General features: G+C 38.7%; 12 protein-coding genes and 2 non-coding genes across 30 annotated transcripts; 5 read left to right on the forward strand and 9 right to left on the reverse strand.

Moving 5' to 3' along the window:
• Positions 1-1,872: 1,872 nt before the first annotated feature.
• cpne7 (copine VII) lies at positions 1,873-34,649 on the reverse strand. Its single transcript, XM_042419567.1, has 16 exons — positions 34,575-34,649; positions 32,977-33,214; positions 28,998-29,180; positions 28,574-28,648; positions 25,992-26,066; positions 21,333-21,416; positions 21,157-21,246; positions 20,786-20,884; positions 20,483-20,569; positions 20,072-20,131; positions 19,181-19,314; positions 12,670-12,724; positions 9,402-9,453; positions 8,550-8,683; positions 7,337-7,573; positions 1,873-6,783 (listed from the first exon to the last, which is right to left on the reverse strand). Exons 2-16 carry the CDS (start codon positions 33,148-33,150, stop codon positions 6,631-6,633), a joined length of 1,692 nt encoding a protein of 563 aa, XP_042275501.1. The 5' UTR covers positions 33,151-33,214; positions 34,575-34,649; the 3' UTR covers positions 1,873-6,630.
• Positions 34,650-40,161: 5,512 nt separating this feature from the next.
• On the reverse strand, positions 40,162-46,205 carry rpl13 (ribosomal protein L13). Its single transcript, XM_042418559.1, has 6 exons — positions 46,101-46,205; positions 45,534-45,651; positions 43,515-43,656; positions 41,912-42,085; positions 40,848-40,904; positions 40,162-40,370 (listed from the first exon to the last, which is right to left on the reverse strand). Exons 2-6 carry the CDS (start codon positions 45,635-45,637, stop codon positions 40,212-40,214), a joined length of 636 nt encoding a protein of 211 aa, XP_042274493.1. The 5' UTR covers positions 45,638-45,651; positions 46,101-46,205; the 3' UTR covers positions 40,162-40,211.
• Positions 40,536-40,613, reverse strand: LOC121904451. The gene has a single exon (XR_006098232.1). It is a non-coding gene; the product is annotated as a small nucleolar RNA MBII-202 (small nucleolar RNA).
• On the reverse strand, positions 42,204-42,284 carry LOC121904456. Its single transcript, XR_006098233.1, has one exon. It is a non-coding gene; the product is annotated as a small nucleolar RNA MBII-202 (small nucleolar RNA).
• A 4,097-nt stretch (positions 46,206-50,302) lies between the features above and the next one.
• gcshb (glycine cleavage system protein H (aminomethyl carrier), b) lies at positions 50,303-55,504 on the reverse strand. The gene is made up of 5 exons (XM_042412601.1): positions 55,303-55,504; positions 54,005-54,084; positions 51,096-51,159; positions 50,861-50,992; positions 50,303-50,752 (listed from the first exon to the last, which is right to left on the reverse strand). Exons 1-5 carry the CDS (start codon positions 55,451-55,453, stop codon positions 50,655-50,657), a joined length of 525 nt encoding a protein of 174 aa, XP_042268535.1. The 5' UTR covers positions 55,454-55,504; the 3' UTR covers positions 50,303-50,654.
• Positions 55,505-57,320: 1,816 nt separating this feature from the next.
• Positions 57,321-68,180, reverse strand: kars1 (lysyl-tRNA synthetase 1). Of its 3 annotated transcripts, XM_042417634.1 has the most exons (15): positions 67,861-68,180; positions 67,237-67,404; positions 65,756-65,900; positions 65,491-65,656; positions 65,315-65,408; positions 64,658-64,844; positions 63,629-63,754; positions 63,307-63,426; positions 62,970-63,132; positions 59,568-59,741; positions 59,217-59,302; positions 59,043-59,128; positions 58,821-58,947; positions 58,308-58,451; positions 57,321-57,997 (listed from the first exon to the last, which is right to left on the reverse strand). In XM_042417634.1, the coding sequence occupies exons 2-15, from the start codon at positions 67,374-67,376 to the stop codon at positions 57,923-57,925; spliced, it is 1,833 nt and encodes a 610-aa protein (XP_042273568.1). In that variant the 5' UTR covers positions 67,377-67,404; positions 67,861-68,180; the 3' UTR covers positions 57,321-57,922. The 3 variants fall into 3 exon arrangements, with proteins under 3 accessions (XP_042273568.1, XP_042273577.1, XP_042273558.1); XM_042417643.1 differs by lacking the exon at positions 67,237-67,404 and having other exon boundaries at positions 67,861-68,178; XM_042417624.1 differs by lacking the exons at positions 67,237-67,404; positions 67,861-68,180 and adding an exon at positions 66,233-66,400.
• Positions 68,181-70,069: 1,889 nt separating this feature from the next.
• On the reverse strand, positions 70,070-111,891 carry nfat5b (nuclear factor of activated T cells 5b). Of its 7 annotated transcripts, XM_042406536.1 has the most exons (17): positions 111,586-111,665; positions 98,799-98,891; positions 98,558-98,630; positions 92,242-92,425; positions 92,010-92,103; positions 89,483-89,608; positions 86,177-86,807; positions 84,738-84,927; positions 81,746-81,936; positions 81,226-81,398; positions 79,720-79,854; positions 79,562-79,614; positions 78,609-78,741; positions 77,895-77,969; positions 77,501-77,604; positions 75,409-77,245; positions 70,070-74,935 (listed from the first exon to the last, which is right to left on the reverse strand). In XM_042406536.1, the coding sequence occupies exons 6-17, from the start codon at positions 89,538-89,540 to the stop codon at positions 74,697-74,699; spliced, it is 3,819 nt and encodes a 1,272-aa protein (XP_042262470.1). In that variant the 5' UTR covers positions 89,541-89,608; positions 92,010-92,103; positions 92,242-92,425; positions 98,558-98,630; positions 98,799-98,891; positions 111,586-111,665; the 3' UTR covers positions 70,070-74,696. The 7 variants fall into 7 exon arrangements, with proteins under 7 accessions (XP_042262470.1, XP_042262484.1, XP_042262475.1 ...); XM_042406550.1 differs by lacking the exons at positions 98,558-98,630; positions 98,799-98,891 and adding an exon at positions 111,769-111,891 and having other exon boundaries at positions 92,242-92,423; positions 111,586-111,629; XM_042406541.1 differs by lacking the exons at positions 98,558-98,630; positions 98,799-98,891 and having other exon boundaries at positions 111,586-111,672.
• A 1,675-nt stretch (positions 111,892-113,566) lies between these two features.
• Positions 113,567-134,711, reverse strand: LOC121896753 (polycystic kidney disease protein 1-like 2). The gene is made up of 42 exons (XM_042410727.1): positions 134,701-134,711; positions 134,355-134,614; positions 133,517-133,675; positions 133,231-133,419; positions 132,422-132,532; positions 131,734-131,881; positions 131,399-131,628; positions 130,888-131,298; positions 130,658-130,785; positions 130,357-130,504; positions 129,381-129,579; positions 128,846-128,957; positions 128,594-128,735; positions 128,279-128,491; positions 127,757-127,899; positions 127,428-127,607; positions 127,170-127,307; positions 126,502-126,648; positions 126,289-126,413; positions 126,078-126,198; positions 124,117-124,245; positions 123,788-124,013; positions 122,624-122,814; positions 122,300-122,530; positions 121,526-121,627; positions 121,189-121,367; positions 120,943-121,089; positions 120,625-120,824; positions 120,027-120,253; positions 119,721-119,937; positions 118,448-118,920; positions 117,983-118,079; positions 117,752-117,892; positions 117,478-117,663; positions 116,633-116,963; positions 115,851-115,984; positions 115,648-115,775; positions 115,380-115,540; positions 114,712-114,922; positions 114,463-114,564; positions 114,247-114,378; positions 113,567-114,046 (listed from the first exon to the last, which is right to left on the reverse strand). The coding sequence occupies exons 1-42, from the start codon at positions 134,709-134,711 to the stop codon at positions 113,879-113,881; spliced, it is 7,428 nt and encodes a 2,475-aa protein (XP_042266661.1). The 3' UTR covers positions 113,567-113,878.
• Positions 134,712-136,566: 1,855 nt separating this feature from the next.
• On the forward strand, positions 136,567-140,044 carry bola3 (bolA family member 3). Its single transcript, XM_042416037.1, has 4 exons — positions 136,567-136,748; positions 136,843-136,966; positions 138,988-139,076; positions 139,330-140,044. Exons 1-4 carry the CDS (start codon positions 136,680-136,682, stop codon positions 139,393-139,395), a joined length of 348 nt encoding a protein of 115 aa, XP_042271971.1. The 5' UTR covers positions 136,567-136,679; the 3' UTR covers positions 139,396-140,044.
• A 1,635-nt stretch (positions 140,045-141,679) lies between these two features.
• vat1l (vesicle amine transport 1-like) lies at positions 141,680-155,551 on the forward strand. 2 transcript variants are annotated; one of them, XM_042417508.1, is made up of 10 exons: positions 142,082-142,171; positions 142,540-142,645; positions 142,732-142,861; positions 143,075-143,290; positions 143,756-143,898; positions 145,371-145,474; positions 146,742-146,797; positions 146,954-147,148; positions 152,314-152,397; positions 153,353-155,551. In XM_042417508.1, exons 3-10 carry the CDS (start codon positions 142,754-142,756, stop codon positions 153,449-153,451), a joined length of 1,005 nt encoding a protein of 334 aa, XP_042273442.1. In that variant the 5' UTR covers positions 142,082-142,171; positions 142,540-142,645; positions 142,732-142,753; the 3' UTR covers positions 153,452-155,551. The 2 variants fall into 2 exon arrangements, with proteins under 2 accessions (XP_042273435.1, XP_042273442.1); XM_042417501.1 differs by lacking the exon at positions 142,540-142,645 and having other exon boundaries at positions 141,680-142,171.
• A 2,247-nt stretch (positions 155,552-157,798) lies between these two features.
• clec3a (C-type lectin domain family 3, member A) lies at positions 157,799-159,180 on the forward strand. Of its 3 annotated transcripts, none has more exons than XM_042418379.1 (3): positions 157,799-158,066; positions 158,168-158,254; positions 158,712-159,180. In XM_042418379.1, the coding sequence occupies exons 1-3, from the start codon at positions 157,967-157,969 to the stop codon at positions 159,107-159,109; spliced, it is 585 nt and encodes a 194-aa protein (XP_042274313.1). In that variant the 5' UTR covers positions 157,799-157,966; the 3' UTR covers positions 159,110-159,180. The 3 variants fall into 3 exon arrangements, with proteins under 3 accessions (XP_042274313.1, XP_042274297.1, XP_042274304.1); XM_042418363.1 differs by having other exon boundaries at positions 157,800-158,075; positions 158,162-158,254; XM_042418370.1 differs by having other exon boundaries at positions 157,800-158,075.
• Positions 159,181-161,481: 2,301 nt separating this feature from the next.
• Positions 161,482-182,820, forward strand: usp47 (ubiquitin specific peptidase 47). The gene is made up of 28 exons (XM_042418279.1): positions 161,482-161,750; positions 169,060-169,254; positions 170,565-170,681; positions 171,185-171,338; positions 171,431-171,527; positions 171,620-171,765; positions 171,877-171,956; positions 173,070-173,219; positions 173,382-173,477; positions 173,575-173,727; positions 174,464-174,622; positions 175,344-175,475; positions 175,701-175,777; positions 176,030-176,085; positions 176,696-176,808; positions 176,934-177,035; positions 177,248-177,455; positions 177,794-177,909; positions 178,120-178,239; positions 178,427-179,228; positions 179,422-179,597; positions 179,700-179,780; positions 179,870-179,985; positions 180,091-180,209; positions 180,581-180,711; positions 180,970-181,017; positions 181,112-181,242; positions 181,768-182,820. Exons 1-28 carry the CDS (start codon positions 161,706-161,708, stop codon positions 181,940-181,942), a joined length of 4,095 nt encoding a protein of 1,364 aa, XP_042274213.1. The 5' UTR covers positions 161,482-161,705; the 3' UTR covers positions 181,943-182,820.
• dkk3a (dickkopf WNT signaling pathway inhibitor 3a) lies at positions 182,405-189,610 on the reverse strand. 2 transcript variants are annotated; one of them, XM_042418350.1, is made up of 8 exons: positions 188,703-189,610; positions 188,245-188,492; positions 187,959-188,030; positions 187,814-187,876; positions 186,441-186,533; positions 185,367-185,511; positions 185,065-185,221; positions 182,405-184,855 (listed from the first exon to the last, which is right to left on the reverse strand). In XM_042418350.1, exons 2-8 carry the CDS (start codon positions 188,431-188,433, stop codon positions 184,768-184,770), a joined length of 807 nt encoding a protein of 268 aa, XP_042274284.1. In that variant the 5' UTR covers positions 188,434-188,492; positions 188,703-189,610; the 3' UTR covers positions 182,405-184,767. The 2 variants fall into 2 exon arrangements, with proteins under 2 accessions (XP_042274284.1, XP_042274275.1); XM_042418341.1 differs by having other exon boundaries at positions 188,245-189,610.
• A 22-nt stretch (positions 189,611-189,632) lies between these two features.
• Positions 189,633-230,014, forward strand: mical2a (microtubule associated monooxygenase, calponin and LIM domain containing 2a). 5 transcript variants are annotated; one of them, XM_042418308.1, is made up of 25 exons: positions 189,633-190,046; positions 190,163-190,449; positions 198,597-198,965; positions 203,332-203,539; positions 204,162-204,278; positions 205,553-205,654; positions 207,491-207,646; positions 207,954-208,054; positions 208,774-209,031; positions 209,706-209,821; positions 210,051-210,177; positions 210,316-210,406; positions 211,172-211,319; positions 213,328-213,527; positions 215,994-216,097; positions 216,324-216,392; positions 216,486-216,617; positions 217,011-217,115; positions 218,400-218,654; positions 221,072-221,179; positions 223,384-223,564; positions 223,666-223,742; positions 223,833-223,929; positions 225,846-225,906; positions 229,828-230,014. In XM_042418308.1, the coding sequence occupies exons 3-24, from the start codon at positions 198,705-198,707 to the stop codon at positions 225,902-225,904; spliced, it is 3,072 nt and encodes a 1,023-aa protein (XP_042274242.1). In that variant the 5' UTR covers positions 189,633-190,046; positions 190,163-190,449; positions 198,597-198,704; the 3' UTR covers positions 225,905-225,906; positions 229,828-230,014. The 5 variants fall into 5 exon arrangements, with proteins under 5 accessions (XP_042274242.1, XP_042274226.1, XP_042274234.1 ...); XM_042418292.1 differs by lacking the exons at positions 225,846-225,906; positions 229,828-230,014 and having other exon boundaries at positions 223,833-225,764; XM_042418300.1 differs by lacking the exons at positions 221,072-221,179; positions 225,846-225,906; positions 229,828-230,014 and having other exon boundaries at positions 223,833-225,764.
• The last annotated feature ends 9,222 nt before the right edge of the window (positions 230,015-239,236 follow it).

Consider the following 239,236-nt stretch of genomic DNA (forward strand, 5'->3'; position numbering starts at 1 on the left):
TTCCTCCAATATTATGATGAGGAAATATACTGAAATGCCCACGTTATGGGAAACCTCATATTGAATGCTGATAGTGAGGGTTATTTCGTTTCCTCACAAGCAGTGACAATGACAAAGTTGAATCACAGAATGAATGTGAAAATGAATGTGCATGTGTGTGTGTGTGTGTGTGTGTGTGTGTGTGAGAGAGAGAGAGAGAGAGAGAGAGAGAGAGAGAGAGAGAGAGAGAGAGAGAGAGAGAGAGAGAGAGAGAGGAGAGAAAATGAACCTGAAAGTGAGTCCGCAAGGGAGCAGGAGAGTGAGATAGTGAGACACAATGCAAGAGAGTGATATGACATTGCTAAATTCTCCTGGGGGTCAATTTAACTCAAATAAAAATCACAACCACCGTCAGCCTCTCAGAGCTGTGTGAATCTATAGTTGACTCATCTATTGGTATGTTTCAAAGCTTTCTACATGCACAATCAACCAAGGATGCTGAGAAAGCTGCTGGTAACTTGGAACATGGCATCATTTCAAAATGAACATTGTAATGGTAGCAATGTATAGTTGTCAAGTACATTTTCCTTTTTGTAATGTGCTGCATATGTAACACAGTGCAACCTGAGGGTGCTTGTCACAAAAGCGCCTTTATTTATTTGGAATGGATTCTCAGCTCGACTTCATTCTTCAAAGTGTGTTTGTGTATCTATACATGCATGTGCTGTACTGTATATATGCACAGAGTGAGTGGGGGATAGAAAGCATGCGAGAGACAACATCAGAGGAGCTGGCTGGAAGCATTTCAAAGGTGTGTTCTGTTCCCTCAGGGGAAGGAGGAGACAGCTAATTACCACTGAGATTTCCCATTCTCCATCTCTTATTAGTCATTTCCTCATTACAGGCAGGCGTCAGGCAACCAGCCAGAGAATAAAACCAACGAGTCCTCTGTCCTTCTTGTTTTTATGGCACCTCCAGCAAGACCTTGCAGTTGTACCAGTGTTAGGGAAGCCCAGCTGAGTTTAAAGGTAATCTGATAATGTAAAGGCAATGAGCTGATTCCACTAAACAACAGCACCTCGTCCCAGGGTGCAAGCCTGCTGCTGATTTTATTGCCAGTGAATGTTAAGTGGTGGTGAGCGTTCTTTAATTGTGGCCATAAATCAGTCGACCAGGCACAAAAAAGGGTTATAAGAGAGAGAGAAAGCGAGGGAGAGACTGTCTCTATTGAACACAGAGCTCACCTGAGGCACACAGGCCCGCTGGACATTCATTGGCCTTGTGAAGGACAGCAGACATCACAATCGAAACCTCCTGTTTTTCATAATAATGTGCGGACGGCCTCCTCCCAGAATCCTCACCACATCCTGCATCTTTGTCCCTGAATCTGACAAAAATGAAGGTCTACATCTCCCCACAAGTAGGTGTCACCATGGAAACAACGGTTATTCAGTGCGCTCAACAATAGCCGTTAAATGAAAGGAGCTGTCTGATGGAATTAAAGAGTAGGCTCGGTCCCTCTTTTTCGTGCACTAAGTACTTACAGCATCACCAGCCAAACCACACAGGGCAAATATGTACACAATACCCTACATTTCATCAAGCACCTCAGTATCGTTCTTTCATTTCTATTTATCCTTCCTGAAAAACATTGTGCAGTGAGAAAATGTTTTGTGAGCTGATCACTGAAATGTTTGCTCAGAGGAGGCGGAATGATTTAAAAACATCTATATACACACATACACATACACACACACATATATTCACATTCAATTACAGAATATGTCATTTTTGACAAAATAATTACAACAATAACAGAGCACAGAGATTGCTTCATTTAAATCGTGAGATTTATTTACCTAACTGCAAGACAGAGAGCGTAAACTACAAGAACAGAGGTTTGTGCAAATGCAGGCTTGCATATTAGCATATCATAAAATCCAAAGGAATGACTGCACAGCACAGCTTAACAATAAAAGTAAGCATGCAATAAATCCCTTTTTTTCCTTTTGAAATAATCAAATATTTACTAATGATGCATGGGTTGCTTCTTACCCACACGGCCTGCAGTTATACAAGTTGCATATTAGGGTTATGGGCTGTAAACCTTGTTCTGATTAACAGTGGGTGGGTGAAATAGAGGGAGAGAGTATGGGAAATTTCAAATACATCAGCATGGTGCGAAACCTATGACTTGTTAATTTTGTCTGACAATGGCGCAAGTACAGATAAGGGGAAATTAGCAGCTCAGTGGATTCTCCCCAGATTCTTTTAATCCACTGTGCAAGATGGCCGCATGAACTGTGGTCTTATTGTCTTCAGTGTTTCAGTTCACTGTTGTTTGCACCACTATGGCACAAATGATGGGTTCCCATTAAGACATGAGGGTAGATTTTTCAAGCTGTTCGGAGCTTAGACAACACCACATGGCACCACATACTTGGGTTCAGCTCTTGAACACAAACAATGATATTCTTTGAATACTGTCTATACATGATTGGTTGTAATGATCTGTCAATCAACTTAAATTAATTAAAGATAGCCGAGAGCAAATATAATTCACCCTTTTTAACTTTTAACTTAATGAACACTATACAAGATAAATAATTTAAAATAATTTTATGAGGCCATGAGAGCTTGTTTGGGGTAACTCTGGTGAGGCATTAAAGACCTCTGCATCACTGTTTAACTCACATTACCATAAGACATCTAATACATTTTGTAATTCAGACGATGCCCAGAAGGGCATAAAACGTTTGCATGCCTCTATTGGCGTTTGAACCGAGAAAACACTTATTTTGGCATTTCTGTATCACTTAAATGATAATAAAAACAAATTAAAAAACAAACAAAATAATGACTTATTAGATAAAGGAGTCACATTTTGTATCTTCTGAGGTCAGTCATCTATCATTTGTAAAATCATACCTCATAAAAATGTTAAGAGAATGGGGTATTGAACCATTTGAGCCCGTGCAGCTCATTACCTGAGGCAAAGTAGCAATAAGGTGATACAGGTAATAGGGTACAAGGTGTGAATTGCCATGTAAGGCACGAATCATGGGAGTAGTGCTGATGCCTTTCAGACATATGCAAGCTGGTTTATCCTCAAGGAACAGAAATATTGGTTGATATCTGCCGTTCCTGCCTTATTTAGTCAGAACCCACTAAAGATTTATGGGAAAGCACAAAGCTGGTTTCATGGATAAAGGCTTTCAAAGATTATTTACTTTTTTTCAGCATCATAGCATCTGAAAATGGCACACAACTTTTTGATGTAAATCTTGTGAGAACCAGTAATCTGTAAAATGACAACTACAGTTGTTACATGTAAAGAATCTGGAATGTATGAAAATAAAGGAATGTATTGACATGCTAAGATAATTATTCATCATACAGAAAAGACAAGGTCTTTCAATAAATTACGAACAATGTCGAATGCTGTTTATTCCAGCAGGGTATTTCCTAATTTATGCATCCCATTCCCACCCTGTTGTAAACCAGTCACATGGAGCTGAGTTTCAGTTGTGAGACCATAGTCCCTCCATGATCATCTACATTCGAGAAACTGGCTCCAAATCTGAACCTGCTGAATCAATAGACCTCATCCTATGAGCCACAGTGACAGAAGAATCCTCAATAGTTGGGATCTTCAAAGGAGTTCAGAGAGCAGCCAGCAGCAGTGCTAGCTGTGTTTAGGTGCATTCATGAGTCAATAGGCTGTATGTGGGGAGGGCTGGTGAAGCTCTAGAGGACAAATCAAAGTCATATTAATATTTGTAGCTTGGAGGTGTATGTGTGTTTGTTAGATAAGCTGTAAACACTATGCATTTAATGACAGTGGCAGCTTGGTTTCTGGCCAAGAGAATTAATCACCAGTCCGAGCACATATACACCATTTAAGATAAATGCTAAAGCACTAAGCAAGTATACAATGTACTGAGCTATTACTAGAACAGACGCCAAATAATGAACTATCCAGCCAAACCACACAATATTAGGGCTTATAATGTACAGTGTGCAGTCAGGTCCTAAAACAGTGGAGCATTTTTGTTGTTTATGCTTTTCTGTCAGACTTACTGCTGGGATCAGCAACAGTTTGGGCGCTTTATTCATAAAATGTTCAAGTCTTACAGAATATTATGCTTTCTTTGGATCTAATGTTGAATGTCAGTTTGCAAATGTAATCAAAAACCTCAAACTCAATGAATGAGATAGAATTTGTGTGGGATTAAATTACCATCAATCACCTACTCCTGAGGTGAAATCATCTGTGTTAAGAAAATGTTTGCTTGATAAAGCTAAGACTTTCTTTTCTTTTCTTTTTGATGAAGGGGGTGCTTGAGGTTCCTTGCACAAGAGACACAAATGTTTAAATGCCAGGAAAATGCTTTTTTAAAACTGTTAAAAGATGTAAACTATTTATTATACTATATTACTATTTAACTTCATAACTTTCTTGTTTGTGTGACTTTTTCCACACCCTTTGAAAATGTACTTGCATGTGACTTGATCACATAATCTCTCCTCTCTTGTTTTGTTACATGCCAATGTTCACATGTGCCTCAATCTCTGTAGCATTAACGTTTAGAAATACTGAGGCCAAAATACGAGACAGTGTTTTCTGACTTTTTAAAGGCTACATTTTGAACACATTGAAGACAAAATGACAGTTCTGGCAAGGAGAATTAAACTGAAGGTTAAATCTTTTGAATAAGATGTACATTGTAAAGCTCAAACAAAAAGCTATAAAAGCAAATGCAGCCATCTGATCCAATAAATAAAGTGATGCTTCAGGCAAGGTTCATTTAGATATGACTAGAATATTTTCACAGAACTATTTGTTTCGGAGATGCACATTTAATATTTTAAGCAAACCTTTTTATTTTAACACTAATTTTGTGGTAAGACACAACTTTTCAAAGATTACTGAGTAAATGATATAAAAATCATACATTTTTTATATTTATTATATTTTGATGTTAATTTAACAAATTCCATATCTGGCTTTAGAAACATTTCTGTTTGTGTTGCAGCACTTACTGTGATCGGCTTTGTGCTTTCATTTGATCTGATCTGTGAAACATCTTGTGGAATTATCGTATATGGGGCATAGAAAGAAGCAGAAAGGAACAAATGATGAAATATACTGCAGAAATATGAAGAATGCTACCACCTCCATGACGGTTGGCTTAGGGATGAAAACAATAACGGACAATGCAGAAAGGAAAGGATCCACCTGGCATGAAGCATGATTTTCACAGCTTATATCACAGCCACTTGACAAAAGATAAAAAATAGGATGTGATCATTCTTCTTCTCTTGGAGAAATATGTAATTTGAGCCTTGATCACAGCTAACCTTGGAAAAAGGCAGTCCTTTGCAACCTTTTGTTATGGCACAACAATCCAGTAACATTTCCCAAGTCACCCTGCAAGCCAATGACCTCACTGTATATTCTGCTTTGCTGTGACTTGTTAGCGCCCAGTTGTAACTGAAAAAACATCATACAAAGAGCTCTAGCTGTACCCTGGATCGCATTTTGATGAAGTTAATAGGTCACTGGCAGTTTTACAGGTATACATGGTGCAGAGGTCTGAAGTAGTCAAACATCAGAACTAAACAAAGATTTTTCCATTGTTCTTGTTTTTAAGAGGGCCCAATTACTGTGGAATTAGCTAATTATTGTTATATAGCTAATTATTTTACAAGTACAGTACACTAACTTGGCAACCTGTACTGGCTAACTGCCAAACACAGACATTCACAGATACTCAGCTTTGCTTGTTCATGGTTTTTGCAGTTGCAAACAGGACATTTTTTTGTTTGTTGAGAATGGCTGGTACACTTACGCTTTTAGTTGCAAGCAATAAATTATAATAATTCATTTATATTTTACTAGAAAAGTGTAGCATTTATGAATTACCACTAGTCTGTCACTATAGCTACTTGTGGTAAGTTAATTTGAAATTATGATGTGTGTCTCTGAAAATATTGTCTGTAATCTAAAATAAGGCCAATCCTGAAGCCAGACAGACTCAGGTATATGATGGCAGGTCAATGTAATAATATATCTACATTTATAAATGAAGCATCTGTGATTAATGTATAATATTTCGATTAAATATTGTTAGCATATTTGAGGGTTAGGGTTAGGGTTTGGGTTAGGTTTGAGCAATCTAATTTCGATTGTGATATACTGTACAGTAAATCTTCATCTGACGATGGTATAAAACAGAAACAGTAATACAGGGGCTGAATTTCAGGGGCAGAGGAATAATAAGCCTCCATTCAATCATTGGATTTGTACTGAGGGATTGGTGTGCATGCATAAAAATTGGGGAAAAAAACCTTTAGCATTTATAATCCTCCAGGACTCATGATGCTGAAACAGCTGGATGGTCAATTTGTACAGCCAGGCAGAAGTGCTGAATCCACACTGAGCAGAGAAATATAACGCAGTTTCTGTTGTACTGTCCTTGTGTAAACACTTTGATAGGACTGAAAAATGAAATAAATGAGTAACAACACATTTAGAACTTTTTCTCTTCAGTTCTTGTCCAAAATGTCGAGGCATGCGTCCTCTCTCCCTCTCAGTTTACTGGACTGGTGCTGTGGTCAAAGCTTGGTCCCCATGACTGGTTGGTGTGGTTATTCTGTTGGGGTGGTGGCAACTGGGCTGAGGATGGGAGTGTTTAAGTCCCTCACTGGACACATGGGGGAGATGGCCTTATGGCTGTAGTACTCCACTACTTGCTTGGGCACCTCTGCCAGGACACATTTGGCCAGGGCTGCTGGTGAAGCCTGCAACACAGACAGAACAGCTGGGGTTCTCAGAACTGTAAAATATAATTTTAATCTAAGATACAGAACATTTTAAAATGAAGCTTTCAGGGTTTTTCCAGATCTGAGTACAATGGAAAATGATAGGAATACTTGTAAGGAAGAATCTATATTTGTTATGTTTCTCCAGATTTGTCACCCATCCGTTTATGGTAAATATATGAATATACATGACTTTTGGTTGATGTTTCTGTTTAGAACATGAGACACGAATTCCAAAATAGACAGTATAATTGTACAGCTGAAATATTACTGACTGCATATAGCAACATTAAGAATACATTCTTGTTTGAAGAAATTCCTGAATCTGCTCCAGTCCATGATACCCATCTGCAGCACAGGCATAGCCAGCAAAAGCTGTCTGTTTACTATTTAAAATGAAAATGGAGGGGGATGTTATATAAAAGGGTTTAATGTACAATTGGCACTGGCACAACAGTCAGAAGAAGTACAGAGTTGAAGAGAAAACTGAAGGCCAACAAGTGAAGACTGACAGTCGGAGAGAAAAACTGACCGTTTTGAAGTCTCTGAAGGGCACGAACTGCACAATGTCCCTGAGGACAGGCTCGCCCTTTGGTGAGCGTAGGACTCCATCATCTCCATCTAAAATCTGCATGTCTGTGAAGTCCGCATTGCCCACGCCAACAATGATAATGGACAGAGGCTGGTAGGAGGCTCGCACAATGGCTTCACGCGTGTCCGCCATGTCTGTTACCACACCATCCGTCAGGATGAGCAGGATGTGGTATCGCTGGAAGATGATAAAGTGGTTCCAGTGCATATTAATCAGTGTTAACATTAACCCCATTTAGCAGCAGTGTGTGGTTACAAGCAAGGAGAGTCAGTGTGTGCAGCGGTCTGAAGCTGTTAACAATACTGATAATTTTACAGCCTGCACTGAGTAGACACATTTATTTGTAAAGCACTTTAAACAAAGTGATACACAAAACAAGAGAATCAAAAACAGATTAAAATTTAGCAAAATAAAAACAAACACAGAGAAACCACATTACAAACTACAACATAGACAATATACGTGTGTTTGCATGCGTGTATGTGTGAAATTAATTTCATGTGTCCACTGAACAATATAATGTGAGTAGTACAGTACAAGAATATTAACATGCTGAAAAACACTGTAATCATTTCTGATTGGTCCCATGAGTTGTACTGAGATTGTTGGTACCCTGAGGGTGTTTATGTGTTACTGAATACCCTGTCCTGTGTGTATTTCTAAAATGTGCCCTTGTTTACTGAGGCTCATTTACTGATCAAAAGAAGAACTGACATTGAGGAGTAAATAATTAGATGAAGGTCAGTGCGATTTCAGGGGTGTAATAGTTCAGAACACGATGTCCGTGCAGCCAGGAGGTAATTTAAGATGAACAATAGATAAAAGACTTGTTTTTTTACTCCCAAAAGGATATTAAGTAAAGATAAGGAGCACAGTTACTCCATTAGACACTTTTGTTAAATCACATTTTAACTGCAGTTCATGAGTTTATTTCTGACACACACAAAAAAAAAAACATCATTGTATTACTTCATTACATAATCTGAAGAACAAGAATTTCCTCTTTAATGGACTCCTTCTTTTGAGCTGTAGGGCATCATTACTATAAACAGTGAGGTGAACCAGAGGCTGTTCACTCGGGGAACTCAGTGGGAGGCACGACAACAAAGCCGGTATTACATGCATTTCTCATAGAGTATAAAAAGACACTCACAGAGGCATCTTTAATGTTGCCGTCACCTGCTGCCAGCTTGGCTATCCTGTTAATGATGGGAGAAACATTGGTTGGGCCATACAGCTGGATCTTAGGAAGGCAGTTCTGGTATGCCTCAACCACTCCTTGGATCCCTGATCAGAGAGAGCACAGATAATATGGTCAAAATAAAGGAAACATCAATAAAATTAGCTATGCTTGTCGGCAAGCAAGCAACTGTAAACTAGAACATAAAGTCATATGAATCAGCCACTGCAAAATCATCTATAATTTAATAGCAAATAATTAAAAGTGGCTTGAGTATGTTTTCTACTGTCACAAGTTAAAGAAGATGAATCCGGTAAAAGAAGCTACATTTTGAATTTCAGCTTATCTGTGTGTAATTAAACAAGTAATAAATGATGAAATCTATAAACCTAGACACTAAAACATGAACATTACTGTGACTGACTCTTGATTAGGTACAAACCTAAAGAAATATGCGCACAGAACAGAAATGCTAACAGAAGTTGGTACAGAGGAGCTGGTTCTCTTCTTTACTGTTATGAATAGGATCTTATATTCATTTTGCTTGAAATTTGTAAGTACATTTTTTACAGTACTTGGATCATTATTAGTACACACTGAACACTATTCTGGTTTGAAACTCAATAACTCAAATAAAACAAATCTTAAACATAACTGACATTTTTAAGCAGTGGTGTTGTCAGATTACAGATGTTAATTCTAGTATCATCAGCATAGAGATGAACTTCTCAGGGAAACTGGTGTACATTAGTCTTTCTTTCTTTGTCCCCAGAATACAATACTCAAGACACATAGTACTGGACCAAAATTTTCACACAGCCTTACCTTCACATTCATCATCCTCTGGGTTGAAATTAATGGCATAGTCATGAGACACCTGTGGATGGAAAAAGAGAGAATTGTGACAGACACTGCTAATTCACAAAGCTAATCTTTCTCTGACAAGGGGGCACAGTACTCTTCTTTTTTTATATTATTTTGATGTTGTATCAGAAATGGCTCCCACGTTTGAAAGACATGGAGTTAAAATGTTTTTCTGTTGAAATTGTTGGCAACGATTCTGTTGAGAAGAGGGAACTTTTAATTATGTCTAATAGAAACAGCTAAGAACTCAGCAGAACAAAGGGAGACAAAAGTAGCCCAAACTGAAACTTGGAAACTAAGTTTGGGTGCATTAGTTTTCCTGCAAATTAATTTCAGTGTAAGTTTGAAGGAATAATTTCTGATGACATCTACAAAAGTACTATTGACTAGTGACCACATCAAATGATACTGGGAGTCAGTTCACCACTAGACAGGCAATATTACAATACAAATAAAATAAACGCATATGTGGAAGACTAACTTTTGCATGAAATTATGCCTGGCGTGCCCCAGTAGCTTGCTGGTTAAGATGCATGCCACATAACTGCAAATTCAAATTCAGCTGTGGACCTTTGTTGCATGTTGTCCCCCATGTCTGTCTCCCTTAATTTCTTCTTCACTGTCACTGTAATAAAGAGGTGCAATGGCCTGAACATCTTTTTTTGCCAGTGTGCAGATTTGGTTTTGGTTGTATTTACAGTGACCACCTCTAGCAAAACAACAACTTTTGCTGCACACAACGTGACATCTGGCATCCTGGTGGATTGTTTTGTAACATTGGCAGAGTATTTCTACTGTTTACCATGCAAAACATAGGATAACTGCTGATAACTTTGGAGAGTTGTAGAAGCCTATTGGTGAGTATTAGAAAATGTTGTGCAGTGTTTTAGAGTCTGATAAGCCTTTAAATGGATAAATCTATTACTCCAACTGGACTTCCTGGATTGTATGTCATTGTCTCACCAGTATCTTAAACAACACACTTACCAACGTAGCCCCCTGCTGTTTTAATGCAGGACTGTTTTCGGTCTGAATCCCTACTAACATCCCGAATCATCACTTGAGTAAACCCCCTTCTTCTATCTGGTTTGTTCTCACTATTCAAATGTCAGATTGACTTTGTTTATCTCAAAGCTGTTTAATTGGCAAAAATGAAATCCCCTTTTCGATGCGTCCTCTCACAAGAAACAGTTTTTTTCTACAAGCACCAACTGTCAGCCAGATCAGTGACAACTGATTCCTCTCCAGCTGGCTACTTTTTTAAAAGTACTTTTTGTCTTTAATATGATTAACCCCCTGAATTCAGTCAGCGTATGGATAAATATGAAGAGCCCAAGAGTAATGAATCATACAGATCACCATTTAATTTTTTGCACTGGGACACAGCAAGAGAACAGATCATGTTTTGTATCTCAGATTACAGGCCTGTTTCACAGCAGACCTTTTAGACATGACCTAGCAGGAAATGCACAGGTGTGACTAATAACATTAATAATGGTTGTCTTCCATTTAGGTGTTCCAGTTCCAGTTCCCTGCTATTGTGCTTGCTGGCTCACTGGCAGGGGTTACAGGGACACTTAAGGGGAATGAAGCATTATTAAGCATCGTTAAGCAACGTTATTAGTTACACCAGTACTTTTCCTGCTATGACAAGTCAATCATTTAATTCTACAATCTCATATCCATCGTGTTTTTTAGCTTTGCCTGTTTGCCCAAGGAAATAAGTAAGAAAATAAATTATGTTTCTGAGTGCAAGTGCAAAAACAGAACTCCTTAACTGTAAGGTTTTAAAATCTATTGTCTCATTCATCTTCTTACTATGAGCAAATGGGATATACATTACCACAAAAAGTTTTTGTAAGATTTCTGTATTTGTGTTTTTGTTTGCACTTTTCTCTCTGGTTTAAAGTGGGTGGGGCTCATTTGGAAATTTGGAAAAAAAGGTGATGTCACGTGCTTCTGAGCACCAATTAGGATTTAAATCAGATGACAGTTGTGTGCAACATTTGCTTATATTGGCAGGTTACTGTCAGTCAACTATGATCAAACCACGGCCACACAGTCCTCATGGAACAGATAAGCTGAGTTTTTGGCTTTTAAACTCTTAATAAATAATACCTGAGGAGGATCTTTTCCAAAATTTAGCTTGTAGCATATTTGGTCATGAATATTTAAGGTTATAGACAAATACTATTTTTCAGGGGCTTTCATTAACTTAAACAATGGGCCATATTGTTTGCAGTAAAATGTGGAACTTCCCATTAAATCAGCATCTGATGCATGCTTGGCGGGCAAATGATTTTCTAGGGGGGTTTTTTGTAATCACACTCAGTATGCATAATGTACAATTAAGGATACAAGAGTGCAAAACAACACATACTGAGAAAGAGCCCAGGTCCATCAAACTTGCAAACAGGATTAACCTGTGTGTTTGTAGATACAGTCCATGATTAGTCTAATGACTTAATTAGCATTCACCTGCACCATCACTAACAATGTGGTAACAGCATGCAACAAATAAATTTTGACTTCTGCAAAGCAGTCACTGTCATGGTAATTTCAGAAATTAATAGTTTGTATTTACTGAGCCACAAATCCTTGCATAATTGAAATGATAATTATCACTGTTTCATACAAGCACATATAGTACATATTACATTCATACATTAAACACAGGCCGTTCTGGATTGATAGAGTATCATAAAGTATAGTGATTCAACTGTGTGTGTGCGTATATGTGTGTGTGTGCGCACTCACTCCTCACATTTCAGACTTCTCCCCAGGGTTCCTTTAAGAATCACTGAAGGCTTTTCGTTCTTGAAGTTCAATTTGCTTAAACAAATGCTCTCACACTCATGAATTCTTGTGTAAACTGAGCATCAACACCATGGGGCTTTCATTTCATTGGAACATGTTATTTTCTCGAGACAAGTTGATGTTTTTTAAGACAAGGAGCTTTTGAATAAAAATAAACTCAATAATTAGTTTTAAATGTGAAATTTTGACAGAATGATAAATTGTGTCATAAAATAGGTCATGTAAATCAGCTGGCTCGACGTAAAGTCCCAGGGTATTGGAAAATACCAGGATCCAATAAGAGCACATGAATATACAGTATGCATAATGTTGGTCGTGTGAAGAAAAGGTCAGTGAAATAGAGTAGAGTAGAAGCAAGGTTGAAGGTAGAAAAAAATAGGAAAGCAGAGATAAGAACTGAGATAGGGCTCACCTCATAATTCGGAGGGATTCTGGCACCAAACCCCAAAGCTGAAAATCTTTTGTCACTGAAATGACAAGCAAATGAATTAGTCATATATAACAGTTACTATAGTTTAATCTGTTTTAGCTTTTGACAGTTATCTAAAAAATATTGATGGTTTATCCATCTGTTCACATTTCCAAGAGCAAATCCCCTGCTTGTTTGAATTTCATAAATGTTAAAGCCTGAATTACAATTTGAAATATGTCCCACGGTCCCTGCAGTCAGCATTTGCACCTGTTCAAACACTGTCTGATAGTCTCTGTCTTCTTCATTTTTCATTGTACCATTTAGATGGGCTGATATTACTGTAAGAGGCTCTGCTCTTCTGGATTATGTGTTCCTATAGTCAGAGGGAAGGGTGGCAAGATGAAGAGCGGTCAACACTTGGCAATGTAATCAAGTGATGAAGTGTCTACCAACAGCAACTAAAAGTAAGATGGTATGATGTTAATGTTATGCTTATCAGAAGACAATAATGCATCAGTTCTCCTCTTAAGGTGAAGAGGAGCACAGTATGTTTGTTTGCAAAACAACAAGATGCAAAAAATGTTCAGAAATATTAACCGCTGTCAGCCATTTGTGTAGAGAGAGCATTAAATTGAGAGCTGACATTGTATTACACACTTTGCTGTCGACAAATAATGTAATGTTGGAGGTCTATGAAGACAGCGAGGCTGAACTGTTGCCCACTTGATGTTTCAATGATTATAATGTCTGTGTGAAATGTTTTTCTATAGTATTCAATCAATCTTATTCTGCAATTCAAAAATGAAATGCGCCACAACCCTTCATGCTATGACCTAATAAAATTAAAATCTATTTAGAATATTTCTGTCAGCTAATTCTATGTTTTACTTATTTCACTCATTTTATCTGTTCTTTTGTGCATTTATAAAGCTCAACATTGCACCATTGCTTATAGAGTGATTTATAAAAAATTTGCCTGATTATGCAAGTGCACATTGATCAGGTTAAATTGTAAGGGTCATTCTAAGCCATACTGAGATTACACATTTGAGTTGCATTATGGGAAATGTAGGATCAAGTGTTTTTGGAGCTTGTCTCATATAAGGGATAAAAAAATCTGGATATTTCAGCATCTGCTGCACAGATTTTGATTTGTCTTTTTTTAAATCTGTTTCTTGTGAGGCCTCTAATTTTGCTGATATTGTGTATAGTGTAGACTTGTGTATTGAGTTGTATTTTTATGAATGTGTAAGCTGAGACGATGTATGTATTGTCGTTTTGTGTGGGTTTTTTTTAATGAATGTGTATGCTGAGACAATGTATTGTTGTATGTATGTTTTTATGTTTTAATGACACGTCTTATGGTCAAACCAAAGGCAAATTTCCACATTGTGCACAATAAAGTCTTTGTATTTGTATTCATATTTGTAACCATAATTGTAATTTTGTGGAAGTGTAATGCAAAATTCAAGGAGTACCTCTTTCATGTAATATACCTATAGTTATAGTGGGATATTGTACACTAAATTACATTAAACAAATAACACTTTGTTTACTGTCACTAACACTTGTGGCATTTAGGATGAGCAGCACAGCTGTCAAAGCTTGTTTTCAGTCACATCAGTGATTGTTTGCCTACAGACAGCTTTCTCCAGTGGCTGCCTCCCTTATCAGAGCATTTACTGTATTACATGCCTTCATGCCTGACGAAAAATCCACTAATTCTCCAGCCCAGTGCAATCTCAAATTACATCTCCACCTCGACAGGATCTTAGATTATGACACAAACATCTGAAATGATGCACTGGACAGGGTGTGGGTGCATCAATGAGTACACAGCAAAATTTCTCAGTGTTAGTAAGTGTTGATTTATATGGCATGTTGACAAGTGTTGATTGGAGAGTTCTTTGTCCACTTATAGAGCTAATATGGCTTTGAGGCAGCTTTTAAGAGCCATCAGATGTGTTTAATTAACTCTGATGGGTGTGTACTTACATAAACTCTGGCAGAGTGTTGATTTTTACACTCAGAGCGAGCAATAAACTCTTAATTGTGAACTGTTGACAGAAACAGCTATACGACTACAACTACAGCAAGTTTTAGCTGTTTTATTCTTATCATTAGTAGTAGTAGTATTAACTAACACAAAGAGGCTCAGTTATTTTTCGTTCTCCCTCGAGGGGCTCGGAGGAGAAAATGATTTTATGTTTGTCTTTTCCCATTACTTTTCAGAACAATATTTACAGTGGCGGCAAACAACAACATGCAGGCTTTGGGGGATTGTAGCTTGGTTAGAAAATGTGATACACAGGCCATTTTGAGCACATATTTGGTTACTATAATTACCCTCTGTTCGAAGGGGGGAAAAAAAGATAAAAACGTGAGTGAGTCCAACATTCTGCGTAATGTAACCTCTCCACAGGCACTGGCTAATGTACTGTACTGTATCCAGATATGAGTGCACTCCAGTAACAATGTTCCAAACAAATTAATAGATATCATTGTCCAACAGGCTCTGCAGGTGACACAACAGCATAAAGAGTTATGTCTTTGCTCAAAACTCACCATTTACGTGTTTTTAACAAATTCTTTTTATCCATTTTCATCAAAATAACTCTCATCCACTGAATACAGGCCTCATTCTCACTGCGAGCATTCATACAGAGGCATACTGTATGGATACAACATAATAGGAAAATTCAACAAAATTCATTTGGTTTTTTTGGTGTTATATTTGTGCACTTTTACCAGCTTCGCCAATTTAAAGAACATTTTAATGGGGAAAACAATTCATGCAGATCCAATTATTTTCTGCAATGAATTGTATTTTTGTTATTGTCAACAAGGCAAACATACAGCACTCATTATCTCGACCTCTAGACTCATCCCACACTTTGCTACACACATAAATTTGCACTTGGAGCTTTAAAGAATGAATGTAGCGATATGACATGGCACTTTAAGCCCAGACAAGAAGAGAGAGAGTTGAAGATATCTGACAGGTCATGTCCATCATATGAATTTTGCTGTGAGGTACATGGTGGTCCTTGTTTTATCACTTTGTCAGCACATGGAGGAGCCACAGGGAGATGTGCCCAGTATAATAGCCCTCTCAGCAAGGTAAACGAGCCTCTGCCCACACAGACCAAAGCTAGTCACTCCAGCTCCATAATGCACTCCTCTGCAAGGACTCTAAAACCCACATCACCTATATTCACTAAAGGCTAAAAGGTTTGCTTGCCCACGTTTTACACCTTACTAACAATTCCAACTTGAGAGGGAAGGGCTGCCTACACTTGCAGTCACCGTTCACCCAGAGGCATGTTTCCATGTATGATGCTCTCGTGTTTCTGTGTAAACACGAAAACGATAAAGCTACACAGATAGGCTGCTAATTTTCAGGCAAGTTTTCAGTGTCTCCAGTGCTATCTCTTGGATGCTATAATTAGCCAGACAGTGCTCCCCTGATATTCAATAGAAGGATCTGCATAAATCAGGAGTGTTAAGCCTCATCTGGCTTAGTTTCGACAGATGAGAGGGTCTTTCTCTGAAACAGATCATATTATAAGTAATTTCCCATTAATTAACAAGTACCTGCAAACCTGCCAACAATAACTAACAGTTTTTTACACATTTGTACCTTGTTGAATATTTGCCTCCAATTATTTAATCGGAAATTAAAAAAAACAAAAAACGTGTGTGATAGAAGCTAAAACCTGATAACTATATCAGCCAGTATTTACAGTACCAGTACAGTGTTTGGACACATTTTCCCATTTAAGTGAATGGGAAGGAGTGTCCAAAATTTTGTCTGGTTGTGTACATTAATCATCACATGAATATTCAGAAAAAAAATATGACTTTGTTCAAATAGCTTCAGTGTCTTTAATGGTTCTTCAGACTGACTTCATGCTGTATTTTCTCGGTCTTTACATCTGATTCTACACCACGCTATTATTTCTCCAGGCGTAATGCCTCCCACTTCTTTTTGAAGTGCCTGCTATCCTGGTGTTAGCCCCTTTCTCTGCATGAGTTCGTCTGTAGTTCAGGGTAATGAGCCCATGCAAGCTAAGAAGGAGGACCAGTAGTTGCAACAGATGCTGAGAGGAAACTGTATCATTGAGTTATCCACAGGACAAAGCATATGCAGCAGCCACTGAGCGTAAAGAGACTGTGAAGTACATGCAAAACAGTTAGCGCTGTCCTTACAAACAGCACCGGATACTGTTAATGCTGTTTGGTAAGCTTATGCAAAAAATGTGTGTGCCTGTGTGTTTGTGTGTGTAACAACTTCCAACAAGAAGGTTATCACAAATCATTTATAATCTGTACAGCATACGGCACCCTCTATCTTTAGACCATCGACTGTAGAGGACGATTAAGTTTTATCTTTCTGTCTGCTGTGTAACATAAAATGTTCAAAAATGCTCAATTTCACAATGTTAAGATATAATTTGAAAACTGAGCCTCCATCCAAATCCAAACCAAAACAGTTCACTTTAACATTGACCCAAGACCTAATATTCCACCAAATTTCCCTGAAATCTGTTACAAGTTTTTGTAATATCCTGTGTACTAAAAGACAAGAAAACAGACAGATGAGACCAAAACATCTATTTGGCAGATATAACGGTGCTTGGAGTTTAAATGTGATTTGAGGGCAGGTGCGGAGGAGGGATTTGTTCATCTGCATTAATCGATTGTTAGGGCAACTTTGGGACAGTGCAACAAGCACACCAACAAGCACACCACTGACATTTTATCACCTTGAAAGTTGTTCTAGTTAATTTGGAGTTGTGTTTCTGTCCACCTTGCAAATGTTAGTCAAATATTTACTCTCCTTTTGGCTTTTGGTCCTTTTGGTCTCCACCAACAAGTAAGGGAAATATCTGATTCTTTAGCAATGAAACGCTTCAGTAACTTCACCAGATGTCTGTCTTTAAGCAGGTATCGTACGCTGGTATGACAGGCCTTCTTACTCTACCTGATTGTGTGCCTTACTTTACTCCCATTTTTTGCAGATACTGGGAGTCAGCTAGCAGGTGGAGTTGGGAGGTTTGCCTTGTACCTGCCCATCTGGGTTGGGCTTCCCAGAAGGCATAAAAGGACTGCCCTTCTGGGAGTCTCGCTGTCTCTCTCTACTGCCTACTGCAGGGGCCTCAGCCTTTTTCTTTTGTTTGGTTCGCTGCACCATCCAACACTCTTTACACCACATTTTCATTCATCCATACATTACAAACACTACTGATGTTTCTCTGACTTTTTAGAACTTTTTTGCTGAAAACAGCTGCCTGCTGAGACTGGAAACTAAAACAGTCAAGTGGTGGGCTGTAAAACCAGAAACAATAAGCTAAAAGAGGCTAAAATCCTCCAGAGAGCTGAGGAGAACAATATATTTGGGTGAAAAGTCTCTATGGAATTGTCACTATAAGCAACCCCCTTCACATTACACATAGTAATGTGATCCACTTTTAAAATAAAAATCTTGATTAGAGCAACTTTAATGATGTTGTAAGACTAAACTGAAGTTACATGAAACTGAAGTATTGTTGATTTAAGTTATTTGATGAGAACAAAGTCCTCATCCATGCAGTGTAGAAAGCAAAGGAAAGAAGAGGAGGAAATGACAGAAATATGGATATATATGCATTGATGACTTCAGTTTTGATGAGTAATATGTCTAATAGATACTCACTGTACTATTTGCCGTATACTTTATATATTGACTTAAATATACATCCATTTTGATTTGTTTTATTATGTTATTTGCCAAATAATGCCAAAAAATATAACACAATACAAAAATAACAGTTGTTTTTAGCTGACATAGGATTGATATGGCTAAAACATGTTCTAAAGCATGGAAATTAATAGATACTTTGGCTAGTCCATAAGGAACCATATGACTTGTTACTAAAAGGAGAGCGTGCAGAATATTATGTCAATGTCCTTGACTGCTGCTACCAAGCACCATCTTCAGCCCCAGATTGGCCTCATGCATAAGTAATGCCAACAGAGGCCAGATTTGCTTGCTCTAATTTTCCCAAGTACAAACAGTTTCTCATGCATTACTAGCGATGGGATTAAAATTGATGTGAACATCATGTGGACAATATCCAAGACTATATTTGTGTTGCAAATAACACTGTGCTTTTTTGTGAGGCCTGTATCTCAACTTTTAGAGAGAATTCAAAAATTCAATCAATTTTTGTGAAGAAACGAATGGGAGGCGGAGATGCGGGCGGTCAGCGGTTCAGTCTGATCAGCTCTATAACTGACTGCTGAGCAGAAATATAATAACATGCAGGATTGTCTCTGCTAGTCTGCACTCCACAATTTTTTCACTACAGTCCTTTTGCTTTGGTTCAAATCGAGTGGCTCTTTTTGGTATGAGGTATCCAACCAAAATGGCATGCAAGGCGCACTCTGCAGCTCACTTTCACACCACAAGACACTGACAAGTCCTGTGGGAAGCAAAGAACCTTGACTGAAAAACAAAAGATTGACAAACCTATCATAGTCTTGACAGATCTCCCCTACTGCTATCAGAGCCTTCAGGTACTCGTTGGGCTGGTAAGGGTTGATGTAGTGCAATGAGCAGCTGTTCCTGGGGTCTCCATTAGAGGCTGTGAAGTCAATGGCAACCTGGTAAAAAAAGAATTAGTGTGGAACATTAACAACGGTTAATAAAAACAATATGACAGAATTTAAAAAAGTCTTTCTTTTCCTACTTAACTTTTTGCAAAGACTTTTACTTGTCTACTTATGATATTACAAGTCATTCTGAGCGAGCAAGTCTGAACTATGCCTAATAGCAGTATAAATTATCTTATCAGAGGTAGGAACTTGCACTTTTCACACCCACATAGACTGAAGCAGCTACAGCTCCCATACACTGTAGATACAAGCGCCTAGCTCTTTCAAAATCGAGGAACTGTATATACCACAGCACTCCTCGTGATTAATATTCATTGCTTTAGTAATCCAGCCAGAGAGTGAGAAGTAGCACCACAGAGGGCAGACCAAAGGGCAAGAGTTGAAGAAGGTCTGAATTTATTCCACGAAGCTGCCTACAACAAGAAAACTCGAAGTGCACATAAAAGGAAAAACGCCACCAGCGGATAGCGTTTCAAGGTTAAAAAGTTATTTAAATACTATGTAATGTTTCACAATTAGATGATGGAAGATTCACTGCATATAGCACGCCAATAAACCAGCAAAGAAAAACACCAATATCTTACCAAAGCCATCTATTAGCAAAAGGATCTTAAACAAAACACATTATCTGTAATAGGCAAATAATTCGTCTGTCTTGGTGAATTCATGCAACAACAACTGGGGCCATTGCGCTGAGAGGCTCAATGACAATGAAGCGTCACTAAACACAAACAGCTCAATTTACCGTAAAGTGAATCTGGCATCCTCCCATGATGTAATCTAAGAAGGAGTACACTCTGTGGAGCTGCAAGAAAAAATAAAAGAATATTTCTTGAAGGCAAAACCTGAGAGGGGATGCTCGGGTTGGAGAGTGAACGCTCAGCTATGGACGCATCTGGTCATTAAAGAGAAATTAACTCAACAAATCTGTTGACTGTAAAGGGAAACCTAGAAAGAACATGTTGTGATATATTAGGTCAAAGCAGAACAAGCAGAAATTAAAAATGTCTTGCAAGTAAAGGATGTTTACATTTTCTCAGTTACATGTACAGTGAGAAAAGAGTGTTTATATGTACACATGCAGTAATAGTCAGTAATAATTATGATAATGTTGAAAACTGCATTGGAAAAACAGATTTCTGCAGCAGATTCCTACCTTAAGATCATTTAGGATGACAACTCCTGAATTTTTATAGTTTCTCTTCTTCTGTTTGTACTTGGGATTCACACAATCCCACGTCACCTTAAACAAAGCAAGACGAAGAGAAAGGACAGGAACAACTCATGGCATTTGAACTTTGGCAATATGTTTTTCTTATATGCTTTTAAGCACCATGACATTTGTTCCATCTGTGATTGATTTCAGCTGAGTAAAATGAGAGGCATATTGGAAATGGATGAAACAGGTTACATGACTGTCTCTCCTCCGCTCTGCTCCGCCTCTCGCTCGTTCACTGACCTTATTTCCACTGGAAATTTTCTGCATTTCCCTGAAAGTAGCGTAGAACTCGCCGATGAAGTCGTGCTTCCCCCTGGAGTCATAATCCCACACTAGGCACTGTGGCACACACAGACGATACTGTTTGTTACCTTCTCTCAGTCAGGATTGCCTTTCATATAATAATCCTACAGTATTAATGATTTATCCTTCAAATTTTCAGCAAACTTTTTTTATTATATTCTCTTTTACCTCCATATATACACCTTCATTTTCATTGTTTGGCTCTTTTGTTTAGCCCTGTTTTCTGATTCCAGCTGTGTCAAACTGATTATACAGATTCTGGGTCACTGATCAATGTGGTTTTGACTGACATCCTAAAGGTCCCTTACCTTGAGCTTCCGGTCCTCATCACAGCTGCACAGTGATATGAGAGACACTTTAAAAGGCTCCCACACAGGGTTCAGGTTGTTTTTTATCACCTGTTTGAGTACAAATACATTACAAATGAAGTAAAGTGTGAAAATAGCTGTTGGTTGAAACAGAGAAGGGGATTTGATGCACGTACTTCAGTTCTGTGCACAAGCTGTTCGGTTTCATCGTCATTAATTCGGTATATTTCCAAAAACGGGTCTGACTTGCTGAAGAGATCCTGCAGAAACAGAGAAAACAAAATATCCAAAATTACTGGCCCACGGGCTTTTAATGTTAGATAAGTACATGAAGCCAAAACAACTGGTTCCCTGGAAAGAGTAGAAAATATAATTTAACACTCTTCTAGTAGCTCAGGGGAGAATTTTCCCATAATATTTGCTGCCTTTGTTCATCATTGCACTGTAAATTAAATAAGGAAAAGGTGTAAAATACTCATTTTAACACTCATATCATGGGGCTGAGACAAACTTCACACAGGCAAAATTACAGAAAAGTAAAACCATTAAAAATTCTCCTTGGGTTATTTCAATATATATCTCCATGTTGTCCAGATGGTTCATGTGAGAAGAAACTGAAGTTCATACAGATGACTGTTGAAACAGATTTATCAATGCTGATTGCTGTGGCAGAGGTAATTGTCTCTGTGATTAAAGGTCAGGGAGAAGCACGAATCAAATTTACAGCACAGCATGGTACTCAGAGGTTTTTGTAAATTTTTGGCCAGAGAAGAATTTGAGAATATTCTACAAGCTTGCAACTCATGCTATTACCCAGATATTACAATTTCTATACTCAATCATAGAAACATTTACTTGATGTAACAGCCTTATTTGACTGCCATTTTCTTCCCTTCCCTGCAATTTTGAGATGTCTTTATTGGTTTTTTCAACCAGCATTTCAAGCTCTCTACAGGGAATTTAAACTTTCTTTTGTGCTCCGTTATTTTCCAGATGCAAAATACATCTATTATTGCCCAGAAATAGGTTGTTATTAACATCATGCACTCAACGGCTGCTGTGTCCATTTACATAATCAGTGTTAGTAAATACCTGGCTAATTTGAAAACATGCAGTTTTGCAGTCCTTATGGTTATTTGCGGTAGCCTTAAATCATCCCCTGAGACTTAAAGAGAAATTCACCACTGTGAATATGAAGATTGCTTAAAACTAGCTCACCTATATAGTAGAAATATGCAATTATTTTTTAAATTGGTGCCCTATGACTAGAGAAAACTGAGAAACTGCTCTTAAAGGGGAATCCTACAACAACCAAAATGCATTGCGTGCGTCCCGTCCAATTATCTACTGGTGTGTTTACAGAATGCAGGCGGCGAGTCAAGACAAAGTTTGTGAGCAGCATTATCTCTCTTTACTGAGGCTTCTTTTCATTTACAAAACATTTTTTCTCAGTCTGGATATATCATACTGGCGTGCAAGGATAATAAAACAAACAGTGTGCTGGAGTCATTTAATGTTTTGTGGATCATTGCAAACTTTACTGAGTTTTTGGAGAATTTGCTGATGGACAGTCAAAAAAACCTCTGAGTCTGTCATTCTCATTTCACCTTGTTTTGGGAAATAATGGATGAAGGGGTGAAAAACTGCAAGCAAACACTGTTTCTTTTACCTATTTTGGATGATGATGAAGAGTTAGAGTTAACTGCTCAAGCTGGATGTAGCTGCATAAGTTACAGGTAACTTAACACAGTCACTGTAGTTCTGTTCTGTATTCGGAGATGGCAAAGTCCAATATAATATTCTGTCAGAAAACAAAGTCAGGTTTACCAAAGCACCACATAGTCTGTTGACTCTAGTCTGTTGACTAGAGTTTTCTGTTCTGTCTCCATTCTTTCTGCACCAGTCACCAGTCGATGCTGCAGCCGCCTGTCTGACTGCGGCTCCTCTCTCTTGGCTGCTGCTATATCGTAGCTCCCGTGGTTGCTCTCTTTTCCACACTCTAGCTGATTCCACAGTGTGATAATCGGCCTTGCATGATGAAACTAGCTTTCTTTCAAATATGCTGATACTATTATTACTAGTATTAAGTATTATATTTTAGTGTCTGCTTTTCCCTACTGCTAGTGTAACAAGGTACACAGAGTGTTTTGGGAGACCCACATTTTACCGTCCTTGAAGGCACCACTACAGAAAATGAGAAAACATAGTTTGTAGTCTAAGGCAGATCTCCAAAGTCTGCCGGATCCATGTATTGTATCACCCAGCGGACTTTTGCCAGCAAATGAGCAAGGAGCTCTGGGTGCAGGCAACATGGAGGGAAGTTAAACATTGTTCATTTGCATATAGTACCCACATTGTAATGATACAATGCTAGTTGGAAAATCTGCAAAGTTTCCCTTTAAGCACTGGCATCTGAGAGCAGAGAAACACTGATTATTTAGGTCAATTGATTCTTCAGGGAGGAAAGCAAATGATTAGTGTGTGTGTATGTGTGTGTGTGGTGTGTGTGTGTGTGTATGTCTGTTTATGTGTGACTGTGGCGGTCAGGGGAGGCAGGTGGGTGAGGGGGTTTTGTATGTTCCGAATGAGAGTTAATGCTGCATTTCCCGCCACATTAGCCAGATACATCTCCTGAGGGACAAGAGCTAAAAGAGCTGTAGCATCCTCTCTTTGTTGTCATGGCAACGGCCAGCCAGCGGCATCAGCAGCATGAACTGATTAGACGCACATGTCAAAATTCAATATCCGGCTAACAATAACAGTAATGTGAATCATTAGCAGTTAACACAGTCATTGTCTAACTATGATACCTCATCATGCTCCTGTCTCTACTCTGATTCGTTCATTTTCAACAGATTGAGGTGATAAAGCTGACGCGCACCTAATTAGGAACAGTTTGCTGTTTCAGTCATCATCTGGTGCCAGTGTCAGATAAATTGCTGCACCCAAGTGGTCTGTCGCAGTCGATTTGTGTTGTTAAGTAAATGCGTATGTGTGAAAAACAGCTGATGGCTTTTTATAGAAATCCTAAAATCAAATACCACCACAATACCACTAAGATGACAGGAGCTAAAAGTTAATTTGTGCCATTCATCATTTACTTTTTAAACAATGTCCTTATTTCCATGAATTAACCAGTTAAAGCTGCATTAATCAATACTTTTTATTAGCATGGATCACATGACCCAACTCTGCAGTTTCCCTCACCTATGTGGAGAGTTTTGGTGTCTGTTAGCATCACTGTTTTGATTTTAAAGCCTGCAACTTTACTGTTTCTGTTCAGCAGACAAATAATTAGCAATTAGCAGGTGAACATACATTTAGCAGCAAAAAGCAAAATATTGGAGTTGGTGAAGACCAAAGCTGAGCTAAAAGAAAAGTGAGTATTGGACTTACATTAGACAGGTGGCCAGAATCTCAAATCCAAATGAATGCTAATGTTGCTTTGTGTCTGCTGGAATGTGTAAATAGAAAACCTTTTGCTAGCACCTTCACAATAATAATTAATTAAAGTAATAGCATGTCAGTGTTGTGCTTACAGCTTGTTCTGCTGCTCCAAAAACAATCAATTAATGCTATAATGCTATATAAGAGCTATAATTGCACTTGGATCCACATCTGTCAGTCTGAAGGTACATTAAGTTACTTCTAATACAAGAAATGTAAACTCTAACCCACCAGTAGGCAAAGATCTGCAAAAAATAAACCAGACTTCACTGACAATACTGAACTAGACTTCTCTTAACCAGACTTTGAACTTACCTATTCTTTTCTAACCAAGTTTGCCATTATACACACATAAACAAAGCCAGGGTGAAGTTTTCATTCCAAAAAGATGCTATACCAAATAAGCTGCTGTATTGATTGTTCAGAGTGAAAACCACAAACACTTTTGTGTCTTTCAGTGGCACATGATTACACAGCATTGCTACACAGTGATGTGCTCGCAGCTGTAACATCCAAATGTTTTTTTTTTTCTTTTTTGGATGTGCTGAAATCTCAATGGTAATCAGTTCAGTTCAAATAAAACAAGCAGGTGGATTCTTCTGCACTTCAGCAGAAATTCAACACAGCAGTTCTAGTAGCACACTCGATATAGGAAGCAAATGTCACATGTGGGAGAGGATGCACTCTATAAGGATTTTTTTTTTTAAATCATTGCCGTCATGTAAGAGTCAGGTTCAATTTCACTCTCAGGGTGGCTCTAAATTGCAAATTGTAATGTTAAAAATAAATGTTACTGCTGTAGAAAATTAGAATTTTTCCTGCAATACTGTTGCAAAACCTGGGAGCCTGGCATACTGAGGCTTGCTCCTGACAACATGAAGCAACTTCAGATCATCAGAGTTGGTAATTGGATGTAAGCTCCTGCTGTCTTTTTGATTGAAATATGCCTTGAGCAAAGCGTGACAGTGTGAGAGCACGAGCAGCTAAGGTCAGTGATGCTCAGCCTTGAAGAACATTTAATAACACCCATTTCACAAGTGGTATTATGTGCTGTCATGTTATTTACATGTGAGAGTAAAATGTTCACAAATGATTATTATATTATGATTATATAACTTTACTGCACATGTGATAACATTGTCACTACCCTGTTGCAATATCAAGTGAGATCACATTTTTTCTCCTGCTGTAACATGGAATTTGATCTTTATCATTCTTTGTTGGTGAAATTGAGAGAAAATCTTTAACATATGCATAAATACAAGGCCAGCGCTGCATTGTGGGTGCTTTCATATTACTACCACTGTTGCTGTCTGGTGCTACTAAACCATATCTAATAAAACATGAACCATGTTGGTATTTCCATCAAAGAGGTATGCTCCTCTCACCTTATCATCAAGCTTCTTGGCACAGAAGGAGAGCTCCACATATCCGTTGTTGCCAGAAATTTCCTCAGCATGCACCTGAAAGGAAATAAGATTTGTCAGTAATATTTTGTACTTACAGCCTTCATTATTCATGGCAAGAAGAAATATTGACTTGACCACATGATCTAAATTTCATTTCTTCATTGCACGGATGATTTTAGGGCTGCAGATGAAACCTCCAGTAGACATTATCTTCCAGCATTTAAAACAACGCTTGCATGCATTATAATCACTCACACTCCAAAAAATAACACAGTGAGCCTGAATCTATTACATTCCTAACACAGACATGTTAACACTTCTAATTTAAGGCTGAAATCTAATACAGGCCTTATTTTGTCTTAAAACCAAAACGTACTCTCACAGTCCATTTTTATGTCAGTACTTATACACCATTTTACCTTTCTGTTGTAAAAAGTAACCTCTGTTTAATAGCGGTTGCACTGTGGTACGCAGTTAACATACTGAATCTTTTTAGTGACTTTTATTTAACACAGGATTGCTGGAAATGTATAACTAAAGAGTTTAGAGCACCATTAGCTCCAACCTAGAGGGCCCCACTGTCAGGAATCGACTCATGAATTGACTTTTAATGTAGAAGTTACCACACACACACACACACACACAGTACATCACCAAATTGTGGTAATAGCTGCCCCTCAGAAAGGTTGCAATGCCGGTTTTTTGGGGTTTTTTTTGCTTGTTTTTCTTTTTAACTACCACACAAGTGTATACAACACTTGTGTGGTAGTTAAAAAGAAAAACTTCAGGATTGCCATTTTCACTGAGCACCCTCTGCTGTTCCCTTTAGACTGTTCGGCCCACTCACAGAACAGTTTGCTTGCTGTCTGTCCGCTCCTCTTCTTGAAACTTGGTATAGAAACTGAGACAAACTTAACATCAAACTGCCGGCAGTGTAGCTGTAGTGCAGACAAGGCCAGAGCTTGACAGTGACGATTGACAAAGAAACTTGTGGTTTTTATCAGACAGCTTGTCCTGACAGGTACCAAGAACAGCGAAAAATCTATATAGAAGGTGTGGACACAAGATGTGTGTGTGTGTGTGTGTGTGTGTATGCTCTTGTATTTCTATTCTTGTTGGGATCCATTTCTAGAGCTTGAGAGAAGGGACATTTTGGCTGATTCTTACTTTTACAAAGAGTTTTTTACAGGTATAAAGGTTTGGCTTTGGGGTCAAGGTTAGAATTAGACTTTTGGCAGTGTTTGGGATACAGGATGGGATGAGGCATCTAGTGTAATACAAAGCTGTGTGTACTATATGATTTCTATAAGATTATTAACAAGGAGAACAGAGTTCAGGAAGTACAAATGAGAATAATATATATTTCAGTACATTTATGTAGATGAAATGGTCCGATAATCTCCTTGTTTGAATCCTCAAAATGATCCTATCCAAGACATTTAAAAGGTCTTTGCTGTTGGCTTTTCCTTAAGAAAGTCCAACTGCTGGCAAGAGATGTAATGACAACGATTTTAAATGGATGAGTTTGTCTGTAACTTTTGCCTCCCTCACTGAGATCTTAGGTTCAAATCTCAGCACACGTCCTTTCTGAATGCAGTGAGCGCAGAGAACAGCAAGAGAAGGGTTCGATGTTCATGTGACAGGAATGTGAGTTCAAAAAGTAGTTTATACTTTCCCTGATATCAAATATACAGAGAATAGTCACAATAACATGAGTGTCGGTATAGTATGAGGCAATCCACTATAATAGTGATGCTACTACTGCTACCAGTTTTTGTTTTGCAGAGTTATACTGTATGTCTATGGTTAAACAGACAAAAAAGGCCTCCATCTAGTCTGCTGTACATTCAAGTAGTATTCAAGTACATTCAAGTATTCCCAAATAAAGTGGAGCAGTTACTCTTTAGACCAGAGTGGAGCATTGTACCATCCAGTTTGTCTTGTTTCTCATATGTTACCACTACTGGCTTGATAGCTGTAAGCTGGTGGATAATGAATCATCAGCTCTTCTCTTCTACATCTGACACCAGTGATTTCTTGTGCATGTGTCATTTCTTGTGGATTGTCTTGAGTTCTTGTATTTGAGCCAGAGCAGGAATGGCACCAACAATGAACACAAGAATACACAAAGTGCTCGCACTTCATGTATCACCACAAAAAAACAAAAAAAACAACGTAAATCAGGAACAAGAATCTACTTATAAGTTGTGTTTCTAATTTATCTTAACAAATAAAAATAATGTTGCACACATTAGAGCTTAAGTCAGTCAAATCATCCTGGTTAGTAAGCATTTACAAACACAAAGAAATATACAGCTACCTAAAAGTGAAAGAAAATGCATTATAGGGCCAGTATATTAAACTGTCGAGTGCACAGTTGTGAGATTGCGGGAAAAGAGATGGAGAATACATAGATTTTACTGCTGCTACCCATCAATTTTAAATGCATTAAGGTTATTTTGCTCAGCTCACACTGGCCATTACAGCATCTACTGTTCCGCAATCCACACAATTTCATTCACCAGAGCAGTAAGGTCATACGCACAATGTAAAGAACTAACCGTGATGGTGGATTTGCCGGCATATTTTCCGTACTTCAGCAACAAAGGCTTCACCATCTTCTTTTGGGCCACAATCTGCAAAGAGCAAGATAAACACAGTACAGTCCCTGAGCCCCTCAGCAGTCAAGAGCAGTGTAGGGATGTGAGTCATAAACAGCTGTGATAGGTATCCATCTCTTAGTCTGCCAATCTATGTAGCAAACATACAGCATCAAGTATATTTACTGTCACTATCACAAAGGTTGCTGTTCCGATATACATCTGTGTGTTTTAGGTCTTTTATGGCAGACAAATCACTGAGTTTAGGAACCAAATTGACAGCAATAGTCAAATGAATTTCACTTAAGCTAACAATATATCACTGTAATATGGAAAACACAGCTATTAATGTATCACCAAAAAGGTTAGATAAACAGTAGCCTACCTGACCAAGAGTGCACTCCACACCACCCAGGAAGTCATCGTCACGAGTCCCGATGCTGTGAGTGCCATGGATGTCATAGACTTCAAATCGCAGCTTCTGAACCTCCTCAAAGTAGTAGTCCAAAGAGAAAACCTTGGCAAAGACCGGGTGCAAGTTGCTCTTGATCACCTCTGTCCTGTCCAGCTGAGAAGAAACACACTGAGTTCAGTTTTGAACCTTCAAATGCTTTCATCTAATATATTTCTAAAAATTCTAATATTTCTTATTTTAATTCACTATGTGTGCAGTTGAAGAGGTAGTAGACAATAGGGAAATAAAGCCTATTGGGGATTACACTTTCACAGATTGTATGCTATATCATTTTAAAGTAAGATGTCAGAAAATAGGATTGGACTCTTATAACATATTTTATCTTTACTGATTTTGAAGAACACCAGTGTACACACAGTAGAGCAAATATTATTACATTCCATCAAGTAGAGAAGATTGGAGGGCTCTGACATTTAATCTCAGCATACAGAAAACATCCATGCCTGTCTTTGACTGCCTGACAAGGAAAAGCTGAGCTCTGCGAGGCCCCATCTGCTCGTGATGTAGGATTTAGCTCTCACACATGCAGCTCCATGAATGTTTCTCTGCTGTCCAATTTGTCACAAGGACAGATCATCATTGAGCTGATATTTAAGTCTACAGAGGTTTATATCATTAAAGAATTACCAAAAAAATCCTGACTCTCAAAATGTTCATGATATAATATATATATGTTGATGTGTATGATGTTTAATGTTTAATAATGCATATTTGGGATTTAAACCCCAATCTAACAAAAGAACACACCACAGAACAGACTCATAATCTGGATCTGATCTTGAGCCAGTAAATTAGAGACTGAGAGAGCTTCAGGTGGTCATCCTAAACACAGCCATATAGCTGGATACCCTTCTATACATTATTTCTTAATTGTCACAGTGGAGCAGGTCCAGACTTTGTGTAATGATGACTTTAAAAACCAGTGTTATCTCTCCCTCGTCCTTCACTTCTCGTCTTGGTAGAGATGAGTCATGTTCAGGAGACAAGACTGAACTGGACTCTAGACAACTTTAGCTGTATTTTAAATAGATTATGATGAAGAAAAAGTTGTCGCAAAAGTGTCACACGAGCCAACACCATCAAGCCAGAACAGCTTCATTACTCCTTGACACAGATTCACAAAGTCTCTGGATATCTACTGGAGTGATGAATACCATTCCTCCAAGAGATTTTCCCTCGTTTGCTTTTTTTTGTGATGGTGGTAACATGATGGTCAAAAGTCTCCCATAGGTGTTAAATTGGGTTGAGATCTGCCGACAGTGAAAGCCATAAAATATGATTGATATCATTTTCACACTCTTCAACCATTCAGTGACTCGGATGGAGACACTATCATCCTGGAAGAGACCGCTCCTATCAGGATTGAATTTTTTCATCATAGGATAAAAGCGATGACTCAGAAAAAACTTTCTACTGATTTGCAGTGAAACTTCCCTTTAAGTATGACACACATGTAAGCATCGGCATTTGCTTTGTTCTTCAGATTTTTCTTTTGTGAGCAATCCATATTTGAACTGTAAACACCTTAATTACTATATTTCTATGGTTGCTTTTCTTGTTGTTCATCAGCTATCATCAATGCAGTTTGTTGGTTAATAAATGATAAAACATATTGCATTTGTTGCTGGAAATATATGTTTTTTATTTGTCACATCTTTATTTCCGTGATATCTGGGTTGAGATATCTGCTCTGGGGGAGTAACCTGGCTGGTTTATACAAATAACATTGCCCTTAATTTAACAAGATAACAGACAAATAATAATAAAGTAACAAATGCAATGATAAGCAAAGATTTCTCTATTGTTTCCATTTCTGGCAAGATTCACAAACAAAGCAAAGATCTAGCAGCCAGGACTTGGCTTTCTGTGCCTTCATTCATCCCTGTTTCTCCTCTATTGTCTTTTCTTGCCTTCTCCTCCTCTTTTTGTGCCATCTGGATGGACAGATTTGGGATGAGTTTGATGAGACTGTTTGTTGATGAAAGCTAATCGGAGCTACGGAGGATAGGTTGTGCCGAAATCTGTGAAGCCTGTTGGTGTGGGGCCAGAGCTATAGAGAGATCTCCGACATGGAAAATGAAGGCTTTCTCTAATCAGTTCTGCATTATCTGTGTAGGTTGATCATGACAAACCCCTGCAGCCTATGTTATATATATATATCAACATAGAGATCAGGTTTTGAATGAATTCATTATCGAGCAGGAACATGTAGAGGCCAGTTTACAGAAAAAAAGAGAAGTCTGCTAAATTGTCTCCACCGGGCTTCAATGTCTGTCCTTGAAAGTGAGCAGGTGGTGAAATAAGGTAAAAAATAAAAAAAATGTAGTTAAACAAACAGCTCTTGCAAGTCAGTGGGGCCAGCAGTATGAGCTCAGAAGAGAGAAAGAGGGCGGCGGTGATATGAGTGGGCTCAGCTACTTACTCAGTTGTTGACGTAAGTAAACAATTTGAACAGCGACGGTGCCTCCCAGTACTGAGGGATTTGACAGCGGAGGATTGGACAAGTTGTGTACACTGTCATGGCTGTCAAGATTCATAGATAGATAGATAGAAAGATAGATAGATAGATAGATAGATAGATAGATAGATAGATAGATAGATAGATAGATAGATAGATAGATAGATAGATAGATAGAGTACCATTTTTCATATGCAATGAATTTGCTTCAGTTAGTGAAGCTAAAAATAGCCACTCATGTATTCATGCTACATTGAACCCAGGTCAGGCATCTCATCTAACAACCTCCTATCAAATTACAACCAAGAAAAATCCATAATGTGTGTTCAACAGCCATTTTTTTTTAATCATCAGCGCCTCAAAATAGTATCTCGAGGTTCCACATTCACACAGCCCAAACATTACAGTGAGCATCTTCAACAAATTGCTCCCGAGTGGCGAGGATCTGGCAAACTTACAGTTAATTATTATCTCCTGTTTCCCTGAAAAAAGAGCATTTTGTTGGATGAAGGGTTGCGGGGAAAAAAATCTATATAATTAGATTTCCTCTGCCACATTTTAACACATCCTCCTCTACTTAATGGAGACCTGTGTTTTGGCTTTCCCTCATGAACCAAATGACTTAATTAACAGAGAAATGAGAGACCTGCTGCCTACGCTCCAAATAAGCCTGGGACCAATCCAAGAAAGTAAACATTTTCAGCTGGAACACAACTAATCACGCTGCATATTACCAACAGAGTGTTTGTCCACAAGTGGAACATACAGTACAACACAATGTGAGTCTTACAGGGCAGACAACACAATCTGTTGTTAATGACTGAATTAGGGAGACAGACGATGTTTACTCTTCCTCTGCAAAGATACACTGTGTTTGATATTTTTAATTCTGAATCTGGCAGCTGTTCTGTAAGCCACGATCTCTTCCGAAAGAGTGAAAAACAGCTGCCAAGTTCACCAAACCATTAACAGATTTGTCTCCCTGGTTGATCTTGTATGAAAACACAGGTTTTTGGGATAACTGGAGTGGGGTTAAAATTTCATGCTCATGAATAATATTTCACACATCACCTCTCTTCACTTAAATCTCAGTCTCAGAGGTGGTTTCATTCGTGATACTGGACAAGGGAGGGAGAGCTAACTTACTGTTCTTTCGCCAATGTCATTAACAAAACCTGTTGCTCAGATAACCTCAACATGCTGTAATTTAAATTATTAAAACTCTTACGCATGTGTATTCTGTCATTAAACAATATTTTAAAATGTGGTTAATGACTCGGATAGGGAGATTAATAAAAGATGGTAGATACATTTTTAAAAGCTACATACTGCTTCTTATAGAATCAGTAATTGAGGAGATATGAGCCTCATACTTTTGCCCAAAGGGTCAAACTGTGCACTTGTCAGCCAGAAGAAAAGAGAGGGGCTCACCTCTGTCCACTGTCCGTTGGTCTGTATCATGAGGATGACACAGGGGTCTGACTTATTCAGCGTGTCTCGGTCCAGCAGAGCTTTGCAGGACACACGCAGCTCTACTTTGGAGACACAGGTAGCTGGACCGCTGAGGCTGGTCGCAGGGGAGGTGGCCTCCTGAACGTCATTCATCCTGGCTCAGGGCAAGAGGAACTGCCAACCAGAGAAGTGATGGGATGTGAGGCCGTTGGTAACTCTGAAGGATGGGAAAACGCAGTGGTCGGTCAAAGGATCTCAGTAAAGATGAGGCACGCTCACAGGAGACAGGCGCTTTTGACTTGGTACAGATTCCTGTTGAGTCCCAGGGGGACCAAACCCAAGCTGTTATTACTGCCTCTCAGAGCTATCCCCCCTTGTGAGGAATATCATCTCACCTCAGTAATGACGACAGGAGGGACGTGAAGGTGACAGGGTCGGGCTTTTATGAGTCTAGATCCTTGGAAAGATTAATCTAAGATGGTCAAATGTGATAAATGTTTTAAATCACAGTATGAAAAGGAGAGAGGGTATCACTCAGGATTACAATGCTATCCACAAAAATGTGCACAAGAATATAAACTTGATATTGTAATTTACTACATGCTGCCTTACAATTCTTTTTTCCCTGTTTCCAGTTGTAAATGTGAGACAGCAAACAGGTATAGCACAGCCTTTTTTTCTGGTCTGAATTCAAAATGTAAACCAATGGAGGTAGCAGATAAAATCAGGAATCCAACAGCCACATGGCTGAGTGCCTTTATTTCCCAGAAGATAACACAAAACCAAGAAAAGGACTTTGGTTTGTTTGAGCTCCAACGTGGCAAGCATCCGCCCTGCTCAAGTGTCCCTGAGCAAGGGCTTCTGACCCTGATTAACCGCTTTAAAAGGGAAGAAAGCATGAGGACGGAGAGGGGGGGTGAGGGCGGGAGGGGGGGGGGGGGGGGGGGGGTCGAATTTCTCTACCAGCATCATTTACTGTAAACGTCACATTATTAGGAGGCAAGTGCGCGTTTTTGCTTTCAGCACCAGGGACAGCGCCCGCGGTTTGCTGCCAGCTGCGCGTCTAGAAACCAGATGTTACTCTCAAAAGCGTAAATCAAAAACTTAACTCAAGAAAAAGCTCGAAATATTATCAAATTCATGAGCTATAAAAATGCGACTCACCGTGTCTTTTAAAGCAAAACTTCTCACGTAAAAAAAAAACCTCTTTGTAAAGCAACACGTCCGCTCAAGAGCGCAATCCAACAACTTAACGAAGGCGACACGAGAAACGCTCTTAAATGGTTAGTTCATAATTCATCACAGTAAATGAACTCCTGCCACAAATCTGTCATCGTTGAAACCTCCAACATCGGGGGGGGTAAAATAGCGATCTAGCTATTAGTAGTTTTTAATTACAGCAGGCAAGGCGTCGCAAGAAAAACCAACAGTCTACTTTGATAACATCGTTTGTCACTGACTGCTGTTACTCACTTCCAAAAGACAAATCTGCAGCTGATCAAAAACACACACAAACGCACTTCATCCCCTCATTAAACATTCAACTCTGCTGTTAAAACGACAAACTCACTTCCTACCTGTCGTTGTTCTTTACTCTTAAACACATTTGTTTAATCCTCTCCCATAACACACTGCTTGATTCTTTTTTTTTCTTCTTCTCCGCCGAAACTCATTGGTTAGACTAGTGAGGAGGGAGTGGGCTTGGCTTGTGGAGGCGGGGAGTGGGGGGACAGTCCAGCTGCTGATGTAAGGCTGGGCTTTTCTCTGGGAAAAAAATGTATATATTGGAAACAAGCCTATGGAAATGCAATAAAGAAGCAAACACAGAGAAGCCATGTGGATAGCTTTTATGTCATTTGCTGAAATTCACACTAAAAGAATCATTGATCTTGTGATGTACCATCAAAAACACTAAAAGCCCCGAGTAAGCTCTGTCGTACTCTCCCACACTCCCTCTGAGTTGAAGTTAATCTCTTTGTGCTAATAATCCTCTTTTTTAAATCTAGATTTCAACTGATATATCAGTGAGGTTTTTCTCCAGCATCAGCATACTGTAGTTAACATCATACTGCTTCACTATACTGTGCTATAGCAGTCAGTCCTGCTGATCACAGAGCTGTCTACCAAAAAAGATCAACCTCAGTGAAAGAGCAGGATGTCGTGCATCTGTGGAAATGCTTCAGAAATCAGTTGCTGTGTTTACATTGTTAAAGGATTGGTTCATAATTTTTCAAGTCTGTCTTGGAACAATAGTGAGGTTTCTAAATGAACACTGAAAAAGGTTGTTTTTTTTTTTTTTTTTTTTTTTTTGTAATCATCCCTCCTGTTTGTACTGATCATTAGAAGATCTCCTCCTAATGAGCTTTCAATGCAAGTAACAAAATCCACAGTCCTCGTTTGTGCAAAAAGGTATTCAAATGAAGGTAATATGAAGCTTCAGCCATCCAAATTAGTCAAATCAAGTGGATGTCTTCCAAAGCTACAGTCTTTTTAAAACAAAAATCTCTCTTTTTCTTACTATCCCCCCCACTGCAGCTGAACAGGGAAACACAGAATTTTACACTACAAAGACTATTACTGTGGAAGATATTCACTTTATTTGACTAACTCAGGCTGCTGAAGCCTCCTATTAACTTCAGATAAACTTTTGAAATCATTTTTGCACAAAACGAGGACTGTAGATTTTGGAGTCCATCATTTACATTGTAAGCACATCTCTTAAAGTTCAGTATGAAAAGGAGGAATGATTACAGCGAGCAAAACCTCTTTCAGTGTTCACACAGGCACTTGACTGTTGTTTTAAGACAGACTTGGAAAAATAGTGAACCTATCCTTTAATTAGCATAATGATAATATCCACCTATTCTACCTTCATTCAACAGTACAATCTAAAATGATTTCTATGGGCTTCATCATACAGCTTAAGATAAAAGGTGACATTGGGTGTTTAGTTGATGACTCTGTGTTTAGGACACATATGTTGTCAATTTGTACTTAGATAAGAAGTCAGTTCCTGCTGGCTGTGTCTCAGCCCCTGTAGTAAAACACAAAGTGAGCATGCAAGATGTTTCACAGCGAAGCAACTGGAGCTCAAAAAGACAGATCCTCCAGCAGCAGCACATCACAGCCGAATCTTCATGAGGCAGCCCCTCGGTGGAGTAGAGCAGACAACAGCTGAGGACCTTTATCAGATGCACACACGCACACACAAACACCCTTTTCACATACCTATACACAAACACTTACAAGTCTAATATCATCCACGTTAAAGTGATCTTGAACTGATTCATGGTGTAGATTTTCAGTCATTCAGCAATATATGTTACATAACATAATGTTTCTACACAGCATTTATGCCTGAACCTTTTCACAGTCCACCCACAAATGTATTATTTTCATGAATGTATTTCCAGACATTGCATAACATTTATAGATTGCACTAACAAAACAGCAGCTCTCAAGTTGCTGCAAAAACAGTACGAAAGGCCTTGAAAGACAAACTAAGAGACAAAACAGGTGAGAGAATAATTTGGAAATGTTGTGTTTATCGAAATAAAACGTGAAATTTAAAAGGGTTAGGGTCAGGTAACCCTTAAATCAAAGTACCTTCTGTAGTTAGCGGTTGCTTACAGTGCAGCTTATGATAAAGGAAAGCTGTTGTAACGTTTTATTCTCGAAGGCTTTGAAATCAAATAATTCTGTGTCCTTCAGACAGAGAGAACATTTTTTCATTAGAGTTTTGCAGCATTACATTTGATTTCAAGAGCACCTGGCTGATTCTTTGAGAGTTTAGCCACTCAGAAGCTTTCAGCTGCTAAAATGATGTGTGCAGCAGACAGACAGGTCAATAAATTTATTCCCGTAGCAGGAAAAATAAAACATTTGTCTACGTGCTTTTCTGCTGAACAACAAATGATAGAAATACCACATTAATTCCTCTTAAAAGTTGGTCTTATTGGTGAAATTCTTTTTGCTGATGCTTTTATTCAGATACACTTGTGTTAAATATGTGAACTTGCTGCTCTCTGACAGGGCCATCACCTAAAGTCAGCTCTCTCTCCTGCAGATTTCACCCCCGCTGCCCCTTCTTCCATGAGTATTCTGAGTCGGTAGGAAGCGTCTGCTTTGGGGCACACACCTGAGCCCTGTTACGCCACAGCTCCAAACATCGGCCATCTGCTGCTGCGTCGCTTCAGCACCTCACAGGACGTTCTCTGCGTTTACACATGGATTATCTATTCAGATTGTCCCCACTGCGTCTCTCCAGTCACAGTCAGTGCACGCCTTGGTGCTGCTGACCACGCTGCCTGTACAACAACCCAAATATCTCCTAACATAGCCTGAATCGCTCAATTTTAAAGTCAAACAATCCTGTCTGTGTAATATAGCTTCGGTGTGTTTGTGTAACATCATCCATCCACCAGCAGTTCCCTTGAGCAGAGGTGTTTTTTAACATGTAGGTTTTTGGAAAAAATTTCTAAGTCTCTATTGATTTTAAAGTCTTTCTCATCGGGAATAGATGATGGAGCTTCCCTGTTAATGGTGATCAATCACTGAGCTTGTGTTTCAGCACCGCTCTAGTAACGGCTCATTGAATAGAAACGTTATCTGCAGGAGTCTTCTCTGTCATCATTATATTTGATTTACTGACCTACAAATATTGTAGCCGAACAGATCTCACTTCCTTTTCACGGAGGAAACGTGATACATCATAGGTCTGAAGCTGACACTGAAGGATTATATGCAACTTAATTGATTTCAGTTTGATTGTAGATTAGAAGAGAAAAAAATATGTGGGGAAATGTGTTAACTGCAGCAAAGGATACAAGTGAGAACAGAAAAAAATGATACATGCACTTACTAATTAAATAGTAAATGAATATTCACTTGATTATTCACAACTACAGTAGGAACTGTAACCAGAACAGGTTTTGGTTGACATTTGGCATAGACTTCTCTTGTAAAGGAGAATTTGTTTGTTGTAGTCAGTTTACAGCTGCAACTGATCAACCTCTCCATCTTTTAAAAATCAATCAATTAATCATTTAGTCTTTAAAACAAAGAAACCATCAAAAAATACCTGTCAGAACTCCCCAAAGCCAAAGATGACGTCTTCAGAATGATAGTTTGGACCGACTAACAGTGCAAAACCCAAACATAGTGCATTCACGCTGATATGACAAAGAGAAAAGCAGCAAACTGTCACATTCGAGGAGCTATAATCGGAGAACGTTTAGTACTTTAGCTTGAAAAAAGACTTAAATGATTAATTAATTGACTAATCGTTTCAGCTCCGGGTCAGTCTTGTATGATGTAAACTGTGCTCATCAAAAGTAAGAAATCAAGAAATTTACATCACAATTTATATTAATTTGCATACATTTTGGTATTGCTTTTTATGTAGATTGTTAGAAAAAAATGACATCATTTGTTAAAGGACAGGTTCACATATTTTCAAGTCTGTCTTAAAACAATAGTCAGTAAACAGGAGGAATGATTATACAGCCAGAAAAAGCTGTTTCATTGTACATATGAGCACCTGAACACCTGCTTTAAGGCTGGAGTTATTTGGTAACACAATGAGGACACAGGTGGTTAAACTTAATGGTTCATAAGTGTGATTTAGTGAATCATTTTGCAGCATCATATCTTAAGGATAAACAAGATAATATATTAGATTTCAGCTGTATCAGTCACTTGTGGCGCAAAACAACTTGACTCACCACTTATCTTCAAAAGCTGAATTATTTATTTTTCATTCAGACTGTTGGAAAACAGAAACATTAAACGAGCAAGGACGTTGTGATGGGTCCAATCTCATCCATCCTCATTTTTCAGTCTGTATGTCAGCATGCTCCAGTCTGTTATTGCATTCGAAGTTTTCGAATGTTAATAAACAGAGTAATGCATCTAAAATAGATCTCCGCCAATAGGAGAGTGTCTGCAGCTGTGTTTCATTTGAGTTACTTTTTATTCATTCCCTTCACCTTATCAGAACAACACAGCACACACCAGCTGTGCACGTTGTTTGTAAATGTCCAGAAACTCTGTTGTCATAGCAATGTTTTACATTAACAGTCAGTTTTGGTTCATGTCTGCCAGCAGGAAACCGTCAGCATGGAAATTAAAATTCCACTTTACTCTCCTGCAGACGCCAGGTGAAAAACTGCCTCACTGGGATGTGATTCTTCCTCGCTTTTCATTTCTCCTAAACCTCCTCTGCCTCATGTTGTTGGCCTCCACTACCTGCAGCTGTAGATAGTCTAGCGTTATAATGATCAGCTGCTATTGAGTCTCCTCCAGGTTTAAACTTTATTCCCATTGATCAGACTGTAAAAATATGAGTCCACTGGACAACCTTGAATGAACATGCACCAGTTTGTCAGCAGTTTCCTTCTAATAACTGCTGCTTCTCTGATTATTGAATACCAATGGACTAATAACTAGTTTTCAATTATTTTTTTTACATGGAGCAACAGTTGCTGTTAAAATTCAGTAAACCTGTTCTGTTAAATGCTTATCGCCTCCATTACCGAGCTTCATTTGTGCTTGTACTGCCACCTACTGCTGTAAATAAGTCATGCATAGACACCAAACCCCAGTTTTAGGTTTGAGTTCTGGTACGATCCAGCCCGATTCAATTTAATAATGAGATAAATCAAGTACTATTGTGTGGTGTGAAAATAATTTCTTTCAGCTCACACCTCAATTCCCTCAACAGCTATCCAGTGGATAGAAATCATAAAAAAGGAACTCTGACCTCAAAAGATTTTAACATGCAGTATATTTATATTGGTAGACATAGATCAGATATATTTGTTTTTGTGCCCTGGTTCATAAAAAAGGTTTTATCTCAGCTGTATTTCTTATAGTCAAAATTACAATAAAACTTGCTGTGGCAACTTTTTATGATCTTACAAGTAGTTACAATCTGAGGCCACAATTTTAGCACATTGGAAATCATTTATATATCAGACCTCACCTGCGTTGATACTGTAAGAGACCCAGATGTTGAACTACAGTTCTTTGTATTTACAAGATATCATGTTATGTCCCATCTGTTGTGCGGCTTCATTCTACCAAGTCCCATGATCTGTGACAAGACCATGAAAACCACCAGTCTTCATCAAAACTAAATCTCAAATTACGACATTCTCACAATAATCTTTTTTTTTTTCCATACTTTATTTTGCAAAGTTCCAGACAGGCTACATTTACTTCTTCTTCTCAACATCCTGCTCGGCAGCCTCTTTGGCTCTCTTGGCACGGATGCCGAAAAGACGAGCGTTGGCCCGGGCCATACGCAGGCTGGCAAAGGCCTTGAAGTTCTTCTCGTCGTCAGAGATAACGCGGGCCTTCTCCTTCTTGTGTACCTGGAAGAGAAGGAACAAAAATGTATAGTAATCTGATACACTTTCCAAAAAAAGGCATTAAATCCTATTGCCAAATGACAAAATCTGCCAGTTTAACGTGAACTAATATGCAATTTCAAGCCCAATTTTGGGACATCATATTTCAACAAATTAGATTTTCAAGCTTGATTTTCAAAACAGTCATCAGAAAAGGGGTTCAAGTGTTTCATCACAGAAATACAGAGATTCCGGAGAATTTCTCATCATCTGACTGCTGCAATGCGAAACAAATCAACAGTTCTTTCTCATCACGGATATGCTGGTTTAGATATCACTAGCAAATGACAAAGTCCTGTCAGTTTAATGTTAACTCATAGGTAAAATTCAAGCTTATTTTCATCAAACTAATTCACATTTATTTTCCTGTGATTTCATTGTAATTTCTATTCTAGTACAGTTTTGAATGTGTATGTGTTGGGTGAAGGAATTACAACTTACAGTTTTGATGGGCATGACTGGACCAGAGAGCTGAGTGGCCATCTTCAGTTCCTCCACCTGAAAAGATCACAAACAATTATTGAAGGGAAAAGAAATGCATATTACTCAGTTGCATCTTGCTACAAGGCAGACAAACATCAGGTTATCACTAATGTCTAAGTGAGGTGATACAACCTCAAATCAGGCCTGGTCATAATAAATTGTTGATTAAGGCATTCTGGTCTAAATATTCATTTTCAACCATAATAAACCACATGCAGACTAACTGGAGTGAGACAGTATTTGGCTGTAACCCTGCATCATTGTTCTGACTGGTCAGATTGTGTAAGCATCTGTAACATTACAGGTTCTCAGTCATGTTTTATTAATCAGGTGAATAATCTTACCAAAAAAAACTAACTCATTACAGGGGAATTTGTTCTAAAAATTGACTGAATTTTAAAAGTTCACTGATGCGTCCCCAGTTTCATTAGGTAACCCCAAATGCCATGCAGTGCTGTAAAAACTCCAACACAGCCAGTTTCATAAACCAAAAAATGGCATTCAGAATGTAAATTCTGATCTTTCACTGAAGGTGTTTGTGATAAAAAATGCTTTTAACTCAAACTGACATGCAGAGATAACAGAGGACCTTATCACTGCACTGCATTTAGAAAATACAAAAGAAAAGCATGGCAAAGGCATGAAATAAATTTTTGCTCCCTCAAAGACACTTTGTCACACAGGACTCTTTCCGTTTTTATACAATTGTACAATAAACTCATGATAATCAATACAATAGCCTTTACAGAAGATGAAACAAACACACTGGAGAGGACTCTGTACCAATTCAAGAAATGGCTCTCCTACTACTGACCGCATGCCTTTGTTAAATGTTTTAACCCTCAGTTTTCTTCAGAAAAAACTAAACTACTATGAACATCTGTTCACTTTTTAAAAGATATTCCAGTCTGACACACTTCAAAAATTTGTTTTCAAAGTTTTTTTTTTTTCTTTTTTCCCTCCTCTCTCCTTTCTGCACCGGTTCTTGACCCTCTATGCAACAGCATGAAAGAGGAACTTACAGTGCTGTCTCCCTTCTTGGGGGCAGAAGCCTTCCTGGGGAACAGGATGAGCTTGGAGCGGTACTCCTTCAGGCGCTGCACGTTGGCCTGAAGAGATTCTGTGGACCTGTTACGACGGCGAGAGTCGACAGAGATGCCGATGGTGCGGGCTGTCTTTTTGTGGATGCCGGCCGCCTGCAGGGAGGAGCAGAAGCACAAAGAGTTAAACACATATTTCTGATTTGGAGGTAATGTTGTAATATCCCCTGCACAAGATATTGGTGTCCATTTTGTGAATTTGGTTTTCAACTCAATTTAAAAACAGCAGTCATCAGATAAGGGGTTCAAAATTATTCATCAAGTGAATACAGAGATTCCGGAGATTTTGTCATCATTTGACTGCTGGGGGGGAAAAAAAAAACGGTCCTATATTTCTAAACATAGTTGCCAACATGTTTGTCATTACTGTCCCAGGTACTCTTTGTGTCAGTCTCTTTTCATAGGGGACAAAGCTTCACTGGAAACTGCAAGCTGACAGTTCAGTGTTTCCTTGCACACTGACAAACACTGAACCTAGCACTGACTGGTTAAAGGTCTTATTCGCGACATAGTGCTTCTTTGTCCATATTCATCGGGTGTTTAACATCTGATTAACATAATAGTGTTTACAAGAGCAAACTAATGGAATATTTATATTATATATGCACTACATCATGCCCAATTAAAATGATTCAACACTTCAACTTATAAACTGGGGCTCTTCATTTTCTTCCCCAGTAATGTTGAGGTGACCAGCATTATCTGGTGGCCATTTTACTGGAATCAGGGCTGCTTGGTGCATCATGATCAGATTGATTTAATTTTTGCCACCGCACAAATTTAGCTGATGAGGATCAAATTGAGATGTGACTTGTGTTTATAGTTGACAAAGGGATTCCTTGTTATCCTCCGCAACTTGGACAGCAATTTTAAATTCGGTAGGAGAACTTCGAGGTTCTTGTTCATGGTGATAGACTCTGAAACATTAGGAACAGAGGTGCTCTATATGCCACAAGCTCTGCAAAATTACCTCACTGATCAATAACAGTAATTCGTGTTTGAGCCTACTCTTGTACGAGGAAACAACTCCACATGATCAGAGGTGATGCACATCAACAATCATTTTAGCCTTCCTCCCACAGCAGGTAAGTGCATGGGAGGAAAGGCAAGGTACATGTTGGCAAGAACATGAAGTCTTTGGGCTGCACTTCATGTTCCTCTATAACTATTGACGTTTTTTGGTCTGGTGGGATGCATGATTCATCACAGAAAAAGGTTGAGCCCATTCTGTTTTACATCCACAGTAGTTGTCAATAGCACCTCTGAGGTGGAGGTCACCCTGAATAACACTAGCTTTTACTGTGTCTTGCTGACAATATTTTCTACCAAACCAACAATTGATGAAAATTCACCAGTTGGTTTGCTGCACTTATCCCTTTCTGAGTCGATGTGCATTCTGAACTATTGAGGATTTTACTCTGAGGAACACATTTTCCAAACACTCCTCTTGCTACATGGTAACGCAAGAGTGTGACATTGCTGATGAATTATTCATGCTCATTGATCTATTTACAGACAGTATTACCTTGAGTTCCTCCAGGGTGAAGCCACGTCCGGCACGAACCTTGGTGTGGTACCTGATAGTGGGACACCTGACCTGTGGCCTCAGTGGTCCGGCAACAGGACGGGGGGCGATGAGACGGGCCTTGGCCTGGCGAGCCTTTCGCCTAAAGAAGGAGGCATCTTAGTCAAACTAGAGTAACCAAAGGAACTACAGAAACTTAATTATACAAGTCTGTTTTGCATTTCATCTCAACAACCATAACAGTAATGCAAACAGATTAAAAAAAATGCTAAATGCTTTGAGACACAAATACACAATCATTGTGTTTCTTTGTAAACTACTTCTGTATATATTTGAACAGATGTGATGAATGAACGCAAATGAGACAAGCAGCGGTGATAAAAAAGTGAAAATAACAGCATCTGTCTCCAAAATTGCACCATCTGCAACTTTTTGAAGTCACTCACACTTCAAGTCAGTCACCAAATTGAAATAATTAGCAAACTGTTACCTTACATTTTGTTCATCTACATCTACTCAGGGAACTGCCTACGTAATTTTGAGTTTAATTTAAACCTGCGTTCTTTAAGATGTTCCTGCGGTGGGAAAAAGGCTTCAACAACACCACTGTATGTTAATGCTAGACTTGAGAGATCAAAAATCAGTCTACTGTGTTTACAGACACCCCTACATCAATGCAGAAGAGCCCTGAAACTTATGTGGAGCAGATTTTTTATGCTCCGTTAATGCACACACAGGCACATTAAAGCTAGAAAACTTCCTTTTTTATAGCCTAGTATACATTTTGTATCGTACATTTTGCAGCTGAGTCTCCAAACAATACATTCATCATCTTGCCTTCCAGAAATTTTTAAGTCCAGGCCACTTTGCTAATTTCGCTAATGAATGCTTATAGGTCACTAAATAAAATAGTTTGCATTGCTAAACATCAGTGCACACATATCCCAGATTACATCAAAGCCATTTATATGAAGTCTTGCCTAACTTATGTTGTCTTAACTGTACCCAGAATAAGATCCAGGTCTTCAGAGGGAGCTTTTAGTTACTTTGGTCCTGCTCTCTGGAACAAACCATTCAAAACTACATGAAGTGTACTTTAATTATTGTATGAAAATCAAACAGCAACCTCTTTCATTCTCCAATTTTTCTGTTATTTTCATATTCACTTCAAATACTCCAAACAACAGACACTGTCATTACAGTTCCCTTTATTACGGAAATAGCTTTACAGGCACTCAAGATAAAAGTCTGGCACTGCTTTCAAGCTTCAGGGAAAACTGAACTGACTTGCTAATACACAATTAAAGTTGTGTTATCAAATTGAAAAAGGGCTTTAACAAAAAATACCACTTGCCCTACAAGATGTGACATAATTGATCAAGCATGCTATAGTGTATTTTAATTCTTTACTGCACTAGCATGGCTTTTCTAGTTATTATGAACTGTACAACAAGGCAGTGCACCCTACATGCAGACATTTACAAAAGAGAAGATGTTGAGATCCACGTTGTATTCTTAAACAATTATAGACAGGCCCTTCACATGACAGCCATAAGAAAACGAAGCAGTATGACACTACATTCAAGCCAACAACTAACATTCAACTATCATTGAATTTAAGTTTGAACTCAACACCCAGGTCTACTCTATATTTTAAGAACAAGTCTCTGTAATGTCCTCGTCTAAATCTGACAGGCTTACTCTCTTCATTTTTTGTTGCAACAGCCTAATTAGTTTTATTTCAGTCAACAAAGTTAAATGCCATTACTTTTCCAAAACTTTCTAAGCTTTTACTTAATTTCATTACTTTTACAAGCCTGAAAAGAGATTTTAAAATCCCTAACTTATCCTGGTTTTCCATGACCCTGGGAACCATCACCTGTTTTGGCCAGTTATGTTACTTTAAAGGGTATCTGGATCAGAAACGTGTCTCCGGTCATGGAAGGGGTTTGATACACAGCTGTATTAATTCAGGTTAACGTTGTAGCATCTCTCCCCTGAGCAAAGGGCAGCACTCACCTGCGGATCTTCCTGGCTGGCTGGTTAAACCAGGTACGCACTCTTTTCTGCCAGTCTTTGTGGAAATGGGGGTTCAGGATCATTCCATTCCGGCTTGGGGCCATGGCTGCCTGCTTCCCTGCAACACAGCGTGGTACACAGGCATAAGCAGAGTGTCATGCCGGCACACCACCGGTCCTCTGAGAGGCTAAGCTAACATGCTAACGACCATACACATTAACGACTGCTACGTGCCACTACTGGTCATTTTCAGACCTAATTTGCCATTTCGGCAATAGTTACGTGAGATCCCTTTATTTTAATAAGACATTATTTAAATATGACGCTAATAAAGTTGGCCTGTAACGGCAACGCTAGCAGACACACACAAACACCAGGAGACCGACCATCACCGCGAAAATAGACACTTTTTAGCAATTATACGAGGAAATCTGTGACAATAATCATATTGTTTCAAAGGTGTTAAAACACACTATTTCATGTGTTCAGTGGAATTTTAAAACACTGATAAAATACCAAGGATTAACACAGATTAGTTTGAATTCTGTGGAGGATAATTTCACATACCTACGAGGGAGGAAAATGGCCGAAAGGAAAAAGGAAGTAGAAAGGCGGTGGATTGTGGGATATGGGGTCCTATCAAAGAGTACACTCAAGAGCATTCCCCTCCACTACAGGAACACAACCGATAAAACGTGAAATTCATGAAAATATTTCAGATTATTTAATGTAAGGGTAGGTAAAATAGTCATTAAATGAATTAAATGTGATGAAATAATAGTTACACATATATATAGCCACGCTGTTTAAAAAACACCCCCTTCATTCATAGTTTTCTTTGTAAGTTGTATCATTTTGCGTTGTACCAGAGCAGCTTCACAGGCTGTACACTATATTCTTATACAAGTGCGACACATGCAGAACCGCAAAACAAAAGCTTTTGTCAGTATCTAAGATAAATATGCACAAAATTGTGGACTCACATAAACCGACCACAGAAGGAGGTCATTTTTAGCAAAACCGGAAGTAAAGTTTGTTTCTCGTTTTTATCATCTTTGTTTTGCTATAGAAAAGCGCACTCAAAATGTTCAAAACCCACTTTGAACATTTAGAAATACCTTTTTTAATAATAATTAAAAAAAAAAAAAAAAAAAACTTGTACAACAATATTTTCTCTACAGCTGTGATGATGTGATTTTTAATCACAACATGGCTGAGTTGAGGTTTAGAAATAGGGTCAGATTATTGAATTAGAGAGTTTGGGGTTGCTACAGATATTTAGTGTAGGCTATTAATTGTCTAATGAGTTTTACTTTTTGTCACCAGTTGGACCAGGACAGTAGTTCAATAATAAAAGTTAATAATAATAAAACTTAAAAGACTTAACTTACCTGACTGTGAATTGTTTAAACTTGTGATTGTAAATTGATGTGGCTTACATTGGCTGCTGTAGATATCTGGTTAATAAACTGCAAGCTTTTCTGATATTGATGGGAATTTTTTCATTAATGGGAATCATTTCATGATGTCATGTTGTGTTGATAATGTTGATATTATACGTTAGCTTACAATTAGAGGTGAAGTGTTTATCACTGGCCACTAGATGTAGGCCTACTACCTTTCATCAGCAGAAGGCAATAACTACAAGGCTTGGCTCTGGTTAGATACAGTAGCTATAGTCCACAACAGTCAACTAAATAATCTTCTTAAAGTTAACCAGCATACATAGCTAATAACTATGTAGCAGTAGGATATAGCTCTAAGTACGTGGCAATGGAAATTACCTTAAACAAAGTGACTTCAAAGCTGGTTATCTTTTATATGTTGAGTACTAGTTTTGAAAGACTGTCAGGGACCATGTGGACTGATCTCTTTTGTAGTGTGTCTTATCAACTACTCCCTGCCATTTCTGACGTACAAACTCAATAAAACCATAATGTCACAGAACTGCAGCACATCATGGATGTTTGAAGTGACTCCTATTAACATTTCTTGTTAGAGAGTCAAAGGTTCAGTCAACAATAGGGATGACCTGATTATTGTTATTTTGCTCTTGCCACTGATCTGGGTCATTTCATATGAATATCAGCAGATAACAAGTCCAATCTGATTTGATTTATTTATTTATGTTTTTATTATTTACCATTAAAACACCTCCAGCAGACTGTGAAGCTTGACACTTTGATTACAGTGGAGCTATTAAAACATCTCATAACTAAATAAACTTAAACGTATAAAATTAATTCATGTTTGAGCTATTATTAAAAAGCCCAAAGGTTAAATATAAACATGTTAACTACACATTCTGTAGGTATCAGCAGATACCTCAGTAAACAGTTTGGTGTTGTGTAGGATATTACTGTATGTGCTACAGTTGCTATTAAACAGAATGGGCCTTTAATGATAATGAAAGACGGTAACGCATGCACAGGGGCAGACCTCAAGTAAAAGGGCCCAAACAGTTATAGATTTATAATGATGTTTAGATATTAAAAATATTGAATCATGTTACTAATCTAACTTACTGTACCCCAAAATAATAGTATAAAGTATAATAGTACAAAAGGCTCCCAAAGCACTTAAAATATGCAATGGTATACTTCTACTTCAGAGGAGAACACATTTCACTACATATCACATTTACTTGACAGATGAATGTCACTGGTTACGTTGCAGATTCAGATTTTACTCACAAAATATAACAAATAAAATATGATGCACTATTACTAATTAAATTATCCAGCATTATGTAAGATTTAAAAATTTGTATGCAGGATTTTTACAGTATTTTTACTGTGGTATTAATAGTTTTACTTCTTAACTCTTATAATTATTATTATTTTCTTTATGTTCTGTGCTGTATGTTTCATACATTTATGTTTCACTATGAATGAAAAGTGCAGTACAAATTAAATGTATTATTACTATTATTATTATTAAGAAAACAGTTTTGAGTACTTCTACCACTGCCAATACCAAAATTCCCAGTTAGAGAAAGGGTGAAATTAAAGCAAGACAGAGTTTGCCTGTGGCCCCCATATCACTAAATCTGCCCCTGCATCTGATATTTAATCAAGACGTTTCAAGAACTTCGCTACCCTGGGCGGGTTGGATGTTTAACCACACCTGCCATCATGGAGTTTATCAGCCTATGAATGTAGGCATGATGTAAAAATATGGGCGTGTTTCTCCATTTTTACAAACATTCTGACCTGACGAAAATTCAAGGAGGATTGATCAATTTTGTGGTTTGGAGTAAGTGTGCAGGCGTTACCTTCTTCCATTGATACTACATTTTTAATAACAGCCTTGCACCTACATAATGTGTGTAAATCTGCTCTCCTTCAACTCTTTTAATGATAATGCAGCAAACAACACTACATGTTTAAAAATATATCAGAGTTGGCTGTGTGTGTGACTGTGACTTGGAAGAGGAGTGGTTCATGTGGTTATGATGAAATGGTTGAGCAGGACTGTCAATAAGAGCTGCTGAGCCCCAACAAACTCTCAAGCATCAGCCTCGTTAGTCTCTCCAAAAGACAATAATTACTAATTTCTTATTAAGTTTATGTCTAATCAGATTCAAATACATTTAGGTAACTTTCCTCTGTGTAGTTTTGCTGTGCCCAGTCCTGTCTGAACTTGTCTCTCTGCACTCTGAGTCACTGTGCTCTTTGCAAACACAATGCAGAAACATTAACTCTATAAAATCAAATGGTTTAATACAATGGTTATTGCTGTGATTGTTAACTGCTACAGACATCAAAATAAAGCTAAAAAAAGAATGTCAACAGCTTCTATTTGGCTCTTACTAATGCTAAATGGATTAGTTTAGTCAAAATGTCAAATAATTGTAAAATTTTTCTTTTTTATGGAATTGCTTCTCTTTTATGAAATATGAGTAAAATCTTATTAAAGTACAATTTTAAACCTAATGTGGAACAAACAATCAGTCTATCAGAGAAATACGACATAACTAGTTTTTCTTTTTTATTATCCTGCTTCACTTGTTAATGCAGGATGATAGAGCAGGACATCATGTGTAGAAAAGGTATCAGTAGAAAGAAAAATGCAGTTTTTAAATGGGAGGTTTGGTACATATTAGGTCAGCAGCAAAGACTTTTGCTTTATGAGGAAGTAAACATGAGGATATTTAGATTTGTCTTTTATTATACAATTTTTCAAATAGGTATATTGTATGATAAAGTGAGAGAGAGGTTAAAGTCACTCATGACAATGTCTGTAGTCAGAAATACCAATTACAGCTTTTATTTAACATTATCAGCCTGAGAGTTCAGTTTTTTACCTCAGTCACTGATTTTAAAACCACTGCCTCATTAATCATTTATCAACTAGCCTCTGCAATCTCTGCCTATCTTCACCTGAGGGCAAAGGTCAAGGTGTGTGCAACTGTAATAAGCACCATGAAGCACCCTGTTCTGTCAGCAACATGTGCAACACACTACGAACATGTGAAGTCTATTATCTACAGCATGTCTTAAATTGTGCATGAACCTTTTTACTAGATGTACAGCAGTATTGTGCTTATTGCTGTGTGAACTGCTGCTGTCGTGGCATCATCACAAAATATTCCTGCATGTTTAGTGCAGTTGTGAAATTCAGTGATTAAAAAGATCAAAACTACAGCAGAATAAATGTTTACTCTTCATCCCTTTATTGGCCCACAATGAATGCAGAAGAATGATGTCTTCTGAGTTAAAGATATTAGTGACTAAAAAGTATGTAAATAAAAAACAAAGACTTGTCAATTCAAACATAAGGACCAAATTTATTAAATGAACGTGACACAGCACTTACAATCACTTTCCAGTCTTTAACTGCATCTGCGCACTTTTAAAATGGAGCAAAGCACCAGAAACAAGACCCAATAATACTGACTGATCTTGATATTAAGAGCCCTTAATGTTTTAGTGGCTAAATGAATCTTAACCTTCTAAGTGGGAGTTGTTACTGAGGATTTAAAATTATTTTGATAGCACAGTTCCAGTATCAAAATAAATACCACAGATGAAGAAGAGTGTCACTCAAGATGTTAGTAACCCTGCCCTACTTATCTTTGATTGAAGTTACATTACAAAATAGCGCAGTGAGTTTATCGATTTATTCATCAAGTGACTTAATAAATTTATCATAGGCAGCTTGATCCATGAGGCCGTCAAGTTCTTCAGGCTTTTCAATCGTCATCTTGATAAGCCACCCTGAAAGGTAAGAAGTTTGTATTTTAAAAAAAGGCCAAAAATGTAGGAGAACAAGGAGAAAATCCTAGAAATGACTATTAATGTACAGGAGAGCAGTGAGGTGCTTACCATCTGCATAGCAGGCTTTATTCACAAGTCCAGGATTCTCTGCCAGCTCTGTGTTGATTTCACTCACTTCTCCTGTCAGTGGTGAGTACAACTCACTGGCAGCTTTTACACTTTCCAAGGCACCAAACTCTTCTGCAACACGCACATGAAGGCAACAACGTGACAACTGATACATCTTATCTCACCGCTGGACTCTATTACTTACAGAAATGTACACTGTATTTCAGATTCTTACCCATTTGTTCAAGTCTTTGGCCAACTTCAGGGAGTCCACAGTACACCACATCACCTAATGCTTCCTGAAAGGATGAAATAAATTGTATCAATTACAGTATAGCCTATACATCTAATAACAACAATTAAAAGCAATAATCTAATCTAATCTCCAAGTTTTGCATTTTAAAAAGGCTGATTATAATCTAGGTTTTTTATAGTGAACAAATCCTATGAAAACACCAAAATCAACTATGTATTTATTAGTCCGTCTCTTTCCCGTCTCTCTCAGCCCCTTCATTCCTACTGAGGACGTAAATCTTTAATTAACAATTATGTAGTATTTTTAAATGCTAAAAAATTATTGAATGAGCTGGGCAGTGTAGTTATTAGTAAACCTTACTCACACAGGAGTAATTGGTGAATTTGGTGAGGATTACAAAACCAACTACAGTGTGTGTTCATGGTAATGAGGGAACATCCGGAGCAACAGTGTGGCTCACTGATGAGTTTTTAAAAGTTTTTGGACAACAATGTTGGTTTGGTCTTTTCATGGGATATGTTTAAAATAAGAAGAATGAATATCACTATACCTATGTCTACCTCATAAGTGAGGGGGGTATTTTTTAAAATCATAAAAAGGCACCATAGAGAGAGAACCAGCAGTGAAGACAAAATTACACATAAAAATCTGAGATGTATCAGAGCAGCTGCTGGGTAATACTTCTGCTTCACACAGTTGCAATGCTGACACAATTTATTGAGACTACTACCAACAGTAAAATATATGCAACTCATTCATACAGGGGACTTATTATGACAAGCAGCCTAGTCAATAGTTTTGAAGCAGACACAGGACCTGAGCTGATGATATCACCAAGATGTATAACTTTCTCTTGCTCATTCATACACAAACTTGGAAAAGACGCACATAAGGATGAGGACACAATATTAAAACAAAAGCGTTTATGACTGATTACATTGTCCTAGGTTATGTTCCTGCTACTCCTCCTAGATATCACCTATATAGTTTATTACCTACTATATATATATATATATATATATATATATATTTATATATATTTTTAGGCTACTTTACACAGGCAGGTAGAACTGACCAGTTACATGTGAAATCATATACAGTGCTAATATGAATCTACAAACTCCTCTACTCAGTGACGCAAAGTGGGAAAGCAAGCTAATCTTCATACCTACTTCTTCAATAATGTAGAGAAGTAGTAGTATTGTGTGGACCTCAAAGACCAGGGCCCTAACTTTTAGTATCAACACTGTGTAGACAACATTGAACATTTGAACATTGAAGAAAATTTCTGTGAAAAAGAAAGTGTAGAAAATGACTGAAAGTACTAAAAAAGTTGGTATTCAACACGTCCGTGTACGCTTTCCTCATGAGGCACTTGTACTTGTACTGTGTACTTCCACACATTTTACCCTAAACTACAATACTCATCCACAACAAGGAACAATTCTCCAAAATAACAATTTATGGTAAAAAGACCTTTAAAGGCTGTAGGAAACATCACTCATTTTGAGATCCTGGAATAGTATCACTACAGTACAGTTGAATATACTTTTTGCAACTCTCAAACTTTAGGTAGAAGTTTTAAATTATGTATATATATATATATATATATATATATATATATATATATATATATATATATTGCTGAGGAAGTAGTGCTGCAATTCTGCTAACAATCGCTGTCATAAAAACTGCTAATATCATGCTTCCACTGAACCCTCCAGTCACAGAGTGAAAAAAAAACCAACCTCTGATAGGGTAAAATATGGATCATGGCTTCCTAAGTTGTACCGCCACCTACTTAATGAACCCTAAACTATTTAACATACAAATTAAGCTGTTAAGCAATTAAGCTTTTGACACTTCACACACTGAATTTCACTAGATTGACATTTTTAAAGGGACCACATTAACAATGACTTTGCCATTCTTGAATGCGCCCAAGGTCAACTAACAGTTGTCTATGAAAATATCAGTAAGTAAACAGAAAACCTATCAGTGTACACTACAGTCATCCTTGTATTTACTACAGTTAATGTTAAGCCATTCTGTGTTTGGTGGATGACATTTCACGCTGCTATACAATATTTCCACAAGGTCAAAGCATGTACAAGTACACAATCTCAAATTAAAAGTGTGAATTGAAACCCTCCAGACTTTGCTGATTGCCTCCACGTATATGAGCATTTCTTTTGGATTGTAGTGGTGACAAATGAGGGTTCATGAATATAAATAGAAGTAGTGAAAACACTGTGTGCAAAGAAGACAATGCTGTCGATTGATATCCTGATAATCAGGTAAACTATTTGAATCACTGAATAAAAATGAAACATGTGGAGTGATTCTGAGGTTTGGAAACAGGCTAAACATGTTTTCATTGCGCAATCCATTTATTCCCAAGATATTATATTCCAGTGTCATTTGAGAAAAAAGATGGTTCGGGGTACTCAAAAATAAAAAAAGATTAAGGTCAGCAGCAGAGATAAAATTATTTGAACTTGGGCTCAGTGGCAAAACTGAGTGGTGCCCATTGTCAGGTTGAATGCTCTAGCAATAGCAGCTCTAGCAATAGCGGTAATGACAGTTCCTCTAAAAGCCACTATTAAGGTAAAGATAAAAAAAAACACCTGCCTTTAAAGTTTAGACTGCCCTTGAGATTTTCTGCACACCACTGCAGTGTGGTGCTAATCAGTTTTCTCAAACAATAGTCATAAAACAGTAAATTAGCTTGTTGTTGTAGTACAGTTTCTGCAGGCTAGGACAAAGGGCAGCACTGAACGGCACAATTCAGACATTAGTATATCACTATTTTTAGATTGCCATCAGTAAACCTCTGACCCAAGTGTGTCATAAATCAACGCTTAGTGAAAGGGAAGACAACAACCTACCTGAGCGTAACTGCTGATGCCAACTGTGCCGACTCCACCCTCAACCCGCACCCACTCATGCTTATCTGTGAACTTTAGGGCTGTGGAGAGAACAAAGGATCAAGTTAGTTTGTAACAGATCAATTAATTAGTTTGTGTAACTGAGAAGAGTCTATAAATCAATATACACTATGATTAAAGAAATAAACGTTTGTGCTATGATGAACCTTAAGAGATACATGGAGCACAGTCTTGATAACAGTCAAACTGATAAAACAGACTAGAGGAAGCCCAACAGTCTCAAATCATGTCATTTGTATGTCCAAAGACAATCTTTATTGTACTATGAACCGGAGCTGATTACTTATGCAACAACATGTAAAACCTGTAGATTACTGATTGCAGCGAGAATCCCTAAAACATTTACAAGTCAAAATCACAAGCATTCTGCAAGTGCAGTTCCTGGGTAATGACCATCCAACATTTGACAGAAAAAGTTGCAAGCAGGTGCAAATAAAAACTGCTGGCCGCTGCGTAAGTGGACAAGTCAGATCTAAACTAAAAAAAAACAAAGAATTAGAGCCTTTTGATTCCAAGCTCATGCTGTCATCCTTACTATAACCCCGTGGGAAGAACAGCAATGCCTCAACAATTTCCAGTGTTGGCATCAGACCATGCAGAAAAATACAGGTTTGAACCAGATTGTGAACTGTGTAAGATGCTGATGCATGGCCGGAGAGAGCGCTGTCAGTCCTGAGAGCGGACTGTCCCTGCTGAAAAAGGGCAGGATACATGCTTTTATACTGTTTTTAACCAAATGAGAGCCTTAAAAAGAGCTTTAACATTTGACAAGGTGATTGGCAGAGGAATAAATAATGCACAATTAAAATTTTAGACCACATTGTGCACGTGGGATACATCCCTCCACAGCTGCTCGTTGCACTTATCCAGGATCATGTGTGCATTTTTCTTTAATAAGTTACTACATGTTGCATGAGACATGGGTAATTAGTTGTTTATGGTCGTTAATTAACAGCCCAATCCGGAGCTCGTGGTTGGAGACTGTAACCTTGGTAAAAACACACGTCTTCCAATAACATCACACAGGGTAAAATAAAGCTTTGTTGTAGACTGCCTGCTAATTTTCTGCCACCTAACTTTCAGCTGCCCTCCTCTGCTCCGCTGCGGGAAAGTGACACAAACTGCGTGAGTTTTTTCGCCCCTAGCAGACAGACAGGAATGCGTGACCAGCCCGCATGTAGTTACAATGTAACATTACGGCTCCTTTTGGGCAATCTTTTTGGGTTTTTTTCTGTTACCTGTGGACAGGACCGAGGTCGTGCTCAGTGTCCGCGGAGAGTCGCTCCTCCACAGCAGCCGAGTCGCTGAGAATTGCGCTGCTGTCGAGAGCTGAGGCAGCCTGGGAGAAAAGTTTGCGGAGAGGCACCGCAGCGCTGCTCTCATCGCCATCTTCACTCAGTGTGTGTGGCGACTCTTTAATCCAGTGCACATACACTTGACCGCGGGAGCGCGCACCATCCCACTGGGTGCGGGCTCCCGCGGGGGGAAAGGGAGGAGGGGGGGTGGGGGTCCGGTCTAAAGTTTGACATTGAATGAACACAAACTTAACGAATTAATATTTATAAACAAAATATATACATTATTTACAAATTAACTAAAAAAAACACTGAAAATTTAAAAAATGACCTCCTTACATGTTGTGTCATCTAAAAATATGTAAAAATGTAAAAATAAATAAAATGTGTGCAAAAATACTTCTAAGAATAATCATTTGTATCTGATATGGGTTTTCCACAAAAAAGTCAATTGGTTAAAAATTCTTCTACTCTTCCTCATTAAAAAAATCCAGAATCTATGAAAATGCAAATTTATTTAGTTTTTAAAGTTTCACTGCTGGACACCAGATGTCTGCTACTTTACTAAAAAGCAAATTCTCAGTGTTTGTGCTTCAAGTTTTCACATTACACTTGTTTAAGTTTCATATAGGACCACAACTGGCTCCAAATTATATGTGATGTCACTAATCTTTCTAATCTTTTGTGAGCACAAATAAACTTTCCCCCCTTTGTCTGATTAATTTGAAAAAAAGCCTTTAAGTGTCAAACTCTGCACACACGTCATTCTCCACAGTGAAGGTCAAACATTACAGTCAGGTGACAATAAGAAAAACACATTTTTGAGTGGAGGGAGACTTTCACTTTTGTTTGGATCCTTCTTCAATTGTATGTATAACGTTGTGGTGTTCATTTTGTTTGTGTTATTTTGTTTCTGCATGTCCATGTTTTGTAATTGAATCTGTGTGCTTTTGTTTGTTGGTTTTTCATGTGTAGGTTGCTGTATGAAAGAATAAAACCAAACTGAAGCAATGCAATAAAATGTCAATGTCAGCGCAGTCAATTATATTTACTCCTCTGAGCCCTTATTTAACTTTTAGTGGCACACAGCTAAACAGATCATGTGGGAGTTGTGACACAAATTTCTAGATATAATGGTGCTTTCAAGTTTGAAAAAAAGGGACATTTAGTTACTCAGAAAAAATCATCATGGTAAAAGCTTTTTAAAACCCTTCTTAGTAGTTTAAGTAAAAACTTGAAAAGACAAAACAATTACAGTGAATTAGTTGGCAAACATAATAATCATTTATTTATTTAAGTTGCTAATTGAGACCTTGCAGCTAAAACATTCTTAGCTGTACGGCCAGAGTAACTATATCTACTACTCTGACCTCCCAGTCAAAATGTCCAAAAAAGCCTTTTCATCAGCCAGCAAAAGATTATCATATCGACTTGAAATTATGTGAACAATTATTCAAATATTTTGTCTCCTTTATGTGAAAAGGGGATTGTTATTATTGTTACCATAAGCATTATTTAAGTCAGTGACCCTCAAAACAACCAAAATCTTTTCCTGTAGTGACAAAATGCTGAATGTTAACATTTCTCTCAGTTGTGGTTGACTTCAAACTCTTAACAGGTGACATCTTCATAATAGAATCAATTTCTATTACATTTTTAGCTTTAACCAACCATTCAAATAGCATGTGAAAGAAACACAGTGATGGCTCGACGCGCACAATATGTGCTGGACAAGAGGATCCATTCACCTTTTGAAATTCCTCTAAAATACCAAAACCTACCACCTGCACTGCATGCCTCTTAGATATATCTAATATGGCTATAGTGAAAACTCAAAATTTAAGTTAAAAAAAAGAGTGTTTGAAGTCTCAAAAGATGTTTTTTTTGTTTGTTTTTTTAATTGTGTAAAAAATTTTCATGAAACTCTTGGACAAAACGCACGGACAAAAGATCAAACGATGTAGATTCATGTGCACTTTATTTAGACATACCCATGTTTTATACTTCTTGGCAGAGGAAAATTTAAATTGTGGAGTCTATCATGAAAAATGTCATACAAGGAATACAAGCAGACCTGGTAAAAATAGATGAATATATTGAGAGGATTTAAAATGTTGTTAATTTGTTGTTTCTACTATGTATCTGAATCAAGCAGCCCTTCACCGATTTAAGCATCTCAAAGCATATTCAAAAACATCTGCAGACAACAACAGATCACATATGACCCCATGATCTAATACCATCCATTCACTGTCTGGATGACAATGAGGATTAAAACAGTTATAAAACAGTTACAACCAAATAAGGAGGATGCAGCAAATATGACTGCAAAAGTATAAGAAATACAGATGAAAAAAAAAAAGCTTTTATCATTGTTTACCATTCACCCATGTGACAGAGAATAATGATTTCCCTTCATGACTGCAAGAATCAAACCTTTGACAGACCGACACCAATAAAACAGAAAACCCGACTCCATTGATGACCACAGTGAGGTAAAGGCTCCTTCCCCATACAGACTCCTGCACAGATCTGCTAGCAGGGGAGGTCAGAGGTCATGGTGTTACACAGAGGTGCCCTCTGCTGGCACTGGTGTCTTATTGTCATCAGGCTTCATGGCTGGGAAGAGCAACACCTCCTGTGGAAGAAAGAAATACAGAAACTGTGGGTTGAGGGTTTTCACCTACAACATGAACATGGAGACCACGACTTTGTGGTGATATGCTGCCCCCAACTGGTTTGGAGTGTGAAGTATGAATTTGACAGGTGGCCAATTCTTACATAAAGCACCTTTAAGTGTTTTAGCTGCAAAACCTCAAACAAATCAGATCAGAAAATGCTCAGATTGGTCTTTCTGGAAGATAGTGACAACCTTTTCTGTCATGCAAGTGTAAAGACTAATTGATAAAATGCACCTGCCTGCATCATGATTGGTATGACTGCTTTACCTTGATGTTATTGGAGTCGGTGAGGAACATGGTGAGACGATCAATGCCCATTCCCCAGCCGGCAGTTGGTGGCAGTCCATATTCCAGAGCTGTGCAGAAGGTCTCATCGATGAACATGGCCTCGTCATCACCCTCAGCTTTGGCCTGAAAAAGATCCGACTCAAATTATTAACATGCACTGTCAGGCACTGATGACGAATTCTAGATAACGAAGGAAGCTTATACCCATGTCCACAATGCAGTAGTAAGAAGCCTGAACCCTTATGGTGTGTTCAGACTGAGTGCGAGGCAAATTTTCACCTTGTGTTACTCCACAGAGTTTGACTGCCGGATCATTTGTGTCAAACAGCCAAAATATATTACTGTACATTAGCCTACTCGCATCTTTGCACTGACTTTGATTATAATTGCACCACACGAAAAATGTGCTTTGCGTTCTGTCTGAACACAGATAATGAGAGCATGTACCAGGGTAGAAGGGGAAAAAAAGATAGTTTAAGCTTTTGCACACACCTGGGCTTGCTGCTCGAAAAGCTCCCTCTGTCTAATCGGATCATTCAACTCAGTGTACGCATTGCAGACCTCCTTCTTCATCACAAAGAGCTCAAAACGCTCCGTTAGGCCTTTCTGTGATCTGTGCCTATAAACAGAGGAATTAAAATGTGTCAGTTTGGACCTGAGCATCACATTTCCAATGGTTAATGAACAGACAAACAGAGACAAAGAGTTTCTCACCATTTAGCTAAGGGGCTCATGATTTGAGGGTGATCACAGATGAATGTGGGGTTGATACAGGTGACCTCAAGGAAATCTCCGACCAACTACGGGAAAACATCATTAATGAAGACCTCAAAGTGTGAAAGTGGAGGAACAGCAACACACAGTGCAAAATATTTGTCAATGGAGCACCTTGTCAAGGAGGCGGGCAGTGGTTCTGGGTGGAGGACATTCAACTCCTTTCTGGGCACACAGGTCATCGAAGAATTTACGAGTCTCTGTGGACAAAATTGTGAAAGACAGAACAATCCAGTTGATTGCAGGAGCTAAATATCTGCATGCACATTACCTCATGAACACTGAAATGTCTGGTGCTTAACTTTAGAAGATATTAAAAAAAGGTAAAAACATACGCATGAAATTTTATCCTAATTTTGTGAAAGAGAAAGGGGTTATTCAGTTAATTACCTCAAAGCAAAAAAGAGAGAAAAAGACAAACTCTTCTCATGGTGTGTCTATCTCTTCAGTTGTACAGATTCTTACCATCACTGTCGTAGCTGTCAGTGGGAGGGAATTTGACTCCCATAATCTTCTCCAGGTCATGTGTCATGCTCACTCTTCTAAATGGTGGAGTGAAGTCAATCTCATAGGCCTGTCCCTCTGGACCATCAGGGTGATAAGTCACCTTGTATCCCCCGGTGATGTTCTTCACCATTCCTGAAGCAGAGAGGAAACCACTGAGTTAAGAAAAGCAGTTTTCTTATTCGTTTACTATTGTATACTTTTTCTGTACATCCCAAGTGTCTGAGAAATGACAAAACTGATGTGATGGGTATGCAATGAAATCCTGTTGCAACAGTACTCTATTCTATAGAGTGCTATATTCTCTATTCTATGTATTCTCCTGACTCCACTTGACACATTATTGTTAGGTCTGCTGTTGCATCTTACACAGATTGAACAGTTTTAATCTTGTTGCATGCTGTGAAAACTAATGTGAAACTCCACATCAGGCTCCACAGAGACTCTTTTTTTTATGTTGACTGAGCCTCCCAGGGAGCCAACACAGCCTCTCAGACTGTCCACTGCCTAAACATGCTTTCCAGTCAAAACATTTATTAGGGCCTGAGCCCCAAAGGGGCGAAGACCCTCTTGTATCTGTTCTGTTTCTTTCTTTCTTTCTTATCTCGCCACTTCAGACCTAAATTTGACCCCCTAAACATGTTCAAAAACTCACTAAATTTGGCACGCACATCAGGTCTGGCGAAAAATTTGATAAAATGTAAAAATTATCCCCCAAAGTGCCAAAATGTGCTCTATAGCACCACCTATGTATCTAAAATGGCGGCCACGGCCCATAGGAATGTCGTAGAGAGATCGAACCAAAACTCAATTATTCGTCTCAACAAGACCTACAAATCATACACTGACACCCCTGACCTAAATCTAACAGGAAATCCACAATACACCCATGAAAGTATGACTTTGTACCAATTTTTGACCCCGATCAAACGCTATCTCCTCCGAGGGCGTTAATGGTATCGGCTTCAAACTTGAATACATGACTTATGACACTGTGCTGAACAAAAAATGTTAAAAACTTTGTAATTACTCGAACGGTTTAGATATTGTAAGTCCTGAAAGTTAGAGTGCCACATCACACCTTACAATGTAAACCAATGGGGAGGCAATCTCTAGGCATGGACTTTGTGTGAAACTAATGGTTCTGATGTCTAAACTATAAGTCTGACCACTTTCAAACCTGTATCAATGGATTCATGATGAAATTTCCTACAAAAGGAGGGGGGGTGAAATTTCAGTGAAGTAGCCCCAGCAGCAGACAAAACAGTGGACAAAGGAAGTGATGTTTATCTCCTTCTTGCATTGTCTGAAAACAGCACAGGTCTGAAGACATCTACATGCCCGTGACAGAAGATCTTCGATATGTGGTTCAGGTCAGGATGCCAATCCTCTTGACTAAGCTGAAAGTTTTTTGCACTCTGAGGACAAAGCTGAGTGGAAGGCTACCAGAGAGGGAGGCTCAACCCATGGCATGCTCCACTCTGACTGGATGTGGTTATAAAAAGGTGCAGCACAAGTTTTTTAGTTTCTTTTAAATTAACCTTTTAATGCAATCTGGGTTATTAGGTGTGGCAGTACACAAGGTGGGGCTGTTAGTTTAATATATTATAAAGACCATATCATATTTACTTACTTACTTTCGCTTTTAGCTGGCACTTTGATTTATGAACACAAGGTGGCAATCCCGTGTTTGTCATTTGAATAACTTATCACTTCTGTAACCACGCCACTCTTGTACAATGAATTTGTCACCTGTCACCACCTACTTCATTTATTGTTATGATGCACAGAGTTCACAGGGCACAACTCTTAATGATATGTAATCAGTTTAGTTTAATCACCTTTAACTGTACAACTAAATTTCCTACAAAAGGAGGGGGGGGGGGGGGGGGTGGTGAATGGAGCTCATTGAGTGAGAGTGACAGTTTAGTGATAAAGTGCTGCAGAAAAATAAAGTCAAAACTAAAATATGTAGCTCTGTACTGCAGTTTTTCCTTTATTAGGGCCCAAGCCTGAGTATTTTTCTGTGTCAAGCTGCAGTTACTTATTGTCTCTACACACCTGACATTACACATTTCAATCAAACTTTGACCAGGTCATGTGGGTTAAAAGTCTTTACTTTTCTAAAAATAAACTTGATGAAAATTAGGAAATTAATTTGTTTTACACACAAACTCATCAAGAGTTTTGTTTACTAATTGAAATTCAAGTGAAAGGGCCCAAAACTTGCATAATTTTGATGCCACAGGTGTGAGCAAGGCAGCCATGTCTCATCCTGCAGAAAATTCTCATCCTCACACCGTTGAGATTTGATGTTTTGCCATGACAGAGGACGTTGCTATAACTTTATTGTACATGCTCCAGTCTGCACCAAACTTTACATGTCTGATGTTTGAGTCCCAGCCCGAACATGTCTACATGACAATATTCCATCAGTGATGCAAACTGGCTGAATAGCGCCCCCCATGAAATTTCAGTGAAGTAGCCCCAGCAGCAGACAAAACAGTGGACAAAGGAAGTGATGTTTATCTCCTTCTTGCATTGTCTGAAAACAGCCCAGGTCTGAAGACATCTACATGCCCGTGACAGAAGATCTTCGGTATGTGGTTCAGGTCAGGATGCCAATCCTCTTGACTAAGCTGAAAGTTTTTTGCACTCTGAGGACAAAGCTGAGTGGAAGGCTACCAGAGAGGGAGGCTCAACCCATGGCATGCTCCACTCTGACTGGATGTGGTTATAAAAAGGTGCAGCACAAGTTTTTTAGTTTCTTTTAAATTAACCTTTTAATGCAATCTGGGTTATTAGGTGTGGCAGTACACAAGGTGGGGCTGTTAGTTTAATATATCATAAAGACCATATCATATTTACTTACTTACTTTCGCTTTTAGCTGGCACTTTGATTTATGAACACAAGGTGGCAATCCCGTGTTTGTCATTTGAATAACTTATCACTTCTGTAACCACGCCACTCTTGTACAATGAATTTGTCACCTGTCACCACCTACTTCATTTATTGTTACGATGCACAGAGTTCACAGGGCACAACTCTTAATGATATGTAATCAGTTTAGTTTAATCACCTTTAACTGTACAACTAAACTGCAGGTAATGTTCTGTATTCTAAGGAAATCTCATGATATATTGGAACCAATACTCTTACATATTTTAATATTTCAAAGGTTTCTTTCAATGTTTTTAATTTTACCCTCACCTGGCCAATCAGTGTCTTCCTAAAAATACCAGAAAGCAAAAATGCATCCCTCAACATTTAAAAAGGTATTTTAATGAGGTATCACATCCGGGATATTTGTTAAGATCAGCCCTTCAGAATCAGAAACATGTCACGTTGCATTTTTCACATACCTGAGAGTAGTTTCTCTGTGATATCCATCAAGTCATGGTAATCTGCATATGCCATGTAGAATTCACAGGTGGTGAACTCTGGATTATGAGTAAGATCGATGCCTTCATTCCTGAACTGACGCCCGATCTCATACACTCTATCCATGCCACCAACCACAAGCATCTGTGGAAAAAATATGATGTCCAAAACCCCTTAGATTTAAACTATGCAGGCAGATCTAAGAGCAGAGCTACAACATCAATGTGTTGACTGCAAATTGATGCAAAAAATTCTGTTAAATATTCCTTTCCGGCCATTACTTATTACTGAGAGGAATGACTCTTGAAAACAACTTACCTTGTGGTACAACTCAGGAGCAATCCTCATGTACAGGTTCATATCCAGCTCATTGTGGTAAGTAACAAATGGACGGGCCACTGCTCCACCAGGAATAATGTTCATCATTGGTGTCTCAATCTAAAGAAACATGACTCAACATGATGCAAGCTTATGTGCACTGACATACAATACTGTCACCTGCCTGAAGTGTGCAACAAATGAACAAACTATTTTATATAAATTTGTGTAAACAAACATTTTACCATTATAGCTTAAGACTTAACATTGGTCACAAGTTGTACGATCTGGTCAATTTGTGTCAATCAGACACATTTCTTACCTCCAAGAAGCCCATCTCGTCCAGGAAGCGGCGCAGGTATGTGATGATTTTGGCGCGCGTTATAAACTTCTGCCTCACATAATCATTGATGATCAGATCCAGGTAGCGCTGACGGAATCGTGTTTCCTTTGACAGAAAGATGACACAGTGTTAAGAAAAACAGCTTTAACATTTATTACTGGTATGAGGACAAATGCTTGTGTCTCCTTCCCATCATCACAGGCTAAAGACACAACATTCACAGTCAAAATCAAAGATGCAGCAATGTTGTGGGATATTTCTAAAATAAGAAGAGATCAGAAAAGGACAGAAAAAAGAACCTTGTTTTCTTCTGTGAGAGAGTTTCTGGAGACAGACCACAAATCATTGAGGGGACATGATACCAAATAACCTGGAATCTTCCCTTCAGGTGGATACTTTATGTGACCGTTCTCACAGTGAAATTTTGACTTGGTAGAAAAAATGAAGGGATATCTAATTACATTAATGACGGCTCCATTTCATTCAGGCGTGCCAGGTATGGTAGTGAGCCAATAATGCACAGTAGAAGTACAAGCATACTGACACAGAAACAACCATTCAGAAGCAACAACAGTCGGCATCTGCCATCATGCGCTAATAGAGAAAAATACATCAAATACACTGCAAAAATGGTGAAGAGTTGTTGTGCAACTGACTGCACAAACAGATTCAAAAATAATTCAAGCCTTACCAATGCAGGATTTTTGAGGCTGATACCAATATTTAATAGTTAATAAAATCTAATAATGATGTATCGGCCAATATTAATGTACTTTAAAGATCACCCAAAACATAAATAAACATTTCTGATAAAAATCTCTCAAATTTTCTTTTTTCTTTTTTAACAACTGCGACCGAGAAATGTACTGGGCAGGATATTTTACAGTTGAAAAATAAACTGTTTCAAAACATATTTGGTATTTCTGTACATAAACATAGATTAATGTCTTTTAAAAACATGGGACAAAGAGCTGAATGTGTCTCACTAACTCATAGTCTGGTCATTACCTTGTCTTTGAGGCCAAAATGGAGGTGGGGCAACATGTGCAAACAAGGTGACAGTAGGGTCATCTCCATGGGGATGATGCTCAACTCCCCTTTTTTGGTCTTCCCTGGGTTACCACGGACACCGATAATGTCACCGCGCCGCAGCTTGTTGTTGATGGCCACAAAGGCTTCCTCAGACTTGTAGTTCCTGACGGAAAAAAAAAAAAAAAAAAAACAGAAAAAAAAAAAAATACAGAAATCAACTCAATGGGCTCCAAAACATCTACATGGAAAAAAAAACAAATTGTTGGAGGTGTAATAATAAATACTGTACTGCTGAACATATAACATTGTGATATGATTATAAAACTTCCAAAGAATTCTAGTTTCACTTTTCTTTCAGCGCCAACTATCATATTGTAACTTGGAAACATGATTTTTTTTTTTCCCCAGGCAAAACATTTGACTTTAGTGGGAAGCCCTTCACCTCAACTTGTGCCCCGATGTACGAATCTGCATTTGTTTGCCTTTTTTCATAGATTTTCTTTGCAGTCATGTTGCTTCTAAATATCACTTGATGGTATATAATGCACATAAATGACAGCATCCACTTTAATTAATTTATAGAGTAAAGCAAGGATACACAAATTGTGTTTTTTCCTCACAATCATTCTGTACCTTGAGTTTGCCATAACTTGCAACTTGACGCCTTCGCCTCGCATGTCATAGAACAGCAGCTTGGCACCAGAGGCCCTCTTGGCATGGACACGGCCTGCCAATCATAAACCAATGTCAGATTATACTGTTCATACACAGAAGCTAATAAATTTTAAGTGATAAAATAATCTTGGTACCTGAGACATTGACAACAACATCTGTTAGCTGGTCTCCTGGCTGTAGATTGTTGTATTTCTCAATGAACTCTGTGAGTGACAAGTCTACTTTAAACTTGTGCGGGTACGGGTCTTCGGCTGTACCCTTCAGCTCCTGGATGGCCTGGGTGCGGATCTTGAAGTATTGCTACATTTGAGGGAAACAGATGATTGCATTTTTTTTTTTCTAAAAAGGGTTATGGGTTTAATCAGTGAAGTGTAAGGTATGACCATACAAGAAGCTCACATTTGGGTCAAGCGTCTCCTCATCCAGCAGAGAGATACTTTGCGCTGCTTCATCATTGGTTTCCTTCTTTTGTGCCAACTGCTCTTGGATTTTGGTTTCTTTTTCAGCAGCCTTTTTTTCAGCTTTCATTCGCCTCTTCAGCTCACTGATAAGATAAGAGAGGAGGAAGCGATTAAGGGTGTGTCATAAACAATGGCTGGAATTTCAGGAAGTGATATGTTCAGTTAAAAAAAAAAAAAAAACATATGCTGTACACAATTATATGTTTTCCACATAACCACACTGTAAATTTTATTCTATTCTGGTGTCTAAACTTAAAAAACAACAACAATAAAAAAACAAAAACAAGGCCACAGCACAATCTATTAATAACAGAGGAGGACAACAAACAATCATGCAGAAAGGGGAAGGGAACCACATTCGCTCTGATGACAAAAGGTTGGTTGTTTTTCTCATTGGAATGGAAAAGCCACCAACCTTTTGTCACCTCTCCATCGAATCCCGTAAATTTGAGCTGGGGCTGCAGCTGTACATGGGGGTGCATATTTTAACCACTGTCCCCTGACCCCAAAGGCTTGGCAAAGCTGCTGCCTGGCTGCCCTGACCAGACACAGCATGCTGAGCTACCACAGTCAGCAGACCGACCTGAGAAAATAGACATATACAAAGACAGTGTACAGCACATACAGCAAAGGCTGTCTTTAGTTCACACTGTTGGGGTAACAATACTCCACTAGTACCAAAACACTCCGCACTCAGACTACAAATTCAGTCAATGAGGTAAAAACAAAAATAAATAGCTCTGAAAACACAGGTATAGTCGTAAAGAATTAGACGTTAACATTAGACAAAGGTTTATATTTCTTTTAGTGAACTAGGCTGCCGGGTGTGTCGGCGTTAATGCTGCTAGCAAGTAAAGAAAGTCAGGACGAACGAGAGGAAAACGGAGAGAAGATAATTTAAACTTTTTTTCACACTTAGATATAACACCAAATGACTCTGTTGAAGTAAAATAACACTCATAAATATAAGGTAAGCCAAGCTAAGAAACAGAAACCAAAAGATAACACGACCAGTGTGTGGAGGACATTTTCTTCGAGTGCATTTTGGAGCTTGTAGTTTTACGAATTTCCAACACAAACCACTGACATTAGCGCTGGATCCTTTTAAAAACTTCATCATTTGTTTCCTTCTTTTGTGCTAACTGCTCTTGGATTTTGGTTTCTTTTTCAGCAGCCTTTTTTTCAGCTTACTGATAAGAGAGGAGGAAGCGATTAAGGGTGTGTCATAAACAATGGCTGGAATGTCAGGAACAGGGACATGTTCAGTTAAACAATGGAAAAAAAAAAAAAAAAAGGCCACAGCACAATCTATTAATAACAGAGGAGGACAACAAACAATCATGCAGGGGAAGGGAACCACATTCGCTCTGATGACAAAAGGTTGGTTGTTTTTCTCATTGGAATGGAAAAGCCACCAACCTTTTGTCACCTCTCCATCGGTTCCCGTAAATTTGAGCTGGGGCTGCAGCTGTACATGGGGGTGCATATTTTAACCACTGTCCCCTGACCCCAAAGGCTTGGCACAGCTGCTGCCTGGCTGCCCTGACCAGACACAGCATGCTGAGCTACCACAGTCAGCAGACCGACCTGAGAAAATAGACATATACAAAGACAGTGTACAGCACATACAGCAAAGGCTGTCTTTAGTTCACACTGTTTGGGGTAACAATACTCTAAGATAAGAAACAGAAACCAAAAGATAACACGACCAGCGTGTGGAGGACATTTTCTTCGAGTGCATTTTGGAGCTTGTAGTTTTACGAATTTCCAATACAAACCACTGACACTAGCGCCGGATCCTTTTAAAAACTACAACTACCACCGACACATCCGAACTGATTTGTGGGATATGTAGTCTTGTCTCGTACCCCCATATGGAACCCTTGCTTCGGTATCATCCTCTGACCTGATGTAACATTTAGCGATATTGCATAGCCAGATTAAATGGTCCTAACTGCTGAAAGAATAAGATTTTGTGGAAAAGATCACCGCGTGAGAGGTAAAGAAATGTTCAAATGCAACAAAAGGAGTGAAAAAGCTTACTTTTTGCTGAGTTTCTCTCCGTCCACCTCTGTCACGTCGGCCATGTTCTTGATGCTGCGCTCAGAAAGATCAACTGAAGCGCACGCGCCGCAAATCGCAAGAACTTGACGGTGCGTTTGAGTAACTGTCGGAAATCAGCACACCGAATAGTTTATCCGCTGACCAATTGCTATAATAATAAAAAGCCTACTATAGTTTTAAAACAAAATAAGAATAACAAATTAAAAATAAATAAACTGCCCGACGGGAGGATCCAGCACCCAATTTGCAACACCGCAATTGTCAGCTCAGAACAGCCTAACAGGTTTAGGTTGTCACCTTCACGGGCGGACTCATCCGCCCATGGATGTCCGCTCATTTATATATCCATGGGCGGACCCCAGAGGCTGCAGTATTTATTACAGCCATTGCAACCTGCAACAGCATGCTCATTATTACACTTTTCAAACAGTAGTGGCAGCACTAACCGTGTGTTATTCCTTCCTCCTGATGGTGGCACCAAAGGAAGGTCGAAGTGTCACAGCGGACATTTAAGAACCTTTCACTTTTGCCCAAGAGATCCATCACATTTTTACACAAAGCAGAAATCAATTTAAACCAATAAATACTTACCCTTCCTACTAGAGCTGCAACGATTATTTTTATGATCAATTAATCTGTCGTTATTTGTTGTATGTTATTTTCTCGATTTATTGATTAGTTGTTTCTTCCATAAAATGTACGAAAATGGTGAAAAATGTTGGTCACTGTCTCCCAGAGCCAAACACAAAGACAAAGTTCTCAAATGTTGTTTTGTCCGACCAACAGTCCACAACCCAAAGATATTCAGATTACTGTCATAAAAGACAAAAGAAACCAGAAAATATTCACATTTGAGCAGCTGAAATCAGAGAATTTTTACATGAAAAAAAGACTCAAAACAATTAATTGGTTATCAAAATAATCAATTAATTCAATAGTTGTCAACTAATCAATTAATCGACTAATTGTTGCAGCTCTAATTCCTACATACCACCACATTTCTGAAGTACAGCTTGATTTTAGACTGAGCGTGCATTGTTTCTTTGATCTTCATCTTTACTTAATGACACTCTTTTGGTCTGTAATTTATCAGGTGAGCAGAGTTTCATAATAGTTTCAATCAGTTTCAGTTTCTTTTAGCAAACTTCAAATCCAACACAAACAGAAAGGTGTCTGAACTGTACCATGATGTGACCTTCAGCACTTGAAAGTGAAAGTAGAATATTTAAATAAAAATATAAGTTCTCTATATTTCTTGAAGATACACCGTAAAACCAACATAAACCCCAACCCCAATTATAATTTATTTAATAATATCTTTAATATGTAATTTTGTTTGCAGTTTATCTAATGTATAAGACCTGAAATCTGAATAAAATCTTAAATGGGTTTTCCCTGATTATGGATAAAATCACAAATGTTACTCATTTAGTTTAATACAAGAAATAAAATTAATATCTGTCTAGTTAGGGAGGCTCTTGCCATTGCTTTCGTTATAGTAAATCCGTGTAAGTCTGTGTTACTCATCTGTAGGCAGAAGCAGTGTTTACATTGTTAAAAAGATTTTTTTTAGCTACAAAGTGTCACTAATTAAAATGTGCTGTAGTTAGGGGACCTTTGTGCATCTTTATAGAAGCACTTCATGTTCTCATCTAACTGGAAGAAATTCATAAACACTATCCTTCATCCTTGCTACTCTTAGATTACTCAGTAGTGTGTGTTTTTAAGGTTTCTGTTCCTCCAGACGACGTTAACAACCAATAAAACAGATAAAGCTGGATATCGAGTGTTTTTCCAGTGTTACACAATGCAAAGTTACATCATATCCTGTGTTGGTAAAAGTGAAATCTTTTTTTTTCTCATACATTTATGGAACACACCCAAAAATCCCATTACTTAACAGACACCAGTAATTTAGAGCAGTGGACAAACTATGATAAAGTGGCATCACTTGTCTTACTGGTAGCAGACACAACATATGAATTCTTCAAATGTGTGCACTGCAGTTAAATCTAAATCAGTGCAGAAAACTACCATCAGCTGTCAGTTAAACACTATCAACTTCAACTGTGTCAGACAGGTTACTTTACCAACTGAGGCTAAGAACATACATTTTTGAGTCTGTGGTTTTGTGGTTCTTCAGTATCTTACACCAAAAATGATTAAATGAAAGCTCAAAAACTTGACATTAAAAGTATATATGTTTAATATAGATAGCAGCAAGTTTACAGAAATTAGATTGCAAGAGAATAAAAATGTCCCGACAAAAGCCAAATACATAGAGGGTTTTTTTCTTCCAAAGGGTGATTATTTGACAGTTGTTCACATGGTTAGAAACATAAAGGCAAATTTCCCCTTCCTATTTCCAGCACCAGAAACACTGTTTACTAGAGGAGTGGTTCACTTGTGTTGGGAGTGAAGACACTTTGAAGACATCACAGAAGTGTGGAGTGAACAAATTAGTTTGGTATGAAATAATATCAGACGCAGAACAAATTACAATGAATATTGATTTTTTTGTTGTTGTTGTTGTTGTTGCAAAATATGGGATTCTATCGTTCTTAAATTAGAGGGGAAAAAACATGAATCTGGTGTGTATTGACTTTTACTGGTCTGACAAACAACACATGAAAGAACCAAGTGGCATCCTGGTAACTAAGAGGCCCTGAGAGAAATCTGAAAGATCAAGAACCACTGATCCAGTAAACAGTGAGTCTGGATGTAACGCAAACTTCCACAAAAACCATACAAGCAAGAAGGGAATAAAGAAGACTGATGTTATTGACCCTTGTCTCCCAAAAGAAAAAAAAAATCCATGTCTGAGATGATTACTGAAAAGGGAAATTTGCATTAAAAGACAGATTTAAAATCAGTGTAGGCAGCACTCAAAGCATCAGAAAATATTTCAACAAGCAACATAAATAATAGAAAGAAAATCTATTTTGGTTTCTCCTTTATGTTGAAAACGGGAGAGGCTATATAGAAAAATATATATTCAAAAACTAACAGATCTACATTTACAGTATATTAGCTGCATAGCAGTTTCAGAGAAAATTTGTCTGCATCTACGTTGTATAACATAAATGCAATGGATACTTCAGTACAAACAAAGTTAGATGACAGAAATTGCACAACACATTTATCAACCACAACCACGTTTATCTGGTCATTGTTGTAGAACATCAGAAGCACACGTGAAGTCTTATGGCTTGCAACATTCTAGTTATCGAGGACTAACATCAAAACGTAAAACATAAATCTGGCCTCTACTACAACATTTTCTCCAGGCACATGTACAATATCTACTAGTGTCTAAAGTGACATTTTAGGGAAAAAAAATTAACTGTGATCGACTCAGTTTGTTGATATTAAATTAACTGATAATGGCAAAAAAAAACCATATTGTTCTATTGTAGAAACAGAGAAAACAGAGAAGTTTAGAATCTTGAGAAAAATATGAGAACTTTTATCAACAATCTACCTCTTTCCCATAACTGTATGAGTCGCACGTTTATACGTCTATGATCTCCAGTTACATTGTAAATACACAAATGAGGAAACTGTAATTTTAAAAAGTAATTACCTCCCCAGAGTGTATTAAAACATTCTGAATATAAGCAAGACGTTTGCAGCCATGCTGTACAATCACATTCAGTACTATATTCATAGTTAAAATACTGAAAGTTGTTGGTCCTATTTGAAAGGATTTTTTGTTTTTGTAGTTGAAATTTGGTGCCATTTTGCCCTGGTGTTAACGGTTTGGTCAAAAAAAGGACTTACAGGGCCAGCAGTCCAATTATAAGCCTTGAACAAAAACATGATATGTACATTAAAGTGTATATTCATTCACCTTCCAAAATCACAAAGGAGTAACTGTGCACAGGAATGTACATGTCATTCATAGTGTACATAGCACTTTACTATCTCATTTAAAAGGCATCATCACCATCATCACAAGGTGCCAGATACAGTATCAGCAGGTGTGGGCGCCAAACCACGCTGCCGTCATCAAATACAGGTAGAAAGATCTGAACACAACTATGATCACGTGATACAGTTTAGATAATAACCAACGACACACAAATAAATTAGACATGCTTTTTCGAAAAGAAGCACAGGTACTACACCGATAAAAAAAAAAAAAAAAAGATAAAGTCTTTCTAAAACAAACAAACAAACAAATAAACTCATAAATACTCAACACTGGAAATCTTAGTTCTTCTGTTTCACAAGTTGAAGAAAGCCAATCACAGATAGCTCTTTTCTCCATAGTCAGGTTTCCTTCAGGAGTAGGGTCCCTTTAAAAACCACTCTGCTCACACTGACACACCGTAGCTCCACAAATCACATTAGTCAAGTTTACATAATCTCCATCACAACACAATAGCTGTTCCTGTTTTTTCTTTTAAGTGTATAAAATGTAAAGGTATCAAGAATTATGTATTTCAAATAAACTGTACAGATAAAACAAGACAACAATGGAGGCATTAAACTGAGCACTTTTGTCAGAGACCAGCCCCTTGTTCACGCATACATTTACAGTGAAACTAAACATGACCAAAACAATACAACAAATTACAGAAAGGAAAAAAAAAAAAACATGGCAGCAGGGTGTCATGCCAACAATAAGAGAGGGAAAAAAAATAGTCTTGCTATTTACTGTGAGCTATGTTTTCTTTAATGTAAAATGGCAAGACAGAAAAAAAGACAATAAAAGCTAACGAGCCATAAAACTGGCCTGTCATCAGGATGCATGCAAAGCAAGAACCGAGTCAGACTTTGGTCCTGAGGTGACCGCCACTGGCCAACTGCAGACAAAGATATTTGCATGTACAAGAAAGCATGTAAAATGGGCTCTATTCCTGCATGTTAATACCGACCTGGATGAGATGCACGAAGTAGAGTTATAGCCAACAAGCTATTGCTCCTCCTTAACATTCACTAAATCCATCACATTAATAAAACTGGTGACAAGGCTCTTTCTAGCTGGTCTAAGAATACTATTCCAGTTCATGCGTGCCTGACGCAGTATGGTGCCATCAAAATGACACTTACACACAAAATGATCTTATGACAAACATAATAATATACTATATTACATTCTACAATTTCTACTATAGGTGCATGTACTTAAATAAGAGTTTCACGTCAACTGAAGTTACAAAATTTGAGGCCTGACTTTAAAAAAAAAAAAAAAAAAGTATTCAGCCACATTTTTTTCTCATTTGTCCAAATTTCTAAGCTGCTTTTCAGGAATAAATAATGTGATTATTTGGTTTTAGGAATTAATGATGATAGTAGTAACATGGCTGGCAATGAGATGCGTAATTATATTACAAAATCCAGACCATAAAACTACGTTTTCAACCAACAGGAAATAGTGTACTTAATGAGTGTATTTAATGACACTGACTTCACACAGGAGTCCAGTGGACATTTTCTTTTGTGTGAATTTGCTACACAAATGTTGCCATGCAAGTAGATAAAAACAGCTAAAATGATTTCTGATCTGTGTGCTATGCTCCTCCCAGCTCGGTGTGTTTCATGATGTGTTTAAAAAAATGTATCTTCTTCACTGTAAACAATGAGGAAGAGGCTGCTGAAAACAACAGCACCTCTTGTGGGACTGTACTGTACCCTCGCTGAGTAAAGTGGTCACAAAGAACAGCATTGTAAAGTGCTGAATATACATGTAAAAAAAAGAAATATTATACTTCTACCATCACACTTTCCTAAATATTCAACTCTTTGTAATGTATAACATGAGAATCTACTATAAAAAGTAGCAAACTGACACAGTTTGGTTTGGATGAATACAGACTAAATGTTAGTCTGAACACGTTCGCTTACAAAAAGCTTTTTGTACACTGTGGTGGAGATGGCAAAGTATCTAATATTGAGTGATATGTTTCATGCACAGCTGGTGGTGACACTGCTGAGCTACAAATCTTCTTTTATAGGTATTATTGTACCAAACAAGCTGGGACCAGCTTAATTTAACTGGGCTGTAGATGGCAAACAAAAACCATAATATGAGGTTAAACACCCACTGAGCCAAGTTTCTTCTTGCATCACATTATTGTATTGATCAATGAAAACTAAAGTCACTGTGGGCCATAAGAGACAGCTAGAGTGATTTTATTTATATTATCAGAGGCAAGCTAGTTGCTACACTATTGAAATAATAAGCACCCACATACCCACATACCTCCCTTTCTACTTTCTACTTCTAACCTTCTCTCATCTCAATATACTTTCTGCGCTGTTAAATCTTGTGAAAAAAGATTCAACCCAATGCTACCTTCAACTATACATACCGCAGTCTGTCCAAACCTTTCTGCCATAACACACACTCCACCCTCTGTGCAACCAGGAAACATGATAAAAAAATACAACAGACATATTAAAGGGAACACTATTCATGGAAACCACTAGACACTTTGGAGAACACTTAAGAAAACACCACGGGAACCGAAAGATGTTGTAGATAACGTCACTGACATCTATGTACATAGATATGAACAAAACTTCACAAGTTACATGAATAACAAGGCCACTAAGTTACTGTCTTTCCAGAGGAAAAGCTGAAGAAAAAGGGCCAAATGCCATTTCTCACCTTCAATGTTCTTTCCTAATAAATACTCAGTCCTGAAGGAGACCAAATTACGTGTTAGTAGGGCAGAGAAACATTTGGTGAGCAGGTATAAGCACGTAATGTGCGGTATAATTATCAACGCTTTTTTGTCAAAATTTTACAAAGATTCCAGATATTACCAGTAAAAAATAAAAGACAAATCCGTGAACCTGTATGAAGGTTAGTATGAACGAGTTAAGTTGCTGCCCGTCTCTTGCAAGCTGACCAGCAGGTCATCAATCTTCTCCATGTTCTGAGAGGCAGCTATGCTGTTCTGCACAGTCGCAGACTGTGACAGCGACTGACTGAGCAGTGACTGGATGTGTGCGTCACTCTCTCTTTGGTTCTGACCAGACTGGCTGATGGCTATAATCTGATCCGACAGCGTGTTTCCAGGAGTGTTCATCAGCTGGCCACATTCTGCAGAGAGGGAACAGAATAGGCCGGTCAAAATTACACACATTAACACACATTACTATCAGTGCCATGAGAGAGGTGATAGCTTTATTTTGTGAAATGTATCAAATGTTTAAAAAAAAATACAAATAGATTCATAAATGCATTGAGTGGAATTTTTAAATCAATGTGATCACATCATTTTTTTTGCTTTTAGATTTCTCAGTTGGTTCCCCATTTTACTTTCCCATTTCCCAATTTCCCTATGATTCAATATGTGGTGTGTGAAACTGAAAGGAATAGTTTGATATTTTCTCACGCTGAAGCGTCATATGTACTATACAGACATAAGAGTAGTATCAATCTTTGCATCTACCTCTTGGAAAGAAAGCAAATAAGTGAATTTCCCCAAAAAGTCAAACTATGGTCGATGGTTTGCATCATTTCTGCCATCTCAACTGTTCTAAAGGCGTGCACCTAGTTAGTGAATTTCTTACCATTCTGAATACCAAACAGAAAGAGACCAGGTTGTTGAGGCTGGCTGGGCTGATTGATGGTCCCACTGACAGCGGACTGAAACAGAGTCCCTGGCTGCTGAACAGGTGAAGAGGTGGTCGTCTGGAGGTTCGCCACACCGTTCTGTGAGGCAAACATGGCTGACTGTGTGAGCTCTGGAGGAGCCAATCCCCCCTGCAGAGAGGCCATGTTAGACTGAGGCATGAAGAGGCCCACAGGCTGCTCCTGCCGGTTGTTTGAGCTGTTGCCAAGTTGCATCGGCTGTTGGTCCTGGAACAGCACTTGCTGGCGTGGATCTGTGGGGTTCCCTAAGGCCATAGGCTCAGAGCGATCCTGCTGGTTCACTGTCACCATGCTGGCTTGGGAAAAAAGCAGAGAGGGGTTTTGGGGCTCTTGGGAAACTAGACTGCTGCTGGTCAACGGAGGCATCTGGCCCTGGCTGCTGAACAGGAGACTGGGGGTCTGGTCCGCAGTAGACAGGGGGTTGTTACAGAACAGTAGGCCAGCCTGCTGTTGCTGCTGTTGGCCTGGAGAAAGTGTGTTTGCAGATGGATGTTGGGAGATGTTCTGAAACAGAGATGCCTGCTGAGCTGGTTGTGTGTGGGGCTGAGGCTGGGCAGGCTGTTGCTGATCCATGGGACTTCTCTGCTGAATAGGAGAGAGCTGGGTCTGAGCCTGAAAAACTGACTGAGGTTCAGGGGCAGGGGTCTGTAGAGCACTTAGAAAGGCCAGCTGCTGTTGCTGCTGCTGCTGCTGCTGCTGTTGTTGAGTACTACTGGTCGTAAGCTGAGACGGCAGGGATGTCTGAGGGAGGAAAAGACTTGGGGTTGAGGGCTGTTGGTCTGGGGACTGTAGTACTGTCATGGTGTTTTGGAAGAGAGCGGCCTGGACCTGCTCCTGAGCGCGAGAGGCTTTCTGAGTATGAAACAGAGCCCCCTGTGGATCTTGTGTTTCAGCCAAAGAACTGGGATTGTGGAACATTGGTGGTGACGGGTGTGAGGGAGTCTGCTGGAGGAAGTTGGTCTGAATAGAGAGCAGGTCATTAGCCTGCTGAAACAGAGCTGCTTGTTGCTGCTGTTGCTGCTGTTGCTGCTGCTGCTGCTGTTGCTGTTGCTGAGCCTGCTGGAAAAGGGTTCCCTGGTTTGGCACCACCCCTTGTGACGAGCTCTGCTGCTCTGCGTTCTTGCCCTGAGAGGCATCCTGAAACATGCCGCACTGCATTTGAATCTGTGACTGAAACAGCTGCTGCTGTAGATTCTCCAAAACCTGCTGCTGTTGCTGCTGTTGAAGCTGTTGTTGCTGAATTTGTTGCTGTTGCTGCTGCTGAATTTGCTGTTTTTGGATTTGTTGTTGGTGCTGAATGTGTTGCTGCTGTTTAGCCATCGGGTTTTCAGCCTGAAGTGGTAAGCGACAGTACCCTTTGGCTTTAAGTTGTCTCACTGCCTCCTCCAACTGGGCCACTTCGTCTGGGGGGAACATGGGTAGCTGCTGCTGTTGAGGTGCAGGTTCACCACACAACCTTCCCACAGATCCAGAGCCACTGCCTGGCCTCTCCTGGCCAAGGCCCTCTCTTGGCTCCAGGAGGAACTGCTGTGAGCCTTGCTGGAGCAGGGAGTCTGCTGGCACAGAGTAGGAGCTGGTGGCAGCAATGTCCTGCTTCTGGATAGTGCTTAAGGGCTCTGTATTGGTAAAAACAGGAGTCTGGCCTTTGTCAGGGTCACCTGCAGGCTGAGACAGGTTGTTGGAGAATGGTCTGTTCTTATTTAGATGGCCTGCAGCCATGTCTGGGTTCTGTTGGGCTGGGCACAGGTCACCAGTCTGCTGGCAACACAAAACAGAAGATAAAAGATGTGGCTTTATTTAGCTCTTACGTTATGCAGTTTCATTGTGTTATTCTTACTGATAATTGTGTCTACAATAAATCCTCTCCTCTAGACAGTAACGTATGAGCTGAACTGAATTTTACTGAACTTTTACTGTATGTAATTTGCTATATTAAACAACTTCTATCCAATTTAAAATGTTTTGACAGTGTAAAAAGTATTGCTAATGTTTTAAGTTACAATACATCACCTTAAATACTCCAGAGGACTGGAGGTTGCTGGTTACCTCCATCGGAGTGACTTCTTCTCGTTTTACTAGAGGCAACATCGAAGGCATCAAGGCACTATCTAGAACTGTGGCAAGAACAAGGAGTATATTACATTATATGCTTTAAATGTTTTTTTTTTAAAACCCCACAAACAACAGTCAAGTCCAATGAGAGGTAAAAAGTGTAATAATGTAGGCACTAGACTACAGTGTATGCAATGCTTTTAAATGGGAGGTAAACAGAGGCCTGTGCAGTGTTATGGGCGACTCCTGAACTCAGTCCATTTCTCTAAATATTTTGCCTTCTTAAATACACACAACTAGGGTAAAAGCTGCAATCAAGGGTATGTACTGTAGTTAACAAAGAGAAAATAACCTTTAATTTGTTCATCAAAAGAACAAGTCTTCACTGGAGAGGGCGCCTCTTTCTTCACGGAAACATCATTCTTTGCTGCAAGAGCAAACATCAGCACATTTTTAAAATCTACAAGCCAACAACACAGGACAGTCAATGTAAATCTGCAGCATAACATTCATGCTTTTAGAAAAGAAGTTCCTTTGTTGATCACATCTTTCAAAGTTTTGTACTCAGGACCTTGCAAATAACAAAAACGCTGATGAAAGACAGTTCTTTCTGTGGATTACTATGGATTCCTGTGTTGAGAAATGAGCTGCATATTATGCTCTGGAGAGGTTTTGCTAATAATTGCTGTAATCCTACTGAACTGTGGGTGGTGGTGTTGAGTACGACATATTAAAAAAAGACCTTGTAAGCATAAACCCAACAAAACTGTGATGCTGCTTTTGTTTCTGTGTTTTTTAATTACAAAAAATGTGTGTAAAATAAATATTTCTTACTATTTGGGGTGTTTAACTACAATACAGCTTGTTTCTGTTTTCCAGCTGATAAACAGTCAGTCAACTATGGTGCCAGCAAGTAATCTAAAAAATTGTGTAAATAATGAGATAATCTAAACAGAGCACTGATTACCACTTAAACTTGTCTTTTTATCACATGATTGTAAAAGGAAACAGATAAAGAGAAACTTTGTGCAGTTTAGTAGATAAATTGAAATTGACTGGAACAAACCTGAATCTGGAGTGTAGGTAAAAGGCTGAACGTCATGAGATCTCCCTGCATTGGTCACCACGTAGACTCCCACACACACTGCAGAGGTGATGGTTTGGTTCTGGTACGGAGGAACCTTCACTATCAAGTGATTCTTGGGGTTGATCATAAGAAAAATAAAATCAGAAAAGAAGAGCAAATACAAGAATAAGTTGGATACATATGCAATACATTTCTGCACTGATTGTAGGTGGAAACTCAACATTCTGTCGAGTGGATTTGTTATTTCAATTTATCAGATGATGTCAAAGGTTTGAACATGAAAATAGCTAACTTTGTGTTCATTTTTACTTTTTTCATTTTTTGACCTTCAAATACTTATCAGTTTCAGGTTAATTAATAAGGGTAATTACATTTAACATCCCTAGGCCTATCTCAAAGTTTAATATCTACTAAAGCCATATGTATTAAATGAAAAGGATGACAACCACTGTATGTCTCAGTTTTACACAGTTTTACAGAACACCTGGTGGCTGTAAAACTGTAACTGCAATGATTTTTGAGGTAGCAAATGCATTCAGTATGTTTGCTGAGACACTGTAGATTTCAGTCAGAAAAACTTAATGTAAACAAAACTGTTTGTATCAAAAATCAAAAGGACTTTGAGTGAGTTAAACACAAGAGCTGTTTCTATTAGCTGCATCTATCAATTCATTTACTCCTGATCACTTTGTTTACAAGGGCAAAGGTTTAAACTGGACTGTTGAGACACACTCAGCATAGCCTCTGAGACTGTGTGTAATTAGGTCAGAACACAATAAGAGTACTCAAACCTTTGAACCAGCAGCCGTTTAAGATGATTACATCTAAAGCCCCATACAAATCTTAAATGGCTACTTCTATCTACTCAGTTCATTAGTAACTGGCATTAGTCATTTGGTTCAAAAATAACACAAGAAACAATCGCGTTTTACCTGGTGAAACAGCTCCATGTCAATGTCAGCCTCTGCCTTCCACGATTTCTCATCTGAAACAGAAAGAAGATGTAGCATGTTGAGAGGGGAACAATAAAGAATGCATGAATCCTAAGTCCCCACAGACAAACATATTTGTTAAGTGACTAATTTCTTACCAGAGACATTCTCGTGAAATATGACTTTGGTGTCTTTGAGGAAGTTCTTGCCAATGATAAAGACTTCTTCTCCACCCCTCACTGAGCAACTGTGTAGTGATTTCTTCAGGATTTCAGGCACCCCTGCAGGCTGGGCTGGAGACAGAGCAGATATGCACAATATTGTATAGATTAAACAGACCATTTTCCACCAGATTTAATGTCACTACACATCCAAAAGTTATGTTTCCTGCACCAAGGAGACACTATACACTGCATTTTACAGTAAATTAGGTACTCTGGTACTGAGGCAGCCCAGGAAATGCAAATGGGCAGCTGATTAACTCTCAAAGTAATTCAATTAACAATCATCTGGATTGGTGTACTATTGATTTTTTTAAATCATTTTTTTCATCTATATTTTAATATTCCAAATTAATTCCATTTGATTCATTGATTTATTTTTATTATGTTATAAATGAAAAATAATGACCCCTAAGCAGTGAGGAAAGTTGTAGAAATTGCATTTTATATTTAGATGAAACTTTTACCAAACACTTCAACATGATACAATGATTTTGTTGGACACTTTCAGATAAACAATCAATGCATAAATACCTAAATAAATTAGTATGTTACATGAAGTAACCAATCTTTGTCATGAAGAGCTATAAGGTTTTGTGTGGCTAGAGGGTTTCTGGACCCTGAAATCTACAGAGATAATTTAATAATTTTTGTCTGAATTATTAAAATCATAGATTTTCACACTCATGAAACAAATGACCAACATGTATAAGTGAAAACTGACTTGAGTACAAATGGCACCATGCCAGCTGACATTTACTTAAACAGGCTCATACGTAGAGTTTGACACTGCTTGTTTATGTAAGAATAACAAAGATCTGATGTTTTAATACATTTCAAATACTGGATATTTGTTATAGACCTTTAAATGACTCAAAACCCCCTCCCTTTCCCTTCAACATTTCATAACATACCTCTTTCACTACTCTGCACCACATACACACACACACACACACGCACGCCAAGGGGCATTACATTTTTTTTCGTTTTGTGGAAAGATATTTCCCTGGATTGCACGCTGGCTCTGTGTAAACAATACAAGTCCACACACTTCTATTGTTTCGTCCTTTCCTTTTCTTTCTCCCCTGTCTCTCTCCCAACTCACACAGAAACTTTCTTATGGCCCTAAGCGTCTTTCCTGTTTATGAAACCAACCACACCCTCATACTGTTCGCATTATTAAATAACAATCTGAAGGGATCTTTACACATTGTCTCCAAACGCTGACATCAAAAGACAACATTCTCCTGACTTCAGGTTACATTTAACTTTAGAAACAGAGCCTCTCTGATTAAGAGGAGAAAATACTTTTGATAATTATTAAAACAATTATTAAGCAATCTACACCTTTACTTTTCTACAGTTCACTCAATATCCCAGTTTATATAACAGCATATCCACAGAGACTCAACAATGAGTTAAAACATAAGGAGATTCACTTACTACACAGGATTGGAGATGATGGAGTTTGAAGTGTCAGCACTGAACCATCTGGACGGGGGATGTTGACCCGAAACACCAGCCGAGCACGTGTGCTCTTCTTCTTCGACCCAGCCACACCAATGCGAGCCTCGACATCAGCGTTACGGAGCTTCAAGATCCCAACACAGTCCACCCTGCACAGACAGATAATGTCGGCTTGGAAAACTTGCAACTTACACAAAAAAAATCTTACTTAACTAGAGTACCTATGAATCTCATAACGCCAGGAGAGACAAAGGACAACAGGTTGACATACAAGTTAACATAATACATTCATTTTTTAACATAAACATAAACAAACCAACCAGATAAAGATGATTATAATTGTGGTCATAATATGTGTATTTGACTACTGAAATCATTTACTGTTTTCTGTTGTTGCTGCTTGAATCGGGCTCTGTCTGATTATATTAAAACATAATCTTTAATAAGAGTCATTTTAGCACACACACAAAGTTTAACACTCAAAGAAAGTACGTACGCTAGTGTCATGTTGGTGCTTGGATCTAGAGACACTTCAATGACAGTTGTGCCATCAATGTCCACCTCCTTGCAAGTCGTGGTGTTGCGGCCGGTCACCCTGCAAGCTTGGTAAAATCCATGAGGCTTCACACGTCCAGTATCATTGCCCACAAACACTTGCAAAACCACAGGATCATTCACCCCTTCCAGCTGTGAAAAAAAGAGAAGGAATACGTTAAAATGAGTCAATGAATTAAGATCGGAATTTGATACATAATGTAGGAGGGTGGTGCAGTTGGAGACAATCATTTTTTTTTGCAGGACATTTGGTACAAGACTGAAGTACTTTTATATTAAAACTTAATAAAGCAGAACTAAATGTCATACGACATGGTAAGGATTAGATAATTTACTATCCTATCCTGTCTTGTCCTATCCTGTCCTATCATGTCCTGTAGCTGAACCTGTTCCTTTGTCTCCTCATGTTTTCTACATGTTTTGCCCTACCTGTCCAGCAGATGCCCTCAGTATGTTTTGGCATCTTTTCACCAAGCAATCAAGCCTCATGTCCTGCCTAGTAACAGCGCCTTCCCCCAATATGACAATCCCCCTTCTTGTGCAATCAGGTCAACCTTTTAAAAGCTTTCTTGTGTTTGTTATCTTCTGCTCTTGCCTTCTATTTCTGACTCTTATGTCCATTTTTTGCCTCTGTGTCCACCTGTTGCTCATGAGCCCTGGCAGTACTAACAACCTGGTAAGTGATCCAACAGAACTTCCCCTGCTGCACTGACCAGTTTCATCACCTCTCCCACTAGCGTGAGCAACTGGAAAATAATGATTAAACACAAGACAATGTCCCTGTTCTGGCACAGTTCCTTTTCCAGCTTCCTTGGTCTTTACTCATATCTATGATCCTTATCTAGGCTCCAGAGAGGTACAATAATGATCTGGAAACATGATAAGGTTTCATTTCTCTATTACAAGGATAATTTTAAAATTGGTTATGATAACACCCTCAACAGTTTCTTCTGTGGTCCAAGTTTTTGTCAGGTGAGGTAACAGTGACAATTTCCATAAATCTACAACAGCAATGCTGTTGAACCCATTGAACCCTGAAAGAAGCTTGATCGAAGAGTCTCTGCTTTCCACCTACTTCTTAAACGACTCAAGGAAAAATGTAATTCCTGTCAGTTAATGAAGGGTCTACAGTGGTTGATTTCTTTTACTATGAGAACTAATTATCACATTCATGAATGATGACGAGAGGAACAGGACTCAAGACTGCAGTTTCACAAAATATAACTGATTCTGTTACCTTTCCTCCAAATGTCCAGCTGAACACAGGGATTATCAAAATCCAATCTGATTATCTAATAGTCAGATTGTCTTAAAAACTATCAAGAGCATTTTCATTCCTCTGAAAATGAACCCTCTCCAATTTGGAAACTCCATATGCTTTAATTTAGTGCCATCCTGAAGTCAAACTGTCAGCTTTAAACACAAGACACTGAGGATGAATCAAGAAATACCATCATACCACAAAAGTGCTGAATCAAGTCCAAACAACAGTGCCACAATGACGCTCCTCTCTCCAGATATAAAATACAAACTAGAAATACCGCCTTGCAGTTTTATGCCTCCGCCAACCAGTCAAGTTGCAGTTTGCATCCATGTCTGTCCAGACTCATATAATATTTGTAGTGAAGACTTCAAAGGAATTTAATAAAACGTATTAAGTGTATTTTTTGGCGAAATGGAAGTCAACACTATATTGACAAGTATGATTCCAGTGAATTTTTTCCAGTGAGAAACATGCTGTCTTCACTTACAGGCTATTTTTACAGAGGAGGACAGAGGACTGATAGAGAGCTTTGTCACATGGTGCAACGATAATCACCTGAAGCTCAATATCAGCAAAACCAATGAGCTTGTGTTGGGCTACCAGAGGGACAGGAGGCCCGCTGTCCTGGTTGTCATCCAGGGAGAGGAAGTGAAGAGAGTGGACTCATACAAGTACCTTGGGAAAGCAAAATGCAAAGAAGCTACAAATTCTAAAACATGGATGCTTCACACATCTTCAAACCGGCAGCAAAGAAGATCTAAAAAAATCAACACAGTTTCAAGGTGGGCAACCAAGACTTGTTTCACCATTTCAGTATCTGACCAAATGTGAAATATGGTCACAATCTCCCCTTCTGCTCCTGACTTATGGTGTTGAATAATGGCCAGAAAAGAATGCAGAACATTATGATGGCACAGTGAAGTTGACCTTTGACCTTTTGGATATAAAATGTCATCACTTCAACATCCTGTCAGACATTTGTGTCTTTGTCATAATTAGCATATAAATTCTTGAGTTATGGCCAAAAACATGTTTTGTGAGGTCACAGTGACCTTAACCTTTGACCTCTGACCACTAAAATCTAATCAGTTCATCTTTGAGTACAAGTGGACGTTTGTGCCAAATCTGAATAAATTCCCTCATGGCGTTCCTGAGATATTGCGTTCACAAGAATGGGACGGACGGACAACCCAAAAACATAATGCCATAAAAAAATTAGAACATACAGAATATTAAAAGGAACCACAATGCAGCGTAGATATAGAACACATAAAGATTAGACTTCACAATCAGTATCAACGGACTCCATTTGGGGGGAAACAAAACTTGACTGAGATATCCCTACCAAGCACATTAAACCTCTACAGATAATGATTCAATGAGCTTTACTCCTTCACCTCCAACAAAACATACTTGTTGCCCCACTACTCATAAGCTCTATAAACAGCAAAACCTGCACACATATATATATATAACAAATCCTCTGGCAATGACTCAATTATTAACTTAACCTTCATTCACTGAAATGTTTTTGACCAACAGCTTGAAGCCAGTTAATGGGGACGTTTGCTAAAGAGGAAACAAATGGCTAAGTGACCATAACAGAAAGGTCAACACATTAGTGACTACAGAACTCACATCCAAGGCTGTTTGAAGGGTTAACAGTTACCTTTACAGTAGGGAAGCCCTGCTGAGTGCGGTCCTTCACTGACCCTCTGCTGCCTTCAGTCAGATAGCGAGCTCGGTGCTGAGTCTCAGGCTGGACCAGGATCTTCAGTTCCTTCCCCTCACTCTTCTGCGGGTATTGCATCGACAGAGTTCCTCCTTTCTGATTAGTTGTCTGAGGATCGTCTTGAGAACTGCAGCAAAGATTGATTTGACATCAACAGATCACCTTTGATTCAAACATTTTCTAGCAATTTCATTGTAATGCATACAACCTAGCTGGCATCTTCTGACAAAGAAAAGCATGCCCTCAACTTACTTTGACAGACCACGAACCTGTTGTTAGTCTTTTATATGAAAGGATGATCTGTGCTACTGTTGACACCAACTTTAGGTTCAGAACTCCCCATTTATTATCAAAGTTTAAGGCACAGCACAGCATTGCCCCAATATCAAATATCAGTGTATGTATTTGCCTGAAAATTGTTGAATTTTTGGAACAATTCAACCTATTGCTCTAAAATTGCTTTAGTAGCTGCAACAGTGAAAATGCTCTGAAGTTGCCATGGTGCTCTGTGCAATGCAGAGTTAAGAGGCCCTCCATCAACCAAGCATATTCTATCCCCAGCTCTTAAAGCGTTCAGAGTTATCTGTTTATTTAATCTGCTCTGCTTATCCTAGGTCTTTGAGAGAGGCTCTGTGATTCACTCTGGCTGACCATTGTTTGTACTTCAGTATCCTGCCCCTCCCTCCCCTCTGATCTAACCGCTCTTCTTCAGTCAAAGTGTGGTGGGAAATTTAGAGCCAGTAGAGAGTTTAGAGTAGTTTGCTGAAGATTTCCATCTGTTGTGCAATGTGTCTCAATGTGTCATTTCCTAATAATACCTATTCTGACAATCAGGATGAGTGCTGTGTGAGATTATCCAGGAGGCACTTTAGGACAATGGTAACATAAATGAAGACTAATGATGAGTACCTACTTACCAACTTAATTGTGCCACTACCAACAAGAGAAACTGAATAAACAAATTCCTAAAGTAAGTGAACTTGTTGTTTTGTATGGTCAATAATGGGTGACAAATTACAGGAAAACGATATATATGAGAGGAAAAATAACAAGGGGTCACAGAATCTTATCCTATGGCCTTCACAGTCACCAGATCTCAAACCAATTGAACACCTATAGAGGATTTTGGAGCAACATGTCTGATGTCAAAACACCAAATACGGGAATATGTTTTGTAAGAATGGTGCTCTTGGAGACTTAGAGAATCTATGACAAGCGGCTTTTAAGTTTTTCTGGTAGCTCGTGGTGGCTAAACACCTTACTAAGGAACTTTGTTGGTTAAGTTTCTTTTGACAACTTTGTGAGATGTGGAGCAGCTGATGATCTGCCCATTGCAACCCAACATGCCAAAGGTAGATCAAATATTTCAAACTAACCTTCCTTTTTGGCCGGTCTTGTTGTCAGGGCCTAGTTGTGACAGGACAAAGTGCGGGCCTTTGGCACTGTCTGCATCAAACACATCCATGCTGGCCTCCTCTGCAGGTACAGACTTAGGCCCAGGTCTTTGGCGAGGGGTACGTTTTCGGGACTTTCGTGGCACCTCTGTGTTGTCATTATAAGAGACACTGCTCACGATGCTGAAGTTGGAGAGAGAGTCATCCATCCAGATGTTGTTGCTCTGCTCTGAGTCCAGGGATGTTTCTTCTTGACAGGACATACGGCTATCATCAAACAAGTCTTGTGGAGGTGGAGAGATGTTCAGTACAGTGCGGCGCTTTGACGGGGTCATCTGGTGATGTGCCTGGGCCTCCTGGGACGTTACACCTCTCCCTCCTCCAAGCTCACTGGTACCCCTGCAGTTGCCGCCACTGTTGCTGTTACCATTCCCACCCTCTGCTCCGACAACTTCTGGTACCGTTCTGCAATTCCTGGCATCCTCTGGGTCGACATTGCCACTGTGAACTGGGTTCTGGTCACTTGCTGAAGAACTGGAATGCTTTGTGGAGCTGGAAGAGGTGGAAAAAGCACTGCGGGGGCCTTCCATGGTCATAGAAGAGGACATGGCATCTACAGTGCAAATAATTAGACAGTAAATAAAGGCTTCTCAACCAGTGTTGGCTAGCAGTCCCGTTTAAGCAGCTAAATTTGTTCATGATTGTTTATTTTTTTTGTTTTTGTTTGGTATTTATTTGTTCATCCAATTAAAATTCCCCCCTTTTCACTGGATCTTATGTGTGTGTGTGTGCGTGTGTGAGGATGTGTAAGTGTACAGTACATGAAGCACAGTGTAGGTGTGACTAAAAAGGGGCCAAAAAAAATCAACAGGTGAGCAGTCCCCTTTATTTTAAAGATTTTGAGAAAAACTTTAAACGCTTGTGAATAAATTAACTACTAAAATGGAAAAATATATCAAATATATGAATGAATTTATCATTAATACTAGCATTTTGTTGATGTTCAACTGACTGAAAAATTGATGAAATGGAGAGGGAAGTTCAAAACAGTAATCTGTACAAGATGATGCATGCCAATTATTGGAGCTTTTATTTTATTTCTTTTTCTTTCTTTTTTTTTTTTTGCTATAAAAGTTCAGATAATTTTGTTGGGACTGAACGTAGCCACAGAGACAAAATAAACAAGCTTCTGACCTATGAAGCAGAGAACTGCAGACCATTTTATATGCAGACACTCCCTGCTTCAGAGGGAACTTCCTGGAATAAAAATGAGACAGCGAATGAGCAATAAGAGCTGAACAGTAAAAATTTATTCAGATAAAAAAAAAAAAAAAAAGATAACAGGATATTTTGTTTGTCAAAAAAACTGTTGCTCCAGCATGCTGACATACACTGTAATTTTAAAAAGCATTGAAATAGTCACATTGAACTAGATGAAGAGTGGGGAAGAGTGTGGTTAAGTTGCAGATCGTAAAAGGCGTTAGACCGCTGCTGACATTCGGGATTGTTTGGTGACTCATTAGTTTGCAAAACAGACAGTTGGAAAGAAAGAGAGGCACAGAAAATGTATGGAGGTAGTGTCATTTTGAGCAAGTATCAAAACACAAAGACATATAAGATCACAAACTCAAAACATCCCAAATCTATGAACAGATACTGTTGGTTATTCAATGCTATTATATATTTTGAGACAAAGGTTATGAGCGTTTACCCTCATTATATCCTAGTCACAATATGAGGGCCGTGAAAGATTTTAAAAACAGCAAAAACAGTGCTGCAAGTAAAAAAAAAAAACATTAATAACTGTTTTGCTAAACACTGCATGTCACTGTGAAATCTGTCTAAAAACCTATTTTTGAAAGAACAAACATGATTGTGACTTCAGAACTTTAAGCTTACAAAAAAAGCAGAAAGAAAGAAAAGAGCCAGATGATGTTATTGACAGTTTTCAGTAAAACTTATACTTCCATGTCAACTTAAATCTAGTTCATTTTCGTCCTGATACAGCCAAATTTCCCACAATGCAACACTGACAGCCATACAGAATAAACTTTTGGATTTACTGAAACTCACTGTAAAGCCTGGACGCTTCAACGAGAAGCAAAGCAAATCAGCTATAGCGATGAACACTCGAAATGTCAAAATTGTTTCATATTTGACTACGGTGATGAAAAAACTACTAAAAACTACTCTGATGGCCAAGTGGATTGAAGTAAAAAAAATGTTAAAATGCTCTGAGTGCTTTAAAAAACTAATTAGTATGAATTAGTTTTGAGTACATGAGTTTTTTTGTGACTTGCACAAATGATCAGAGCCCATCAGGACAAGGGAAGCTTCACTGATGTGTTACTGCCCTTAACTTTTCATCTTCGACTATTTGCCAAATATGTTTTGCATTGGGACACCACTATGTTTGATGTGAACGCACAATAAGAACATGAAGGGTCAAGGGAAAAGGGGAGAAATGTGACGAAGCATTAGTGTGTCTTGTTGAAGATGTCCCAATAGAAACATACTATGCTTTGATTTCTAAGAACTAAACAGGAGTCCTTAAATAAGCTTCAAACCTGTATGTCTTGTGTTTTGTATGTACTGTACACTAAACTTGCTTGTTCTTCTATGATGTTAAATGTCAGCATAAATCAGACAATCCAAACTGCTCATTGTCAGTGAAACCCATAACTTCTGTCATGACTGGCAAAAAGATCTGAATAAATGAGCAGCTGTCTAGTCATGACGCATCCAACAAAACACAGTGTTCATCTAAAGCATGCCAGACCAATATGTATGTTTTCAAGTTGCAAATGACCCTTTTATAACCAAGATGTCAATAACTGAAAAAGTATGTTCTGCAGAATATATAAAACTGTTAAGTAATGAGCTTCGTTGGGCTCTCACATCATCATCAAGTACTGTGCGTACACAGACGTTTAAAGCATTACGCAATTTTACACTAAGTCTATGTCACAAAAAAACCGCTGACCATGACCTCCATTTCAAAACTTTGTTGCTGCAAGACACCACAACATAAAACAGATCAAAAGTAATCACAACAATATTCCCCTAACCATGTTGACACTGACATAACTTTTGTCTTAAGCAGTTTTTTCGACTGATATCTCAGGATCACAGATACCCTCTTGTCTGACTGGCTTTCCTGCCTTATGCAGGTGTTTGTTTGGATTCAGGTGCAGACTGTTGCATGGGTTGTGTTTTTTGAGGTGGAGCATGATCAGTTCCGGGGATGAAATAAAGGGAGAAATAAGGAAAAGAGGAGCAGGATCCTACCTGATGCTACAGCAACTGAAGGGGGAGGCCCTGCCTCTCCGCCGCTCTTTTGACTCATGATTTTTGGGTTCTGCTGAGTGGAGGAAGGCAACTGCAGCTCTCTAGGAAGAAGGTCATACACTGATTCTGTGGAGAGAAATAAAAAGAATAATAAGGTGACATACTAACAGGAACTTGACAGCTTTTGACTTGGTAGAATGAGAATTACAATTTAAATGCATCAGTTGTTGTAGGAAACCCCAAAAATGGCATGAATTCTTGTTGTTTTAATCATGCTTTCCTCAGGAATATCATTTCTTTTTAATTCTATTAGATTTCATGCTGATGTTGTAATCACTGTGTTACATCTTACATGTCACACCACACCACACTCTTTCACAATTGTAAGAACATTCCCGCTGTCTGGTTGGCAACAAATCTGGTAAATGACAAGGAAATACCCATGATACCGAGCTATGTCTGTGAGAACAATGCATGATAATACCAGCCTCAATTCAGACGCCAAACGGGTTTCCACCTCTTTGTTATTGCCAAACTCTGCCGCTGGCTACACGTACTGAAGATTCATGAAAACACTGTTGTGTTTCTTCTCCAAGATCATGACATTAATTTGAAAAATATGTCCAATTCCTGTCAACATCTGTTAGCTTTCCCACAGACTCTGAGAAACTGAAAGGAATCAAAAAACTAACATAAAAGTGGGAATAAATGTGCAGCGACCTGATGACGATTCTGATCGGGACCTTCAACTTTATTTGAAAGAAGAGCCACCTTTCCAAGTTAAAAAAACATTAACCCTCTGCCACAACGTAGTCTCAAGGCCTGTGACGAGAGCCGGATTACAAAAATAATAACTAGGGGTTCTAAATACACCTTAGGGAGTACAAAACCGCATGAAAAAAAGCACAAAATTACACAACTACTGAGGTAAAAGCAAAAGCTGTTGCACACCAAAATAAACAGCAGATCTCATTACAAACAGGCAGCGGGGTGATACAAAGCCTTTCTCTCTCCTCTCTGTGCCTCCCTCAGGGCCCACAGGACATGGGGAGGGGGAGAAAGCCTTGGGTCAACAGCATGACAACACTTTTACTAGCAGCCTGATTCATCATCCAAATATTATGGTATGAACTTAGAGCGGCCATTACAGTCGCCTGACTCTCTTCTCTGCCAACTGCCAGCTTTAATTACTTGCAGCTGAGTCCCAGGGTTCGGTGTGTATATCAGATACTTAACCCTCCCATTGTTACCACTCGCTGTGTACAATAGACAAACCTGGGACATACTGAAACCAGCCCATGCCTCTTCATTCCCAAAGCCCTCCAGTCTCTTACAGCTCGGTTTAGAAGAGCAGGGAATGCCGGTTCCCAGAAAGGGAGCTTATATCTGGACTCAGCAAACTCATATAGCTCATACTCAACCACACATACACTCGGGATTGGAGTGTGGCTTTGCTGGTTATTTGCTAAGTTCTCCAAACAAAATCACACACACACATGCATGCACATGCACTCATGCACACAAACGCCCCCCCACCACCTGCACAAAAACACCTTCTCTGCCCCTGCATCTACACTTAAACTCCACAGTCTTCTTGGGGCTCACTGACTGACTGCACATGCAGAAACATGTGCTCTGAGTGAGCAGCCCTTCCAGTAAACAGATTGCCAACCGCACAGACAGAAAATATGTACTCTTCTCTCAGAGCAGTGGTCTCGAATCACTGGCTGGCCTGTTCAAAGTGTTTCCACAGTCCCTGGACGGTTTTTTAAAAAAGTGAAAATTCTTATTTTGTGGCATATTTGTTTCCTTGTAAGCAGACAGAGAGCAATTCTTTATTTACACGTGACAAAACACTGTCCCTTTCATGCAGGAGAAGATTGAAAAAATAAAAAAAATGCTCAACCTGGTTAGCTGGGAAATAAACCGTACTGACTCACACACTCACCACGTGATGTTTTGATTTTAACTTAAGACTAGTCATGTTGTGCAGACCACTGACCACTGAGGAAAACCTTTCATTTTCTGTCCGTCTGTGATTATCATAATAACAGATTACAGTCTAACTGAAAATATTCACACTGACAGACACGGTGCTCATGTGGTTAGTTTTGATCAGGTCTTCTTATGCCTTTAATACATTCTGATAAATGTCCTCCACAGCTTCACAGATTTAGTTTTCACTGTTAACAGAAGGATAAACAACAAACCAGCAACACATAAAATCAAATCAAAATCAAAAAAAAAGTTTCATGCATAGTTAGATATTTTCGGAGCCAACAGTTAAATATCTTTGCTCTTTATATCCTCCTCATAACTTGTGATACGTTTATATGGTAAGCAGTGCAGGCTAAAGGTGAAAAAAGAAAGCACTCACCATGTGAATGGCAGGACTTACACTCCCATTCATTTCCCTCACATTCCTGCTGCTTGCTCTTACTAGCCCTGGCACCTGGGGCGTGGCACTGGTTTTTGGCTGAGTGACTGATTTAACTCCCCTTCTGTCCCCCTCCTCCACTCCACCTACCTCTCTCCCTCTCCCTGTCTTGTTTACTGTGCTCGCAGACCCTTTTCTGTACTTCAACTTGCTTAACAGGTTAGTGGTATTGTCATGTGGAATCCTGTCAAGCAGAAATGAAGGAAGAGAATAACCAACTAATGCTGAAAATTTTAGGCTATAGAGATATACAAAGTGGATTTATTGAACTTAGTGGAATACCACTGAACAAAAAGTGACTGGAACATACGACTAAGCTCACCTCGTCAGTACATTTGGAGATCATTCCAAGCAGAGAAGGAAAAAAAAAAACACTGAAGGGGCTGGCACCTGCAGCAAACCATGTACAACAACCCTGAAATGTTTACAGCCAAGCCTACATGAAGGCTGCCAGCGACTCCATAGCAACACAGATCAGGGGACAAGTCTTTTGAGCGTCTGCGTCTCTTGTGAGATAATGTGGAGAAAATACAACAGCATTATCCTAAATCAAATGGAGAACTGGGCATTGGTATTACAGGATGTTACATGAACAACAACGTTACAACATCTGAATCATCTCTGTAAAATCTCACCACACATTAACTTACGTGTTACCAATCACTACTGAGAGATAGCACTAATACTGCAAATAATACCTTTTATAATGTAGGTATACCATTCATGTTTAATTAATATGCATAATACATGACTGGTGTACGATATATCACAGCTGTGGCTAGACATTAATAAATGATCAAGTCATTCAATTAGTTTATTACCAATTGTAATTGATTGGACAATGGATTGGATTGGATAATGAAGTTATACATTAATTCACATTTAGGTCTTACATTCATTAATGTAATGGGTGGCACAGACGTTCATCTGTTAATACTTTTGACAAACAATAAGGAAGCAAGTAGGTCTGATTGAGTCAGCTGGACACTTTTGGTGAGTTTAGATGTTTTTCTCCGTGTTGTCATGGGTTTACCCTGAATACTTCTGTTTCCTCAAACGAAGACACTTCTGTTCAGACACAAACTGTGAATCTGGCTAAAGGCGCCTTTCTGTATTTGGTCATTGTTTGTGTATTTACACAGAACTGGGCAGAGCACTAAACAGTTTATTTTTCAACTGCAAAATGTCTCACTGTTTACAATTCCTAAATTATCAAATTGAAAGGATGCTTGTCCAAAATATTTGTTTATGTTAAAAAATGAATATTGGCTGATTTATCTTTTTTATTTTAACTCTTAAATATTGTTTGATTGGTAATCAGTCTAATAAATCCAGTGCTGAGATAGTCTGTGATTCTGAATGTCGAATATTGTGATGTCACTTAAATGTATTTATTTTTTCCAAGTGTTAAATGCTGCATTAAGTGACACAATCCTTATCTGAGTAAAATGAAAAATGATTATTAATTATTATTATTATTATTAAGCTTTATTCATTCAGAAAATCTCATTGAGATCAAGATCTCTTTTGCAAGAGAGACCTACATATACACAGGATCACAATAAGATTATTCATTCACATCACAATCATACACACCCACAGATAAATTACTTCACAAACACAATCACAAACATTATAAAGAATATCAGCTAGTGAAATTTACAGTCCCTCAGAGGAACAAGTGTCTCTAACTTGCAGCTGTTTTGCAGTTCATTCCAGTAGTGAGGTGCATAGTACCAGTCTTCCCAGTTTAGAGTTTGTACGAGGAACTTTTAAAGCCAACCTGCTCTGTGACCTTGTGTCATGGTTATTAGCTCTGAGCTCAACTAAGGATGTTAAATAACTCGGCAACTTAGATAGCAAGGCCTTATAAATGAAGACACAGGCATACTCGGCTATTGACTTTCTTTCTGAAAATGCACATGTGTGTACGAACCTCCTGAAAGTCATCCAGAAAAGATCAACATGTTTCAATATTGACTAAATATTGTAGACTAAATATTAGAAACACAACACACATTGAAAAGTAGCACAAACTACAGCCTCCAAAAAAAGCTGAACCAACACCTCTCTGAACAATAACATTAAAATCTTCATAAAAGGTAACAGTATTGCAGTACTACTGTATTAGACTGCACTAGTTTTAGTTAGGTGGACCTAATATTCTGGCAACTGAGTGTATGTTTACAAGTTGGACAAACATGTCAAAGAAGCATGCATACTGTAAAGGTGGTGTGACAGGAAGTTGTAAGCATGAATGGACGGGGAGGCTGGTTGAGCATGCATGTGATGAAGTACAAGCATCCAGGGGGCGTTACTTCTGTGGTCAGAAATTATTTTTCAGTGACAGATGCCAGACAGCAACGTGCAGGAAAAGCCAAAAATACTATCAGGAACAACTTATAACAGCAGTGATAAGCAGGGCAGCATTGACACTGCCCAACTACAAATAATGTGATGACATGTTAATCAATGAATGACCTGCCTGCAAAGCTGCCACCACAACTCTACTTGATTTAGTTAAAAGATCCTTTTACCTACCAACTCACTGTTGTTGTTCTCTTAACTCAGCTGTGATCTATGTTGAGTTTCAAACAATCACCACTGAGCCAGGAGGAAACATTTGGAATTGGGTGAACTATTGGATGCTTTATGCATTTTTACACATCTTTAATGTTCATAAATCAATTATATCTTAAGTGTTAGGCTAAGTAATCACATATTCTAAAAACACTGTGATCTTGTTAAAAGTGAGCCCCTCAAGTTCTTGGTATGTCACAAACAAATGTCTGCATTTCATCATGATGACTCTTCCATCAGTGGTGCATTTTTTAGACATGAGTTGGGCACTTATCAAAGGTGCTGCTGTTACAAAAATCAAACTTTGTTGTCATCACTGTTTCATCACTATCTCAGTCACTAGTCACAAGTCATTGAAATCAGATTATCTGAGGGGAGCAAATACTTTACTACTGATAATGAAGGCTGATGTTAGGGAAAAGTACCGTTTTAATAACATGATACACTATATACAGTATACTGTCTGTCTTTTTTTTGTTCCACATAGGCAACACACAAATTGCAGAGAACATTGTTGTTATTGTTCGCGGAATACAGGTGGCATAACTTTCATTTTGACTGCTGTCTGTCTCTAATCACTGTAAAAAAAATTGCTGTAAAAATACAGCCAAATTCTCTCAGTACCGTTCTTACTAAATGCGGTAAAATACAGTAAATTTTGGTGCTTTTTGGAGCCAAAACCAAGAACAGACATTAACAGTAGGCTATTGTAAGATTTGACAGTAAAATACAGTATTTTAATTTTCGCCACCACAGTAATGGTAGGACAGAATCCACATGCAACCATCAACATCATATAATCACCGTTCATCCTCCTTTGTCGAATCAAACCAAAAGGTCAGTAACATCTTACTCAGAAAACAGAATTACATTTGTGCATCTGGTTACCCAATTAGCGACTGTGTTTAATTTTTGCTAACATTAAATTGGTAATTCTAGCAAGCACCTGACAGGCACAAGAAAGCATTTTCAGGTAGCGCTCTTTCAGTTGGAAGTTTAAATTACTGGTATTTAAACATTATTCTTATATGACTGCTGTTTGCAAGTCTAGTTTAAAGATTATATTTGGATGACTATTTTTTTCTTGAACTACATATCAGCGAATGCTAACGTGAGACCAGCCTGATCTATACCTACACCTTGTTGATCCCACTTGCATTTCTTGATAAATTATAGCATAAAATCTGAAGCACATAACAATTGAAGTTGATTCAAAGCCAAGTTGTTTAAGATATGTTGGCTGCTGAGCCCCAAAAGACAGAGTGGTTATATTGGTTATCTTAGCTCAACCCAAGTGTGTTTCTGTAGCTAGGCTGCTGCAAAGATACTTAGTTTGTTGGCAAGCTGTACTAAAACCTAGGACATATTAGGCGATTTCTAGGCAATATTGTTTACTCGAACAAATGTTGTTTCCAGATAATTCATTGTGATTAATCATAAGAGGCGAACAGACGCCAGTGGGGAAAAGTGATTCCTAGGAAGACAATCAAGCTCACCATTCTTCTGAAGAACTTGACGTCACTTCTTAAATATAAGTTAGGGTCCCTCGTGTATAAATCTCTCCCATTCAATTGTTTAATTTCTCTTTCTCTTCCTCTCGCTCTGTGCTCAATTTTCATTTTTGTGTCTTTCTCACTCAGTGAGCTGTGAGCCTGGAAGCCTGGACGCCAATCTTCTGCCAATTAAAACAGAGAACATTTAAAGGCATTACATATTATTTTATCCAGCAATCTGTTTATTTGTGCTTTTATATTTTTTAACAGTAGTTTGCAAAGCAGTGGCTGTTTAGACTCAAGTTTTGCTGGCAGCTCACGATGTTATAATTAACAGACTTACATTGACCTCTTGTGAAAGAGCGTGAACCTTGAGAATTATTTTGTCCAACACATACTTGAATATATTCGGTATATTTGAAAGCTGCCACTTGTCTGATCCTCTTTTGTGCTTTATGTTTTTATGCGTTTTTAAATGTAAAACTTTTTACTAATATGTTTAATATTAGAAAACTTTTGAGTTGCTTACTGCAACATTTACAGTAAGAAACTGTTAATGTAGATTACAAAAGCAACACTAAAAATACATTATATTACTGCAGGTGTAGCTACAGTATCAAACTGTAAACCTCACATTCTACAGCAGGATACTTTATAATTTTTTACAGTAATTAACAGTTAAAGTAAATTACGGGAGTGACACTGTAAAAAACGGTAAAACACTGGTGACCACAGCTACCAGTAGTTCCTTTAACTTTACAGGGGTTTTTTGTTATGAATGCCGAAAGATTATATCACACACAATGACTCAAATATGTTGAAAGAAAAGTCCTACAGTGGTTACACTACAGTTTAGTGCACAATAGAGGCCATTATACTTATCAGTACTAGTTACTGCATTAAGGAAGTACTATGACACCATTCTTGTACTTGACAAAATGTTCACATGATGAAGAAACGCCAGAGAATTAGCACACTGAAGCAGAAAGGACGTGTGAAATCATGGTTATTGTGCATGGGTGATGCCCTGTGCCTGTTGAATTAGTAGTTATAGACATCACAACCACACATTTTTGGTCGATTAAAAGCAACCCTAAGCCAAAAGAAAACGTTAAGCAGGGAGAATAATGTAGAATCAGGTCAGGAATGATCAAGAGTATATATTATGGCACTGTCTTTAAGTCACTATTTCCACCTTGATCATCTTTGTAGCCTTAATCACCCTAAACTGAGCTTTTGCCTTTTGTTGTTTTTGACAAACTGTGCAGCACAGGCTGCTTATGCTTATGTTATTACCAGCATACTTCAAAAAAGGGGAATCGACTGGATCATAAAAAAGTAAAAGTATACAACACGCACAGAACACTGCTCAAGGTATCAATTTACATTCCTTAACATGTATTTTCAGTAGATATGGACCACAAGTTATGTGAAAGGTCAGCTGGCCAATATACATTGGACCTGGTCCAAACTCCTCACAAAGCTTATATTTCAGCCTATAATTCAGTGTACAGAGAAACTAAAGTCAAAAGGATAGCTGTCTTTTGAACAAAAGAGCAATCAGGTTTGGTGGAAATCAAATTTTGATATTTTTAACATAAAGATATATTTATTTATTTTTATTTTCATCACTCTCAAAAATGTGCTGAGCTTTAGAGAAAAATCTGTGGTTGCAGCTTTTAATCAGGGCAATTCAAAGTGACAAAGATACCGTAATGTTACTGTAATTTTACTGGGAAAATTGTTATGAATGCTGAAGGATTACATAGACACCATGACTCAAATATGTTGAAAGAAAAGGTCTCCAGTGGTTATTCTACAGTTTAGTGCACAATAGAGGCCATTATACTTATCAGTCCTACTGTTTTTCTTTTTTGCTTTATTGTTAACACCCTGCAATCCTACTTCTCTTGGAGCTCTGACGGGCTACTGTGGTGCTTAAAGAAAGTCTCCCCAGTTGTTTGAAAACTGAAAGTCAGCCAGACTTTAAATCAGGCTAAGGGCAGTCATTTGTGTCACACCAGGCTCAGGGTTTGTGGCATGTAGCTCTTTCAGTCCAGCTAATCCTGAAGTGGCCAGGAACAACTTCCAGGCATCAGTTTACACGACATGCTTTCAACAAACACCCACCACTATCCTGACTTTACAAAACAGCCCACTGAGGCTCCTGTCAGGGCCAAACCACCCAGCTACAAGACAGGTTTGCAAACAAAGCGGTTTGTTAGTCGTATTTTATATTGTCACAGCTAGTGCAACAGAGTTAATGTTAAAAATTATGGCTGAGAATAAATACTCTACAACACATCCACCTTTAGCTCTGTGTTTACTCTGTGTGGACTCAGAGATGAAACAGACAATGAGCTTAACATGAAAGCATGACTTCAGAAAGCAATGGAATTCAAACTATTTACAGAGGACAACACATACACACACACACACACACACACACACACACACACACACACACACACACACACACACACACAAAGAGGCTCGTACATGTGCACACTCACCAGAAAATGCTTACACACAGATACGGGAATGTAATAAACTTCTACACAACACCTTCAGTGAAATCAGGCCTATCTGATGATGACAGCTCTTCGAGTGACCTCCTTTTCTTGCTTCTCCTTTTCTTCTAAGTCAAAGGAAATCAAATACACTCATACACACACACACACACACACACACACACACACACACACGCACATGCACACACACACGTAAATATAGAGAAATTTACAAGCTACAGTGTGACAGAACTAAATTTTTCGTGTGCCAACCCAGGCATTTCTGTCTGACTTACAGGAAAACCGTGCTGAGGCAACAGGAAAAGCCTGTAGCAACACAGCACCGACAGTGTGACATCACCAAGCTGCTAACTGCATTGGGTCTTAACCTGGAAAAGAATCACAGCAAAACTGACTTTAAAAACTCCTCACTGTCTGCAAAAATAGTTAACTAGTTAGTTCATTTCAGTAACTCTGAACTGTTGATAATATCTAGCTCTCGCCCCTGTGTGGTTTGAATGCACTTATTATAAGTTGCTTATTATAAGCAGCTGTAAAAATGAATGTAATGTTGTGTCCTAAAACATATTCTGGAATAAAGGTTATGTGAGACATATATATAAAAAGGATAGTGAATAAGTGCACAATAACTCATGAAATCCAACAAAAGTCTGTCTGTCCACAGTGCAGCTCAGTTCCGCTACAATCACAGTAGTTGTGATTTTAAAAATAACTTGTGGTTTCACGTAGGTCAGGTTTTGGTAACCTTGCAAACTGATTACTGATGTAAGTTGTTTGCTCTATTAAATAAGAAAGTGGGAGTTAACAGATAAAATAGCTGGCAGCGTTAGGTCAACACTTAGCGTACACTGGGAAGGTCTGTTTGAGTCTTGAGGCGCTCATGAATTCACAATAGAACAGTAGAGCCTGTAGAAACTAAATGCCTAAATATTGTAAACTGAGACACCATTTCAAAACAATCACAGCCTTAAACAAAAAAGCAGCCGGATCAGCAGGTCTGCTCAAGCCTGGCAGCAAGTCTAAGACCCCACCTGCTCCTTCTGAGCCTATTCATACTGTACAGCCTATCTGTCCCCATTTCCTAAGTTTTATTTCTTAAAAACTTGCCATTTTACAGATGTATGACTATTTGTCCTCGCCTTCCAGAGCCAGACTGAGCCTACGCCTTCAGTTATTAATGACTTAAGAAGATTTGGTTTTCAGTCTAATTAAGGATTTGGAATGTCTACTGATTAGTCAGGCAAAACCACAACGGGCTATGGAAGGAGTGGCCAAGAACCAGCAAAAACCACAAAGTTGCTGTACTGTTAACATAGCCTTGTCAGACTGACTAACTCATTTTCAGGCATTCTGGTGTCACCATGAGTAGATTCCTTGTAGATTTCTTGTTGGATACAGTGTTAGTATTTTCTGTTGTCTGGTAAAGCAAACATATTAACACCATGTAGCTCATTAGCTCTCAGCTTTTTACTCAGATGAAGACATGCTTCATGCCAAAACGTTAGTTTCGGCACCTTGTTAAAAGCTCATCTTTCCAGATCCTGTCATATAGCTTATGTGAGGACGCTTTATTGCTCAAAACAGACTGCCACAATAAAAAATACCTTAAAGCAAGGACGAGCCAATAAGCAGTTCAGATTTTCTGTTTCTGTTGCGTGGGTTAAAGGGATATTTCAGCAATTAAGTGATGGACCATAAAGTTGGGGGATTTCTAGGAGGAAGATTAAACAAAGAATAGTTGGCTGACATATCCTGACTTTAAGTCTCAAGTGTAGGTCAAACCTCCAAAGTATTTGGGATTTGAGATTTTCCCATAATGTATCATTTGTTAGACCTGCTGAGTAAATGCCTTCATCATTTAATTATAATTTAGTTTATTTATTTAAACTCCACACCCATGCTTTCTGTTACTAATTTGTAGTCTCCAAACCCAATCAATAATGAGTCTGATGACATCATCAGGGTTATTTTTTTCATACTTTTGAGAGTTCCCACCAGGGTTACATAATACTGTTTTCACTGGATGAGCAGTATTCCTTGTGACGAGTAAACTTTGATGTGCAAAATCAGTGAAGGGCCCATTTAACAGCCTCTGATCCAGAACCACAGTGTACAGACTTGCATGTGGTTTCTGTTGATTCTTTTTATGTAAAAGTTGTAATAAGTGTCGTTCTCACTGCTGTGTCTCACTGCTAGAAGCTGGGTAAGACATTCATGTCAGAACACACACAAAAGAAATAAAATCAGGTTAGACGCTTAAAGAGGGGAAAAAAAGCTGTTGAGTCAAATTTCTATTGGAGCAGGTTGAGGCTTGCTGAGGCGGTGGGAGATTGAACACTGTCATATCTGCTCATGATAACTCATCAACTCACCTAACTCATCAAAAGAAAAAACTCCTCTTTGCCAAACTCTGACAAATGCAGGAGTGGCAAGAAGGAGACTGAAAAAATGATAGTGACACATTATAATAACTCTTTAACTAATATAATGACTCATGATTACGGCTTTTTAAAACAATAAGTTACAGTGTTATAAGTAACAATGTTGGAGTCTTTCTGGCAATATGTGATGTAACAGTCCAAAGAAGTTTGAGGTGGTAAAAGAAACTGTGGGAAAAGTTGACGACATTCTACAAATTCTTAACAATAAATAAAAAGAGGCGATCAATTATTAATAAACTAATGGGAACAGTAAATGCTTATTTTTCTGAAGCAGTAGCAAGTTATAATGATTGAGGTCACAAGGGCAACAAATAAAGCTGACAGCCTGAGGAAAAATAGAGGACAAGAAAAAGCAGGCAAACAATGACCTACAGAAACGTATGCAAAGCTCTTCAGGAGAGCTCAAGTTCACCTTGACTTGCCTCGACTTGTCTTCAGGCAAGAGATTCCACTGTGTGGGGGGTATGAACAAACGTGACCTTTGATTTTAAATTAAACTACAGCGGGGCAACTTTACACAAGGTTAAAAGGACTATAAGGTAGTCAGAAGCACAGTGGTAACAATGTTTTAAACGCTTCATAAAATAAAGGCAGTTTGGCTGAGTTTATTAATTAAAGTGCGAATCATCACAAACTATTAAGATTTTGTGGTTTCATGTCATGACTTGATCCAGAATTCTTTTATTTTATTTCAGGTCGGGAATAGCACCGATTATAACACAAAGACATACTTTAAATCAACTTTCATACTCCATCTTCACCCAACATAAGTATTTAAGTACATCAGAGTTACAAAACTCAGTCAGTGAGTAGATGTAGGTGAGAGTAAAAAATGTCTTTAACTCTGTGAATGACATGAAATGAGAGGGGGTCAGTGTGAGTATAAAAGTCCTACATGGGATGGTAAACTGAATATTTCAGTAAAGTTTAAAGGCAATATGTGTAGAATTTGGGTATGATTATATGATAATTCATTATCTTTATTCTGATGTTTCAGTTTGTGGGGGAAAAAAAGTAGTTTCAGTGAAATTGGTCTAAAAGTAAAAAGTCTATTCCTTTCAGCCCTTTATTGTCAGTGTTCCCTGTTTGAATCTGGGGGAAGCTGGCTGCTGATACTACAAATGTGGTGCCAAAGTTGGACATTTTCAAATTGAGTAATACTAACAAATATAACACAAAACAAACAGTTCAGTCTATGTAATTTAATTAACTGACGGATGAAGCGCTACAGAGCTTAACCACTGCACTGATAAATGTTTTGTGTGCGTGGGCAGATTAGACAGTTGGTCAGAGCCCCTTTCAATGCCGCCTCCCTTTTCTAAACAAAACAGTACCATCTTGATAACGGTTATCACCTTACAAGTTAACAAAGAACATACAAAGGAGTTACTACTGTTTTCAACTGTGAGCACTTCACTTTTACCGTAATGTATCCTTTCTGATGGCCTTGGCCCCACCTGGCATCCTGTGCTCTATCTCAGTACCCGAACCTACTGCAAGTGTCTCTTCAGTAAAGACAGTAAGAAGAAAACTAACAATGACAGGATGCAGAGGGAAAATCAGACGGTCCAATGCTGCTATTCATTTCAGCCCTGCCAGTCTGCCGAGGAAGCAGCAGATGACTCAGAAAAAAGAAATGAAAGAAAAAAAAAACACAGGATATTGAGATAATATAATATTAGGCTTGAAGACTGGATTGTTTGACTGCTTTATGCCACAGATATTCAGCATTTCTGAAGATCATGAAATACTTCTGTGTACATGTGTCTGTGAGACAACCTTTGATGGATTTATGACAAAGGCAGGAACAGGAGTCAGTGAGGACAGATTTGTCTCCTTCAGGGTATCGTAAATCTGGATAATGTTTCTGAAACCATGACCGTTGCTGTAAAGTGTCTCTCAAAACATCCATGACAAAAAAACCTGAGGGCAGATATCTTTGTGACATTGTTCACTACTACTACTACTACTACTACTACTACTACTACTACTACTACTACTACTACTACTACTAGCGGGCCGTGGGACACAAATTAAATCACCAAAATACACTGTAGAGGTCTTAGACCCAATCTAAAACGGACATGGAAAACCTTAACAAACCCAACATGTATAAATTAATGTAAAAAAAGAAATAAGAGACCAGATCTAAAAGGGACCTTCCGCACAGTTAGACCTGATGTAAATGTGGTCAACCTGATTGGATCTGAATAGAGCGACAACACCAATACGTGCAGCAGCATGATGCACCATAAACTAATTAGCAGCTGCGGTCTTAGCGGTCTGGTAGCTTTGCATACTACTATAGTTGCAACATCTCACGTCCAATCCCTGCTGGAGACCTTTGTTGCATGTCAGTGCCCTCCTCTCTCCCCTTGTTTCCAGTCACCTCTTGACTGTTAAACTGTCCACTGAGAGTAGATATAGATGTCACTTTTTAGTGCACTTCACACTCTCCATCTTGTGCCAAAAGCATTTTTTTCTTCTGTGACGATTATGATGCACCATGTGATCAGAGCTAAGAGCGAGTCTGCTCAGATCAACTTAACCCTTTACACTGTATCCGCCTTTTCTGTGCTCCCATTACCAAAACCTGACCATACTGGCAATTATAAATATTATTTCAAGATCACTGTATTAAATGCATTACTGCTGACTGTGATAGGTGCAGAAAAATCACTTCAGGACTGCACAAGGTGAAAACGCAAAACACCAGAATGACATATGAGCCGCAGTAAATTTTTCAGCGTCACAGCAGACAGAATACAGGACAACTGCTGCTGCATGAGGACTGGGATGATAAGAGAGGGGAGGGTCAGAGTACTGCTGTTAAACATCATACTAGTTGCAGTTTGAAGCTTATTTCAGGATATTGCAATCAAAGAATACACAACCAAAAGGTTAAACCTCATAAAATGACCAAAGAGTTGAATCAACACCTCTCTGGCACATCTCAGCAAAAATGTAATATAATAAGCTTCACAAAGGGAGGGTTTATTGCAAGGCTGGTATATTGGATTACATTTTAGTTCTGGTTTCAGTGTACAGTTAAAGCACAATAGTGTAAAAACAAACAAACAAAAAAACATCTGCTTTGGTGACATTAAGTGGTTTGTAAAAAAAATTCTTTGTAATTGTTATTTGACTATATTGTAAAATCTTGAATCTTATCATTGAAACATGTTTTAACACCAGTTGTAACGCTCATGTTTTGGGTTTCTATAGATGTAAGATTATTCACGTCATTATTCAATATTAGGTCACAGTTCTGGTATCATCTTTGGCTCATTCTGTGTCAGAAAATACCCTGGCAGTGTGTACAGTGTGTGCAGCCTAGTTATAAGCTCGTGCTTCTCATCTGCCAATGGAAAGAATCCCGTCAGCCAAGATTCACGACACTTAATATTTAATGTCGTCGTTCAGATGCGTCTTGCTCTGGAGAGAAACACGAGGGGTGGATGTTAGATCTCACAGGTGCTTTGGGCTTCTCGCAGACGAGTGTGAGAAAAACTCTGCCAGATGATTGGAAAGCAAAAGCTTTAGGCATCATGGCCTCCTACACTCCTCATTTGGACTATATATGACAGTCTAAATCTGAAAATGCATCTTTTACTCCCCATTTTGGTCATTATCAGCATCATCTCGTGTTGCAGTGTAAATACGACAATTGGGGGTTAGATCCTATAATGAATTAATATGTCAGTGACATACAGTGCCACTCAATCACCTTGATGGAGAAGCAGAAAGCTTGACATACTATGAAACTGACAGAGTAAATACTGCCACTGTAGTTTTTCCAAGTGAAACTCTTGAAACATTTACCCAGAAAATACATTCCATTCAACAGCAGATAATGTGATAATGTGACTGCTTCAGGATAAACAACGATCTGCTTCCATTACATGGACACAATTAACATGCTAAGGTAAAATAGGCCAAGGAGACAAAGGTCTGCAATGTTTCTCACAAAAAAGAAGAACTGGGAAACACAATATAGTAGATAGTGCGTACAAAACTGCACATTCAATTATCTTTCATGGTCCAAAGATGTTGCGTCTCATAAATTTGACACAACGCACTGTCATTATATTATATCATACCAAAATAGCAGTATAACTAACACAATACTCAAGGGTGTCAAGCGGCAGCAACTTTTTTTAGTGAGAAAATGCAAAACAAATGAATAACGTTCATAGTGAGTAGAAACGCTGTCTAAATAATATATTTGCAAAATATTTACTGAAGAGTGTAAAAGTAGTAGAACAACAAATGAGAGGCTGATGACCTAAAATCCACAAAATGTCATGGTGACCACCTTTGAAATACAGCTATTTTTGTGTGTTACGGCTCCAACAGGTTAAAACACTCGCAAATTGATTTGCGCGGCTAAAACAAAGTCAGAAGTGTGCAGTAAATACCAGAGCAGGTGATATTTTGACTTGAGCCTCATTTGTCTTTTTACTGGGGTTTGGTTAGTGTTAATGATTAATCAAATAGATTCAAAAGAAGGTAAGGAGGTCAACCTGCACCACCTCTGTGAGTAATTTGCATCACTACATTTGTTTTTGTTAGGACACACACACACACACACACACACACACACACACACACACACACACACCATGAATCCATCTAATAATTAACCCTAAAACTGAATATACGAGAATTTTATATCCTGCAGGAGCATTCAGGCTTCATAGTTGACTCATTACTAAGAGCAAAAGTTTTTTAAAAATGTTCTTTGAACATATAGTATATGCTGTCAGTAATTCAACAACTTACTGCAGCATTCCACTACAAAGACTTGAATCTGTATTATAAATATATGTGCATTAGAAGTGTTATATTTATTAATTTACTTTTGGATTGTGTGATGAACTGGATATTGAAAAGGAGAAATGCAGACGTAGAAAATGAATTTGCAACTATTTTTTAATCATCATTTTAGTGATTTTTCAACCAAAAATGCCACAAATTCAATGGTTCTGGAGATTTGCTGCTTTATATAGTAAACTAAATATCTTTGGCTTTTTGGACTGCTGGTTGGACATAACAAGACATTTTAATACATCTTCTAGAGCTGTGGTAAATTATAATGAGCATTTTTCACGATTGTCTGACAATTCATAGACAAAGCAATTGATGAATCAATAGTTGCAGCTATTAACAGATAGGTAGACCATATAAGCCAGAAAGACTACCTACCTATCTGTGAAGTGGAAAAAACCTGTTTGGTGTTTTATGGCTAATTTTCTGCTTCAGCACACAACAAAACAACAACAAAAGTTCTTTCTCTAGCTTGCTCTCTCTCTCACCTGCCCACTCTTTTATATGGCTCTCTTTCAGATGAGTGAAGAAGCTTTATAACTGTGTAAATGTCAATAATATTACAAGAAATTCCCAGTCCATACTGTAAACTGCACCTCAATAGTTCCTTGGCATGAGGAAGTACCCCAGGAGCAGGAACTATGTGGGGCCTGGGAACTAAAACTGGAGCTGGGTTCCTGAGGTCAAAGCACAGGTTAAGTTTCTTGGAGAAGTTTTTTGGTGTTTAGGGGGGACCATAAGACACTTGTGCCCTCTCCCTTGGTCTTAGCACCTCCAGAAGGGGTAACAAGAGTAATACAGCTTGCATAATACGGGCATTACAGACAGTAAAAAGGGAGTCCTCATCTTGACAATCTCAAATCTTGTGGACTAAGCCGTTGCCCTAAGCACATGTACAGCATTCTTGATGACCAGGGAGCTTGAAAGCCAAGACCAGGACTTGTGGTGAACACCAAGGACCCGTACAGGAAGTGAGATACTTTACCATCATCTATATTCACAGTAGTAGATTCACAAAGTGTCAGACTGATTTGATCCAGTTTTTTGGGGCTCATATTGCTGTCTCATTCAGTGTTGGCTGGCTGAGTGTGCATTATGCAAACTCCAGTGTGTTGAGCCACTGTGTTTATAGAAGCAGAATTATAACACACAGTCATCGTTACAGCATGGGAAAATAATGTTTCTTCAAAATATGCTTTCAAAAGTGGAAATTGATTTTAGAGATCAATACATTGTCGGGCACAGTCGTGTAATTTCTTCTTTTGTGACAATTGGCAAAAAAAAACAGAGCAGCTCAAACTGAAGCAATACCGGCACACAAAAGCATGCACAACAGGTCAGGGTCGATGCTGAACAGATAAAGACGCTGTAAAGAATGTTCTTGTAAACACTAAACGCCTCTGCTTCATAGTGTTTATAAGGTACTGAAGTTCACAAGACTTGTGAGTCACAAGTTAATGATGTCAAATCATAAGAGAAAATATATTTTCATACTTTCTGTTCCAAATGCTCACTTGAGGTCAGAGTCCACCTTTTGATGTGTTTATGGTAGTAAAGACATCACGAACTCGAAACATACTTCTCTCCTTCTACTTCTATTTTTCAGATGTTTTCCCCTCAACTGTATTTTTTTCTTTCATCATCAGATATCAACAAGCTTTCAAGGCAATCAAGTATTTTTAAGCGCATGCCGCTAAGTTTGCTTAACAGAGCAAAGTCAATATTAATAGAGTGCTATTTAAGCCAAGGTTTACACACAGAGCAGCCAGAGGTTTAATGATTGACCAGGCTTTGGTGGGTGTCAATATGAAAAAAACGAAACTATTTCTGTGGTCTTACAATTGTTAACCGAGTTTGACAGAAACAGGAAAGCCATAACATTCTTTGGCTTTGATGTGAAACTGCTGGGAAGATATTTTATTGCACCCATTAACCAACAACCAATCACAAAAGGTGGTGTGACTAGCAGTCCTCTCCTATCCTTTTCTTTTATTCCCTGGACTACGCACAAGCTATAAATATGTATGCATGTATTCCTCTTATTCACAAAATAACCTGTTAAATACACATAAAGAAAGAATTTCAGCTGATATACCACAATCTACGTATATAATGTCCTTAAGAGTCTCTTCACACAGGTCACCTGTCCAGCTGCACGCATTAATGCTGTTTTCCTTTAACCAGAAGGGCAATCCTACAAACAACTGAAGCGGCCGGCTTTGTCGGCAAGATGCAAAATAAACGTCACCTCTCACACACAGCCAAGCAACTATGCTGACACAACTCCACAACTGTGTGATTAGTAAGCACAAAAACTAGGCCGAAGAACAAGTTACCATTGGTCTTTGCATAGAAATTTAAGCTGAGTTATATGGAGCACAAGAAATGATAAAAGTCTGTAACAGGCTGTCTGATGAGTCTGAAGAATAATCATAGAGCTGATCACGGATAAATGCATTTTTCCAATCAATTGGTAAAAAATCGAATTATTTATCTTTACCATTGGATCTCAGTTCCTCTCAATGGTATTGAATGATCACTTTTTAATCGTTTTAATCAGTCAATGTGAGAATTTTAATATTCATTTTTAATATTAAGGGGTATAAATATGAATGCAGATACTGAAATCTCAGCAATTAAAAGCAAAACCATTGGCTCATCTTGATACAACTAGTGGTAAGTCAGAAAAGTGTTTGTTTTTTGTAATTTGCAAGGGAGGTCTTCAGTGAGACAATGAGATACAGATTAGGACGGCTGATTCGAGTAAAAGATCTATGAGTTTAAGGCTTATCAGACACCAAAACAATGCATAGCAGTTTGTAATACTATAAGGAAGGATTTTACAAGCCAGAAAATGTATGACCTCTCCACAGCACCCACCGCGGTCTCATTGAAATGAATAAGGGGTTGTTGTTGGGTTTTTTTATGCTAATGTCATTATGAACACGATCTTGATCTACATTGGAGTTACTTTCCTGAATGACACATAACACTTTAGAAGTCTTGATCTCATTGCAAAGTAGAGGTGATCGATAAATTGGCTGGCCGAGAGTAGGTTACCGGTATTGGCGCTTTCGTCAACCGTAACGAGACATTGTGTAAATATTGTGTAAACAAATGTGTGGAAATAACCAGTGTTGCCAGAGAGGGCTGATGAGTTAATTATTCAACAGTATCTTGGTCACAAATCTTCAGTAATCATATTTAGGGGAATTATTTTTAAAATGTTTATGTTAATTTATGTGTTTACGTTTAAAAAATAATATCAACCCATTTACCATCATCTGTTTGTTGTTTTTTTACTCTCACGTATCATATCGGCTTCATTTTTTCAATCCTACTGCTGGTGGAAATTTGCATATTTACATTTAAGTGGGAGGAAATGATTTTATGGACATTACATTCACATTGTTTATTGTTTCTGTGAATAAGCATGTTAAAATACACGCAATCCAGTTTTTCTTCTAACTTACAACTGGTCTACTCAGTTCAGTTCAGTTCTTCTACCTGCACATTTCTCAGCCATGACTGTCCTGCCGAGTCCGAATCCAATCACATCATCAAGTTTGCTGATGACGTGATTGTGGTTGGCTTAATCAGCGTCAATGATGAAACATCACACAGAGAGGAAGTGAAGCAACTGGTGAGCTGGAGCAATGACAACAACTTTTCTCTAATTGTAGAGAAAACGAAACAGATGGTTGGTGACTTGAGGAGGACGCCGGCTGACATCTCACCACTGTTCATCAATGGCTCCACAGTGAAGAGGGTCATCTCTGAAGACCTCACCTGGTCTCGCAACACCAACTCTGCAGCCAAGAAGGCACAGCAACACTTCCCGCGGAGACTGAAGAGAGCCGGTCTACTAGAGCTGGGCTATATATCAATATTATATTGATATAGTGATATGAGCCTAGATATTGTCTTAGATATTGGATGTTGTAACATTGTGATATGGCATAGCCTAAGTGTTGTCTTTTCCTGGTTTTAAAGGCTGCATTACAGTAAAGTGATGTCATGTCTGAACTTATCAGACTGTTCGAGATGTTCTATTATTTGCCTTTACAGACTTAGTCATCATATCCACATAACTTATGATTGTTTATGAGAAATCTCATTGTGTAAATATTTTGTGTAAGCACCATCAGTCATCCCTACAATATTGGCACAATATCAATATTGAGGAATTTAGTCAAAACTATTGTTATTTGATTTTGTCCATATCGTCCTGTCCTACAGTCTACCACCGCCCGTCCTCACCACCTTCTACAGAGGCACTGTGGAGAGCTTCCTGGTCGGCTGCATCACTGCACAGTTTGGGAATCGCAAAGCATCAGAACGCAAGACCATGCAACACATAATGAGGACAGGGGTCTCTCTCCTCTCCATCCAGGACATCTTTTCAGAGGCGCTGTGCATGCAGAGCCTCTTCCATCGTGAAGGACTCCTCCCATCCCTCACACAATCTGTTTGCCCCTCTCAGAGAGTTTCACAGCATCAGAACCAGCTCTGCAATGTTCTGCAACAGCTTCTTCCCCCAAGCTTTCAGACTTCTAAACACCCTGCTGCCATCCACCACATAAGCACCTCATCCCTACACCACACCGCCCCTTCCCCTCCCCACACCACATTACACACACAACTCACCTGGACAACACCTCTCTCCTCCTGCAATGGACACCTCATGAGTACCTTGCACCGACACTTTATACCAGACCATCATCTACACTGAGCCTCCTATTTGTACTGTATATCATTACCACTAAGGTCACTGGTTAGGCATTATTTATATTATTGATATCTTATCGTTTTTATGATTCAATCATACTGCATTATTCATATTCATGTAATGGCTACACTGCTCATAGTGTTGACTGCTAAAAACTCCTACACAGTGAGATAATCTCATTGTTGTTCTGCTTCTCTATCTATTTCACCCTGTCAATCATGTTTACGCTGTTCACTACGTTCACATACGGGTGTGCACACCGCACTTTCAACGCAAGCAGTCACACCATGCCACAGACCCACCTTCGTAGTTCTGGTTTTTGTTTTGTAATTGTACTTTTTTTCCTGTGTGCTATGATGTTTCATGACTATATTGTATTTTTGTGTTAGCACCCTCGGCCGTGAGGAACAACATTTCATTCCCGTATACTCTGTATGTGGATGAATGACAAATAAACAAACTTGAACTTGAACTTAATGTGTTTCAGGCTCACGTGCAGATGCTGACACTATAAATGTTTACGCGCCCACTATCGCCACCCTCAGGGGCAGATTGGTGCATGAGTGTGTGTGTGTGTGTGTGTGTGTGTGTGTGTGTGTGGGGGGGGGGGGGGGGGGGGGCCCTGATGGCCCACTCAAACAACCCACAGATATCCACATACACAGCACTGCTTTTCAGCTGGAAGGGAAAAAGTAAACTGGTCTAACCGGTGTGAATGCAGCTGCTGAGGGCTTCAGTTTGGAAAAACAAAAAAACACGACTTGGCTCTAGGAAACAAAACATAAGTGTAAAAGCTGAAGGACATAATCTATGTTCAGAGATTCAAAACTTAACATATAATCAGGAAGCATGTGTGACGGCTGACAGGTAATAGATGAATGACACTGGAGGAGATGAACGTCACCACACACACATACACACACACACACACACATACACACACACACACACACACACGCATGGACGGGAACAGCCAGGTAACTGTACAAACTCACAACAACAGAGCGGAAAAACTTAAAACAAGAGCGTCACATAAGAAAAGAGTTATTAAATGTCTGTTATTACCTTTTGAGTACAAGGATCTGGGAGAATTCAGGTCGAGGTCCCCGCTGAAAAGGGAGATAAAGTCAGAGGGCATCGCAATCCCTCAACGTGAGGAAACCGGACAGCGTGACGTCGCTGAGTGATATTTTAAATTAGTTTGTCTCCCGAGTGTCAGAAAACCTTCAAACTTTCACACAACTGTACTTTGTGACTTGATCCTGTCGCTTGAGCTGGTTAACTGTCGCTGCTGTCACTCGGCTGACTGCTGAATCTCTCTGGTCCGCCTACGACGCATGTTTGTTGTCAGCAGACGACTCGAGCTGCTCACACCGGGAGCCACGCCCACACTCATGACGCAATACGTAAAAAACTACGCACGGGTAATTTATGTTAATGAGTATTATGAAGTTGTTGCTGGATGAGTCCCTTGACTGATAAAGTGTTTATTTTTTAATCAATTGTTTATTTGATTGATATTTTTAATATTTATTATATAAACTGCATAAACCAATTCTCTCTTTTGTTTGCTTATGTGTTATACTTTTACTATTATGATTATCATTACAACAATGTTATATGTATTTATCTGTATTTAACTTTGTAGTACTATGTTCTCATACCTGTGTATATAACATACCTTTACCTGTGCAAAATCCAGTACAGTTAATTATATTTTTGTAAACTCAGTCCAGCACCTTTCTGTACATTATACAACTTATACTTACATACACTAATGTATTATTATTGTATTACTAATTTATTATTGTGGCACTATCACTGAACAATGTACATTCAATAAATAACAGAATTATGTATTTGGTCCTAGATTTTAGGTCACACATATAGTATTTTAAATGCAAAAGGTTAAAGCCTCATGTAGACATTTAGATGTCTCTTGACTTGAAAAATCCCTATATCCATACTTACTTGATTAATTTCATGCTTTGTTGAGTTGGGCCCACAACACCTCGACTAGACTCAACAAGGCTTTTGTATTCCAGTGTCCTGGAATCAGCTCTTAGCAAATACACCCACTATGCTCTGCTGACATTTGTTGTCATTTGACCTTTAAACACCGTCATCAATATCTCTGTTTCAGAAAATGTACTTTCATATAACAGACATTCACACAACATCTGCACTGTACAAAGTTGAAGTGTCAGTTAATCGAATTCAACTATATTTGGGTGGCAACAGAAGTCTCAGTGGCACCTTGCCAAAGCAGACTATACCTGGTGATAATTTAAAAATATCGATCATTTGAAATGCCTGGCTTTGATACATAAGACCTTTAATTAAATGTACGCATCCAGCCAAAAAGGCAGTTAAGGGCACCTATCTACATATCTATTGCGTACTGATGTTTATGGCTAGCAGATGTCCAGATCATATTGCATATTACTACATATTTTGACTATACACTTAAAAGGATATCTTGTTGAATCTGACAACACCCTTAAATGGTGGCACCATATGCGTAAAGAGGGTTTTTTTTTGTCATGTTTTACGGAGCTTTGTGCTCATTTTCTCAAAAGCAACTCAGTGTTCCTTCGGTATTATTATTTAAGTCATAATTGAATAAATTGTCAAGTTGATGTTTTACTTTATGATATACTTTTTAGATAACTCAATTTACTTGTTTCATAATCAGTAACTGTAATATCACTGAAATTGAGTGATAATGTGCTACTTTCATTTACTTACTTATGAGAAACATAATGAAATGACTGTAACATCATATGACATGACATATTCATGTGAATTTGATACTATCTAGCAATAGAGATTGTCTGACAATGAATTTAAGCTGACAGACTTTGCTTTAACTTAGCCATTGTATCCTTTATAATACAGAGCACTAATGTAAAAAAAATGACATATAAAGCTAATTTTTTTATTGCAGAATCAAAACGGTTTTTCATCAAATATCTCAGCTATATCTCAGAGTCAGATTGATGCATAATACAACTGAATAATTAATATTATATTGTTCAATGCTTAGTCACAGACACACAAATGTATTTATTTAACAAAATATGCAGCAGACTTAATACAGTGCCTCAGTGCATAACATATAGATTATCCGCAGTTCCTACTTTCTCTGATTGATTCACCTTCTCCTACAATAGTGACAGCTCTGCAGCAGTAGCCAGAAATGCTAATAATTTATAGACTTGCAAGGGCTAATATGCAGTTACAAAGCAACAGCATGGTGGCATGAATAAATTAAGCAAGCCATGACAAGCAACAACTGAAGCAAAGCATACTGTAGGTCTTATAATATCTTTCTTTTGTTTGACTGTAGTGGAATATATCAACCCTTGTGATGTCCTGAAGAAATTGTTGAGAGTCCATTATTTGAAGCAGATGAAATATCTGGCCTCTCAGTTAGGCTGTCGCCACCTTGTTTCTTACATTTGAGTCCAAACAAACTGCAGAGTTTCATCAGCATCAGGTCCACAATTTCATCCTCTTCTGACGGCTGTAGAACAGTAAGTAATACAGTATGTATAACTCAAAGAGTATCACATATGCTTCTATGATGAACGGCAAAATCTCGCACATGTACTCTGTGTATTTGTACAATAAATTTCCAGATAGTGGTCACAGTTGACTGCAATGACAAGCAGACACTGACATCAGCAACATTCAAACATTTCAGACTCTGCATGGGTGAGTTACCTTGTGATGTATCTGCTCTTGACTGAATGCCACCAGGATGACAGAGATGAAGAGGTTCAGCACCACAAAGGTCATGAACACAATGCAGGAGCCAATGAGGAAGGCACCCAGCACTGGACTGTAATTCAGAACCTGAGGGATCAAAAGGAAGAAATACGCTGAACAACAGCTGTCATAATCTGCTGTGTTGTACAATTAAAACAGTCATACACTGACCTCTTCGTAGTTAAAGATACCCAGCTGCAGGCTGATCATGGTCTGAGCAGCATCAAGCAGAGTCCGATAGGAGTACAGCTTCCACCCATACATCAGGTTAGACTGTAAAATAGAATTAAAACATCTGAAAGTTAATCTCTGTATTAATAACCACATTTGAATGGGTTTCCCCCCTAGAGTGTTGATAAAATAGGAAGAAAAGCAGAGACTCCAGCAGCACTCTGATGTTAAGTGTGGGAAACTGCTCACAGCAATGGAGTAGGCCAGGAACATGATGGTCATGACCACCAGGAAGCCTGAGATATCAGTCCAGGCTCGCTGCAGTGTTGCTGTGATCATGTGCAGCTTGGGGTTGAGTCTCAGCAGGTGCCACAGTTTGACTGTAGCAAGCAGCACCAGGAAGGCAATCAGATACCCCAGAACTGCATCAGCTTTGGCTGTCTCATGGAAACTAGCATATCTGGAGAGAGAGCATAAGAGAACAGACCATTGTTTCAACAAACGATTGAAAAAATGTATTTGCACAATACAGCGTTTCTGCTTACAGCAACACACAAAAAAGCATGTTTTGTTTTCCAAGAATATACAATCAAATCAATATTCTACATTTCACAATGTCACTGATACTAATCTGCATAATACTGACAATTGAAGATCAAGGAAACATGTTCTTGAGAACTTTCATCTAACTTCAAGTACTTTCTGATCATTCTTATTAGTAGCTGGAGATAGAAGCAGATTTTGGTGAAATAATTTTTTACTTTGTCGACATAAATATTCCTTTCAAGGTAGATTATGGTGTAGTCACTTAAAATGACAGTATTCTCTTTGAGGTTGACAGAGTCTGATGTAGCCTTATGTTAGTGATTGTTTATCAGAACAGAATCACAAAAGCATACATCAGTATTGTAACTCACAGGTGTTTGTTGTTCTGGTAGAAATCCATGTCCCGCTTCCCCAGTAAAGTCCTCTTGATGAAGACAGACAGCGCGCTCCAGCTGAGAATGATGATCGCCAGCTCGAGCAGGTTCCACTTACTCTTGAAATAAGTCCATCTCTGCTTCTTCATCAACTTTCCCTGTCAGGACATGAGTGCAGCCTTGTCTAGTTTATCGGATTCGTCTTGATGAGAAACTTTATTATTACTGATAATGGAAGTACTTTAAAAGTATAATAAATATATACCTGAACAAACATGTAATATATAATGAAGAGGAAGTAGATGGCTTCAGAGGCCATGACAAAGATGTGAAGGCCACCAGTTGACTGGTAAAGACGCACACTTTGAAGTTCACTGCGAAACTGGAAAGCTCCTAAATGAAACACAACATCATGTTTAACAACTGAGGTTTCCCTGAAGGTCTCATAACTGAACATGTACTACCTACCTATGGCTGTGGTCTCCAGCATGAGCGTGACAATACAGAAGAGGTTGACGTTGGCGTTGTACACAGTGAACTCGACAAAGATCGCTTGTGTGTACATGTCAAGCCAGGTGTTTTCATAAAGGTATTGAAGGGATCTATATAGACATGCAACGCATAGTTAAATTTTATGGTTAGAAATGTAATACGTTCCAACATGCTTCAAGACTGCCAGTTCTTTCCTAACACCACTGATTAAGACATTAAAGCAAATAATGACACAATTATAAAATCCAAACAGGCAACAATCCAAAAAACTGAACAAGCTACATGAGTTTTGCTTTAGAACTAATTTACACTGAATTATGCTATTATGTTATCTGCCTCACATCTTAAGATATCTAACAATTATTTCCATTATTGGTTAACCCATTTTAAATAAACCAATTACTTGTTTACTGTATACAATGTTTGAAAAAAGGCCACATTTCCATTTCAACATCCTAGAGACCAAGGTGACTCCTTCAGTTGCTCAATCTGTCTGAACAGTTCAGCAGCACACAACAAACCTAAAGGGATTCAGTTTTTATTGATAAAAAATAGAGAAAAGCTGCAATCATTTACAAGTGAGAAGCTGGAACCTATAAATGTTTGGTAATTTTATTAGATGAACTACTTAAAACAATTAGTTGATTGTTGTTGACTAATTTTCTGTCATTGGAGAAATTAATTAGTGGGATAATCGTTCCATTACTTTCTATCATTCCGAGACAATTTCAGGGGTTTCTTCAAGTATTAAAAACTACCTGCTGGAGTTTTGTAAATCCGGCCCCAGATCCACCACAAACCCTCCTCCTCTGTAGAGCATCACATTGCCCCAGATGGGGTAGGCCCTCAGTGTACCCTGGGACTGATATGTCCACGGGCCGTGAAGACTCTGTGAGGTGTTATCCGCCACAGAGGGGCTCCAGCCTGGATCATAGGAGCCCGTGTCCTCCAACTCCCACGAGTACGCAGCGTGACAGTCCTGCACAGACTGCTGCATGGAGGGAGCAGTGTCGCAAGAGTTTTTCTGCACCCTCACCTGGCGAAGACGTGCGTTACCCACTAACTTTGAGTTTCCATCAGTGATGAATCCTGTGACATTTGAATGGAAGATTAGTCCACCTTATTTTGTGTCTGTGAAACCACTTTTTGCAGATAAAACAGTTTTATTTGTCACACTTAGTCAAAAAAAACTCCATCCTCCATCGTTTTTACACATTTTGCAGCTTAATTTGAGGCACTGACAAGTGATTCAAGTACAATGCTATTTTAAGGACAAAAATATTTGAAGATCAATAGAGTACATTTTTATAGATAGTCCAACATTTAAATTTGAAATACACAGAAATCCTGTAAACACTCCTACTTTTAGCTTTGGATTTCAATTTATTGTTGGTTGTAATTTACTATCAATGCAGCAAACTTAAGGCAAAAATGAACAATAAGCTGCTTTTAGCTACTTATTTATGTATCAAGTGAACTCTTAAATAAAAATAAAAAGTGCAATCATTTACTATACATGTTTTTTCCATATTGTTATGTTTGGACAAAAATTTGCAAGGATTTGTGCCGTTACAACAGTTATTAACATAACAGACATGTTTACCTGGGTAATCTCCAAACAGGTTGCTCAGCAGAGTTGTGTTTGCCCAGTTGAACACATCTTGAATACTCATACTGTCTGAAATCCCTTTGCTGAAGCTCTGCCGAATGTGCTGGGTCAGGAAGTAAGCGTTTGGGTCCCGCTGGCCATACGCCACCAGGAGCAACATCCACATGAATCCCATATAGGCTGCATCACAAACACATATCTTACTTTGGCATCTTACAGTGTATTGTGCTGCCTCATATGCTGTTATGTATCAAAGCCTGTTTCCTACTCAGAATCTCCCTGATGAGGATGAAGACTTTCTGCTCTTTAATCATGTTGTTCCTCATCCTCTCTATGTCAGTTGGGGGTGGTGGCTGATAGAAACTGCATGTGCTGTCTCTTCTTGCTCCTCGCACTGTATCAATATCATCTGAGAAGGAATTTTGTACTCACGTATTAGTTGTTGTTGTTTTTTTCCACACAAAACAATGCAATACAAATGTAAAGCATTAAAATGTACCTGAGTTTTTGAGACTTTCATCTATCTGAGGCTCTCCATACTCCTCCTGGTCAACTTTCTTCAGAACAAGAGCAAAGAAAGCAGCAAAACCAAGAACCTGTGACAGAAAATTTTCAGACCTCAATACCAAAGAAGCCCATAATGATCAATGTATTATAAATATGTTAATAAGTATGTACTGTAGTACTGGGAAGTACATCTGTGGGGTTGTCATTGGCTGTCAGCTGAACTTTTTGGCATAAATTAATCATCAGTCTTTGGCAATATCATCCAATCGCAAACAAAGAATCCCCCATTTGAAGCAGGATTATATCAATATATCATTAATATATCTATCAGTAAAAAAACTTATTTGACATTGGTTGGAAACTCTCTGTACTCCAGTTAAATGGCAGTTAATTAATAGCTTTCCTAACACATAACATTTGCTATTTAATATCTGACCATGCACTGTAATGTCCTCACCTTCAGAGGTTGAGTGATAAACAGGCTCTCAAAGAAGGAGACCACCATGGAGATGAGCCAGCTTATAGAACGGTCTTTCCCGTACGTCAGCCCATACATCATGGTGAAGTATCCTGACACACCGCTGGTTGCAATCACCAGTATCCAGCCAACAAAGACAAACCACCATGGCAGCCCTCCCTGACAGCACTTCTTGGTAGTGTCCCTGTTGATGCTCTCCTCTGGACTGGGGCTGCGATCGAGCGGGTCTCCTTCCAGGCTGGATGAGGGGAGGTGGTACTCCAGCAGACTCCTCATTCCCTGAACCTGCTGCATGGCTCGGTCATAGTTGTCTGGGTTTGGAAAACGTGAAGGTCCAAGCAAACCCAGCTCTTTCTCAACATGACGCAGCTGCCTATACAGATACCTGCTGTTGGTGCTCTTCTTCTGAACCCTGTCTGAAGTCCTCTCGGGGCTGCCCCACACACTGTTTTCTGTCCAAGTTAAGATATTAAATCCATTATACCAATACGTCATCAAAGACATCAACAGTTCAATGAAAAGTTGCTGTTTAGAGTCATTTGATACATATAATTATAAATGCATGGCACAAATGTTTACTGTACAAATTCAGAATCATTTCTTATTCCATCAACATTATTTATCTTCCCATGTGTGGATTTATTTTACCATCAGCAAAATGTATTGCACCTTCAGCAGGATTTTCTTCAAGAGTGTGGTATGGCTTAATTTCGACCAGTTTGCCAGACTTCACCCAAACTGGCAAGACAGCCCTAGATACCAGCAACTGAACTGCAGTATCTGCTGTGATACATGATTAGTGAATCATGAGTCTGGGGAGTTTAGTTGATGCCTCTGTAATTTGTATGTAGATTATATATAATCCTAGCTTTAATTCGATATTGAGGAAATTATTTTGATCCATCCTTAACTTGTATATTTGCAAATTAAAAGTAAAATGAATCATGCCACATCATATGAAGAAAAGCTGACTGAAGGAAATTAAATTCAGCTAAAGGAAAAATCAATTCTGAAGATGCAATAAGTGATAAAATATATATGTGAAATAAATTGTTTTCACATTTATACATATTTTTCTCAATTTGTAGGCATTCAATATCTATATTGTCTGTGTATTAATTGGCTTTTATACTAATACTTTACTACTAATTGGCTTTTTATCCCTAAAGGCATTTCTCCGTAAGTCTGTTTTTCCATATGAAACAGGCAATATATTGAGACCACAGGATATCAAAGGCATGGTGCAGTCTACCTTGTAGATTGACTGCACCTAAACTGAGGATCATAGAGCGTTCCCTTTTGGAGGCATCATTGTAGAAGTCTCCAGCCACTCGGTTCTGCTGCCTGATGATGTCTTCCACCAGAGACAGCAGCGTGTTGATATCAGCCTGCTGACCAGGCCTCAGCTCCAGATGAGGAAGTGGACTCTTCATGGCCTTTGACAGTGACTGGGCAATTCTCTTTATGTCCTAATGTAAAAACCACATGAGGTGTTTCAGACATGCAGAACAAAGGAGTTATTACTCACAGTTTATAATATAGATTCATATTTAATCACCTTGATCACAGTGTCTGGTGTGATGTCCTTTTGCTCTTTCTGAGGGGAAGAAGTCTGTGAGGGAGAGACTCGGCCAGTCTTTCCCTGCTTAGACGTGTCTGCTTTGGCGGCTTTTTCTCGAGGACGAGTGTTTCTGAAGATACTCACAATGAGGAGATTGATGGGAAACATGATGATTGAACTTTGAAATCCAATCATAACCTGTTGCCACGTGAACTCGATATGACCTGCAAAGTACAGTGAGTTTGTGAGTAAAAGCATTCAGTATTGGTATTTTTGTTTCAGTTTCAGAATGCAAAACTCTGTGCAGTGATTTTCTCTTTCATCCTGCTGCACTACTGTCACTGTAATAGTTTTGATGTCTGTGTTGGTCTTTGTCAATGACATGTCCAGTGTACAAACTGCCAAAAACTGTGAATAATCAGATTTCTTAAGTGCATTTAAGAGAGAGTGTGTGTGTAGGGGGGATTAAAGTAGGATCTTGGGACACTAATTTGAAAGTATTTTAGAGTAAAATTATTGGAATTTTCAATCGTAATGACCTCTTCTAGATTGTAATATCCTGAAAGCTTTGCATGATTATTATTTTGTGTCATACCCAGGTCCATGGTCTGCTCAGAGGGGTCTGTGGGGATTCCCCAAAACATGATGCTAGTCAGCATGGTGCAGAGCAGCAGGGAAAAACAGCAGGACACTCGCTGCACACGGGTGAAAGTGCTGCAGGGAGGTCGACTAATGACAGAGAACCAGATGTGGCCGTCACGGAAATCCTTGGCTGTCTTCATGAAGAACAGATTACTAGAAAGTATTGAATAATAATCAAGATGGATTCAAGGTCATTATAGAGCAAGAATGATACAGAATTACATCTGATTTCTTTATAACGTATTTTTAACAAACTTTTGGCTCGTCTTACCTAAATCTCTTCAAATCCTCCTCTGTGGCTACTGGGAAAACTTTGTCGAGAGAGCACTCTCCCACATCTACAGCCAGCCAGGAGTTACACAGAAAGTGCCATTTCTGACCACTCTCCAGATCCTGCACCATCACTTTGTTGACATACCTGCAGGCAACATTAATAATGTGTGTATTTGTGTTTTTAGTAACAGTACAAACTCAAGCTGAACTTTAATTTAATCATCTTATGCCGTCTATGCTGTACCATGCAGGGTGTGCTCCAGAGTTGTCGTGCCACAACCTGATGCTCTGTAGCTCTCCAAGGGAAAAGTGTGTGGTGAGCAGAAACATGTCCACCCCTCCTCTCTCAAACACAGGCTTCTCAGAGTCTGTCAGGTGGTGCGGCTCACTTTCTCCTTCTGTGCCTAGCAGAGTTATCGTCACCTAAAACATAACAGGTGAAGTCAATTTTATTTGTATAGCTCAATATCATAAATCACAAATTTGCCTCAGGGAGCTTTACAGTCTGTACAGCAATACAACATCCTCTATCTAAACTTTAATGGGGGGAAAAATGGGTCAGTCAAGATGGACATACTGACCTGAGAGGAGGTGGATGCACCATGCCGATGCCCTGTGCTAATATTCAGCATATAGCGATACTCAGCCAAAGGGTCATTATCTTCAAGCACTGTTATCTTAACCTATAAGTAAATGTGAACACACAACATTAAGAGGAAATTCATACACCAAAAACTCCCTAAATTCTATACAATTATCAAACGTAAGCTACTTTAAATTAAGAGTTTAAAGGGGTTTAAAATACCTTCATTATATGCTTTATATTTGAATGCTGTGGTTGTATTTTGTTGTATTACAGAGCTGGCATTTCACATGTGAACTTCATGTGCAGTTATATAAAGTATCTCAGTATGTTTCTTTAAGTAATGTACTAATGCACAGGTTTTAAGTACTGGTACCCTACATGAGTATACCTCATTTTTACTGCTCAAGAACTAAGCACAGCTGTTAGCAGAGAAGTCGATTCCCAACACAACAATAAAGCAACATAAACAAATGAGGGTCTCAAACCAATTAACCCTTTTCCACAATAAGTACTTTTACATTTAATACTTGCATGTGTTAGTCTGTAAATACTTTTATCCTCTCACTTTGATAACTTTTAAAATGCAGTCCCTTTAATGGGGTTTTATTATGCTGTGGTATTGATAATTTTGCTTAAGGGAATGAATTGAGAACTTTCTACGATTTTAAACTACACGTGTAAGCAGAAAAGTCTAAATTAGACCCTATGTGGTCTGGCATAGATTTAAAATTAACCATACATTAATGTGAAAGTCTTTTTTGAGGTTTACCTTAGCTGAGTCCAGGATGTCTTTCCTGCGTGCCCACACAACCACCAGGAGATAAGCAGCAAAGATGGCCCCCACAAAACACACCACCACAGGATTGTTAGTAAAGGTGGCAAAAAGTTCAGCCGTGCGTGACACATCCACTAAGTTTGGCATGACAAAGAAAGAGCTCCCAAAGAAGGTTAAGTGGTTACAGAGACACTGAGTGACCAAAGGTGTAGTGAGTGGACCGACCTAGAGAAAAAGGAAAACCAGCAGCGGATCACACTCTACAGCTCACTTTTCAAGGATGTATTGATGCAAAAACTTTGTTGATTTTGCACTCACCCTGCACCCATCTTCACTCCAGGAAGACTGTGTTTCATTCCAGTATTTGCATTGGGCAGCGATGGTAATGACGTTGACAGTGGCGTTGATGGATTTGACGCCTGGCTCTACAACGGGCTTCATAACAAGGAAGTGCACTCCAACATCTGCTGTTCTATCTTTGGGACCAAGGACCCAGGTATATTTTTCCTCTGTGTTAAAATGACACCATGTTTATACACACATGCAGGCTTTAGACCTCTACCAAAACTTAATATGATATCAATGAATATGTGGTCCAGTTGTTTGATCAATGACACTTTGTAAGATGGCAGCTTGTAGCTACACACTGACTGCTAATGGGATGAAACTTCAATTTTGTGAACAGTTAAATGTTTCTGTCTAGTCTGGAAACCAAATTGTTGGTTCTACTTTCTACTTCATGTGTTTATTCTTCTTGTAAGAAAACTTTGTTGCATTTGTGGCAAGCACATTCAATATAATGTAATGTCAGACAAAATTTCACCCAAAATAGAGACAAATCTTTTAGGAAACTGCATCAATCATGGACAATCAATGCATCCCAAAGGTTTATCTATCACACTTGTGATGATGATGATGATGATTGTAATGTCAATAGCTGTAAGATATAGACCTGTGCCTGAAGAGCCAGGAATTGTTTCATGACAGGACAACCAGCAGACAGCATTGTCATATTATGTTCTTTGAGGACTTAAAAGATGGCGCTGAAATATGGCGACATGGTGCCGCTAAACTCTGTTTTAAATACAAGCAGTTTAAAATAAATATGTTCCCTGAGGCTATTCGACCCCTTGAATAGTAAACCTTTGGCACTTTAAAATACATTTTGTTGTCTTTGTAATGATTTATGGTATTTAGCCTGTATTTTATGTGTTTAAGTTTTTTAACCTCTGAATCGCAAATCTCCCACACTTTAAGGTGTAAGATTTTTAGCTTATCTTTTATATTTATGACGCTTTGTGTATTTTAAACTGTTATTATGTATATTATTTTATTAGTAGTATGTTGTGTTAATCTCACCAAGGGAAATTATAAACAATGTTTGTTGAATGGCAATAAAGTTAACTCAACTCAACTCATAAAGTGTGACTTTGAGCCACATCATATAAACTATAAAAGTAAATCTGGTGTTTTTACTGATACCTTCTTTCACATTCTCAAGAGGGATCTGAGTCGTGGCTACAAAATTCTCATCACTTGGATAATATTTGTATCCCAGGAATAGCTTGAAGGAAATGTCTTCAGAGGGCTCCATTTTCAGCACCAGTGTTACGTCAGGTGAGGGAACGTCAATTATTAATGTGCTGAAATTGGCCAGATCCAAGACAGTACTGTTCTCCTGCCCAACGTCAAGCCTTGGAAGGAGAATCTGAAAACCCCCAGTGATACAAAAACACATTATTCTGAACAATCTACAGATTTAATCCAATATAAACTAACTCTAAATAAAGTATCTCAAAAACTGATATTACCTCTATCTCCTCGAGCAGGTTCTCAACAGGGATGACTGTGCCATTCGCTCTGGTGAGAGAGAGAGATCCTACAGTTCCTGTGATGTTTTCCTCTGTCCAAGAATATGGATTCTTCTCAAAACTCATCATCTGTGAGAAGTTAGGTATAGGCTGATATATTAATAAACAATAAAGACTGCACAACAGTGACTCAATTTGAACTGATTCGGCTTTCAACAATGTACAGCACCAGTCAAAAGGTTGGACCCACCTACTCATTCAAGGGTTTTTCCCTTATTTTTACATTTTGTTTCTTTATAACACACATGGAATCATGTAGTAAATAAACAGTCTTGAAGGAGTTCCCACATATGCTGAGCACTTGTTGGCTGCTTTTCTTTCACTCTGCGGTCCAACTCATGCCAAACCATCTCAGTCGGGTTTAGGTTGGGTGATTATGGAGGTCAGGTCATCTGTTCAGCACTCCATCACTCTGCTTATTGATCAAACAGCCCTTACACAGCCTGGAGGTGTGTTTTGGGTCATTGTCCTGTTGAAAAACAAATGATGGTCCTGCTAAGGGCAAACCAGATGGACGTGTCGCTGCAGAATGTTGTGGTAGCCATGCTGGTTAAGTGTGCCTTGAAATCTGAATAAATCACCAACAGTGTCACCAGCCAAGCATCACACCTCCTCCTCCATGCTTCACAGTGGGAACGACACATGCAGATACCACCCACTCACCCATTCTCTGTGCCTCACAAGGACACAGCAGTTGGAACAAAAAAACTCAAAATTTGACTCATCAGACCAAAGTACAGATTTCCACTGGTCTAATGTCCATCCCACTCCAAACAATTCTCTTCTTCTTATTGGTCTCCCTCAGCAGTTTCTTTGTAGCAATTCAACCATGAAGGCCTGATTCATGCAGTCTCCTCCAAACAGTTGATGTTGAGATGTGTCCACTACTTGAACTCTTGGAAGCAGTGATGTGGGCTCTGATCTGAGGTGCTGTTAATTGGCGATTTCTGAAGCTGGTAACTAATGAATTTATCCTCTGCAGCAGGGGTAACTCTTGGTCTTCTTTTCCAGGGGTGGTCCTCATGAGAGCCAGTTTCATCATAGCGTTTGATGGTTTTCGTTTGTTTCTCTTTACTTAGTTGAGCGGTTCTTGCCATAATATGGATTTCTACAGTAGTTGAATCAGACTATTTGCTGTATACCAACGCTACCTCACCACAACACAACTGAAGAGAACAACAAGAACAACAAGAAATTCCACCAATTAAGTTTTGACAAGACACATCTGTTAATTGAAAAACATGAGACATAAGATATTGCCAATAGTGTGCAAAGCTGTCATCAGTGGCTACTTTGAGGAATCTAAAATATTAAAGATATTTTTGTTTGTTTTGCACTTTTTAGTTTACTACATGATTCCATATGTGTTATTTCATAGTCTTGATGTCTTCAGCATCGTTCTACAATGTAGAAAATAGTAAAAATAAAGAAAAACCCTTGAATGAGAAGGCATGTGCAAACTTGATACTGTATGTACATTTTTGTGGATAAATGGCTCTGTCTATCTCTTTTCGTTAAATAGTTTGGTCGGATGTTAGATTTTTATAAAGTTCAGGGAAACAATGTTTCTCTCCTCTTTAATCTATCTAGCATTTTCAAAGTGACGTGTACTTCCCTAAAAGAGCACAAACAATAAAGGTAATGAGGCCTACTTGTAACCAATTGGTCAGGATGACGACCACAATATTTATAAGGGATAAAATAGTTTTGCTGTTTACTTTTTGTGTTACTGTTGGATGTGGGTACCAAGGATGCAGAGATGTCAAGCAAATCTGTATACTGGCCAGTTCAAAGCAGAGCAATACAACACTTAAACAGGCCAGCGACATTCTGTCGAATGACTGCATCTTTAAATTCAAATGTTTATTGTTTCTATTTCCTTCCTATGCGCTCACACTTACTCTCACATCCACCAGCTCCCCTGGAAAGAAGACGTCAGCAGGCAGAGTAGGAAAGGAAAACCTGGATGAGCTGTTCTTCTGGACATTTATATCCTGCATCCACATGGTTTCTGGGGAAACTCTGCAGAAAGCAGAATCAGAGTCATCTTGTAATTTCAGGACACCCTAATAAATTATCAACTACATGTTCCCAGTGTCAGCCATTCCTTACCTGTTGACATACACACTGATCTGACCAGAATCAATGATGGCAGGGTCTCCATTCAGTTTCTTATTATTCAGCAAAGCACTCTGAACATTGTTTATCCCGGTAAGAAGAAAATCTGAGACTTTTTTCTGAGGAAAACATATATCTTGTTTAGTAAGGAGCATAGAGAACTGATGGAGAAAAAAAAACATTTAGCAGTGGTAGTTTTGCTCTCACATTTGATGAAACATTTAATATGTTACTGGCTGCTTCAACTATTGGTGTAGCTGCTTGCGCAACTTCTCCATCATCTCCACCATCCTGATTGACACTGATAGTGTTGAGGGAGGAGCTGAGGTCTACCAACAATGAACCCGCTTCTTCCTGGAGACGAAATACAGCAACAGGAAAGAACAAAAGTTGATCAGGGTCTAAGAAGCTGACAGACATATTTCAAATATTCAAGTTGTTTTTGTAAAAAAACAAAACACTTTTGAGATTGTTTTATTTGAGAAAAGCAGTTAAAGATTTGTAAAAACGTACAAACAGCATGCAGGTTGCTGCTTGGTGATGTCAAATGCAAAAACAAACTGTCCTACATCTGAAGATAAAGACTCCAGATAATCAAGAAGTCAAGGCACACAACAACTTCATCTTCCCTTCTTCACTAATCCAGACTCCACTGACATGAAATACTGGCTGTAAGAGGTCATTTATAGCATTTCTATACTTAACTGAAGATACAACACTCCTCTAAGATGCATTTTTTACATATTGTCACAATAAAACAGATCTTTCTTTTTTTTTTTTTTTTTTTTACAAATTTAGCTAATAATAAAAAATAATTCCCCCATGTTTCTACACTGTTACTGAAGATATCGCAGAACTGATCTAATGCACTCTACTTGAGCAGAGGGACTGAGCTCGTCTGAGCGCTGGGTGAGTCCAGCCACAGCTCTGGCTGTCACTTGCACTTCCTGACTTGTGTTGCTGGGGGAGTCCAGCAGAACTGTAGTCATTTTGGTCAACATCTGCTCTCTTAGCTGAAAGAGAAGAAAGTGCTGATTAATATCACTCGGCTCTTCACTCTGAGAAACCAATAAAGCCTCAAAAATATCACAGCAACATATTGACTTGCACAGTTTCAACCTAAACCATATTACCTTCGTTCTTGCGTCTTTCTGATCCTCACTGGTCTCTGTGTTTAGCATATCAGAAACTGAAGTGAATATTTGTCCAAGTGCCTCACCAGAGAGCAGACCTTGCTTCTCTAACTGAGTCACAGTATCCTTCACTGCAGACTGAAGAGTCTCCACAGAGGTACTGGAGTTGCTTTTTCGTACCTTAAAGAAGATAAACAACCATTTAAAAATGATTTTTGAATAATTTTAAGACCTTCAGATAAACTGGGCAACTTCTTTCTTCAATTTTGATTCCCCCAGGCCCTTTCCTCTCTCTCTTTAAGATACATGATTATTGACAGATGACAAACCTGAGTGGCGACAGTTGTGGTAGCCTTCTCGTTCTCATTTTTTACAGTCACCACAACAGACAAGCTGTAATTGTTGTTCTTATCTCCAAGAGGCAGGAAGACAGATTTCACCTCATTTGCACTGCTGCAGCGCAGATGTTTGCCTTGAAGACAAAGAGATAAATTAGCTACACAGTCGTAATGGATTCTTGATTATTTATCTGCATACAGGTGATGAACGGCAAAAGCAATCAAATTAATCTCTGGCACTTATTTTTTGAGCAAAGAACATTCTTCAAAAGGTAAGTAATCACCAACATATTTTTTTTTTGGTTCATGTGAGGAGCTTTATTTTATGTGCAACAATAACTATAATCTACTATGACTCTTATGTAACATCCAGAAATCAACTGGCCTAATAATTAACACATACCATACTCCTGTTTCTCTCTTTGTTTTTCAAAAGCTCCCTGTGTAACAGAGCTTTTTGTTTTCTTAATTGTAAATTGTTAAATAAGGAACAAAAGCGCAATACATTCTCACCAGTGTCTGTTTTGAAGCAATAAAGACAGCCTGTAGAGCAGAAAGGACTTGCTTTGCAGGTGATGTCAAATGCATCGAGCACCGTTCCTGACAGTGGAGAGATGCTACATGAGGCGGCGCTGTGGTCTGCGGGTGTTTCAGTTGTTGCTAGTTCTGTTGGCTCTGGACCCGGTATTGGCAGAGTGTACTTGGCAAAACCTGTCTTGTTCTTTCCTATTATAACAAACATTATAACACACAAAATTATGACACATTTTTAAATCAATTTTGATGAAAGTGCTGGGATTCAAAAGGCTATAAAACCATAGAACGCACCATAAGCAATCACACTGATGTTTTGCAATGTGTCTCTTGAAACTTTCAGAAGGTGGCTATGTACAATAAGTTCAGTGTTGCCATCCTGCTTCTCAATAGGTGGGCTTCTTCCTGCTCTGGCGTAACAGGTTTGGACGTTGCCCTATGAAAATATAATCACATAACACACTGTAACTGTGTACAACAATCATTCAGCACATTAATCTTTTATGTTTTTGTTTAAAAAGCATTAACATGCAGTTTCAGACTCACTGTCAAAGGATTGGGGTCCTCGATATACCAAACTATGTCTGGACAAGTTGTCACACAGCTCAGTCTTAGCTTTACGTGGCTGTTCACATTTATTGAACTGCAATTATCACAGCTGCAAGAAAAACAGTAAATATATGATCATAACATATTCAAATAAAAGACACTTCTGTATTGAAGGGCTTCTCAGTCTCGTTCTCGCTCCTGAACCCTTTGAGCCAGTAAATTCTCATGAAACCAAAACTTTGTGAATTGTCATGATATCCTGTGAATTTAGTGCATGTGTGGGGCTCTATAGTCTACAAGATAATAAATATCAACTCTGTTTAATGTAGTTTTAAACAAGTATACTAATCAAATATCAATTAGTTAATTTCAGTGATCCCAAGTGGATATTAACCTTAAACTTAATAGCCACAATACTGTATATGAAAATCGTTTTCCTTAGTTAACAGTATTTCTAACACCACTGTCAACAACCTGCAGAAAAGCTGTTTTGACAATAAATGAGTATTTGGTCTGAGTGGTCCCATTTTACCTGATGGTGACATCTGTGAATTCCTTTGGAGCAACAGTGATGCACTTAGAAGCTGAAGCAAGGTCAACCCGTTTCCTAAACCAGCTTGTTTTCCTCACAGTTACAGTGTATTCGATTATCTCAAATGGATTTGGGAGGCAATCTTTGTCAATAACGTGAGTTTCATCCTTCGTTTTTTCTCCGCATTTGCAATTTCCTTCTGTATGAGTAGAAACAGAAGCAAAACCTCAATATAGCACCAAAACAATAAAGAGAGTCAAGTGCTGCTGTTGTGTAAAGACTAACATCATTAATCATTATATACACAACACAATGCAGTCCAGTAGAATATCAACACGATACCACAATCTCATAAACATCATATTCCGGTTTCAAAATCCGACATACTGTAAGCCCTTATCCTTGTTTTGAGAAACTATAATATATAAATAGTTTACTGTGGCATATAAACAGCTTTGGCAGGTTTCTGTCATGTGTGAAGGTGTTACCACACATTAAGTTATGTAGTAATTAGTCAGTAAAACATAAAATATGGCAATTAATGAGCTACATGCTTAAATTAAAGTGAAAGTCAGACACTGGTAAGAATAAATTGTATTCGCACTCCCATCTTCTGTTACTGGTGATCAGAAGGAGAAACCAAACCCAGCAGAGTGATAAATACAGAAAGAGTCCAGAAAGCTGGAAACCAAACTGGGATTATCTTCAGAATATTCAGGATTTTTACATTGAACATAAGAAACTCCTGAATGATCAAACCAGGATAACACTAAAAACAGGATATTAATGTTTATGCAAACATGTCGACAAATACTGAACATTCAAAGTTTTCCCAGTTTTTACGGTTATTGAAATGGATTACCTGTACTCCTCTAATTGTGTTGCAACTGTCACCCTGTAATTTCTAAAATTATGGTTTTACAAGCTAACTAGGCTAATTTAAAGTGCTCAGTGGTCAAATAATTGTTGTACTTACTACATTTCCATTCAAATGCGAGTCCTTTGCTGGGTAATGAATCATTTCCTGTTACCGTCAGTGTGACATTCTGAGTGTAGTCAACCACAGTTTCTGGAGTAGCATTGATTCTCAAGTCATGAGAGTCATCAACACTCATATCATCCGTCTGTCAATAAAAACAAAGCCATTGTGTTATAACAGCAACAAGCAGATATCAGCACTGCACATATGACTGCATTTGAATTTAGAACAAATTACAGTTACGCAAAAAACTTTCAGTGCACAAGTGATTATTAATTGATACTGATCTTCTACATACTGTGTTTCCGTGTTCTTCTGATGAAAAGTCAGAGTAATTACGACAAGCCTGGAGTATGTTCTCCAAGTCCACATCAACATCAGAGGCTGAGAGGGCATTCATGGCTTGTACTTTCACTCTCAGAAGTCCTTCACCAAAAGAGTTTGAATTTAAAATATATTGAGCACATGTGTTATTTACTAAGAGTGTTTCATTTTCTTTAACTACAGCACAGCTTAAGCTTCAAGTACCTTCAATCGGGCTGGAGAATGTATAAGCTTGTAAGCTTCCGGTGAGGATGTCTCTGATCTCGGAGAGAGTGTCATTGACTCCAGTCAGAGAGAAGAGAAGCTGCACAGGGGCTCCTCGCTCCAGTGACACACTAATAATGAGATCAGCGGAGTCTGGACACTCGCCTTCCTCTGTTTGCACTGAGGCCTGCAGTCCCTCGACAGGCTCCAGCAGACACAGCTCCAGCTTGGTGGACACTGTGTGGGTTGTGACCCTGTTAGAGGCAGTAAGAGTCAGGTTGTAGCAGCCAAGTTCGATCTGCTCCACTGCACTTGCACTCAGTGTAATGTTGTGGGGTGTGATGCCTCTGTCCACTGATGACTTTGCAACCAAACGGTCTTCATGTTGAATTGTGTAAGTAACATTTGTACCTATTAACAGCAAACAAGGGAATTATATTATTCTATATTTTTTGAGAAATTAAATTTATTAAAAGCATTATTTATCACCTGCAGTATTAGATCGACTCACCCGCCTCCACCATAACCTGAATTTGAACAGGCCTGCCATAATACACATTGCATTTAGTGCCACCTGCTGATATGTTCCTGCTATAGCACTTGATGACACCAAATTCTCCAACAGGCTCCTGAATGGTTATTGCTTTCTGAGCTGTAACATGCCAGTCGCTGGTAGTGCACTCCACTCCAACCATGAAAACACCAGGATGCTTGAATTTGTGTATCACTGTGCTCTCCGTCCTGTGAGACAGGTAAGCGAAAAGTTAAATGCATAAATACAGGTTATATTTATAAAATCATCTACATACTGTATGTCCAGAACTTTCTATTTTAAGTATTTCTCACTCCTCTGGGCTGTATGGATCAATAGTGTGGCCATCTCCAGCATTCAGTGTGCATGTGAGGTTTCCTTCAAACGGATGAAGGAGCCACTTCACAGTGATGGTGACATTATCAAAGACGGCTGCCAGTTTAGTCATCAATAAGTGGAGTCCTGAGAGGAAATTAAAGCAATTGAAATTGAATTTGAAACATAGTCATATACTGATCTCCGCTGTTGATCATCTCATCTACATGAACCTGAACATTACACAAACTAACATTATGCATATTAGACTGAAGTCCTGTTGGAACAGATAATATGAACATGCAGTTCATGTAAGTTCAACCTTAAACTCGCTCTTATTACACCTGTATGGCAAACTTTTGATTGAGTTGAAAGTTTAGCTTGAGAGGTTTAGCTTGAGAGGCTATGCACTGTCGCTCTGTTGGCAAATTAGATGAAAGGGCAAAGCTAAAACAATTGGTTGAGTCACAAAAAGAGGAACACAAGACATGCAATACATAGGCTGACATTGATGACATAAACCACAACTTTGGCTAACTGCAAACAAAATAGCTACTAATAGGTAAACAGGAAGGTAACACAACAATACCTTAAATACATAGTTCCCCGATAAGGCTTAATAAGTAGCGTTAAAGAGAGAATATTCTCTGTATACTGGAAGTGAAAGGGACAAATTGTACATCTGACCATGTTTGCAGTGGTACTCCACTGACAGGTAACTTCCCAGCACAGGACAGGGTTCACCAAAAGAGCTCAGATCCACTGGAGCCTGGCAAGCCTGCAGTCCACGGCAATGGTCTGGAAATCACACATAAGTCAAGTGTTTGATGATGTTTGTCAGGAATATGATCCAGATTATTTTCAAACCTACTGTTAGTATGGCTAAAAAGCATGAAACTTCAATTTTCATCCTATTACAATAAAATACTGTAATCTCACTGGTGTTTCTATAATGAGAGGGGCTAACAGCTACTTAGGGAGGTATACCGACAATAAGGTGAAATACTAACTATTTGCTTAGTAACTGCATGAACTCCCCCAGCATAACTAATCCCAGACTGTTGTGAATGTGACAGTACATTTACATCAAAGCCCATCTGTTCAGCTCTGAGGAAGGGATTTGCCTAATGTCTTTTCTGGCAGTGTAATCCTTTCGTATGCAGTCACAGGGCAATCATGGTTTTTGTGTTTGACACAAAGCATGAAACACAGACGTAGTTTGTGGTGATTTTTGTATATTTTAGCAGGCCTGTTTGTTAAAGCTGCTTTAACAAAGCCTGGTGTTTCTGTCAATTTTAAATACCAATATGCCTTCATCAAAATGGTTCATCTTTCATACCAATGTGTCGGAAAGCGAAGTAAAGTAACTAGATGTATTATACATATTCGCCTGGATTTATACATATCCCACTGTGTTCATAACATAACATGACATAAAACAAGGCTGGTTCTTTACATTTTACAGTCACATTAATGAAAAATATATTTCATAATACCTGTCACAGAATCTACCACATCTATCCAGCTGCACTCCTCCTGGGAAGATGCAGGTGAGGCTGTAAGTTTGGATCGGCAGTAGTGAATTGTTTTCCGACCATAGAAGCTGTCGTCTATCTCTATAACCTGACCAGAACCACACTGTAATGTGGCATTTTGGCCATCACATGCAATAGATTTCCCAGAATCTGAGGAGAACGAAAAAAGGATTATTAAGCGAGAAAACATAATCTACAACATACTGTAGGTTTAACTCTATTCATTGATTCATTAATGAGTGCATACCAAACTGGCAGATGAAGTTGAGCTCCTGGCTACAGTTCTCTGTGGCTTCCCACTGGAAGCCTGACTGTCTCAGGATATGTCCACAGGCTGCTTGTTCATCTGGCATGTTCACCCAGTTATTATAGCTGACATCTGAGCCATCCAGCCATGCAAGGGAACCTTGGAATGATCAAAAAATCACAAGAATTTATTTGCTCAAACATTAATGATCAACATCACTATAGATGTTGAGAAAGGGTCACTCTATGGATCTTTCATCAGGGTAAGTTAATTGTCAAAGGTGCAATTTAGGGATTTGTCGTAAAACAACAAAGCAATAGAAGGGTCTAGAGGCAGGGTGAATGGATGATAAAGACTCATTCTCTGGAGAAGGAAATAAAAAAAAAACATTTGTAAATCAGGCCACTTGACAGCAAGCTTATTGAGAAAGCCAAAGAGAATGAAGCATATCTGTCATCATGCCGGCTGCTTCGTGGAGATATCCCAACGTGCCAGCCTTCTAACAAACGTCAGTAAACAAACACATTTAAGTCTCTACAATGGACATGCAAGCTGCCTACAGAGATAACAGCTAAACGGTAATCTATTCATTCCTGACATTTCACAGTCAATTTCAAGATATATACATTGATCACAGATATCTAGAATGTGTTGTTTATATATGAAGCAAAATACTTAAAATATTTAGCTGTTGAAAATGTTGGGTTTTTTAAAACCCATTTATGAATATTTTTTTGGCCCTTGCAACATAGCTTTTTTCAAGCTGGCCATCAAATACATGTAGAGTTACAAAAAGCCATGCAACATGTAGTCTGATTTATGTCACATGCCCTCTTACCCTCAGAGTCGAGTGTGAGGTTTGGAGCGGCAGGTGCCAGCCCAAGCCACCAGTCCTTCTCCGTCTCCAGGTGCTTCTGAAGGAACTGCTGCATTTCATCGTTCAGGATGAAGGCCAGGTGTCCTCCGCCTCGTTCACACCATCCCTGGGCACTGAGGAAGGATCGCTGAAGACCCACAAACTCATAGCAGGAGCCGTCGAAGCCCTCCTGGTACTCTGGGCAGGAAAGAGCCTCTGGATCATCCTCAGCATAACAAGTCCTGCTGAGGAAGAGAACAATTAAAGTCAGTATAGGAAAAGCAGAGCTGCCCATCTCTGTCTCTGCACCTGCACACTGTTCACTCACTCCGGTAACATCATGTCTTTAAAGGACACTGACGTCAGCAACTCGGACACTGATCAGCTCTTTAGAGTAATTACTGACATTAGGAAGGCCTCCTTGATGGTTGCCTAGCTTTGTGTTGTGCCCATACCTCTTGTGAACAAACAAAGGTCAGACCAGTAGTGAAAAGAAGAAAAGAGCCCACTGTCAACAGCCATTAATTGCTCTTCTACCTCCATAAATGTAGGGCACTACAACCTGCAGAGAGAGATAACCTTCTCATTCAGAGCTGTCACTACCATGAAAATGTCAATTTGAACTTTAAAAGGAGCCAAACCCTTCAACTGTCTCACAGGTTTGTTGTTGTTGAGAATGATATAGAGGGTTGAACTGAAAAACATTAAATGTTAAAAGGTCATAACTATTATGACCTAACTTAATATGATTAAATATTTTTGAGTGTTATACTATCATGAATTCCCCTTAACAGGGAGATCTACAGACCTTTCTCACAACAAACATTATGATATATAAGCACAGGTTTAATTAATAAGATGAATAAAGACTGCATTGTGTTTCAGTATGCCAATAGACCAGGATTCTGGTACTGTGCATACTGGCTCACTGTAATTACTTACTGGGTCAATTAATGGAAAAGAGCTATAATTAATGTCATTAGTTCCACTTGTGCTTTTCTTGCTTTAATAAGTTAAAATGTGTGCCATAAAAATGGTTCATTAGAATTATATGGCGAGCAGCCAGTCTGGGCTCAAATGTTGCTTTTTGAATTAAAAAGAAAGTGTAACAGTAACAGTGTTTCAAGTCCTTTGGGAGAAATAATTCAGGATTACAGTTTTTTATAGACTCAGCACCTGGACAAGTTAGATGTGTGTATGTTTTCACTACTGGTTATTGTGTCTCTCATCATGTTCTTATCTGCAGTCAGTGGTCTCACATGCCAATATCAGATTTCATACATTATTTCATTCACAACATTACCATACATAACTATTATTTCATAATTCTACTACATATGAGAGACATATCAAGTATAAAAACTTCACATTGTTAAATATACATGAGTTGTTATGGGTTACCATAATGTATTCCTTATATAAAACACATATAAAGAAATCCTATGAAACTTGGTCATTATAATATAAATTTCTTTATGCCCAATAAGGCTAGAGTAATACATTTACATAAGATATCCCCCACTAATGTTTTTGTTTTACGTTTTGCTTTTTGTAAAAATGAAAATGAATCACTCACTCACCTTTTTTTTTAAATTATAACTTTGTATCCAAATTTTGGTCAGATTTTAGTTCATTTCCATCATCAATATAATTGAAAACTTTTTGTTAAAGATGTTATAATATATATAAATATATTTTTCGGTTTAGGAATTAGTGTGGTTAAACCTTGTATCAGTTAAGGTGGAAGACATTCATCATTAAGTATGAAAACCTAAAATAAAAAAGGTGCTATTTCTGTAGAAAATTATTCATAAAATTCTGCTGTTATTCCATCAACACCATGTGACTTGTTATTTTTATATATTTAATTTCATGTGCAACCTCCTTGACTGTTATGGTAATTCAGTTATTCCAAAAAATAAATAAAAAAAACCCCCAAACATTTGGTAGAGGGATGTGCAAGATTGTTTACATTCAAAAGAAGCAAAATAATACATAGAAGGAGGAATAAATTAATAAATAAATATGTTTTAAAATATGATTTGGGTCTTTGTTGCTTTTCTATTTTTCAGCTTGACTAGAGAATTCTAATAAAGGTTTATATAAATTGTAAATAAGGTTAAATATGTTTTTTGTATTGGTTCATTTCATGTAAAAACAAAAAAACAAAAAACGTTACCCTGAAGTCCCCGGATGTGTGACGTCATATCACCGGGACGACGCCGTCTGAGGACATGAGTCGCTGAACTTGAATGTTGCAAACGTCCCATAATTAAAACCCGATTAAACAGCAGCTGTATTCTCACCATGTTGGCCTGTAAACGGAACTTTACCGGCACTATGATCGCTGCTCTCCGGGTTCTTCGCAGTAATCAAGTAAATAACGTTATTCTTTTACGGTCCTTGCGCCGCAGCGTAGAGGGTGAATATGTAACTCTGAGGTAACGCTGCTCGTCTCTGCTCTCCTCAGGTTGTTGTTTCTGGCCAGCTGCACAGATGTTTGACCACACACACAGACGGAGAGGACCGCATCGCAAAGATATTGCGGGAGAAGTTCCCGTTAGCCTCATCGCTCAAAGTTGTGGATATATCAGGTACATACAGATCCGACACGTGATTGGCTGCTCCTAAATTATAGGGAGTGACGTAGCAATTTATTTAGGCGATGCCACCACATCTATAGCTGTTTTCATTGATCATTTAACATCCAGTTTCCTCTTTTTGTTTACATTAAAGGATGGGTTCACAGTTTTTCAAGTCTGTCCTAAAACAACAGTCAGCTGCTCAAATGAACATTGAAATAGGTTTATCTCGTCATAATCATTCCTCCTGTTTATTAGAAGATCCCTCCACAATGCACTTATAATGTAAGTGATGGAGGCCAAAATCCACAAGCCTCCTTCTGTGCAAAAATGTATTTAAAAGTTTATATGAAGCTAATATGAAGCTTCAGCCGTCCAAATTAGTCAAATCATATAGTTATCTTCAATGTTACAGTCTTCTTCGTGCCAAAGTCCCTCTTTTTGTTACTATACTTCCACCACAGCTCAACAGGGAAACACAAAGAGGGAATTTGATGCTAAAAAGACTGTAAATGTGGCAGATATACACTTGATATGACTAACTCAGACTGCTGAAGCCTCATATAAACCTCAGATCAAATTTTAAATTAATTTTTACTCAGAATGACTGTATGGACACACTGTGGATTTTGGCCCCCATCACTTACATTGAAAGCACATTTGAAGGGGTTCTTTTAACAGCCAGTATGAACAGGAGGAATGATTACAGCGAGGAAAACCTCTTTCAGTGTTCATATCGATGGCCAAAGTGCAAAACCTCCTATCTGCATCAGCACCAGACCGAGCTGAATTCTAACCTTAGTATACTACGATGTAACTATTACATTTACAACACTGTCCCATTTTTTTACCTGAAAAGAAACTTAATTTTATTTTTAATTTAATTTTAATTATTAACTTCATTTAGAGCATCGTTATGTAGAACCTCTTCCAAATTGCACCAAGTGCAAAAGCTCCTATCTGCAAAATGATCCAGGAAAAGTGGGGAAAAAACCTCTTATCTGCACTTTGCGAGGCTCTAATACCTAGTTGGTATTGTTAACACATAATATATTATGTACTGAGTATCCTTAACAAACAGCATTCTGGAAGAAAACAAGAAGTTTTTTTTAGTTTTCTCAAAAAAGTGCATTTTTCAGATAGGAGGTTTTGCTCCTCGGCCACCTGAATGTTGTTATAAGACAGACTTAAAACATTGTGAACCTGTCCTTTAAGTGTGCAGTCAGGTCTGCAGCATCTTGCTCCAGCTCTTCACTGAAGCTATGATGTTTAAACTGAATTAAGTATTCAAACCCAAGAATGTTTGGTTTTTTCTGGCTGCTTTATTCCAATGAATATATTCCAGATGTGGAATATATCCATCAGTCTGAATTTCCCTGAAATGATTATTTTCATTTTTGATCAATCTGCTGATTTTGTTTCTCAGTAAAACTTTGGTCCATGAAATGTCAGAGAATAGTGATACTTTTCCATATACTATGATAATAATATCTAATAATATTCTCATTTAAGAAACTGGAAGCAGTGAATTTTTGGGGCATTTTTTGCTTTAAAACTAGACAAACTATTAATTGATCATCCAAATTTTTGCAGATTAATTTATTGTTAATTGATTAATTGACTAACCATTTCAGCTTCAAATGGCTAACATTTCAGGTTCAGTAGATATACTTGACCTCTATACATATACAGTATTTACTAGTATATTTACTTGATATGACATTTTTACAGCTCAAATAAAATATTTTGGAGGATTGAGAGAAATATTGAATCTCATTTCTCTTTTATGAACAGTGGTTTGATAATCTCAGCAATATATCCAATATAATTTGATGTTTATGCTTGCTGTGAACTTTCACAAAATGAATGAATTTTCATTGAGTTAAAGTATGGCACCTTCCTATTTGTTACTCTTTATATAATAATTACAAAATCTTATGAATATATAGATCTTGACTTATTGTGTATCAACCATATGGGAACAACATAAACTTGACTCTAAATGACATCTTGTTATTTGTTGTTGTGTTTAGGTGGTTGTGGAGCCATGTATGAGATCCATATAGAGTCCAGTGAGTTCAAAGGAAAAAGGACTGTTCAGCAACACCAGTTAGTCAATCAGGTAAGCCATTATAAAAAATAAGTCCACAGGTAGGTTTGACATATTGTACAGCTCTAATTTAGTAGTCATTTGGGGTTTTTTGTTTGTTTTTAAGAAACTCACGTGTCCAGTGGTCCATACTCTATTAGTACTGTATATGCTTGTGAGATATTCAAGAGTGACTTTGGAGGATATGTTGTCAGAACACTGGTAGATGGTCATTTTTGCATTAGTTGAATTTTACTCATTAGTGGTTTTGTTTTCTCCTCCACAGGCACTCAAGGATGAGATTCAAGGAATGCATGGACTGCGAATATTCACTGATGTTCCAAAACATTAGTACAAGTCCTTCTGCTTTTCAATCTATTATGAATGTACAGTTTTAAAGAGGATACTATGTAGCTAATTAGTTTCATAATAATTGTTAATGTGCCAATGGTAGACATGCAGAGGGACATTGTCTATCACAGTTACACATTGACAATGTAAAAATGTGAAATAAATGTAAGATTACAATAAAGTTATCATTGTTTTTACCAGTGAGGTATCCTCTACTCTGAGATTATATATAAAACCGGTGAATGCTACAATACGCACAAAATGACATGGTTAAATATCAAGTCATGTAGGGTTCTTATCAGTTTGGGGTCTCTTCTCAGGGTTAATGATGATGATGATGATGATGATGATGATGATGATGATGATGATGGTGTAATGATAAGCGCTCCTGCAAGTAATAAATAATAAGCCATCCTGAATATTAAAGAAATGCTACAGACCTGCTTTAAACTGAGAAAAAACAAATCAGTTTGTGTAGCTTTATTTTGCTAAGTCACTGACACTGCAGGCACAGTTCATGTGTTACTGTCTCTTGAAGGTCGATTGATTTCAAATCAATGTCTAATCATTAGATTGTACTTGGACCTGTTGTATTTATGCTACCTTTGTATTAGTAATGCAAATTGCAATAAAAAGCAGTGGCTCCCCAACACATTTTTTTTTACTTGACTTTTTAGGCTTTTATATTTCTAGTTAAATTCATCTTGATATACTGGCACCATCTGATGTTTGAGCTAACTTTTGTTATTGTGTTATGAGTTAATATTAAATATTAATACCACACACATAAATATCATGCAGCTGTTAGAGAACAGATGCTCTTTGGAGCTCTTTGCTCTTTGGAAACAACTGTTATTTTCCCCATCTTTTCTTAAGGTAGTTAGAAAAACACATTTAAAGTTGCTGACCAGAGATGAAACATTCATGACAAACTTGAAGTATGTGGTCTGATCATAAAGAGTTCAACAGCTAAATAGGCTCAAGTGATATAAGCTCATTACACATAAAGTTATTTGTTTATATGCTGGCCGATAAGTGACAGTGTTGTATATAAAGTGTGTTCATCAGAGACACCTTTATTTCTCAACTACAAAATAAACAAATCTGCATATCTTGGTCATTATTGGTCTATAAAATGTCAGAAAATGGTGAAAAATGTCGACCACTGTTTCCCAAAGCCCAAGTTGATGTCTTCAAATGTCTTTTGTCCACAAATCCACAACCCCAAATATTCAGATTACTGTCATAGAAGACTAAAGAAACCAGAAAATATTGACATTTGAGAAGCTGGAAATGAAATAATTTGGGCAGTAAATTAGGTGGGGATTTAGAAAAATTGCATTTATATATTTTTTTTTAGAATTTTAAAATGTAAATCCTTGGCCTTATTAGAAGGGTATATATAGGATATTTATAAGACAGAAGCCACGTCTTTCCCCAACTTATGTTATCAATGATCGAAGCCCAGTGGAATTTGCCTTTTGGATCAATTTTCTTTTGAAGAATTTCGCGTATAAATTAACAGCGGCAGCAATACAATCACCTTAAATCCAACGTCGTGCTGACGTAATATATCCATGATGCAGACCAAACATGAGCTAAAAACCCAGTGAGTGACGGTGATAATTGGACTTACATAAATCAGGTACACATGACTTTGGCTCTGCCTCTTCTGGATGTGTAAATACCGTTATGCAATTGTTTGTATATAATACATTACATAGCCTACATTATAATACATCCATAATATCAACTTTAGAAGGTCAGAGCTCTCCCGCCCACAACAGATGAACAAAAAATAGTAATGCTGCTTAACTATGGCTGCCACTGTAGCCTGTAATGTGTCATTTTTAGGAATTAGGCTCACTATTAAACATTTTTGGTGAAGTGGTTTGATGATTATGAATAATCTTGATTCACATCCACCCAGTCTCCGCCTTCTATCTTTGTTAAATCTTGTAGCTTTCACCTTCACCAATTTCTCAATTCACAAAAGCGTTGTCAGTGATCTGCAGAGCAACTGTGACAAAACATTTCATAGCTTAACTTGTAAGCAAGAGGTTCAAACATTGCGAAATTCAAGAACCACAGGTGCAAATTATGATAAAATAAGCTGAACACGAGCTACAATACGCTGGAGGAGGTGAGGGGTGATGGGTTTGGGGAGGTGGTCTATATTTTCAAGTGCACCTGAAGGCACCACACTTGTTGGATTTTTTTTTTTGTTGCATCACGGGTGCATGAGTTGCATTATAGACTGTAATATAAAGTTTTGTGCACCCATCACCAGCAGATGGTGCATTTCATACTTTAGCCCGCTGCATGCAAAGATATACCAATTATAGCCTCGCCATGGCAACCTTTATTTCAATTATACGGGGCTTCTGTCTGTCACTGGAATGTAAAAAATGTGATTATTCAGGATTGCGTTTTCGCATGAGTAAATGAAGTGTGTGGGTCAGCAGGCATCCTGCCACACAGCGCCTGTGTGCAGGCTGCACAACACCACATCACTCTGAGCCCCCGAGGAGGAGCAGAGAGGCGCAGCAGCTGGGCTTCGACATGGCTAAAGAAGGAGCAGATATGACGGAGGAAACCGAGTACATGATTGACAAAAATGTGGGGAAAGAAACAGAAAACGTGGAATCGTTCGGCGATGCCAAAGAAATGCGAGCGGTGATATTATCAGGTTTTGGAGGTCTGAACAAACTCAGGGTGACCAAGAAGGCAATGCCCGAGCCTCAGGATGGTGAAGTGAAGATCCGCGTCAAAGCATGGTAAATAAGAAAACACCAGTAATAAATTGTATGTGTCTTAATAGATTGTGATGGGCTCTGTGGCCTACACGTTGTATCACCATGCTTGTATTCTGACTCTAAACATAAAATAACACATTTCATGAAGCCACAGGTCTTTTTCTAAGGTAGATGGTTGGCTGTTTGTCTGGAGCTCATTTATAATAAGCTATTAACGAGGAGCAAACTGTTGTCAGTGAGATTCAGTCATTTTACATGTCTGTTTTAATTTATTATTATTCCAGAAAATGACAGCTGAGATAAGTGATGGCAACCTCACAGTTTAGGGAAATTCAAGTGATTTATTTAATGGAGAATGCCTGTTGTTGAGTCTGGCTTTGTATTCACAGAGGAATAGCCTGTGACTCATTGCTGATAATGATGAACTAAAAAGCATTGGGCATTCCTGAAGCTCTTTTGGCCCTGCTGATTCGATAGATGTCAGTGGTCAGGCAGGTCTGCTGCATGGTTTACATCAAAATATTGAATCAGAGTGAGTTCATGTCAACAAACACTAAGGTCCTACTTATTCTTTGTTGCAGTGGTTTGAATTTCCTGGATCTGATGGTACGTCAGGGGACTATCGATAGTCCTCCAAAACCTCCTCTTGTTCCTGGGTTTGAATGCTCTGGAATAGTAGAGTCAGTGGGGGAAAACACAAAGGGATTTGAGGTTAGTGAAATTACAGCTGCAGTGATGTATGAATGAATGTTGTCACCACAATATCTTAAATATGCAGTAACAAAATTAGAGATACAGACATGTACTGTGAGTGTAATAATGAGATGTGCAGTCAAGTTAATCCATAATCCCTCCTTTGTGCCACGTGGTTTTTATACACTACTGTCTGCTTGTTCTCCAGCTACCCTAACATGTTTCTTTCAGATAGGCGACAGAGTTATGGCTTTTGTGAATTACAATGCCTGGGCAGAAGTTGTTTGCACACCAGTGGAGTTTGTCTACAAGTTGCCAGATGAAATGACTTTTGCAGAGGCTGCAGCGTTCTCTCTGAACTTTGTTGCCGCCTACATGATGCTCTTTGAGGTTGCCAATCTGCGAGAGGGGATGTCAGTGCTGGTCCACTCAGCAGGAGGTGGTGTAGTAAGTTTCATTTCCTTTATGACCATTTCATAGCCACAAAACAAGTTCAGGTGTTTCATCCAGCTCTTATTATAACTGACTGCTTACAGTTGAAACATATTGTTTGTTCCCTGTTATTGCCTCATATCTAATAAAAATAGATACTAGACTTTTAATTATTTTGTAGTAAATCTTTTTGAACATCCTTTTGAATAATTAAAGTTTTGGAAGGAATGAAAGAAATGTGCAATTATTCAAAAACCAGCCAACACTGTTGTTATAACTGATGTTAACCATTAATCAAAAGCATTATACAAACTAGAATTTAATATAATTACAATTAATACATCATATACACTCTACGCTTTTTAATGGATGTGTGTTTATTATGTCATGGTGGATTCTGCTGTTTTTTTGTGATCATGGTACATTTAGAGTTTTTTTCTCAGCCACTGATAAGCTGTTGCAACTGTTTGTTATTTTCAGGGTCAAGCTGTGGCTCAGCTGTGCTCCACTGTACCTAATGTCACTGTCTTTGGGATCGCCTCATGTTTCAAACACGCAGCCATCAGAGACTCTGTGACTCACCTCTTTGACAGAAATGTTGATTATATACAAGAAGTCAAAAAGTAAGCTTGGAAAGTTTGTCTCTACTATGGTTGAAATGCTTTGTAAATTGCTAATATAGGGCTGAAGCATCTGTAATCAGGTCCACTTGATGTATTTTGGCAACTCTTAATTTGTTAACATGTAAGATTAGATTAAATTTTAAGGCATCATCAGGGCAGGTTAGTTGTAGCATGAGACACACTGAACTAATGTGATAACGTGGACCATACTGAGCGTAGAGGGCTGTGCGAGGTTGCAGATGTTACCTGTTGCCTTATTTGGTCTTGTGTGGCCGTGGTCCCCATGGCAACTCACAGCTCATCACAGAGAGCAGCAGAATTGTGTAGGGCGGAGGTCTGCGCTGGTGCTTTGGAACAACTGAGCCAATTAGGGCCGAACATCGATACCCTACGCATTCCATTAACAGCACAGCACACTGCCAGTTTGGACTACAAAAAAACCCCCAACCTTGTAGCAAACATTGCCGGAGATTTGATATTAAATGTTGCAGATTTGCTGAAATTATGCTGTGAAGTTTTCATTTTTCATTGCAAAGCTTATGATCATTTACAGAACTCACCATGCTGCCTCCTCCGCTTCAGAGAGCTTCAGCAGTAACTTATTCTTATTTGTGGATACACTGTTGAGCCATACATAAATGAAACACATTACTATATTCTTCGAATTATAATGCATAGGGAATTAAATATTCTTTCATGGGCACTGATTATTTCATGCTTTCTGGCTACATATCAACAGTGGTAGTGGATTAATATGCCTTTCATCTCTCCCACACATTCTTCTCAGGATCAAGAGCAAAGTACAATTAAATTAGTCTTTTTTACAAAAGGCAAAACCATGAGAATCACAAGACCACCAAGCAGTTTAGCCAAGCAGGTGTCCAAGGCCACAAGGCTGAAAGTAAGGAATTCAGGTCCCCTTGATAATAACATGCCTTTCATTCTTTCATATCCATACCTTTAATTAGTCTCATTATGGCAAACGTGTTGGTCTGATTGATTCTGGGTGCGATAAACCTTTTCTAACGTCTTGTAAAATGTGTTACTGATGAGGAGCAATGTGGACACTGCAAAACGTCTCTTTCTTTACAAGAAAACTGTAGGCAGAGTTAAAAAAAAGAAAATGTGGGTTGCACACTGCAACTTCTGAGTTACACTCGAGAGAATCAATGCTCATATCTTATGAATCCACGATTGGACAAAACTTGAAGCTGCTCCAGAGTATGAGTCACAGGCTTAATATATTTTGGATTTACAGAATATGTTTTGCAAGTTTACATACAGTACCCACAGTCATAAACAAGGCAATACAGTATAAATGTACGAAGTTGGCCTCTGATTGTACTTGAGCTCAAGAAAGTGTCTGTAGATGAACTCTTCACATGTTCAGATTATACTTTTACATGTGTATTCATTTAAATGAGTCCTCTTTTTCAATGGATTTCATCTTTACTTTGGTCTTGATGTTTTAGGATCTCTCCAGATGGAGTGGACATCGTGTTGGACTGCCTGTGTGGGGAGAACACAGGGAAAGGCCTGAGTCTGTTGAAGCCATTAGGAACTTACATCCTCTATGGTAGGAACTGTACTTAATGCTTTGGCTGTGTCTTAATGAAACCTTTGCCTTTCCATTTAATACTTTCAAAGTGGAAATAACTACATTTACAGTCTATTAGTCAAATTTTAGGTTGTTTGCTTCAACTTTGAGGTCAATAGTAGCAGTTAAATGAATAGTTTGACATTTTGTGAAATTTGCTTCTATGCTCTCTTGTCAAGGGTTAGATGAGAAGATCAATACCATACTCTCACATGTGTCCATTAAATATGAGGCTTGAGCCAGGAGACAGATAGCTTAACTTAGCATAGGACTGGAAACATGGGGGAGCAGCAAGCCTGTCAAAGGTGACAAAATCTGCCTAAAAAAAGTGGTCTCTGCACATCTGTAAACTGACAGATGCTTAGGAGATGAAGCAAAACAACAAAAACATCTTTCGCACACTGTCAGCACTTACGGTAACTTTATTCAACAGCTATGTTTCGGTCAAGCGATGCATTTCATCCTGAAATGCTTGACCTTTCTGACAGTGTGCAGGTGCTAATAATTTGTTTTGAACAAAATCTGCCTGCCAGCACCTCTGAAGCTCACTTATTAGCATGTAATATCTCATTTGTTTAATCCAAAAACTGAAAAGTAGAAACAACAAGTTTTTGTTTTATATGGGGTCATGTGCTGGAATATTTCCTGGGAGCAGTTTTTGTATGTATTAAATAAACGAGACATAACATTTAATTAGTAAGGTACTGGTGGTACTTTAAAGGTACTGGTAGTAGGTAGATTTTGCTACCTTCAGATAGAACAAGGCTTGCTCTACGTGTAGCTTCATAATATTGTATAGACAGGAGAATGGTATCAATCCTCTTCTCTAACTCCTGGTGAGAAAGAGAATAAGCATATTTCTCAAAATGATTCTTGAAAAAGACGAGCCACGTATTCACTAGAGAGTGATTGCATCTGGACTGGGTGCGAAACAGTGAGGCTCACTTGAATAAACATACTCCATAGCCTGTAAATGAAATGCCATCCTTATCTTATCTCTGTTAATTACTTAAATTCCTGTCAAGCCTCATGAATAAAGCAACAGAATAACAAGGAGATTAATTAATTAGTTCTAGTTCTAGTTATATGTGTGAAGGCATGCTTGCACAGATATAAGGGTTTAAAGGTGCCAATTGTTCCTCCCCCACCTCACCCTTCATGCTTTGTGGCTGCCTATTATTGTCCAGTCACTTCTGTCCGGCCATTTGCACTGCATACAGCAATCCTTTTATTTTTGTTTTTTCAGGCGCGTCAAACATGGTAACTGGGGAAACAAAGAGTTTCTTCAGCTTTGCAAAATCTGTGAGTCAGAGATGCAGTCTGTCATCAACATTTGAAGGAAACAGTACCCTGTTACTACCCAATGAACATTTCATGGCAAATGAAACACACAAACACACAAATGAGTCACTCAGGATGAATGTGTCTCTCTGAATTATTGTTGTTTTTTTTCTCCAGTGGTGGCAGGTGGAGAAGGTGAACCCTATTAAACTATACGAGGAGAACAAAGTCATTGCAGGATTCTCGCTCCTCAATCTCCTCTTCAAACAGGGCAGATGTAGTCTTGTGAAAGCAGTAATGGACAAACTCTTGTGTCTCTATGAGCAAAAGAAGATCAAGCCAGTAGTGGACTCTCTATGGGCGCTGGAGGAGGTAAGAGTTAGATCAGAGGGTGTAAGACAGTGTGATGTCAATGATTATCAAATTAAAATGACCAGATCACAGTGGTGACGTAAACAGAGATGCCAGGGAAGATTTAAAAGACAGCATATAATCTGTTTGTCACTGCTGCTTTCTGTGGGACATTGTCAGCTTTTCTTGGACATTCTTCTGCAGATGGTGGGTACGTTGCATCTTCCTGCTCCACAATTATTTCACTCCCACACAAAACCCAATAGGCCATACGTCAATCACTTCAATCTTGATTTTTGCAAACTCTTTTCCATTCCTGCAGAGTCTTTGTAGATGTAAACTAATTACGAAATGTACATGTTGGCTTTGGATCAGTTAAGCCATTGTAGAGACCACAGTGAACGATGATTTGTCATCCAAAAGCTACCAACCACAAAAAGCATTTTCTGTCAGATGTCAATTCACTTTTTCATCAGTTTTTAAGGTTTAATTATCTTGGAGAGGCTTAGTGCCTCATGGATTCTTGGTAATAGCAAGTTGCACAGTGCTCTTAATTCTGCTTCCTATCTTCTGAGAAAACACCTATCTTGTGAAAATAATTTCAAAAAACATTTTTGTAGCCCATTTTACTGTCTACGGACATGAATGTGCATCCAATATGCCAGAATACATTCTGCGCTGGTGAGTTGTTTGATGTAGTGTTCATGCAATCCTCCTCAACTTTAAAGTCTGGAAATATCACTTCACACCATAATATTTACCAGATATACATAACTCAATGGTAAATATCACATGAACTGGAAAGTTTGTCTTCACGAGTTGACAAGGGACATCTGAACAGGTCCCCAACTAATGAGACAGTCTGAGCTGATTGTCTTAGACAGATAAACAAGTCAGCAAAGATGTACAGTTTTAAGTTGACAAATTAGCTTTTTGGTTATTACTTTTGTTTAGCTGTTAGCCCTACAGGTGGTTCCCTACCTTTGCCTAATGGTAAAGTCAAGTCTTTTGCACTGGTCCTGACAGGGTACCAGGAGAGGGTGCAAAAAGCATAAACCTGCCATGTCTTATGTTATGTTTTGTTGGCTATGTTAGTATATTTTAGCACAATCCTTCTTTGATCAGATGAAAGATGTAGACAAAAAGTGAGCAAACATTCTGTTGACCATATTAAGGGCCCTACACAGCCGTGATCCACCTACACCTGTGTCGCAGTTCTCTGCTTGAGAGACACGGTCTCTACCAACAAAATAGCAATCAGAGTTAATAATTGAAGCTTCTTTTGCTTAACTTTGCTTACTCAGCCTGAACACAGAGGATACACCTAACTCCTGCCCTGCCTGTAGCAGCCGTTAGCTGTACAGCTTGCCTTCACCAGGTGCCTAAGTTAACTTTGCATGTAGTCCTGCTAACAACCATGGTTGTGTGTGGAAATTGTCATCTTACCTTTTCACAAGTAAAGGTAGACATCGCTCACCTGCAGGCTGAACTCAGGGAGAAGGACGGGTTAATCCTTTAGTTTTCAACTGTAGCCACAGCCAGGCTTTCCCTTCTAGGAAAGTACTTATCCTGGCTTTCTACGATGTTTTCAAATAAAGCCAGTCAGACGCCATAGACTTCCAACACACACATTTGTTCTTCTTACCGTAAGATGATTTTGCTTGTAGGCCTCTCATGCAGATGAGGTGAATGGGTGTTTGAATATGTTATGTAAATGTGTATTTACGGCTGCCTTACGTCAAGTTCAAATCAAAGTGCTTAACGTAAGTTAAAGAAAATTATTCATATGAACTCAAAGTATCAAAACAACAAAACGGTAATAAAGATAATCAACAAACTAAGAAGTGTGCGGTTGAAAAACTGTTTCTCTGTGGCGTCTCTTTCCTTTGTCGCACCTGGTTCAATTAACCTCTCGCTGTACCACACGTACACTACGTCTTGGCTGGTACCAGTCTCAGCCAATCAAGTACAGCCAAACTATGCTAAAAAAAAATAAAATCAAAACGGCTCCAACAGTACTGTCCAGTCTTACCCATGTAGTTGATTATTTACATCACATACAAGGATGAATTGTAAGAGCTGGATACCAGATCAAAAATGCCCATTCAGTCCTATAAGAATTGCTCACTCAAAGTTTCTAGCTTCCAGGTTTGCTTCCGCATTGTGCGGCCCTCTGAATATGCGCAGTGGTGTTTGTCCCGCTGGCTCCGCCCACAAGTTCCTGCTCAGCCCATAGACTTTACATTGTGGTGACATCATGGATTTTTAAATTGCTTGTCTCAGCTTGAGGAAAGTTTTACAAATATAAAACCCCCATGAATCAAAATTCATAATAGAAAGAGTCATAATTGACCTTGTTTGCATTTTTAGGTGTCCTGTCAACAGTTTTACAGACGTCTGTTTTACAATGGTGGTGAATGCTTTTTGGGCCACGGGGATTTTTCGCTGCAATACTGAGGTATTGCAGCAGTATTGCAGCAGTGGCCACTGGGAAAAATTGGCTGCAAGGCTGAGGGGCAGCGCCCTATCCAGCTCTTATTATGCATCCATGATCACATGCCTGCCCTGTCACTTAGCTGGGGAGCTTTTAAATCTTTTACAATCTTTTAATTTCATGCTTCGTGATACTGGGTCAACCCACATCCAAGGTCACAAACTTGATCTAGTGTTAACCTTTGGTGTAAATATTAGAAACTTATAAATAGAAACTATTTACGTGTGTATTTCTGACCATTTTAGCATTCTTTTTAATCTACTTTCTGCCCCTCCTCCCTAGCAAACTGTCTGCCCCCACTTGCTCTCACATTTTTAACCCCTCAACCGCTAGCACATTTAACCAGGCTTTTCTCTTCTCTGCCTCTGCCCCAGCTGCTCATCCACCCACTGTTGATCAGCTAAATCATTTCAATAACATCTGTTTTGCTACTTTAGACTCAGTGGTTCCAACTAAAGTTCACACCAACCGATCTGACAAAAGCTCTCCCCGGCTGAATGAACATGCTCGTAAGCTTTGAAGAGAACTTAGAAAAATTGAGTGCAAGTGGAAATCCACTAAATTACAGGTGTTCCACCAAATTTTTAAAGGTTGCATGAGGAATTATAATGCTGCTGTCAAAGATGCAAGAACAAAATATTTCTCCACTATGATCTCAACTACCATCATTTTAGAATCCTGTTTAGAAGTATCGACTGTGTTGTCGGTGCCCCTCTGACAGATATGCTTCTCCCAAACTTTGCAACTTGTTTTTTAACAGATGATTGATTCCATCAGATTAACATTCAACAGCAGTCAACTTCTTGTGGGAGCTTCTAAGTCTAGGAGATTAGTAGAACCCACCCCAAGCTCATCTATTGGCTACCTTTCCTCTTTCAACCAAATTTCCCTTGAAACTCTGCTGAAAATAATTAGTAACATGTAGTCCTCTACCTGCTTCTTGGATATTTTACCAACTCAATTTTTTACGGAGGTTCTCCCCACCATTGGCCTGCACATTTTGTTTATTGTTAACAGTTAGCGCCATTCCTTCAACATAAACTTTTAACTGGAAGTGATTTGCTTAACTGCTCCCATCAGTTGAATCAAAATGTATCCAACACGCCCTCTTAACTTTTTCAAGTAGAATGTTTGGAATTTGTTTCGCAACCAAAAACACTTCAAGAATTTAGATAAAAGGTGTAAGATATCACACAAATCTGACTGCAACTCAGCCTGAACTTTCTATCTATAGTCAGAGAGAGAATATGCTGATAAAATGATTGCTGGCTTCAGATTTTTATTTCTCATGGGAAATTTCCCAGTACTGTTGTCATTAAACTTTGGCAGAATGCTTGGGCCATTCACCGGAACCATTGCGCATGAAGAATCTCATTAGTGGGGAGGATGGCGTGGGATGTAGTGTCAGGGGCACAGCCTGGCTCAATTGTTTTTATGCCTGGATTGAGAATTCAGAGGGCGTTAGTTTACATGTTAACCATGGAAACCTTTTTTTTCTGGAATGAAATGTTGGAGAAAGTGCGTGACTGGAACAGAATAACTGGAGGTTTTCTGACCACTGGCAGTTTTAGTCAGGATAATAAAATTAATTTGTCTCTTTCAGTTAGGAGTCTAAAATTAGGATATTCAAAAAAGTGAACTTACATAAGGCATCTTAAAGCGATTGTCATTGACATAAAAGCACCAGGAGAGTCCCATTAATGAAAGTGGAGCTTATCCTCTCTTCTAAATTTGCTATCTTGCAGCAAAGTGCTGAACAGGTTTATGACCTATTTTTACTCTTGGCTTGATTTGCACTATTTCTTTTAACAAGTGAATACTTGTGACACAATGGCCTCCAGACAAAGAGGTACATTCAGTTGTGTCTGTGTTTGGACTGTAATGAGTGAGCAAGATACAACATCCTGAGTAATTTTTTCTGATGAACTTTTCTTCACACAGTGATAAAATAGTCAAACCGTGAGAATGTTGTCAGACTTGATGAGACAATGTTGCAATAAAACCAGAATCACAATATGGCACAATTATAGTGTCCTTATAATACTTTGTGAAGGCCAGAATTCTTCACAACTGTTACATTGAATAACCTTTTTCCAACAAGATGGTGACAAGGTGCCACAATTCTTTTTTGTGGCATTTTTTGCCTTTATTGGACACTTGATAGTGAAGTGACCGGAAACAAGAGGGGAGAGATGGGTATGACAAGGGTCCCTGGCTGGAATCAAACCAGGGATGTTACAGTTATGAGGCGCGCCCAACATTTGGCTATGGGGGCGCTCCCAAGGCACCACAATTTTATGAGCAGAAGTCAGGAAGCACCCTCCTTTATTAGATGTTCTTTACACGTTTGCTACAAAAATGATGCTGCTCAAGACTTGTTGATACATTTGTCTTTTACACATCCATGTAATCTGTGTTCACTGGGGATTTGCGGTTTTCATACAAAGCTGTTTTACAGCAACTGTTTTAGAATTTTTCTTTTTATTGGCTTAAATAAACTACACTTAATAGTGACAACAGAAAAACTGTTTTTTTTATGATAAAAAAAATGATTTACCCAAAATTGAAACCAGCTGTCTTTCTTTTTTGCATTACTTTCAGACTGAAGTCATGCTACTTTTATTGTTAAAAAATACTGAAAGAGTCATTAGTTTTTCTGGTGTTGGTTTAAACTGATATGTTTTATTCTCAGGTTAAAGAGGCCATGCAGAGAATTCATGACAGAGGCAACATAGGAAAACTCATTCTGGATGTTGAGAAGACTCCTACCCCTCTGGTAAACAAAAAAATTGTGTTTTTATACTAGTTTAAGAATGAAGTTAACAGAAAGCACACATGAATAGATGGAGCTGTTAAGTAAATGGGCCAATGGGCTTAATTTCTCAGTAAAAAGTGAACTTAAGGTCAAGAGTTTAAGTGCGATCCTACAAAGATTTTTTTACTACAACAGCACTTAATGTCCCACTGTAGTAGGAGTGTATGGTGAATTGTTTTCAAAGTAACTTGACCAACTATCTGTAAGCCATTTTATGATATATAAAATATATTTTGACATATAACATATAAACAGAAACTTTATATTTTTAAATGTCACACTGAATACATTATGGAAGTATAAGACTAAGATAATTGACTTGGTCCAATTTGATCAGTCTGGATGCTAGATTAGATAAATACTGTATTAATGACAAAAATACATACAATTAAAGTATTATATGACATCAATGGTTGATGCAACACTACATGACCAACAGGAAGAAGAGGAGAAAGAGGAGGAGGATGGCAGATGTAAAAGCCCCATGTAGAGCTAATCTAATCATAATTGCATCTTCAGTGAAGATGTTTTTCGGAAAAACACTGATAATATTACAAGATGTGTAAGATGGGCTTCATCATCTCTGTGCCAAACTGACTACTAATTGGCTGGCTGGTTTGCAGGGTGGCATTTATTGTAAATGTTGTTAAAGTTACCAATCAGGGTCATGAGGGAGCAGCAAGTGGGATTTCCTCCTGTTTTACAGCAGCAGTTTCCATGGTGATCTCAACATCAAACTCAGAAAAACTACTGTATTATATGTATAGAAGCTTGTATCCCTGTATCCAGCAGAGAAAACATTTACTGGTCCACTTGATGTCAGCTCACAATCCTGGTCTTTGTGTGTGTGTGTGTGTACGGGTGAGGTACCTCAGTATGCAGTTAATGATAGATCAATAATATTTCTTACCACTAGATGGCCAGCGACAGCACAGAGACCAGTGAAGCAGGGGAGGAAGAAGAGGAGCCTGAGGGAGACAATGACAGCAAGGAGCGGATGCCTTTCATCCATTAGACCTAACAAACCCCTCTGCAACACGCCTATAGAGACTGGAGACGCTACACAGATTCACCAGAGGATCACGATGACAAACGAGTGTTGTGCAGTATGTGTGTATGTATGTATGCATGTGCTGTATGCATGTATGTACAGAATGTGTTTGTGCTTCTTGTCTGTTACTTATTGTTTCTGTCAGATAGCAAGTTTGGGTAAATTAAGACTGACAACAAGTGCCATTCTCAGAATAGTGTTATTATATAATTTACTGTATTATGAAGTAATTTTTTTGCTAGTCAAATCTGTGATTAGGTCTGTGTCCATTTTACAGTTAACTGCATCTGCCAGTCCCTCAATTTTTTATCAAATTTATCAGTTAATTGAATTTCCAGCAGATTTAATATGCATTGAAACCTGCTGACATGCTGTTATTAGTTTAAAAATAGTAACTAGTAAATCAAACAAGTGTCATATACTATAACAACTTAAACATGTCTAAACATTTCACAAGATAGGAAAATGTGTTATGTTAAATCCCCCCCTTGTCCTCAATGATGACAGATGAAGTTTGAGAAAATGACTCCAATGTTTTCCTGCATCTGACCATGGAAATTAATCAGTGATTCACATTCTCATATTACAACAGCAATGTGTAAGACAGGAGAGGTAGAAAAGTCTGTGTGTAGATATTTGCATGATATTTAGTATTCTTAGGTGCCAATCTTGTAATATTTTGGGATCACCAGTGCCTTTGAGCTGCAAACACTGTACCACTGTTGAGTGTTTGATACTTGAAATGCTTTCCTCGTGTGAAGTTCACTTTGAACAAACCAACAAAACAAGTATTTTCAAAAGTATGAAAGCTGATACGTACATAATTAAAAACTATTCATAACCTGGTCTTAAAATGTAGTAAGTTGATAATGTGGTGCCATCATGGCTCTATTTATGTTGTGAGTTATTAGATTGCGGACACAAAATTGTATTTTCATATCTCTGACTAAAATATGTGACCCCAGATAGGGTTACATGTATGTTAAGGCTACAAACATTGTAATTTTCTTAAACATGGGGATAAAACAAAGCTGCATATGAGTTTCAAAAGGTTAAATTCATATCTGTGTCAAAATCTTGCAGAATATATGGATAAAAGAGACACTGAGATAAATCAGTAAAGTCTGATATGTCTTAGAGGAGGATCAAGAAGTGGTCAGTCAGACTGTGAGCAGTCGAAGGTTTTCTTGTCTGACCAAAGTTGTTTACTTGCTGGTGCCTCAAAACAAAAGTGCCATAAGACTCCAAGATAAATTATTTTTAGAATGAAAGCTGGTGTATAAAGGCAGGGCGATTTAAGTCTGAGCAACACTGTGTATTACTTTATTTGTGTGAAGATATTATGCCCTCTGCTTTACTCCAGATCTGTGAGTTGTTAATCAAATGCAGGAAAAGAACAGTTGACAAGAAATACACACACCCTGATGATTTAGATGACTGATCTTTCTTTAGCCTTGCACATTTAGTGTGTTTTATACTGTATCAGTCATTATTTATCACTTTACTTGAATTGTTAAAATGAAACCAGAGTATACAACAAGAAGTAGTTTCTCAACTGTAAAAAAAACAATAAAACAAGTCAATGCTTTGTAATCAAGCCATTTTAAGAAATTTCTAAAAAAAATATGATCAACCCAGTTAGAGCAAAACTAACAGGAGTAAACACTGCTTGCCTCTAAGTTGAATGATAGACAGTGTTAATGGGTATAGTAAAGTAATGAAGTAAATTATTTTAGAAGTTAATTTCTAGGCCTGGTAATAAGGTTAATGATGTTTAGACACTTTGGAAATACATCTCAATTATAATATCATAAATATCATGTGTAAATGTGTGTGTGTGTCTGTGTGAGAGAGTGAGAGACTGCATGTTTTTTGTGTGTTTATTCATATTGCCTTGTAAAAAAGAAAAACATAAAGAAGTGTTTAGCACTGTAATGTTTTTACAAATTTCCTTTTTAACTATGGTTTACCTGTGGTCGTACATTTTTGTCAAGTTTTGTTATCTTTTGTTGTGCACTTTCTGTTTACTTGAATAAATTTATCTGCAAAGTATTCTGTGAGAAATGAGAATTTTCCTTTTTCATAATTTTGCATATTGCATTAAAATTGGTGTTACTCATCTCCTTTAATATATTTCAGAAAATAATTATTGTGATAGATTTTCTGCATGGACCTTGTAGGTGGATAAAGCAGCTTATAAAACAAAGTGAAGGGCTTTTCTTTTTTGTATGTGTTTAGTTCTTAGTTTAAATACAAATGCCTCCTGTCCAATCATTGCCTTTTTTTTTTTTTTTACCCCTGAACAGGAACCACTTGCCCTTTGGGTTGCGGTGGGGGTCTAATCGAGTACGCTGTTGCGGTGATTGCTCCTTTTGTCTCCTCTGTCTTTCCCGCCTAGCCCTTGTGTCACACAGGAGGATTTCCCTGATTAGGCCTTCCTCTCTCCCACACATGATTCTGGTAGCTGTCATCTCCTACCTTTACCCCTATCAGTACCCTTTGGAGTAGGAGCTGTCCTTACTTGCCTCCTACCTTGCTTTTTAATTTTTCATAGGCCATGGCGGCAGTAACATCCCCGCATTCGTGTCCCTTTTGGTATTCTCCACCAGGTATTCTTCCCAGTCCTCCCCTGGATCCATTACCAGGCCCTGCATTGGTTGTAGGGCCATACGCCTGGGGGGTACTTGAGGGCAATCCCAAGAACAGCCTCTAGGGCCCTTTCACAGTAATCAGCTTGATGTTCGCCTGGTTGCCAGGTTGGCACTATATCCCCTAGGAGTTGTATCTCCTTTACTAGTGTGGGTGTTGTTGGACCTGAATCACTTACCCCTGGCTGCAGGATGCTGTTCCCTGTTAATAGGGCCAATTGTCCCCATAATTCCCATGGTTGAGGTGGGTCCCTTTCTGGTGTCTACCTGTTGCTGGGATGAACCAGGAGTAGAGGAGGTCAGTGGGATGGGTTCCCCAGTTGGACTAAACCTCGGTTCTCTCCGTGCCACTTGTTCCCCTCATCTCCTTTCCCTGTCCTCACTGAGAGCACACCTTTTTGACTATCTGCTCTCTCATTAAGTCAAGCATTATTGTACCCAAATACACCTCTTTAAATGCTTTTGTCAACCCATCTGTCTTTGCGATCGTAGGGTATGCTGGGACTCTGGCAACCAGTTCTCCTTCCCCAAAGGTTAATTCCTCAAACCAGTCGGGCCAATCCACCCCTGCCATCACTCTCCTGTCCTCCATCCTTTCCCTGTATCCTCAAAGTTGTCCCATTTGGGGTTAGGGGTGAGGGGCTGATACCTCCTCAAGGTCCAGAACTTTGGTCAACAATCTTGTACCTGGGGACGCCTTCCCTTGGTGTTTTTTTCCTCCGCCTGTGTCCCCTCATAGACTGTTCCTCACTCCCCTCATGGATATTCCCATTTAGAAAACCACACTCTAGGGAGGGGATGATCAGGTTCCATGCAAGGATTTACTTCCCTTGCTTTGCTCATAAAAAAATTACATTTATTTCTACTATTAAAATCTAGTTTGTTTAACTTGCTAGTTTCCACCTACTAAGCACATTTTGTCAGAATAGATTATGCTAGTCAGTCTTCCACTTCGGATGAAAATGTACATTCTTATTTAGTACAGATTTAAATGAAAGACAATCCTTAGAAATGTACAATTTGAAGACTGTAAAATGGGAAAACATATACTTGAGCTGGCATGAGAGTTGCCTTACTATATTGAGCCCATATACACAAGAGTTTTTCTTATTTAGCTCCCACCTCCTGTCTTTATACATCAGCTCACTCTAAAAATAACTTTGCCTGCACCAGAGCTGGAAGCTGCAGTTCCTCAGGTCTAATAACAACTTTATTTTTATAGATTATACAAGTGGAAGTGTGTATGATTGTAACATTGAAAATATATCTATAATTAGCAGCATTTTCTCTGTAATTTGTTTTAGTACACTGAAATTTTTTGTGTTGATTGATACCACTTAGTATGTAGATGAATCCTATATTTACAATCCTATATACAGTTAACAGATGATAGTATTCGCACTTTTTTCTTAGTTGACAACCAGGTGTAACATTTTTCACTTGTCAAAAACTGACTTAGCATGTCCAAAGATTATTGGAACAGGGAAGCAGAGTCTTGCAGAACACTCTGTAATAGCAAAGCAGTAAATGAATTTCCAGTTTGTTTGTGAAATGAAAGGGAATACTGCTTAGTGCACCTCGTACAAGTAAATATTTATTAAAAGCCAGACACAAGGAAATCATTATTTGCCACTCCACCCTTTTACCTCCCTCACCTCCTCCTGATGTTTGGAAAAAAACAAACAGAATTTGAGCCAATGCAAGGAGAGTACCCAGAAAGGCACACAGAGGGCCAGTATATATTGAGCTGCCCACAGTGTTTTTGGTTCCTTTCACAGCAGTACAAGGTGTGCCACTGTGTCCTGTCCTGTAGGATCCGCTGGCCTCAGACATGGCACGTCTGGCCCTCTCTGTCTTCCTCGTACTTTGCTTCTCTTTGCTCCACTTCAGTTCCAGTCGTCCATCTCGCACCAGAAAGGCTATGTCACCTCGTCAGTCTGGTATCTATGGACATTGCGCACAGTTCAGAAATTATGTTTTCACTGCTGATGTTTATCTAACCTGTTTTTCTTGTTTCTCCATTGAGATGCAGCTGCAGAGGAAGATGACGTGAAGTCCCAGCTTGGCAGGCTTTGGCAGGAGGTGAATTCCCTGAAAGAGATGCAGGCGTTGCAGACAGGTACCGCTCTCACTAAATACACAAATAAAGGCTGATTAAATACTAAAGTGACACAGAGAAGAGATGAGTAATTAAACTGGGAGATTAGATTAGATTCTGTAGAAATTGTTTACTGATTTAGGCACTGATCCATATTGCAGGAGTGTGGACGTTGTTGTGAGATAAATGGTGCCATAACAGATTTTGAACTTTTTGGTTTGCTGAGTCTCCAGCAGAGGGCAGCAGCACTGATTTCAGCTATTAAAGTGTACAGTCAAACGTTGAGTTGTGCAGGGGGGAGGAATGTTAATAATAGACCATTTATAGCCCCAGAGAATGTCAAAACATGTATGATAATCTCCATAATGATTATTTGCTAATTCAAGAGGAAACTAAACCTATTTTTGAACACTTTCTATATTATATAGTGACTTTACAATTCAAATATATTCATGAAACAAATGCCTTCTGTTTTCAGTCTGTCTCCGTGGCATCAAAGCTCACAGGAAGTGTTATCTTACAATTGAGGAGCCCAAGCATTACCATGAAGCAAATGAAGACTGCATTGCACAAGGAGGAACACTTGCAACGCCGCGAGACATGATGGAAAACAATGAACTGAGAGACTATGCAAAGAGGAGTGCTCCAGGATCCAAGGACTTCTGGATTGGCGTGGCAGACATAGTGAAAGAAGGCCAGTATGTTGATGTCAACAGCCAGCCCATCAGCTACTTCAACTGGGACCGCTCCAAGAAGCAGCCCACAGGAACGAAGAGAGAGAGCTGTGTTGCTCTTTCAGTGGGTGCACAAGGAAAGTGGTATGACGAGGTGTGTCGCAGCCTCAAAAAGTACATTTGTGAATATGTCATTCCCTAAAGGTGACAGAGTGGTTGTTGACAATTTAATCATCATTTATGCGGGTCAATGATTAAAAGTGTGCAAAATCATACATTTGTTGTCAAATCTGTGCCAAACGAACCCCGGCTTGTATGATTAAATGTCTTTCATGAAAATTAACTTTAATACATACTGTTCAGAAGTAAATGTAACTAATGATTATATAATCCAATGACATTACAGTATGTTATTGCTCTTTCTTTGATAACAGATATCAGACTACTTCATGTTAACCTTATTCAAAATCCCCAAAACTCTAAAATTATGAGAAGAGTTTGGCACAGTTAAAACCTCAAAACCTCAGCTGATGACTAAACAGCACAAGAAGTTAAAAAAACAAACAACTTTTGCTGCATTGCAACTTTTCCATTTTGTGCATATACTTTTTTAATTTTTACAATGATTTTTCATTATCATTGTGCTTTACATTGATACAGCTTTATATACAGTTTTTAACACCTGCAAACCTCCCAGTTTACAACTCTACTACTGACCACTTCACTGCTCAATTTGAGGAAATGAGGGTGGAGTGATTTTCTTAAGGGTAGCATGGAAGTAGCATGGTAGCATCACCATCACACCATCCAACTACAGTGTCTATAAATTAACTTGCTAACAAACATATCACCATAAATGTAATGCTATGTATAACATGGAAAATAAACAGACATTCCAAAATCCATGACCTCTAGTCTTCTTCCAATACTAGATCAATTAGCGGTTTAGAACCACCTGCTTACTCCCAGACCTCATCTGCAGGAGTAATACTTCAAAACAGACCTTCACATCAAAGCAGTATGTAATATCGAAAAGAAACAAATAAAGAAAGTGAAGAAACAAATACAATTAAAGGCTAAAATATATACAATAACTAAATTAACTTACTCAAATATAACAATATATTAAAAATAGAGTAGAATAAATTAAAATAGACTAGAGACAAGAGATATAACCATAACTATAATATACTATTTGCTGAGTAAACACTGTTCAATTAAGTTCAAAGGCTATAATACACTGTACATTACTGCAAGTCAGCTGGATATTGCTATGATAGTAAAGTGCATGATTGTCTAAGGATGTTAGAATTAAGTGTACATTGAAACATGGATAATTTACACAAAGTATATACATATGTAGCAATATATACAGACAGACACTTTAAAGATTATATAGAGATGAATCTGAAAAACAACAGATGTGATGGATAATGTAATAAATAAAAATCCAGGTGAGCAGTGTGTCTTCACTGTCAGAGGAGTCCCTTCTCCCAGCACAGAGGAGAGTCATTGTACAAACTGATGGCAGCTGGCAGCAATGACTTCCTGTAGTGTTCTTTGTCACACAAACAAAGAGAAACAGAAATGAATTTAAATGATAACATCTGTGGTAGGAATCATCCCTATATGGCAGGTTCTGTGCATGCAAGGGCTCTTAAAGGCAGGTGTAGATACATCTGTAAATTCAATTTATGGGTTTGTTAAATAATTCTATTTTAAATATGTGCACATGGAGGTGAAATCTACTGTAACAGTTCATATTCTGTAAATATTCATCATGAAAGAAAGTTGTTTCAATTTAATCTATCAAATTAGTTGTGATCGGATTGTAAACAGTGACCCAAAACTGACCTGTATCATTAAGGATCCCCTCCAGACATGTATTAAGACATATAAAAAGACTCTGCTTGGAACAATAATGAGTGTCTGTTATGGTTTTTCAAAAAAAAAAAAAAAGAAAAAAGAAAAAAAGAAGAGAGTATAAATACCACGTATAAACCTTTAAAATGACATATGTTCTTTCTTCCTCATTAAAAATTCCAGAATATACAAATATTGCTCATTTGAAAAATGTAAGTGCTGGACACAAGATGTCTCCTTGTTCACAGTAAAGTCCATTCTCAGTGCACTGGAGGCTTCAAATGTCCACATCACACTTGTGTAAATTGAAAATTGGACCACGATTAACTTCCAAATAGTTGTGATGTCATGCTCGTAAGTGTGATTTGAGCCTTAAACTCATATTTTCAACGAGCACAGAGAAACTTCCCACTTTCAGCGGATGAGTGTGAAAACAGCCTTCTAGTGTCAAACTCTGCACAAACGTCATTCTGCAGCGAAGTTCAAATATTCATCCGAAGGAACAAAAAGAAAAACGTTTTTTTTTTAGTGGAGGGGGACTTTAATAAACCATTAATCCCGTCTTTTTTGTGTGTTTATCTCATATCTCTGTCCTTTTAAAAAACAATTAAAAACGCAGACACACACCTACGTCATCCTGGCCGCACACATCACGCACGCTGGTCTGGATGGAATGTGACGCCAAAGTCTCACGGAGTAAAAACACCGGCCATTTTTCTGCGTTTATAGCAGGACACTTTGTGCTTGGGTAGTGTGAACCGAGAGTATTGCGACCACTTTCATAAGCCCACAAGTTTTTGGCAAGTGTAATTTAGTTATCCAAGCATCCAGACTTAAAACAAACCGGACACACAAACCATGTCAGTGTTTACCACTGCAAAGTTTTGTCGCTGACATCCTTGTCCGGATCGATGTTTGTCTGAACTGTCGCACAAATGGAAATGGTGCCGAGCGAGGAGAACCAGTTCGTACCCAAAGAGGTGAGCTTTTGTCGCGGACCCAGCCCAGGTCGGAGAATCAACCTCTGGGCGTTAGCTGTCATCCCCTTGAACATTATTAATGGCTAAACTTTTGCACCACTTTGGGAGTTTACGATCTTGGCGTGTCATTTAGAGGCTAACAGTTAGCTAAACATGACTTGGACGGCCTAACATGACACGGCTAACCAATGTTTTAGCGTCACAGCTAACAGCAGTTAGCGGCTAGTCTCAGTACATCTCGAGACAAAGTGGGTTTATGTTGGTAGCCAAAGCGTTAGCATCGTTATCATTAAATTATCTAGCCTTTCTTACCAAGAAACAACTTCTGTGGTTGACATTCTGTTACCCCCCTTCCCAAACAAAGACGACACTTGTCAACATTAGTTAACCAACTTGCATTAGAATTTGGCTAGCTAATGTCGCTAGCCTTAAAGTCCGGTTAATGGCAACAACTCCAGCTAATCTGGATGTTTTTGAAGTTGTTAAACCAAATGTAAATAGCTACCTGGCTGCTTAGTGTTGGAGTAGGTTGACGTTTATTCCTAACGCTAGTTTTATAAATATGTTTAATCTGATTCATTTTTGTCCCTGTTTGCAGATTGTTTTGAATGAAACTGTAAACGGAAGCGCTAGCTCGTCATATTTACCAGCTAACGCTAATGTTAAGCTAATCACGAAGATACAGATGTGTGTAACATACTGTTAGCGTTAATATTAGTTATTTGGGTAATGTTTCTATTAAAATGTTCGTTCTCCCTACTCTGACATCCTTGACGAACTCAGTTGACACGATCAGTTATTTGATCTCCGTTTGTTTATTCTGCTATGTTTGACGGTTAGGTTAACATGCGAGCTAAAACAATAACACATTAGCGTTAACCTACACTGTTACTAATTCATGATGTTTTTTTCATATAAGTAGCAAATCAATCGACTATATAGCCACTGTCATCACCATGATGGTTGGTTGCTGACATGTTAAGTCTGCTTTGAACATAAACGTCATATAAGCGACTATTGTTATGTTGACAGTCATCTTAATGTGTTGTATTGTATATCTAAGAGGTTGCTGCAACTAATTTGGAGTTCCAATATTTGATTATGGGTGGTGTTTATAGCAGTTTGGCTGCATTTACGTCAGCTGCAGAGTCATACGTCAGTCATGGGACGTCACTCGTTGATATAAGGGGCTGGTGGGAAAATTGGACTTGATGATGCAGCACTCCACACTTCATTTTAACATGTATCATAGTAATAGTGCCGCCTTTAGCTACACAACATATTAATGGATCTAATAAAAAATAAGCTTTAATAGTAAAAAATGATGACTGAAGCCTGTGAGGAGGCAGTAGGTTTGTATCGTATGCATATCACTTTTGCAGCAAAGCAGTGATTTTTAAGGCTTTCACTTCAGAAATGATATTTGGCTGGTAATAAAAGAAAGCTAAAATGGAGAGTGGTTGAGAGAATTACCTGTTCTATGGTTACTTGTTTTTTCTCCAAACAAAATGATTGAATCAGCTAACCACTATGATATATGACTGTCCTTTAGCACTTTTGACCCGCTGGTAGGACAGGAACATAACTTTCTCTGTCTGAAATCACTATGACAGTTGATTAAAAATATCCATTTGTCGTGATCATTGTTCAGACTTTATCAGTATTGTCTATGCAAAGCTAGTATCACTAAACCTACTGCTTAAGTTCTGTTGCTGAAATTAATGCTGAGTTTAAGGTTGTTGTAAAACAAGGCATAAGCTGAAGTGCAGGTGGGGTAATGTAGGTGACATGAGCTGCATTTGGTGGATGGAAGTGGTAGAGATGTGCTCTAGGATACCAGAAGTCATTAAGGGCCCAATGAAACATCTCTGAAAGGAGAAGTCAGGTTTATAACCCCAGTCACTTAACCACACTCAACTCTGTAACACTTAAGACAGCAGGCTACTGAATGGCTTTGTGTTTATGATGGTTTTGCTGTATAGATTCAGGGTTAAAAAACAACTTGTCCCAAAATGTCACCATATGTACATCCTTCTTTTGATATATGGTTTCTGTAAGAATGTTTTCCCTGTGCTATGGCATCCAATCCTTTGTACTGGTTAAAAAAAAAAGACCAATTTGTGTGAAGTAGTATCTTTTAAGGGCATATTCTGTTGACGTTTATTTAATGATTTAATGATCACATGATCATAATGCTTCCCTATGTTTAGTTTGTTGTTTTAAATAGAAATTAACAGTAAGTTGTGAGATGAGTAAAATTATTTGAAACCAATTAAATTAATGGTTGTAATTGATTTTTTTTAAAAGTAGGAATGGTTTTGAAATAATATTTGCATAACTCATGCTTTGTCATAACAAGGGCGACATATTTGACTTGACAAGTTCCCCTTGGCAAACCGCCTATTGTTATGAAGAAAATGCATTGATAGTTAATTATTAATCTTGTCAATCAGAAAGTTTCTTCCACAAGAAAATTGACTTTGGTCTGTGCCATGTTGTTTGTAGGGAGAATGTGTTGACAGCCTTTTAAAGAAAGGCGGGTGCTCAAAACACAGACCACTGTTCATGTGGCTATAATAGCAATAAGTATAAGGACATTAATACTTACAAGAGCATATTTCTGTGTTTTACTTGCACAGATTAAGACAAACCAAAAAAAGAGATTATGAATACATAGTGTTTGCCATCTTTTTAGCATTAAAACTGAATTTGGTTCAACCATTAGATTTGCCCAGTTTAAATGTTAAGCGTTCTGAGTTATGAAGAATCATGCCAGAAAGCTGACTCAGAGCATGTTCTACCTGCTTTGTGTTTGGACGACACGTTTGTTTTTCAAGTGAAAGAGAAAGTTGTCATTTTATAGTCACGTATAAAACCTCTGTCGCTCTTTTCACAGTTCTTTCACTTCCAGTGACACAGGGCTGCCTTTGGCCTCTGAACAAATGAACAATTTGAGGTCACTAATTTACTTTGTTGATCCACGTTTTGAAAAAAACAACATAAATCTATTACTCCTAACAGTGGAAAAAGAGTTTTTTTGCCACTGCCCTCATCAGCTAGTGCATTCAAACATTTACCAGCCACGGTCACTACTAGCCAGCACTATTTTCTTTGGATACTATATACAAACTCATGGCTGGTTCCTTGCCAAAGTGTCAGCTTTAGTTGACAAATGTGCCATCTACAATAAGGTGTATTGAAATTAGATTTGTGGCTATTAAATTAACTCCTCGCATTCCTTGTCTTGTGTGGTTCTAGTTTTTGTGTGCAGTTGTAGTTGCATTGTATCAATAGGTGTTTATGGATACTGACATTACCTTAAGCCATTATTTTTGTACTATTTAGAATCAGTTACACCCACGAGGAAATACTGCCTGTGCTTTTGTCGTACCTGTGGCTTCATGTCAGCACCTTGTGATTATATCCATGGTAAAAATAACCTTTAATCTCATAATACACTTGTGTGTTGTCAGCTGCAGCTTCTATATAAGAGCTGTCACTCACATTTTGCCAAGATCACAAACCTCACAAAGAGGTTGCAAAAGCCTGAATAACCTGAACAAATTCCTGTAATTATCACTCCTTTACTATCCAAGAGGTTTATTTGCCAGACAAACAGTAGTAGCTAAAGGCCTACCAGTCAGCTTTGTGCATCCTAAATGTGTTGAGGGTAATTAGAAAGGAATGTTTCACAACTTATGTTTCTTGCTGTGTGTGTTGTATGATGTTCTTCATCCCAACTGTCTCCACATATTATTAGGGTGCCTTTTGGAGTTGCAGGCAGAGTATTTTTGATGAGATGAAGAGGATTTCCAAGGTAGCCATGCTGCATTGTGTGTGTGTGTGTGAGTGTGCTGTGTGGTGTGGGAGAGAGCTCACAAAAAAGCATGGTGTTAAATAGTTGCATGAAGCAGCACTGTGATGACCGTCATACTGGAGATACAATCAGGACGTTCTTTCAAATAGGAGTAAACTTCACAAGTAACAGCTTTATCAAACATTGGAGACATGCAATTACATAAAGACCACCAGAGGACACATGTATTGGCTGTTGGTGACATACTGGAAGTTGTGTGCTATAAAACACAAATTTCTGAAAATGAAAATCACATTTTAGGCTGGGTAACAGTAGAAATCAACATATCAAGACAACAATACTTCTCTATGAAAAACATTTGTCAATTGACAAAATAAGCAAAGCTTCTCAAATGCATCACTGTTTAATGTCTGAACAAAATGTCTGACCAAGATGTTTGCTTTAATACCAATAAAATACAGTACAGACTTAACAAAATTATGATTTAAATACAGCCATGTATGCTCAAAAAAGGTAAACATTATACTAGATTCAGAAGCTGATCAACTATAGCTGCATAGGATTATTATGTTTATGCTCAATATTGACTTTCCTAAAATTTTACACAGTAGTAATCAATTGTTTTCAGTTCACTGAATTAAAATATCATTTTGTGGTAGCTCACCATTACCTGAAGTTATTAAAGCCGGCCTGACATTATCTTTGTACATTCAGTACATTAGTACTTGTTAAGTGAATTTTCCAGCCAGTTTTTACTTTTTAAGTTTTCAATATGCGCTGTTAGTCTGCTGATCATTTTAGCCTGAACAGCTACATACAATCAACTAAGAGGAGGGTTTAGATCATGGGTCTCAATCTCGACTGATATTTTGTGGCCCCCACCTTGATATGAAAGTTAAATGTTAGTGCGGCCCGCGAGTTTTATATGAATGGCACTTTACTGTGTTGTGTGTGGAAGGTCCCTTTATTGCACAAGCTGGAGCTGAACGAACCTGCCAATCACCTATGTACAGGGGTATATGGCTGTTTCACAACAACTATGCTATACAGGAAGAATGTGCGCACCTCACGCTAGATTGTGTCGTTATTTTTGCTACACAGCTTTCAGTAAAATTCAAATGTGAATTATTAAACCTTATTAAAGCATCATTCTGTTTATTTCAGCATCATCTCTCTGTTAACGATCACTTCATTTTGCTTTGAAGCACTTTGGAAAATCCGTTTCAACACGAGCTCTATCAATATATCATTTATCATTCTTCTGATGTTTAATAATGATGACTGACACTTTACAGTGGTGACGGTTTGCAGAAAAATGTGATGAATTAGGGGTAAAGTCGTTTCAAATATCCACAGCAGCCGTGTGTAATGATCAGCTGTTGGCGAGCCTGTGCGTAATTCTCACTGAGGTCTGATCAGTCTGGCAGATAATAATGTATGTGCATATTTCTGTCACATAATGCCGCGTTGTGAAGTGAATTAAAAGTTAATATATACGTTTTCATGAACACACTTATGTTTATCCGACAGAGATCATAAATACAGAGTGTAACAAAACACCGTACAGCTGATGCTGCTGTGCCACATGTCATATTTGATTTGACAACGCCGCTAGCTTCGCAGCGCCCGCTGCATCCATGGAGTTATTATAGAAAATAAAAGCCAATAAATAAGGCCTCCATGGTTGCATCCCATGATTTGCAGCCATGGAGGTGCAAACCATGGGATGATGGTGTCCCACTGTCCCGGCTTCATTTTCTCCACGTTTGCGCTGCAATGATGTGACATTCACAGACAAATTATTCGAAAAAATCTTTTGGGTGAATGGAATGTACTGAATCATTTGCGGAAAGAGATTTATTCCTCAAAACATTTTACTCCATAGTAAATGCCTTGCACAATAAACATTATAAAGATATTTCTTTATGATGCCATTTGTTTCACTTGTTTCTATGACGACGTTTACAACAACAAAAGCATGGCGGGTAATGAACAACCTGGTAGTAGTCGCCTTTTTTGCGCCTGCTATCCTAGCCTGCGCCTGCTAATCTTTTTTTGTGGAATACTTGATGCGGCCCAGCCTCACCCAGACTCTGCCTCCAGCGGCCCCCAGGTCATTTGAGTTTGACCCCTGGTTTAGATGAAGTGACTCACAGCCTCTTGAAACTCCTGATCCTGTTGGAAAACAATTTACACTAAGTGTTGCACAATAAATTGACGCTTGGCATGGCCTTTTTTTTGTTACCTAAAGTGACTTTTTGGGAGATATTTGATTGTGTTTTTTTTTTTTGTTAGTTTTGTTTTGTTTTTGAATTATTTAACTAAAGATCAGTGACTGGCTAGTGAGGTGGCATGTCCAGTTACTTGTAAGGATGGTTCTTACTGATGTCAGTGAATGAGAAAACCTCGAGTCATCTGTTGCACAGCCAACTTGAAATTATGTCCGTCTCAAGCTAATTCCTATTAATTTGCACCCCCTCCAGTTTGGAGAAGCTGGCATGAGTACCAGTCCGGCATGGAAGTAAAGCAATGTACTGCTGTGGACACAGAGGCAGCAACAAAGCTTATTTTAGCTATGCAAAAGTGAAGCCAAAATATTTCCTTTCAGGGAGCTGCCATCATGCTTGTGTGATGTCATTTGGAGCCAGAGTCGGCACAGTAGAGTCGGACGGCGGTGCACGCCCCCTCAGCCATCTGACCGCCTGACGTAGGTTTGAGAGCAGCTGTCACAGCTGTCAATCATAACGTCTCACCCCCTTTTTATAACGTGAAATAACTAATTAAAAACATTATCAGAAAAATGAGCACATGGACAAACAGCGTGATAAGAACGACTTAAAATGACAGAAACCATCTCTGGAAAAAATTTATTTGATGTATACTTTTTGATTTTTTTGTAGTTTTTTGGCTCATGTCTAATCCGCTAACATGCAGGGGGCGGGACTTATGACCTATTCTGCAACCAGCCACCAGGGAACGATCAAGATGTTTTGGCTTCACTTTTGGGGAGCTGTCATGAAGTCCATATTTATATTTAGTCAATGGGTAATACCTCATACAACTCCACTTCAAAAAATGTGAACTTTCCTTTTTAAGGAATAAAAACATGATCTCGAAACAAAAAGCCATACGGGAACTTTGTCTGAAATTAGCAACATTTTCATTGAAATCAGGAATTTTATAATAAAAGAATAAGTAAACAAGATTACAAGTCTGACCAGACATGATATTTCTACTCAGCTTTATCTTTTTCAGAAATGTAACACAACTTGTAACCGGTAGGTCATATCAGTACTGAAGCATGACACGGAGTGGTATTTTTTTCTTGTGTACTGGCTTGTGTTTCTGATGATAACTGTACAAAATGTTCTAACCGTTTTATTGCAATGCTTGGCTTTTCACCAGAAAATGGAGCTGATAACACACAAAATACAGGACAAAAATATAGTCAATACATCATACTAACTTTCCTCTGATTGTCTTGATTTGCAGATCCAAAATGCAGCAGAGGAGCCGAGAGTGCTGTGTATAATCCAGGACACCACCAGTGTAAAGACCGTTAATGAGAGGCTGACCCTTAACCTGCCTGCTTCCACCACCCTCTCCAAACTTTATGAAGATGTTGCCCACAAAGCAGGATATGTGAATGGCACCTTTGACCTTGCCTGGGGAAATACACCGGACATGGTTAGGAAATTCACTAATCTAGACAGTTACCTTTGTTTCTGCTCACATGTGATGAAACTTTTCCACATTAAAGTACACAGTCTTAAGTGTAATTATGGATCTCAACTGTATAATGGGCTGAAATACTGTGTCAATCAAGAGGCTAAGTTTAGGTAAAATGTTAAAATTGGTGTTGTTGGAGTTTCCTATTGTACAACATGATACTGTGGTGGAGGAGGTGTGGCATTTGAAAACTGTTTATTAGCTTGTTTGTGTGTTGACAAATTGAGGTTTGCCAGCAACAGGCACCTTTTCTCCCCAAACTTTACTTAAATGTTCAAACAAAAACCTAGTTTACTTAAAGGAGAAAAAATACAAACTATCCTTTTAACCTGGATAAGCCAGACTCTGTCCTCAGGTACTGAATAGCTTAGATGGTTTAAGATTTGTAAAGAATGTTTAAGTATCAGGGTAGAGGTGGTTAAGTGAAAGTTTGGGGTTTGATGTATTTGAGGTCAGGGTAAGTGTTGTTCTCTGTGGTCTGTGTTACCTTTTTAAAAATCTTCTACAACAAGCAGTAAATACAAGAATGAAGCTAACTGTCCAACTAGCAGAATGCTAAGAGATTTATGTGGGGACACATAGCCTCTTTGAATCTGCTCTGGGGAGGTAGTGCCTTATCATGACCTCAGTGAAGCTGATAGCAGTAGTGATATGTTTGAAAGTCTGACAGCCAACCAGCCAACACTTTCTTTGTCACTATCAGTGTTCAAAAATGTTTTTTTCTGTACCATTGTTCTCTACTACAAATAAAACAAAGTGTGTAAGAATGGAGTTGCTAAGAGCAAGCACTGTTATATTTAGCTGTCATATTTGCATTTCTAATGTACACACTCAGTGTGTGTGTTTGTGTACATACTACTCCCTTTTCTTAAACGAGCCCCATGCTAATCCTGCTGCTGACCCAGGCCAAAGCCCAGGTGCTGCGCCTGTTGTTATCTCACTGAGTAGGTCAGTGGATTAAGCTACTGTATGTTTCCACTGCAGCACTCTACTTGCTCGTCCTCAGCTTGTCCAGGAGAAAGACAGAAACTCTTCTGCTACGCAGTGTTGTTCACATGTTGACTACAAGCTATTTTCCGCGTCAACACAGAGAATTTACTGAAAATGATTTCAGTGGGAATCTAAGTCTTCTTGTGAGTTTATCCAGTTTGTAACCTGTAGAAAACTACTTGTCCTGCTGTTTGTCTGCATTTTTCCAGGAATAATTCAGCTCTAAACAAAACCTGCCATTATTTGTGATTTTTATTTTTACATCTGCCTTCCTTTAGGCACCACTGGACCACAGCAGTGAGATGTCACTCTCAGATTCTGGATTTGAGCCTGGTGGTAAGAGGAATTTCCTCCAGCTTACAGACAAAGATGGAGAACAGCCCCAGATTGCATCGGTAAGTGGCACAGGATTACCAAAATGAATTCTTAATTTCTTAAAGGTGCAGTGTGTAGAATTTTAGCGGAACTGACTTTGCAGAAATGGAATATAATATTCATAAGTATGTTTTGATTAGTGTATAATCACCTGGAAATAATAATTGTTGTGTTTTTGTTACCTTAGAATGAGAATGAGCACTTTATATCTACATATATAGTTAGTGGGTCCTCTTCCACGGAGCCCGCCATATTGCACTGTCATGTTTCTACAGTATCCCAGAAAGGGGGGGGGTGAGATGGTAGGTTGCAGTCTGCAGCCTCACTGCTAGATGCCACTATATCCTACACACTGCACCTTTAAATTTTAAAATACCAATTTCTTGCTGACTTGGGTCTCCTGCAGTGAGATTGGTCTGTCGTTCACAGTTTTGCAAACTTAAGATATTTCATTAAAAGCTTTCTCTGTTTTTGTGTGTGTGTGTGTGTGTATGCGTGTGTGTGCGTGTATGTGCGCACGCAGGATGAGTCAGGAACAGCAGATAGCAGTGGACTCGATGATAGTTCCCAGGAGCGGTTCATTGGGCCACTACCGAGAGATGGCACAGCAGGCTGCAGTGGTGACTACAGCAGTCCATCTTACTCCTACTCCTCCATTCTCAGCAAATCTGAGACAGGTGAGGTTTGGTCACCTGTCAAATATATAACATCACTCCTTTTGTACAACTCTAGCTGATCTATTATTTATTGTCTTTTGCCCCCACTGTAGGTTATGTGGGCTTGGTCAATCAAGCTATGACCTGCTATTTGAACAGTCTGCTGCAAACACTGTTTATGACCCCGGAGTTCAGAAATGCGCTCTACAAGTAAGGAACTATGTTACGAAAGGTCTTTGGGGAGTTTCCACTGGCAATATTTCAACTGGTAAAATTCTTTTATAACTTCTGTCCAACTTCAGCTGGGAGTTTGAGGAGTCAGAAGAGGACCCAGTCACCAGCATTCCCTACCAGCTGCAAAGGTTGTTTGTTCTGCTGCAGACTAGTAAGAAACGGGCAATTGAAACCACTGATGTGACGCGGAGCTTTGGCTGGGACAGCAGTGAGGGTGAGCTTTTGCTCCTATGACTAGACTCACATGGCTTGTGTGCGTGTTTGTAAGAAAGAGACCATGTGCCTCTGCATCTCTACATTATACTTTTTGTGCTTTTGTTTTTAGCTTGGCAACAACATGACGTCCAGGAACTGTGCAGGGTCATGTTTGATGCCCTGGAGCAAAAGTGGAAGCAGACAGAGCAGGTAGGAGGAGAAAGCAAGAACTTTGCTTAGACTTTTAACAGCAAAAAATGAGCAGCCAGTCTAAGGACTCCCCCCACAATCAAAACAAAAGGCCTACTGTGGGGAAAAGTGAAATGGGCCAGTACGCCCCCAGGGTTAGCTGTTCCTTATCTCAGGAGTGGCTATAAACTGCAAACACTTAATCCTGTGTGCGTATGTACAGCCATGTGGTCTGTGCACGAGCTCCTAGTTAGGACAAAATAAATGCATGTGATTGAACCTCATTAAAAATGAGGTGAATATTTTACTAAGTGGAAATTTAAAGGTAGAAATGGCAAGCTGGTTGAATAAAATGACATTATTCCTTTTGTCCTACTCCACATAAGATATAAAGATTTAGATTTCCTTTAAGCCCTAGTTTAAAATGTTTTATTTTAAGTTTTAATTTTTAGTCATTTTGATCATATATCTATCCAGAGCCTGTGAAAACAGTTGTTTGTCTTCTGGTGAGACACAGGAAAAGAATAGTACTCCCTTGTGACTTGTTACAGTAACTGCTCTCAATGTGCAAAATTGAATTCCTCTTTAATGCTAACAAAGCATGTTAACATACTGTTAGCATGTTACTCTGCTAACTTTAAGTATGTTAACAAGCCATTATCAAACATGCCAGCATGCTAACTGCAGGCATTTTAGGGTTTTAACTGTAGTTCAAGCACCTCAGGCTGACAGAACATAAAAAAAGTGATGAAAGTTGAGCTAAGTCTCACATCATAGAGCTGCATTCATGTCATGTCAGAGTTATCAGAATTAATTCTAACTTTCCCATCTCTTCCTTCCTATATGATGTGAATGCCACAGCAGCCTGATGAGCTTAATCATGGCCTTTCCTCACATTCGTTAAAACATTTAATTTTTTGTCCCACCAGTGGTAAGGATCTAAGAATTATAAAATTGTCTTTTTCTTAACAGTTTGGGCTGGCAGGGGGTTGTGCACAGCAGTAAATGCACATTGAGGCCTCCTGTAGTCAGAGAATTTAGCAGGAAAAAATTTGCTAGCCCAAGGCAAAGACTATATTTTTACAAGTGAAACATGTCTGAGAAGGCCTGACTGTCATGCCTCCCTATCCTCAGGCTGACCTCATCAACCAGCTGTACCAGGGGAAACTCAAGGATTATGTCCGTTGTCTGGAGTGTGGCTATGAGAGCTGGAGGATTGATACTTACCTGGACATCCCTCTTGTAATCAGACCCTTCGGAGCCAGCCAGGCCTACGGCAGTGTGGTGTGTTTCTCTCTACATTTCATTTATTTTGACATTTCACATATTGGCGTCACATCAAGGCTGCCTTCACTTCACTACTTGCAGCTAATTTTAGTCTATTTTAGGACCATTTAGTAATCAGGCTTGTATCTAAATTACCTGAAATGAATTTTGCTGCCACAGGAGGAGGCTTTGCAGGCATTTGTCCAACCAGAAACTCTGGATGGGCCCAACCAGTACTTCTGTGAACGCTGCAAAAAGAAATGTGATGCCCGGAAGGTGAGCACACTGAAAATGTGATGTGAGAGTCGTGTTCAGAGAATACAGTGTTCTGTTATTGACCTGCCCCTTCTCTGATACATGCTTCTCTGCACAGGGTCTGAGATTTCTACATTTTCCCTACCTGCTGACACTACAGCTGAAGCGGTTTGATTTCGACTACACCACTATGCATCGCATCAAACTCAATGACCGCATGACTTTCCCTGAGGAACTTGACATGAGTCCTTTCATTGATGTGGAAGATGAGGTGTGGGTTAGCCCAAATGGGATTTTTTTTATTTCCTGTTAGCCATGGATATCAAATTATCAATTTCTTGATATGACTCTGATCATGTAACATCTTGATCAGGAAGTCCAGACTAGAGGCACTTGGAGTTTTCTTTTGGCTCAACACAAGGAAAAGAAAAATGAATTAACACCTTTTTAGGCCATTTAGGCAACGTGTGATTATTTTTTCCTGTTTTATCTTGAAGGAGGGCTGCAACTAACAGTTATTTTCATTATTGATTAATCTGTCGATAATTTTCTTGATTAATCAATTAACTTTTTTAGTCCATAAAATGTCAGAAAATGGGGAAAATTGTCGATCGCTGTTTCCCAAAGCCCAAGATGACGTCCTCAAATGTCTTATTTTGTCCGACCAAGGAATAAAGAAACCAGAACATGTTCACATTTGAGAAGCTGGAATCAGACAATCTGGATATTTTTATCTTTAAAACTACTCAACGATTAATTGATTATTAAAATAGGTGTCGATTAATTTAATAAATTGACTAATTATTGCAGCCTAGTTTGAATTGTGAAATGTTTTCAAATTTTAAAAAATAATCAACATAGGCAAAAGTATTTTCAATATCTACTTCCATTGTTGAACAACACACGATATTTGTTTTATTAAAAATAATGGTTGGCGACATTGTCTAACCCTGTTTTAAAAACCCTCTCTATTCTGATTTTTTTTTTTTTAATGGCCTTCTTTCTAGAAATCGCCTCAGACAGAAAGCTGCACTGACAGTGGAGCAGAAAATGAAGGCAGTTGCCACAGCGACCAGATGAGCAATGATTTTTCCACCGACGATTGTGTGGATGAGGGCATCTGCCTGGACAGCACCGGCAGCACAGAGAGGGTGTTGAAGCCAAAGGTAATCACCCTAAACATTTACTATATCGATACTGTTGTAAATGACAAAACAATACAAGCAATTACAGTTGCTACAAGGCACCAGGGGTCACTGAGAGTAAAATGAAAATTACATGAATCATATGCTATGGCTTTCAGAGTCAGCTGATCTGAACACAGTCGAACACCTACGGGAGATTTTGGAAGATAACTCCAAATTCATTTTTTTTTAAGAACAAAGTAGAGTTTCAGAGAGCAGTGAAGCTCTTCTGAAGGTTTGTTGTGGTTCAGCATCTAACTAGAACACCCTGTGTTGGTTTTTCCGTTAATTTGTCTCCCATCTGTTGCTGCCGTGCCATTATTGTAGTGATAGGGGATTCCTGGAAATTTTATTGCGCAATTGTCTGCTTTCAGACAAAGCTGAAAAGTGTGACCCTTTACTTCCTTGTTCGTGTTACATAAAACATCTGTTTCTCACTTTGTGGGTCATGTTGATTTTCTTACATAAAACTGTCTCTTTGTGAATGCTTTTCACATTTGTACACTCAGTGTAGCTCATTTAATGGGACTGTATCAAATATAGCATATATTATGCCTATATCCTGTCTTTGCAAATGCAATAGTATTGGTAGACTTCCCTGTTGTGAACATCAGTCAGCCTGCGTGCTGAGCTCCAATATAATGATACAAGTTGTTTTTTGCTTTTTGTCTGAACAAAATTATTTGTCTTTGTCTAATCTCAGAGTTTGTTGACCTTTGAGCTGTTCTCCGTCATGGTCCATTCGGGGAGTGCTGCAGGTGGCCACTACTACGCCTGCATCAAATCCTTCAGTGATGGCCAGTGGTACAGCTTCAACGATCAGCATGTTAGCAAGGTCAGCATCACCCTCAGTGACCTATTTTGTCCTCTTGCAGCACTTAAATGTCAGACAGAATGACGCAATGGACTATTTCAGTGCTTGTCATCTTCATACACTCTTCATTATCTTAAATTACACATGCACCCCGTGCCCCCGTCATTTTAACATGCTACTTATCATCGGCATAGCAGTATCAGTTCAATGAGTGTCAGTGCCTTTCTATGTGTTTTTGATTGGCAGATCACCCAGGATGATATCAGAAAGACATATGGGGGATCCTCAGGGAGCAGAGGTTATTATTCCAGTGCCTTTGCAAGGTCTGTTGTCTCTCATATCTGTCTCACATGATAAGCTTACAGTACATTGACTTTGGGAATAGAACAGTAATGAACTTTGAACTTGAACCTGTCATTTACTGTATATGTGTTCAAAAGGAAAAACAAGAAGGATCTTGTTTGTTTTTGTTTTTTTCATGCTCTTGTTGAAATATTAGGCAGCTACTCTTTGGACTGACAGTACATATATTCACTGACGTTCACTGACAAGACTTTTTTTTTTTCTCCCAACAGCTCTACAAACGCATATATGCTGATTTATAGATTGAAAGATCCCTCAAGGAATGCAAGTAAGAAATTCATTCAATTAAATCTGCTAAAGATAATGTCAGAATTACTGAGACACCAACACAGATATGATAAACAGTGACAACCTCAAGATGTTTGAGGACATCATTTATGTTCTTTTTTTCTGTCATGTTGTCGGTTCTCCTGTCTGTAAGGTCAACAGCAAAATCAAGTCTCTGCTAGAACATGTCTGGATTAAGCTATGAAACTGGTTTTAATGTTTAGGAATGTTCCAAATTCATCAAAGATTTTGGAGCTGGCCATTGTTGGTCTGGGTTTTCAAAAGAATGAGAATTAGGAAAGAGAATGTTCTCATGAATAAATGCCAGCCATATGCCAGCCATTTTCAAGAGTAATTCTTCTGATATTTTCTCTACATGAAAAGAGGGTCCAGTACCATTTTTTAATAGAGATCATTAATGATAACAATTTCACCAGACCCTTTCTGCGGTGCAACTTATTAACTAAGTTTTCCAAGTCTTGTTACAGTCGTTATCATCCTGGAGGATATTTCATCATTCTCGAAAGAAACACATCAAGAGTTTAATGGTTCATGGCTGCTTATGTTTTGTTATGTACTAGTATATTTAATGTATATATGTCTGTCTGTAGAGTATTTAGCTGTGGATGACTTCCCAGAGCACATAAAGAGTTTGGTTCAGAAGGAGAAAGAGTCTGAAGAGCAGGAAAAGAGGCAGAGGGAGATTGAGCGCAACACTTGCAAGGTACATGATCCTTTGGTTTGAATCAAGATCCACTGTTCCTCTGAATGAAGATCAGTTGATTCATGGCCTCTTTTTTCAAAAAAATAAGTCTTTCTTTTATTGCTGTCTTGCTTTTTTACCTTCAGATCAAGCTTTTCTGCATGCATCCTGTGAAGATGATGATGGAGAGCAAGCTGGAAGTGCACAAAGACAAAACTCTCAGAGAAGCAACAGAGATGGCCTACAAGGTTTGTTGGTTTATTTGTTTTCAGACAACATCGCTCATTAATGCATCGTGTTTCTGCAGCTGACTTGATGGTGCATTCAGGTCTCTGCTTCCACAAAACATGTAACTTTGACAAATTGAACAATAATGAATACTGGTGATTTTTCCAAAAAGACACTGTAGAACTTGGATTTACTTTTGTGGTCATGTTTGTTTGTGTGTTCTGTATTTCAGCTGATGGAGCTGGAGGGAGTGGTCCCTCTTGACTGTTGTCGCTTGGTGAAGTATGATGAGTTCCACGAGTACCTGGAGCGCTCCTACGAGGGAGAGGAGGACACACCGATGGGCCTGCTGCTGGGAGGAGTCAAGTCCTCGTACATGTTCGACTTGCTGCTAGAGACCCGCAGGCCAGAGCAGGTGTTCCAGCCTTACAAACCTGGAGGTTAGTAGCCTGGCACTGTTCAATCAATCAAACTTGTCCATTAGGAATGTGCGAAACTGATGTTAGATAATCATGTTTTACAAAATGTTTTCATTAGTCCTGCACAGGTAATTATGTACAGTCTTCCAAGTATGATTAGAGCCCAAGTAGCAGAGTGTACATGACCATGTCGACTCCACTACACGGACAATGGAGACCAACCATGATGGATGGCAGTCATTAATTGTAGATGTGCAGGTGGTCAGAATATCAAACCAAATAATTTGGATTTTGACTTCAACCGTAATTGTACCTTGTGTTTTATGTCTGTGTGCGGGTGTGTTCCTTTTTTCTTACAGAGGTGATGGTGAAGGTTCATGTTGTGGATCTGAAGACTGAGACCATCACCGCTCCAATCAGTGTTCGGGCATACCTGAACCAGACCATCACTGAATTCAAACAGCTAATTGCACAGGTGCTGCTCTTCTCTGCTCCTATATTCACAGCTGTATCTTCTCTTCCTTTCTTAACTTTTTATCTTTAAGCATCAACACAAAAAATTGTGTCTGTTCTACAAAGCTTTTCTCTTTCGCCAGTGTGATAGGGCTAAGGTGTCAGTTTTTGTCAATACATAAGAATTTGTATTTCTTGCAGACTTGAGTCTTACATATGTTTTTCTTCCCAGGCAACAGGGCTATCTGCAGAAACGATGCGTGTGGTTCTGGAGCGCTGCTATAATGACCTCCGGCTCCTTTACGTTCCAAACAAAACACTGAAAGCAGAGGGTTTCTTCAGGAGTAACAAGGTCCAGACATTGTTTTTCTTTTACGTCTGACAGTATGCTCACAGTATTTACTACATTTCAGTGTTTCCATTGTGTGATGACAGTTTTATGTAAAAAAAATTTGGCACTCAGAAAATATATTTGAACCCTTCTCAACACTATGAAGTTTAATTTTTACCTGTTTTGTGTTTTCTTTTTTTTTTATTAGGTTTTTGTAGAGAGCTCTGAGTCAACAGATCATCAGGTCGCTTTCACTGAATCACTCTTGTGGAAACTGTTGGATCGTCACGGGAATACGATCCGACTTATGGTCTTGCTGCCTGAGCAGTCTCCTGGCACACTGGCCAACAGAACTCTTTGCCAAAAAGTAGGAGGTGACTCCGATGTGCCCTTTGAGGGGTCAAAGGGTAACAGGAAATCTGTGGAGGCCATCCTAGAAGAGAGCACAGAGAAGTTAAAGAATCTGTCTCTGCAGCAGCAGCAGGGCTCCAGCACCAGTGACAGCCAGAAAAGCTCTGATGCAAGCGACTTTGAACATATCGAATCCCCGACCCAAGAGGCTGACTCAAACTCTTCACTCTGTGTGGCCGCAGACAACAGAGAGTTGGAGAACCGGATCAGGGCAACAGCTGGGTGCAGCGGCGGTGCCTCCTCTGACCCAGAGAACCACTTTGCTTGTGAGGAGCGCTCGGACTCTGAGGTAAACAATGACCGCAGCACCAGCTCAGTGGACAGCGACATCCTGAGCTCCAGCCACAGTAGTGACACACTGTGCAATGCAGACAGCGGTCCCATCCAGCTGGCAAATGGCTTGGACTCTCACAGCATCACCAGTAGCCGTCGCTCCAAAGCCCATGAGGGCAAAAAAGAGACCTGGGACACTGCTGAAGAAGACTCTGGAACAGACAGCGAGTATGACGACAATGGGAAGAGCAAGTCAGAAGCTCAGTACCTGTACTTCAGAGCAGAGCCTTGTTCCCAGGATGACTCCTCCTGGGATGCACAAAAATGTATGAACCTTATATTTATGATGCAGTCTTAAGTAATTATCATCTTTAAGTAAGAAACATAATGCTTTTATATTGCAAACTGCCTCTTACAGTTAAAACTGAGCACTATTGACTACACAATAATCAGGTGTTATTCTTTCTTTAAAGAGGGATGTTAAAATGTTAAATTGTTGTTTCCTTTGATCTCCTTCAGGTTTAGTTGTTCATGTGGACAAGAGGATAACATTAGCAGCATTTAAGCAGAACTTGGAGCCCTATGTGGGTGTCACCTCGACGCAGTTTAAGGTGTTCCGGGTTTATGCAAACAACCAGGAGTTTGAGAGCGTAAGGCTCAATGAAACACTGTCATCATTCTCTGATGATAACAAGGTCAGGATCAATTTTCAGGATTTATTTGTTTGATTTTTGTTTTAGACTTTAGAGTTACCCGATTCTTGATTTTAATAGACTCAACTTCATTACTTTTCATAGATAACTATTCGACTAGGAAGAGCACTGAAAAAGGGTGAATACAGAGTGAAAGTGTATCAACTACTGGTGAATGAACCAGAGGTAAGAACAGCTTTAATTTTCTGTTGCTATCATCTGTAATATTGGGATTAAAATGACCTGACTGTTTTGCTGAACATTTTGTTTCCTAGCCCTGCAAGTTCCTCGTGGACACGGTGTTTGCCAAGGGCATGACTGTCAGACAGTCGAAAGAGGAGCTGCTTCCTCAACTGAAAGAGCAGTGCAAGCTTGACCTCAGCATTGACAGGTGAGCTTACATGTTGATACAACGCACATTAGTCATTGTTCAAATATAAAAAGAGATAAAAGATAAAATGTAGGTGTGTACAAGAAGACTTGTTTGTCTGTTCAGGGTCCGTCTCAGGAAAAAGACATGGAAGAATCCTGGCACAGTATTTCTGGATTACCATGTCTACGAGGAAGACATCAGCATCTCCTCCAACTGGGAAGTTTTCCTGGAAGTCCTTAATGGTAACGCTGGTTCTGCTGCACTAGATACAAAGGATATATTGTACTGTATTTATTTTTTTGGTACTTGAAATGTCTGCTAAAGCTGCAATGTTAAAAGTCATCTCCATCTCCTCACTTTGGCATAAACAAATTGAGTTCCAACATGAGAAAACAAACAAAAGTTAAAAATATCTGTTGCTCCCAGGGACTCAAAATAATATCCTATTTCGTTTGGAAACCCATGACATGATGGCACAAATGTTAACTGATAAAAGTAGTACCAGAGTGCAGGGAAACATGTTTTCACTGATCTCATTCCCTGCAGAAAGGTTCAGAGGAAGTGCAGTCAGTTAAAGTGCAACCTGACCCCTGGTCTCTTTTCTGTTTCTCAGAACCAGAGAAAATGAAGTCCATGTCGCAGCTGGCTGTTCTGACCCGCAGATGGAGCCCTGCTACAATGAAGCTGGGGCCCTTCCAGGAGGTGATTCTGGAGAGCAGCAGTGTAGAAGAACTCAAAGAGAAGGTATGTCTGACTCCTGCTCAGTGTTTCTTACTCGTGCTTTATACACAGTTTACTACAGTTCAGAAAGACAGTAGTTTGACATGAACCTAATCATGCACAGTCATCACCACTCAAATCAATGCCTTTACATTTAATTTTGGGACATTAACTTTATATTGAGGGGAAAAGATGGAAAATAATACATCTTGGCAGGTGGTCATGGTGACGCCACCTAAATTCCTATTGAGTCTGTGACTCATTTCTTTATTCTGTTTGCAGCTTAGTGAGATCAGTGATATTCCTCTTGAAAACCTGGAGTTTGCAAAGGTATGTGAGATGCACTGCCTCACACAGAATACTTGCTCTCCTTATGTTGTTTTATTGTCATCTTCTAAACCTTCCCTCTGTCTGCTGTGTGCAGGGTAGAGGAACATTTCCTTGCGACATCTCTGTGTTGGAGATCCATCAGGATTTGGACTGGAACCCTAAGGTGTCGACCTTAAACGTGTGGCCTCTGTACATCTGTGATGATGGAGCTGTTGTCTTTTATAGGTAAAAGAGCTCAAAACAAAGACTTCATATATGTTTCTCTCCCAACATTCTCTGAGTTTTGCCATATCAATGAAATTTAGGACTATAAATAGCTCCTCTTACTAGATTTACTAGTAACGACATAATGGTGTAAATTATCTGTATACAATATTGTAATGACAAATATTAAACAATAATGTATGTAAGATGTAAAAATGCAGATTTTCTTTAGGACAAGAGGTGTCCAACTTCTTTGAAATTAAAGCAAAGCAGAAATGTTATTACATAGTAAAACAATCCAGTTATTTTAGCAGCATAATTCATTTTCCCCACTATGACCCGCAAAAGATAGACGGTATAGAAAATACAGATTTGTATTTTTTTTACTGATTTTACATTGTTTTGTTGTCAGATCTCTAATGCTGACAGAATTGTGTCAATTTTAGAAAAAGCTGTCACCAAGTGAAAAATGTCCATTTAGAAATTAATATAAATTTGGAACATTTTCTGACCGAGTCTTTGGTGCTGTGATCTGTGTCTGTGCAGGGACAGCACAGAGGAACCTATGGAGCTGTCGGAGGATGAGCGCAATGAGCTGATGAAGAAGGAGAGCAGCCGTCTGCTCAAGACAGGACACCGCGTCAGCTACTCTCCACGCAAGGAGAAGGCCCTCAAGATCTACCTGGACGGAGGCCCTGCCAAGGACCCGGGGCAGGACTGAGTCACAGCGCGCCGCTCATGGTTGTTTGGATGGTCTGGCTGCTGCAGCAGAGCAGCTGGGCTACGGGGACTCGGCCCGAATGTCAGGCCCGATGATGACTTGAACATCAAGCAGCGTTGTGAGGCTGACGTGCTCTCACCCTCCACTCTGAGCCCCAGGACTCAGGCTCAGAAACCCTATTGTGCACTATAGTGTATTGTACTGTAAAGTTTAAAGGGAAGTACAAAAGCTATTCAATACAGAAAAAGAATCAAATACTGTATAGACAAATCAATCGAGCGTAAAGCTCCAGAGATGGATGCAGAGATGTTAGGACTGTGAAACTGGACTGGAAGGCATCCATCCTGTTTATTTAAGTCTCCCGTCTCCTTTCACACCAATCTTTGCTCCCTGTCACTGCGTGTTTCTCTTCCTGTTTTGGCACACATCTGTTGTCTGTATTAACCTTTAATTTAGAAAGTGAATTTCTTTGTTTTTGCACCATGTGAACTGGGTGTACATCTCTAGTGTCATCCGCATGTGTGTGTGTGTGGTGTTGTACTGAGGGTGAAGGAGCTCTCTCTGGGTTTTTGGGAGAGAGTGTGAGGTTGTTTTGGCGCTTCTACCTGCTGCTGCTTGATAGATTGACACAAGAAGGTGTAGAAAGCCCGCTGGACTTCTCAGTCCGCCTGGGCTACTCCTCTGAGGACTGAAGCTCAGCATCTCGGTCCCTCTGGGCTTCTGATGCTGCCACCAGCTATTCACTGTAGAAATGCCAATATCTGAAGAAATTCTTTTTTTTTTTGTTGTTGTTGATGTTTATTTCTTTGAGATTTAAATCCTGTGTGAAAATAGTTTAAGATGATTTTAGAAATGTATTAAAATGCTTTTTTTCATAACTGCAGTTTTCTCTCACTGTAAATTAAAATGGCTTTTCAACTCACCTTCAATTTATGTTAAATTAATATGACAAATGCTGCTCACCTTTTTAAAGAGTAGATGTTAAAAAACATATTTATTTTTTAAAGCAATGCATGGCAGGTTCCAGGTGCTGAACAACAGTTCAGAGCTTATTCTTTACATTAACACACATACACATACCGAGGTATTGCTTGCATTGATAACATACCTTCCAGCCTGGATGTTGAAAAGGTATGTCATGTTGCTGTACATTACACAAAACACATACAAGCATCATGAAGTATTGGTGACTGATGGCATGTTTTGGGACTGCAGAAGTGTGTAATGCAGGCTGGAGTAGACAACAGCGCTTTGATAAATCAAAATTTGCACTAAAATTGTAAATGCAAGCAGAACAAAAGGTGTGGCTGAACAGGTATTTGTTCTGATAATTGCTGGTTAAGTAACAGTAATTTGTTTTTCTATGAAATATTTAATTAAGATTCACAGAAAGAGGTTTAAGGAAAAATAAAATGGTGACTACTGGCCCTTTCAAGACAGTTTTTGGTACTTCCACTTGAGAAAGAGTTCTACAGTCTACTGCAATCCAACAGCCCTGTAACAAATCGTATCTTTGTGAAGCTTATAATGACTACTTTGGGGACACAATGTTAGAGTTAAGTTGAATGAACAGCTGTCTAACACTTCGTCAACAAAAACTGATCAAACAGATTCTTCACAGTGCATTTGAATTGACCGCATTGGGTTTTACATGTGTACCTAATAAACTGGTTACTTAATTAAAGCTTCTAAAGCTGGGAAGTTCATCTTGGTTCACTGCTGCCCAACATTTCCAATGGACTATTCAGCTCAGAGGACCAGAACATGGTGCATTATTACAGTTTAAAGGTTCTGTACCTAACCCAACATGAAATCTTACCAATATCTTTTGTTTGTACCTAAATGCAACTGTAATATGAGAGTCATTGAATGCCAGTAGTCAACCATCACACAAATCAAACCGTCAATCATGATGGACATTGTTTTCTTTTGCCTGTCCAGTTGAAATATTGAGGTCTTAGCAAAAATGTACAGTACCTCTGTGGAACTAAACAACATGAGGATTTTGGCAGATATTGGTTTGCCAAAACATTTTCTAAAGTGATACGGGGGAGTAAAGGAAAGGAATAATAATTGTTAAGGACATTGAAGCAGCTAGAATTTTATTCATTTTTGAAACAAAAGATGATGAAAAGAAGCTTTCTAGGGGCCAACCGCTGAAGTCACTGTCACAGTAGCTATGAAAAGTTTACAAAACACCAGATCTAGACAAAAAAAACAAAAAAACATGTACATTTGTATATGATTAAGGACGATGATCGGAGTAATTCTTCAAAACCCAAACAATGTTTATTGCCTGCTTCTGTGATACTGTTGCATTGGTCACACAGTACATAAAGCTTTCATTTTTGAGTGAGGCCTAAAACAGGGCGGCTCAGTCTCACTTAATATGGACAGATGCTCCTCAACATAGTATCAGCTGGTGACGATGTGATGAAGATGATATCTGAACACTGAAGCAAGTAATCTAGAAAGTAGTGTCTAGAGTCATATTCAGTGTGTTGCAGTTAATTTTAAAGTCTAGGATTAGCATTAGTTTAAGGTTAAAGTTACAATATTATATACAGATGCAGCAAATAGTCAAGAAACTCTTTGTAAATATAATGTTTCTATTAGTGACTTTTATATCTACATTTTCAGAAACCTTTAAGGATTGTAAACCTCAGTTTTCAATCACAGCAAATAAAATACATATATTTTCAGCCATATCTCATGCAGTATAGTTTTACCACCTTGGATTAAGTTGGCAAATAGAAAGTGCAATGAGTCAGAGGAGACACTCGTCTTATTGTTTGCAAGGCAATCTGAATCAAATCCAGCTTTGATTAGATTATGTAGTCTATCTCTGAGTATAGAGTGTCTGTCAGGTCCTCTTCACTTGAGTCCTCTCTTTTAAGGCACATGGACCCTCGCCTGTCAGAAGGGAGAGTAACATTTTTGTGAGCAGAACAAAATAATACCAATGACAAAAACTGGCGAGTGACTTGCAATATCTTGGATTAATTTCAACAGCATCACTAAATCAACACCAAATACAGGATTTAAGACGTACTGTGCTGTTAAATGTACGTGTGTTAGGTACGGTGAGGTAAAAGATAAGGGCAAGTAGTCACTGTACTCACCCCAGGTGCTGGCAGTGGAGATCCCCCGCACAAGGACAGTGTTTTCTGGGTCGCTTGTCCTGGATGTCCCAGGATAACAGCTCCATCAGGTGGTTAGAGGCACCGAAGCAGCGTTCACGCTCAATGGGCTTTGCAGAACAGACGGGGAAGAGCAGGGCTAAACACACATAAACACACACACAGAAGATGACCCATCACAGCATTATTACTTTAAACATGATGAGCAGATTTGGTGTGGCGTTGAACAAATGGAGAGCATCACTAAGCAGCATGTACTATACACACTGTGTACTCTACTGTACCTTTATGGAAAGCACAGCAGAGGTCTGGACTGCAGTCAGTCTGATACTGACAAGTGCTGCCCGCCTCTCCTTTTGTTGCATTTTGAGTGCACTGACCCCAAACACACAACTGTTCACCACAGCACTCATCATCCTTAGTACAGGGCTGAAACAACAGAAAAAAGTTTAAAAAATGACACACAATCAATTATAGTTACTATAGTCAAACATCATTCCATTAAAGTAAAGTAGCCACAAAATGTTTTAAAACACATTTCAGCAGATATCTTTCATCTGATGCAAATTTTATCTTAATAGTCTAAAAAATAATAGTCTAAAATAAGCGCACAGCCTCAGTTTAACAACTCACAGGAGCATCAGTGACATTAATAATTATGCATGAAGTCGTGCTGACGTTTTTTCAGTTAAATATAAATGAGATCAATGGGTCAACTGGTCTCTGATAACAGTGCAACAAACAAGTTCCTGATCCTGCACATCCTCTACAGATCATTAATATGGTGATTCAGTAAAGTGTGTTCTGGTTGTTTTAATGCAGAGTTTTTCAGTGCAGGGCACTTGACAAGACACAGACGTCGTCCTCTGTGTGTATTTATTATCCTGGTGCACTGTACCCTTGTTTGGCAGAATGCCAGTATCTATGCCTCTGAATTGCTTTTTACTCTGCCTAACTGAGACCAATTCTTCCGAAGAAGAGGCTACAGAATCAGCAGTAATAACTGAGTCATTCTTAAATAAAACGAATGGGTGAGTCTCTAAAGAACAGGCTCTCATTTCCGATATTATTTCTGTTCTAATTATCCCCCGAGACAGTAGAGGTAACGAAGAGCTCTTATTTAACCTTGACACATGCTGTTCTTTCATGTGAAGCTCATAGGACGGAGTGTTCATGAACAACACACTCCAGTTACACTTGTGGACACAGACTGCAATGCAGTCGAAATGAAACCCCAGCTGCCCGGAAGTGACTGTGTGTGTGTGTGTTTGAAGGAGACAGACAGTGAGAAATAGGGCATTTTAGAGAAAACTAACCAAAATAGTAAAAGGCTTTCCACATAACTTATGTTCACTTACAACATCGATTGGTTTGCAAGGTAGACACTTGGAGTTGTGTGTGTCATCTAGGCAGTACCTCCCCTTCCCACAGTCCTCGTTGGTAATGCATCCCTGAACAGGAAATACAAGAAGGATTAGATTTCTGACTCCTCAAGTTCAGTCCTAAAATTCTCATGGCTCCAAGCAATCAGAAAGTTATTATGGCATACATTATTTCTGTAAAAATATTTCAAACAAGTGTCAATACATCAGACTTCAAAATCTCTGGTGACCTCATCTGACCCCCACATTATGCCAATATTCATATTTGATGTCAATTTTCTTAAACAAACACATGCAAACATTTTATTATGATCCTTAAATCAATATTTTTAATGATTTTTTCCCAAAGAATTCTGACCAAGATATGCTGTGAGCAGGACGTTTAACAGTTTGAAAATAAACCTGCTATTGCTCCCTTGTGGACAAACGATGTAATGGCAACACTGTTTCTTAATCACCTCAAACATATCTGTGGCATGTCTCTACTGCAGTTTTCTGTACTTATCTGCCAACATATTTACCAATACAATAGATCTAATGATATTTATAAGCTAATAATATAAGACAAAAAATTCAGATGGGCGCTTTATTGGTCAGGCTCAAACTACAGGAAGAGAAACTTTGTATTTGATACACACAATTAACACTTAGCAATACTTTTAAGAGTCAAAACAACCGTGAGACCATTAACATGTGCTGTATTAGGACTTTGGTTGCTGTAACTCCAGGATCTAATTTAATCTTTTAGGTTAAACAGGCTTCTTTGAAGATAGGAGACATATTGTATATTTATAGAGAAACAGGCGTCTCCTCCACTTTCGTTTTTACCTTTTGTGAGTAGATCTGCAGTTAAAACTAGGACAGACTCTTGTCCCAGAAAACAGCTGTTTACCTCTCCTGTCTTTCTACAATGTGGACATCATCATCACACTCTCATGTTTCCAAAAAAAAAATCCTTAGTGTAAAAATAGCTAGATGACAAGACATGAAAATTGCTCTTTATATTGTAAATCTGTGATCCTAATCCTCATCATTTTTTGATAAATGCACTCAACATATCAGCTGCGTATCATCATGTTTCATCATTTATTTTATGCAATACAGCAGAGAAATAATGACTAGAGCTGAATGAGGACATGAAATGCAGCCGTACAGCTGTCTGAATTTGATTAATTTGCAGACATTATGCCAAGTCAGCAGCTGTGATGCTGCTTCCAGACATTATGCAATCTTGAGGCCTTTTCTTGTTGAGAAATTCAAAGTATGAGCACTTCAAAGGAGTTCTGTTGAGAAAGAGGATGTTCCACTTGATTTTATACATATTTAAGACTGTTAATGAATGAACTTACATGATCAATATTGTTTCCCAGGTCACTGGACTGGACGGTTGTGGTAGCAATGTCATTTGTCTCCTGTGTGAAGGTGGGACATGTGTTTTAAAGTCAAAAAGAGAAAGATACATTTCCCAGCATGTTTTACTTTTTAAAGCCTTACTTGGACTTCAGAGGCGTGGACAGATTCATTCACTTTGTCAGTAGGGTTAACACCGGCACTGTCGTTGTTCCTCTAAAAGGAGGAGAAAGATTATTAGACATTATTTCTGCTTTCAGGTACAGAAATGCATTGAGAAGTCACTCCCACATTCTCTCTCATCCCACTGGTGCATCAGCTTCTTATATTATTTTATATTTACCAAACATGAAAATATTTTTGCCTTTCAGCTGCAGTAGTGAAATAATGCTATGTCACGTTGAAGACCTACAGATGCCTGGCTTCCTACCTCAGTCTTGTGCTGCTTTTCCTCCGGGAGTTGCTCCACTTCCACAAACATGCGGTCCAGGTCTGTTTGTCCCTGGGCGGAATTATCCTCCAGGATGTGGCTGATCCCTGAGTCCACTATCTCTGGGAGGATGCCATTGCAGACTGCTGTGAGAGCCAAAACTAGCAAGGAGACTCGCAACATCGTCATGCTGCTACTGCTGCTGCTGCCGCTGCTGCACTATGAGGAGGGTGTGGCGGTGAATGATGCTGAGAAACCCAAACAGCGTCACACACACACACGCACACACACACACACACCACAGCTGATGCGCCTTCGTCACTGCGGGGTCATCACCTCACACATGTCAATCTCTCTAACACCTCAAACAAGTAAAAAAAAAACAACAAATAACTAATATTGGCTAGTTTTAGCAAAATTATAACATGAAAATACTCGTTTCTGAACATGGCTCTTACTAGGTGTTCGTTAAACTTCGTCAGAACGCTTCAAACATAGTTCCGACCAAGTTTAACCGCCGTTCGAGATTAGTACACGAGGTAAACTGCAGGTTACCATGGCAACTTTTGGTTAACTCGGAGACAAACGGCGCCAGTTAGCTCGTTAATAATGACTACTTACGCCAGTTGGCTCATTGTTAGCTCACTTACAATGAACTAGCTACACAACACATGGCAGACATAGTTTATTCTTTTCTATACATGACCATGGCGATATTAAACGTTCAAATAATCGAGCTGTACTTCCACCTTTAAAAAATTAATATCTAAATAGTGTGTACAGTTTTCATTGGAACTACTTTCTAACAAACAAATAGTCCATACGAAAAAAAACAACGCTGAAATTAGTTTCCGATTCGGGGTTAAGGGGAAAGTTAAGGGAAACATAAATATTGATATTTAGCGGCCGATTCTCTTAATCTCCGTTTTTGCACCACTTACACTTATGAAAAACGTGTTAGACATTGTAGCAAAAGCCCTAACGCTGCTTAAACCCACTTTCAGCTTTATTCTATATGTGAAAACCAACAGGAAAAAGGGCGATTTCACAAATCTGAAACTGTGCTTTTAAAGAGTATCCGGAGTCTCTTTGTTTATTTAGTCCAGACTTTACATTATTGCCTTGACTTTCCCCTTGACTCCCAATCGGAAGCTAACTTCAGCGTCGTCTACGAGAAGAGTGGGTCACGAATGTTCTTTGGACCATTTATAGCAGTAATCTGGCTTCTCTAACTGAGCTTTTATCATTTATTAATGCTATGAGCTCTACAAAAGAAATCCTTTTCACCTTTATTTTATTGTTAGGTGGAAGCAGACACCTCAAACACTGATCTAAAAACTAAACAAATGAAACTAAACCATCATCCTGCCCACGCTGCTTACTTTATAAAACATGTTTCATAATAGGGGTGACCCTTCAAACCAAAGCGTCTGTATGTAGTTTCACAGTCTGACTACAAGATGGCGTCGTTGCATTAATAGTAAATTCCTCCAGCTCACACGTGTCTGCGGTGGTTTTGTCCGTGTGCTGCGTGGACTGTAGTTTCTGCTGACACCTTGTAAAAGGTAGCATAATGTGTTGACGAAAGTGTTTCTCAGACTGGCGCCAGGAGGTCCCATGCAAAAAGAGGAATTTTAAACCTGTAAATCCAGTCCATTGTACCAGAATGACTGTCAATCCCAGTTTCCCTCTTGATAGCCTATGTGATTATTTGTGTATTTTGTAAGCTATACCTCTATTTATAATCTTGAAATTTTACTAAAGTTATGCCAGTGCCTTTACTTTCAAATCACCTTCTTGGGGTAAGTAGTCTACTTCATGGTGTGATTTAAAAGCTTTTCAGATGTGCAGTCCATTCAGATTCAACTGGATAAACTCTTCTGTTGTTTATCATCTCCCTCATGGGGAAATCTTCCAGGATATCAGAAGGAGACAGGTGGTCTGTGTGTGAAGTGGTGAACTATGTCTTTGGTATGAGAGAGTGTCTGGGATACTCTGGATTAAACAGCAGCCACAGTAGCAGCGGCTTGGATGTGTGGGAGTTTGAGCACCGCCCTCAAAACACTGGACTCTGCTGCTGCTCAGAGAAACAGCAGCCTGTCAGGCGGGCTGAGGACCTACACACTTCACCCAACAAGAGTCCGGGACTGTTTGAACAAAAACACTGGAAGGAAGGAGAGTTTGACTCGGGCTTAGAGATATGAGGTAGGCTGGTTTTTGCTTTACAACTTGTGTTTTTTTGTGTTTCCTAATTTCCAAAGGTTGAGACACCTGACACAAGTAGACTTCTGTTCACTTATTTGAAAAAAATAACCAAGTATCCAGTTTTTCAAGGCTTCTAATATCACATGTTATATTACAGTTATGGCACAAGGACTGAAAAACTGGCTATCATGAAGCAGCCCACTGCTGGGTCACTGAACTCACTATAAAGTAACGCTGTGGCTATTAGGAAGTTGGCAATGCTATCCTGCTGACATGTGGCTGTAGTTAAGGTGTCATCTTATTGTGAACTGAGTGATTGAGCGCTGCCTCACAGGAGTCAGACATCTGGACGTGTCTCCACTCCCTGACAATAAAAGGGTTACTCCTCTCGCCAACCAGCATTTTTGTTCTGCCGATGTATGCTTTAACGGCTCTGCGACACCTACATCACCTATAGTTTTAAACATAAATCACTGTTCAGTGCCTGTGTGGCTGCTTTTCAAACACGCCACTCCAAACAAATCTATTCAAAACTGGAATGACAACTTTTCTATTTGTTTAGAGACAGTAAAGAAGAGTAGAAACAAGTAATTAATCACCCCTCACCAAGGCTTTTTTTTGTTTAAAATAAGACTAAAAACATCCCTGTTAGTATAAGTTAATGAATTCTGCACAGTGTTTTAATGCTTTTCAAGCTTATGCCACCTGCTCAGCAGCTTCCAGGCTGTAAATAGCGATCAGTCTGTTTTCGGGGTTGCAGTGACATAAACTGCAAACTAAAGAAAGGTGTGGTGTTGATAGGCTGTACTGTCAGCTTACTGAATGAAGCTCATTGAGTGAAAGACAACTGCTTGTTAATGTTTTCCAGCGTGACTGCAGGTTAATATCTCAGCTACTGCCACTGATCAAATACACCACTGAACCTTTGATGAACATGCTGATGAAAAAAGAAAAATAGATATTTTATGATTGACACGTGAGTTGAACTAGCCTATTTCTCCCCCGCTCTCTCCCACATTTCAACATATCACATGAGAGGTCTGGTATGATTCATAAGTCTTGCGAGATGATGCATGATTTATTCAGGAACATAGTTAAGGAGGCTCACTAGAGTCATACAAACAGTGTTAGTTCTCCTTCCCACTGCTCTATGAGCAATCATTTCCTGTGTGTTTTACGACTGTTGAAGATGTAGCGTACACACAGCTTCTCTATCCAAATGGGGGCTCAAACTTTATCACAAAGGGACTCTGTCAGTGAACATGCCAACATTTAAACACTGTCTCTTACATATAGTGTCTGGTCTCTGGCTCGGACACTGATAGTCCATGTGATTTATACTCTTAGAGATTAACAACCACTATGTGCATAAACATTCAGCAGCAACCACATTATTCTCCTCTTGTTGGAATTTCCCTCTTAGCAAGCCATTTTTTTGAGTCATTCATGAGCTTTGGTATAAAATTTGTGAAAAGGCACAGTAAACAGAGTATTGCTCAACAGGATACGTCACCTTTTTTATTAAACAGAGTCTTATTTTTCTGCCAAATGGCTGCAAGGCTTATGTTCTCATCATGTACAACGATTAAAGGTTTAACTCTTGATTCATGACCTCCTCCTTTCAACACATAGAGTTACCTTAGAGCAAAGAGAATATACAAACATTCGCTAGGATATATATAAGAGCTATAAGAAGAACTATACTTCACTGTAACACAAAGAGAAACTGGTGTAACAGCAGAACAAATCAGTCGACATTTACATACAAACTTCCATATTTTTCAAACAGTCTGTGGGCTGTTGCTAAAATGGCTGGAAAAAAAAAACCTCTCACGATGAAATACTTGCAAACGTCTGCGCCTGCCTCTCGTTTTTAGTTTGTAATTACCGGCTTTACCGGAGTTTAACTTAACAACCATGTGTGGAGATAAAAACAACATTATAGAAAGCTGCACTGGTCCTTCCAATCATGCAGCCACACGAAGGCCCTTAAAATCATAAAGATCATTATGAAGAATCTAAAAATGATGTTAATTACGTCGTCTTTCATGTATGTTGAACGTAAGACACTAAAGCATTTCAGACCATCACTCCTGTCCTGTCAGTTGGAGTCTATATTTGGCATCACCTGTCAACACTGTCACAGCCTGTCCCAGCTCAGATTGACGCACTATTGACTGTAACATACACAAGATTACTCACCTGTAAGAAATGAGTGCTGTAATAACTGCGTCATCTTTAAACATATTAATTAGTATTATTAGTCATATTATTAGTCAATAGTTACATCTAGTTGCTTGCAGGTACAAATGTGTACAGCAATGCCATAAATGAATGAATGGTATCAGTTAATAAATCAGAAATAAAGATATGTGAGCATAAAACAATGTACTGTAATAGTGTTTCACACAGCGCGATACAGTGACTGTAAGTGGAAGCTTGTGCTCATTATTTCCAGAGAGGTGTTGTAAACTTTCTCCTTCCTCTCTGAAATATGTTTCCTTCCTTGTTCCACGCCATAAAAATGGACACATGTGTCCAGGGCATCACCCACACAAAAGAAGATAGGAACTCTCAGAAATAGGTGGGGCGTGTTGTTCACTGCAGTTTGCGAGTCTTTAATTGCACAAAAAGTGTGCTGCTGTATCAAAAAGCAAACAAATAATAACAATAAATAATGTAGCTATCAGTAGACAGTGAGTGACACTGTTTGATAAAGTTTTTATCTTATTGGTGAGACTCATTTTCCGTCACTTTCTGAAAAGCTTTTGCCACATTGATATGTGCTGTTTGCATATCACATGTAAACAGCACAGATAAACATGGAGCCACAGAAGGAAGCACAAGTGCGATTTCAAGCCGTGTTTCCCCATAAATTCCCCCCAGGACGTCCTTAACAGGTTTCCTCTGGCAGGGACAGGGCACACTGAAAATGCTCTCAAACACGTCTTAGTCATGCTTTAAAATCACTTGGATGGAATTTTACAGAGGCGGCTCTCCTCCGAGCTTTGATCTGGACAGGAAACCAGACTCTCCACAGGAAGAGTTTGGATGGGAGGCGTCAGAAGGAGCTCACGCACTTTCTTATGGTATTCAGACCTTTTTGAAATGTAAATAAGGCATCGTATCACTTTCTTTAAAACATTTGGTGTGGACAGTGTCCAAACAGTCCTTTTTAATATTTTGTTTCATGAGAAGTCTTTGTCTGTATTGCTACCAGGACCTGTTGCAGTTGAAACCAGGTGAACCCAGAGCTCTCGACTGTCATCAGGTTGAACTTTGTGCATTTTTCTTGCTCATTTGAGGTCGTCTTGTTTACAGGCTCCAGTCTTGCTTGTATCTTTACAGGTCATGTGCTGTTTTCTTCTGCAACATGATATTTGTCTATTCTGAGCTTGGCTTTACTGATTGTTGTCTTACTGCTTCTTTTATATCTGCAAGGCGGTAATCCTGTCACCTGAACCTTCCTCTGTGATATGGATGAATGAAAGACGGCCACCGATCTTTGACCCTCAGTTGGTAGATAGTCTTTGCCTTGTTTACATTTGTCACATTGTATTTATTGGCTCAAAAAGGTAGATCTAAAATTGCACCATGTTAAAGTTTCACATATCTTCTTTGACAATTTTCCTTTATTCTAGATCGTTGGATATATGGAAGCATTCTTTGCCGTAAACGGTGTCATGATATGAAATTCAGCTGATTCATGTGTTGAAATACGTGAGGTGAAGAATGTGTTGTTCAAGCGAATTGTTTGTGTCAGTAGCAGGTCAGAAGTAACTCTGTGTTCAGCGTGTCCAGATAAATCATTATCCAAAGGAGCCATGTGGTGAACACACCTCGTGGGCCAGACGGGCCTGCAGACAGCAGCTCCGGCGCTTCACAAACCTTCTCCTGTTTGTGTAAATGAAAGGTTTTCTCCTCTGAAGTTGACTGACGTTGACTGACGTTTACCGCGCTCTGCCAGTGATTCTACCTTGCTCATGACAGATCTTCTTTTGTTTCTGGCACGGTTGTCTGAACACGCAACCAGATTTCAGAGAGCTGAGATAACACTGTGGAGTTCTGGGGCCTGGTGAAGGGCAGAGCCCGCAGGCTGAAGTCCACATGAGTGCACTGTTTTCTGAGGCACGCTGCCTGCTTATCAGGCCCACAGAGGGTTCCTTCCTGGTTTTCTTCAGTCCAGTCTGTAATTACTGTTGCTGGCTGGCTGCGCTACAGTATGTGCATTTCCCAGCACTTCCAATGTTTTCCTTGTGTTGTCAGCTTCCTATTGTATTCTGATAGCCTGAAGATATGTGCTCTGCAGAAACAAATGAAGACATTGCGTCACTGGTTTGACACTTTGTTCAGTGTCTTTATAGTTCCTTTTGGTTTTCTAGTAGTGCTACGTGTCAGAGTTACGCTGTTTTTTTTTTCTAGGACTGTCTGCTGCTTGTAGCTTTGGCAGATATCAATACTTTGAATGAGTTAACCAAATGATTATTATTATTATAAAGACTTAAGTGTTGGTTGGACAAAATAAGCAATTTCAAGATGGAAGATGTGATGATTTCATGATTTTCTGACATGTTATAAACCAAATGATTATTGATTAATCAATAAGATAATCTGCATATTAGTTCATAATGAAAATAATAGATTTACTAGGTTGTTAATTGTTACGCTATGTTGTAGAGACGTCTAATGTTTAACTAATGTTTGTGTGTTTAACGGGAAAATGTGAGAGGGCGTGTGTGTGTTTGTGTATGTGTGTGTCAAAGCCTGTGTGTGCATGTTCAGATTTTTTTTTCTTTTGCACAACAGTCCAGGTGTAACAGGTACATTCTTAACATTCCCCCTCTATCATCTCGGAAAGCTTGCTATGTCTCTCAGGCACTCGGCAGTATTTTTATATATTTACACACACTCGATCCATCCTATGGATCTGTACGACACAAAGTACAGACACTTTCTCTTGGGATAGTGTGCCACCGCAGTAAAGTAATTACATGAAAAAATGGTAAAATGATACATGAAGTATCATGAGTTAGAAGTGCTTACTTTGTTAAATAATTCTAACAGACCACAGAAGTCACTGTATAATTTCCTACTGTTGATAGAAAAATTCATTACTGCCTGTCAGTTTCTCTCGATCAGATCGTTTTCTAAACTGACAGAAGACTTTAAACCTGCACACTATTAAACTGTGATCCTCTTAAGCGTTATATGGCTCGGCTGTGATGTATGGTGTGTGTCTGCATGTGTATTTCCGCTTCGTCTGTCATTAGTTGTATTTTTACAGCCGTTCTGTGGCTTCGTTCTGTCTGCCCACAAGTGACTTTCCATTCTGTCAGACTGAGATGGTGAAGTCATGGGACTCTGTCTGAGACAATGTAGTTTGAGTGTCGAGCATTGCCTTGGCTATGAAGACAGTAAGTGGTACCTTTTCATTAGCCCTTGCAGACTCGTGCAACAGATGGTTCCAATAATTGTGCCTTTTTAAAAGTATTTTACTTGGACTGAAATGCAAAAGCATAAGTGCAGTCAACATGTCTTTATTTGAACTTTCCACAAAAGGCTCGAGAGATTACTGAGTACTGGCCAACATTTAGAATAAATTGAAATCAACATAAAGTTATTATTATTAGATGTTCTTGTGAAAAGACTTGTCAGCATAAGTTTTCTTTTTATCCTTTTTTGGTAGAAATGTCTTTCCCATTATCTTAAACAAAGTTATTGTAAACTCAGCTGTCAAATGACTTCACAGAGGCTTTATAGAAGATATTCTGTAGGCCCCAAACACTCCACATACCACATGGTAGAATACACAGCAATTTTCCCATCACAGTCTCCTGCCGTGCATGAAAGATTAAAGCACCTGCATCATATATCATGCCTGTTTCAGTCATCGCTTGTCACTCACAGACAATCAGAGAGTAAATTCCCCCCAAAAAACTATGGAGGTGGTCCTGTGACTAGCTGGCTGGTGGATCCAGTGAGAGGGTGAGTGTTGGTCTCATGCTGATGGAGCTCTTCTAGCCACGTGGCAAAGGAATGTGGACTCACTGAGTTTGAGGCTGAATGTCTGCTGTGAAAGGCCTCGGGGGTCTGCAGTATCAACCAATGGGACAAGAGCTTTATGAAGCTACACGGATACATAAGGCAGGCTGAGTCATCTGAGTGTGCAGTATTTCTATGGGATGGTTGGTTTTCCTTTCTCTGAAATGTAAAACAACAACAGAGTCAAAACAGGATGCAAACACACAGCCAAACAGGATCTGGTGCAAATGAATATGCTAATATTAGCCTGGAGACAAACACAGTTGCTTTGGGAACAACATTCAAAATCTCACCACATTCAAATCACCATTAATAACATGTTTGTGACCCAAGACTGGGTGGTTGTTGAATACAGGGACTAACTTTTGCATGAATGGCTTAAGCTCTCTATGAACAGTTTAATGGCACAGTCACGTTGCCACCTGAAGCCCCGGGGTGGGATGTGACAGTAATAATGGATTACTGTGGGGGGCTGTTAGAGTCCTGTACAGCTAGCTTGACCTTACCTCTGGCCCTGCCCATCCCGCTCCATGGGACATTAAAATATCAAAGGCAGACTTCTCCCAAAACTCACGGAAGCTGCGGTCTCCACCCATGTGAGCACACACATGCTTAATGCAGAAAATGTCCACATTTCGCTTTGATGTCGAGTTCTGGCACAGATTTCTTGGCATGATTTTCAAAATGCTTGATGGTTGATTGGGGGAAAGAGAAAACTACATTGTATTTAATTCTGTCAGTTCAGCTCTGCGCTGACACAAACGTGCGCTATAGTAGCAGTGTCTCTTACACGCAGGCACATATGTAAGAATATTAAATGCACATACCTCAGAAGAAGAAGGTGGACTACTAAGCATGCATACCTAATCAAATCCAATCAATCTGCGCTAGTGTGGGGTTTTAGTTTCAAAGACTTTTCGTTCTACTGCCTCTAAAGCGTTGCTTTGTGTGGTTTGCAGCTGGGGTGAAAAATACCACAAGACAAATACTTTTCCTGTCTGCTCATCCACGGTCAGTGCTGCGCTCCAGGAATGAAAGGTGCTTGGTGGTTCTTTGGATAGCAGTAATAGGAAAACCACTTTTTTACCCACGTTTAAGATGGTATATACATTAGAAATGTTATTTATATAGGATTGCAGCTTGTAGAAGTGTCAGCAACATTTTTGTGATTGATGAAAAAGTTAAAGTGCTTATTTTTCAAGGTTCAGTAGCTCAAGTTGAGGAGAGGTTTGCACTTGGCAGATACAGTATTTATACTATACTGTACTGGAGCCATTACATTACTCAATGCAATAAACACTGTATGTACTTCTATATGGAAGAATTTGAGGAAAAAAAATATGTTGCCTGTTACTCACCACTTACAAAAATATACAGCTGATCCCATTCATAAAATGTACCCAGTTTAAACAAAGCCATGACGTACTGTAGCCAACCGAATACTACAATATAATTTTCATTGTTAGTCCATGGATATCTCATGTTGAAGCTGAAACTGCTTTGTTCTGCATGAAGCCATCACTGAACCTTGAAGCTGTTCAGAATACTGGCTTCAATTTTAACCAACAAGTATTATGTTGAACCACAAACAACTCCTTTTATATGCTCACATGGTTGTGCCTCTATAAAGAAAAAGTAGTAAATATGCTCAACAGCTGTCTGACGTCATCACATTGGCTCATTTTCCTTTCTTTCTTGATTTTTCCTCTCTCTAGAATTTATCTCACAGTCTTGTCTCTACTTGGAATGTTATCGCGTCAGTGTGGATGTAAGCTTACTGTGTTTCTAAATGCTTGTTGATTTAGTGAGATATCGACTCTTAGTGAGGAGTGGTACTGAGTGTCCTCTTGATAATTTGCTAATGTGAAGTAATTTAGTATGGTATGCTTCATAGAGCAGATAAAATGATAGCTGTGTTGTCAACTTAAATTACTTCTAATTTAATATTCTAATCGAATCTATTTAAATTGTTGAAATATAATGAAACAGAACTAATTTTAACAGCCTTATAATAGGATATGGAAAAACATCAGTCGCCCACAGCCATCTGTGAGGGATTCTTTGCCATGAGATGACATCAGACTCTATGTGTCTTGCCTCCTCAGACTGGGTATGACGGTGCGGGCCAAGCGGAGGGTGTAGCCACATCTGGCAGAGCGCTGAAGTAAGCAGGAGCTTCAACACACCAAACCGTCTACTGCAGTCGAGGAAAGATGGGAGAGACAGAGGAGGAGAAGGATAACGTGGGGAAGCTGTTTGAGAACTTTGTCCAGGCCTCGACCTGCAAGGGAACACTGCAGGCCTTCAACGTCTTGTGCAGAAAGTTGGACCTCGACCCTGCCGACAACAGCACCTTCTATAACAGTCTGAGGGCAAAGGTCACCACTTGGAAGGCCAAAGCACTATGGACTAAGCTAGATAAGAGGATGTGTCACAAGGAATACAAGAAAGGCCAGGCCTGTGTGGGCACCAAGGTAAGTTTAATGCTATCTTTGTACAGGAAGAAAAAGTTTACTGATCAGAAGCCAATAAAGATAAAGATGATGAATTTATAGAAGATATAGAATAAGATGTATGTCAATTGAAGCACCACAGAAGTATTTTTACATATTTTGCCCATTAATTATAAATTATGTATGTTTTCCATGTACACTTTATTTGTTAGGTTATTGTGTGGTAATGTATCTGCTTTAAAAAGTCTCCTTGTTGGTGAATTGAAGGATCTTCATCTGAGATTTTAGAGTTGACTGCCCAAAAGCAACCCTTTAAATATACTTTCTTCTAGGTATGACAATAAAGCTTGTGAAAGTTTGACTTTGTGAGCAGCCACAATCAGATCTTGGCTGTCCTTGAATATACAGTATAAATTACACAGAGAGTTTTTCAAACTGTAGTAAAGTGCTGTACAACATTTGCTAACAAAATGTTCTCTGTAATTAGTTACCTCTCAAGCAAGTTTAAGGTTCAGCAAAGTTGATTTTCATTATATACTGAAATGTAAACATGTTACATGCTGTGGAAAATAATCGACACTGATGTTAAGTTTATGTAATTTCTAGTTAGTAAGCTAAAACGTCCTTTAAAGCCTGAAATGTGTACGTATATCCTTAAAACGTCTAAAAATATCATGGGGTTGTGTTTATACAACATTAAGGTTGATGTTTTTTTGATTTAGGAAGTACTCTTGTGACCTCACCTCATGCAGTTCCTTTTTTTGTTGTTGTTGTTTTAAACAGTCGCCAATTTGTCCCTTTTCAGGACCATTAAAGTAGACCGCAGAGTGCCGTAGCTAAGGCAGGCGATGTCACGGTCATCACTTTAACCTCTGCCTGCCCAGACACAGCCCATCAACCACAGTAACACTCACTCTTTCACTGCAACATCTCCCAACAGACAGGAGAGGAAATGAAAGAGATATACAATGCTTTGCACTGATTCAGTCACTCTCAGACGGGTGCTACGTTACGAAATAAAAACATCATGTCACATTAATTCATAGACAATACATCATATATAGATGTATCTTGTCATACAAACAATAAAAACTCTACACACTGTACATCAGACACAAAAACACATGTGCATTTCTTCATCTAACCTTGCAGCCAAATAACATAAAAACAACCAATCACATTCAGACAGCAAAGTGAACACAAAGAACAATTGAAGATATCCTTGCATTGAATTATGAACAGATACCTGCAATAGGACACATAAGTCACGTTGGGGTGTGTATGTTGTGTTTAGTGTCGTGTATAAGCGTTCAGGGGTGCGTGGCAGTAGGGGAGATGAGAGAAAGTAGGAAAACCTCGGGTTGTGTGATTACCTTTCAGGCCGCAGCTGCCCCCAGCTTAAAATAGTGTTTTTATTTTACAGAAAAACAGACAGCATCACTCAGCAACTATGATTATTTGGCCCCAGTTATACTGAGGGTTTGCTCTACTCTTAATAGGCTCTTCCTAAAAGGCTGGAGCCAGGCCCAGGTTGTTATTGAAGTGTGCTTTAAATGCTTCAGTGTGAGCTAAGTTTTACAGATTCTGTCTGATTTCAGCCACACCAAAGAAGGTAAACCTTTAGCAATAAGTGTGACTAAACTTCCTTGCCAAAGGTTTCAGGTCAGATTTCGTAATTCTGACAATCCACCAGGATGTGTCGTAAAATATAAAGTAGTACTGTGTACCAAAGTAGTAAACCAGATGTACAAATAGCGGATTGTGTGCATTATTGAAACACTAACTTATTGTGAATTTATGAGATTGCCTTTCTCTTCTGTCGCTTATTAATTTCCACACATGTGAAACATGAATGCAGCATTAAGCCTGTTCTAATCCCTCACAGGACAATCTGCTTTTACTAGATTACTTATTCCTCCTCTCCCGGAGTGACCCACAAGATGACGACTCATGTTTTATGGCAGCTCAGCTCTTTTAACAATGACAGATGTGATATCACTCAGCACTAAGACTTTACGTTCCCGCTGTAGCAGCAATCTTTAAAGGATGTGATGTCATCCCCGTTTTATGGCCTGACAGCTGGCTGTGGTGACCCTGACGTGTAGCCACAGTGCATTTCTTCATCATAAAGTTTTACTGTGTACAAAAAAATTGAAGCAAATTGATCTTTTAAAAAATGTACATGACACTGTGAGTCATTCTCAGTACACGTCATCATAGCTCTGTGATATAAGAAGTGCATTCAATACCTGTATATAGTCTCATTTAATATTTAGGCTTATTTTCACTTATGTTGCTATGTTTGGATTGTTAACACCACAACTCAACTTGTTAATGAACAGTTGTTGGCTGTTGTTTTGTACGATACATAATATTTAGTCCAAAAAACAAAGATTTTTAAGAGTGCTGGAGTATTTTTTTTACAGTTACTCTAATCTCAATGAAGGCCCAGATTCAGTTTGCTGTACACAATTGACACATAAGGTCTGATATTTTCACGTTGCTGTAGGTTGGAGACATATGTTGTGTTTTAGGTTTTGGATTATTGTTTGGCTTTTTCTAACACTGAAAACATTATGCTTTTGATGTTATCTGTGTGACTGAAAAAGCTTATTGTATTGACCGCCCTGTGTGCTGAGATGAAAATGTGCACAGTGAACATATAATGTGATACTCTAACCGACTGTTGGGGTTCATTAATGAAGTTGGGGAAAAATGTTACCAGGACGAGGTGAAGCTGGGATGACCATGAGGTCACAGGTGGGACACAGAGAGGAAGTGTGTGTGTGTCCTGAGTCAGCAGATATGCAGCAAGCGCTCAGGAAAAGCGTCATATCTGGAAAAATATATCAGCAAATGGAAACAGGCTAAAACAAACAGCCTGTTACTGCTTGTAGCTGATAGACAGATGAAAACAGTTACATGAGTTTTGAAAAAAAACTTTTGCACATTGTGAGAGTACATCTGAATAAACTTTACTAGACACATACACTTACTGAAAGGCATCCTTTCATCTCTACAGTAACACACTTTACACCTTTATGATATACTTCTCACTGTTTGTTGAGAAAACAAGCCAGCAGGCAGACTTGTCCAGGCAACGTTTCCACCACCTGTGTGTGCTTCACACCTGAAAATACCTCATCCTGATAACCTCAGGCTATGTATGATGAAACCTTGTGTTCCTCATCACCCACATCCCCCATGAAACCTCCCCCAGAGCTCAACCACATACTCAGAGAGAGAGAGAATACTGAAGGAATGACTAAATCGTCCAATCGTCTTGTTTTTGTTGCTGGAACAGAGAGCCATTTAGGGTAGGATGTGGGACTTTAGTCTGCTGGCACTGGGTGCTCTGTAAATAGTTGTCAGTCTGATTGTCTCACAGAATGTCCCACACAACTGATATGGGTGGCACCTCTTGTCCTATCCTAACTTTGTGTTATCCTGTTGAATAACACACAGGATGGGAGGAAGTGAGTTCTGTTTGAATATGTGGCAAATACTGTCTGCATACTGTGGGAATTTGGATGTCAGGCACAGTAGCAGTTCTTTATGTTGTTGGAAGAATGGATGTAGAAAGAGTGTCTTGTTGGGGTAAGTGAAAGAAAATTTTCAGCACTAATTTGGTGAGGCTATCGAGACAAGAAACTGTCCAGCTTGTTGAGCACAGCAGGGGAAACCTTCAGAAGTGGTCTGGTTCTGGATCAGATGTCAAAAGAATCAAGACACACACACACACACACACACACACATACACGTCTCCTTCCCACACACAGTTCTTATAATGCCTCTCAATATGTTTAGAGAGAAAGAAGATAGAGTTTGCCAGAACATATGCGTCACTTCTTTCATCTATCATTCAAGAGGATGATGTCATGTTTGAGCCACAAATTCTCAGACAGACTCTGTAACCTCAATGAACTGACTTCATGCATTTTTTTAGGGGAGGTCAATTCATGAATAACACTTTTGATACGAAGAGGCTGTAATAAGTTGATTTAGAGCGATGGAAGGTGCTGGCAAACATTCCTCTCGCTTGAGACTTGTATAAATCTTTCATTTGTTTTACTAACAATACTCTTCCAGCACCCAGGCGGTCTGGAGAAGTCATCTTAACACTGTAATGATCCTCACAGTCAGTGTTTATCTCGTTGAAATGTCCTTGAGTGAGACTCTCAGCATCTAAATGCCCCAGTGGTGCAGTAAAGTGCTGATGATCTATGTATATGTTGTAATAAACAAATAGGATGAATGGGATGAAGAATGGGATGCAGGAAAAGTCTTAAACCCTTTGTGATTAATACAAGGATGTGACTATGATGTAGTTCTCCTCTCTGTGCCTTGTGTTGGTAATTAGATCACTTTGTCATTCTCTCTTATTTAGTGCCTCATCATTGGAGGAGGTCCCTGCGGCCTGCGGACAGCCATTGAGCTCGCTTTGATGGGTGCCAAAGTGGTGGTGATTGAGAAGAGAGACTCCTTCTCCAGGAACAACGTGCTGCACCTTTGGCCCTACACCATCCATGACCTGCGGGGCCTCGGAGCCAAAAAGTTCTACGGCAAATTCTGTGCCGGGGCCATAGACCACATCAGTGAGTGTCTGGAAGTAAAATCAATCACAGTGCAAAATGATTTACAATTTCCAGCAACAGACTTGCTTCCTCTTCATTCATTCATTTGTGGTTACTGTTTTAATATCTCTGAACTTTGATCTTTCACTAAAATTTTACATCTGCCCTGTAAGTGGCTCCAAATTTTTTTCATATTGTACAAAATGTGTTTTATCCCTTTTTGTCAGGCCTTCATTTTGAATGAAGATTGAATGAATGGACATCATTTATACACATTTTTCTGTACTATATTTTTTTCAATAGGATCAGAAATGGACCTGGTTTCGATTTTTAAAAAGATATTTTTAAAAGGAAAAACAAAATCCCTTCATTTAAATCGTACCTCAGAATGAAAGCCAAAACAAGACATAATGACAGAATTACATGAATTTAAATGACTCTTTATTTAACATCTTTCAAGCATTGATTCCATTTAATCTCCCCAACATAATATCAAGAAAAAAAGCCTGCGCTCCGCTCTCCTCAAACAGAGTAATGGAGCTTGGGTCTTGCTCTCACAGAGTGTCAAGACAACATAACACAAAACACAAAGTCTGGCAGCCTTTTTCACATGTATACAAACACTAATGCGTGTGTCCAACAGGCATTCAGCAGCTGCAACTCATCCTTCTGAAGGTTGCCCTCATCGTTGCAGTTGAGTTTCATATCAATGTGGAGTTTGTCAAACTGCTGGAGCCTCCAGAGGACCAGGAAAATGAAGGTAACCATCCACACGTTCACCTCAGTTATGTGTCCAAACAACACATCAACAGAGCTCTTATATTCACCCACTGACAGTTGTTTTATGACCTGCAAGCTTTGGGGAGATGTAGAAATACAAGCAGCTGGAGACTATAGAGCGTTAAAAAGGATGATGTTTAATAACGTGTAAAGCATGATATAGACATTGGGCTGAATCTGTCAGTTTGTTAGACATTTTTAATGTGGATCTGTATTTACCCTCCCACTCTGTAATCCTGTGCTCTATCAAGGCTAGTCAGGCACCAGGGGACTTTTCATCCTGCTGTATTTAGTTTCCTTGACAGCCAACCAATAAACATGAAGCAAACATTGGCTCCGACATAGTTTTTCATTATATTTAGATGAGGTTAGCAGAGGTCAAGAATATTGCCTGATATAATATGAAGATGTAGCGGTGTTATCTTTCACTCTCATCTGATGATGTTTTCCTGACCTGCAGCACTTCAAGCCCCTCTAGATTACATTCAAGAGCAACATTTACTGCATGGCAATAAAATCAAAATGCTAATGTTTCTCTGCATGCATCCTGTGCCACTCGACCCTCTCCTCCCACATTTGACTTTTAACTCTTAGGAAAAAAATAACTTGCACTCTGTTGTCAGGTGTTTTCTCTTCAGCTGCAATATCAATACACAGATAACAACAAGAGCCTTGCCTAAAATTAGACGCAGACTTAACCCTCCCATTCTGCTGTGACGGACTTAGCGGTGCCCTTAGCATCATGGAATGAATTTTCCACATGGTGTTATTTCACAACAAAATGCCAAGCTGTTGCTGTGTTGGTCTCACAGCACTGCAGAACCCAACACTGTATGTTTAAAATAACTAAGATTGAATCTGAAACAATATTTCAGGCTTTAATTATATGTTTTATGTTAGTTGGACAATGTTCCACATTTATGCAGATATGGACAATCTCTGTGTTACATGAACATACCAAGTGTCAACACCATTGCCTTTGCTTGCTCTTTATTTAGCATCCCTCTTTGAAATATGGCATGAAAAGCCGTATTTTTCCTGTCATTGAAATCATAGAAAGGGCGGTCTTACTGGTAAAAGCAACAAAACAACGAAGTACATGTGCCATCTCTATCCTCACAAATTAAGCATAGCAGGTGGAAAAGAAAAGAAAGATGTTTTGAATATTTCTATTAATTATATTAGGTTTTTTTCCCCCTAATTATATTATGTTTTTTTTCTCCCTCTCCCTCTTTCTTTGTCTCCTTCTCTCAGGGCTTGGGTGGAGGGCGGCAATCCGACCTGCTGATCACCCCGTGGCTAACTTTGAGTTTGATGTTGTGGTGGGGGCTGACGGACGCAGGAATACTCTGGAAGGTGAGAAGCCAGCAGCAGACAAAAAAGGGATTAACAGTATAGTTGCCCCAAGGATTTACTTTACGATGAAGCATGGTATAATGTTACTCACATATGATGAAGGAAAGACAATCTGTGACCCAAATGTATATTTTCCCACCATCAACATTCAAAGTGCAGGATTGGAGACTACTATCACACTCAAATGTTAGTAGATAATAAATAAATAAAATTAATTGAAATTATTAATATTTTTTGATGCTATTAAAGGTTTATTTACTTCGGTGATGTTTTAAAACACATGCCTATCAGTTACAATCAGTTAAGAGACTGAACATATCTATAATTTATAAGACTTTCAGGTTCCGTTGGCCTCTACTTGTTTTTATTGTGCATCTCTTTGAAAATGCTGCATGTAGCATCTTGTATAATTAAGTTGAACACATAACTTAAGTGTCTGTCACATACAAGCAGCATGTTTAATGGACACTTTCTCTTTCTGAAGTTGTTCTACCGTCCAGTTCATGGCATCATGTGGAACACAGAGTCATGTTTAAGGGCTTAAGTCAGATAAACTCCAGCACACCTTTCAACTTATCGAGCAGCCACTGAAGACAACTCACAGGATTGTTTCTGGACTCTGACTTTGAATAGCTGGTGCTGCTGTGAAGCTAAAAATGAAACCCACCTTTTGTAAACGTATATATATCTTTGTGAAGCCATTGATCTCTCCCAATGGGAGAGGTCATACATGAAACCACCAAAGCACTGCATATAAATAGAGCAGAGCCGGGGACTGGACTTGCTCCATCTCTCTGTCTCACTGTTTCGGCCTCTCTCTTGAAAATGCTGTCATCTAACAACCAATTCACATCAGATGCTTATTCCTAAAAAGGGAATTTTTAGGCAGGTCAAGACGTTTAGCTCATTCTTCAATTATGAAGTAGCCCGGGGGAAATGATTTTCCCCTGCGGTCAGTCTGCTCTTGAGTTACTTTTGTTGGGCTAGCTATGGCTATACAGAGTTAAATACAATCAGATCTGCACTCTACTGATTGTTGTTGCAGTGATAGAGGGGAGCAAAGGCTTCAATGAATTTTAACCGTCAAGCTGGAGAAGTTGTGACACAAGTTCAGACGCTTCCTTTTGCCTCCATAAAATATTGTCACTGTCTCATACATCATTTTGTAGTAAGTAAGACTGAAAACATGAATTAATCTGTTTTCTTTTCCTTTCACAGTTTTAGAAATAGTGACATTTTTAGTTAGTCCTTTATTTGCTAAAAAGTTGACATGTACAACAATGTAAAAGTCACTAAATTATGCCTCAACTTCAGTCCATTTGATGTCTCCTTGCGGCCAAGTTTTGGTTGGAACATAGAAAGTTAACATTGAATTATTTCTGTGTCCCTGTTTTTTGTTTTGAAATACCCGAAATAGAAAGTCATCAAAGTTTCAAAGGATTCATTGAAATGGAGCCCTTGAACATATTAATGAAATTTAATTTCTATTTTTGAAGTATTTTTGAACTCTTAAGAAGTACAAGTGGGTGTTTGCTGCTACACTTGCAGTTCTGAAGGTTAATTAATCAGAAGTCATTTAAATTTAATCATAGCATACAATCTCTGGTGCTTCTTACAATCCATTGCTTTTGTTCCTTTGTCTATATAAAGGCTCACCTTGGTGAGCTGCCTCTTATCCAAGAATAACTGCCTTATAATTATGGTTTAAGGCTACATTTGCTTTGGTTTTCACAGACAAGCCAATAGGACCAGGTTGTTTGGGAGGATCTACATCTCTTCTGTTTTTTATGTTTCTGTATTTCATTCTCTCTCTCCTTGTGTATCCCTGTCTGGCAGGTTTCAAAAGGAAGGAGTTCAGGGGTAAACTGGCGATCGCCATCACAGCCAACTTCATCAACAGGAACACCACTGCCGAGGCCAAGGTGGAGGAGATCAGCGGAGTAGCCTTCATCTTCAACCAGAAGTTCTTCCTTGACCTCAAAGAGGAGACAGGTGAGAGAGAAGCACAATCGAACTGCCTCATTATGTCGATAGCTGGCTTGAACATGAATGTACAGGGGCATCTCAAACAGTGTGCTCAGTACATAAGAAATATTTGCTCAGAAATGTTTCTGATTCTGCTCACCAGAAGGTTGTGTTTTTGTTTGTTTTGTTTGCTCTGGTTGTAATCATTGACCAGTAATGTAATGATTTGCTCAACCTCCTACAGTAAAGAATGAGATGCTAACACTGTCAATAGATACTCCATTGGTGCCTTTTTAAAAATGTAGTCATTGAGAAACTGTGCCATTTCTTGCAGGTATCGATTTGGAGAACATTGTGTACTACAGGGACAACACGCATTACTTTGTGATGACGGCCAAGAAACAGAGCCTGCTGGACAAGGGAGTTGTCATTAATGTAAGTAGATAGATGTGTCCTTTTTTCACACTATCACACTTTTATTTTTACTTATTTGTGCACTATAAATAAATTCAACTTATTTTTAAAAAATGTGTTTGTAACAGCTAATTTTTACTGTATTCCAGTTTATCAAAATAACATGGATTCAATATCATGGACTATGACAAATATAATGTGATCAAATGCAACAGCCCTGCAACAGATAGCAACTCTGCAGAGTTCCTATTTTTGTTGTGACTATGTCAGTGAGGTGTGGTCATTTCTTAGGCTGTATTTTGTGCTGCATTTGCATTATATTTGATTAGGTGTTGATGGCATTCTGGCTGGGAGATAAAATAGCGTGGCAGTCTGTAATTGCATTAGTATAGATAGTGTGCAAGCCTTATAACCAGACTAAACTGCCATTTCGTTTCACTTCATTACTCTGTTTGAACCACTGAAAAAGTCAGAGACGTGGGAATTGCTTTAGAGGTCTAAAACCAGGCTATTTTTATACACTTCAGGATATCATGTCCACAATCTGTACCCGTCATATTTATTTTCCTACGCCTTTAAATACAGTAGGGCTTTTATTTCACTTTTCTCTGCAGCATTTCTAAAAAAAACCCCTCATGTTATGAGAGCAGAACATAGGTGCATTTCTTTGTCTCTTTGAAATGCTAAGCTAAGCTCAGACTGTTTGAACTCTGCCTGACTGTCATGCTTTTGTTCAACAGGATTACGTAGACACCCAGATGCTGCTGAGCAGTGAAAACGTCAACCAGGAAGCTCTTCTGTGCTACGCCCGAGAGGCTGCTGACTTTGGCACCAACTACCAACTTCCCACGCTGGATTTTGCCATGAACCACTGCGGGCAGCCAGATGTAGCGATGTTTGACTTCACTAGCATGCATGCCTCAGAGAACGCTGCTCTGGCCAGGGAGAGATTTGGACACCAACTGCTGGTTGCACTGGTTGGCGACAGTCTGCTAGAGGTAAGAAGGAGCAAGCTGTGCCATGTCATGTTACGATAGCCCGGGTCAGGTGAGTACTGGGAGCTAGAAAGTAGGCAGGGTGTTCAGGAGCTGGACTGCCTGGGGAAAGAGACTGTTACACAATCCGGCACTTGTGGCTCGGATGCTCCAGTTTCTCATGCCAGATGCTGGAAGAGGACGGAAGAGGTTCTTTGTAATTTGGGCAAATATTGTTCCATTGTTATTTTTGCACCAGTCTGTGAGCTGCTCCACCTCTGCAAACTCTGTATGACCTTGATGATGCTGCTAACAGTCAGTGAGGCAGTTTATTGTTTCAGCAATTTATTCTGCACAGCTGCAAAGATAATTATTAGAACTGTTTGTTAAATGTGCAAATTCCAGTAGTCAGGACTTCGATATGTGAGCTTCCGAAGCAACACATTACAAGTAGCAGAGCACCAAAATTACAGATCATGTTGCAGAAAAGGTCTGTAGTAAGTGACCTAAAACTTTTAAATACCAAGCTGGCCTGAGTGCTGCTAATTAGCATTCAACCTAATCACAAATGTTGATGTTGTTTCATTTATTTCTTTTATTTGGATCCCCGTTGGCTTCATCAAAACATAGACTATGTTCTGTCTCCCTCCTGTACACTGAACCACACATCCATATGTTTGCTCTGTGTTCCTGTGCAGCCCTTCTGGCCCATGGGGACAGGTTGTGCTAGAGGCTTCCTGGCTGCCTTTGACACAGCCTGGATGGTAAAGAGCTGGGCTCAGGGTCGGAGCATTCTGGAGGTGCTGGCAGAAAGGTACACACACAAACACACACATATACAACATTTGAGATACACATGTCTGTGTGTTCCTAGTCAAAGATGAAGTATTCACTTCAGTCAATGTCTTTGGATGTTGTTTGTTTGGTCCAAATTTACTCTCATAGTTTGAATATGCAATGGAAGCTAATCTCTGCTATGTTGAAGCAAAATTGACTGACGCTTTGTATCTTTTCTTATTTTATATGTATTTATGTGTATACAGGGAAAGCATTTACAGACTACTTCCTCAGACAACACCTGAAAACATTGCCAAAAACTTTGATCAGTACACCATAGACCCTGGGACACGATACCCCAACCTCAACTCCTCCTGTCTTAGGCCGCACCAGGTGAGAAAGAGTACTCACTTTGCTTTGGAACAATATCCGATTCTTACTTTGTGGACAACCTAAACTGTTACAATGTATTCATTTTAAAATGATCGCTTGTCTCCATTGGTATTATTGTTTCTTTTCTTCTTGTTTCAGGTGCGTCACTTGTACATCAGCGGAGAGCTGAATTCCTGCTCTCTGGAGCGTGCTGCTACCATACGCAGGCCTGTCAATCTCTACAGACGAGGTAAGTGTAACAGGAACTGACAGATGCCGGTGTGTCTGTGTCTGTATCGTTTTCATGAGTGAATCTGCATTTCAAAACATGACTGCTGCTGACTCATATCTAGATTATTTCAGGCAGTGATCCGACTGATAGGAGCTGCTCTCTTCTGTTACTTTGAGAGGATCCTCATATAAGCAAAACCCATAGCTGTTCCTTCATTTCCTTTTTCTTACTTGTAACATAGGTGACAAGGAGCCAGAATTAACCACCATTTAGGGAATAAGTCACAATCTGAGGGTTGTTTTTACATGTAGGTTCTCTGGGAGGAGGAAGCTTTGATATGAGAGCTGGTAGGTTGTGGAGGGAACAGTCGAACACATTTATCTTGCCTTCCAAATTTAACATTACTTTATGCTCCTGTGTTAAAAATAAGCCTCTAATTGAAGTCAAGAAAACAATCACTAGATCACTCTGAAATGTCTATGCAAGTATAGATATAGATACTTATTTTTAACAACATGTGCTCACAGTGCTGCAGAAAAGGGAACCGATATTTCAGAAGCTCTAAATGCTGAACTGAGCTGCACGATAAACAGAAGTAAACAGAGTACCTCAACACCCGGTCCCACCATTTCTCTCATGACCTTATTTACTGTCTCTTTGTGGTTTGGCCCATGCTTGTGTGACATCATATCCTTTATCAGCCTAAACTTCCTGACGCAGCCTGCATTCCTGTGGATTTACATGTTTGATTGTGAAATCTGACTTGCCTTGTCTCATTTGTAGAGTCTGAGATCAGACCAGCGAGGCTTCTTACCTGGTGCCAGAAGCAGACGGAGGGCTACAGGAATGTGATGATCACAGACCTGACATCTTCCTGGCAAAGCGGCATCGCCCTGTGTGCCCTCATCCACAAGTTCAAACCGCAGCTGATGTACGTAACATACGATAATACAGATAAAACCAGTATCCAGTGCTGCATCAGTCCATCTACTGTAAAACCAGTAGGGCTGGGTATCGTAGTCCATGCATTTAAGGTATTGACCAAAAGAACCCAGTACCAAGTACTTCTCCAGTCAAACGATACCTGCATTTGATCCTTTTTATACCCAGATCTAGAAAAAAAAGACTATTTTTATGGTTTTGCTCGCAGCCAATCACCACACGCATTCTTCAATATAATGCAATGTGTGATTGACCCACTACTGCAACAGCTACAACCCATACAGTCTGTGGTAATAATACTTCACTTTACAATTTTGTACAGATATTAAATCAATATTTCAATAATTTGAACACTTTCAATATGTATTTCTGTAAAAATCATTTGGATGGGGGGCAGTGGTGGCATTTTACGCTACTGAATGCTTCCATTCACATGATGATCATCGAATGAAATAGGAAAAAAAAAGGCATTGAATGAAGTACTCTACTGGTATCCGTATCACTTTAAGGGTACTGGTATTGGTACTGGTATCATAGTTTTTTAAACAATACCCAAGCCTAAAAACCAGTGTCAGTAACATCTTCCTATCTTTCTACAATATTCTGTGCATACATGTTTTCACATAAGTGTTCTTGTTTTTTGTTCTCTTTAACGGCTGGTTGTGAGGAAATTCATCTGTTATGGGTGTGTTACATATGCTTGGCATGACAGCAGCTCTTTGATCTATGTGTTTTTTCTGCTGCGCTCTCTACCTCCTCGTAACTTATCTCTGATAGATGTGAAAAAGACTTCATAGTAGCTGTTCTGTATGTAACGCTAGTATAGTGTGTACACACAAGTGTTTTCTGAGTGCAGCTGGGGAGACTCACAGATTTTATCAAAAGGGCATTTTCATCTTCTCTGAAACAAAAACTGGTTGTTCCAGTATAATCAATGTTGACCTGAAGGGATAATATTTCTTCTAAAACATATTTTTATTGACTAATATGTAACTCCAAAGAACAGTTCTTTCTGCCTTGTAATACTGGACTCAGAGAGAAAAACAACTCATGTACCAAAGGACTCGCTGTGCTTTGCTACCCGCTATGAGGACACAATCCTTCCTGAAAAACAGACCTTAGTTTCCATCCTGTAGGGTTAGACTGCCTTGCACAGCATGGAATTAGTCAGTGCAACTGTAGATTAGTGCATTTACAAATCTAATTATATCCTCTCACACTTTAATTATTGCCTTCATACCTTTCCACATGCCACTACAATTTCATGTGGTCCCTGCAAGTTTCCAGGAACCACTGGCATTTTTCCCCTTCCCTCCTCCATATGCATGCCTGTCAGCAGAGCAGTCGGCAGCGAAGTGAGCAGGTCCGTAGAAAAGAAAGAAAAAGAAGAAAAAGTGAGCCTCAGCGCTTACAGAATAACAGCAGAGTTTGTGTGTGTTGCTGCTAGGTTACTGCTCTTCTTTACATTATTTCTGATGGTGTCTGCACACTGTCAGCTTAGATATAGACGTCAGAGCTGCTTTATTTTTCTCCTGCAATACGAGAAACAAGTTCTTCAGCTGACCTGAGAATTGATTGAGTAAGATAAGTCTATGTGTAAAGTCATACCATTCTGCAGACGTTGACTGTTTTCATATCAGTGTGCATATTACGTTACACTCTGCTTACTGTCAGTCATCTGATACCTACATGTACAAAAGGAAGGAACTGTCAGGAGATAATCCCTTTAACAAATCTCAGTTACAAACCTCACTGTCACATTCCTGCCTCGTTAGTCAGGGTATGTTTGATAACCATTAGAGCAGCGCAGGTATGACACTTGACACATTGTTGTAGAGCTAAAAACAAATCCCAGGATGAACTGTGATAACTCAGGATAGGTCAGAATGAAACTAAAACCCTTATATCCGCTGACACCGTAACTATATATTTTTTCCAAGTGTTTTGTCATATATGTAGCCTGAATCTCATTAAAGCCGCTCATTTTTCTCCATCAGAGATTTCGATTCATTAAATGAGGAAGACCAGGCTGCAAACCTGCAGCTGGCTTTTGACATCAGTGAGCGGGAATTTGGGATCCGTCCATTCTCGTCTGGGAAGGAGCTGAGTGCCTGTGAGGAGCTGGACAAGACCAGGATGATCACCTACCTGTCCAAATTCTATGAGCTGTTCCGTGGCACACCGTTACCTGCATCAGGTACTCTACTCTACTCTACTCTACTCTACTCTACTCTACTCTACTCTACTCTACTCTACTCTACACTACTCCACTCTACACTACTCTACTCTACTCTACTCTACACTACTCTACTCTACTCTACTCTACTCTACTCCACTCTACACTACTCTACTCCACTCTACACTACTCTACTCTACTCTACTCTACTCTACTCTACTCTACACTACTCTACTCCACTCTACACTACTCTACTCCACTCTACTCTACTCTACTCTACTCTACTCTACTCTACTCTACTCTACACTACTCTACACTACTCTACTCTACTCTACTCTACACTACACTACTCTACTCTACTCTACTCTACTCTACTCTACTCCACTCTACACTACTCTACTCTACTCTACTCTACTCTACTCTACACTACTCTACTCTACACTACTCTACTCTACTCTACTCTACTCTACTCTACTCTACTCCACTCTACACTACTCTACTCCACTCTACTCTACTCTACTTTACTCTACTCTACTCTACTCTACTCTACTCTACTCTACTCTACTCTACTCCACTCTACACTACTCTACTCCACTCTACACTACTCTACTCTACTCTACTCTACACTACTCCACTCTACACTACTCTACTCTACTCTACTCTACTCCACTCTACACTACTCTACTCCACTCTACACTACTCTACTCCACTCTACTCTACTCTACTCTACTCTACTCTACTCTACACTACTCTACTCCACTCTACACTACTCTACTCCACTCTACTCTACTCTACTCTACTCTACTCTACTCTACTCTACACTACACTACTCTACTCTACTCTACTCTACTCTACACTACTCTACTCTACACTACTCTACTCTACTCTACTCTACTCTACTCTACTCCACTCTACACTACTCTACTCCACTCTACTCTACTCTACTCTACTTTACTCTACTCTACTCTACTCTACTCTACACTACTCTACTCTACTCTACTCTACTCTACTCTACTCTACACTACTCCACTCTACTCTACTCTACTCTACTCTACTCTACTCTACACTACTCTACACTACTCTACTCTACTCTACTCTACTCTACTCTACTCTACTCTACACTACTCTACTCTACTCTACTCTACTCTACTCTACTCTACACTACTCTACTCTACACTACTCTACTCTACTCTACTCCACTCCACTCCACTCCACTCCACTCCACACTACTCTACTCTACTCCACTCCACTCTACTCCACTCTACACTACTCCACTCTACTCTACTCTACTCTACTCTACTCTACTCTACTCTACTCCACTCAACTCCACTCCACTCCACTCCACTCCACTCCACTCTACTCTACTCTACTCTACTCTACTCTACTCTACACTACTCTACTCTACTCTACTCTACTCTACTCTACACTACTCTACTCTACTCTACTCTACTCTACTCTACACTACTCTACTCTACTCTACTCTAATCTACTCTAATCTACTTAAGCCTTCTTGACTATACTCTATTCTATTCTACACTATATGTTATGCTACTCTACTCAACTGTAATCAACCCCTCTTGACTCTACTCTAATTACTCTATTGTACACAACACTACTTGATTGTATCCTGCTCTACTCTGTTCTGTGTTACTCTACTTTATGCTAGTCTACACTACTTAACTTTACTGTATTCTACTTAACTTTACCCTACTATACTGTACTGCACTCTATACTACTTGACTGTACTATTGTCTACTCAACTCAACTCTGTTCGACTCGACTGTACTTGACACCACCTAACTCTACTCGACTCTACTCGATGCTGCTCTACTTCACCCAATCCTACTCTACTATATGCTACACTACACTACTGTACTGTACTGTATTCTACTCCAATTTACTGTACACAACTCGACTTGACTCTACTTTGTTTCATTAGTTAAAGACACTAAAGCCTATTGTGGTTCTTCTTTGTGTCTGGTCCCAGTCTTCTTTTTATGTATTCTACAACTAAAATACGACCAAAAAACAAAACAAAATTCCAGCGCAACAGAAGGTATTCAGTTTCCTTTGGTTTCCTGTAAAAGCTGTTTGTGCGTGTGTGTGTGTGTGTGTGTGCGTGTGTGTGTGTGTGTGTGTGTGTGTGTGTCGTGCAGTCCGTTAGTCAAGTATAGTGGAATGACAGGAATGTGTATTTGTACCAGAGCTGTGGACTGTAGTGGACTGAGATTCTTGACAACATGAAGACAGCTACCCGTCTGCACAGCAGGGCTATTTTCATTATTTAACTTCAGCCGACTATTTAGCATCTTCTGACGTGCAGCTGAGCTTTATTCTTTAGTGGAACATTTCTCTACATAGATGCAATAACCAGACCACTCACTTTCCTAATCTATATGGACATTATGAGTTTATATTATTTGACATTTATGGCTTTTTGATGTGGAAAATATGAAAACTCTAATTCAGTCTCTTGTTGTGCTGCAGATTCCAGAGGAGTGGATGAAAACAATGAAGATTATCCATCTAAAGAAGTCAGGAGTAATAATAATGTGCTCAATCTTGCTCTGCCCAGGAAACGAGTACCAAAGGTAACATACACTGCACCATTTAAATCTGATGTACTGAGGTTTACTGTCTCTGTCTTCCATTATCTTTATTTACTGATTAAGGTTGATTTATTTTATACACATTCCGTTTGTAATTCAGTTTTAAATGGAAATATATTGGAAGATTATATGAGATTTTCTTCCAAGCAGTTTATGGCTGATTTGAAGCTTCTTTTGACTATTGGATTCTCTTATGCTCTACATTCAGGATGAGAAGAAGTCGGATGGTACAGACCCCATTTACAAAAGGAGGCGAAAATTCAGTTATTTGGAGGAGGTTTGTTAATAAGCTGCTTTAAATTTCAAGCTTAATTACTATGAGGAGTTGTTGATATATTATCTGTTGTCTGTCTCTCTCCTCTGTGTCTAGGCCACCAATCTGTCCAGTAACGGCTCCTCAGTGCGAGAAGGACAGGAGCCAAAGGAAAACAAAGTGCGCTCCATGGCTACTCAGTTGCTGGCCAAGTTTGAGAGTACACCTAGTTACACCGTACGGAAACAGGTACAAAAAAACATAAAAATGGATTTTATGTAGTTTCCTTTTATTCTGTTCTAGTAGAATTATAGTTTCCACTGTAAGAATGTCAGTAAGTATACAGTGCGTGTATGTATCCATTGATTTATCTGCAGAGAAATACTTTTTATATCTTTCCTGGCTGCAGATAGTTAGAAATGGCTATTTGTCCTCTTTTCTATGGATCATAAATATGTTTTAAATTTCCGTTGTTGTGAGCTGGAGCTCTGACCGTGGTCTGTGGTTTCTCTGACAAAACTTTCCTCTTGCTAATGCTAAAGTCTTCTCTTGTCTATTATTTCCAGCTTTTAATCTCTTCAGCCTTTTCTATTTCTGTGCCTCTTTATTAACTTACTTTCTAACCTTTCTGCAAAATCTCAGTCAGACTGTGAGAGGTCCTCCCCGCTCCAAACTCTTGACCTGCCTGAGAATCTTCCCATTAAACTCGGGCCTCCGGTCCCACCTAAACCTCCTCCTGAGATACAGGTAGATTGGAGCAGCCAGATGGCAGTTAAGACACACAAACTGTAGTCTGAAACATTAGGACAGTCGCTAAAACTTCAAACAAAACAAATACATACACACACAGACTTTTGCACATGTACATATACTGTATGTTCATGTACCACAAACACACAAGACACATACATCTATAAAACACAAGAGATACAACTTGTCTAATTAGGAGTTTTCAGTCTTTGATTATGTAAAGGGCCATACTGGTGGTTTGTCAAAGGTTAAGTCAAAGCTGTTTTGCTGTTGGTTCAAAAGTTCACAAAAAAGTTGAAAGTTGCAAGGAAATCCACAAACTGTGATCATTGTTTCATGAATTGAATTTAGTGTGGAGTTTCCCTGTCTTAAGTGCTAGAATGACTAAACCCAAACTTCAATTTTCCAGCACTTAGAGTCACACGCAGTAACCAGTTTGATGGCTCTTTGATTCGTTACCATACTCACATCTCTCCTTCTCCTGGTCAAACAAGCAGAGAGAGGACTTTTTCTTACTTTTTGTAAGAAGTTAAATATGTCTGAAAATTAGACCTAATATAATACTTGTCCAATAATCTGAATAAACCAGTCAAAAACTCCTCTATCCCATAACATCTGCAGTTGCTGGTTTACTGGCATTTATTGTTTTCATGAGATACATTACTGGAAAGTTATATACAGATCAGTCAAAACTTTGGACACACTTTCTTATTTAAGGGAACGGGAAGGTGTGTCCAAACTTTTGACTGGTACTGTATGTAAGGCATAACATAAAGAAAACATAAGTGTCACGAAAAGAATAATGTGAATTTGACGGTTTCCTCCATAAAAATTTTGCTGCTGGCAGTCGAGTCTCAGATGTCAGACTGCCCCTCAAGTTCCTGAACCCACCAGCAAAAAAAAGATTCAACAACAGTCCCTTCTCACAACTGTATTACCATGCAATGATTACATAACGTTGGCACAATATAAAGCAGACACTGTAATGGATTACCTATGCAAGTGGATTTTCGTGCTGCGCTGGCATGAACCAATGCCTGCCAGGAGGGAAGAAAATCAATCTAAAAACTTTCGGTATGCTTTGAAAATCGCTGGCGAGATTGAAAGGTATTTGTGATTTGTAGTTAATGGGCTGAAACATATAAAAGCTCCAGTATGGTTCTTTAAATGATTTGCAGTGTTTAAGTGGATGAAAAATAAACTCAAACTTCACTGTTTGGTTCCTTGATGAGGAGCCATACCACAACTCTCATGTCCACTACTGTATATTATCACTTTCAGTTTGAAGTCAGTATCAGAAATGCAGCAAAGCACTTAGTCCGCCTGCCACCAAAGACTCTGCCCAAACCCAAGTTCCAGCCTCCATCCCAGTTTTCTGTAGTGAAGCTCAGACATGTGGATCAAACACATGCTCAGACGAAGCCTCAGCCTGAGATTGCAGACTCCGCTGCTTCTTCTCCCTCCTGCCACTCAGCTGTCCTTCTCATGTCAAGAATTGTCCAGCGCCTCAGGGAGGTGGATGAACAGATCTCTGAGGTGAACAATATCTCCTGCTAAACATCTATTTTCTCTTCTTTTTCCTCCTTTTTAAACCCTTGTGATTGTTGCATGTTCTGATCCCCCAAAATGGCCCCAAGAGTGAATGTTGATTATATATCATGCCCTGATTATACATTTAGGTTTGTGTAATGTGTAGTCAGATGGTGAAGTCAGCCCCTAATTATCCAGCCCGACGAAAATGGCAAGAGCAGGCCTACAGACCTGGCACAAGCTGAGACAGACACACTGGCAGATTATTGGCCGGTTTGAGTCAGAGTGGAACAGGTCAGGCAGGGCCGAGCTGCAGCCAGAGACTTACATCTGAAAATAAGCTATTTTGATTATTCAGATCGGCCAAAAGCCTGCCTGCCTGCCTGCCTGCCTGTCTCAGCTCAGACCAGCACTGCAAACATGTTCACCTTATCAAGTCATTTAATGACAAAATGGTGATGTGTTTAGTTTCCAGTGGAGTTTTATCTGTTTGGAAAATTTTCTTTAAATACGAGGAACGGACAAAATAATGGAAACAGTGACCACTGTAACCACTGCCTCAAAGACGGATCATGTTACTGTTAGTATAATGCCTATCAGCAGTATTGGTAAACCCCAGTAGTGTATGTGCATATATTATATTATTGGTACAAATTGTGACTGCTGTTTCTCTTTATCACTGCAGTTTATCTTTGCTTGGTATATCTTGTCAAGAATTTGGGGGCTTATCTCCCTTACATAATAATTCACTTTTTTTCTTTTTTTTGACAAATGCACCTGTGATTTGGACACAGATGATTTGGTTTTCTTGCAGCTGTTAGCTGTCTCGTGTTCCTTTCATCTCACTCCAAGTGTTGATCGCCATTCCCTAAACAAAAATGCTGCTAACCGGCATATTGTACGACTTTGTTTGGAATCATTATTAACGGAATAGTTCACCATTATGGGAAATACCCCTATTAACCTCTTGCTGAGAGTTAGATGAGAACATTGATGCCACCATCATGCCCGTCAGTTAGGGCTGCAGATAGCAATTACTTTCATTGTTGATTAATCCAATTACTATTTTCTTGATTAATTAATTAGTTAGTAAAATGTTAAATAGTGAAAAAATGATGTTCACACTTTCTCAGAGACCACAGTGATGTCTTCAGTTTGATCGCTTTGTCTGACTAACAGTCCAAAACTTAAAGATATTAAAGTTTCTGTCATATATGATGAAGACAACTGAAAAACATCCCATTTAAGAGGCTGGAAGCAGAGAATTTTTCTCATTTGTGCTCAAAAAATGATTGAAACGATTATTTGATCATCAAAATAGTTGCCGATTCATTTTCTGTCCATCGACTAATCAATTCATCGATTAACCATCGCAGCTCTACTGTTGGTTAAATATGACGCCAGAGCCAGGAGACAATTAGCTTAATATAGAGACAGGAAACAGCTAGCCTGGCTCTGTCTAAAGTTAAAAAAATACACCTACAAAAAGCTGACTAGTTAAGCCTGTGTATCCCCTTTGTTTAATGTGTACACAAACAGAAATGTAAAAACAATAATTTGTGGCTTTAGGGGGAGTTATGTGCTATAACTATGTTTTGGCTAACAGCAGCCAGCGTAGTGACTTCTCAGTCTCATCATCACAGTGAGGTTGTCAACAGAGACACTGCTGGGTGGATGGATAAACTGTTGTTCATTGTTCGCTATAGAGGTGCTGGTAGCCTCCAGTCTTTATGTTAAGCTCTTGGCATTAGCTCCGTAGTTAACGCACAAACATTAGAGTGGTGTCGATCATTTCCTCTACATCTCTACGATAAGATGAGTAAGTGAACTATTCCTTTAAGTTGCTGTCTACATTATTTTGTCCATCCCTGTTGTACCAGTGTGTAGATAATCCAATTTTGCACATAGCATTTTTTTTAAACTAATTCTAAATTTAATGATGATCCTTTTAATTGATGCACCTATAAATTTAACTTCAACTCTCTAAAGCCTTAAAGGCTCAATACTTCACTATGTGATTTATTTAGGTGCATATTTCTGTCTGAACCAGCGTATTTGTGTCTGATTCCTCTGCCAGGTCTGTGTGGCTGTCTCAGTTTTCTGTTCCCCTGCAGTATAAGCAACAGTACAGGATAGGGTGTGAAATTACTGTAATAACGCAGCCTTCGTTCCACACAGCGATGTTATTGTTCTCCTCTCGACAATACACACTCAGCTGTCAAACCCTGCTTCTTATTGAGAAAGTAGAACAGAAAGGTCTTTCATCACTGACTTTGTCGGGCTTATTAAGTAGTTATTAGTCTACCTAATTATGTCTTCACACACACAGAGCTCCTCGTTTTTTGGGGGGAGAATGTCTCACTGTACTGAGGAGGTGAGACTGATGCCTCTTTTTTGTTCCTGTGCTCCGTGTTGTCCTGCAGAAAAAAGCTCAGACACAACAGAGTAGAGAGTTTCACTCAAAGAGTATAAAGGAAAAAGCGGTTCACCTTAGCGGGTTGTTCTCAGGAGACAGCTCTGCTGTACTCAAGGTGACTATCTCTGGCTTGATCTGTGACCCCACCTTGGCCTTGTGTGTTGCACCCACTGAGTGTTGATTTGCATGTTTAAACACGTCATGTTTGGGATCACAAGTGTTGCATGGAGATTTTATCCCTTGTTTATTCTCTGTTCACCTTTTTTTAAACACTTAGAGAAAATAAACCCTAAATACAGAACATTTTGTCGTAATTAATTAAATGACTTTTTTTTTGGTTTTCTGTGTTATCATTATTATAATAAACCAGTGGTTATTTCTACGCCCCCCCCACACAACTATCGGTCCCAGTGTTTTTCATTATGTGCCCGGTGTATAACATTGTTTTTATATTAGAAGTTTGTAATGTAATTGTCAGAAGTGTGACGTTGTGAGATTCTATGTGTGTTCAGGTTATTTCAGATTTTACAAGCTTCTCAGTATCAGTGATACCCACTGTGTGTTTTACTTGATGTTGGATCTAAAGCTGGATGTAAAGCAACAATACATAAAGAAATACAGAAAACCGAAAGCTACTAAGGTACGGAAGGAAAAAAGAAGACAAGTGAAATTAAAATTAAGATCGAAATAGGCGTTTAGCAGTAATAGTACAACAGTTGAGAGGAGGTATTTTTGGTACCATTTGACCTGTTGTAGCACGATAAAACATAATTACATAATAAAACATGTCATCAATCTTTTTGATTTTGAATTTAATTGTATATTTATTCCGTTTTTTTATATGTTTGAAAACTGAATTATAACTATGTAGTTAATGTAAGTGTTGCCTTGTCGTTTGAGCCGGTAAAACTTTATTAAAGTGTTTAAAATTAAGTGATCGAAATGAACAGATCTTTCAGCACCAATTGTCATTGGGAACCACTGTTCTGTATGCAACAATATCAGATATACTGTAGATAGCACTATATTATCTCTTCTAATACCAGAGAAAGTCTGTTATAATCAATCTTGCATGTTGTTCTGAATATCAGCACCATTTTAATGTGGATTTAGTCTGGGCACATTCTTCCTGTCATTTCATATAATCATAATCATATAATTTCAGTAATTCTTGTGTGTTGAGAGGCCTCCATTTGTCAAACAGAACTATTTATCATCACATCTTTTCTACAGATTCAAAATTTGTCTCTAATAGTGACACATCTGCATTTTGTTAATAAAATGCAGTTTTTCATTAAAGCTTTCTTAATTCCAGTTATTGCTTAGAATAAGTTTCATAATGTGATAATTGTTCCACTGATGAAGGCTCAACAGGCAACACACAGAAATCCTCAAGCTCAAGCTTTACGTTGATGTCATGTATCTTCTTAATCATAACAGACAGATTGATGCCAAACCATCTTTTTTTTTGCATGTTAGCTTTGCTTTTACTGCCGTTTCTGCCCCGTGTGCTTTAAATTACCAGCAGAGGAGGAGTGTGTTTTTCTGTGGTGGCACTTTGTGGGTTCCTCTGCTCCACCCATCCCAAACAGTCTGCTCCAACTCAGCATCCACATGTTATAGCAGGACTTGTACCAGTTTAACATAAAGGACGGTCTCTGGGTACACAGTGCTCCATGTTTTCCAATTTTGGATCAAGTTTTATTCTTGAAGAGCAATTTGGAAACTATTTGGACATGATAAACTTACTGAACCATATGTGTTATCCGTATAACCGTATGATTATCCTCTCTCTATAATTACACTGTTACTGTGTTTTCCTCTGGGCTGCATGTTAGAGAGCAGTTGGGAGGAGTGTTTTGGGCTTTTAAGTAAAGACACCCACAGCTCGCTCATACCATCACCTTAACTTTCATCCAAAATATCCCCAAAAAGACATTCAGGAAGTAATGTTGTGAAAGAAAAGCTTTAAATCTGTGGGGAAAACATCCAGCTATGTGTGTTCCTCACATTATTACTCTTCCTGCATGTAAAACCCACCTCTGTTTGCAGTGAGCATGCCCACACCTCCAAGAGTAAAAATGTCCATCTCATGTGACCTGGACAATTTCATTTTCAGTATTCATGGTGCTAAGTCTTAACTATAACAGCCAGATTGTTATATAAATATTTAAGGGTTCAAGTTGTGGCAACAAATCATCAAAAAGAAAGGTTAGAATCAGTGTTCAGCATGTCAGTTTTAGTTATAATGAGATGTGTGACATAAGTGCTCATCTTCAAATCTGTCATCATAACTCCTGCCTGTGCTCTGTTTCCCAGAACGACTCGGTGCGAAGGGCGTTCCCCCAGTCCGGTGACAAGTGTCACTCGTGCGAGAGGCGTGTTTATATGGTGGAGAAAGTTTGTGCCGAGGGGCTCTACTTCCACAGGGAGTGTTTTCGCTGTTCCACCTGCGGCTCTGCCCTGCGCCAGGGAGCACATGCCTTCGACTCCCAACAGGGTATGTGTGACAAAAATGTTGGATCCACATGTCACTAAAAAAAAAAGAGCAAAATCAGTATCTAGTTGGCTGATAAATGCACATTTTTTGTGATCTTACAGGGAAATTGTACTGCAAACTTCACTTTGATCAACGCAACAATGGGACAAACCTACGCAGGAATTTCTCTCTACGCTCAGTAAGCGCTTTGCACCTCAAACTATATTTTTATTCTTGCAATTTGTTGTAAAATATCTAATTTCTCTGTCTGTCACTTCCCTTGTCTTAGACTCGTTATGGAAGTGAAGTTCAGGAGCAATGCGCTGTAGATGAAGAGAGCTCCTCCTCCAGCAGAGCAGCAGACCCGCAGAGTCAACCTGCAGCAGGTACCTTCAGCTCGTTCATAAGGAAACGACTGAGCTGGCCGCTGAGTGTGACTCGCTCTGTGTGTAACGCCCCCAAGTATCTGTTTCACCGTGTGCGTAAGACAGCACAAGCTGTCGCCGGCCACATGAGGGACAACGCCCAGGACTATGTGAACCTGTACGAGCTACTGAGTGTGAGCTTGCCCCTGCTGCTTGTGTTACCAGAGATTCTGCTGCAGATGTACACAGAGGTTGTGCCCGACGGGCCGAGCTCTTTACAGCCTCTACTGCTGTGGCTGCAGGAGCATGTCGGTCACAGGCTCATCTAAAGTCTCAGCTGTTAATAGTAAACCCTCAACATCACTCCAAACCGTTATATCTGTGGCCAATGTGCACATTAGCTGGAGTGTTAATGTCATATTATCATTTGTAGTTGTGCACAAGCACCTTTTTGATGTTTACTTGTCTTTTCATGATGATACTAGATTTGCTCTCAGTTTGTTAGATGTACTTTCTCATCAGCCAAAACACTGTAAGTTGCACATACAACATTTTGCAATTTACTACAGGGGTTGGGGAAATTTGTTGAATATTAAAGCTGCACCAAATAATTTTACAGTGGGTTTAATGTGGAAACTGTACAGTAGGGTTAAAATAAATTAAACAAATAGGTTTAAAGTAGTTAAACTGCACATAAATACCTTTCATAAAGTAAAACAGGCCACAGTCTGCGCATGGAAAGACTTAAGACTGCTGAAATCAACATTGCTGTAAAACGGATCCTGCAGTTAAACTTGCTTTACTCAGGTCATTATGACTGACTGACTTTGTGCACTTTATCTTTGGGAACTGCCTTGTCGATGGAGCAGCAAACTGTCACATACAGTAACACTAAATCCTGCTTTCATGTTGACGTTGAACAGCAGGCGGGTTTATTCTGTGCTCCTACCATATGTTTTTTTTTTAATATACATATATGCACATGTGCAATTATCTCATTATATTTACCATACTCTGACCACTTTTATTAACTGTATCATTCATCTTTTGTATGGATGTCTCCCAAAGAATCCCTCAGAGGTTTTGATACTGTGGACTCCTCTTGGTATTTAGTTCTACTTTGCTGCCATCTACTGTTGACTCTCAGAAAAACCATGAAGGCACAAAACAAAAAGATACCCCACCCTCTCAATTTTTTTTATATAACATTGCAAACTCTTAGATTTTAAAGAATTGATTTAGTAGATATGATTTACTGTAGACAATAGACGCTGGTGAGCATGCTGTGATGTGTTTGTATGTGCTTGCCACTCTTGCCATAATTTTAAAGCATGTTGTTGGAAGATCAACTGCAAACCTCTTTGACTGGAAGCCACCCGGTCGCTTCCTATTCAGATACAAATACAGATACTTTCTATTGTTGCTGATGAAGCACTTTAGAGTTGCAGCGTATTTTGTTTAGCTTTAAAAAATATTTGAAAATGAATGATGTTTGCAAAAACTTCAGGTAGTTTTTAAAGTGTTTACAGCATGATATGCAATAATATGTTTGTGTTCTGCTCTCTGCTACCTAATTTTACATGTTGAATTACTGAATCTGCTACATGTTGTTTAGAAGGAGATAAATATCTGGTTTACAGTGCAGAATAAGTGAAAAACTGAAGTGTTTTAAAATACCAAAGAACTGTTTTTTTATACACGGACTGTACTTATATAAGATAAAAGTTATACGTTTGTATAACAAGACAGCAGTCATGCAGACTGTAATCTGTACAATGGTGCCAACAACCAAATTTCTCCTTTCTTTTTTTACGAATGTCAGTATTTTTGTTTTGTTTTCATAAACATTTTCTACTTTTGTGCATTCAGTTGTTTTTATTCATGTCCTCTGTGTGTTCCCTGTGTTATAGATCATTTTTCTCTTTTCCTCCCATCAGCTGAAGCCTTTTATGAAGTGTGTGAGCAGGCTGGATGTTTAGGAGAGATGACATGTTGAAGGTGATCGCCTGCATGGTCACAAGGTCGTGTGTCATAATTGTGACATTGAGTTACAATAACTGACCCAAAGTGTCCTGAAATGATTTAACAACATTTACAGTAATTAAATAATTAAAGATGCCCCTTTGCAGTGACATTGCATTTTGGCTAAACTAAACCAAAGACTAATGAAAGGCTTCAGTGTTTGTTATTGACCCTCGGCCTGTTTTTGGAATGAACTGGTACTAACTCAGATTGGTCCCAGACCTCTGAATTGCCGCCACATTGTTGCTTTTATTGTTTTTTTCAGCAGTTCAAATCAATAATGAAGTGACACAAAGTGTCAGTTCAGTTCAGCTATCAGGCTGCTAAACTAACCTGTGAAGAGAACAAACCAAACAAACATCAAATCAGGTTTTATTCCAGATTTTTTGCATTTAGGTGAAAGTATTTTTCTGAAAGGGTCAACAAACATCTCAAAACATCAACTTGTCAAATCATTACCTGAAATATAAATATCAGTTAACTATTAGCCAATACTTAATCAAACAATCTCACCATTCAGTTGATGTTCTGGAGCTTTTGATCATATCATATGATCTTCCTCAGTGTATGGAGTTGTCCAACTGTCATGGAGATGTAGATGTTCAAATTTTAATTTTTATGAGCACTTCAAGTATGCACTTTATGACTCAATCTGCTGAAGAAGCTCATGAGAAGCTCCAGAAGAGCCACTGAAAGGACTTTGGTCAACTGTTGAGTTTTTAATCTAAATTATTTACCAATTTGTCTATACGTTATAGACTATCAGTAATCCATTGAGCTGATGATGCTGTACAAAATCCTGAAGATTTAATAAATACGCTGTCAGACTCATCTACGCCTGTTTCAGCTGGAAAACAGCGTACAGTACAGTCATGTTTAAAATCCACAAGTTCTTATTAATCCCTGAAAAAACCCAGACTGAGATTCAAACTCTAAGTATTGATAGAGTTTGGGTCTTTGTACTCTTTGGATGATGAAAAGGTAAACAACTTGTTAGTTATTTAAGTTACAAAGTTGAACAGATAGATTCACATTTCTTCCTCATCAAAGAAGTGTGAAGAAAATGTTTAAGTTCAGCCAAAACTAGATAATATGGGTCAAAGTTAAGGCCTTGATGTTGTGCGACAGTTACTTTAGAAAAATACCCTTTTGATTTGTGTATCTCACACTGTTGAAGTCTCATATCAGCTTCAGTTGAATTTTATAGTGCATTCTTATAAAGAAAATGTATAATTTCCATTTCCACTGGAGCAGGCTATTTGTACCGGGTGTGAATGTATGAACATTGATCTCAATGACACTTCCCTTTATGGTTTTTAAAAAAAAAACTTGTTATTGATAATGTTACATTCCACAATGATCTGACAATAGCAGCAAAGATCCATTTTTCATACGAAGGTTGAATACATTTACACCATTTAGAGAAACGTTGATCTCTATATCTTTGTGTTTTCATTGTACAGCAGGATTAATGCCTGCTTAATAAAATACATTAGTAACCTCCTCTTTCGTCTATCTCAAAAGGAAAATTTTCTTATATGTTGAGGTAGAAACAGTTCAGGAATGCACTTACAGCTCAGAGGGCCGAAATTGCTTTTGGAATAACATGATTCGACTTTATGATGTGAACTAAAAAAAAAAAGTCCTCGACTTTACAACCTCAGCTCATATTCTGCAGGAGCTTCTGTGTTGCCTTTGCTTTCACAGTAAATATTGATGCTTAAATAAGCTTTCAAATGTTGATGTCCATCTTTTAACATTTCAACTGGCACCTTGTCTTACCTTCTTCTACTGCTCTTAAAAATAATACTTATGAATTCTGCTGTCATCCAAGTAAGTGTAGCATATCAATAAGTCAATAAAGGTATTTCTCATTAATCCGTCACAGTGATGAGTGTGATGATAAACCGCTACACAGAAGTATTTCAGAGTCATGCAGGTTAAACTTTTCATCTAATCCATATTGAAACTGAAGGTGCTGTTTTTGCATCCTGCTCGCATATTTTACAAGTAAAAACTTTGTGTGAACTACTCCTCAACGTTCCTCACAGCTCGGCTTCCTAACAAGCTGCTATTTATTTTTCTCATTCCTCCTATTGTTGCTCCTCCGGCAACTCCAAACTTATATAAATATGTTTGTGCATCTCTGTTGTTCTTCTAATGATCTTTCTGTCCTTCACCAACAAAATTAAATTTAGCACTTTAGATGAGGTTTTATGCTTGAGTGCTCATTTAGACTGATTAATCATATTGTTGGTCATATAAATGTAAATACATCTCCACATATCCTACATTCTAAAACCCATGTTGTTAAGAAAGCGTTACAGCCAACACATGTGTCTCAATAACAGAGATTAACTACACTAAAAGATATTTGTTTAATCATTTGAATCTATCCTGTTTTATTTTGAGAGATCAAATCTAAACCTCACACTTATATTCATGAGATTGTAACACTGTTTGGATGAGACCTAAACAGTTTAGGATTTAAAGTTTATTTCCATTTTTCAATTTTTTAACATACATAACAATAACTAATATAATAGAAATAAATGATAATAATAATAATGGATATGATAAGGGGTAGCATAAGATATTAAGATATTGTATTGTTTCCCTAAGTGAGCTATGCACCAGTGAAGGACAAATTTCCATTATTGCCTGCATTAATGTTTTGTTGAATTCTTGAATTTCTTGAAGGTAAACATACAGATATTGTATGCAGCATTATTTATCCTTAGAGATATAGATCTGCTATTTTCCCCATTTTAAGATGTAATCTTCCATCTGTCAGTCTTTCTATAGAAAAGTTGTTCATATGCAGTCACATTTCCAAGAGGGAGCTTCTGTCTTTTTCCACCCCCTCAATAAAGTCTGTCTACCCACCATTATGTCAGTTTGGATCAGTTCTGTATTTCCACAGTCTTTCACAGCTAATGGGTCACCCAGCACATATAACCTGAGAGAGACTTCAAAGTCATTGTTAGTTATCTCCTTTATACAGTTGTGAACTTGTTCCCTAAAGTCTTGAATCTTAGGACATTAATGTGTCTCTGAATTCTGACATTTGAATTCAGCAGTCTGCTGTTTTTAAGGCCTAATTGAAGTTGTCTAGATAGTGTCCAATAGAAGCGAGTCTTACTTTTATATCCCTTGATAGCTTTCTTTGATTTTGTCATATCCTACTCTATTCTAACTCATTAAACAAAAGGTTTAAATCTTTTAATGCTGTTGGAAGTGTAGTATCCTTGCAAATATTTTGGAGTAGTATTGAGTGGCCTCATGACCCAGTCCAGATATTCAGATGATATCAGAGAGCAGTTTAGATTGCTGGTTACCCATCACAGTAGATGGCAAGTGCCTCAGTTGTAAGTGAGACCAAACTCCTGAGAAGATTTCAGTAAATTGATTTTAAATAGATCTCCAAGTGTCTGAATCCCTTTATTTATCCACACTTTCAACAAGAATAGGGCTCCACCAACAATAACTTCAGGTTAAACCATATGTTTGACTCTGAGTTAAGGTGAATGTCTATGTTATGGATCCTAGCTTCCTTTTTCCAAATGTCCTGCAGATGAGAAAGGTCCGGGTGGGACTGCGTCTCAGGTGACAATCTGATAGATAAACATGCTAGTGGAGGGAGGGGCAGTCACACATCCTGTTCAATACTCGACCATGGAGGAGCTCTTTCTTTGGGCAATATGTTGAAGACTAAATGAATAATGAAGGAATGACTGGGAGTTGTAGTTTTTCCAAACACATCTGTGGGTATTTCCCATTTCAGACCTAAACAACTTAAAGATACTGATGAAAAAAAATATCTAAAGTTTAATTTCAACTTTTTGAGGTTTCTTGATCCCATTTCTCAATGTTTGTTTCCTTGTGTTTTCCTTTTAGAAGCTGCTACACAAGTGAGATTATCACTTCACCCTCTCATGACTGGGAATTATAACTGAAGGTTATTCATGACGTTATTGTATAAGATTGTTAATAATTAATGGCAACTTTTTAAATGTGTGTGCTGCATTGCTTTTTGTGCTGCTGTATTGCCTTTTTAAACAATAAATGTATACACTGTTACTGACTTCTGACTGTGTTTATAAGATACAAAAGCTTTAGTTTTCATTTACTCTCAGACCTTAACTAATGAGAAAATACTCATATGAGTTGTTTTTGGGAAATGTTTTAAGCAAAACAACTATTTTCAAATCAAAAACTCTGATCTGAATTGCACACCAAGTCACTTAAAGCTGGCGGTGATTGTTTAACTTAACATGATGATCTCAATTCACTTAAAAAAAACAAATAAACGACAACAAAAACAAAGTTACTGTACATGGCAATGTGCCTGACATGGTTGTTAAAGCAAATGTTCAAATGTTCAAATGTTAATGATATTAATTTCCATGAAGAACCATGAATGTTTCTGTGCAAACATTCAATACAGACACCTTTATCTCATGAATATCTTCAGTGGTACTCTCTTTCAGTGTGCACACGTTGACCTGTATTCTGATACTAAAATACATAATGAAATTGAATTGCTCTGTCTCCACTTTAGTTTATCTTAAAAGGAAAACACTCTCTCATGTTGTGTTTGAAACAGTTCAGGAATGCACTTAGAGCTGCGAGGGCTGAGCCTTCAATGATGTGAAAAAAAAAAAGGCTTGGTAAAAGATTACTTCTGGAATGAGTGTTGCACAATCATACCTCAGAGTGTGAACTAAGAAGTCCTTGACTCTACAGTGCCAGTTCATATTGTGAATGAACGTCTTTATCGCCTTCGCTGGGTTAATTAAACTCTCACGTTTTCATGTCAAGCAGCAGAAGAGCCAAAAATTGGACTGAGAGTAACAGGTTATTACAGTAAAAGCCAAGAACAAATTCTACAATTGTTCGCGAGCAGACGTATCCAGATATTAAATGGAATAAAAATATGACTCCCTGCAGTGATGTAGTACCAATGTACAATACTGATAGAACTCGAAAAAGTCATTCAGAGGAAGTTTTACCTAATTTTTCTTTTTTAATTATTTCAGATGAGTGGAAGGTATAATACAAAGGTTGTGTTAAAGATGGTTTCATGTGACAAACCTCAGTTAATTTGTGCCTCTTTTAAGGTTCACTGATAGTCAGCGTGCCTTTGATTAAAATGTAATTACCCTTGAAAACAGTTTATCTCAGTGCATCTGCCTCTTTTCAATGCTGTAGCTCATGATGAATGTAACCTTTTTAACACTTAAGGTTTTTAATGTGTGTACAATATTATATTTTTTTAAAAAGTTGGAGGATTAATTCACATCTTCCAGAAATCATTTACACATCATATACAAATGTATATTGTTATCTATTAATTTATAGATGGATTCAATAATAATGCATTTTGTGCCTTATAACCTTCATAAATAAAAGGTTTTTAAAAACTTTTTTATTGGTAATGTTACATTCCACGATGATCTGACAATAGCGGCAGAGATCCATTTTCCATACAAAGGCTGAATACAGCATCATTTAGAGAAACATTGACCTCTATATCTTTGTGTTTTCATTGTACAACAGGATTAATATCTGGTTAATAAAAGACATTAGTAGCCTCCTCTTTCCTCTATCTAAAAAGGAAAATGTCCTCATATGTTGAGGTAGAAGCAGTTCAGGAATGCACTTACAGCTCAGAGGGCCAAGATTGCTTTTGGAATAACATGATTCAACTTTATGGTGTGAACTAAAAAAAAAAAAGAAGTCCTCGACTTTAGAACCTCAGCTCATATTCTGCAGGAGGCTGGAAAACAGTCTCTTTCTGTCTCAATGCTTTAGTATCTGGGATGAAGACATAAACATTTCTCAATTTACAAAACAATAAAAAGGGGTTTAAATTAGAATTTTAATCTTTCACATCTTGAGAAAAGTAAGACATTAAATGCAGTCAGTATATTTGTACGTGCAATAACCTTTTTTGTGCTGGATCTAGGCTCCAAACAAATCTGCTCACACAAACTGAGCTGACTGTGTTGTTGTGCTGCAGTGAAATTTTGGTGTCCGTTTTGGCACAAAACTGCTTCAACGTCTCCACAAACTCAAACCTTTAAATGCAAATCCAAGTGTGCAGGCCAATTTTTGTTGCTTTAGTTGATGGAAGGGAACAGACAGAGAGACCTCTCCAAAAAATCTCATTTATTTCTTGTGTGTTGAGTTTTGATTTTTTCACTTTGATATTTGATTTGGAAGGGAGGCGGAGAGCAACAGCTGTCAGATTTCAGGGTTGTAGAGCAGATAAAGTGATTATTATCACTCTGTCACATCAGCTTGTGTTTATTTGACGTTGCTAAAAAAACACAGACACAAGACAGACACAGAGACACATAGACTTTTATATGTAAAGGTGGTGAACTTCAGTTGTCATCTCTCTTTTCTTTGCTCAGACAGACCAGATATGCACAGTTAAACATCCTGGTGTTCCACAAAATACTAAAAGAAATTGTATACAAACAGCTGTTTTGGCTACATAAATGTGTAGTTGTGCAAATGACAAAACCTTAAAATGACAAAAGACAGAACAATAACACAGATGGTAAAATAATAAGCCTCCATGAGTTCTGTCACAATCTTACATAGGGAGGAAGATTTAAGACTTAAAGGAGGTCTTTGAGGGTCCACTGTGTCATCATTTGATCAAAAGTCAAAGAACAGATCAGTGGATACAAATGCATTAACAACACGACATAACAAATATTGCAGAAAATTTTGAGAGAGAAATTTAATGTATGTCTTGTCAAGTATTTGCTGTATTTGTCTGGCTTCAAAATCAAATTATTTGACTGTATGGTAAATGTAAAGGTCCAGACTGGTGCTCTGACTAATTTCAGACAAAATGTCCTCAGTCATGAGTGCGGTAAGAGCAACACAATATTGTCAAAGAAAAAAAAAAAAAGTCAAGTGGTTTTAGTTTTACTTTACAGAGCTGCGTTGTGTTCCTTGATGGGATATGTGGTTTTATAAAACACAACACCTTGTTGTGTGTGCATCTCTGTGGAGTTCAATGTGCATCTGTTTACGGACTGACCCTCATAACTTTTTCATCTTTTTTTTTTCCTTTTTTAAAATTAAATGACCTTTCCTTAAACGCAAAAAAAGAGCAGAATAGAAAACAAGTTACAACGGTGACAAAGATTAGCATTCAAGCAACAGAGCAATCAGAGCCTGAAATTGCACTGAAATTACAAAAGCCATGAAAGTTGATGAAAAAAATAGAAAAGCTGGGACGAGATGAATCTAAAAATATAATGTCATTATTTTAGCACTTTCACGCAAATCATCCTTTTAAACAGTCAAACACAAACCTCCAAAAGGAGAAGACACACACGGGGCAGCCACAGTAAATAATCTGTATTCTGTTTGAACATCTACATTTCCTGAGAGGATAAAAATTATACTCAACAGAAAGTAGAATAAACAGCTGTAATTTAAGCGGATTTTTCTTACAACATTTTGTAGTGCGGCTATTAAGAAGGCATAATGAGGCATAATGACGTAAAACGGTAAACGTAATCAGTTAATTTAGAACAAACCGATGCTGCTGTATAACATAAAACCAAAAACATGGTAGAAATGCCAGTGGAAATACATAACAGAGCATCACAGACAAACTGATGCTCTGATAAACGAGCTCTCTGCTTCAAACTGACAAATGAAAGAAAAGGACTAATGGCAGCCAATGTCATTCTATAACATGTAATCCTCAGATAACAAGCCACTCAAAGCCTATCTGACTATCTCCTCCAACATAACAGGACACTGAAAGATACATTTAAGGCCCTGCTGGTTGATGAGAGGAACAGTGCTGGACAGTGAAGACGTCTGGTGATGCTGCCGGCCACAGAGGCTCCTCTCTGTCTGTATCAAGCTCCTGCTTTAACAGAGACAACATAGGAAATGTCTTTTTGAAAATGTCTTTAATCACAATTCACAAGGCAAGAAAAGTCCTTCAGTGTATATTGTTTTTCAGAGTGTGGGACCCTGTTATACTACTCATATCACCTGAAGGCTGTACATAGGCTGTGCCCTTTCAACCTTTAGCACTTTGTTGATTGTTGCGCTACTTTCTTGTTGTTTCTCGTACACTTGTCTACTTCCAGCTGTTTCTTACTTTAATGATGAAAAAAAAGCGGAGCACTCTCTCTCATTGCACTTCAGACTTAAATTTGTATAGCACTTTCATACATGCACTTGTACCTAGTAGGAATAAATAAATACATGTAAATACATTATTCGGCAAAGCACAAATAGTGGGTTATATACGAATATTTGTTTCATACAAATATTTTTAAAATTATTTGTTTTGGGGAAGAAAAAAAACCCATGTCAAATACCAGTTCGCAGGTCAGTTACATCGTTATCTCAGTCTCTCTCCTCTTCTCTGCTGTTACATCTATCAGGGGTAAGTCCCAAGGGACTCTCCATAACCTGTTGTTCCCCTTCTCCTTTCCACAAAGTTAGGTTGTAAAAAATAGGCAATAAATGAAAAGTGCAAAGCAAGAATTGCCTTTGAAGTTCTTCTACATGTTACATGGTGTGCTGTCTTCGTGTTATGGGTGCATAAATAGGTAGAGGTCTGTCTGCAATGAGGTGATGAATAAAGTTTCAGTAGTCAGCACAGTCGTCTATGATCTGGGAGACTCTAGTTTAAGACCCGGTATGTGGACCTCCTTCGTAAGGTAGTTTATTCATGAACACTTATTGTAACACTTTGATTTTCTAAAATTAAAAGAGTACAGCGTACAGGATTTTTAAGCCTCTTTCCACTTTTATTCAAATACAAATACAAATAATTTTGCTGCCTCAACAAATACAGATACAAATACAAATACTGGGCTCTCTGCACATCCCTAGTAGTCAGCTACTTTTTATACCACGGCTGGAATCGTTGTCCTCTACAGCTTGATTGTCTTGCCTCGCTTGTAAGTCACTTTGGATAAAAGCATCTGCCAAATGATAAAATATAAAGGTGATATAAATATTAATTCAACTGAAAATGACTAAGAAGATAAAATCACTAAGAACACATAAAATTCTCCATTAATCTCTGAACAAAAGTTATACAAAATAATGACTTAATCCTTTATTTGCACTGATGCATCATCAAAATTGAAATACACCACCAAAACACAAAATAAAAACAGAGGATTTCTAAATTTCTTAACTGATTACATCAACAAATAGCTAAATACCTAAAATGAAGTGTAAAAAGACATATAAAGCTATATAATTTATAGAAAGCTTTATGCTTGTTTTAAAACTCCATTTTAAGTATTTATTAAGAGTATTATTTATTGACGTAATCAGCTATATGTTTCCTTTGTCTACTAGTCTTTTACTGGCTTTTGTTGGTTTTGGGGCTCCACAGCTGCATACTATATAGATATGTAGTAATCCTCTTATGCCTTTCTTATTATTTAAAATTTCATCCCTCTCAGTGTTGCATACATGTAAAAATGCCACACATTATTCACTAATCACTGTGCATTTTATTGAAAGAAAGAATGTTATTAAAGATCCTTGAGCAAATTGCGCGCTGCCTCCTCTGAATCTAACTGGTGCTCGGAGCATAATACAAATACTTGTAACACCATATTTTAAAGTAAATCAGGGAGCTCAAAGCACAGCCTTCAACACAACCAGATTCCTTCACATTTTTCTGTTTTTATCTGGACCCAAAAATTCCATCAAACCTGCTCACTCAGTCCATTAATGTTAAATATGCTTTCGCTAATTTGGATGTTCTGGCTGTGACGTTGCCTCTGATTGTCAGTGACAAGTTCAATGACAAAACATTTTGTAAAGGTTACTTTCATACAAAGTAATTTCTATATTGTGTTATAACTTCTTATGTTTCATTATAGTGTCTTTTTTAATGTCTGTTTTATATTTAAAATTTGCATTTATGAATTCAACTCGCCTCCATTGTTTTATTTTTTGTGAATAGACATTTTAATGAGATCAATAAGTATACCATTGATAATTCTGATTCAAACAATCCACTGTTTCTTTCAGCCGTCTCAGAGTGACAGTGAGTTTGGCCAGACATCTCTAATATAGTGGGGAAATAGGTCTGGCAATGTTTAACAATTCGACAGTGAAACCAACAACCAGTGAGGGAGAAGGCAGACGCCTGAAAACTGCAACTGAATAAAACTGTGAAAAGCTCTACAGTGAAGAATAGTTTTTGTTGCTCACATGACATTTGCTTCTTCCTTTAATGTAAAATCAGTTCAGAGAATTTGTTGTAAAAACAATCTACACCATAGAACAGCTGTACATAACGTGTAAATGCTTAAATCACTACTCTGGTAAATGAACTGGAAACAGACAAACAGAAAACAGTTGAGATGAAAATGTCAGAGATTATTACTTAGCCTCTCAAATAATGGTAACTCATGGATTTAGAAAGTCAAAGACAGTCATCATCTTTTATTAAAAAAAACTACCAGTTGCTTTCTGTACCAAATTTAAAAACCATCACACAACATAATGAAAAATGCCTCAAGTGCATGCAGGAAATAATCATAACAGGAATTAAAAATTCTCTATTGTTACTCCTTCTATGTTTTAGGGTAATTTTGTTTTTTTACAAAATGTTTTATATTTCTGATTCTATTCACAACAAAGATATAAGATCATCTACTATGTTAATGATGAGGAGGGACAGTGCTCGATTTTTACTCCATTGTTAGGGACTGAACAGCAAGGCACAGGACACAGGTTTTTGTAGTTTCAGAAGGTGAGTTATTATTTACCCGCGAAAATGCAAAAGAACAAAGTAATCATGATTAATAATGTATTGGGCCCTAAAACAGGTCAACAAAACATAACTGAACTCAAAAGACAGCAAACTGAACTACATATCAGAGACAAAACTGACCTGACTAATGACAGGAGGGGAACATATATACTGGCTGGCCAAACAATCTGACAGACACAAGGGGGAGGGGGGGCAAAACACAATAACTAAATTAACTAAAAATAAATGCTACATATACAGTTTGCTGCTAACACAATATTAACTGAGCAAACACAGACAGACACAGAGACACACAGCTATTAGTAAACTCAAACCTTCAATGGCTTCAGGTTTCATTCACAATTCAAAACTGCTTCAGCCCCTCTCTCTGTCACACACACACACACCAAAACAATACATACAAAGACACACTAACATACTGGCATGCACAAACACATAAACAAACAACCCTCCTTGTCACTACCAGTCTGATCAGCTAGCAGCAATCACATGCATTTTCTTCAGGAAATGCACATTCTAGTTGCGATACTTGCTTCCTCTCACTCTTGTTCTTTGCACTCTTTATTATTCTGCCACTTATTCCACAGTCCCTATGTTTTCGGACCTTTTCAATTGCTGCATAGTTTGTGCTAGAAAAAAAAACCCATTAAAATGTCAAACTGTGCAGTTCATTCAGCAGATGTGTGCTTTTCTGTTTTCTAGCATATTCCAGTGATTTTATATTAATTTTTAAACATCAACATTTATAATGGCAGTCTATGGGATGAATTATCTAACTGAGTTAGAACCTTTGTCACTTTGAAACTCAACTACTTGGACGTCCTTTATCCTACAGACCCCATTCCAACTTTAAAATGTTCACAAAACTTTGAAGTCTCAAAGTTGTATTTTGTGTTGTGATATATTTCGTTCCTTTGGAGCAATTTAAGTCCAAAGTGAGGGCTTTTACAGCAGTTTTCAGCTCTTACCAGTGTGCCATGTGATCAGGCTCCTCAAGTTCCTCTGTCACTAATAATGTTCAAATCTCTGAGCTAGAAGCTTTGTTTTAGGTAAATCAATTTTCCTCAACAAAATTTGTCCTCTGTGTTTCAGGGATGTTAAGTTTGATATAGGTGCATGGCAGTACTCATCATTACCCTGCTCTTATAAACTAAGTTGGTTCACATGCTTATTATGTAGCATTTGTGACGGCCCTCTGGCTTAGGTTTGTGTCTTGCCTTGGGCTGCTGTGTTTGTCTCTCCCTTTAGGTGCAGGTAGACGGAGATTCAATTAATGCAACTGGGTGCACCCGGCCAGTCCATCCAGAAGGCATTTAGGATCAGCCATTCCATTCCTTGCTCTCTGACCTCATCGCTGGCTCCCCCCCCCGGCACCACATGTTTCTTTTGTTTGTTTTTTGTTGCATTTCTCTTTGGTTTACACCCTACAACATTACACATTCACACATCCACATACAAACACTACTGATCTACTAATTGACCACTTTACACATTGGAGTACTACTTTATTGTAATTTATTTAAAAATAAATATAATTGATTGATTTTTGCATACAACTGTTTGTATTTTCCTGTTTTTGTCACGGCCTAAGAGCCGGGTCGTAACACATCATACAATGTGACTCCAGTGTCCTTAATTATGATAAGAATGCCAGAGCTGCAGCCCTTATTTTCTATCCAATTAAAAGTCTACATATGAAAATATGATCTTGCTTACTGTTTCCAGTGTCACATGTTAGACATATGAATCATAGGAGACATCTTAAAGAGGTGAACAAATTTCTCATGAAAAAAAGTAATCTTTTGCCTTCAGAGAGTAGTATATCCATGTAGTCTAGTGGTTTAAGTTAATGCTTCAGCACTGCCTCTTTTAGATCCCAAAGTTGTGAGTTCGATCCCTGTTATGGGCAGCACTCAATAGAGTTGAAGGTGACACAAACGTTGACACACACTGGTGCTCCCATTCTCCTGATTGAGGATGATTGAACACTATCCCTCTGTTAAGATTCCTCCCCTTCTCTCTGCCAGAAGGACCATATTTCTAGCTAGCTGCTAGCTTGGTTAGCACAGTGCATTTACAGTCTATGGTTAACTGTGATAATGCTAATGCTAATGCTCATTTTCGCTAGAGAAAAACAGGATTAAAACCATTAAAACAAAATGTACTTGCCGGAAAACTGAACATCCGACTCCTTAGACAGTCTTTTAATACAACCAAATGCGGAACAAGACTTTTTTACGTGACCAAAATGTTAGAATTATTATGTTACAATCATGAACTGAAAACACACTGAAATAGCAAAGGCTAAGGCTACTCCTATACTCTGTGAATCTGGGGTTATGCCATGGTTACGTTACGTGACCAATGTTTTCGCCTTGGTAGCGACTTGTCAATCACAATGTAGACACAACCTAAAGCACATCCTACTATATTGTCTCGTCACTATTTTACTCTAAATGGGACCATAATAAGATAAGTACAAAATTAACATCATGCTGTATTGAAGAAGAT

The sequence above is a fragment of the Thunnus maccoyii genome, chromosome 1, assembly GCF_910596095.1.
Source record: "Thunnus maccoyii chromosome 1, fThuMac1.1, whole genome shotgun sequence".
In the NCBI taxonomy this organism is placed as follows: Eukaryota; Metazoa; Chordata; class Actinopteri; order Scombriformes; family Scombridae; genus Thunnus; species Thunnus maccoyii.

Coding starts and splice junctions, on each gene's coding strand:
- cpne7 (XM_042419567.1), bottom strand. CDS start 33,150: ATGAATGACGTTCAGGAGGCCACCTCCCCTGCGACCAGCCTCAGCGGT. Junction 26,067..28,573: donor CCGGCAAATCCACCATCACG/GTTAGTTCTTTA, acceptor ATTTCCTTTCAG/GTGCATGCTGAGGAAATTTC. Junction 19,315..20,071: donor GATGCCAGATTCACTTTACG/GTAAATTGAGCT, acceptor TTTTTTTACCAG/GTTGCCATTGACTTCACAGC.
- rpl13 (XM_042418559.1), bottom strand. CDS start 45,637: ATGGCCCCAAGCCGGAATGGAATGATCCTGAACCCCCATTTCCACAAA. Junction 42,086..43,514: donor TCACCCTGGAGGAACTCAAG/GTAATACTGTCT, acceptor TCCTCCCTGCAG/GCGGCCGGCATCCACAAAAA. Junction 40,905..41,911: donor CCAAGAAGGGAGACAGCACT/GTAAGTTCCTCT, acceptor TGATCTTTTCAG/GTGGAGGAACTGAAGATGGC.
- gcshb (XM_042412601.1), bottom strand. CDS start 55,453: ATGGCGATGAGAGCAGCGCTGCGGTGCCTCTCCGCAAACTTTTCTCCC. Junction 50,993..51,095: donor CCAAAGACTTGAACAAATGG/GTAAGAATCTGA, acceptor TGCGTGTTGCAG/AAGAGTTTGGTGCCTTGGAA. Junction 50,753..50,860: donor TAAAGCCTGCTATGCAGATG/GTAAGCACCTCA, acceptor CTTACCTTTCAG/GGTGGCTTATCAAGATGACG.
- kars1 (XM_042417634.1), bottom strand. CDS start 67,376: ATGCTGTGTCTGGTCAGGGCAGCCAGGCAGCAGCTGTGCCAAGCCTTT. Junction 63,427..63,628: donor ACGAGATGGGCTTCTTGGAG/GTAAGAAATGTG, acceptor ATGTTTCTTTAG/ATTGAGACACCAATGATGAA. Junction 58,948..59,042: donor ATGAGCCCCTTAGCTAAATG/GTGAGAAACTCT, acceptor CTCTGTTTATAG/GCACAGATCACAGAAAGGCC.
- nfat5b (XM_042406530.1), bottom strand. CDS start 111,658: ATGCCCTCTGACTTTATCTCCCTTTTCAGCGGGGACCTCGACCTGAAT. Junction 86,808..89,482: donor TTCAGTTGCTGTAGCATCAG/GTAGGATCCTGC, acceptor TTTGCACTGTAG/ATGCCATGTCCTCTTCTATG. Junction 81,399..81,745: donor AGCACCAACATGACACTAGC/GTACGTACTTTC, acceptor CTGTCTGTGCAG/GGTGGACTGTGTTGGGATCT.
- LOC121896753 (XM_042410727.1), bottom strand. Junction 121,628..122,299: donor ACATCCTGGACTCAGCTAAG/GTAAACCTCAAA, acceptor ATTTACTTATAG/GTTAAGATAACAGTGCTTGA. Junction 117,664..117,751: donor CCTCATCAGGGAGATTCTGA/GTAGGAAACAGG, acceptor TTTGTGATGCAG/CCTATATGGGATTCATGTGG.
- bola3 (XM_042416037.1), top strand. CDS start 136,680: ATGTTGGCCTGTAAACGGAACTTTACCGGCACTATGATCGCTGCTCTC. Junction 136,749..136,842: donor GGGTTCTTCGCAGTAATCAA/GTAAATAACGTT, acceptor TGCTCTCCTCAG/GTTGTTGTTTCTGGCCAGCT. Junction 136,967..138,987: donor CAAAGTTGTGGATATATCAG/GTACATACAGAT, acceptor TGTTGTGTTTAG/GTGGTTGTGGAGCCATGTAT.
- vat1l (XM_042417501.1), top strand. CDS start 141,957: ATGGCTAAAGAAGGAGCAGATATGACGGAGGAAACCGAGTACATGATT. Junction 143,899..145,370: donor TATATACAAGAAGTCAAAAA/GTAAGCTTGGAA, acceptor TTGATGTTTTAG/GATCTCTCCAGATGGAGTGG. Junction 145,475..146,741: donor AGGAACTTACATCCTCTATG/GTAGGAACTGTA, acceptor TTGTTTTTTCAG/GCGCGTCAAACATGGTAACT.
- clec3a (XM_042418363.1), top strand. CDS start 157,967: ATGGCACGTCTGGCCCTCTCTGTCTTCCTCGTACTTTGCTTCTCTTTG. Junction 158,076..158,161: donor TATGTCACCTCGTCAGTCTG/GTATCTATGGAC, acceptor TTCTCCATTGAG/ATGCAGCTGCAGAGGAAGAT. Junction 158,255..158,711: donor GATGCAGGCGTTGCAGACAG/GTACCGCTCTCA, acceptor TTCTGTTTTCAG/TCTGTCTCCGTGGCATCAAA.
- usp47 (XM_042418279.1), top strand. CDS start 161,706: ATGGAAATGGTGCCGAGCGAGGAGAACCAGTTCGTACCCAAAGAG. Junction 173,728..174,463: donor TCATTGATGTGGAAGATGAG/GTGTGGGTTAGC, acceptor CCTTCTTTCTAG/AAATCGCCTCAGACAGAAAG. Junction 181,018..181,111: donor AAAACCTGGAGTTTGCAAAG/GTATGTGAGATG, acceptor TGCTGTGTGCAG/GGTAGAGGAACATTTCCTTG.
- dkk3a (XM_042418350.1), bottom strand. CDS start 188,433: ATGACGATGTTGCGAGTCTCCTTGCTAGTTTTGGCTCTCACAGCAGTC. Junction 187,877..187,958: donor TCCACGCCTCTGAAGTCCAA/GTAAGGCTTTAA, acceptor ACCTTCACACAG/GAGACAAATGACATTGCTAC. Junction 186,534..187,813: donor TGGGAAACAATATTGATCAT/GTAAGTTCATTC, acceptor TTTCCTGTTCAG/GGATGCATTACCAACGAGGA.
- mical2a (XM_042418292.1), top strand. CDS start 198,705: ATGGGAGAGACAGAGGAGGAGAAGGATAACGTGGGGAAGCTGTTTGAG. Junction 198,966..203,331: donor AGGCCTGTGTGGGCACCAAG/GTAAGTTTAATG, acceptor TCTCTTATTTAG/TGCCTCATCATTGGAGGAGG. Junction 221,180..223,383: donor ACAGCTCTGCTGTACTCAAG/GTGACTATCTCT, acceptor TCTGTTTCCCAG/AACGACTCGGTGCGAAGGGC.